General features: G+C 37.8%; 6 protein-coding genes across 12 annotated transcripts; 4 read left to right on the top strand and 2 right to left on the bottom strand.

Annotated features, from left to right (window-relative positions):
• Positions 1 to 5,754: 5,754 nt before the first annotated feature.
• tafa1a (TAFA chemokine like family member 1a) lies at positions 5,755 to 143,787 on the top strand. Of its 3 annotated transcripts, none has more exons than XM_015605948.3 (6): positions 5,755 to 5,943; positions 10,504 to 10,633; positions 122,758 to 122,895; positions 137,864 to 137,988; positions 138,215 to 138,278; positions 141,086 to 143,787. In XM_015605948.3, exons 2-5 carry the CDS (start codon positions 10,504 to 10,506, stop codon positions 138,239 to 138,241), a joined length of 420 nt encoding a protein of 139 aa, XP_015461434.2. In that variant the 5' UTR covers positions 5,755 to 5,943; the 3' UTR covers positions 138,242 to 138,278; positions 141,086 to 143,787. The 3 variants fall into 3 exon arrangements, with proteins under 3 accessions (XP_015461434.2, XP_007250015.2, XP_007250016.2); XM_007249953.3 differs by having other exon boundaries at positions 122,755 to 122,895; XM_007249954.3 differs by lacking the exon at positions 138,215 to 138,278 and having other exon boundaries at positions 5,758 to 5,943; positions 122,755 to 122,895.
• Positions 143,788 to 152,408: 8,621 nt separating this feature from the next.
• On the bottom strand, positions 152,409 to 175,985 carry LOC103021840 (chemokine-like protein TAFA-4). The gene is made up of 5 exons (XM_007249962.3): positions 175,410 to 175,985; positions 170,456 to 170,558; positions 168,067 to 168,222; positions 156,541 to 156,665; positions 152,409 to 154,991 (listed from the first exon to the last, which is right to left on the bottom strand). The coding sequence occupies exons 2-5, from the start codon at positions 170,556 to 170,558 to the stop codon at positions 154,980 to 154,982; spliced, it is 396 nt and encodes a 131-aa protein (XP_007250024.3). The 5' UTR covers positions 175,410 to 175,985; the 3' UTR covers positions 152,409 to 154,979.
• A 1,820-nt stretch (positions 175,986 to 177,805) lies between these two features.
• On the bottom strand, positions 177,806 to 189,366 carry uba3 (ubiquitin-like modifier activating enzyme 3). Of its 3 annotated transcripts, none has more exons than XM_007249958.4 (18): positions 189,285 to 189,356; positions 189,124 to 189,162; positions 186,104 to 186,218; positions 185,766 to 185,846; positions 184,265 to 184,347; positions 184,060 to 184,140; positions 183,888 to 183,931; positions 183,687 to 183,751; positions 182,423 to 182,578; positions 182,181 to 182,283; positions 181,798 to 181,911; positions 181,227 to 181,280; positions 180,853 to 180,889; positions 180,454 to 180,535; positions 180,224 to 180,324; positions 180,029 to 180,092; positions 179,886 to 179,940; positions 177,806 to 179,251 (listed from the first exon to the last, which is right to left on the bottom strand). In XM_007249958.4, exons 1-18 carry the CDS (start codon positions 189,302 to 189,304, stop codon positions 179,163 to 179,165), a joined length of 1,383 nt encoding a protein of 460 aa, XP_007250020.2. In that variant the 5' UTR covers positions 189,305 to 189,356; the 3' UTR covers positions 177,806 to 179,162. The 3 variants fall into 3 exon arrangements, with proteins under 3 accessions (XP_007250020.2, XP_015461451.2, XP_007250023.2); XM_015605965.3 differs by having other exon boundaries at positions 189,092 to 189,162; positions 189,285 to 189,307; XM_007249961.4 differs by lacking the exon at positions 189,124 to 189,162 and having other exon boundaries at positions 189,285 to 189,366.
• A 2,112-nt stretch (positions 189,367 to 191,478) lies between these two features.
• LOC107197627 (acidic mammalian chitinase) lies at positions 191,479 to 196,058 on the top strand. The gene is made up of 11 exons (XM_022677372.2): positions 191,479 to 191,545; positions 191,711 to 191,740; positions 191,834 to 192,038; positions 192,767 to 192,823; positions 192,910 to 193,075; positions 193,693 to 193,817; positions 194,304 to 194,427; positions 194,536 to 194,721; positions 194,834 to 194,953; positions 195,451 to 195,592; positions 195,703 to 196,058. The coding sequence occupies exons 1-11, from the start codon at positions 191,521 to 191,523 to the stop codon at positions 196,014 to 196,016; spliced, it is 1,494 nt and encodes a 497-aa protein (XP_022533093.2). The 5' UTR covers positions 191,479 to 191,520; the 3' UTR covers positions 196,017 to 196,058.
• A 1,493-nt stretch (positions 196,059 to 197,551) lies between these two features.
• nucks1b (nuclear casein kinase and cyclin-dependent kinase substrate 1b) lies at positions 197,552 to 204,729 on the top strand. The gene is made up of 8 exons (XM_007249963.4): positions 197,552 to 198,032; positions 200,436 to 200,485; positions 200,734 to 200,785; positions 201,073 to 201,101; positions 201,198 to 201,326; positions 201,602 to 201,769; positions 202,517 to 202,657; positions 202,762 to 204,729. The coding sequence occupies exons 1-8, from the start codon at positions 198,016 to 198,018 to the stop codon at positions 203,055 to 203,057; spliced, it is 882 nt and encodes a 293-aa protein (XP_007250025.2). The 5' UTR covers positions 197,552 to 198,015; the 3' UTR covers positions 203,058 to 204,729.
• Positions 204,730 to 208,682: 3,953 nt separating this feature from the next.
• Positions 208,683 to 217,155, top strand: mfsd4ab (major facilitator superfamily domain containing 4Ab). Of its 3 annotated transcripts, none has more exons than XM_049463051.1 (11): positions 208,683 to 209,064; positions 210,639 to 210,837; positions 211,547 to 211,789; positions 212,300 to 212,453; positions 212,543 to 212,658; positions 213,935 to 214,108; positions 214,207 to 214,354; positions 215,572 to 215,642; positions 215,727 to 215,847; positions 215,946 to 216,329; positions 216,372 to 217,155. In XM_049463051.1, exons 1-11 carry the CDS (start codon positions 208,835 to 208,837, stop codon positions 216,650 to 216,652), a joined length of 2,121 nt encoding a protein of 706 aa, XP_049319008.1. In that variant the 5' UTR covers positions 208,683 to 208,834; the 3' UTR covers positions 216,653 to 217,155. The 3 variants fall into 3 exon arrangements, with proteins under 3 accessions (XP_049319008.1, XP_049319009.1, XP_007250026.3); XM_049463052.1 differs by having other exon boundaries at positions 208,684 to 209,064; positions 215,946 to 216,455; positions 216,570 to 217,155; XM_007249964.4 differs by having other exon boundaries at positions 208,685 to 209,064; positions 215,946 to 217,155.
• The last annotated feature ends 31,972 nt before the right edge of the window (positions 217,156 to 249,127 follow it).

Raw genomic sequence — 249,127 nt, 5'->3', positions numbered from 1 at the left:
CAAAACTTAGTCAAGTTCAATAATCCTAAGAAGTTAACTGACTTAATTATGTTGGCTTAAATTAATAATTATGTTTTGACTTAATTAGTTAAACCTAAAATATTATGTCTTTCCAACTTAACTGACGTAAAGCAAAACTATGACTTTTAGTAGAAAATGAGAGCGAGCGTGTGAAATAGCTACAGCAGTCCAATTTCAAAACACCACAGAGAGTAGTCTGCCCTGCCCACACCTCCCCAGACATGAAGCTCACTCGGGTTGTCAAGTTGAGGAGGTTGAATCTACAGTACACAATCCAGTGCAAGAAAAGTTCAGTAACTCCTACCACTGCAAGCAATGAAGAGTCATATTATAAACTGGCTCATGTGAACTTTATTTGTAGTTAGCTGACCTAGCTTTATGCACCTCTAGCTGCATTAGCCTAAGCCAAGCCTGTTATACCGGAAAAATCCCACCGCTCCAAAAAAACACACCCCAGAGTTGGAGTTACTACTTTACAGGTCCTAATAATATACTGTTTAGCTTAGATCTCAGTTATGATGTGCCTTTACGGCTGTCAATCGAAGCCAGTGAAGAATGGGCAGATGCTGCTGGTAGGAGAAGCAGATCTGCAGCCTGCTTATTTTATAATTTACTACTAAAAATATAATCCTTAATGATCCTTTAAACTGAGTCAACAAATATTTTATTCAGTTAAATGCACCAACATACTCTTAATTATCTTGCAACATCTGCATTTTCACAATATCAGATGTTTAGTAGGCGGAGGAAGCTAGCAAATGCCTTATTTCCTGTTATAATCAACAAATAACTCATTTATTAACTCATAGGGCAACAATAGTGCTTCATTAGCTCACTGTGAGTCATTAAAAACAGAAAAAAAGCTGTCATAAACCAAAAAAACTAAGTTTTTACTCGATTAGAAAAAGACACAATAAGAGCAGGGATCCAGTTTAAAGCTGTAATGTAATCTTTGTTAGTAATTACATTCTTTTTAAGATTAATTACTGTTTTTCACTGTAGCTGCAGATGGACTCAATGATATCTTTATTTTGCCAAAAATAAACATAACAATGTTTTTTGGGTCCATATTGCTTCAGCCTTCTTCTCGCAGGCAGGGTTTTTATGCCAGTGACTGACCGTAATCAGTCCAATGTGTGCCAGCTGGGACAGACCGGGGCTGTGGGTCACCCACGGTTCTCCTGCCTCTGCACGTCACACCACCCAACCCTAAAGCTATATGGTGCTCACTAGTTTCTGCGTATGTGTTAACAGCATTAATGGGTTAAAGGCAGAGGTCAAATTCCGTCGATGCATGTCTTCATCTTTACCCACTGCTGGCACATACAGTATCTACCGTTGTGTAACTTTTGCTGACACTGTCATTTGTTTATACGTGACTGGATGACGAACGATTTTCATCTAAATTTGTGACCTTTTACGACATATTTGAAATTACGGACCTGAATGAGGAATTCAGACATGTTGGGGCTGAAACCTGCCTGATGGAGATTCTGCACAGTCATTAGAGGGAAACCTCAGTGTTCAGGGGATGGAGATGTGAGTTTTTTTCTTCCTTCTCTCTCTCTCTCTCTCTCTCTCTCTCTCTCTCTTTCTTTTGTTCTCTCTCTCTCTCTCTCCCTCTGCTGGGCCTGAGGGGTAATGAGCTTCTCATTGACTGAACTCTGAGATGGGGATTTGTCTTACATGCTCTGCTGCTTTTATTGCTGTACATCTCCGTTGCAATTTGACCTCAGGAACTACATCTTGATTCCCGATCCTCTCGGCCAAGGCCTGTCCTACACCTCAGCTCGGCTCAGACACTGCTGCTGCTGCTGCTGCTTAGGAATAGACACAGTGGATCCAGGACCTAGAGTTCTGCTCTTCCTTCTTAAATAAAAGTAACCCCCCAAAAAAATGTATCCCAACTAACAATAATGGTGAATCTGTAACGACTGGTACTATTTTGTAAGTGAGAAGTTAAGTGTGAAGAGTTTTTTTTAAACACTTTGAAGAAACTTCCTGTAATATAATGTTTCTGTACTAATTAAGGGTTCTTCCTGTAACCCTGTGTTAAAACATGGAACCGACTGGGAACCTATCTCTATCACCCACTTTCTGCTCTCTTTTCTCAGAGATGACTAATAATTACTACAAATATATATGTCTGCAAACATTTTCTCTCTCTTTTTTTATTCTGTACTTCTTATATTTTTCTTTACACTGTACTTATATCTCTTCCTTTACACTGTATCTTTCTATCATTTCTGTCTCTGTATCTCTTTCTTTACACTGTACTTCTCTCTCTATTCGTTTAATACTGAATCTATTATTTCTTTTTCGTGTGTATCTCTTTCTTTTTACTATACGTCTTTCTCTATTCCTTTACACTGTTTCGTCCTATCATTCCTATCATTCTCTCTCTCTGTGTATCACTCTTTTTACACTGTATATCTCTCTGTATTCCTTTACACTGTATCTCTCTATCATTTCTCTCTCTCTGTATCTCTTCCTTTATAGTGTACATCTGTCTCTATTCCTTTACACTGTATCTATTTGTCATTTATCTTACTTAGTATCTCTTTCTTCACACTGTACATTTTTCTCTATTCCTTTTCATGCTATCGCTAATTTCTCTCTTTTTATCTTATTCTTTCCTTCTTTCTGTATCTCTTTCTGCATGTCTCTCTTTCTTTACACTGTATCTCTCTTTCTCTTTGTTTGTCTATCCCTCTCTGTTTCTCTCATCTTATCTCTAGCATGTCTGTCTCTCGGTCTCTCTCTCTTTCTTTCTATATTCTCTATCTATTTGTCATTCCTGTCTTTTTCCACCTATTTTACTTCCTTTACACTTCATCTCTCAGTATTATTTTGTTTTTGCACTGTGTCCCGTATCATTTCCTATCTTTCTCTCTCCGTATATCACTATCATTTCATCTTTATTGCTTTAAACTGTATATTTCCCAATCTCCACAATCTCTCTCTCTCTCTTACTCCTCTTTTACAGTGCATCTCTCTCTCTCCTCATTTGCACTTTATATTTATCCTTTTATATTATCTTTCTCTCTCTTTATTTTTTTCCTCTTTCTCTCTCTCTCTCTCTCTTTCCCTCTCTCTCCTGGGAAATTAAGTAATCAGTGGTATCCTCGTATTTTCTGTTTTTCATTTTCATATTTTTCTACCAGCATCACTGGGACTCTGAGCAACTGCTAGCACTGCAGCTCTGCTCTGGGTGAGATGGACCCTCAGTGTGTTGTGTTAGACTAAGCCTGGTCTGCTTTTACTGCTAAATCAGACCACCCAACACTATTAAAGAACTTTAAAGCAGCTAGTTAAAGCCCCTCTCAGTGTGGCGTGTACAGAAAGCTTTTCGTAAGCCTTACTGAAGAAGAAATCAATAGGAAGCATCCACAGTTCACTGCCTCTTCCTCCGATCACACGCAGCCGACTACAGAGGAAATGTGTGTGATTTAATTACACTTGCGGTTTAGTGTTGATCTGCTTTCGTCTGAGGTGGGCGGCTAATAGACGCGTGTGTTTATAGAAAGGTAAAGTGAGTCCGTGGCAGCAAGTGAAGGCTGCTAGCAATCAAAACGTCCCTCATTTCGCGGAGATGACATTTGGCAGTAAATCTTTAAGATCACCCTTAAAGACCCTTGCTCACGCTGGCCCTATCTCCAGTTTTGACATGTGATGGACAGGTAAGATAATGTGTGGCTGAACATGGAGAAGCATGCGAGGACAGCAGCATATAAAAAATGTCCTTCCCCACCCCTCGGGCTATGATTTGACATTTAGATTATAATTCAACATACAGAAAAATACCAGCCAGCCTGATAGAGAACAAACCAGACAGGACATGATAAGACAGAGCACCAGAAAACATACGGATTCCTGAAAAATCGCACGTGAATCCGGACGTGTTCAGTTCATATAAAGTCACCATCAAATAAATACTGTAAAATACTTGGAAAAATAGATGCACCCAGAAGGATGTGTTGGATTGCAATCCTTTTCCAACAAAGGATAAAAGTTATTAGGAACATAAATGTGCAAACATCTTGGCATGGAGTTGTAGAGGTTCTTAATGGAGTCCTGTGTTAATCCAGCCTATGCATCTTGAATCTTCTCCCTCAATGCTGCAGATTTTGTGATGTAGAGGTGTAGAGTCTTGATAGCAAGTGCAATCCCACACATCGTGTACTCTCTTACGAAATAAATATTTACTCCATGACAATATGGCATGACTACCCACCAAGTTTAATTTCTGCCCCCCCGCCCCCCTCAATGAATAGCGCTAAATTAAAACTGCTTAAAATAAAATGGAACTGTATAGAGCTATTCTGAATAGGATTTAATTAGAACTTACGAATAAAACTGAATCAATTTAGAACTTGATTGAAAAAGAAACAGAAACTGAAGCAATTTAAATAAGAGTGTAAATGAAATGAAATTGAATTAAGCCATTAAACTGAACCAAATTTAAATAAATAAATAAAAAAATCAGCTGAACATAAAAAAAACATTAAATTACTATAGATGGTTCAAAACATGAGCACTTAATGAAAAAAAAAAACTGCACTTATTTGCAATAAAAAGAGATTTTCAGCTACAGCACATTTTCTACAGTGGAACGAGTTTAAAGATTTCTGTGGGATTCCAAAACTGCTCATTCTGACTGGCTAGAATATATATAATATATAACATACACCAATCTACAGCTACAGACAAACAACCAGCAGCACACAATGAGAGAGAAAGAGAGAGAGAGAAAGGGTAAAGAGAGAAAGACAGAAAAGAGAGATAGAGAAAGAGAGAGTGCGAGAGAGAGAGAGTTCTGCGCTCCTGCAGATGAAATTCAATTCATTCTCACAGCTCACAGCAGTGCTGAAGTAAGGACTGCTAAATCAAGACATACGGGTGTCCTTTAAATTACACCTACTGCCTCTCTCTTTCTCTCTCTTTCTCTCTATCTTTCTCGGTCTGTCTCTCTGTTCTTTCTCTCTCTGTCTGTTTCTCTCCTCTCTCCCTCTCTTTTCTGCCTCTCCCTCTGTTTCTTTTGCTCTCTGTGTCTCTCTCTCCGTCTCTTTCTCTCCTCTCTCTCATTGTCTCTCTGTCTTTTCTGCCTCTCTCTTTCTCTTGTCTGCCTCTCTCTCTCTTTCTCACTCTCTTTTCTGCATCTCTCCCTCTCTTTTCTGCCTCTCCCTCTGTTTTTTTGCTCTCTTTCTCTCTCTCTCTCTCTTTCTCTCCTCTCTCTCATTGTCTCTCTGTCTTTTCTGCCTCTCTCTTTCTCTCTCTCTTTTCTGCCTTTCTCTCTCTTTCTCACTCTCTTTTCTGCCTCTCTCTCACTCTCTTTTCTGCTTCTCTCTCTTTCTGTGTCTCTCTCTTACTCTCTTTTCTGCCTTTCTCTGTGTCTCTTTCTATCTCTTTTTTCTGCCTCTCTTTTTCTGTCTCTCTCTCACTCTTTTTTCTACCTCTCTATTTCTGTTTCTCCCTCCTATTCTCTTTTCTGTCTCTCTCACTCTCTTTTCTGCCTCTCCCTTTCTGTGTCTCTCCCTCATTCTCTTTTCTGTCTCTCTCACTCTCTTTTCTACCTCTCTTTTTATGTGTCTCTCTCTCTCACTTTCTTTTCTACCTCTCTCATTCTGTCTCCCTCTCACTCTCTTTTCTGTCTTTCTCACTCTCTTTTCTGCCTCTCCCTTTCTGTGTCTTTCCCTCTCCCTCTCTTTTCTGCCTCTCTCTCTCTCTCTCTCTCTCTCGCACGCACGCGCGCGCTCCGCTCGTGTGGTGGTGGAGCAGAAGGAGGCGCGAGCGCGAGTTCAGCAGTGAGGCGGGAAACAGCGGCGGCAGCAGCAGCAGGACGAGCGGAGCTCTCATAACTTCATCATGGATGGATTAAGGGCAGCGTGCTGAGTCTCCGTTTGGCTGTTTTTATTAACCCAGGTAAGAGAACGCGGTTTACACGCTAAGGGTTTATCTTCACTGTCATCTTCAGCAGACAGACAGAGAGACAGACAGGCTGTGAGAGGATTCAGACAGACGGACAGACGGACAGCGTGTCGTGTAGACACTGAAACAACCAACACGATAAAAAAGTGTTTCAGTAAAGAACTGAGAGACATTAGCCATTTTTTTCTGCTTCACTGTTAGCCTCCTAAAAATGGTCACACTGTTAGCTAGTTGGGCAACAGAAAACACAAGTTTCTGTCACTTTCATCTCTTAAATGTGAGCTCAGAGTTAAAGAGAGAGAGAGAGAGAGAGAGAGAGAGAAAGAGAGATGCGTAAAGAGCTTGTCTTCCTCATTTCTCTTTTTGTCATTTGTGTAGCCTACTTCCTCTCAGTTGATTTAAAAAGAAGAGTCCAGCCCATTTGTAACACACCCCTTTATTTTCACAAGCTCAAAATTAAACATAATTACCCAGAATTATAACTAGATACATAAAGAAAGAAAGGTTGCCTGAAGTCTGAAATCCTGTCAGTTGGGCAGCAGAAAACACCAGTTTCTGTCACTTTCTGTCACAAAATGAGTGCTCAGAGTTGAAGAGAGAGAGCTGAAAGAAGTCTGGAGAGGGATGAGTCTCATTACAAAAGAGCTGGTCTTTCTCTATCTCTCTTTTTGTCATTTTTGTAGCCTACTCCCTCTCAGTTAATTTAAAATGAAGAGTCCAGCTTTAAAAACTGCCATTTTTAACATACCCACTGTATTTTCACAAGCTAAGATTTAAACGTAATTACTCATAATTATAACTGTATGTCTAACGAATGGTTGCCTTAATTCTGGAACCCTTTCAGTTGCGCAGCAGAAAACACAAGTTTCTGTCACTTTCACCTCTAAAATATGAGCTCAGAGTTAAAGAGAGAGAGAGAGAGAGAGAGAGAGAGAGATGGAGGGAGAGAGAGAGAGAGGGATGAGTCTCATTAGTAAAGAGCCTGTCTTTCTCTATCTCTCTTTTTGTAATTTATGTAGCCTGCTCCCTTTCAGTTGATTTTAAATGAAGAGTCCGGCTATAAAAACAGCCATTTTTAACACACCCCCCTTTATTTTCTCAAGCTAAAAACTAAACATAATTACTCATAATTATAACTATATATCTAACAGATGGTTACCGGGGTTATCTGGAACCCTGTCAGTTAGGCACACTGTTAGTTGGGAAGGGGAAAACACCAGTTTCTGTCACTTTCATCTCTAAAATGTGAGCTCAGAGTTAAATATAGAGAGAGAGAGAGAGAGAGAGAGAGAGAGAGAGAGAGATGAAAAAAGTATTGGATGAGTCTTATTATTAAAAAGCTTGTCTTTCTCCATCTCTCTTCTTGTCATTTTTGTAGCCTACTTCCTCTCAGTTGATTTAAAATGAAGAGTCCAGCTATAAAAACACCCAATTTTTTAACATACCCTCGTTATTTTTAAAAGCTAACAATTAAACATAATTACACATAATTATAACTGTATAATAGTTGCCTTAATTCTGGAACCATTTCAGTTGGGCAGCAGAAAACACCAGTTTCTGTCACTTTCATTTCTAACATGTGGGCTCAGAATTAAAGAGAGAGAGTGAGAGATGACAGAAGTCTGGAGTGGGATGAGTCTCATTAGAAAAGAGCTTGTCTTTCTCTATCTCTCTTTTTGTCGTTTATGTAGCCTTCTCCCTTTCAGTTGATTTAAAACGAATGAAATGAGTCCAGCTATAAAAACAGCCAATTTTTAACACACCCCTTTATTTTCACAAGCTCATAATAAAACATAATATATATATATATATATATATATATATATATATATATATATATATATATATAACAACTGTACTATATATATATATATATATATATATATATATATATAACAACTGTACTATATATATATATATATATATATATATATATATATATATATATATATATATATATATATATATATAACTGTGTAATATATAACTAACTATACAGACTACTTTATAAAACTTGGATACAAATGCTTAACAAAGAATAGTTACCTAAAATCTGGAACCCTGTCAGTTAGACACTGTTATTTGGGCAGCAGAAAACAGGAGTTTCTGTCACTTTTATCTGTAAAAATTGGGCTTGGGGAGAGTGGGAGAGAGTGAGGAAGGCTGGAAGCTGTCGATTGGGAGGGATGAGTCTCATGAGAAATAAGTCTCTCTCTCTCGCTCTCTCTCTGTCCGTCTAGCTGCCCCTCTCTTTTCCCAGTTTCTTTTTATCTGCATCTTTCTGCTGTTTTGTATTATTTTGGCTGAAATAAAGCAATGAAAATGTGAAGTCTAGCTTTTAAGCATCCTTCAAGAATGTTAGTTATTAAAACAGCAGTATTTTTACATTGATCTATTCTCATAAGCTCAAAAGTACATTAGACAAACATTTCACACATTATACCTGGATCCAAATCCCAAATAAAAAATATCAGAGTTTACTGGATTGAGATCCTTTGTCTGTTGTTTTGCTTCGTCTTCAGCAAGTGAAAACTCTGCTCAGTTGAGGTTAGGTCTCTTATTGGCTGTTTTTAAACATTCATGGGTTGCTTTCCTAGTGTGTTGTGGTCATTATCCATCTGTAAAATGTCATCCAATCAGAGCAGAAACTGTAACACTGCCTCCACCATGTTTAACAGAAGATACTGGATTACCTGGATCATAAACCTTTCTTTTTCTTCTCAGTTCGAAATTTGAGTTCCTCTGCCCAACAAATCTTCATGTTCCTGAAATGGGCTTGAACTTCAAGGTGTTTCTAGGAATCTAATATGTCTTTCCTCTTCTTGAGTGTTACCAGTGAATCTTGAAGTAAACCCTTTGTATTTATATTCATGAAGACATCTCTTGACTGTAGACTTTTGACAATAATTCTCCCACCTTGTCAAGAGGGTTCTTGACTTGACTAGATGAAGAAGAGCTATCCTTCAGCAAGGGAAGAATTCTGCAATCATCCTCCTGTCTTTGGTGTCTTCCACAGGCTTTCAGGTCTGTTGGTGTTACTGAGATAAACAGTACATCCCATCTTTTAAGGAATTCACCAAATTATTGATTTGGCTGTTCCTTTTCTGAGTTTGTGCTCTTTATCTTGAGGTTTTGCCTTTTTTTTTTTTTTTACCTTTCTTCACTTGTATCAGCACCACTTTGGGCCATTTAGTGCTGATTTCATACAAATTGACTGTGTATGAATTCTGCACTTGAAATAATTGCTAAGCATTTAATATTTTTGTTTAACCCTTAAAATTAAAGGAACAATCTGTATTATAATGTTTATATCATCAGATATTAAGTAAACAAACATGCAATGTTTAAGACATGATCTTCTTTTTTGAATCGTCCATTACAGAGAGGGAATCTATGTTTTAGCCACAGATGCCGCCCACTACCCATTCCCCATTCCTATTGCCACATCCAGGTTGCCAGGCATGGACAACAGCAGCAACAGGCAACAGCAGAAACAACATTAGATGCTGCCTGGCATTGAAAAAAAGCAATGTATTTCACAAATAGAGGCTGCTTGGAGCCCAGATGGACTACAAGACCAATGTGGAGCTATTATTCTTTCCTAAGCAAACCTTGACTGGACATTTTCATCACAAGCAATAGCTTGTAGGGATTGGCCTTTTTTTTACAGCATTTTACGATTCGAAAGCATCAAGCTAACTAACAGTTACTAAAGAGAGAATTCTATGAAATCCGCATGAACTGCTTTTTTTTTATTTCCAAACAATAAAAACATTGCATTTGTATATTTTAGCTGACTAATTTACAGACTATAACTTGTTGCTTGTCAAAGAAAAAGTTCTAGAACTCGTCCTGCACTCGTTTTTGTAGATTCAGTGTCCTCAACCTGGCAACCCTGCTTGAGATTTGTTTCTAGGAAGGATTGTGGTAGCCATTTTTTTCATGTTTTCTGTAATTGAGTACATATCGTTACTTTAAACCTCAAATCTTTTTTTGACTTTTTTTGTTTTAAAGTCCCTTAAGTTGATGGATAGAAGCACTCACTCTTTCTCTCTTTTAATCTCAATCTCTCTCTTTTCTTTTTTTAAAACCCACCTGCTGTCCTTTTGCTTATCTCTGAATCCAGTAGGACACCAAAATAAAAAAAAACAGTGCAGAAATAAGTAGATTTTCTCAAAGATCCCAGGAGCTTTTCGAACAAACCAACATCAATACCGAGAGTCAGAGATTTCATTTTTATCACGCTGAGAGATAAAACCATGAAATTCTATAATTTACCACATTTTATTACTCTTTTAACAGCAGTGCGTGTAGGTGTGTGTGTGGAGGTGGTCGAAGGAAAGATGAGAGACGCAACCTACAGTGCAGTGTATTGGTATGGGACGTGGGAGCGATGCAGAGAGAGAGAAAAAGAGAGAGAGAAAGAGAGAGAGAGGAAGAGTGAGGAATAGAGACAACGAGAGACTCAGAACATAATGTTTATGGAGAAGCAGCAAAGAGAAGCTGATGAAACTAGCTGAGAATGTGTCTGTGTCTGTGTGTGTGTCTCTGCAGATGAGTGTGGGGATGTCGTGGCTGCTGTGGGTGTGGAGCAGTGTGACAGTCATGCTGCTGTGCGATGCCACCTTTTACGAGACCATCCAGCAGCACCTGGCCCCGCCTGGCACCAACATCCAAATCCTCGGTGAGTGTGGTTCTCTGTCTAAACCCACAGAGCACTGCTGTAGTGCTGGCCGATACGAACGTCCACCATGTCTTTGTACTGGTATCACTGTCACACAACATCACTGGTGATTAATTACAGCAGATAATGACACTGTATTGAAAGGAACACAAAAGAGTCTTGGTTTGCATGCTATCACACTTCAGACATCATGAGACTAAACCCAGGTTTCCTATAATTTCCATTAAACTATTCAAATGCAGTTCAAGTGAAAGTTTCAGTTTGCTCGATCTAACACCGTATACCACCCCACATGAGGTAGATAACACAGCCTGCAGCATATTAACTAAGCAGCCAATTTTAAACGCTAGAATGTACCATGTGTTTTCACTCACTCACACACCTGGAAACACATCATCCTCCATGAGCTGAAATGAGATGTTAAAGCAAAAATATTAGTCAAATACATGTTACAAGATACATATTTTCAGTGGTTTCAAATGCAAAACTAAGATCTAAACAGCCTCTTTTTTACTGAACGTCACTGAAAACAAAATAAGCATTCAATATATAAATAAATATTGGCAATGCATTTAAATAATAGAAGCAACTTGGAGGCCAGAAGGGCTACAAGACAAACGTGGAGCTAACAGAACAGGTCAGCACTGAGCTTCAGCTAAGGTTAGCTAACCTTGGCTGGGCAGTTTATCATAACCTCTAGCTTGTAGAGATGGGTTTTTATCTTTTTTTAAACCATTTTAACATTAGAGTGCTCACATTTGGCTACATATTTTCAGTGGTTTCAAAGCCAAAACTGAAATCTAAACAGCCTCTTTCGTAACGAACTTCACTGAAAAAAAAAGCATTCAATATATATTGGCAATGCTTTTAAAAAATAGTAGGAGTACTTGGAGGCCAGAAGGGCTACAAGACAAATGTGGAGCTAACAGAACAGGTCAGCACTGAGCTTCAGCTAAGGTTAGCTAACTTTGGCTGTGCAGTGTATCACAACCACTAGCTTAAAGAAATGGGTTTTGTCTTTTTTTACCATTGTTAATAAAATTAGTGCTCACATTTGGCTAGTGTATCTAGCAGTGCATCAAGCTTGCTACTAATTACTAATTACGAGAGAATTATGTGAAATCCTTATGATCTGGTTTATAATGTCCATTTGTGTAGGTTCAGTGTGCTCAACCTGGCAACCCACTTGTTCTTTGCTTCTGAGGAGGAGGGTTTGGGCATAAAAATCTCTCCAGTGTTTTGAATTTGGATTGTGGTTGCAATTTAACATGTGTGCTGTCAATTTAAAATCCACTGAGATGGTGCATAGAAGAAGCGAAAATATTATAGAAATTGTTTCACTGTCCTGAGGAAGATAAAAACAACCTGCAGCATATTAACTAAGCAGCTGTTTGTAAACGCTAGAATGTTCAATGTGTTTTCACTCACTCACTCACTCAAACACACCTGGAAATGCAGACACATCATCCTTCATTAGTAGAAATGTTAAAATGATGTTAAAGCAAAAATATTGGTCAAACACTTGTTTAATATCAATTGTCTCAAATCCAAGCTGAGACCAGTGAGAGTTTAAGCATTTAAAGAGATAAAAATGGTCTCTACATACAGCAGCAGTAGCGAGAAGGAGAGAGAGATGAGGGGCAGGGGGGACAAACAAGACTACAGTTACAATCGCATAGTCCTAAACCACAACAATTCCCACTAAACTCAATGAAAATGCAATGATTTGCAGCAAAACTCAGCCTGAATTTGTTTTTAACCTTCCATATTCAAATATTTTATTTAAAGCTTAAACAGACCATTTGTTTGACTTTACCTTTAAGACTGACACAAGAGACTGATATAAGATAAACAAGCTCTGTTCTAATTCTTAAGAAACAAATATTACAGAACAGTCACTGTACACTGCTGGTCTTGATCACTACCGCCTAATGCACTGTCCATTGTGGGTGGTAATACCTTCTATTATGTATAACTCTGTGACTTTGGCTTAAAGGGGCACTAAAACCTCTGATTTTTGCTAACCCCACCCTCAGCTCAAATTTGAAAAAGGCAAAAAAAATGGGAGGGGTTTTGAGAGGGGCACTGGGTGATGTATGGGTTTAGAGAGGCAGGGCAGGAGAGAGAGCTGATTGGCTGAGCAGCATTGTGCCTTGCATAATCGTTGGACGTCAGCGGGGGGGGGGGGGGGGGGGGTTGGTGGTATTATTGATAGACTGATCTGCGTATTGTGATGCCTGTGATGCCATACCAAAGTACACGGAGACACTATTCACGTCTATAGCACAGCTGAACCTGATAGGGCGCTGCAGAGGCGGAAATTACCACAATAAATGTGTTTTTTAATAGTCAGGAAAAGCTAATAAAAAATGAAGCAGGACTGGTATGTTTCATTAGTTCAAATGAACATGTGTCAGCTATTAATGAAAAAAATATTATTTAGGGTTTAGTGGCTCTTTAAGGAATTCTTTAAAAAATTACAACATAGCTTCGAAAATGAAATGCCCCATCCATCTTCACCTACTATTTAAGAGACCACTTCAGTTTCTGAATCAGTCTCTCTGATTTTGCTATTCATAGGTATGTTTGAGTAAAATGAACATTGTTGTTTTATTCTATAAACAACAGACAGCATTTCTTGCAAAAACCAAATAAAAATATTGTCATTTAGAGCTTTTATTTGCAGAAAATGATAAATAGCTGAAATAAAAAAAAAAAGACGCAGAGCTTTCAGACCTCAAATAATGCAAAAAAAAAAAAAGTTTTAAGAGTTCAGAAATCAATATTTGGTGGAATAAACCTGGTTTTAATCACATTTTTCATGCATCTTCGCATGTTCTCCTCCACCAGTCTTTCACACTGTTCAGCTTGGTTTGATGGCTCGTGATCATCCATCTTCCTCTTGATTGTATTCCAGAGGTTTTCAATTTAGTAAAATTCAAAGAAACTCATAATTTTAAAGTGGTCTCTTATTTTTGTTTCCAGAGCTGTATGTTAACACTGGCCCGTGTTCAGCCTTACTTACAAGATAACACCTCAAAACTTTGACACATATGCGCTTTCCCATGCTGCCTCCTGAGTTAAAACTTCATAATCATGTAAATATCATGCAGCCTCCCCAGTGTAAACACCATTGCGCCTGTTTCTGGAATTTTCCTGTAGCTTCAGCAGTGCTGTGAATTGCTTTGCTGATGTTCACCTGCTGTGAGCCATGTAAAACAGAGTTAGATAAGTGTGCACTTCATTCCAGCAGTTCTGAGCTTCTCCCTCTCTCTCTCTCTTTATCAGTCTCTCCCTCTCTCTCTCTCTCTCTCTCTCTCTCTCTCTCACACACACACACAAATATGCACACACACACTTACATCAAAAGGACACACTTTTGAAATGTTTCAAAACCTCTTAGTCACACTCTATATCCAAACGTTTGTAGACACCTGCTCATCCAACGTTTCTTTTGAAATTAAAGGTATTTATATAGAGTCTGTTCTCCTTCTGCTGCAGCAACAGCCTCTACTCTTCTGAGGAAGCTTTACTTTAGATGTTGAAACGAACTGTGCTGTTGGGATTTGTTTGCATTTACGCATGCATTCCTATTATTGAGCTCAGGAAGTGTTGAAAGTTGGACGCTGAGGAGTTCTGCCACTCCAACTCAACCCCCAAAGGTATTGGATGGAGCTCCATCACTCCAGAGACCACAGTTCCACTGTTCCACAGCCCAGTGCTAGGGGGCTTTATTACCCTTTAGCTCACACTTGGATTTGGGCACAGTGATCGTAGGCTCACGTGGAGCTGCTAAAGAGCATCCGTTTCTATTGGATTTGCTTTTCTTTAGAGATTATACACGGTTTTAACAGTGAATCCAGTCACACTAACTAAAGCATTACCAGTCAACTTCAACTATTGTTCAGCACCTCCAGGAACTCCTTTAAGATGCTGAGAAAACTATTCCAGGTGATTCTACCTCTGTCATCAAAGCTAAATGTGCTAAATGTGGCTGCTTTACCACTTTCTGTTTACAAAATAACTCTGCATGTGTTCCTGTATAGTTTTTTGTCTTAAATATTAAATGTATAATGTAAATATAAAAATCATAAAAAGAAAGAAATTGAATAAGAAGAGGTGTGTGTTAAAACTTTTGACTGGTACTTTACATATCCCGATCCAGATTTAGCATCTTTTTAAACTCTGATTTTTGATTACCCATACAGGAAGCAGATATACAAGTCAGGATTAAGTTCATTTTAAGCATGAACCAACAAGTATTAATGAACAGTCACTTTAATACAGTAACCATACGTTTACTGTACTGTCACCTTCGGTCCTAGTATATCATATCTTACTATGTAAAGAGTAAATAGGTTTAAAGCAACAAAAAAGTTCAGGTAAAACACATACACATAAGTCTCCACTGGAAAAACTAAATCTTAGCAAGTGAAATTATCTAATTTCAGAGGCAATGAATCTAAATGGTTTGTCTTAAGCATTGTAAGTTTAAGATTACTTTGCTTCATTTAGGAATAATGATCTTAATCAGTCTTACTTAGAATTTTCATTAGAAAGTCATTTGAAATCAAAATAAGCACACAAAAAGTCATTTTTTACTTTAAAAAATCTTACTTAAAAGACAAATCTTATAAGATTGTTTTGCTTAAAAATCAGCATATACATCTCAATTTACATATATGTTGTCTAGCGTTTTTAACAATTAATTATTAGCCAGATTATTAACAGCTATGAACAAATGCTTTCTCTGCTGCTGCTCCATGCTAAGCTGTTTTCACACTAAATGCTGTATGTGCAGCGTTCACTGCATGGACATCCCACTGGTCTGGGACACAGAACCTTCTTGCTCTATTTACTTTCTTGCTCCTGTACCAGACAGCTCTGACCAATCAGAGAAGACAATGTGCTTGCATGTTTTGTTTATGGTAAGGTTTCTGGAGTTCCACAAAATAACATAAATTATTGTAAATAGTAATTTTTAAGGGGTGCTGAACATAATCTTTCATGTAGCTTATAAAGTAATTGTGTGAAGAGATGTGTCATGCCAATATATTTACCTATTAGACTCAGATTCCAGACAGTGATCAGTCAATGATCTTCTTACAATGATGCCATCCAGTTGAAATAATTAATCAGGCATTATACAATCTATTCAATGAGGGGAATATGGTCAAACAGCCTTAGATGGGTTTTGCTGTTTTTATCACAGAAATTAGATTTTGGAAACAATCTACCGGTACTGCGCCGTTATAGTTAGCAGATTAGCATGACTAGACATGATGTATGAAGTATATGTTTATATATGCTATGTTTATATAGCTCTGATATTACTGCAAATGTGAAGTAGAATTAATGAGGACAATATAGAGTATTTGTAATATAGAGTATAATAAGGCCTCTTGTACTGCTGGTCTTTATTTAGGTGTACTATTTATTAATTTCGCTTTTAAATTCCATATATTCTTTACCACACGCACATACACACCCACATGTGAGCATACACATATATACACACACACACACACACATGCACAAACACTGGCACACAGAAATGTCCACAGATGCTGCAGGTGATGAACATCTCGTTACAGCGAGCGCACTCTGTACACACACATTTGTGAGCCGTGGATGGCTCTAGGCTTCGGCTGGGTGGCCTGACCCCTCTGTGAGCCAGTACATCCCCCTCGACTGCTGCCTTTGCGTTGGCTAACCATGTGAAAACATTGTGTGGGGGCAGAACGAGGTGCGTTTCTGTGATGATTAGAGTGATATTTAGATATATCTGCTGCTTTCTGCCACGGCAGATGCAGGAGAACGTTCCCTTCGGGTTGAACAATCATGAAGTATCTGGCAAGCGTGCAAAAGTCTTTTTATATATTTATATATTTCCATTTATTTATTTTTTTATGAAATGCTAAGCATAGAGGAAAATGGGTAGTATGTCTGGCAGCGTGCAGCAGAGGATTTGAGCCAGTGCCCAGCCAGCTTGTGAGTCCTCATCATCTAACACAGTTATTTGTCTTGTCCACTGGCAGGTGGTAAGTATAGGAATTGTAGACGGCACAGAAATAGCAGAGGAGATGATGTGTCCCAGTATATCTAAATCGATGACGATGATGATCACTGTATTTATAACAGGATACTTGATACCTGCTGTGTGTGAGTTCAGTCTGACCAATATTATTTTCGCTGTTAAGGCCTCGGATGTTTTTCTTTTTAGCAATAGTAACGTTTCTCATCAAACAACAAACGAGGCGAAGATCATTAAGCGATTACTGATAAGAACTGAAGATATTAGGGGTAGGAATCTCTAGGCGCCTTATAATTTGATTTCATTACGATGCACAGGTCTACAATATGATTATCAAATGATTATCGGTTCATCTTGATAGCTTTTTCCCCTCTATACAGGATTTATACAGGAAAACTGCTTGGTACCTTTAAAGTAAAGTATCTGTAATGATCCACAATGATCTATATGAACTTCCAGTGTATTTTATACATATATTAAATCAAATGGAAGATATATGGCAAGCACAGGGCTAACATATGAGAGGACACATCTCAGCATCACACAACAACAACCAAAAAAATAAAAAGTGCACCTGTAACAGATTATTGTCATTTGTAAATCGAATCAGAATCGTCAACGTTCGCAACGAAATGCATCTAAAACTCTAAAATTTCCCCCACACCTAGAAGATATGAATTAAGTGTTTTATAACACTTTCTATGAACCCAAGATATTTCAATTAAGTTGTGTATTTCTGGCCTGTAGCACATCCCAAACAAACATGGTTTTATGGTATTACATCACTGTGTATTTTTGCTGTTTATGGCTTAGATGTTTTATTAACAATAGAAATATATTTCAATCACAGCTGAAAAACAGGGCTAAGCTCATTTATCACCCCCTTACTTCTGAATATAGGATTTCAACATACAGCTCTGGAAAAAAAATAAGAGACCACTTTAAAATGATTAGTTTCTTTGATTTTACCAAATTGAAAACCTCTGGAATATAATCAAGAGGAAGATGGATGATCACAAGCCATCAAACCAAACTGAAGTGCTTGAATTTGTGCACCAGGAGTGGCATAAAGTTATCCAAAAGCTGGTAAGACTGGTGGAGGAGAACATGCCAAGATGCTTGAAAAAAACTGTGATTGAAAAACAGGATTATTCCACCAAACATTGTTTTTTGAACTCTTTATACTTTATAAAAAAATATTATTAATATGAACTTGTTTTCTTTGCATTATTTGAGGTCTGAAAGCTCTGCATCTTTTTTTTGTTATTTCAGCCATTTCTCATTTTCTGCAAATAAATGCTCTAAATGACAATATTTTTATTTGGATTTTGGGATAAATGTTGTCTGTAGTTTATAGAATAAAACAACAGTGTTCATTTTACTCAAACATATACCTATAAATAGCAAAATCAGAGAACATCAGATTTAGAAGCTAAAGTAGTCTCTTCATTTTTTTCGGAGCTGTGTATAATCTCATATATATAATCTATATTTCTCAGAACGTTCCCCATGGTCTTCAGTAAGACTGGTAAGTTGTGCTGGTGATGTCTGTGTGATGCATTGCCAAGCACTAAGACTGTTTTCTTCACAGGCCTCATTTGTTATGGAGCCGAAATGCCGCTTGTAACCTCACACCTTAAATTGAGAGGGCTAATAGCAAATGGAGCCTGGACCACTTACGTTAACTGATCCAGCCTGAGCCACTTTACTGGGATTGGATCCTCAATTGGAATTGATTTTATTCCTCAGACTCTAGAAGAATTATATCAATCTTGTTACACTAAGTATCAGACTTGTTTCTCCTTTCTTGGGAAGGCTGCTGTTTTTAATTGCTCTGCAGACGTTTGCTTACACTCTCTTTGACTCTCAAATACCGTTTGAAATGAGGAAACCGAGTGGAAATACTGACAGAAATCTGTATAGCTGTGGGTCTTATCTGAAGCCCGAGCTGAATTGGGCCATTTCAGGGGACAAGAATATTCCTTACAGTAACAATGGGTCCTGTAAACGCCCGAGCTCCATTATTGCCAGGCTGAGCGCGTTTGCTCGGGAGATTTCCCCGGCCTGTAAATCTGAATAACAATGCTCAGAGACATCTGCGCAGATTGAGCTTTTATGAGCTTTGCGATGTCATGTACGATGACATTCGCATTTGGGAGCTGGAGCAATGAATCACTTGAGATTGTGTTTAAGTGTCCATATGTTCGGCTGAAATAGCTGGAAATTGGGGAAATTTAAGGCATCTGTGGAGCTGTAAGATCAAGAGCGTAGATTCTATTCGAACACATCTATAACCTGGAGAAAAGCTTTCTCAAATGTTATTAATCGTACAAGGGGAATTCATTCATTTAATTCATTCTGTTTAATAAAATGGTTACATTAAATTTAGATTTAAGCACAGTCATTTAGAGGGATTTGATAGACAAGTTCTCTGTTTAAGGAAAACTTCATGTCATGTCAGAAGAGTTTACAATGATGGTGACTGGACACTAAGGACCAGTTTTCATACCTAGATTAAGCTAACATCTAATCATTGCTAGGGGTGTAATGAATCCTGGATCCTTCAGGCTGTGTAGACTAACACTGTATATTTTCTTTGTTGCTGTCTACTACTGTTTACCTTAGACATTTAAGACAATGATATGATCACTCTAGATGTCTTTAATGATGATAAATCATAAATAATTGAGAAGCATAGTAACACTTAAGAAATGTTCCTTAAAATTGTTCCAAATTTCGTGAGCAAATCAAGAATCGTGAATCCAATCATAAAAGTGCATTGTTACACCCCTAATCATTGCACTCTAGTTACGTCCAAGACATTAATGTCTGCAAAACTGCAAAAATCTATGCACTAAAATGCACTGGGTTAAAAACAGTTTGGAGTAAATAAATATAATCATGCTAAATTTCCTTTTGGATTAAGCAGGTCGATGCATAATATGTATGGTTAAAATTCCAATACAGATCTTTTATTTATTTATTTATTTATTTACCACATTCTTCGGACTATAAGGCGAACCAGATTATAAGGCGCATTAAGCAACACTAGTAAGGATGCCTACTTCGAAATGAGCAAGGTTGTCGCCATGTCTCCCTTCTAATGGGGAAACAACTAAGTAAACAAAACTGTAAAAAAGGGAACATTTTCTTTTAAAGTCAAAAGAGCACTGGATGTTAATCTACACAGATTTCTCTCCTGAAAACTGTTTATTTGGGTGAGTAATGTGCTTCCGTTTATTTACAGTAAGCTTAGATTTCCAATATTTTGTCCAAGGATAAGTTTTCAGTGAAGTTTCTCCAGCACTAAGGCTGGGTGCAGCAGCATTAGCATTAGTCGCTAACAATGATGCTAGCACAACATAAATGTTGCCCTATAGCACTAGACTGAGGACCCTGAGTGTTCCGGTAACACAGGACGCTATCAGCTAGCGGTTCGTAGCTCGTAACCACACACTAAGAAAAATAAGTACAGATTTGTACCTAAAAGAGTACAAAGCTTGTTGCTGGGGCTGTACCTTATATTGAGGTACAAAAAAGTACCTTTCAGTGAAAGTCCTTTTTCGTACCCATGTTTTTTATGCCAGTATAGATTATAAAGATTATAAACATTATCATCAACTAAATATGTGTCAAGAATTTCATGATGCAAAATTGTCTGGCTTTCAAATAAAAAAATGTGCAAATAAAATATATATTGTTTATTAGTACAGTGGTACAGAATACTGAATGTACCTTTTGGCTGGTGAAATGGTACAAATTCGTACGTATTTCTGTTAGGAATGACTTTGTACTTCAGAGGGAACAAATCTGACCCTGTAAAGACCAATATTGTACCTTTGAGGGTACAATTATGAAGAGTGTACCTTTGAGTACAAAAAAGTACTCGTTTCGTACCTCTGTTTTTTAGAGTGCATGTAGCTTGTTTTAACGTGGCAAATATGCAGACTACAGTCCAATATACTCCCCTCTAAACGTCAAAAGAGCTAGCGTTGCGGTTCGTGGCTAATGCTAATGCTGCTGCGCCCAGCCTTAGTGCTGGAGAAACACCACCCTTATAATGCTGTACTTTACTTTACTGCTCCTTAATGCCTGACTGGTAGAATTCATACATAAGGCATTATGAGATGCACTGTCAATTTTTTGGGAAAGTTTAAGCATTTGAGGTGCTCTCTTGATAGTGCGAAAAATACGCTATTTGGATAATCTGTCCATTCTGTCCATGTTCTCCACATTACAAAAATCATAGGACCATACTTTTTAAGGCCTGCAATCTGAGTATTATGTTTAAGCTCATTGCAATGGCCATGCTCAACCGATATATTGCATAGCCCAACTTTTTGTGCAATCAATAGGTAAATGTGTATTTTGTTGCATTTGGATGCTTGTAAAGACAGAGACTGATCTGACCGAAAAGTGTTTCAAGTTCATCAATATTTTCTGCAACCATAGAAATGCTGAACACAAGCATATGTTTGGCTTTTTTAGCTATTTTAAAACTGTTGGAACACCTACTTCACACCTACAGAAACTTTTTATGACATGCCATTCTAAATCAATAGGCATCAGTTTGGAGTTGGTCCCCTATTTGAGCTCTATAACAGCAGGTTTGCTGAACGCTGGTGACTTTTATTCACTATGTGTCTAGGCACTCAGAGACCCTTCCCTGTTTTAACAATACCATGCTGGAATTCTCTGAGCTCTTTAGAATGACTGATTCTTTCACTAATGTCTTTACAGGTAGACTGTGTGGCTAGGTATTTACTTTTATTCACCTGTGACAATGGGACTGAATGAAGCACCAGAATTCAGTGATTGAGAGGTGTGTCTGAGTACTTTCGTCCTTGAAGTGTATTATAAGCACGATGCTGAGTTCTTACAATGACCCAATGTGGGGTCTGTTTCTCGCTTTTCTATATTATAGTGTTCAGGGTTCATGCTTTGAATGAACTCAACCACACTTTACAATCAACCGTCTAATTATAATCCTTTACACTCAGCACTCAACCAACCAATTCAGCCAATTACACAAGCATACTCTCAGCCGGAAAAGACCACCCACCTGGAGGACTGAATAGAGCGACTCCATATCTGAAAGTTACAAATTCCCCTGATCTCAATGTTTTTGGACTGTGGGAGGCAAAATCATAGTCCACAGGGGGAACTCAAGACCCCAGTGCTAACCAGTGGTCCACCATGCTGCTCAACTTCCATTTCCCACAATACAACAGTTTTACAACAGGTTCTCTGACAAATAATTGTTACACCTTTGCAGAAAATGGTGTTTTCAACAAGGTTCAGTTGGTGTTAAAGTTTATGTGTAAATAATGTTATTTAAACCAGTCTTAATTGTAGTTTACTTTCAACTTAATGAAATGACCTTAACTTCTGGGCTATAAGTCGCTACTTTTTTCCACCCGCTTTGAACACTGCTGCTTATATAATGGAAAAAAAATATAAGAGACCACTTCACTTTCTGAGTCAGTTTCTCTGATTTTGCTATTTTTAGTTATATATTTGCGCAAAATTAACATTGTTGTTTTATTCTATAAACTATAAACAACATGGTGGTTCTCCAAAATTTCCAAATAAAAATATTGTCATTTAGAGCATTTATTTGCAGAAAATGAGAAATGGCTGAAATAACAAAAAAGATGCAGTTTTCAGACCTCAAATATTGCAAAGAAAACAAATTTATATTCATAGAGTTTTAAGAGTTCAGAAATCAATATGTGGTGGAATAACCTTGTTTTTTTATTACAGTGATCATGCATCTTGGCATGTTCTCCTCCACCAGTCTTACACACTGCTTTTGAATAACTTTATGCCTTTACTCCTGGTGCAGAAACCAAGCAGTTCAGCTTGGTTTGATGGCTTGTGTTCATCCATCTTCCTCTTGATTACATTTTCAATTTGATAAAATCAAAGAAACTCATCATTTTTAAGTGGTCTCTTGTTTTTGTTCCAGAGCTGAATATGATTTTTTTTTTTAGTTTACAGGCTAACGAGCAGTTAGCAGAGAAACATTAAAAATCTAAGCTTACTATAAATGAACAAACATGCTTTAATCAGTATTTGCAGCCACTCAACATTAGCGTGAATCGTGCATTTAAAGTGGTGCTCCTAGCTAAGTGGAAGGCTTGGATAAAAAGCGGTGAGAAATAATTTACCAAAACCAGCCGCATTCGAAGAGCAACTTTTGCTTAAGTGTGAAGCAGTGTCACAAAATCTGCTATCAGCAGCAATGATAAAGAGAATGGCTCAACCTCGGCTCCCAGCACAGAGACGTCTCGTGGCGGGGGAGCCAAAGCCAAAGCTCAGTATAGGCTAGGCTACTGGTAGCAACTTTACTATCGCGACTTTTCCTGGTAGACTGTATCTTTCTGTGTAAATATATCATGTTGTATAACGTGGACAGTGGTGGGTTATAGTCAGGTGTGGCCTGCATATGTGGAAATGTTTAAAATTAGTGGGTGCGGCTTTAATTACGGTATGTCAAGCATTGTATTACTCACACAGGTTTATATAAACACACACACACACACACAGATACACACACTCTGGCCCCGTCCATTTTTGAAAACATTTTTATCCTCATAGAGATGGTAGCCTTGTATGGAGTGATAGTACCTCATAATAAGAGACATCAAAACACCAAAAAGGTGAAAGGAACCACAGAACTCAAGGTACTGTATGTATTAACAGTGTTTTTAGTAAACTATTTGTGCACTTTCAAAGTTCTCAGTGCCTCTATTTAAATGTCAGAGCTCTCAGAATTCGATCAATGAAGTGTGGAGCCATTTTTATGTTGTTAATGGTGTATAAATAGCCATTTCTTTGCATGGGCAACACTATGTCCCCATTGCTAACATTAACAGTAAGCCTGTTGGGAGCATTGGGCTAAAAGGGCTGTATTTCGGAGTGCTGGGGGTGAATGGAGGTGGGCTATTCGTCAAAAGTTTGTACTCATTATCATATTTCATTACACGCCAAGTGCATTTCACACCAAAGTTCTCCTTTAACAGTGAATTTATTTACCATTCAAACTAAAGAGCTTTTACACTGACATGTTACAAGTCATGGGACAGCAGTATGTCAATTGATAATGATGTGTTACAGTACTGTATAGGATAGATTGGGAATGCCCTCACCTTTATATGCTGTTAGGTATTATCTTGTGAGAGTAAATGAACTCTGGCCAACATGTTCATGGTCTGATAGTGGGTGCCAGATAAATAAAACATCCAGTGTCTTCTGATTGACTGATTTTCTCTGCAATATCCAATTTCACATCAGAAACTCTGTGACTATTTTTTTGTTAATTGCATCTTAACAACAGAACTAAGCAGGAAATTCTGAAAATTGGTTGAATTTGCCTTTTAGCATGCACCCATGCAAACAAAACAATAGTAGACAATAACAGAAGAAAAAAGAAATTCAGATGTTACTAGTGGTACAAATCACTTGCACTGGCTGTGCTGTCAGCAGGCTCAGGTAGTTATGTGGTACATTTATGTACTATTATGACCATCATGTGCTGTCACCTTCATGCCTCAGACAGCAATTTAGAATGGCTGCGTGTCTGTGTCTGTGTGTGTGGTTGGGCGGGTATTTAGCACTTTGTGGGACAAGATGTGCCCAGATTGATGGAAAATCTATACATTTTGATTTTGATCTTTACTTTTTTTTGCTTTTTCCCTTTTTCATTTAGCGAATGCAAATTTGGTGTGGAGAGGTAAAAGGGAGGTCAGTGCGAGGACCCCGCAAAGATGGGAATACTTGTGTGTGGGCGTGTGTGTGTGTGATGTGGCAATGAAAGTATTGAGTGCTTTGAGGCTGTTGGATTGGGCCAGGTATCAGGGTTGGCAGGTCATGAATTGTTGGTGTTTGGGTAGTGGCCCTTTCACTGAAATCATTATTGTGACTGTTGACCAAAATCGCTTCTGGAAATAGGGATCAGAAAAGGTGGAAGCACAGCTTTCCCCCTGCAGCTGCTGAAGTGAATCAAACCCATCACAGTGTCTGTGGGTTTTTTTAAGCAATTGCTCTGTCCGTTCTCCACCCACAAAGACATTCTCTCTTAGCAACTGCTGTGAAAAACGGCGAGCTTTGTGGAAGATTAAAATACTGAAATACTCTGTTTTGTACAGTCAAGTCAAATATTATAACCATCTTAATGTTTCTACTGTTACTGTTCATCTTATCAACCCCACTGATCATAAAGAAGCACTTTTGTAGTTCTATAATATAATTACAGACTGTAGTCCTGTATCTGTTACTCTGCATACTTTATTATCTTTCTTTTACCCTGTTTTTTAATGGTCAGGACCCCCAAAGGAGAGACCACCACAGAGCAGCTATCATTATTTGGGTAGTGGGTCCCTTTCTCAGCATTGGAGTGACACAGCAAACATGGTGGTGGCGTTGGTGGTGTTAGTTCGTTTTAAGCAGACGTAAGTGGATCAGGAACAGCAGTGCTGCTGGAGGTTTTAAACACTGTGTCCACTCACAAGAACCAGCCCCTAATCTGTTTGATTGTTCTTGACCTTTAGTATATTACTAAAGACATGAACTGAACTAAATTGTGGCATTTATTTCTTCAATGCATCCCTACAGTATTAGACGTTATCTTGACGTAACATTTTTGTGACCAACATTCAACTTGAAATTAACGTCTATTGACGTTGATGGCCAGCTGGGATATAACCTCACCCCCATTCTGATAAAATAGGTTGTAGTATTTTTACTTCATTATGTGTTTTAATGATAACTTCTTGATTAGTATAGCACTGCTGAGGTAAATATAGTGTGTTTGTGTGTCTGCTGGGATATATATTAAATAGTAGTTTTGTAGCAATCATATATTTAAGCTATTTGATTTATCCAGTTACCTTATGCCGAGTATTGCACCTTGTTCAGTTTCTGTTTCAGTCAAAATACAACATAATCTGTTGCATCACAAAGGTAGATGGGTATGACGCTTAAATACTATCTCAATATTTCAGGGTATTTTTGTAATAACAACACAAGGAGGGTGAAGACCAGCACATGCCTCCTCCAACACATGTGAAGTCACCGTCCCGTTTACAACTGCTGCTATTTTAGCTTAGCCGACTAGCATCACAGCACGCTCGGAGGAAAGTGCAGCGACTCGGTTGTGATACATCAGCTCACAGACCCTAGGAGTGATGAGGGGAAAGAGCGCCATCTACCCACCCAGAGAGAGCACGACCAACTGTGCTCTCTCAGGGCTCCAGCAGCTGATGGCAAGCTACATGATCAGGATTCGAACCAGCGGTTTGCCTGGTGCACCACTTGGCGCACTTGCTCTTGTAGATATTTAAATCTCACACAGCAGTTTAGTTTCAGTTTAATTCACTTACTAGTGTAAATGCATGTGATTTCATTCAATTACAAATAGGATAGATTTTAGTCACATGAACTTACGTGGTGTAAACTGTGTGATTATTAAGTAGTTTCCATCAACCAGACTTTTGAACTGACACAGGATATGAAAGCAGTGTAAATGTAAGACCATTCCCCACTAGCTTATTGCTCTATAAGATTTGATTCAGCTTCATGATGGTAACATGCTGAGCATGGTGAGCACGTCACTGTAATAACCAGACGTTTTTCCCTGAGACTACAGCTCACTGAAGCATGTTTCAGTTCAGAAGTGGTAGCCCGAATGCTTCCGTACCGCCCCAGTCTCACGCAGCAAGTTTTCCACATCAGGAGCTGCGCAAATGACGACAGAAAGGGCAAGTGGTCACTGCGCTCAAGGCCTCGGGTTCATCACGAGCTGCAGCCCACTAGAAGCTGCATAAAGTACACACGCCATGTTTCTCACAGTCCACTTTGCCTGTAGTGCCTTGTGGCTTTTGGTATTTAACAAGTTCCTTTACTCAAGATATTTTGATATGTCGATTTAATACGTATATATTGTTATATTTTTCGTGCTTTTTGTGCTTTGCTTTCACTTAGCTGCTGTAACATTGTGAATTTCCCAAGTGTGGGAAGTAAAGAACTTATCTTATCTTATACACTGCCTGGCCAAAAAAAGGTCACACTCTAATATTTAGCTGGATCATCTTTAGATTTGATTGCTGCTTTATGCATTCATTGTGTCACTGTTTTAATAAGCTTTTGCAATGTCTGACCACTGCTCAAAGTCTTCTCCAGCACATCCCAAAGATTCTAAATGAGGTTAAGGTCTGGACTCTGTGGTGAACAATCCATGTGTGAAAATGATGATCTCACACTCCCTGAACCACTCTTTCACAATTCCAGCCCCATGAATCCTGACATTGGCATCTTGGAATATGGCTGTTTCATCAGGGAAGAAACAAAATCCATTGATGGAATAACCTGGTCTATATTCAGTATATTCAGGTAGTCATCTGACTTCATTCTTTCAGCACATACTGTTGCTGAACCTAGACCTGACCAACTGCAGCAACCCCAGATTATTTGCTAGTTAAATTAAGGTGGAGACTTTTTTTGGCCTGGCAGTGTATTATTGCAGCAATATATATATATTAAATTTTTATGTCCTAAGAATGTAGCATTTTCCAACATTCAGTAGAAACGATCTGTGACAGTAACTTACCAAAACAGTTATAATCCCCCCCCACACACACACACCCACAAATCTACAATACTAAATATTTAATGTGTTCATATAATCTGCAAATATAAAGACAAATCTCTATAAAGCTTTTTAGTAAATAGCAAAAATCCAGGTTGCCGCTGTTATCACATTATAGATTGTTTATTGTTTAAAAAATGATACACTTATTGTGTACAGTATGATATGGCCTAATTTATATTGCAATACTGTAAGCAAGAGAATATATAGCAATTGTTTAAATCTAATTTCAGAAAACAAAATAGTATAAAGTCGTATAATGTTTTGTTATAATTTTTTTTTATTCAACACTATTTTATTTAAATTCGTCTTTATAACACAATTTATTTATAGATTTTTATCACTTTGCCAGGTACGCTAAGTACACTGCTTTTACACATCCTGAGCGTTTTTTAGAAAGAAAAGAGCCGCGAGTGCTGAGAGGCTGCTCCTAATTTAGAGAATACAGATCTGCTTTTCAGCAGCACCTTTCTCCAGCACTCTGTTTTAGTGCAACAGATGTTGTGGTAATGCCACAGAGAAGTCAAGGAACATGAACACGTTTCTGCATTTCTACAAAGAGCTGTGCAGAATTTCATGTTTACAGTCCATAAATCACTTCTTAAATTTGCATGAAGTTAACCCCTAAGCTAGGCTATATGCAGTCAATTCTGTTATTTACTTTTATGGTAGCCTATTATTTTAATTGTTAGGTTAATATTGAATACAATTAAGCATATATTAATTTGTATTAGTTTGAAAGAGAGCATTTCATATGTATATACTTTTCTGTTTAGCAAATCTGACTACTGTTCAAATGTCTACTGCCTTCAGTAGACTGATTAGATTGATATGTACGTGGAATATACAGGGGTTGGACAATGTAACTGAAACACCTGTCATTTTAGTGTGGGAGGTTTCATGGCTAAATTGGAGCAGCCTGGTGGTCAATCTTCATTAATTGCACATTGCACCAGTGAGAGCAGAGTGTGAAGGTTCAATTAGCAGGGTAAGAGCACAGTTTTACTCAAATTATTGCAATGCACACAACATTATGGGTGACATACCAGAGTTCAAAAGAGGACAAATTGTTGGTGCACGTCTTGCTGGCGCATCTGTGACCAAGACAGCAAGTCTTTCTCATGTATTAAGAGCCACGGTATCCAGGGTAATGTCAGCATACCACCAAGAAGGACAAACCACATCCAACAGGATTAACTGTGGACACAAGAGGAAGCTGTCTGAAAGGGACAAAAAACATAAAACCACGGCTGCCCAAATCACGACAGAATTCAATGTGCACCTCAACTCTCCTTTTTCCACCAGAACTGTCCGTCGGGACAGTAAATTATTGCGGTCTAAAACCAGGTGTTTCAATTTCATTGTCCAACCCCTGTACATAAACAGCACTAATGTAATAATGTGTTTTTTTATATAAGGCACACTGAAAATCCTTTAATTTTCCCAAAAATCGACAGTGCACCTTATGTATGAATTCTTTCAGTCAGGTATTAAGGAGCAGTAAAACAACTGAGCTGAAGTACAACATTATAAAGGTGAGTTTTTTTTAGTAAAGTTCTCCAGCACTAAGGCTGGGAGCAGCAGCATTAGCATTAGCCTCTGACCCTAGCGCTAGCTCTTTCGCTGTTCAGAGGTGAGTATATTGGACTGTAGTCTGTGTGTTTACCATGTTAAAACAAGCTACGTGGTACTTCCACTGGTTGCCAGTGGTTACTAATCACATTAAAAGCCCTCTACAGGTTTTGTAATTGTGAATTCATGACACAAACTATTTTAAATATACTGTATGTAGTGAAAACCGTCCATTCATTGACCTCTCTCATCAACAAGGCCTCACTGAAAACTAAGTCATGGCATAAGTAAAAAACAATGAACAGGGCTGCAACGATTAGTCGATATAATCGACAATGACGATTATTTTAATATATCAACTACAAATTTTATTGACAAACAATTGTTAATTTGATACAGTACCACATTTCACAAAGTGCTCGGGACAGAAACGCAATGGGAGATGGGTAAATATCTCGATCACACCTAACTTAGTCTGTGTTTCCAATAGTGCCCAATCACAACAGATTTTAATCACTATTTACTCTATTTACTATTTACTCCATAAATATCAGTACCGTCACTGTTTAAACAACATATACACATTTAAATGGCTTTTATATCTCATGTTCAGCTGTTTCTATCATTTTTAAAGATGGAGGACATGCCAGAAATAATTGTTGAATAATCGACTAATCGGAAAAAATGATCAGATTAGTCGACTGCCAAAATAATTATTAGTTGCAGCTCTAGAACAATAAACTGTATGATTTTTCCAGTGTTCTGTAAAGCTTTTCTTGCCTTGCAACATTTTCTATTAAAAAAATGAGCAGGTCTAATTTAAACAAATATGAATTTTAACTTTCATTATAAAACTACGTAAAGTTTAAGGCTTAAGAGATCTGAAGCAGTTCTGTGCAAAGCATCAGAGTAAAGGGTACGAGAGCAGAACAGGTCAATGACCATCTATTAATAATGGAACAAAATACCTTTGTAGTCACAAATTGTGATGCATGTTTTCAAGGGAAAAGAGAACAGCTTGGCTGTATTACAGTAATAGAAAATATCGATTCTGTTTTCCGTCTGATCTGAAATGACTGTAATCCTTCTTTTATCTCATTGTGTTTCAGTTGTATTGTTTTTGCCAGGGCTTGAATTATACAATTCTTATTCAATTCGTGCAATTTGAGCTCTCAAGCTTTGTTTTGGGTGCCTGTGTCACATTTTCATATTTTCTATTTCACTCTGTGAGACGCAGACATGAGAAGAAGTAAAAAAAAAAATTCAAATTTCACTTAACATCAATTTTTCATACATAACCCGCCTCATGCATCAAAACATAGGGTCCAGCTGCTCCAAATCCTTTGACTGGACAGTAATACAAATGGGCGCATAATTCTCCAATGAGGCCGAGGCTGTGTTTGCGTATGTGTGTGTGTGTTTTGAATTCAGGCAGTGATGTGCATGCCTGGGCAACTCGGAGGGCTTGCAGCGCTTGGTTTCTCTACCTGCAGGGATGTGAATAGATGATTATGTTTGTGTCTGAACAGGGAGGAGTTGAGAGACAAAAGGAGGGAGGGAGGAAATGAGGATGAGTGAATACCTATGGTCACAAATGTTTTAGTAGCTAGTGTTATGTTTTCATATTCTCCTGTAAATTAGTTCCACACTGCAGACTCTAAATACACCCTTTTATTTTTACCTTCTGAGAACTCTCCTCAGTGCTGACGGCCAGAGATGAATGTCTGGTAATGGCCAATTAAGGATAACAGATGGCTCTGTGAACAGTGTGGTTAAAACAGAATGAGAGCAGGAGAGATAGAGGGGGAAAGTGATTTCATATTCTACTTTAAAATAGTTCCACACTGCAGACTCTTAATACACCCTTTAATTCTCTCCTCATTGCTGATGGCCAGTAAAGAATGTCCAACCTCCAGCCCACCTCCCTTTGCTCCCAGCATTCCAAAATACATTGCTTTTAGATGAAGCTCCCAACAGACTTACAATGCTAGTAATTGGGGCATAGCTTTACCCATGCAAAGAAATTGCTGTTTTTTACACCATAAACAAGTTCAAAGTAGCTCCAAACTTCATTGATAGAATTCCGAGGGCCCTGACATTTAAAACGATGCATTTAAAACTTTGAAAGTGGTTCTTTACGTCCTATACATTAATTGCCATTAATGGCATATTGAGGCCTCAAGATGGTGCTGTAAATTGTGTGGTTAAAACAGGGTGGAAATAAGAGACGGCAGAAGAGATTAAAGGAGAAATCTGATGTGAAATGGACTTGAGTTCTAGTGAAACATGGTAACGAATACAAACTTTTGTCAAATAGCTCGCCTCCTTTTACCCGCAGCATTTGTCAATAAAGCGCATTTAGCAGATGCTCCCAACAGGCTTACAATGCTAGTAATTGGGGCATAGCTTTATCCATGCAAATAATTCTCTATTTTTACACCATTGAGAAGCTCAAAGTAGCTCCACACTTTATTGGTGGAATTTTGAGAGCCCTGACATTTAAAATGAGGCACTGAGAGCTTTGAAAGTGGTTCCTTACGGCCTATACAATAATGTCCATTAGTGGTATATTGGGGCCACAAGATGGTGCTGTGAATTGAGTGATTAAAACAAGAGACCACAGAAGAGATTAAAGGAGAAATCTGGTGTGAAATGGACCTGGGGTGTAATGAAACATGGTAACGAGTACAAACTTTTGTCAAATAGCTCGCCTCCTTTTACCCGCAGCATTTCTCAATAAAGCGCTTTTAGCTGATGCTCCCAACAGGCTTACAATGCTAGTAATTGGGGCATAGCATTACCCATGCAAAGAAATCATTATTTTTACCCCATTAAGGTACTCAAAGGTCCTCCACACTTTATTGGTAGAATTTCGAGAGCCATGACATTTAAAACGAGTAATTTTAAACCGTGTGGTTAAAACAGGATGGCACTTCAGACAATGTGATTAAAAACAGAGAATCAGACATGAATTGGGATGAAATTCCTTTGATTAAACAGTAATACAAATAGGTGCATAATTCTCCAATGCAGACGAGACTGTTTGTGTGTATGAGTGTGCGTTTTAAATTCAGGCAGTGATGTGCATGCCTGGGCAACTCGGAGGGCTTGCAGCGCTTGGTTTTCCTACCTGCAGGGATGCGAATAGGTGATTATGCATGTGTCTGAACAGGGAGGAGGCGAGAGACGCAGGGAGGGAGAGAAGGAGGGAGGGAGTGAATGAGGGTGAATGAGCACCTCTGCCCACAGATGTTTTACCAGCTGTTCTCCCTCCCGCATTCTCAGACGGGCAGTCGAGGGCAGCTGAATCACGAGAGCTGGTCTTTATTCAGAGTGGACGGAAGCAACAGGCCAAGCGAAATTAATTTTGTCATGCATGCATAAGTGCTGTATTTTGGAGTTATGAATTTTAACTCTCCAGATGTAGAGAAATAATTCTGCTTCAGCAGACTCTGTGTAGATGACCTCACACACCCGGAGATGTATGCTGATATGCTAGAAGTCATGGGATAGCGGTATGTAAACCTACCATGGAGGTTTTAAGATTTATTTCCAGTTTTCTCCCATTTTTTCTTCCCACTTTAGCTAGGCCGATTGTCCCACCCATTCAGCTGCTACTCAGCTGTAGTATATCCCCCATCACTAGTGATGCCACAACACAAGAAGGGTAAAGACTTGCACATCAGCTCACAGACGCCTTGTGCTGATCGACATCACCCTTTTGAGCGGTGAGGGAAAAGAGTGCCATCTACCCACCCAGAGAGAGCAAGGACAGTTGTGCTCTCTCAGGGCTCTGGCAGCTGATGGCAAGCTGCATGACCGGGATTTAAACCAGTGATCTCCCGATCATAGTGGCAGCGCTAAGCCTACTGGACTAACCTCTTTATTTTTAGTGGCTTAGGTACACTCAAACACCTGAATAAGTTGTGAGGCGAAATCTTATGAGTGAGGTTGAACTCCAGGCTCCAGCCAATATGAATTATTGTTAGTTTGGGTGAGAGTAAAGCCTGATAATAGTGGGTGCCAAATGAATGATAATACATTCCATGAATATAGTTGTGCAGGTATTTAACAATTCTCATTCCTACAAACTGTAATATGTATATATTATATAATATATATACCAGGAATATGTAACAGAAGCCATTACCATCTACAATGTACCGTATTTTTTGCACAATAAGGCACACTGGATTATAAGTACCGTATTTTTCGGACTATAAGGCGCACCGTATTATAAGACGCACTATCAAAGAACGCCTATTTTCTGCTATTTTTCCATACATAGGGCGCATCGCATTATAAGGCGCGTTAAGTGACACTAGAAAGGGTGCCTATATCAAAGTGAACAGGGGTGGCGCCATGTTTCCCTTCCCCCACCGGGGGTGGTCGCTTGCCGGTGGAGCGTCTCAGTATATATAAATCTAGCTCTTTCAAAGTCAAACGAGTGCTGGATATTAATCTACACAGATTCCTCTCCTGAAAACTGTTTATTTGGGTGAGTAACGTGCTTCAGTTTATTTACAGTAAGCTTAGATTTCCAGATGTCCACTAAGGCTTGCTGCACCAGCGTTAGCATAGCTATCCGCTAGCACGCTAGCTAGTCACCTAAACTAGTAAAGTTAACCCAAACTTAAACGACAGCGTTACACTGAGTAATCCTGCGTGTTCTGGTAAGACAGTGAGATATTAGCTAGCGATTCGTCCCCCGTAGCTTGTTTTAACACTGTAAACAAGCAGATTACAGGCTGATAAAACTCACCTCTGAGAGAGTTAGCGCTTAGCATCTAGCTAATGCTAGCCAGGCAAAGCAGCACAGACTTACAGGCCGATAACTCACCTCTGAACGGTGAACGCTTAGCGATTAGCATCTAACTCTAATAATACTGCTCCAGCAGTATTAAAAGTGCTAAATTTAGAAAATACTGATCTCTGAACAGTGAAAAAGCTAGCTAGCTAAGCGGTTAGCATCTAGCTAATGCTATTGCTGCTCTGCACGGAGTGTGTGTTTACTGCTCCTTACACCTGACGGGTAAAATTTAGATAATACTGATCTCTGAACAGTGAATAAGCTAGCTAATGCTATTTGCTGCTCCAGCCTCGGAGCTGCACGGCTCTGGACTCTGTATAGCACTGAAACTCTGTATAACGCTGCACGGAGTGTGTGTTTACTGCTCCTTACAACCTGACGAGTAAAATTTAGATAATACTGATCTCAGTGAATAAGCTAGCTAGCTTAGCGGTTAGCATCTAGCTAATGCTATTGCTGCTCAGGCTCGGAGCTGCACGGCTCTGGACTCTGTATAGCACTGAAACTCTCTATAACGCTGCACGGAGTGTGTGTTTACTGCTCCTTACAACCTGACGAGTAAAATCCATACAAAAGGCGCACCGTATTATAAGACGCACTGTCAATTTTTGTGAAAATTAAAAGTTTTTAAGTGCGCCTTATAGTCCGAAAAATACGGTAAGTAAGTAAGTAAACAGGTTTTTTTGGGTTAGTAAAGAGCTTCTGTTTATTTACAGTAAGCTTAGATTTCCACTAAAGCTGAAGCATTAGCATTAGCGGCTAACCGCTAAAGGTAATGCTAATGCTTTTAAAGGCACCTTATAGTGCAAAAAATACACTAAAAATACTGAAAGGGTAATTAATATCTTTGCAAGCCACTGTAAGTAAAAAATGCCTTATTAACTTGTTGAGCATGTGGCCAGGGCATCACAAAGAACAAAGCACAACTCAAGCAGCCTAGATTGTGTGAACAGCTAGTGGTGCTGTAATTAGATAAAAATGTAAATGATCACTAATACAATCTTTGCTGCACACTTATATGATTTGGTAAAGTGGCTTCACCTACTCTCTCTCATTTTCTGCTGCTTTTTCATAGTCACGCATAAGTACACTCCTCTACAACCCCGCCTTCTGATTCATGGCATTTCAATAATGTGCTATTAAATTATGCCTCAACCTCTAAATAGCCTCAAATATTGTTTGCTTCCTTGTTGCAACATTGCATCTGAAATAATTCCCCATGTATACTATTACTGAGCAAAGTGAATGAAATGTCATTTGAGTCTAGTCGTGTAATTATGATGGCACAACTGAGGGTGTTTTCCAAGATAATCATCTTTTGTAGGCTAATTGTATTCAAAAATACATTAGCTGCCTCCTGAAATAAAAAACGATCCATTCTGATCTTTGTGTTGGAAAAAAATAATACAACCTTTTTTCAAACTTGTTTTTAAATGAATATAGTTTAAATGTAGTATAATTAAATTAATGACATTAATATCGCTACAGTTTTACACCTGTAGTTTTTTTCTCTGCCTTTGGTTTGGTTTGGTTTCACACAAGGAAAATATGAAGTGCAACAAAATGCGTTGTAACAAACAATGTTAGCATGTTGTCTCTGCTAATTGGCTAATGGGTTAGAGCTGTCTATACATTAATATTTTCCTTCAGGCCTAACAGCTTTTAAGAGATTATTTTTAGAAGTTTAATGTTGTAATTAATGGCTGTCCAGTATATTAATCCATGCCAATTTTAAAGTGAAATAAAAAATAAAATAGGCTATAGAAGCTCAGTTTAAACATAAATGCATGTGACTCGTCTCGTTATTCCACAAATCCATATGATAGCGAGACATTTAGGGATGTCCTTTATTAATATTTTTTAATTATTGTTAAAATGGTATCAAAACTGCCAAATTGATCACAAAGATGTATTTGATAAGTCTTATATTTTATTAGCCTGCACTTCTTAAAAGATAATAATTGCTTTCTCAATATATTAAGGGAAACTATACAGTATTGTGCAAATGTTTTAGGAACCTGTGAGAATTTCAGCAAAGAAAAAGATTCTTATTAGCTCAGTAAATAAAAAACATTAAAATTAGCACCACAAATATTAAACAGTGCACATATGTGTAAACAATGTGCCCTACAGGATTTTCTTAAGCTTTAGTTAGGCTTGCATTTAAATGAGTATTTAAATGCAAATAAAAATCAGTGTTGGACTGACCAAATTACTTTACATTTATTTTAGCGTTGTTAGTCTTAAAATGTTTTGAACAAGCACCACAATAATAAAATAATGATTTATTATCATATTTATTTTTTTAATACCTGTTTATTTTTTTGTTACCTGTATTGATGAGAGGGAGACAGTAATAATAGTTCAGTGTGGATTAGATTTGGCAGACTAGAGCATTTTATCTGTATTATAATATCTCAGACTAGTTTTGATGGTTGTTAAATGAGAATATTGTGAGATATAATGCGAGAGAGACAGAGAGAATCTCCATCACAGAGACGCTGTATTGACAGTTTGGAGGAAAATGAGGCGTGGATGAACGTAGTAACTGGCTCTATAGGTAGCTAGCTTGCTAAATTAGCATTTGTGCTTACATACTTGATAATAGGCTCTATTCCACCTGATTTCAATTCTTAAAATTTTTTATCGGATTTGGGACATCCCTACCGACATTATATGTCGTTATTTAAATAGGATGTAATTGATCGCAAATGGTTAAAAATACATTTCTGTGAGTCTGCTGACTTTCTTAATGTGGTGAAAATCAGCACCAGACCTGGAAAAACATGAATTCATATTCATATTAAATGGCCTGATTTAACTGATACTGAGTGTACAGTCCTAATTCAGTCCAGTGTGATCTGATCACCCTCACATGAATTTACACATATTCCACACATACATATTAACAATCTTCTCAAACCAATAATAGAACACAATAATATACAGCGCATGATACAAACAACTCACAAGCTGTTTGTTAGTGTTTCTATTTTAGCTCAGATTAAAGTAAAGCTCATGTTACAGGCACAGGCACGGGGCTGCAGAGCACACAAAGCAACTTTAATAACCAAATTCTTTATTTTTAATGAACACTGGGAGCGTTCAGTTGTCGACGTGAGTAAACGCTGCATCTATTACTGGATGCTTTAGGTAACACTAAGTTAGCTTATCTGTCGTTAGCACTTACAGCTCTTATAGGCTGAGAGTAGGATAATGAACATTTATCAGTAGAATGGCTTAATGAGACAGCTTGTTAAATGTTTCAGTAAAACTGCAAACGAGAACAATTACCCATATTTGGAGAAACTCTCTGTGTTTGGCCAGATTTTATATAATAACAGTAGATCTGTCCTGAAGCCAAAGGACAAAAGTATTGGGACACTTGCTCATTTATTGTTTTTATGTAATAAAGAGTATTAATAAGAGTTTATGCTGCTTTTGTTGGAGTAATTGTCTTTACCATCCAGATAAGTCTTTTTTACTGGATTTTGGAGCATTGTAAACTGTGAGGATTTGATTGTATTCAGTAACAAGAGCTTTAGAGAGGTCAAGAGTCTGATGGACCATTTTTTTACCTCATCCAAAATCCCTGTTACTGTTACAGAATACTCTGATTTCTGCCAGAACCGGACAATTTTAGCATCATTTACTAGGGGTGGGCGATATGGCCCTAAAATAATATCACGGTATTTCATGGTATTTTATATATTAAAAAAAATAAAATTTTTGTTACAGAAGTCAATGATCCAGAATGTCATGATACTAATAATGCGCTCCAAATATCTCCATATATCCAGAATTAAAGTAAAATAAATGATACTGTACAGATATAATCTGTCTCAGACAGATATAAGTCTCTAGGAGATATACAGTATAATGGGAAATGAGAACAGTGTGAGTTTTTCTTTTGCTAAAAACAGCAAAAAAGTACTACCCTGATGTGATAATTAGGGGTGGGTGATATTGCGTACGATACGATATGGCGCACCCCTAGTCACTACCATTACGATCATCCTCTACGCTGTCCACTAGGGGTGTCACGATCTCGATATTTTATCGAAATCGAATCGAAATGAGGTCATGGTCTCGAGTATCGAAGTCAAAAAGAGGATCGACGATCCCTCCCGCGCGCGCTACGCAAATAGCGCAGCGCGCTACGCAAATGGCGCGGCACCAACACAGCGCATCCTATTCATTTAAATAGAGAGAGCGGCTGCATGAGCGCAGCCCCGCCCTCAGTTCTGCTGTGTGAGAGACAGCTGCCTTTCAACCACGGAGGAGAAACTGAAAACGGATTTATAGAAATATAGACAGGGCTCTCAGGTTTTGAGTGTCGGCGGGAGTGTGATCACTGTTTTTTATCTGTCCAACGGGGGAGGGGGGGCGGGGGTTGGGCGCGCAGGTTTTGTATCTGTATCTAACGGAGGGGTGGGTGCGCGCAGGTGAAAGCGTGTGAACTCGCTGAAATGCGTGTGTCAGTGTGACTTGAGAACACTGACTATAGATCACAGTGAGGTGGATTAAAAATCTTAAACTTATAATTGACTACACCTGTTGCTTTCCATTGAATTAAAAAAACATCTTTCTCTCAGATAAAGTAAACACAAGCGTGTTTCTGACTAAAATAAAAGCTTTTCAGGAGAGATATAAGTTATGTGTAAATATTTATAAGACAATACCTGACAAAATCTGTTTTAATGACGTTAATAAACATCACTGTGACAGCGCTAGTCACAGTTTCACCACATCACTTATCTAACCAGCCTGTACTGATTTCTGCCCCCCAATAATGCTTTAAATAACCTCTAATAGCCTTTAATAGTCTTCAGTAGCCTTTAAAAGACTTACCTGGCGGCCGTGGTGTGTCCACTAAACTCCGTAGTTATAAACATCCTGAGGTTAGCAGCGCGCTAACTGAACTGTTTATAATGTAATCCGAGCAGTGACTCCGTGTCGGCTGTTCTAACCTGCTGCTGTTAGCTGCTTGGGCTGAAAGATGAACTGTAGTGAGCTGTATTATCCGGTTAGTGGGTAAAGTAGGTGGGTTAGTAGTTAAAACCTTTATTTGTTTACAGAAACAGTAAAAACGGACTGTCTGAGCCCTGTAGCCCGTGGCTGGGCTGTACTGAAGTAGTGACTGAGTGAAGAGAGCGGGGCTTGTGCTGCTGCAGCTCCGACTAGTGGTTTGATGAAGAACTGCAGCTTCATGTAATGAGCAGTTTCACCAGCCATCCACACACAGCTCTGATAAACTGCTTGTTTTAATAGTGCACACTGTTGCTACCAAAAAAAGTCACTAGATGGCATTACCATATATATCTTAATAAATAATAATAATAATATTTATAATATTTATAATAATAATAATAATAATAAATATATTATTTAAATTTTATGAGGCATAAAATAATAACAAGAAAAAAAAAACAAGAAAATCGAGAATCGAATCAAATCGTGACCCTCAAATCGAAAATGAAATCGAATCGAGGATTTAGAGAATCGTGACACCCCTACTGTCCACTGTGCATGCTAGTGGCTTCTACAATGTATTTCTGGTACACAAAAGACAATAGCCTCAAAATATTTAGTTCTTCTTTCTATTCTTTTTTTTACTTTTCTCATTTGTCATGACTGATAGATGACAGACAGATTATATCTGGCCAGTATTATTTATTTTACTCCAGTATTGTTTACACAGAATGCATAATTTAATTATTCATAATTTCCAGACATGTTCAATCATATATCTCTGGTGAAATATGATGAAAAGTATGTTTTTATGATGCAGTATTAATTGCAGAAAATAAATAAATAAAATGCAGTATACTTGTTTTGCTGTGAAACTGTGTAGAAACTGTGAGAAATGTAAAACACCTGCAATAAAAATTCAATGTGCCATCCATCTGGCACCCACAATTAGAGGTGGGAATCACAAGGCATCCCCTGATGTCATATTATCACAATATGTTGCTCATGATAATTATATCACGACTCTGTGATACTTCCATACTCAATATATCAAAAGACAATTTTCTATGGTACTACTCACAGCATGTAAATGAAAAGATGTATAAAACAAATGTTACTGTATTCACTAAGTAATATGGTATTTTTTTCTTTTATTTGTACTATTTTACTTTATTTGGACTAAATAAACTTCAAAATAAGATCAACATTCTGTTACATTTTGCACCTGATTTTTAAATGTTATGCTGGGCTGGTATATTTTATTATTACACAGCAACATTATTCAGCTACTAATGTAAAAAGATATTAGAGTGTAGTTACTCTTTAAAACATAGTGGAGTAGACTAGAATATAAAAATAACCTCTGGATGTGTGAGTCTTTTATAATATTATTATATATATATTTATGAATATATATATATATATATATATATATATTTATTTATGTATCTATTATTATTTATCTAGGTTTGTATGGGAAATATTTACTGCATCTGTTACTGACTGATAAAATTCTATTGAATTGTGCATTTTAAAATACTTTGAGATAAGTTTGATCAAATGTGATTGTGATGAAATGTGATGGAGAAAAACAATAAAAAACAAAAAGACAAAAAAATACAACTCTGGAAAAAAAATAAGAGACCACTTAAAAATAAAGGGTTTCTTTGATTTTACCAAATTGAAAATCTCTGAAATATAATCAAGAGGAAGATGGATGATCACAACCATCAAACCAAGTTGAACTGCTTGAATTTTTGCACCAGGAGTCGCATAAAGTTATCCAAAAGCAGTGTGTAAGACTGGTGGAGGAGATCATGCCAAGATGCATGAAACTGAGATTAAAAACCAGGGTTATTCCACCAAATATTAATTCCTGAACTCTTAAACTCTAGCTCTGCATCTTTTGTGCAAATAAATGCTCTAAATGACAATATTTGTACTTGGAATTCGAGAGCAATGTTGTCTGTAGTTTATAGAATAAAACAACAATGTTAATTTTATTCAAACAAATATATATAAATAGCAAAATTTGATAAACTGATTCAGAACCTGAAGTGGTCTCTTATTTTTTTCCAGAGCTGTTTATAGGACCTCTGTATACACAGATTAACAAGCCCTACAAACCAGTAGTGCCCTCATGCGAAGCCAATATATTCATTATACAATTTTAAGTAAATGATAAATATTTTAAATTCCTTTCCTGATGATGATGATGTAATGTTTTAAGGAAGTAAGCAGGGAGTAACTAAATCTCCCAGCCCATCCATTATTTAGCGTCTTTGTTGCTGGTTGATTTGATTAGTGTGTTGTGTGTGTCTATAGCTAAAGACAGCTAAAGTCAGCCCTCCAGGATGGTGAGTATATTATAAAGGCTTCACAGAAAATTTTACCTTTGTGTGGATCAGCTTATTGAAAGCTCAGTGATGTTGTGCAAGAACAGCTTGATTTATATATATATGTCTTTACCTTTTAGTAAACCACAGTACATGTTAGAGAGTGAGCCTCTCTCTCTTTCTGCTGCTGTTTTATAAAGTCTTTCTAGACTATTTTACCTTTGTAATATGTGTATCATGTGTGTACATTACTCAGGTTTTCAGGCGAGTAATTTTGAAATATCGAAAATGTGATTAAAAATTAAATCAATCAATAAAAAATAAAAGATTGATATTGATATTAAATTATTGTTTAGCCTATTTATATAGAGAAAAAGTTAAGAGACCTCTTCAGTTTCTGAATCAGTTTCTCTGTTTTTGCTATTGTTATTTAACTACGGACAACATTTCTCCCAAATTCCAAATACAAATATTGTCATTTAGAGCATTTATTTGCAGAAAATGAGAAATGGCTGAAATAACAAAAAAAGAAGCAGAGCTTTCAGACCTCAAATAATGCAAAAAAATAAAATAGTTTATATTTATAAAGTTTTAAGAGTTCAGAAATCAATATTTGGTGGAATAACCTGGTTTTTAATCACAGTTTTCATGCATCTTGGCATATTCTCCTCCACCAGTCTTACACACTGCTTTTGGATAACGTTATGCCACTCCTTGTGCAAAAACTCAAGCAGTTCAGCTTGGTTTGATGGCTTGTGGTCATCCATCTTCCTCTTAATTATATGCCAGAGGATTTCAATTTGGTAAAATCAAAGAAACTCATCATTTTAAGTGGTCTCTTATTTTTTTACAGAGCTGTAAATTACACGATTCACACTACAGCTCCTGTTCACCTTGATACTATTTTGCCTAATGTGCACAACCTCTCTGCCATGAACACGAAAAAGAATTAAGAAAACAAAAGAAAAAAAGAGTAGCTGCATCCAGTGTTGCCAACTTATTTCATAAGAAATTAGCTAAAACCTGCATGAAAAGTGATACTGTGCTCTCATTTGCATATTTGTGACATCATCAATTATTTACATACTTGTAAGTATCACTTGGTGTCAGTCCTTTCCTGTCTCTTATTGGCTGTATAAGATAAACCTAACCTAAAAACGGAACAGAAAAGAACAGACTTTTGGAATTAAATTCACAAAAATGCATTATGGACATAAAATATACGCACATGATATTATATTTTAATAGAATGCAGTTAATAATCACATTTAATAATTTTTCATACACAAAAGTAAATTCTTTTTTTGTCACATCACACTAATACAGGTGAATGTACAGGAAAATGAAAAATGTATGTCTATAGTTCTTGTATAGAACACACTATATACAATAATATAAATATAGTTTAGTATAATTTACACCATACATGCCTTTTTGCACTTTTTACATGTACAGGTAGTAGGATATAAACTACATATGTACAGGTGTTTATGTAACTATATACATATAGTCTTATACATATAGGCTTAGATGTGAATCAGTGTGTGAGGTGGTGAGTGGGGAGAGTGTGTGTTGGTGCAGTGTGACTGTGAGTAAAGTGCAGGGTGCAGGGTGAGCTTGTATGGGGCTGCAGGTGATGTTCCATTCAGAAACAGGAATCATCTAAAGGCAGGGGATGAGCAGACAGTAGATCAGGAACTGAAGCCAGAACACTGCACAGGTGCAGCTCATCCTCGTCTGTGTGAGCTGCGGTGTGTTCTGTGTGAGCTCCGTCGCTCTGAGCAGAGGAGACGCTGAGAGAGAGTGAGAGAGAGAGAGAAGTGCCTCTCACTCATGTTCAGGTTTCTCCTCTGTGAAAGTAGCTGTAGGTTTGAAGAGAAAGTGTCTAAATTTGTTGCTTGAAAGGAACTCACTAGAGGGGTCTGAGGAGTCGCTAAATCGGGTGACAAAATTGCTATGCTGGCAACACTGGCTGCATCCCCATTGCGTTTGAGAATCACTCTTGGGTGCCTATCGTACATCCTGCCTAGAGCGTTTAGGAATATATCTACACTGATGGGCGTGGTGGTCTGAAAGTGACGTGTGTTCAGGTAAATAATCTGGCGTGTTTCTATGTTGTTGGTGGGAAAAACAACTGCGCCACTGACTGATTAAAACCCTGACAACAGTCAGCAGTCAACCACCCAATCCTATCTTAGCCATGCAGGAGCACGGTGCGTACATCCGCGCTCGTTACACACACAAATAAATGCATTGCGATTTTGCAAATCCAGCTTTTACATCAACAATAAACAATATAAGAATAAAATAACATTGCTGTTCCCTTAAAAGGCGTATTTTTCGCGTTCTCACAATACCAAAGGCACACGGACATGACGTATATCGTAAAGTGAGATACACAATTAACTGGTGTGCTATAGATCGCTAAAATAGGGCCCTTGGTTTTCCTTTCCCGGGGTGGTCCTGATGAGTGCCAGTTTCATCATAATATTTTGATGTTTTTTACGACTGCACTTGATGGGTACTTTCTAGGGCTGCACGATATATTGTTTAACACAATTTTACGCAGATATTTCCAGTTACAGCCGGTATCGCGCTTTTAATTCCAGAAAAAAGCTGTAATTTACATTTTAAAAGACCATTTCAACTATTATTATTGTTTTGTTGTTTTCCCTGGGTTTTGGGTGCTTGGCTGACTCTAAAGCGTTGACTCAGCTCTTGGTCGGTCCAGAGCACACAGGTGGGGGCGGGGTGCTGGTACTGTCATGGATCCTGCATTGTTAAATATCGGCAAAAAAATAAAAATTGATGCTCTCAAACACATTAAGAGACAAGAAATTCAAGTAATTAACTCTTGGCAAGTTTAGCACAGCTGTTAACTGAAAGCCTACATTCCAGGTGACCCTACCTCATAAAGCTGACTGAGAAAATCCAGATGACATGTGCAAAGCTGTCATCTAAGCAAGAGGTGCTACTTTGACGAATCTAAAATATAAAACATGTTCTGGTTTGTTTAAAACTTTTTTGTTTACAAAATAATTCAATTTATTTTCCTTCATAGATGATTTCAGTATTAATCTACTATGCAGGAAATTAAAAATACTGACAAACCACTGAATTTATTGTTTCCCAACTTTTGACTGGTACTGTATCAAACAAACGCGATTTGATATATTGTGACTCCAATATTTTGTCCCACCCATACTCAAGATGTTTTGTAGTCTAATAAAAGCTGTACTTTGTATTCATGTTAGTGTTAGGTGTGAAAAGGGACCCTGTCATATTGTATTGTATCCATGTGTGGCATCAAATATCAATATTATTTTGATACATCGGTCCAAACTTCAGTGTCAGTTTCAAATTCTGTGAAACTGACACCAATAAATACATAATACCTGATATTTGCTTATTTCGGAGTATTTTATCCTCTTCAGTAACACAGAAGCCATGAAGCATCTTATAGTATTGTCTTGTGTACAGCATATTGTGTATTGCAGAGTCACAGAATCATAATATCCCTGTTATCATGAGCATCATATCATGATAGTAATGTATAGTGAGATGCCCTGTGATTCCCACCGCTAATGTACTGTATGAAAGTGTGTTTTGTTTGTGTGTGGCAGCACTCATAGAACTCCTTGTAGCACCTTTTTTTAAGAGTGTAACTGTAATCATTCTCCTTCCCACACTCAGTTGAGCAAAAAAACAGAAACACTTACAGTAAGCTGCCGAGTTTAATTTGCTTAGTGTAAAGAAAGGGCTTTCAAATGGCTTTTACACAGTGAACACATACCTCTTTCTGTTCCTCCTTTTATTTGCTGTAAAAGTGGATGTAGGCCGTGGTAATTCTATGTAGCACTGAAAATGACATGAACGCACACTGTTTTTATACCTTCTGTCTGAGAGGTTCTGAATACCCAGCAATCATGAAAGTATTTTCTAAGTTAAGTGGCAAAATTGAGGTTTATCATCTCAAGACAAAAGTGTAGAAGCTCAAAAAAAAAAAAAAAAAAAAAAGGAAAAAGGCAAGGCTGCAGCGATCCATTTACCCTTTTGAGAGAGATTCCTGTCATATTATAATATATTTAATAGGGCTGTAGAACTGAGAACTTGGAGCCTAGCGGACCAATCACAGCTGCGGACCAATCGTACTCAGCTCATGTGCTCAGAGCTAAACTTCTCAGGGCAGGCTAAAAGTAGTAAGTTGTTAATATCTTTAAAAAACTCCTGAAGACAGAGCTCTTTAAAGAGCACTTCATCTCCTAACGTCTCTAACAAATTAACTACTACTAACCTAATTTCCTTCTTCCTCTTCTTTTCTCCTCTATCCCATTATTTCCATTTGGCCTCCTTTAGGCCCTATCTAAAAATGTTTTTTTTTTTTACCTTGAACTTCTATTACTCTATGTACATTATTATTGTCGCTTATTATTATTAAGTCGCTTTGGACAAAAGCGTCTGCCAAATGTGATGTAATGTAATACAATATATTACATCAGTGGCATTAATGGGTCTTAAAATTACAATAATATAGTTCATTATAGTGACTATAGTGACTGGCATATTTTGTGACCTGAATAGGATCTTTTTGTCCTCTTAATCTTTCAGCAAAAGATACTTTTTTTTTATAATTCTCACATCCTGCTTCTTCCGATTCTTTTCAGCTGGTGTTGTTGTGTTATTGCACGGCACAGCATAAGCAAGAAACTGTGAAGTTGAAAGTCTTCTAAAACAGAGGAGCAGCTTGGAGAGTTGAAAGCTCTGAATTTGCACGGTGGGAACGAGAGGGAACTACGAGTTCTAGGGACGTTCAAGTTGATTTTCCCATAGCAATAGTGGGAATTTTGGTGGTTCTGACTTTGCCTCTCTGCGGTAATGAAGAAATATGACTCCGGCGAGTTTTCTAATGCCTTCGGTGTGCGTACGGGAGGATAAACATTTCAGTTCTCATGATTTATGTTCTGTATTGATGAGATGCTCCTTTCATTCCTCAAGCACGTTGAACACAGTGATTCCTGCGGTCGGTGCGCCGTCTTTAAAGTGTTTGAAAGTGGTATGAAAGGATGCATCAGTGCCTTTCTGTTGGATTGGAATTTTTCCATTAAGATGTCAGTTTAATATTAGGAAATGGGAGTTTTACTGTAATTAGCAGCAGAGAAATGTTGTATAAGAATGGAAAGCTGATGGTTGCCCTTGAGCTTTTCTTTACGCCGGACGACGTTCTTTCCTGCGTTTAAGTGCTGACGAGCCACGTGGCTCCTCGGGCAGCCCGAAACATGTCAGCGCCAAGCGGCTCGTGAGCAGAACACTGAAGTATTACTTAATGTATCTTCAAACGTCAGGCCACAGCGTGCTGGAGAGAGGCTGAGGCTGGCTGCTGGTTCTCTTGTCTGCGTGTTTCAGGCTGCCCGTTGTGTCTGAGGACTGCGCTGCAAAACGCCTTTGACAGAATCAGGGCCCCGGCTGAGGCGTCGGATCTCGCTTGTTCTTGTTTAGATTAAATACTTCGCAGAAGAGACTCTTTTGTCCCTGTGTTCTTTTCAGCGGTGGCAGGCAGTCTGTGTACCCTCACCTAAAATACAAAAAAAAAAAACTACAAACAAACAGAGAAAAATGGAAAATGGGTTTCTTTCTTCTTCTTTTTTTTATCTTTCTTTTTTCCTTTCTTTTTTTTGGATCTTTTGTGAAACAGAGGTTATCTGCATGCATGCACTCTGGCACACGCTGACAGTTTAATAGCCTTATGTAACCCAGGTCCTGGAGGCACATTATTTTAGCGGAGACGTCATCGGCGTCCATCTCTCCCGGTTCCTTCCATCCTTATTGACAGTCGGCGAGTTCCCTGCAGGAACAATGGGAGAGTCGTACACTTCAGGCCTTGGGCTCTCCTCCATCTGCTGCGTGCCACTCTCCTCTCTCCTCTTTGTGTCTCTCTTACTCTCTCTCTCTCTCTCTCTCTCTCTCTCGGCCTCACTCACTCTATCCTGACCTCATGAGACCTGCAAAAAGCTGGTGACTGTGTGTGTGTTTCCTCTCAGGCAGCCTCATTGAGGTGAGTCCAACATGCATGAGACACACCTGACACCACATTTCTTAAAACCATATAAAAAGCCTTTCAATTTATGGTACTCAACGGGAAAAAAAAGAAAAAAAAAGGAGAACTGCCATCCACTCTCAGTATCAGGGGATGTAATTCCCACTCAGCAGCAAGCCTGACACAAAACTGCACAATCAGAGAGGCATTTCTGCCTCAGACATCAGACACACGTGGCAAACTGTACAAACACTGGTCTTAAAAGCACATTTTGGGACCCATAAAGAGTCTTTCAATTGATGGTACTCCAAAAAAAAAGAAGAACTGTCATCCAGTATCCTTCAGTATCAGTGGGTGTCCTTCCCTCTCAGAAGCAAGTTTGAAAACTGCGCTTGCAGGTTAGGCAGCAGTCAATCAGAAGTATTTCTGCTTCAGATATTACTGCAATGATCGGTGAGAACATAGTAGTCCTAGATAATTTCCTCCTGGTTGAGAGTGTCAATAGCCTGCGGGAAGAAGCTCCTCCTTATCCTTATCCTTTTTGTTCTCTTTTTGTCAGTCTTCAGGGAGTAAAAGAAAGAATTTTCCTAATCACACTATTGTTGGGCTGGCTGAGGTCCTTAACAATGTTTCTGGCTTTGGCCCAACAACGCTTGGTGTAGAAATAGTTCCAATGATTAACTCTGCTGAATGCAGCACCCTCTGGAGCTCCTGCCTGTACTGCTAAGTGCTGTTCCTGTACCAGACTGAGTAACTGAGTCAAGCTCATACTGTTACTCACTAAGTTTCTACTTCTTCATACACAGATTAAAAACAGGATACTTTTAATTTACTTTTTATTTGGTTGAATAGCTGCTTTGTTCAGACTGAAGAACAGGGTGACAGCAGGTCTGCACTGAATTCACTTCTTGTCGTTGCCCCTGTAATCAAGTTTTCCCGTCAGCAGCTGTGACAGCAGAACAGCTAAACAACCTGAAATTAGTCAGAAATGAACACAGTACTATTCAGCAAATGTGATGGACTTTCACAAAAAAACAACTTGGAAGTGAGGAACAGAGTTTATTTTGTGTCTATGGATGCTAGAGAACAATCTGAGGAACAATAAATTGGCAAAATAAAATTTTCTTTCCACTGACAACATTCATATTTTTATTTCAAATAAAAATATTGTCATTTAGAGCATTTATTTGCAGAAAATAAGAAATGGCTGAAATAACAAAAATGATGCAGAGCTTTTAGACCTCAAATAATGCAAAAAAAAAAACAAAAAAAAAAAACAAGTTCACATTCATAACCTTTTAACATTTGGTAGAATAACCCCGGTTTTAATCACAGTTTTCATGCATCTTGGCATGTTCTACTCCACCAGTCTTACACACTGCTTTTGGATAACTTTATGCCACTCCTGGTGCCAAAATTCAAGCAGTTCAGCTTGGTTTGATGACTTCTCATCATCAATCTTCCTCTTGATTATATTCCAGAGGTTTTCAATTTGGTAAAATCAAAGAAACTCATAATTTTTAAGTGGTCTCTTATTTTTTTCCAGAGCTGTATTTGGGCAAGATTTGAGTCTTTAGTATAGGTGGTGTAATAGTGCCCAGTGCTTTTGGTGTTTGGATAAACCATTCATAGTGGATTTCACTCCACTATAGTCCACAATAATGGTGCTACATCTGGGGTTTACACATGTGCATGCAGTATATTATAAGGTATGTTGCATTGCAGTGTAGAGCAATATTTTGCAACCCTTACGAGAACATATAATTACTGCAGTAAATTGACCCTCTGTTTGTAGCCAGAAGGATAATTAGTCTCTTGTGAGAATAGTTTATTTAGGAAAACATGGACTTCATTTATCATTTCCAAATAATAATAAACCAAAAAATATTGCAATATAGATTTTTTTTTTTTTTTACCAAAAAATCCCTCAGCAGTAGTGCATTGTTTATCACAGATAAAGCTTAGTAGTTGTAACATTAACTGTGGATCTAGAACAACATAAAACAACCAACTGCATACACATACACACAAATATACACCCATGAATCCTAACATTATGACCACCTCCTTGAGCATATGGGAGCAGTTAGATAGTTCTATAATTACAGGCTGTAGTCCTGTATCTGTTTATCTGTATACTGTATTTTTCACACTAAAAGGGACACCAGATTATAAGGCTCACTATTAATGAACGTCTATTTTCTGGTCTATTTTCATACATAAGGCGCACCGGATTATAAGGAGCATTTTAAGAGACACGTAAAATGTCTAAGTAGGGGGGTTAAGTAACTAAGTTAAATAAAGCTAAGTAAACAAAACTGTAATAAAAAAGACTTTCTTTTAAAGACAAACTAGCACTGGATGTTTATTTGGGTGAGTAAAGCACTTCCATTTATTTATAGTAAGCTTATATTCCAGAATTTTTCCAGTACTAAAGCTAGAGCATTGGCATTAGCGGCTAACTGCTAGCAGCCGCCCGATAGAAGATAGAAGACCCTGAGTGTTCTATTAAGCCAGGGTGATATTAGCTAGTGGTTTGTCCCACGTAGCTTGTTTTAACACAGTAAATGCACAGGCTACAGTTTGGTAATGCTCTCCTCTGAATGATGAAAGAGCTAGTGCAGTTAGCAGCTAATGGTAATGCTGTTCCAACAGTGCTAGCCGGGAATAACAACAGATTACAGTCCGGTAATACTCACCTCTGAACGGGGAAATAATGGTTAGCAGCTAATGCTAATGCTACTTCAGCCCCGGTGCTGGAGAACTAAACTGAAACTGCTGTATAACTCTGTACTTCAGCGGAGTGGCTTTACTGCTCCTTACAACCTGACTGGTAAAATTCATGAATCAAGACTTTTTTTTTCATAATTTTATTTCTAATTTTTCCCATTTTCTCCCCAATTTACACAGCCAATTACCCAACCCATTCATTAGGACTCCCCCTATCACTAGTAACACCCCAACACACCAGAAGGTTGGACCGCTGGACCACTCTGCGCCCCCATAAGACTCATTCTCAGTGGGTCATTCAGTGGACCAGGCACAGCAGTCCTGCTGGAGTATTTAAACACTATGCTCACTCTCCTTCCTATCTGTTCTTCCGTGTAAAAGAAAAGTCAGAGACGGAAGCTCTGTGATCTGTTGCTTCACAGTTTGTGTTGGTCGTCCTGTAGTCCTTCATCATGCTGCTTATATGATCCTGTCGGTAGACTGTACTCATACCAGCAGTGACAATAAGGGGTGTTAAAAAACTCCAGCAGCACTGCTGTATCTGATCTACTCATACCAGCACAACACACACTACTAACACACCATATAGAACTAATATGGTACATAGAACCACAGAGTGCTTCTATACTGTATGATCAGTGGAGCTTAAGAAATGGTTATGGGTGTAGGCAAAAGAATGTGGTCAAGATGTTATGCCTGATCTGTCGAAATAAATAAATGAATAATTGTGTGTGTCCCTCATTACAGACCTCCGCAGCAGTCTTACATTTCACTGCTATCATTTCTCATTTCGCTTCTTTTGTTCATTATGCCGTATAACTCTCAGGAGTGCTTGAATATTGCAATAATGCAGTTATGAAGCGCAGTGATGTTACCATGCCCACCGTGCACCATCTTTTTTGATTTATCTGTGTATGATTTGCAGAGGGAGGCATGTTGGGGGATCCAGAGTGCCTCGCGGCGGCAGCGAAACTCCAATTTATTCCTTTCATTAATCTTCACTAATTGATTCCATTTCTTACACGCTTGTGAAGCGGAGTAGGCCTGCTCGGATCGTCCTGGTGTAACAAGCCCGATTCAGTAAACAAGTGGTTGGAATAACAGCGTGGAGAGAGACAAACTAGCGATGCATAGCCAAACAGTCCTCTTATGTTTTTTTTGTTTCTCCGTCGAGTTGTAAATGTGTTCGTTTGGAGAAACAAACGTTGACAGGTCCAGAATTAGAATGAATATAGTCGGAGCAGTGCGCTCGGAGAGAGCGCGCGTTGTCACGCCTTAAAATCCTCCAACTCTCTCGGAATGGAAATATAGCATATCATTTGTGAGGAAAGAAATAGTGCCTCTATGATTTATGAATCACACTGGCTGCTCCTCGAATCACAGTGCGGGGCAGTATCCATGAGTTCTGCCAGGAATGGGGTTTACACAGAATAGCAATGGTTTCTCAAGTTTCAAGAAGAATACCAATGTTCTGTCAGTCTGTAAAATTTGCAGAGCTATATTTAGCACGGGGATATATTAGACAGATGAAGGTCGTATATTATACTGAAGAGCTTTGAACCTAAATAAAATCAACACTGAAGAACAATAATCAAGTACTGCAGTGTGTTTTTCTTTTTTTTTCTTCAGTCAACTCAGTTCTCTTAAAGGGGCTGTATAATGCAAAACACACTTTTTGCGTGCTTTTTTTATTTTTTACACTTACAAAAAAAAATTATAAACACTCCAAACATATTAAAAATCCATCCATACTGTGTTTTGGGGAATCAGTTAAAAGTGTTTGATGTCTTAGTATAAGTCTTTGGATGGAAATGTGCATAGAAAGTTAACAATCACCTGTCAATCTCTACCATAGCCCCACCCACTTGATCAGTTGAAGGTCCGCCATTTCAATTATTTTGGTTAAGGGCTTCAGACAGTACACAGCAGGTTTAGCCACCAGACTTTGTCTGATGGAGGAATCTGTACTTACTTACTTACGATTGATCCCTCTCTCTCTGGGTGGGTTAATGGTAGGTGGCGCTTCTTCCCCTCATCATTTCTAGGGTGATGTAGATCAGCACAAGGCGCCTGTGAGCTGATGTATCAGAACCGAGTAGCTGCGCTTTTCTCCGAGTGCCCCGTAATGCTTCTCGTCAATGATGCATCAGCAGCAGTTTAAAAAAAAAGTTTGTAGCTGACTTCACATGTGTGTAGGAAGAGGCATGTGCTAGTGGGACATTCAGCCTAGAAAATTACATAAAAAATTTAAAAAAAACCTCTCACAATCACATAATGTCCACAGATTTAAAGTCTTTTAACAAAGCCACCCAACATCCATATATACATACTGATGAAACCCCTGTACTAGTGTTGAATCTTGCTCACACAGAGTTCCAGAGAGTCCTTAAAAAGTCTTAAAATGTCTTAAATTAAAAATGATAATTAAGGTCTTAAATTATCTTAAATTTATTGTAATTTTTAGATGGTGCGTTTAATGCCAGTGGGAAAGCACATACTAACATTACTGGGGTAAGAACTAAGGTTAGGGGAGAGCTGGCTAAAATTAGCTGCGAGCTAGCTAACGTTACTGTGGAGAGAACTAAGGTTAGCGTAGAGCTAGCTAACATTAGCGGAGAGGTTAGCTGATTTAACATTAGCGGTGAGCCAGCTAACAGACTAACGTTAGCGGTGAGTTAGTTAATGTTACTGGGGCGAGAACTAAGGTTAGGGGAGTTAACATCAGTGGCAAGCTAGCTAACATTACTGAGGAGAGATCTAAGGTTACCATAGAGCTAGCTAACATTAGCGGCGACCTAGCTAACATTAACGGGGAGAGAACTAAGTTTAGCTAAATTAACTTAAGAGGCGACCTAGCTAACCTGATTACATTAGTTGAGAGTTAGCTATGTTACCAGGGAGAAAACTAGGGTTAGTGGATAGCTAGCTAACATTAGCGGTAAGCTAACATATCCTGCATCATAATGGAACAAAATTGAAAAAGAAAATTAATAACAAATGGAAAACTTTTAATTTTTAATACAAAAAAATTATGTTCTCCTTAAGAAGTTATGACTACATTTTTGGACCTTAAATTATATTTATTGAGGTCTTAAAGAGGTCTTAAAAAGCATTGAATTTGACTTTTAAAATGGAGCAAGAACCCTGTCACAAAATAACACCTCACAACTTATACAGGTACAAGCCTTCCCATAAGCTAGCATTCGATCAGCACATGATCAGGTACATACTGCTGTCCCGTGACTTTGGGGCGTTGGCAGTGTACTGCCTATATGCTGAGTTTTCATGTTGTATTGCCAACACTTTTACACAGACTCTGCAGACTCTAAACTGCTTTGTTTCCTCCTGGGAAATCTCCTCACTGTTGCAGGCTGTAAATAATGTCTGCTTATGGCACTTAGAGGACAGCAGAGGACACCGTGTTAGCAATAGTAAAGACACAGGTTCAGAACTAGACCAGGCTTAAAATAGCCAATATCTCATACATTAAAAATACATAAAACAAGCATAATTCAAGTAAATGGAATTTAACTTAACTTTGCTTGTTAGGATAATTTGAGTCACAGAAGTCATAGTTACAGCAGCGCTGGTTTATGATGTCCTACTACTTGTCCAGGACTTTCCTCTAATTCTGGGAAGTAGAATAAAAAAGTGTTTTGCTAAAAAAAAAAAAAAAAAAGCAAATTTCTTGGCCCTGTGCTGTGGTGCACAGCTGAGAGCAATGGACTAATTAACCCAGCTAGGCACATTTAAAGGCCACCTCAGCCCACATTCGAGGTAGAGGACTGTATAAGAGAGAGGACCTGACGGGAGTAGGAGGGCTGAGGCGACCGGACCTGTTTCACTATAAAAGACAATAAAGAGCCGACATGTTATTTTATGTAATTTTTGTCAATCTCTTTTGCTTTCTGACTACCAGGCAGTGGTGGCCACGCCCCTATCCCCTAGGACACATCACAAAATATCATATAGTATCTTGTATTGGAAGTCAATCAGTTTTTACTCTGATTATGAATTATTTATATTTTATTTCAGTGCAGTAGAAGACAGAACAGTTTGCAGCCAACAACTTTCTCCGGCATGATCTCACATGAGTCTCTTCTGACCTTAGAACTATTTCTGTTGTATTCAATTGGCAATCCCCCTTGAAGGTTCTATACAGACCTGGCAACCTATGACAGAATCTCAACGCATTGCCTTTGTGTGTGTGTCCATGATTCTCCATTGTTCTGCAGTTTAAACCGCAAAGGTAGGAATCTGTGGGCGGGAACACAAGACTTTGTAGACCACGTGATTAACCATCTATTGCATAGTGTTACCCCGAGGAAACAAACCACTTTTTACATTTTTGATCATGTTTTAAAATGTAAAGAAATGTATTTAAAAGCCTGTTTTAAAGACTAATTTGTCTGTTTTGTTTAAATTTAGCTCCTAAAACATGTTCTACATTTTCTACATGTTGCCTCAGGGCAACATTATGCAGTTAAATCAGAAGGCAGACAAGCTAAACAAATGTCATACTATAGATGGCACATCTATAGGTGTTAAAGTCAGCTGATACAGAGAGGCAGGTTCACTCAAGCAGACCAGTGCTGATGTTTGCCGTCCAAAAAGATCAAACATTTGTTTTGGTTGCCTGTGCATAAGTCTCGCGAGACACATTAAACACCTGACGAGAAATATTGTGCCGTTTTAATCTCACATGATTTTGTGGCACAAGATCTTTCCACAACCCTAGACATTACACATGTACATATCTGCCCATGTCAATATTATCAGGAATATCAGAACCAGGAGAGACACATGCTGATAAGGGTTAAACAGTTTAGGTAGTTCATTAACAAAGGGGTTAAGCATATAAGGATAGTCTAAAGCGAGCAGGGTACATGGTTTACGGTAAATTAAGCAGCAAGGGAATAAGCAAAAGAGTGGTATAATAACAAGCTAGTTCGGCAACAAAAAGCAACAAACAAAAACTGGGTGGGGCAAAAGATGGTAAACGGAAAATACAGAAACATGTCAAAAAACAATAAGGCAGGAAACAAAGAGAAATGCGTTGTAGAAGAGCTAGGAAACTTGAATGTAATAATCAGCAAATACTAGCTGAAACTGAGGGGTATTTATACTTGTAAGTTCAGGTGAGCAATCAGTAGCTGGGTGAACCGGAATGCCGTAGGGTCACATGCTTTGATTAGTCATTGTAGTTCTGAGAGTGAGAATGCTGGGAAATGGAGTGTCTGAGTTAATCAAAGTCCTAAAAAGGCATACTGACAGCTTCAGAACTGACAGATATATACAGGTCTATAACTTATAGAGGGATAAAAAAAGATCTAGTTTAAAAATCAATGGATTTTAAAGTAGCATTTGGTCCTTTTATGGCATAAAATAAATACGGGAGTAAAATCAGTTTGAAATATTGGCCGATGATTCTAAAAAACAGAAACTGTCATACGATACCAATAGAATTATTATTCCTGTCAATTAATAAAAAATCTAAATCACCTCCACCTTCCAGTATGCACCATTCTGTCAGTCTGTCCGCGATCTGTTTATCTCTGTATTTTCAGCTCTGTTAGCATCTATTGGTGTGAAGTATTTTAGCGTTCCTAAAGCCGAACATCCCTCCCCGCTGGACTTGATGAATAATGCATCGCGCATAACGCGAACGTGCTCGTGTGTAATTGTTTAAACAGCAGGAATAATTGAAAAACGTACAGACCACAGTTGGGAAAAATGGATTTCGGTTGCCTACAGCTTAATTGATTACGCTCCACTCAGTTCCCTCGCGCTGCCAAGAGCTTACGGCCCACAACGTCCAATAGAAACTCCCCACATTAATAAACGTGCCGGCGTAGAACAGGAGTTTTCAGGGGCAACTCCACCGTCTCCCTGCTACACACCACCTAACAGAAGAAGAGGTAGCGGTAGCAGTGTAATTGTTTTGCATGCTTAAGCTAAAAGCTATCAGCAGAACAGAGTGGGCATCAATCAAAGAGCGTGCTGTACAGCTAATGGAACAAAACCCGGCACTGGTGCGAAGGAAATCTTACTCAATGAAAAGTGAGCTGTAACATAACACAATATCAATCACGCCTCATGCATTTAATGTGGATTTGCTTCATGCTTCATTCAGTGCCTGTTATATTTACGTGTTACATGAGTCTCTGTACAGCGTGTCATACAACATTAATTACACAGTCACAGTGTTTACGCTGTGCACTCAGAAAAAAAGCATCGGATTGCAATTCTGTTCTAAGGAAGATAAAAGTTATTAAAAAAACTATAAATAATAGCAATACTTGCTGAGATACACTTCTGTATAGCAGTAGTAGTAGCATGTAGCAATTTCTTGGCATGGAGTTGTAGAGGTTCCTAATTGTGTCCTGCTATAATCCATCCAATAAAGCTTGGATTTTCTTACACGATAGTGTGTCTAATAGCATCCCACACAATTGCAATCTGAAATTGGTGTGGCTGGTGATGGTGTAGCATCTTTGTCTACGAGGCAAGCTCTTGAGATGGCAGCAGTATGTGGACGAGCATTGTCCTGTTGGAATAGCTCACTGAAGTAGTGTGCATATAAAAAAGTATGGGCCACTGGTTGCAGAACTGTGTATATATAATGTTGGGCTGTCAGGTTGTTTGTAAAGAAGACTAAAGGTGATCTGGCATTGTGTAAAATTGCACCCTACACCATGACACCAGGCCTTCTGGACGTGTGACGGCAAACCAATGACACTGGTGATCACCACTGTCTCACCACACATGGATACGTTGGTCATCTCCACTAAGACAAAAGCAGGACTCATTATAATTGCTCATAGCAATAATCTTTTTTTTTAAATTCCATTGATTTAAAAAAAAGCAATGCATTTCCATATAGTATAAATGTTCATATAATAGTTTTAAAATAAGGTTGTGCCATACCGTATCGTACGCAATAATATCGCCAACATTTTTGAATGTTGTGAACGATATTATACCCTGAAATATCATACCATATCACCCTCCCCTAATTATCACATCAGGTTACTGCTTTTGCGCTGTTTTTAGCAAAAGAAAAACTCATACTGTTCTCACTGTCCAGTATCATTTATTTTACTTTAATCCTAGATATATGGAGATATTTGGAGTGCATTATTATTAGTATCATGACATCCTGGATCATTGACTTCTGTTACAATCTGAAAAAAATCTTGTATTTTATTTTGTTAGAGTAGTGTATTTTTGAAATATTTTTTTTAATTCAGTTTTTTGTCATATCACCAAGAGTATTTTTATCGCTAAAAAAAATACCATTAAATATCGTAATATTATATATTACATATTATTTTAGGGGCATATCGCCCACCCCTAGTTTAAAATGCCATATTTTCTTTGCAGTATAATGCACACCAGATTATTAGGCGTACTATCAATTAGTAGTTTATTTTCTCGTCTATTTTTATACACTTCTTTACATTTTAGCAGGTCTTACTGCTGGGTGGTGGTGGGAGTAACAAAGTTAAGTAAAGCTAAGCTGTATAAACAAACCTGTAGTCCTGAAAAAACGGAAAACATTTTCCTTTAAAGTCAAACGAGCGCTGGATGTTAATCTATACACATCTCTTTCCTGAAAACTGTTCATTTGGGTGAGTAAAGCGAGTAAAGGATGGGTGCAGCAGCATTAGCAGTGGTGGCTAACCGCTAGTGCTAGCTGCGGTTAGCGCTGGGTAAATGCCACCTGACAGTGCTACACTGAGGAACCCTGAGTGCTCCGGTAAGCCAGGGTGATATGAGCTAGCGGTTCGTCCCACATAGCTTGTTTTAACATGGTAAACGTGCATGCTACAGTCTGATATAACACTCACCTTTGAACGACAAATGAGCTATCGCTTAGTGCGGTTAGCAGCTAATGCTAATACTGCTCCAGCCTTGGTGCTGAAGAAACTGTACTGAAACCCTTTTATAACGCAGTTCTTCAGTAGAGTGGCTTTACTGGAGGCTTTACTGGTCGTTACAACCTGACTGGTAAAATTTATATATAAGGCGCACCTGATTATAATATGCACTGTCGATTTTTGGGGAAAATTGTGCGAAAAATACAGTTACTACACTAAGTGTCATACTAAAGGTCTTATGGTATAGGTGTAAGGAAATGACTGTCAGCAAATGACATCATGCTTTTGTCCTGCTTAAAAAAAACTGCACAGTGTCCTCCACTGCAGTGCTATATTACCTGATATCAGTGTTTATTCTGGTGCTCCTCATATAAAAGTCCTTGCTTTCAGGTCTTTGTATGGATATTTGTACAGGTGGGGGTGTTCTCTCTCATATTAAAGCACACTTTGCTTTTCTAGCCTGCTGTTTCCTTATCTTGCTTCTGCTAGAGAAAAAAAAGCAAAACAAAGAGGAAAGTGTTCAAATGCGAGAGCTCTTCTGCCGACCCACCGTCGCTAATAACCCCATATTTCCTGTCATGCAGTACGGTGTGGAAGTGATCCCTCTCCAGCATGCTGCCTGTCACGCGAAAGCCACTTCAAACAACAAGAGGAAAAAGGAGAGAGAGAGGGAAAGAGAGGGAAAGAAAAAGACGCAAGGGAGGGAAAGAGAGATGTAAGAGAGGTGTTGGTAAGGCAGTCCTCATTCACTGAGTCAAAGTGACACAGAGACAGAACGAACCTGTTAAGGACGGACAAAACTTTTCCTTATTTGCCAACAGCTAAGAGCAGCAAACCGTGCCAGAGCTATCCACATGTGTTTTTTTATATCTTAATAACACTGCACTACCCAGAGTATCCCGAATTTATTATTTCGCTTGACACTGAACGCCAAACGATAAATTGCTGATGTTGTTTTTTGCAGGAATGCAGTGTGAAAGTATCAGTATCACTGGCATTTCCAACACTGTAACGATGAACACGAAGTGAACAGTAAGTGTATTGTGTTTTCATGCACTTAAGAATCTGATTACTGCAGAACATCAGAGTTAGTACTCAGTAATCTACTGTATCTGATCAGCGCAGTTACATAAACTTGAATCAGTGTTCTGGTCTTTCCTTATCTGTTCCCTCACAACTTAGGAAAACAGCCATTAACGTCTAAATTGCTGGCAACAAAAGGCAACAAAAGAGTACACCCCTAAATGAAAATGGCCAAATTGTGCCCAAAATTTCACTATTTTGTTTGACCTCCATTTTTTTCCAGCACTGCCATAGCTCTCATAAGGATGGACTTATCTAGAGCTTCAAAGGTGCTCAATTGAGTTTAGGTCTGAAAACATACTTGCCCAGTCCATTAACTTTCTCTGTACCAGATCAGTTGATGAGATTGTTCATTTGGAGCTTTTTCTCCCTCTGTTTGGTTTGGTTTCACACAGGCACAAACCTAAACGCACCAAAATGCACACCAATAAACCACGTGAGCACAATGTCTCCAAGAAAGTAAAGAAAGCGAGAAAATTCTGTGTCCCAGCACCTATACTGTATCTGTGCAGTGTGAAGCTACTTTAACACAGAATGCTAAATATGCGTGGCTGCGCTTTCCATCACAGTGTTTTAAATGGGACGTGCAGCACAGATGTACACTTAGTAACAACAGAGCTGTACAGCTGCGAGCAGTGAACGCAGCACATACTGCGCGTGTAAACAGCATGGAGCAGAGACAGCGTTTGTTCATAGCTGTGGTACTGCAATTAGCGCTATCTGGCTAAAATATTCAGATTAAACAACACCTCATCAGCAGTTCAGCTCATATAAAAGTAGTATGTTTGATAGCTGGGTCAGATCAAGACCTGATCACTGCAGAACATCAGAGTTAGTACTCAGTAATCACTGCATTGGCTGCCCTGGCATACTGTAGATATACAGGGCTTGGATATTGAAACTGAAACACCTGGTTTTAAACCACAATTGTTTTGATCCGCACCCGAGTCTGATCTACTGTTTTTACACCTTCTCAATTGAACCGCACTAAAAGTACACAAATAGTGCTGGTGTGGAAACACCCTTAATAACACGGTACTATCCAGAGTATCACAAATTCACTTTGCTCGACACTGAAAGCGGACAAGTTGCTGATGTTGTTTTTCTCAGGAATGTAGTGCGAAAGTATCGATTACTACAGAACATCAGAGTTTTTCAGCAATCTATCTATCTGACCAGTGCAGTTAAATGAGCTTGGATAAGTCAGATAATTGGAAAACATGAGTTTACAAGAGTAGGTCAGTAATTGGATTTGTGCTTGTTGTTGTTGAATGCAATCAAATCAAATCCCCACAACAATGTTTCTACCAAAATCTGTGAGAAAGCATTTACTTGACAATAGAGACCGTAGTTACTCCAAGAAAAGGCAGATACATTTTTATTAACCCTTAATTTCAGAAGAAACAATCAATAAGCAGGTGTCCCAATTCTAATGCCCTTGTAGTGTAAAGTAGGGGTGGGTATCGTCACTGATTTCCCAGTTTGATTCGATTCCGATTCAAGGTCCTGATTCGATTCAAAATTGATTTATTTAGGTAAATTTCAGTTACAATAAAAATACAGTAGTCAGTAATCTACTGTATCTGATCAGTGTTCTGTTCCCTCCCAACTAAGGAATACAGCCCTTTCTGTCTAAATTGCTGGCAACCAGTGGTGTGCAGTAAGGCCCTTCTAACCCTTTAGAGAAGGTGTAACAATAGGTGCATGTAAATCATTACATAATATTTAATCAGAAAATATATATTACAGTTATTTTAAATTGTAAGCATATATTTCATAAATTTGCTAAAATAAAAAAAAAAAAACAGCAACAATAAATTAAAGCATTATTCTGCGTTTTTCAGTTGCTATAGGACGCATATCTGACTGACAGCTGTACTAACCAATCAAAACTGCTTCTTAAAATGGCTTCTGCCACTGTACCTGCATGCCTCTTCTACTGATGAGGCTATTAGCAAAGTCATAGGACAATCTAACCAATCAGATTCATGATTTTCACTTAGGGGGCGGGGCCATGGCTGTCTAACCCCTTCTCAGCATTCTGATGAAGGGGCTATGCGCATTGCTTAGTCGTAAAATGGCGCGCATGCTGGCTTAGTTCGATAGTTAGTTAACTATTATGGACATACAGGGGTTGGACAATGAAACTGAAATACCTGGTTTTGGACCACAGTAATTTATATTCCCGACGGACAGTTCTGGTGGAAACAGGAGAGTTGAGGTGCACATTGAATTCTGACGTGATTTGGGCAGCCGTGGTTTTATGTTTTTTAGATACAATCCGGGTTAGCACCCGAACATCCCTTTCAGACAGCTTCCTCCTGCGTCCACAGTTAATCCTGTTGGATGTGGTTCATCCTTTTTGGTGGTATGCTGACAAGACCCTGGATACCGTGGCTCTTGATACATCACAAAGACTTGCTGTCTTGGTCACAAATGCGCCAGCAAGACGTGCACCAACAGTTTGTCCTCTTTTGAACTCTGGTATGTCACCCCTAATGTTGTGTGCATTGCAATAACAGCTAATTGAACCTTTACACTCTGCTCTTACTGGTGCAATGTGCAATTAATGAAGACTGGCCACCAGGCTGCTCCAATTTAGCTATGAAACCTCCTACACTAAAACGACAGTTTTTCAGTTTCATTGTCAGACCCTTTTAGTTCACAGGTTGACACTGGAATCCTCTTTCACTTTTCCATGATGACACAATGGAGCAGGTTGATGTTAGACACCTTGTCATCCTACACCTTCTGCTTGAGGATGCCCCACAGATGCTCAATTGGGATTAGTTCTGGATACATACTTGTCCAGTGCATCACTTTTACCTTTATCTTCCTCTGCAGAGCAGTTAAGGTCATCTTAAAGGTGTGTTTTTGGTCGTTATCGTGTTAGAAAACTGCTATGCGGCCCAGTTTCTGGAGGTAGGGGATCATATTCTGCTTTAGAATATAACAGTACATGTTAGAATTCAGTTTTATATCATACTTCGATCTAAAAAAAAAACGATTTACTGTTTACACATAGCGATAATCTCTTTATAATCAGATCATAAAGTCCACATGAACACAGTCACTTTGAATCCATTGTGGATTTGAGGTGAGGGATTTCTAGCTGGGCGAGACAGGCTTTACAGTTCTGCTTAAACCGCGCACTGCGAGAGACATTGGAGATAATGGGAGCTAAGCTAAGCAGAGGCATGAAATAGCTGGGCTTGAATTAAGACATATTAATTCGGTTTTCTGGCCCCAGGCTGCGTGAACACTAATCTTTGTAATGAGAGTTAAATTGGCCCAGTGTGATTCAGACCTCATTGTGCATGCTCCGCTGAGAGAGCATGGGAAGCTAAAACACTAACAAAATCATCCAGAGCAATTCGGAGGCCTTCTCGGGCGTGGGTTTAAATCACGCGTGAGCAACACAGGTCTTCCACGGCCAGGGTCCAGCGCTGTTTGCTCATTTTTCTGCCTGAAAAAAGGACAAAAACTTGCTTTAACTAGGCAGTGAATTACAATTACAGTGTGTTAGAGCAGAGAAATCAGCAAATTGCCTTGGCCTACGATTCCGCAGGGCCTCGGACTGAATGCAGGCTTAAATGTGTGTAAAAAAGTGTGCAGAATAACAGTAACTAAATGGGTAGACGATAATGTGCTTTGAATTGCTTACAGAAAATGGGTGTCATCATTTCCACATGAAAAAAAAAGATCAACACAACAGTTTTATATCAACACAGGTGTTTGTTCAAATGAGAAACCTGGAAATTTGCGAAAATAGAATTGTGTCGATGTAATTCATCATTCATAATAATAAAAAAAAGCAGTGAATATTGCACAATAACCCTGAAATGTTTTTTTCCCATTAGATCAGCCTTTTATTCTCAGTCATAAACAAAAGCATACCCAAATAATCTCTTTTTTAGGGAGAATTCATGTCCAATCATGCTGCTCTAATGCTCTACAGACTCTTCCTGGAGTAGCAGTGGTTTTTGGCCTAAATGGGAAAAACTCCCTTTGGCGAAGACAGTGTTTCTTAGCTGTGTTACCCAAACACAAGACAAGACACTTTCAGAGTTGCAGAGCAGGGTGCCTCCAGGACCAGCATAGAGAAAGAACACTGAATCTAAGAACACATGCCCGGAGCGGTGGGCAGCCATTGCTGTAGTGGCAGGGAGCAGTGAGGTTTAAAGGCCTTGCTCAAGGGCTCAACAGTGGTGGTCCGCCAAATCAGGGTATCAAACCTTCAACCTTGTCGTTGATAACCCGGTGCTTTAACCACTGCTCCTAAAATCACACTAACTGTAACAATTTCAATTCCAGTTCAGGCCCAATTTCATATGTGGTGTTAAAATCTGATGAACAGCTCTGTAAAAAAATGAGACCACTTAAAAAAATTATGAATTGAAAACCTCTGGAATATAATCAAGAGAAAAAAGTAATCAAACCACGCTGAACTGCTTGAATTTTGCAGCAGGAGTGGCATAAAATTCTCCAAAGGCAGTGTAAAAGACTGGTGGAGAACATGCCAAGATGCATGAAAAAAACTGTGATTAAAAAACAGCATTATACCACCAAATATTGATATTTGAACTCTTTATAATAACTTTATGAATATGAACTTGTTTTCTTTGCATTATTTGAGGTCTGAAAGCTCTGCATGTTTTTTGAAATTTCAGCTATTTCTCATTTTCTGCAAATAAATGCTCTAAATTACAAATTTTTTATTTGGAATTATTGTTCGTAGTTTATAGAATAAAACAACAATGTTTATTTTTACTCAAACATATACCTTTAAATAGCAAAATCAGAAAAAAAAACTGCTTCAGAAACTCAAGTGGTCTCTTAAAGAGCCAGATCAGAAAATGAACAAAAAATGGTTGTGAATACATGGAAAAAAAGAGCATGCGGAGAAGAGTAAATAAACATGTTTCAAACATAAACTTCAATGAGTATTTTTAGCTGACCCATGTTTCTTACTGGACTGGCTGTAGAAACCTTTGACTGGAATTCCTGCCATCTTGTTTTCAAGATGATCAGTTGATTGTAAATCTCTTATGTGACCACTAGCAAGTATGGACTATGTCTCTTTTTGAAGCCAAAGGGTCAATGTTTAAAAAAAATTAATATCATGGTGTAGAGAAGCAGAGAAATGTAATGTCCCACATTAAAAACAGAGTAAACGGCCTAAAATATGCATTGCTTTTAGTAAGAAAATCAGATTTGGTTCATTTTTACCTGCTGTGTGAATGTAGCCCAGAAGGTGTTGGTGTAGCATTTTTTTTTTTTTACTGAAATGTTTGGTTTTGCTCACTGCAAAGTTTATATATACCTATAAACACTAAAAAGTTTTAGATAATGATATAATGATTTCAGCTGTGGGAAAAGTGTATTCGTTGCCATTCTTTAGAATGACCACCCATGAGTTTAGCAGTCATTGCCTGTGTTAGCCAGTTCACATTGCTAGCTGACAATATTATATTTCTACAGCCCTATCGAGATGGGATTAGTTTTCAGGGGGACGTCTGTGAAAAATATTTCATCCAGACTGCAATTGAAAAAACAGGACGATCAGTGAGTTTTTTTGCTTTCTCGGTCACATGACATTGCGTTCAGTAGCTCCTCCATTTCCACTCGCTGTTGTGTTTACGTGGATCTCCATGGAAATGCGCACCCAAAGTGTAATTGCAGTGCGTGGCAGTGGACAAATAGCTATTTTATTAAACGCGAGGTGACGAAACTCAGAGATGTGCGTCCGGAAGGAAAATAGTAGGTCATTAATTTTCTCAGAGGACGACACATACGAGAAAACCACGTACATAGTCGTAACAGACAGGAATAAAATCATAGAGGACCCCCCATAAAAAAGAGAAAATTACCCCAGCACCCCCTGAGAAATAAATTAATACCGTCCAAAATGGACTTATGGTTTATTAAAAACTTTACTCGGCTCTCTAAGGAATAAAGATTAACCTCATTATTTGATACCTCCTTTAAATTCTTTTAAGCAAACAGCTTTGCAGACCTGTTACACTGCTAATTCTGCATTTAATTTAATTCCATTTGTATGTAATAATCCTCTCCATTTTGGAAAAGCACTTTCAATGTTAGCTCTTGATTAGCGTTGCATTATTGTGGCATTTTGTTGGCAATACTGCAGGTTTTTGATCGTTGTGATGCAGGGTTCTTATTGGACTCCACGAAGAGTGGTGTTCTAGGACAGTGAGGAATGTGAGGAATGTTTTATACATAAAGGTTTAGATCAGTTTTTTTTTTCAATCAGGTTTTCTCAGACACTGAACACAGATGCTATTATGATCTACATAATTTACAGTTTAGAACTGGTAAGAAAAGTCAGAAACAATCAACTAATGCTGCAATAAATGATAAATGAATACAGATCATAAAATCGTAAATTCAGTTTATTACTCTTTCAGTGTATCACAAGGAAAGAGCTTGTGTAACACACACATAGAGAGACAGACACACACACAGACGCACACGTGATGTGCCATTCCCCAAATGTTCTGTTCATAGCCACGCTGAATCCTATTTAGTATTCTGCTATTCTGTTCCGAACAGAACAGTACCCTTGTACGCTGTAGGGCTCATGTATAATGTAAACCTGTGAGGTTTGTAATGTTTAATGTTCTTTTCTCAGTATAGTCGCTGCTTCAGACTCTCTTTGAATCACCTTTTTTTTTTATTAAATTACCTGACATTTATTTGAACCGGCACATTGAACACGTCCTCATGTGAATAGACTTAACCCCTCATACCTGAACTCTCGACTCGCTGCTAAAAAAAGGAAACTCACCTTATTTAACATTTGAGCATTTCTAAATATAATTTTGAATTAAGGCCGGTAAAATTAATTCAGCTAAAGTTCAAATGCCAATAGGACTCTTATTAGGTGCCAAAAAATCATTACACACACATTGTACACACTGGCATAAGCAGGCAGAGACAGAAATGATCTTTTCTAATGGCTTTATTAGCAGCTTTCCAGGAGACCAAGATGGAACACTCTGTTCCAAATGACTTAAAACCAAAGTTTTATTTGTGAAGTTCCATTTTTTTTAATTTTCTATAGTGAAATTTGTTCTGCAGTCAACCTTATTTTACCTTAAATTTATTTATTTTTTTGCATATGTGCAATGTGTGCAATGTACACTAATAAAATGTGTTGTGTTGGTTTTGCATGTTCTAAAGTAGATAATGCTAACATTTAGGGATATGCTAATTATTTGGCAACCTAAAATATTTGGGTAAATATGGCTAGAAAACTCTTACATGTTTGGCAAAATAGAATAGAAAAAAGGCTGATAATTTATAGTAAATAATACAAAATCTATATAAAAAGTCATATAGCAGTTTTTCCTCTAATGTTAGGATTTTTTTCAGCAGCAGTGACATTTTACTGCATTCCAAGATAAGTTTAACGTTATCAGCAGACAGGATCAAATACTGTTACATTTAATAAATATTTTTTAAATGTACTTTTGCGCACTGTATTATGAGGTGTACTATCAATGAATGTCTATTTTCTGGTCTATTTTATAGTAAGGAACAGAGGTGGAAAAAGTACTGAAAAATTGTAATTAAGTTAAAGTACCTTTACTTTGCTAAAATTCTACTCAAGTAAAAGTAAAAGTACCCGTCTAAAAATCTACTCGAGTAAAAGTAAAAAAGTACTCAATTTAAAATGTACTTTGAGTAAAAGTTACATAGTTACTTTTAATTATTTGATGTAACAAAGTGAAACAAATCATAAATTAAATCGTTTTTAATGAACTATTATAACACATAATAATTTGGACCTTTCAGGCAGTATTTGTTCAGACCACCCCATAAAACATTTTCAAGAACAAATGGTATGGGTTTCTATGATCCATTTTATGGTCATATAGGTGACTATAAACTGTATTTTTATAGTTTTACAGACAATTGTTTTTTTTCCCCAACATTTTATTTTTTTACTCAGTAATTGGGAGTTTTCCAATGTAGCAAAATAAATTACTGGTGTTAAAATGTACTTGAGTAAAAGTAAAATTACCTATTTTAAAAACTACTTTAAAAATGACAAATTACTCATAAAATCTACTCAATTACAGTAACTTGAGTAAATGTAATTCATTACTTTCCACCTCTGGTAAGGAACAAGGGTATCGCCATGTTTCCCTTCTAAGGGTCCCTTCAAAAGTAAACAAAAAAAAAAAAAAAAAAGTCAAACAAGCTCTAAATGTTAATCTACACAGATTGCTCTCCTGAAAACTGTTGTTTATTGTTTATTTGTGTGAGTATTATTATAGTGAGTATTATTTATAGTAAGCTTAGATTTCTAATACAAGTGCTTAGCGCTAATAAATGCCGCCCGCCAGTATAGCACTACACTGAGGAACTCTTGAGTGTTCCTGTAAGCCAGGGCACTACCAGCTAGTCGTTCGTCCCAAGTAGCTTGTTTTAACACGGTAAACACACAGACTACAGTTCCATATACTCACCTCTGAAAGGCGAAAGAGCTAGGGCTTAGCGTGGTTAGCGGCTAATGCTAATACTGCTTCAGCCTTTAGATGTGTAGCAGTAGTGCAGGTGTTTTGTAACAGATTTTAAGTGCACCTTGTAGGGAAAAAAGAAGGTAAATTGGATGTATGCAGTGTTGAGCCCCTGGCCAAGCCCAAATTTTGCACACACATCCCAAAAGACTTTTATTTTAGATATATTAAACAGTGTTTGGGTGCAGGAGCCGTTCCTTCCCACTGATCCCTAGATAAATGATTCTGTTATTAATTCTAATGCATTCTGCACTATAAACTATTTAGTAAGCATATTGAGAGTATTTAGGATTCAGTCTGAGACAGTCTCCTTTGTTCAGTGGACATGAAATAATCGCTGCAGATCTTCAGTGCTTGTTACTTTGCAATATCAATCTCAGTTTTACATTCTGAATGCTGTACAGCAGCAGGACTCAGAGCTCTGTCCTTCAGTGAAAATGAATGGAAATGAACACTGACTCATGCTCTCTCTGGTACGGAGCTGTTGATTCCGCACCCCACAACAAGGCTCTTCGCATTATTATCAGATACTGTAGCTAAAACAAAGAGAACCAACAGGAAGAGAAGGAACCAAATGTGTTGACCCTGGAAAAAAATGTTTTGATGATGTTGCATGATAATATTTCAATTTAAAAAACAATGGCAAAAGTAAAAAACTAGGAAATTACAGGGGCTTGCAAAAGTATTTTGGCATGATTTACATTTTTGTTTTACAAAAAAAACTTTAAAAAAAGTGTGGCGTGCAAAAGTATTTAGCCACAGTATTTGTACACTGCACTTTTCAGTTTTTTTATTTGTAAAAAAAATGTTTTGAACCATGCAAACATTTCTTTCCACCTCACAATTGTATACCACTTTTTGTTGGTCTTTCACATTAAATTCCAATGAAATACATGTTTATGTTTATGTTTGTAGTTGTACATGCCCAAGTTCAAGAGGTATGAATACTTTTGCAAGCCACTGTACAAAGGGATAGAAGGGAATTTCCAAATTTTATTTCCAATACTGTTGACATACATTGACCTCCAAAAGTATTAGAACAGTGAGACTGATCCCTTCAGCTTTGAGTTCCAGATATATACTGGTACTCAGATACCATCTTCTGTCTGAACTCACCCCTTTTTTCTTATGAGCAAAATTATTGGAACAAGAAAACCTAAAGTAAATTAAAGTAAATAAGACTTTATTTGCTTTAAAAAACTGCACCACATCTGTGGCCCACTGACATCACTAAACGTCTGCATTCTTCTTCTGTGATGCTTTTCCAGGCAGTGGGTTTTGGGTCATCGTCTTGCTGTATGGTCAAGGATCGATCTTCCCATCAGTTTGGTTAAAGCTTTCTTTAACTTGATTTACAAAAGGTTTCTGTAGACTTTTTGATTTCAATAAACATCAATTAAGATTAAAGAACTTATTCCGAAAAAAGCCATGTAAGCTCAAGCCATGACACTACCTCCACTGGGTTTCACAGTTGAGCTGGTATGTTGGAGATTATGAGCAGATTCTTTCTTTTTCCAAACTTCAGCCTTTCTATCACACTGGTAAATGTTTATCTTTGTCTTATCAGGGCACAATCAGTCCACAGGCTTTTCTCTCTACTCTGGAAAATTCAAGAGTGGCCTTCCTATTCTTCTTGCTAATTAGTGGTTTTCATCTTTGGATAAAGCCTCTGTATTTTTTTCACAAATCCTCTGCAAACAGTAGATTATGATACCTTCACTCCTGCCATCTGGAGGTTGTTGCCAATGTCACTAACCGTTGTTTTAGCGTCTTTCTTTACAAAACTCACAATGTTTCTGATATCAACTGCTGTAGATTTCCCTGGTCTACCTGTGTGACATCTGTTTCTTAGTACACCAGTGACGACTTTCTTCTTTATGCGACATCTGTTACTTAGTACACCAGTGACGACTTTCTTCTTTATGTGACATCTGTTACTTAGTACACCAGTGACGAAATTCTTCTTTAAGTAACATCTGTTACTTAGTACACCAGTGACGACTTTCTTCTTTAAGTGACATCTGTTACTTAGTACACCAGTGACGACTTTCTTCTTTATGTGACATCTGTTACTTAGTACACCAGTGACGAAATTCTTCTTTAAGTAACATCTGTTACTTAGTACACCAGTGACGACTTTCTTCTTTAAGTGACATCTGTTACTTAGTACACCAGAGACGACTTTCTTCTTTATGCGACATCTGTTACTTAGTACACCAGTGACGACTTTCTTCTTTAAGCGACATCTGTTACTTAGTACACCAGTGACTTTTTTTGTCTTTATGTGACATCTGTTACTTAGTACACCAGTGACGAAATTCTTCTTTAAGTAACATCTGTTACTTAGTACACCAGTGACGACTTTCTTCTTTAAGTGACATCTGTTACTTAGTACACCAGTGACGACTTTCTTCTTTATGTGACATCTGTTAGTTAGTACACCAGTGACGACTTTCTTCTTTAAGCGACATCTGTTACTTAGTACACCAGTGACTTTTTTGTCTTTATGTGACATCTGTTACTTAGTACACCAGTGACGACTTTCTTCTTTAAGTGACATCTGTTACTTAGTACACCAGTGACGACTTTCTTCTTTATGTGACATCTGTTACTTAGTACACCAGTGACGACATTCTTCTTTAAGTAACATCTGTTACTTAGTACACCAGTGACGACATTCTTCTTTAAGTAACATCTGTTACTTAGTACACCAGTGACGACTTTCTTCTTTAAGTGACATCTGTTACTTAGTACACCGGTGACGACTCTCTTCTTTAAGTGACATCTGTTACTTAGTACACCAGTGACGACTTTCTTCTTTATGTGACATCTGTTACTTAGTACACCAGTGACGACATTCTTCTTTAAGTAACATCTGTTACTTAGTACACCAGTGACGACTTTCTTCTTTATGTGACATCTGTGACTTAGTACACCAGTGACGACTTTCTTCTTTATTCAACTTCATTCAAATCTGTTGTTCTGTCTGTAAACAAACAATATTTGTGCAATGGCTCTGACTGCTTGTTTTTACCTGTTGCTAGCTCTTTGGTTTTCACGTTGTTTACTCCTATAACTATACATGCACATTCTGCACAGGCAAAACACAATTCTGAGTGTGAGTATCAGGACACACCTGGGCAATAAAATACACCTGAAATTCACACGTTTCAATACTTTTGCTCATAAGAAAAATGGTTCATCTTTTGTTTCATAGTCATATTTGAATGAAAAACCCATTTTTTTCAGTCTACAATAGAAGTATAAATAGATTGGCCTCACTGTTCCAGTACTTTTTGAGGGCACTTAACCAATATACATATTCAGCTTCTACACGGCTGATCCAACAGAACTCAAGTCAGTCCTGAACTTATCATGCAGCTCATTCACACACATGAGGAGGGCTATTGACAAGTAGATGCAGGCAGTTAAATTTCTAATTAGCGTTTAGAGATAGAAGAAACTAATGCCTGATCATGCTGTTCTCCTCGTCCAGCCGCCCGCAGGAGGAGGAGAGCAGACTTAATGCCAGATAGTTCTATAACGACACAGAGAGCGTCTTATCATGTGATCACTTCAGACTGATTCTGCATTACTTTCACTTTAGAATACTTCAGGGAAAGATTGCAGAATTAATCACCATTACTTATACTCTATTATATCAAAGACTACTTAGAGGCTTTAATTGGGTCCAAAAGGGAGGGCAGTATCATAAATTAGCACCATAATGAATAGTTCTCTGCAGTCTAACGTTTTATACATAATGAGCAACTCAGTACTTTATGCTGGTGTGTCAGCAACAAAGAGAAATGCGTGTTCCTGATACACACACACACAGAAAGAGAGAAAGAGAGAGAGAGAAAGAAAGAAAGAGAGAGGAAGATGCAGGATGTTAACAAAGGAGGGATAACTAGGTAGTGCTGGGCGATTATGGCCTAAAAACATCTTTGATAAAAAAAAAAATCATCAAATGTATTAATTATAATCAAGTCCCCCCCCCCTTACTAAAATTCAAACTACAGATGACAAAGAAATTGTTCAAAACAAGATATACCTGTAAAAAAAAAACTCTTTAAGTCTGTGAATGTGGGTTTTTGACTGCAATTTGAGAAATAGCGCATTAACTGAGTCACAGGAGAAACTTTGAAGGAGCGATTGTTTTCTACAATTAATCAGGAATCCTCACCGGAGAGTGATGACGCTGCAGTTTTTAAAAACGGTAGGATTTATTTCTAGCTAAATTTCTAGCTCCATCCCACCGAGTGTTTGTGTTGAAAGTGCTGGAACTTTTTTGGTACGAGCTCAGTCGTCAGAATAAGTAGCAATTTTGGATACTGCACACTAAGAAAAGTAAGTACAGATTTGTACTTAAAAGAGTACAAAGCTTGTCGCTGGGGCTGTACCTTATATTGAGGTACAAAAAAGTACCTTTCAGTATAAGTCCTTTTTCGTACCCATGTTTTTTGTGCAAGTAAAGATTATAAAGATTATAAACATTATCATGAACTGAATATGTGTCAAGAACTTCATGATCCAAAATTGTCTGGCTTTCAAATAAAAATGTGCAAATAAAATATATATATATTGTTTATTAGTACAGTGATACAGAATACTGAATGTACCCTTTATCTGGTTATATGGTACAAATCTGTACTTACTGCTGTTAGGAATTACTTTGTACTTCAGAGGGAACAAATCTGACCCTGTAAAGACCAATATTGTACCTTTGAGGGTACAATTATGAAGAGTGTACCTTTGAGTACAAAAAAGTACTCGTATCGTACCTCTGTTTTTTAGAGTGTGTGTAGTAATTTTTGATATTTTAGATTAAAAAGATAAAATGTCTGTATGTAAAATCGTGATTACTCCATTTTAAAAATCGCATTAAAACTATAATTCGAATTACCGAATTTATCGTGAAAATCGCCCAGGCCTACAACTAGGGATACAAACAATAAAATTGAAGATGAATTTTTTTAATCAACCAGATTTGTTGGTTATATACAGTTGAAGCTTTACGGTCCTAAAATGATACCACAATATTTCAGAATATTTGTGTGATAACAATGTTCTGGCCAGTAACAAAACAACTTAATTTTAACAATATATAACTGCAAAAAAAAAAAAAAAAAAAATATATATATATATATATATATATATATTGTATAAATATAAGAGTTTTTATTTTATAGTATAAGACGTTTTGTTTTTTAAGACTCTTTAAGACTGAAGATTTTTTCGTTTTTTTTATTATTAAGGATTTTGCTGTGCTCTAAAAGAAATGTATTTTATCTTTAGCAACACTTGTGTCTGTACAGTGCACTATATGAAGGCTTTGCAGTTTTGGATCTAAGTCTACTCCCAATTACTAGAGCATGAAGGAGCAAAGGGACTAGTTTATGGTGTTTTTGAGGATGATGGATGAAACAGTGGGCTGAGAGGATACAGTGCTCAGGTCCACTTATCTGGCCCAGTCGTCAGAGTCAAATTGTGCAGCTCCTATTGCTGCGGTTCTGTTGTTGAGAGCTTGTGTGTATCAGTAAACCAGCAGAGGATTCTGCAGTAATACGTGGAGCGCTGCGTGTGCTTCACGCTGCAGATACATACCGGAGAAAATTGAGTTAGTCTTTTTGCCTAGCCTTCACGTCTCAATTATCCGCGCGTGTGGGCCGAAATCCTCGCCGCGTAATTGTGTTTGTTTGAAACGCTTCTTTCCGCAACATTAAAGGGGAAAATTACTCAGGCTTTTGAGTTTATGATGAAGCCTCTCCAGCAGACCCATCACGACCCCAGTGAGATACAGAAGTGCTGGTAATTACTGCTGTGATCTACAGCGGGGTGGGAGATGAACCAGGTCTTAGAGCTCCCAGCACACACAGTCCACACACTGTATCTTCTTCTGGAAACGAGGAAAAATCATTGCGAGGACAGAGGGGGAAGGGAAAGAAGGACGATGGAAGTACAACCCTATATCAGAAAAAGAAACCCAAGTGAGAAAAAGGTGGGACAGTATGAAAAACAGCTGAAGAATTTAAACAACAGACCTACTTGAAATAGTTCTGTAAACACTATAAATGCTCCTGAAATGTAGGTATTTAAAGATATATATGTCAGGAGTAAGACACAAGCTTTTTTGTTTTTAAATAATTTTATTTCTAAATTTACCCATTGTGATGCCCCAACACACCAGGAGGGTGAAGACTAACACATGCCTCCTCTGATACATGTGAAGTCAGCCACCGCTTCTTTTCGAGCTGCTGCTGTTGATGCAGCCAGCGCGCTCGGAGGAAAGGACAGCGGCTCGGTTCTGATACATCAGCTCACAGATGCCCTGTGCTGCGGGCATCACCCTAGGAGTGATGTGGGGAGAGAGCGCCATCTACCCACCTGAAGAGAGAGCAAGGCCAATTGTGCTCCCTCTGAGCGCCGGCAGCTTGATGGCCTGCGACCTCCCGCTCATAGTGGCAGAGCTTTAGACCGCTGGACCACTCGGCGCCCCTAAGACACAAGCTTAATATCAATTTACAAAAACCATTAGAGGCATTACATTATTAATATCAGCCTCGATTCCTCGATTTTTTTTCTCAAGTTAAGAAATAAATTCGATTCAGAAATAAGGACATCGGAAGTACAACCCTAAATCAGAAAAGGAATCCCAAATGAGAAAAATGTGGAACAGTATGGAAAATGCACATTTAAAAAATGTCTTTAACTTATACTTTAACGTTTGTTTAGCGGCTAGTGCTAATACTGCTGCAGCAGTGCTAGCCAGGGTTAGCAGCAGGCTACAGTCTGATATACTTGCCTCTGAACGGTGAAAGAGCTAGTGCTTAGCGCTGTTACTGGTTAGAGGCTAATGCTAATGCTGCTCCAGCAGTGCTAGCCAGGGTTAGCTGCAGGCTACAGTCTGATATACTTGCCTCTGAACAGTGAAAGAGCTAGTGCTTAGCACTCTTACTGGTTAGCGGCTTATGCTAATACTGATCCAGTCTCAGCGCTTGAGATCTAAACTGAAACCTAACTGGTAAAATTCATACATAAGGTGCACCGGATTATAAGTTGCAGGAAATAAAATGCAGGAATAAAAGTATATTAGTAAATTAAATGACTTAATATAAAAGTAAGTTTAAATCTTTCCATACAAAAAACTAAGGAAAACTGTTCTTGGCACACAAAGACAGGGAAACTGTAGGACGAAGTCTCTTCATACACGAGACAGATGGTTTAGGACATTAAACTGGATTTGCATGAGACCTTCATACAGCTATAGATTCAGACACATTCATGAACAAGCCTGTAATTTATCACATATCAATTACTTTAAACATTTAGCTTAAGTAGCTAGCTTGCTATCTAGCCATGTACTGTTATGGTGGCAGATGTTTAAACAGCTGTTTGGGCCACTGTATGTTCTGCTTCATGAGTCTGCTGTTGATTTATATTGCTGTGTTCAGTGCTGTGATAAAGTGGGAGACCAACCTACATTAACAAGTCAATTTCCAACCAGAACTTTCTTTGTTTTCTGTTTTAGGAACAAAAGCAGAAACTAGTAGGACTGTTTATTGGCAAGATGATACACATCAGGATACAGGGTTTCTCATTTACTATACAACAGTTAGTTCCGACCTCACAATCTGATTGGTTGAGTAGTGTTCTAACCGTGCTGAGATTTGTGATAACAGCACAGCATTCTAACTTATCTACATATGTATCACTCCACGGACATGTCGCGGAATAACCGCACATGAAATACACACAGGACATCTGAATCATTTGAATCATCACCTCCAGCAGCAGCATTAGCTTATCACAGGCTGGCGTGGTGTTGTATTAACCATATCAACCTATTATAGTAGTTAGGGATGTGACGAGATCGTGGTACGAGATCTCGCGAGATTAAAACGTGACAATATTTCTCATCAAGCTTTAACCTGTCTCGCAGGAAAAAAATTGTTGTGGACTTTTTAAGCGGGATCTGGCAACACAGCAGGAGTGTGACTACATACAGTTTGTGGTGTATGCAAACGTAGTATCAGCGCCCCCAGGGGGGAGGGGGTGGAGGAGATATGTTCTGTCATTATTAGCCCACCGCGCTCCGAAAAAAAACAGCAAGCTGATTTGCTGTTTCTCCTGAGAGAAAATGGATTTGGGGCTTTCATTTGGCGCCCCCTTTAGTGCAGCGCCTCTATGCGTCGCATAGGCTGCATACCCCCTTTTTAAGTTGTATGTTTGGCTGCATTTTGGCTTTCCAGTGGAAACAATAAACGGTATTTTAGGAGATTTAGGAGAAAAAAAACAAAAACCATAGTCTTAATATGACGGGTTGTGGTGTGCACTTATTGTTTGCACTATATAAGACCTAGAAAAGTTTTATTTTTATTTTTTATTTTTATTCTTATTTCTATTTCTTATATAATCAATGTGTGAGAGAAACCTGTCTGTTAAGTTTGCGTTATATGATTTTGTCAAATAAAACTGTAGTTTTCAAGCCATTATTCATTTTTGACGTTTTCTTAAAAATGTTATTTTTAAATCTCGTCTCGTCTCGTTCTCGTGAACCCAGTATTGTGTCTTGTCTCGTCTCGTGATCTAAGTGTCTCGTCACACCCCTAATAGTAGTGTTGGGCTGATCTTAAGTTTTTAAGTTATGATATAATTATATTATTATAATACCGATACCAGTTCTGGTACAATAACTCTTTTTAATTTAACAATTTTTTTTTTTTTACTTATAACATTATTATTTTTTAAATTATCACTATAATTTGTCTGTGTAATGCTTAAGTTTACATCACGAGATACAACGCTCGGCTTGCCGGCTTTACTCCCATTAGTGTTTTACTCACTCTTTGTTCGTTTCGCAGCATTTTGAGGCTAAAATATCTGCAAACAAACAGCTTTTTAGTCAAAGCAAAGCTAGTTGTTTGGTTATTAAGACTGAAGCTGTTGTGGGTTTGTGATTAGATGTGGAACTGGAATCTGAATTGGTGATGTGTCTCATGTTAACATTGCACCGGGTTTATGGTCCAGCTTGCGCTGGGCGATTATGACCTAAAAAATAATTTTGCTGAACGTGCTGTATGTGCATGTAGATTGCATGTAGGCGTGGGAAATAATCCCCTAAAATATTATTATAATATTTCATGGTATTTTCACCAAACACTGAATTAAAATAATTATTTTAAGAATACTCTACTGCAACAAAACTAAAATTACATTTTATTATTGCATATGATACGATATGGCCCCTAACAAGAATTTGATCAGATTTGTAGCAGAAGTCAGTGATCTAGAATGTCATGATACTAATAATGCACTCCAAATATCTCCATATATCCAGGATTAAAGTAAAATGGATGATACTGGATAGATATAATCTGGCTCTAGTAGATATATAATGGTAGATAAGAACAGCAACAAAAGTAGTACCTTTTTGTGATAATTAGGGTTGCGTGATATGGCACGATATTTCATAATATCGTTCACGATATTCAAAAATGTTACGTGCGATATTATTGCATGCAATGCGATATGGCACAACCTTAATTGCATATTAGATGTAAATTTTAATTCCATAATTATAAATATAAATTTAACTTTAACCCTTGTGTGGTATTCGGGTCTGTGGGACCTGTTTTCATTTTTCATCAAATGATACTAAAAAAATATTTTTTCTAACTTAAACTCAATGGCATTGGCTCATTTTTTGTGAAAAACATATATCAAAACACATTTTTGATAAACACACACTGCCCCCCCCCCCCCACACACATTTATATTACATACAGTATGTTTGGCCAAGGGCTAATAAACATTGCTTCAATTCTAAATTTGAAACTAAACTAATTTTCTACTCATATCTTGAGTTTAATTCATTTTCTTTTACATTTTATTAAAAAACGAATAAAAAAGGAGTAGCACTTTTTAAAAGAAATGTAACATAAAAAAGGTAAAGGGCAAATATTAACCATGTAAGCTGTTTATATTGCTTGCAATTTAGGTGAAGCAAGCATGTGTAAAGCATTTTAATGTAAAATTGCATAATTTTGCTGAATTAAATACAAAAAACAAAAGTAACAAAAATATGAACACCACACAATTACACTGGAATAAAAACAGCAAAACAAAAGTAAGAACACTATAAGGGTCACGGGGTTAAGCTTCCGCTTCTTTTCAGCCAGACTCTGAAGTGTGGACCCTCCCCAACCATCATCTTCCATTCTGCTCCATTCCTCTCCTGCCTCCCAACTATGGGTCACCTGCTAGGATACGAGGGGGGAGTCATGGCTTGATTGCATGAGTGCTGCCTTGCTGATGTATCTCAGAGGCCGAGCGGAGCCCAGGCATTATTTCCTCAGCGGGCAGCTTTTTCTTAAGGCCCCTTCAGCACAGGCTGAATATGATTTCATGCCCCAGATCAGTTTCACACTTCTGCAGCTCCTGCTTCATCCTCCCTCTGAATGTGACAGGCCGCTGACGGGCTTTGAGGCCGCACATACTGATGGGGTCGAATATTCTCTCCGCTCTGCTTTCTGGTCTCTCTCTTTCTCTTTTTCCTTCTCTCCCTCTCTCTGTCTGTCTCTCTTTCCCTCTGTTTTCCGCATCTCTTTCTTCTTCTCTCACTCTCTGTCCTCCTCTGCTCCTTGTCTGTCTCTGCTGCCTCTCCAGCCCCTCTCTCTTTATCCCCTTTCATGCCGTTCGTATTCATCTAAAATCAACACACAGGCTCACACAGAATTTGTAGTTGATCAGCATTTCAATAAAAATTTTTTTAAACGGGCCACCCTCGGCAGACTGTTTTTTTTTTCTATTCTTTTCTTTTTTTTTCCGAGCCGCGCTTGCTTGGATGGCAGTGCTCTGAGGCATGTGTGGTTTTTATAAACCTCCCTGCTTTCTTTTGTCATCTGCGCCTGGCTTTCTCAGGCTTGCAATTGATATTTGCTTCACCCATGTGTAAACTGCGCATATTGCAAAAACAATAGCTGAATTAATTTGAAAGGGCAGGGTTTCTGAATTCAAATCTCTCCTGCTGTAGCGAAGACACTTCCAAAATAAATTACAGGCGCACTCGCAGGCTGCTACAATGTGTATCCGCGTAAAGATACAGGCCATGATACAGATTAATGCTGTAATTACTGCCTGAATCATGTGGCGCGTGAATTGTAATGAGCCAAATAGGACAGGAAAGATGGCCATCAGTCATATTCCTTTTATTAATGCCGTGAACCTTTTGAAATAAAGGTCCTTTGAACATATGGTAATAAAGAAATTGCGATAACGGTTTCACCCTTTCACGTCTGCAGTTCCAAAACCAGTGGGTATTATTATTGTATAAAGCTTTAGAACTTAGAAATCATGTTTTAGTTAGTTCTGTATGATAAGTAATTACGTATGTCATTCCACAAAATATAGTGCATCCTTGAAATTGCTTAATTACACCTAAATAATGTCTCTAGAAATTACATACCAGCGCTCTGAGTGGTTCAGAGGACTAAGGGGCTGCCACAATGATCGGAAGATAAATGGTCTGAATCCCGCTTATGCAGCTTGCCATCAGCTGCCGGAGCCCTAAAAGAGAGCGCACAATTTGCCTTGCTCTCTCTGGGTGGGTAGATGGTGCTCTTTTTTCCCTGTATCTCAGCACAAGGCATCTGTGAGCTGATGTATCAGAACCGAGTCGCTGCGCTTTCCTCCGAGCGCGCTGTGATGCTACTCGGCACAAAAAAAAAGAGGTGGTGACTGACTTTACATGTGTCGGAGGAGGCGTGTGCTAGTCTTCACCCTCCTGGTGTTGAGGCATCACTAGTGGCTAGCAGCTGATTGGGTGGAACAATTGGTCTAGCTGAATTGGGAAAAAAACACAGGCGAAAATTAGAAGAAAAAAAAAAGAAATTACACACCCAAACATAGGGTCGTCTCGATTAACTTAATTTAAAAAAAAGAAAAAGAAAGAAAATACTGTATTTTTTTTAATCTACACAAAACCCTTGTGTGACAAAAACTACTACAACTACATTGACTACAAGTAATTTTACTTCAAAGTAAAATATATTATATACAGGTCATACCAAATTAGAATTTTTTCAATTCATATCATAGTCTTACATTTACTTACTTACATTTTAACAACTGCCATCTTAAAATCTTATAAATGATGATGGCTAGAATCATGTATTAGTGCATAAGTGGTCACTGTAGCATTTATCCAACAACCACACTCAACAGCAGAGTATGCTGTAACTTGTTCTTACAGCCTACAACCCTAAAGCCAATCAAACACTATTTAATATACATTTCATATAACCAGATAGCAGATAATAGTCTAATGTGAAATTAATGAAAGTAATGGTGAGTGAGAGGGAAAAGACAGTTAAAGCCATTTTTACAGTGCATAACACTGTTATAAGGGTTCTTTAGTAAAGGTAGTTGTGCCACATAGATCCACCGTGACAACTCAGAGTACAGAATTATTATAAAGCTTATATGTTACTTTGCTTGGTTTAATCTCCTGAGTAATTGTAAGTTTGCCAACAGGTTTATTTTAAATCAGGCAAAAGGGAAAACAGTATGGGGTCCTTTGGGAGCTTGTGTGTGCTAGCCTGCTGTTGCTAGTGACAGAGTGTTAAGCATAAGTTTGTGCTGTTTGTTGAATAACAGTAATTCGATATGTAAGACACACAGACTGCAAAACAAATAAAACTTTTATTAGCTAATTAATTGATTTGGGTTAGATTACAATGATTGCTCATTTTCAATATCAGTTAATTTCCTATTAGTTAGCCAGTCCTATGTATTTCTATTTTTTTCTACAATGCAGAGCCATATATGATGTTTTGTGTCCCTCAATGAGTGTTTTTTTTTTTGGTTAATTAAAAGTAAAAATTCAGAAGGCCAAACAGAAAGAGTAAACATATGTAAGATAACACACAGTACGCAACAGACAGGTTGGAAATACTTTGCTAAGTAACACTATCAGGTTTATGCACACAGAGTTTATTTCTAACTAGGTTTGAGTAGTTCCAATCTGAGCTGATTGAAGTCGTACATGATGTGAGAACTGTACATGATTGTCTCAAGGTGGGCACAAGTGTTTTAGAGCCAAAATATATATAATATATTTTTTCTTTAATGCATGAACCTAAGGGCCTATTATACACCCTCTTTAACAGTCTATTTTCATGTCTTGCGCCATTGTCGTTAATTAGTGTCTGAGTTTAGAAATGAATACTTTTCACTGATGGGCGTGGTGGTCTGAAAGCGTCTGTCGTGTTGCTATTTTGGCGGCAGAAAACACAGGTGCTCCACTGACTTAAATAAACCTAGACAACAGTCACTCATCAAAGTCCATTCCTATAGATATACCCCCTCCTTAAACACACAAGATAAGAACACATCTAATGACCAATTTATGCAGAAATCCAAGTAATCCCAAAGGGTTCACATACTTTTTCTTGCAACTGTATGTTCATATGTCCCTCTATGAGTAATATCAGTTTAGATATCACTTGAAAGTATTTGAATGAATATTATGCGGTAGGCTAAGCTATTATCCATAATAGCCGAGTGTGTTAATGTTGCCTCAGGAGATTATTAACACGGGATGCTTCAAGCATCTCAGCCCGTAATCTCAGTTAAAAATTCTTGGCATCGTTCTCTCAGATGCAGTGATTCATGACACTCTGCCCATGGTTGGCTTGTCCGGTCCTGCATTCAGACCACACGCTTCCCAGGGGCAATGAAAATTCATAGCATTCTGGGTATTATACTGTCAGTTAACAAAGCCGCAGACGCAGACAGACACAGGCAGACACGCACAGCTACGCATAAGCAAAACAGCTTTTTTGATTCCTCATGATATCTAGACTACCCTGCCTAAGGACAGTGTATTATAAGCAACTGGAAGTGATATAGTGAATCAGAATCAAGCACTGTACTCGAGGGTTTTCAGACAGCAGCAATACTTACATACATAAGCTATGCTTTAAAGAGTGCTGAGACAGCTAGCCACTGCAAGGTTATAATCTCACTGAGACGTGTAAGTGTAAAAATACATAAATTAATACTTAATTTTCAGTACATAGCTTAATCAGATTACTCAGCCTTATGTTAGATTGAATTTAGAGGGCTGTCAAAAATAGTAGTGCTAAAAGGTGTTCAAATCCTCCCACTGTATGTTTTGTCGCACCAAGTACAGTTAGCTAACCATGCTGAGAAAACCCTACTCCTCCTAGTTTGTAAGCATTTCTCACCAAAACTGCGTCCATGTAGAAAAGTCACCAGAATGGTTATGCTCCATTTTCAGAACTGAGAAGAATTCAGTGTGTGATAGAAAAGTGTCTATCGTGCTATTTACCTTCTATCGTCCCAATCGTTTCTACAGTCATTTCATCAATTATTCATGCAAATATATAAAGTAGGCTACGATGAAATGTATTGGCGTGGTCACTTTTCATGAACTCAGTTTACATAACTGATAATAAAGTAATCTTCTCAAAAAAAGCTTCATAATGGGGTTTTGTGACATGACGCTGCTTTACGTTATTTGACGGACGTGCCGGTTTGCGACGTGCTTTACGTTATTAAACTCATGAGAGCTGAACAATGGAGACGCATTGTTCTTTTGAAAAAATTAGCTACTGCATCTACCTCATCTGTTTTCATTTGATACATATATATTGCTGCACTAAAATGTAGTAATTCTCATTTGTGAAAGTTTGGTTTAATGTCACTTTGAAATAAAGTTGGAGAAAAATAAGCAATGATATTATTTTGTCATATTTTTCGAAGAATAACTGAAAACATACTTAAATGTGGTATGTTATGATATATATCGTTATTGTGATAAAGAAAAAATCCATATCGTGATATGTGATTTTTCCCATATCGCCCAGCTGTAATAAAAACTAATAAAAACGGTAATAAAAAAAAAAATGTGACTAACTGGAACTGTATTGAGAGTTCATAAAACGAACTAAAACGAACTGAAATTGCAGATTGAATACCCTCATTTTCATGTTTGTTCATTTATTTATAAGTGCTGTTTCCACTACAGCAGTTTAACAGCGGTGGTGTTTTGCCGATTCTGCTCGCGAAGGGGAGCCGAATTCTGTGGGGGTCAGATTTTGGCCTTGTGGTCCGTGGCGTTAGTTCTTGTTTTTAGCACTTGCACTAGCCGCGAAATAACGATAGAAAACCCTGAGGAAGCTGCAGAATTCTGTATGGGATTAGAATATGAGTGCGAGGAAGATAAATAATGTGTTTTGTAGAGAAACAGGAGATACAGTATGAAGAATAAATAAACATGTAAAGTCCATTTGAGAAGCAGCTGTTATAAACCTTTACCTGTGAGTAACTCATACACCAGAACACCCCACGCGGCAGGATGAACTGACAAATCTCTCTCTCTCTCTCTCTCATAGTGTATAATTTCTGTGGAAATTAGTGAAACCTGTAGAGTTTATTGAGCTTTTGAGTTTGTTTATGTGTTTCTCAGATTGAGCTCTCTGATATGATGTGTAAAAACGAATAAAAACTAGCAAACCCACTCTAAAAACGAATTAAAATGAACTGAATTGGAGGAGAAAAAGAACATAAACAGGTACAACAATGCAGGAGGAAGATAAACGCTGCCAGGAACGATACATGATTATGAATACATTTAGACCGGAATCAGCAATTACTTATCATAGGTTTCTCTAATTTTGCTATTTATAGGTATATGTTTGTGTAAATCGATCGTCGTAGTTTCGGTGATTGGGCTTTCTCCAGGATCGCTCCCCGACTATGGAATTCTCTTCCAACTGCAGTTAAGCTATCTCCCACTCTTCCCATATTTAAATCAAATCTTAAAACTCATCTATTCTCTCTTGCTTATGGTCTCTCTTCTGTTTAACATTATGTTTGATCTCACATACTATAGTACTGCTGAGTTGGAGCTCCACTGTAAATGTTGTACCTGTATTGTCTGTGTATTGTATATCTGTATCTTTGTACCAATGATTGTAAGCGTCTTTGGGTTTTAATAAGGGCTATATAAAAATAAAGTATTATTATTATTATTATAAAATATAACTATAGTGAAAAGGGTGAAGGGTGCTTCGTTTTAAGACTGCTTACCCCTCCCACTGCTCTTTCATTGTGGATGCGCAGAATGTCTTAAATGTCCCATTTTTTAAAGTACAGATTTGTCACGTCACGTCACGTGGTAAATATACCATCACCATTTTACAATACCCTCACCATATTTAAATACCATGATAAACTGAAATACCGTCATACCGCCCAACCCTAGCAGCATTGTCAATTTTGTAAAAAAATTGACAGAAACTCAAATATTGAGTTAACAGGATTGATAACTGACAAGATGACAGTTCTGATCGCTTGCTCTTTAATGTTTAATGAAGTTGTAACTTTAGCCTGTGTATGTATTGTTTTTACTGGATGCTCTGAATTATTCAGTAACTACTGTGAAAGTAATATGTGTGTCATATCGCTCTGAGATTGAAGGCCTGAAGTTGTGGACACTGTCTACAATAAACACACTGTTAGGGGGTTAAGTTCTCAATAACAGATTGAGCTTTCCGAGATCGAGTCATTTTTTACAGTTTGTCCAAACATGCTTTAGAATGGATGATATGGGGCATATTTTGCCCTTGCAAATACATCGCTTTCTACACCGTTATCCAGACTCAACGTAGCGTAACCTAATCTCACCCAGAGATGTAGTGCACTTTTAAAGTTATTAATGCCTCGTTTTAAATGTCAGCGCTTTTTCAGAGTCTACCAATGAGGAGCGGAGCTACTTTGAGACTGGATAACAGTGTAAAAAGTGATTTATCTGCAGAGGCAAAATATGCCCCATATCATCCATTCTAAAGCATGTTTGGGCAAACTGTAAAAAATTACTCGATCTCGGAAAGCTGCGAAAGAATGGAGGTGGGCAATTCAAGAAAGGTTAGTACTCTTTATGATGTTTTACTACACTAAAAGTCAATTTTAAACTGGAGTTCTCCTTTAATAAAATCTAAAGGGTTTTTGGACAAACTGTAACAAAATTTCTGTCTTGGAAATCTGCGGAAGAGCGTAGGTGTGCTATTCAGCAAAAGTTAGTGCTCTATCATGTTTTATTACACCAAAAGTCAATTTTACACCAGAGTTCTCCTTTAAGCCACATTAACGTACCCACCAAAACAAAAGCAGGACTCAGGTCACATTCATTTTTTTGACAATGAATGAAGTTTCTGAGATAAGAGAATTAGGAATGGCCTTCTGCACAGACATCTTGTCATGTCTTCAGCGCTCTGTCAGGTGAGATTCTCCACACTACCGTATTTTTCGGACTATAAGGCGCACCGTATTATAAGGCGCACGATGAGTGAACGGTCTATTTTTAGTGTTAGTCCATACACAAGGCGCACTGGATTATAAGGCGCACTAAATGAAACTTTATTTATATCAGTAACAATAACTCTGAGCAATAAATCCTTCACAATATCTGTGAAAAATAACAACATCTCTGAGCAATAAATCAACAAGCACAGCAAGTAACTTACGTATTACTCCGCGACGCTCCTGACAACGGTAGCCGCAACGCTCCGACAGACCATAATATTATGTTGAAGCACAGCAAGTACGTATTACTCCGCGACGCTCCTGACAACGGTAGCCGCAACGCTCCGACAGACCATAATATTATGTTGAAGCACAGCAAGTACGTATTACTCCGCGACGCTCCTGACAACGGTAGCCGCAACGCTCCGACAGACCATAATACTACTTGAAGCACAGCAAGTACCGCATTACTCCGCGAGGCTTCTGACTATAATAGCGTGTTGTGCCGAATTCGGTGAATAAAACGGTTTTAAAACAGAGATAAAGATTGGATAAGTTTCATTTCTGGATGAAGTGATTTCCAGCGCTGTTTGGATATAACTGTGGATTACAGGAGACTGGATTGATGGATTCTCTTTAGTCTGGACGCGTTTTGAAGGTAGGACCTGTGGCTGAGCGCGGGTGTGTGTTCGGGGGGTGGCGGCAGTGACCGGAGGTTAACCCAGGACAAAAGGAGAGCCTTTTATTACTGGAAACATGCGCTCTGACGCAGCTCTAATTCATGAAACATACATCCTACAGTAAAAGCACAGTTCTGGAATCCGGAGAGCCAGACGGTTCGAATGGTGTATGACATGACCGCATTCGATGAAATATGGACGAACGATAAACGCAAATATGAGAGTTATGAATTATTAAAATCATAACCAAGGCATATTTCGCCCTAAATGTTTATTTTCTGAAAGGATATTCCGCTAAATAGGCTAAATAGCTCAAAAGCAGAGATTCTAAGCTTTAAAATGGTATATTGATGTCTATATTGAACCTGTAACTGTTCATAACTATTCAGAAACACAGCCAGTTATGAAATATTAAATATTTCTGGCCCGCCGGTGGGCCAGCGCGTGTTAAGAGGTTAACTTTACTTAGAAGTGGGCGCTAAAAAGAAACGGTTTGTGCTATTACCCCAGAACGGGTGGAAAGGAAAGTTTACCGGCACCTTGTTCTGGCCACGGAGCTACAGTGGAAACTAGCTACCCTGAACCACAGCCGAGAGGCAGTACGGCAGTCAAAGGTAACCGCGCGCTAGCCCAAGAGGGGGATCTTTTTCTGGCGTGGGTGAGGAATTCTGCACAACAGAGCGCCGTGTACCACATAAAAATCGAGGTCAGTAAACACAAGCAAAATCCATACACAAGGCGCACTGCATTATAAGGCGCAATGACGATTTTTGGGAAAAAATAAGTATTTTAAGTGCGCCTTATAGCCCGAAAAATACGGTACATGGTTTTCCTTCATCCCCGGCCTTAATCTGTACTGAAAACCCAGCCCTGATTCTCCTCTATGAGTAATTACATCAGTCCACACTCTGCTAGTTTTACTGCGCGCTCTCCGAATCGTAACTTCACATCATCTACATCAGATAAGAAACGCTCCTCATGTTCTCAGTGTTGGTAGGCTCGCTGTAAGCCATACGTGGAGCATGTGAATGAGCACGGGAAGAGTCATGGGGCGGGTTAAGGTGCTAGATGAACCCCCGCAGCGTTTGGCATTAAGAGCAAAAAGCTGCAGATAGCGTGGCGCTCCGGCATGCTGCTTATCAGAGTGCTGCTATACGCTGTGTGAGAAACACGAGACGTTTTTATTGATTTCTGGTGGAGAAAACCACAGAAAACGCAACACAGCTGTGGAGCAGGAGCACAGAATTTACTTGACTGAAATTGACTGAAATGTGGACCTTTCTTCCTCTTTGATTTTATGAATACAACATGTTAAATCAACACAGTTATTGCAAGAAATAAACACGCAGCGAAGGTCAGAATTGTCTGATGTAATATGTCATCGCCGTCACGAAACATTTTTACTTTCTCCTGTTTTGACAGCATTGAAATCCCCATCTGTTTGTTAAAGCGTGTAAACATTTCATCATGAACAGACTGATAGAAACGGTCAAACATGACTTGAAATAAAGTCTTACTTGATTTATATTGTGAGTTATAATGAGTTATTTTGAGGCCACTGCAAATGTACACTGTTATACAAGCTGTACACTGACTACTTGTATCAAACATTGTGTCAAAGTGTCATATTTTCAGTGTTGTCTCATGAAAAGATATAATAAAATGTAGAAGGTGGGCAATATGGCCCTAAAACAATATCATATTTCATGGTATTTTCGAGATATAATGAAAATCTTGGCGATATGACAAAATACTGAATTAAAAAAAAAATCAAGAATACTCTACTGCAACAAAATGAACATTACATTTTATTACTGCATACAACATGATATGGCACACCCCAAACTGAAATATATAAAAAAAATACAAGAATTTGATCAGCTTTGTAACAGAAATGTCATGAGATTAATAATGCATTCCATATATCTTCATATATCCAGGATTAAAAGGAGTAAAATAAATTATACTGGACAGTAGGGGTGTGACGAGATCTCGTGGCACGAGATCTCGCGAGATTAAACGTAACAATATTTCTCGTCAAGCTTTAACCTGTCTCGTGGGAAAAAAAAATAGTTTAGTGTGGACTTTTTAAGCGGGATCTGGCAACACAGCAGTGCTGTTTGTGGTGTATGCAAACGTAGTATCAGCGCCCCCGGGGGGGAGGGGGTGGAGGAGATACGTTCTGTCATTACTAGCCCTCCGCTCTCAGCAAAACCAGCAAGCTGATTGGCTGTTTGTCCTGAGAGAAAATTTATTTGGGGCTTTCATTTGACGCCTACTTTAGTGCAGCACCCCTATGCGTCGCATAGGCTGCATACCCCCTTTTTAAGTTGTATGTCTGGCTGCATTTTGGCTCCAGTGGAAATATGACTGGTTGTGGTTTGCACTTATTGTTTGCACTATATAAGACCTACAAAAGTTGTATTTTTTTTTATTTCTTATTCTTATTTCTATTTCTTATAGAATCCATGTGTGAGAGAAACCAGTCTGTTAAGTTTGCGTTATATGATTTTGTCAAACAAAACTCTAGTTTTCAAGCCATTTTTCATTTTTGAGGTTTTCTTTAAAATTTTATTTTTAAATCTCGTCTCGTCTCATTCTCGTGAACCCAATATCATGTCTCGTCTCGTGATATTAGTGTCTCGTCACATCCCTACTGGACAGATATAATCTGTCTCTAGTAGATATATTATGGTAAATGAGAACAGTGTACATTTTTCTTTTGCTAAAACAGTAAAACAGTAGTACCCAGATGTTATAATTAGGGGTGGGTGATATGACACGATATTTCAGGGTACAATATCGTTCACAATATTCAAAAATGTTACATTACATTACATTGCATTTGGCAGACGCTTTTGTCCAAAGCGACTTACAATAATGAAGTACAAAAGTAATAGAAGAAAAAGGTAAAACATCTTCAGATAAGGCCTAAAGGAGGTCAAAGGGAAATAATGGTATAGAGGAGAAAAGGAGGGGAAGAAGGAAATGAGGTTAGAAGTAGTTAGTGTGTTAGAGGTGTTAGGAGAGTAAATGCTCTTTGAAGAGCTCTGTCTTCAGGAGTTTATTAAAGATAGTGAGAGATTCTCCTGATCTGGTAGTGGAAGGTAGTTTGTTCCACCATTGGGGAACTCTGTATGAGAACAGTCTGGATTGCTTTGTGTGAATGTTTGTTTGGTAAAGCGAGGCGATGTTCACTGGAGGAGCGCAGCGGCCGGGAGGTAGCGTAAGCCTTCAGGAGTGAGTGCAGGTAGGAAGGAGCCTGTTCTGTCATCACCTTGTAGGCGATTGTAAGAGTTTTGAATTTGATGCGAGCATCAACTGGTAGCCAATGGAGCTCAATCAGCAGTGGGGTGACATGAGCCCATTTTGGCAAGCAAGCAAAGTACGAGGACGTGAATCACTTATCTAACCAGCCTTTACTGATTTCAGCCCCAATAACACTTTCAATAACCTCCAATAGCCTTTAATAGTCTTCAGTAGCCTTCAACAGTCTAACCTTGCAGCCGTGGTGTGTCCACTAAACTCCTGAGGTTAGCAGCGCGATAACTGACCTGTTTATAATGTAATCCCAGCAGTGACTCATGCTCTAAACGGCTGCTGTTAGCTGATTGGGCTGAAAGATGAACTGTAGAGAGCTGTATTATTCGGTTACAAAAATCTTTATTTCATACACAGAAGAACTTAAAAATTGTAAAAACGCTCCAGACTGGCTGAGCTGAGCCCTGTAGCCCGTGGCTGGGCTGTAGCTCTGACTCAGTAAAGACTGCGGACTTGTGGTGCTGCTGCTGCAGCTCCCACTAGTGGTTGGATGAGGAACTGCTAAATCTGAGGAAATGCTATGTTCTTAACAGCTCACAATTTTTGATTTTATATTTATTAAGCCTTATTTCAGTTAATAATTTCAAAGTTAATATAACTTGATGTCATTTCTATTCACTTGAATAGTTTGGTTCTTGATTGATGGAGTTTTTGGATTTCATGACATGACAAATTAAAAGGATTTATGTTAATAGAGCAACAAGCAAACATTTTTTCCATGCAACTGTAATATTTGATTGAATAAATAATATATTGAGAGTTATTTAACATTAAGGAGTAATTACATTCATTTACATATATTACATTTGGTTACATTTTATTACATTTATAAGTTACATCTGGCCCTCGGAGGACAGCCAATATGCCAATGTGGCCCTCGGCCAAAATGAGTTTGACACCCCTGCTTTAAGAGGAAGAAACCTTGGAAGGAACCAAGACTCAGTCAGAGGAACCCATCCTACTCGGGTTGACCCGCTCAGTACAAACAAACAACAAACAAATAACAGAACAAAAACAGTACAGAGAATTAATGTGAACTATGGCTAATATAACAGGTACTAATTTATGAATATAAGAATGTGATGGGCACAAATTATAGAGCTATGGCTAATAGAGAAACAGATACTGAGTGTGTTAATGGTAATCAGTGCAGGGTTGCAGAGCCGGAGAACGACACAGCGGGCAGTGGAGAGCCAGGCTGGGAACATCAGGAACAGGGCATCTCCATACATGTAAAAGAGATAGATAGAGAAAACAGAAAGGAAAGGAAGAGAAAAAAAAGCAGAAGTTAGAAGGGTTGTGAAATAATTCTGATGAGTAGAAGGACAGGGCTGATTCCTGAAAGCTGGAACCACAGACGGACACATCCAGGAAGACCGGCCGGCCAGGCGTCTCAGCACATGTGAGAAAGATAGAGAGAGAGAACAGAGAGGGGAGGGAAGAGAAAGGGGTTAGAATGGTTTTATAAAACTCTGCTGGAGTGGGATGGGCACTGGTAGCAGCAGCTCAGGACATGGGGAGAGAAAGAGAAAGCAGATGATTAGGACAGGGTTTATATTTGCTGGATAAGCTGTAAGAGGAAGAAAATTGTAATGAGACATTACTCAAAAGCTTGAGCAAATAGAAATGTTTTGAGTCTAGATTTAAAGATTGAGAGTGTGTCTGAGTCCCGTATATTAATAGGGAAGCTATTCCAAAGTTGGGGAGCTTTATAAAAGAACGCTCTTCCTCCTGCATAGTTTTTTCTAATACGCGGGACTAATAACAGGCCAGCGTCTTGGGAGCGGAGTGAACGCGGCGGATTGTAAGGAGTAAGGAGTTCCTGTAGATAATGCGGGGCCAGACCATTGAGGGATTTATACGTCAGGAGAAGTATTTTATAATCTTTACGAAATCTAACAGGTAGCCAGTGTAGGGATGAAAGAATAGGTGTAATGTGATCGAACTTTCTAGCTCTGGTAAGCACTCTTGCGGCTGCATTCTGAACTAGCTGGAGTTTATGGAGTAATTTATGTGGACTTCCAGCCAACAACGCGTTGCAGTAGTCCAGCCTGGAGGTTATGAATGCATGTACCAGCTTCTCAGCATCTTCCAGAGAGAGTATACTGCGGATTTTAGCTATATTTCTTAAGTGGAAGAATGCAATTTTGACTATGCTACATATGTGAGCATCAAACGAAAGAATTGGGTCAAAGATGACCCCAAGGTTTCTCACAGTTTTACCAGGTATAATTAAGTGACTGTCTATGTCTACAGTATTAACATTTATGTTTTTATCAATATTAGGACCTAATAGAAGGACCTCAGTTTTATCAGAATTAAGTAAGAGAAAGTTGTGTGTCATCCAATTTTTAATGTCTTTAATACAGTCTGTTATTTGATTTATACAGAGCTCCTCGTTGGGTTTAGCAGATATGTAAAGTTGCGTGTCATCAGCATAGCAGTGAAAGTTAATACCATGCCTACGGATAATTTTACCCAGTGGTAGCATATAAAGAGTAAAGAGTAATGGACCCAGTATTGATCCTTGAGGGACACCATATTTTACTCTAGACTGATAAGAGCATTCGTTATTTAAGTAAACACACTGGAATCGATCTCTCAGATAAGATCTGAACCAGGTGAGGGCTGATCCTTTAATTCCTATAAGATTTTCTAACCTATCAAGTAGAATAGCGTGATCTATGGTGTCAAAGGCAGCACTTAGATCTAGCAGTACAAGGATGGCATTACTGCCCCTATCAAGAGCTGAAAGTAAATCATTAGTTACTCTAAGTAGAGCTGTTTCAGTACTATGGTTTTGTCTAAATCCAGATTGAAAAACCTCATGCATACTATTACTTTGTAGATACAAGCGCAGCTGTTTAAACACAATTTTTTCTAGGATTTTGGCTATAAAGGAAAGATTAGAAATTGGTCTATAATTAGCAAGCTCGCGGGGGTCCAGATTTGGCTTTTTGACAATGGGCTTAATGACGTAGCCCATGCTAAGGGATGAATTTACTATTTCTAGTAATGATTTTCCCACCTTTGGCAGTGCCTGTTTCAATAATTGTGTGGGTACTGGATCTAATATACATGATGTTGATTTTGATGAGTTAATTACACTAAGTAAATCTTTTTCTGTAACCGGGCTGAAACACTCTAGGTGTGTCTCAGAGCTGGAGCAGCATTCATCGATATCTATAAGTAAATTTTGGGGGTGATACTGAATTTTTTTGTCTAATGCTATTAATTTTATCATCAAAGAACTTCATGAAATCATTACTATTAATGTCGACAGGGATAACGGAGCTAGTTTGTTTTTGACTGCCGGTGAGTTTAGCCACAGTAGTGAAAAGGAATCTAGGATTGTCTCTATTTTTCTCAATAAGCGATGAAATATACTGGGATTTTGTTTTAATTAGGGCTTTTTTGTAGTCTGTGAGACTATGCTGCCATGCTAGCCGGAAAAATTCTAGTTTTGTGTGTCGCCATTTACGTTCAAAGTTACGAGCGGTTTGTTTTAATGTACGTGTGTGGTCATTATACCACGGTGCTAGCTTTTTATCCCTGATTTGTTTTATTTTTGTCGGCGCTACGCGGTCAAGGTTAGAGCGGAGCACAGTTTGTAGATTTTCTGTTTTGTGCTCGAGATCATGCTCATAGGACGGAAGGGAGATGGTTAAGTCGGGGAGTTTATTTACAAATTCATTAGCAATTGCGGTTGTTATTTTACGCTTGCTGATATAGCGGGGCGGGAGGAGGATATTTTGATTAAAAACTATTTCAAACATAATTAGATAATGATCGGATATTGAGTCATGTTGAGAAAGAGTAACTATATTCTCAGCCTCAATACCCAGTGTCAAAACTAAGTCTAATGTATGACTACATTGGTGAGTGGGGCCAATTACATTTTGTTTAAAGCCTAGAGCACATGTGTCAAACACAAGGCCCGCGGGCCAAATGTGGCCCGCCACGTCTTTTTATGTGGCCCGCGAGAGCTTGTAAAATCTTAGTGTCTATAATAAATAGGTCAGAAGCGTTCTTTGACCAAAAAATACATTTCCCACAATGCTTGTCGATTGTATTACCCGCAAAGTTACGGCTTACTGCCACTACACGGCAGTGTAGTCATTGATGTGGAAACCCTGCCGGAGGGAAGGTGTAACTTCGCGGGTGGAATTGAGACATGTTTATCCCATAATATCCAGAAAAAGAAAAGTTGATGCAGACGGACGGCTGTGCTTCAAGGCGAAAGACCGGTATGCATTTTGTGTTACTGACGAAAATAAACGCTTTTTAGAAGAGATATAAATTATGTGTAAATATTTATAAGACAATAGCTGATAAAATCTGTTTTAATGAGGTTAATAAACATCACTGTGACATCGCTAGTCGCAGTTTCACCTCAGCAAAGGACGAGGAGGTGAATCACTTATCTAACCAGCCTTTACTGATTTCTTCAACAGTCTAACTTTGCAGCCGTGGTGTGTCCACTAAACTCCGTAGTTATAAACATCCTGAGGTTAGCAGCGCGCTAACTGACCTGTTTATAATGTAATCCCAGCAGTGACTCCGTGACGCTGCTCTAAACTGCTGCTGTTAGCTGCTTGGGCTGAAATATGAACTGTAGAGAGCTGTATTATCCGGTTAGTGGGGTTATTTTATTTCATACACAGAAGAACTTAAAATTTTAAAAACGCTCCAGACTGGCTCAGCTGAGTCCTGTAGCCCGTGGCTGGGCTGTAGCTCTGACTCAGTAAAGACTGTGGGCTTGTGCTGCTGCAGCTCCCACTAGTGGTTGGATGAGGAAATGCTAAATCTGTCACAGCTCACAATTTTTGATTTTATATTTATTAAGCCTCTTTTCAGTATCAAACGTTTTGATCAAAGTTAATATAACTTGTATTTTATGTCATTTCTATTCACTTGTATAGTTTGGTTCTTGATTGATGGAGTTTTTGGATTTCATAACAGGATTTATGTTAATAGAGCAACAAGCAAACATTTTTTCCATGCAACTGTAATATTTGATTGAATAAATAATATATTGAGAGTTATTTAACATTAAGGAGTAATTACATTCATTTACATATATTACATTTGGTTACATTTTCTTATATTTATAAGTTACATCTGGCCCTCGGAGGACAGCCAATATGCCAATGTGGCCCTCGGCCAAAATGAGTTTGACACCCCTGGCCTAGAGCATCTAAAACTGATTTAAATGCAATTTTTAGTGGATCCTGGTCCTTTTCAAAGTGGATATTAAAGTCTCCAACAATTATGATCTTATCAGAAAGAAGAATAACTGCTGCTAGAAAGTCAGCAAATTCACTAATAAAATTTGAGTATGGTCCAGGAGGACGATACAGTATTATAAGCAGAAACGAATGCTGCGTTTTGGAAGCAGGAGACGGGCCTGCTACTTTAAGACTAAGAACTTCAAACGACTTAGCATCCAATTGTGAGTTTTGAGATATACCTAACATTGAGTCATAGATTGTGGCAACACCACCGCCACGACCAGAGCTGCGTGGGTAACTGAAATAGCTAAAACCTGGGGTGGTAGACTCATTTAAAGCGATATATTCATCAGGTTTAATCCAGGTTTCACACAAACATAGTGCATTAAGGTGATTATCAGTAATAATATCATTAACAATAACTGCTTTTGGTGCTAGCAATCTTATATTTAATAGCCCTAGTTTCATACGGACGCTGCTGGTACTCTGAGAGACGGATGCTGTTGTTTTAATTTTAGTAAGATTATTAAAACAGATTTTCTGAGTTTTTCGGTTTTGAGCGACACGGGGGACAGACACAGTCTCAATCCTACAAGGTAAAAATGCACTTGTATCTGAAAAAGACACATAATTAAAACTCACAGCCTTATGCACAGGAAAGTGGCAAGATAACTCATTAGAACAATGTATATTACTAAACTGCCCATTACTTAGACCACTAACCTGGCCGGTATGACTGGTTAGAGCCAGTCAGTCCCGGCGTAGCACCGCCTCAATGTTACCAGAGAGGACGGTGGATCCCAGGCGGCTGGGGTGAAGCCCATCTCGGTGGAAGAGGGCTGGACGTTCCCGAAAACTCTCCCAGTTGTCCACGTAGCCAACTCCACTAGCAGAGCACCAGTCCCGCAGCCAGCAGTGGAGAGCGTAGAGGCGGCTGAACGGCTGGCTCCCGCGGCGGTAGGTGGGCATCGGACCAGAGATGAGGAGGCGGGCGCGGGTCAGTCTGCGAGCGGTATCCAGAAGAGTGCGAAAGTGCTCCTTCAGGACCTCACTGCGCCGGGCGGACGTGTCGTTGGTACCCACATGCAGGATGACGGTGCCGGGGTCCCCGCGATGCCGAAGCACCGTAGGAAGCCGCCGGGCGACGTCCAGGACCCGAGCTCCTGGAAAACACGACACTGCAGCATTACCCTTAGCGTTAGACACCTTTAAATGCCTAACAATGGAATCTCCGACAATGAGGGTACTGCCCTTATCTGTTTTCCTCGGGGCTGGGGGAGGTGAAGGAGGCGACGGCGACGAGCTGAGGACCTCAAACCGGTTTGCGGATGCAAAATCCGGCTGAGAAGGTAGGGGGGAAACCCGCTTTCCTCGGCCCCGCTGCTGCTCCCAGGCCCCACCCGGAGCAGGGGTGAAGCAAACGACCGCCGGGGTCCGCCGCGCCGGCAGCACCAGGTTGGAGACGGCCGGGAAGGCGGCGTCGTGGGATTCCTCCAGCCTCGTCCTCTGCCTGTGGAGCTCCGACTGCCTCTTGAGCAGACGCTGGATCTCCTGATCCAGACGGACGAGCTCCTCGCTGAGTGTCAGGAGAGCACGATCCACCGCACACGCCATTACCTCGAAGTAAGCACAAAACACACAAAAAACAACGGCAAAAATCGAGAAATAACACAAAAATAATGGCTACCTGAGAGATTTTATAAGTTTGGGAAGGTTATAAGACGGTTAAAAGTTAATAAGTAGTAGAAAACGTAAACAAATAGCTAAAACAGAGACGAGCTAAACAAACAGCAAGCAGGTACGCAAGCCAGAAGTTGCGTCACTCACTGCGTCACTCACTTTTCCAGGTGTTGTGCTGAATTCTACTTCTCTGCCAGAATAGAATTCATCTTCCTTTTGCAGGTATGTGTGTATCACAGAGTAAAATGAATGTGACAAATTAGCCATGGATTCCTTTTATTTCTGTTTTTAAATAAGGGTTAATCTACAGTTACAGCAGATACAGGAGTCACCAGTGCAAGTGTTGGCACATATGCATGCCAAGGAGAGTGGGATTTCAGCTCAACACTGTTTTCCTTTTGTTTTTCTGGTTTGTTTTAAGGTTAAGGACACACTACCTCAACTTCCTGTAGTTGGTCCAAAAATATAATACATCTAGAAAAAAATTTTACTTTGCGTATAAACCAGACCATAGTTGAGTACCGGTCCTTTTGGTCCTTTGGTCCGGATTGTGGTTTGCAGCCCCTTTTATACCTGTTATTTTGGTTTGGACCAAACTAAATACACGTGAAATCACCCGGAGAGACTGTAGTCTGTGTAACAGTGGTGCAGATGTCAATTTTAGTGCTCTGCCATTAATTTATATACATTGTCTGTTTTGTTTTACCAAGTTACCATTTTGCATTTCCTTGTGCATTTCAAAGTTTAAAAGTCTTTGATGACCTTGTATGTGTACCTGTCTTTCTGTGTGTGTGTGTGTGTGTGTGTGTGTGTGTGTATTTGTGTGTGTATTCCTCTGTGAGTGTGTTTAGGCCACCAAGCAGGCTTTTAGAAGCATACACGTCTGTCACCTCCCATTCACCTCCGCCACACAAAATCCCTCATTCTGAATCAGGCTCATCTCAGTGCTCTGAACAGCACGGCTCCATCAGATTGACATCATGCCAGCAGCAGAGAGAGAGAGGGAGAAAGAGAAAGAGGGAGAGAGAGATATTCACAATACTTTAGAAACTTTCTCTTAAAGTCTTCTTCTTCTACTTCAGAGTCAGAGGCAGCTCTGGAGGTCTTGTGTGTCACATTGAAAGAGAAATAGAATAAAAAAGGCTCCATTATTGATTTTGGATGCTCAGGTATGTTGGGGTACAGCGATTGCTTGATGTCACATTCTTGACAGAGTACTCGATTGTACTCTACTATACTATACTCTCTCCATGCAGTGGCTCAGGGTTCTTTAATGGAACAGTCCTTGCGATTTTTTTTTAATTTTAAATGGAAATCAGTAGCAGTAGATACCTGAGTGGAGAGGGGGAAACATATTGTATTGAATAGCATCAGCATGCTTCTGTGAGCATTCCTGGAAAGCTGCATGTATTTATACTAAAACAGAGTGATCTGGGGGGTCTTCTAGAGTTTTCTGGCCAGTTTACATCTTTCAGATAGCTTTTCTTAGTTCAGTAGATGCAGTATACATCAGTGACAACTTTTTTTCTTTAGGACATTCCAAACGGTTGTTTTGGCTATAAACAATATTTGTGTATTATACAATAGTTAGTTCCGACCTCACAATCTGATTGGGTGTTCTAGCCGTGATGATATTTGTAAAAACATCATGGCCTTCTCACAGTAAATCTGTATCACTCCGCCGACGTGTTGCCGAGTAACGGCGTATATACACAGTACAGTTTTGAATCATCACCTCCAGCGGCAGCAGCATTAGCTTAGCACAGGCTAGCGCTCAGCCATGGCACGCTCACCCGCAGCACTGGCTCGTCTTTTGTGGGAAAAAATCACCTCAACTAATGCGGTCTGACAGCCAGAAGAACCTACCAGGCTAGGCTAAGATAAGTTATTGCTGAGCTAAAGCAAGCTACGATAACCTAACCACAGTTCAGGCGGCTAGCTAACCAATAACACCTGGCAAAACAAGCAGAAATGCTTAAAAAATGTGCAGCTTTCACCTGAAGATGACTCCTCTGCGCAGGAGATGAGAGTTTTAGTGTTATTTTTTATGGTCCTGACATTTAAGTTACCATCTTCGCTTGTTCCCAATTTTAATTTCAAGCTAACTTTTGTGGTGTTAGTCTGTATAAACTATACGCCGTTTTGTAGTTAAGTTACAGTTCTGTTACAGTTGTTGTGGAACTACTTTTTGGCGGAAGGCACTGTCCATATCGTAAGAATTTTTTAACCCATCCCTACTTGTGCTTTAAGTTAAAGTAAAAAAATAAAAAAACTCCATTGGAGGTGCCAAGTGGTCCAGTGGACTTAAGCGCTGCCACTATGAGCAGGAGGTCGCAGGTTCGAACCCCCAATCATGCAGCTCTGCCATCAAGCTGCCGGCGCTCAGAAGGAGCAAAATTGGCCCTGCTCCCTCCGGGTGGGTAGATGGCGCTCTCTCCCCACATCACTCTTAGGGCAATGTCCACAGCACAGGGCGTCTGTGAGCTGATGTACCGGAACCGAGTCGCTGCGCTTTCCTCCGAGTGCGCAGGCTGCTTGGCAATGCTGCTCGAAAAGAAGCGGTGGCATCGGTATCGGAGGAAGCATGTGTTAGTCTTCACCCTCCTGGTGTGTTGGGGCATTACTAGTGATAGGGGGAGTCTTAATGAGTGGGTTGGGTAATTGGCTGTACTAAATTGGGGAGAAAATGGGAAAAATTAGAAAAAAAAAATTATATTAAAAAAACTCCATAATTGACCATGAACGCTCAGGTACGCCTCGGTACTCGGATCGCGTGATGTCACATCCTCAGCACTGTACTGCAAGTTGACTGCACGTCCCTATAGTACAGCTGAGTCATGACAAGGCTTCTTTCCCCTGCAGATTAGCAGTAATGGTGTTGGCGCTGGGCTGTCGGTGGAAGTTTTCTCGCAGCAGGCCGCTGTCGCTTTGTATTCTGTCAGGCGTAATGGACAGGGACGGAAGCTCCGAGATGGATGAAGACTCTGTTCTCGTCGCCTCCGTGTTCATCCTTCTCTCCGGTGGAAAGACTCTGATTGTGAGAAACATCACTCAAAGGTTTCGCGCTCCCCCCGACCCTATCAGAGACGAGCCCTCATCGTGAGGGTTGCGCGAGAGCAGCAATTCATCAGCTGGTGTTCTCTCATTTCAGTTTTCTCCCCAGAGAAAGGAGCGCTGCTGCACGGACTAGCAGCCCTGGAGAATAACACAGTGTGAAGACCAGTGTGAGATTCTACTGGAGCTCTCCAGCACTGCACACTCGTGTATATATATATGTGTGTGTGTGTGTCTGTCTGAGATCAGTCTGCAGTCTCATTAGCTACTGTTGACAGAGCTGTTGACAGTGCTGTCAGGCCTCAGCGCCACACGCACAGGGATTGAGCTCTCAGTCAGATCACGGTCACCTTGACAAAACCTTCAGCTCCACTGAGCCACACATGCTCCAGTTTACAGCGCCGGATCCGCACAAGCACTTTCCTCCACTTGACTCTGCCATGCCTCCTTATTAAATAAGAAAAACTGATACGCTAACACAGGGGCTTTAACTCAGAGCGTCTGCAGGATAACTGCTGTGCTGTTATTAGTGTCTTGGGTACCACTTTAAAATAAGACTACCCTTATAAATGGTTTATAAATGGTTTATAAACTAGATTATTAAGTATTATTGATTAGGTTGTAAATGCCTTAAAAAACAACACATCAACTAAAAAGGTTTTAAAAAGTCATTTAATTTATAGTTAAGAGTTAAACATACTTACAAATTTGCCAATATGACAGATTGAATGCTGATTGATGGAAAACACAGGTAAGATCAGTATCTTGAAAGATCTGAGGTTTGACAGTAGAAACGAGAGTGAAATCACTACTTTGCCATTTTTTTAGCACACTGTTGTCATTTATATCCAGGTTTTTATTAATTTATTAACTGCTTATTAATGAGTTTTAAAGTATTTGCAGCCTAATTAATAACCATTAATAATCTCCTTTATAAACCATCAATAAACCCTTTATAAAGGTAGTCTTGTTTTAAAGTGGAACCGTATCTTGTAGGGCTGCACCTGACACTTTGTGTCAATTGAATCAGATTGGGCCATTCAATGGGCTATTCAGTTTACTCAAACATATACCTGTAAATAGCAAAATCAGAGAATCAGAGAAGAAGTGTTCTCTTATTTTTTCCAAAGCTGTACTATATGAATGTTCATTCATCAGAAAATCCACTTTCATAAGTCCTATTCCTAATTTGGACATTGAGCCCTTTTCCACCAATGTAGAACAAGCTCTATTCCAGTTTATGCACCTAATTTTGAACCTTTCTGCAAGTTTCCATCAACAAAAGTAGGTTCTAGAACCCAAAAAAGATTCAAAGAAAGGAAAGATTAGTAGGTTCTTCAGCTTGAACTGAGAGTTATTACGTTAATGATGTATTCTGTAATGCATCTTCGGTTCCACTAAAACTGGTGCAAATATGGGCCAGTTTACTTAAGGTTACTGAAACACTAAGGTTCTTTAAAGCCTGAATGGAACCAAATCCAGATCTAGAGATATTGGGTTAAAAAGGGTCAAACAGGACTCTAGACTAACTTTTTTTTTTTTCAAAACTGTCCGGGAACCGTCCCAAACTGAAAATCAACCATCCCATAAATATTTCAAATATTTAAAGTTATCCAAAAGCAGTGTGTAAGACTGGTGGAGGAGAACATGCCAAGATGCATTAAACTGTGATTAAAAACCAGCGTCATTCCACCAAATATTGATTTCTGAACTCTTAAAACTTTATGAATGTGAACTTGTTTTCTTTGCATTATTTGAGGTCTGAAAGCTCTGCATCTGCATTTTTGTTATTTCAGCCATTTCTCAATTTCTGCAAATAAATGCTCTAAAAGACAATATTTTTATTTAGAATTTGCGAGAAATTTTGTCTGTAGTTCATAGAATAAAACAGGAATGACTGAACTTCAGTGTGCTATTGTAATAGGATGCTACCATGTGATCAATTATTACTTGCATTATTAAAAATGAAAGCAGTAAAAAAACACAGGAACTCTATGTAGAGTTTGACGTATAGTCTAGTCTTCCAGTGTTGGGAAGCGTTGTGTATAAAAGTCATTAACACCATTAATACTCTGCTGATTTAATAACTGCAGAGTTCCACACCTGCTGTTAGAGCTGGACAGAGGGGGGGCCGACTAAACACTAATGCTTGGGGATTTAATCTAAAGTGTCCTAATACTTTTTTTTTTGGTATAGCGTTTTTGTTCAGAGAGCAACGATATCTGTATAACAATGAAGAGCCTCCACGAGGATAATAATAGAACGTGTATGAGTGTGTGTGTGTGTGTGTGTGTGTGTTGCGTGAGGAAACATTGTGCCTTTGGGTGCGACATTTTTACGTTGTGCTGCTTAGCTGCTGTTGGATCAGGGAATTGTTTCCCGCACCCCTGGAAAGAAGCTGCTTGAATTTAATATCAGTTGTGGGCCTCCGTGAGCTCGGCTTCTGTCAGGGTCCTGGAAGACAAGCAGCCATATGTTTTATTGCCTGTTCATTTCCCCCTCTTCCTCCACCCCCCCACCCTGTTATTTTTAGCATGCACTGCATACTGTATGTATGTCATATATTACATGCTGTGTATAGTGACTCTGTAGTGCCTGTTTTAATGTAATTGTTTTCGGTTGCTGTGATTATTTTTGACCTTGGGTTTTAGAAAGTCCCATTAAAAACTATGCTAACACTTTTTATGAATGCTTCATTGACACTTTATAGTCATGTCTGTGATGCGTGATGATTTGTGATTATAATGCACCATAATCTGTGTTTGTTACACTTTAATACTCTCTTTGAATGCATCGTAAACACAATTTCTGTAGACATTTCACAGGAAAAAAAAACATAGTGCATCCAACAAGGCTGTTAGATTTAGAAAACTTTTAGAAAGAAAAGGTGCAAAGAAAAGATTCTATATTCTGATCTATTTTTCTTTGTGCAGGGTGAGCTTACAGGTGTTGTAACTATTTTTTTGTCGACAAATTTAACCAGAATCAATTAAACCAATCAATTTCCTTTACCCAGGTAGAACAAATGCATGGATGTGCCGTGTTCAGAACCCAAACTGAAACCAGGCAATATGTTTTGACTGACTCACTATGAAGCATGGGGGTGGTAGTCTTATTATTACTACTATTAGACTAATATTAACAATATTTGTTGAGCTACACATACAGTATGTGTGTAACATATGGCACATAACCTATTATAACAAGATTATAATGCAGTGTGATCACAAAATCATAATGCGTAATAAACATGGCTATGATGTGTTATGTGTTTTTATAAATATTTATATATTTATTTATAATGACTGCATTATAATGTTTGTATTAGTGTGTGTTAAAATGTGTTCGTAGAGTCTTATAAAACATGATATTCATTGAAAGTGTTACCCAAACTGTTTTTCTTCTTCTTCTTCTTCTTCTTTTTCTTCTTCTCTTTCTGTGTCTCTTCTTCTTCTTCTTCTTTTTCTTCTTCTTCTGTCACCTTCTACTGCTTGTTCTTCCTTTTATGTGTCTTCTTATTATTCTGTGTCTTCTTCTGCTTCTTTTACTACTGCTGCTTCTTCTTTCTTCTTCTTATTCTTCTTTCTGTCTTATTCTACTTCTTCTTTTTATTATTATTTTTATTTCTTTTTGTTTTTCTGTCTATCATTTATGTGTCTTCTTCTGTTCATTCTCTTTCTGTCTTCTTCTTCTTCTACTTTATCTTCTTCTTCACTTTCTGTCTTCTCTACTTCTTTGTCATCTCTTTCTGTCTTATTCTTCTGTCTTTTTTCTGTCTTCTTCTCTTTCAGTGTCGTCTTCTCTTTCTACGTCTTCTTCTTCCTCTCTTTCTGTTTCTTCCTCCTCTGTCTTTTTCTGTGTCTTATTTTTCCTCTGTCTTCTTTTGTGTTTTCTTCTTTGTTGTCTTTTTCTTCTGAGTCCTCTTCTTCTACTACTTCTTCTCTTTCTGTTTTTTTCTGTCTTCTTCTTGTGTCATCTTCTACTACTTCTTCTTCTTATTATTATTATTATTATTATTATTGCTTGATTTTTCTGTTTATTTTCTCTACACCCTATTCAGCCACTCATCCTCTCCTTTTTTGCTGTTGTCTGTGTCTCTTGTCTCAGAGCCTGGGTTTGTGTATTCATAGATTGAGGCATATTGTGCTTGTTTATCCCTTATTGCTGTTGTTTATTTATGTTTTAAGGGGTTTAGGTTGTTTGCTGGAGAGGGAGGATGATATCATTTGCGGGTCATAGATGCAGGTGGCAGTGTACGGAGTTTATTCGCTGACGGCAAACACATGAGTGCTTCCCTCAAGACAGCACATGCACACACACACTCACACACACACACACACACACACACACACACACACACGCACACACTCCTGCTGACTAATTAGGCAGCAATAGGAGCGTAACTTACAGTGATCCACGTGTAATATAGCAGCCGTTTCTCTGGCTGTGCTCGCTGACTGTTACAAGGAAGTAAGCCTGCAGTGGTCCCTGATGGGCTGCTCTTCCATCCATTAGACTGAATAAGTGCTTGTAGCTCTGTAGTTTATGTCCTGTGTAACAGAGCTCACAGCAACTGCTTCCTCGCTCAGTAGCCGTGGTAGATATATAAAGAGCTTTAACTAAAGTGAATGCCTGCAAAGGGAACTGCCTGGGTGGTTTTTATATTATGTTGTCAGGCTTCTGGTTTAGTGACATTTTATGTTGTATCAGTATTGTTTTACTGAAACACAGTGACGGTGATAGAGAGAGAGTTTCAAATATTGCACTAAAATATAGAGGAAAAAACAGTGCATCCAACAAGAGTTCAAAAGTGAAATATACCTTTTTTTAAAACAATAAAAAAATACATATCTGTTTTCTTTTGTGCAAGGTGTGCTTACATTTGTTATGACTTTTACATTTGGTGACAAATTTAACCCAGTTCCCAACCCATCAGTTTCCTTATTGCTTGTCATGCACTGAAATGAAACTATTTTAAAGAAAATAAAATTTAAAACTACAATTTTTAAACATTTATTAAACATCAAATATTTTTAATATCCTGGGGGGTGGTGGTGGGGTAGCTAAGCTAAGTAAAGCTAATCTAAGTAAACAAAACTATAATTCTTAAAAAAAATAATAATAATAACTTTTTCTTTTATAGTCAACTGAGCACTGGTGTTCTCTGAGTTTCTTGGTGAGTAAAGCGCTTCCATTTATTTACAGTAAGCTTAGATTTCCAGATTTCCACTGAGGCTGGGTGCAGCAGCATTAGCATTAGTGGCTAACCGCTAGCAATAGCAGGAGGTCAATCCCGCGCCACAGCGCTACACTGAGGAACCCTGAGTGTTTTTTTTTTTTTTTTTTCGGTAAGCCAGGGCGATATTAACCAGGGGAGTTTATCCCACATAGCTTGTTTTAACATGGTAAACACGCAGGATACAGACCGATATACTCACCTTTGAACAGTGAAAAAGCTAGTGCTTAGCACAGTTAATGCTAATGCTGCTCCAGCAGTGCTAGCCAAGGTCAGCAGAAAGGTTACAAACAGATAATACTTACCTCTGAACGCCGATTAGCATTAGCGGTTAGCGGCCTCAACGCTGGAGAACTAAACTGAAACTCCTGTATAGTGCGGCACTTCAGCAGAGTGGCTTTACTGCTCCTTACAACCTGACTGGTAAAATTCAAACATAAGGCATACCGGATTAAAAGGGGCACTGACGATTTTTGGGAAAATTAAAGAATTTTAGGTGTGTCTTATAATGCGAAAAATATGGTAGTGGTATGGTACTTTCTAGAAAGGTATATATTATTACTTGACAGTGAAGAAGAGCCAAAAAAGATGTGTTGGAAATATTCAGCTGAACTGAACTCGAAGCTGGTCTCTGCAAGGTTGCATTCTCTTTGTGTGTAGAATATGTTACATACATAGCCTACACAGAACCCGTGTATTTTTAACCGCAAAGTTTTAGCCGACCCTCTTTTAACTTATTGTGACACGTTCGTGGGCTGCAACCCTATGTTTGAAAGCGAGCGTTATAGAATGTTACTTGACGAAATTCTGCAGCAATCTCTGCTACAAGACAAAAAAGAAAACCCAGTAAAACCTTAAGCAACACAACAACAGATACAAATAGAAATAGGGAGATTGAGATCTTTTGTATCGGAGGGAGGGTGCAATACTTGTTCTTAAATCCAAAAATACAACAGTTTGAGACACGGCTTAAAGATTTGTGTTTATCAGTAGACAAAACTTAAAAAAATATATATGACATGGAAAACAAAACCTGTGCCCATGTTTGTTGACAAATCTGCTTTCTACCAAGCAACAGCATGAGTGAATACTTGATACACACTGACAAATATAGAGTGGAAGTGTGGAAGAAATAGCTAATATTGTGTCCCATTACTTTTGTCACATCCCATTAAATGCTGGTCTGTTAACATGGACATTTCTAGCTAGATACCGCTGGTCAAGATCATTAGCACTGCACTGTCCACTGTGGGTGGTAGCAAATGCCTTCTGTGATGTGTTCTCAGTACACGTCACATGTGACATTGTGAATGGAGGAATGTTAAAGGAGAACTCTGGTGTGAAATGGATTTAGGGTTTAGTAAAACATGAGAACGAGTACAAACTTTTGTTGAATAGCCCACCTCCATTCAACCCCAGCATTCCCAAATACAGCTCTCCCAACAGGCAGACAGTTCTAATGATGGGGGCATAATGTAGCCCATGCCAAATACATGGAAAATGGAAATGCATGAATTTCAGGTGTTGCTGAATATATCTCTTTAATATTCATGCATTTCCACACAATTCATGTTACAATCTGTTGCCTTATCCTGCCTATTTATTCGTGGTTGTCAGTCGTGACTTCAAGATGGCGGCACCTGGAGAATGTTTTAAATGTCAGGGCCCTCAAGGCCCTCAATCTACCAGTGAAGTGCTACCAATAGAGCTACTTTGAGCTTGGTGAAAAAAATATTCTGTTTTGTTTTATGTTAGTTGAGGATCCCTGATATCCTTTCTTTTGTGTATACTGTATTTTAACCACAGATGTTTTAGACCTCTTAAAGGAGGGCTAAAGCCCCCCCCCCTCCCCAAATGTTGCTTGATCTGTAGCATTTGTTAGTCAATACATAGTAAATTCATATAATATTTCAATTTTACAACGATGCATTTTCTCCAAATTGAGTTTTTCTCAATTAAAAAAAACAACCAATGTTTTATGTTTTTTATTGTCGTGGGAGTCTAAGCTTAGCCCTCCTATTCATAAATATCTAGCGATGTCCCTGATTTTAACTTATTTCAACTCTTATATAAAGCATATACAGCTCTGTAAAAAATAAGAAATCACTTAAAAATGATTTTACCTAATTGAAAACCTCTGGAATATAATCAAGAGGAAGATGGATGATCACAAGCCATCAAACCAAGCTGAACTGCTTGAATTGTTGCACCAGAAGTGCAGGCATAAAATTATCCAAAAGCAGTGTGTCAGACTGGTGGAGGAGAACATGCCAAGATGCATGAAAATTTGGTGTCATTCCACCAAATATTGGTTTCGGAACTATTGTTTTCTTTGCATTGTTTGAGGTCTGAGAGCTCTGCATCTTTTTTGTTATTTCAGACATTTCTCATTTTCTGCAAATAAATGCTCTAAATGACAATATTTCTATTTGGAATTTGGGACAAATGTTGTCTGTAGTTTATAGAATAAAACAACAATGTTCATTTTACTCAAACATATACCTATAAATAGCAAAATCAGAGAAACTGATTCAGAAACTGAAGTGGTCTCTTAGTTTTTTTCCAGAGTGTCTATAATTTAATTTTTTTGCTTTCTCTATTATGTAATATTCTCCATAGCCTTGCAATGCATACACACAATGCACTCTCCTATATTAGAAATGCGTACAGAGCTGTGCAATTAAGGGCAGTTAAGTGTGGCGTTTAGTTTTCTGCATTAGGGAAAACAAATCATTACACATACGCCACCGCAACTAAATATAATATTAATAGTTTTAATACTAGCTCGCTGAATATTTACTTTTATTACAGCTTACACTCTATTTAGAGACTTTAGAGAGTTTCTGCAGGATCTGCAGGGAGCTTTTTCTAGGGGGTTCATTCTCAGAAGATGAAGCGTTTTAAATGTATATTTATGACTTTTAGCAGACGCTCTTACTCAGAGTGGCTAAGAAAACTGTTTATTCATTCACTGAGAATTTCCAAAGCTAGAATCGATATCCCCTCCCGAATTCAAGGTTCATTGTTTTGACAGCAGAAGCAGCAGCAGCTTTTATGTTTGGTTTTCAAATGTTTGTCTTTTTTATCTCTTAATTTTTCTCACTCAGAGCTTCTTGATCAGCTCCGTGTGCTTCTGATGCACAGTATTAAGTCGTCTATTCTCACAGTGGAACACAAACAGCTGTTTTTTTTTTTCAGATCTGAAACGAGAATGTAGTTTGATCGTTTCCATTGTTCTAAAAGAGAAATGCTTATCTGATGAGGCCAGTTTTTTACAGGGTTGCTAGGAGAGTCTTTGTGATGCTAACAAGTGTACAGTACAGTATTAAAAGGCACACTATCAGTAAACATCTATTTTCTGGTCTATTTTCATACATAAGGCGCGCCAGATTATAAGGCACATTTTTAAGCGACAATGGTAAAGAAACAAGGGTGTCGCCATGTTTCCCTTCTAATTCAACAGGTCTTGTCGCGGGGACTAAGTAAACAAAACTGTAATTCTTAAAAAAATATATACGTTAAAGTCAAAAAGAGCACTGGGTGTTAATCTACACAGATTTTTCTCCTGCAAACTGTTTTTTTAGGTGAATAAAGCACTTCCGTTTATTTACAGTAAGCTTAGCTTTCCAGATTTCCACTGAAACTGGAGCATTAGCATTAGCAGATAACTGCTAGCAGTAAGCGGCTAATGCCACCTGATGGCTCTGGTAAACCAGGGCGAAAATAGCTAGCGGTTTGTACCGCGTAGCTTGTTTTAACACGGTCAACACGCAGGCAACAGTCTGATATACACACCTCTAAACAGCATAAGAGCTAGCATTGTGGTTATCGGCTAATGCTAATGCTGCTCCAGCAGTGCTAGCTGTGGTTAGCAGCAGGCTACATGATACTGACCTGCACGTTCACAGTGTGAAGGTACGCCAGCAGCTCATTTAAAAGAACAGCAATGTTATTTTACTCCATATTCTGTTTATTGTTGAGGTAAAAGGTGGATTTGTGTGCTGCAGCGCGTTTATATGTGTGTGTAACAAGCAGGGTGTACGCATGCTAACCATACGTAATGTGCACGGCACTCCTGCGTAGCTAAGATAGATATGGGCTCTTACTGTAGGCTCTTGTCAGGGTTTTAATCAGTTTCTAACTGCCCACTATCAAGATGGATCTACATATCTACATTACAGACAGATTTCATCAAGTGTTATAAAGTCAGTATATTATTGTTTTGGTTGCTCTGCTTTGTGTTTGGTCATATTATTGTTTATTCTGCTGTATTTGAGCTTCATGTGATGTTGTTAATCCCTCCAGACCTTCCTAAGGCCACGAGGAGTGCAGCCAATCGTGAAATCTCGATTGCATTGTCTGAGTTGTGAGTTGTGAGCTGTTTTCTTTCACTGATCTCATCGGTTTGGACCCCTATAGTGTGGGTTGTTTTATATTTTAGACCTTGTCTTATGGTTTGGCTTTACTCAGACCTGTCTTTGCCAGTGTTCTAATGTTGGACTGGTCCTTGGGTTTGTTTATATTTTCTTTTTTTTTTGAGAGAGAGAGAGAGAGAGAGAGAGAGTGCTCTTATGTGTAATAAAAGCTGTCTTGCATCCAGTTCCTCCCACAGTCATTTGGAACGACCAAGAACAATACATTACACACATTATACATATATATATATTTAATGTTTGCATGCAGTATATAATATAAAGTGCATTATTGTATTGAATGTAACTCCTGGTTTTGTCATATCTTTGTGTATTCTGCTGTGTGTATTAGAGTTGCACGGTGTACCGAAGGTTCGATTCTTTTTCGATACTACGTCATCACAAGCGATTCGGTTCTTTAGCGTTCGAAAACACTGAGGGAGCTGCAGACTTATGTGTGGGACTCGAATATGAGCACGAGGAGATAAAAGAGAACCTTTACCTGTGAGTAGCTCACATCAGAACACGCAAATCTCTTTCTCTCTCACTCTCGCTGTGTCTCTTTCTCTCCGTCTCTCTCTCTCTCTGTCTCTCTCGCACGTGAACGCCTCCGCGTTTGACCTGCAGCACTGTGTTTAGCTGTTCTTAAAAATCATTTTAATTAAATAATAGTTCTATGCTTCTATGTTACAGTGTTATTTAACATAATTCTGATCATATTTCGCTCATTCATTTAGCAGACAAGCACCCTGATCTCTACAAAGAGCTGAGAAGTCGACAGGTTTGTGGAGTTAGTCAAGATACACTCTGTCTGTAGCTTTACTAAGATTTACTAGCGACTGCCAATAAATCACGTTAACACGGAGAGGAGTGTGCAGGAGTTTTGTTTTGGACCCGTGGTTTTCTCTATTTCTCCATTATCCCATTGGCTGTGAAACATGAACTTAAGATGTTCACGTTTTCGCGTTTCCATCGCAAATCTGTGGTCAGGCACGTAGCCTGCTTGATCGTTACACTGAACATGGGCTTATTAAAAACGGTAAACGGTTGATTAATAAAACGGAGCAGTGTTAAAATGAACATAACATTGTAATGTTCTTCTGTCTCTTTATTTTCCTTATTCAGAACTTAACTTCTGCCCGCCCGTCAGGTTCACATAGTCAGGCTACCATTACCTCTGGTTTTAGTTTTAGTTTTTAGGAAGTGTTTAGATAATTATGTTATAGTTAAGGTTATAATAACGAAACTTGTTTTTTGTTCAAATGTTTCATTTTAGAATAAAAACGTTTGCACCGATTGTTCAGTGTTCAATCCAGTTCAGTCAAAAATAAACATTTTATGTTCAGATATTTTTATCGTTTTTTTTTTCTTCCAAGTATCGTTTTGGTATCGAGAATCGTGATACTACAGTTGGTATCGGTATCGAAGTCAAAATTTTGGTATCGTGACAACCCTAGTGTGTATGTTGTTAATCCCTCAGGCTCCTCCTAAGGCCATGAGGAGTGCATCCGATCGTCTGGGTTCTGAGCCGTGTGTATCACTGATCTGGCTTGGCTTGGACTCCTTGTTTTTGTATTTGTTTTATTTTTGATTTTGTCTTGGGTTTTTGCTTCTCACATCCCAGTATTGTCAGTATTCCAAATACTGGACTGATTTTTAAGTTTGTGCATTTTTTTATTCTTTATAAATTCATTTATTTATTTTGTTGGAAAAAAAAGAGAGCGTGCCTACATATAATAAAGACTGTCTTTTATCTAGATTCTTCCACAGTCATTTGTAAATATTTTTTTTACAATATTAAAATGAACATTGTAGTTTTATTTATTATTTCTATAAACTACGGACAACATTTCTCCCAAATTCCAAATAACAATATTGTCATTTAGAGCATTTATTTGCAGAAAATGAGAAATGGCTGAAAAAACAAAAGATGCAGAGCTTTCAGACCTCAATTAATGCAAAGAAAGAAAACAAGTTCATATTCATAAAGTTAAGAGTTTAGAAATCAATATTTGATGGAATAACCGTGGTTTTTAATCACAGTTTTCATTCATCCTGGCATGTTCTCCTCCACCAGTCTTACACACTGCTTTTGGATAACATTATGCCTTTACTCCTGGTGCAAAAATTCAAGCAGTTCAGCTTGATTTGATGGCTTGTGATCATCCATCTTCCTCTTGATTATATTCCAGAGGTTTTTAATTTGGTAAAATGAAAGAAACTCATCATTTTTAAGTGGTCTCTTATTTTTTTCAGAGCTGTATATATATAATTTGTTCCCACTTCTGCTATTCTGCTGAATTTGAACTTTATGTGATGTTGTTAATCCCTATGGTCCCTCCTAAGGCCACGGGGAGAGCAGCCAATCGTGAAGTCTCGGTTATATTATCTGAGTTCTGAGCCCTTCTGTATTTTTTATATTTTAGACCTTGTCTTGGGTTTCGCTTCTCGCATCCCTGTGTTTCCAGTGTTCTAAGGTTGGACTGTTTTTTTATTGTATTTTATTTTTTGTTTTTTTATGAGAGCGTATTCTTGTGTCTAATAAAGGCTGTATGCTCTTGCATGTAGTCTCTCCCACAGTCATTCATGATTGTTATTTCTGTCTTTAATATTTTATTGCATTTATCTGTAACCAGGAGAACTGCATGAGCCGAGCACACCCAGTTCTTAACAATGCCCTACACGGGCTGGAGTCTCGAGGAGCCGTCACTGCATGGAAATAGCTGAATCTATAAACAGTATAGCCTGCAGGACCTTGGGGTGCCCTCATAGATATGATAAGGATTCATTGCAGGCAGTGCGCAGCACACATTGTACTTTATCCAAGCATCATTATCCACAAATGACATACAGGCATTTCCATGCTATGGCTCTCCAGCTGCTTGGCTGCCTAAGTAGAGTAGACGTTTGAGAGTCCGTTCACGATACAGAGTGATAGAGACCACTGATGCCAGAACCCTCATTACTGACCCAGCAGTTCCAAGTGAGGTGAAGAATTTCATATATATACGTTTCAATGTGACATTAGAAATATATGCTGTTCTGAATATCTCCCAGGTATTATCATTAGTTATAGAACACTGAAAAACTCCATATATCATGACAAGAGAGTTTGAGAGTTAGTAGTTGTATAGTATCTGTGAAAACTGCTATAAGAAGAAGCTGACTGGATGTGATAATAATAATAATAATAATAATAATAATAATAATAATAATAATAATAATAATATTATTATTATTATTTAGCAAGGTTTTTCCTGAATTGTTTTTTTTTTTAATAAATGTTAAACCTAAAAAACATATATTTACTCTTAATTGTAATAGCCGTCACAAAGTAAACAAATAATTTTAAATAAAAAAAAACACAATACATGGTTAATACGGTCATGAAAAACCGGGAAAAGTTATGGAATATAAAAATAGCAATTTCCAGGCCTGGATAAATTTTGGAAAAATAAAAATACCCCAAAAGTTTTGGAAAAGTCCTGGAAATTAGGTCTACAAATCTTATGTTTCCATTTATTGATGGAGAAAATCTATTTTGAGCAAACAAATACGTCAGCTCAGAGTTAATTCAGTAATTTAACCCTACACAATGGAGCTCTCAGGATCCGACATACATTTTATTATTAAAGATTGTGTAAGATTTTGATTATAGTTTTAGTTGCGTTTTGTGGTTATTGCCTGTGTCTGCACAGATATTGTGGTCATAAAAATAAAAAAATCGTATGGTCATGAACATTTGCCTTAAAAGCATGGAAAAGACAATAAAAAATCATGGAAATGTATTAATTAAAAAAAATTAGGAACCCTGATATTATTAGGTTATATGACAAAAAAACTTGTCTCTATACTAAAATGCTTAGAATAAACTTTCTGTGTTGGGAGAAATTAGGAGCTCAAGAAAAAACTCCAAGCAGCACAATCTTCTCGCGATTTTATTTAGTTTGGACTATTTAAAGGAGTTATATGTTGATTTGTGGAAGGTCATGAGTGGTTATGTTATATGAGTGTTTTTTACCTTCATGATATTGTGGTGGAGAGTGGATAAGAGTCTCCACTGATGGAATCACAAGTTTTAGAAGAGAATTTTCATTTTCATTTGCAGTGGCAATAGTTTTGGTTCTCTCTATTACTAATGAAGCTGATATGCAGGAGTGTGACCCCGTCTCATTAACCGTGAAGCTGCAATATCTAAATATACAGTATTTTTCATTTATTTTTTTTAACATTGCAGTCTTGAAGTAATTTGACTGACTGGTGAAATGAATTCGCCATGTTGCACTCTTTAATTGCAATCATATCTTCCTACCTAAATTGCTTTCAACTTATTCCATTTATACCATACCTTATACTAGAGCTATGGTGTATAAACTACAAGTATTTAGATTTACAATAAACTATTACAATGTAACTGCACCAGCCCTCATGATAATCTGTTCTAATTGATGTTACATATTTGTTATACTGCCAACTCTTTATCTAATGAATCCAAAGGAAGGAATGTTTTCACAAAACAAGTTCAAACCAAGGTTCATGTCGGTGTTGCAATGTATACATTTAGTCCGGTTAGTTTCGGTTTCACACTGCAGTTTTTAATGAGTGCCCTAAAGAGTACATGGGTTGTGTCTTCCTATACATGACATTGTTTGGTTTGTAGAAGAGCATGGTTTAAAGGAAATCTCCGGTGTAAAATGGACTTTTGGTGTAGTAAAACATGATAAAAAGTACTTACCTTTGATGAATAGCACACCTCCGTTCTCCCACAGCATTCCGAGATCCAGAAACCTTAACAGTTTGTCCAAACTCCCTTCAGACTGGGTGACACGGGGCATAATTTGCCCCGATAAATAGTTTTTTCCACCTTTATCCAGTTATCCAACAATTGAATTCAATGGGGGTCAGTATACAGTGGTGTGCCTACCTCGTGCCTTTACCTAAACATGTACTAGGGCTACACGATATTGGAAAACATTTACATTGTAAAAGTAATTTTTTCAATGATATATATCGCGATATTAAACAATGCAGGGCTAATGACATCACCAGCCCCTCCCCCACCCGCACACTGTCTCATGTCCGTACTGATCAAGAGCTGAGTCAGCGATGAGCACTCAAAACCCAAGGAAAACAGCAAAACAACAGTAATCGACCCTTTAATTGCTTTTTTTTATCATTTTATTTCAATTTTTTCCCATTTCTCCCCAATTTAGCAGAGCCAATTACCCCACCCACTCATTAGGACTCCCCCTATCACTAGTAATGCCCCAACACACCAGGAGGGTAAAGACTAACACATGCTTCCTTTGATACATGTGAAGCCAGCCACCGCTGATGCTGATGCAGCATTGCCGAGTAGCCAGCGCACTTGGAGGACAGTGCAGCGACTCGTTTCCGAAACATCAGCTCACAGACGCCCTGTGCTGATTGACATCACCCTGTAGTGATGTGGCGGAAGCAGGGCCAATTGTGCTCCCTCTGAGAGCCGGCAGCTTGATGGCAAAGCTGCATGAGCGGGGGTTCGAACCTGCGACCTCCCGCTCATAGTAGCAGTGCTTTAGACCGCTTGACCACTCTCGCCCCTTAAATAGCTTTTTTAAAGGTAAATAAGAGAGTTTTTGGGGCAAGTAAAAGCATGAATTCAGCTGTAAAAGGAAATATCAGCGCAAAACTGTGCTGAACTGAGGTGAACAGTTTTCGACATTTCTACAAGCAAGTGCCCAACCATGTGGATGTGGTTTCCTCGTGTTTAAAAGAAGTGGAACCCGACACAGCCTTTTACTGTAACAGCCCACCCATCTGCCTCAAGATTGGACATGTGTTGCATTATGAGATGCTTTTCTTCTAGTCACAATTGTACAGAGCACTTATCAGAGTTACAGTAGCCTTTCTGTCAGCTCCAACCAGTCTAGCCATTCTCTATTGACTTTTCTCATCAGTAAGGAGTTTCTGTCTGCAGAATTGCCACTCACTGGATGTTTCTCTTTGTTGTTGTATTCTGAGTGAACTCTATAGATGGTTGTGCTGAAAATCCCAAGAGATCAGCAGTTCTAGAAACTTTCAAAGAAGCCCTTCTGGCACAAGCAATAACCTTTTCCGTCTCTCAAATGGTTGACGTGAAGAAAACCTGAAGCTGCTGGCCCATATCTACATATAACTGCATGCATTTTACTCCTGCCACCCAATTTCATGAAATAGAGGTTCATTGTAAATTGCTCAGTGAGTGGAGTTCAAATAGTAAATTGGATTCTGAAGGAAAACCTCATCCTCCAAACAAGACGTCTGCGTTTCTTGTGATGTGTGGCTCATATGTGTGAACACAGATGTCAGAGGAGAGAGGATGGAGGAGCATAGTAATCCACGGGCGTGCTGTTTGCACACTGTGATGTTGAGGCCGTCTCGCTGGGAAAGAAAGTCTGAATGACGAAAAGGGGAAAAGAAGACAAAGAACAAAGCTCTACTCAGCTGCCCTAGAGAAACCTGTCAGTCTCCAAGAAGAGCTGGAATAAATGCACACACAACCGGAGACAAACACACTCCCACATGCCTGTCCACTGTTAGGCTGATGGTGTGGTCAATGTTCAATTTTCTTTTATATATAAACACTTTGTAACAATACAAATTTTTTTTTACATTATTACACATTAAGATTAATGTAAACCTCCATTAAAAAGTAATTTTTGTACTTTTTATACAGTTTTCTTTACGTGAGGTGATGTTTAAGACATCCACATCCACCTTGTCATCTTGGAATAACTGCCCAATCACATCCTTCACACTGTCTCTTATCCCCAAAAACAAAAGCCAAATCTGGACAAGATTAGTTTCTCAGAGGGATGTCTGTGAAAAATATTTCACACTTCTACTCTGTGATAAACCTCTTGCATCCGGACTGTGATTGAAAAAACAGGAAGACCAGTGAGTTTTTCACTGGTGAGGCTTTCTCAGTCACGTGACATCGCGTTCAGTAGCTTCTCCATTTCCACTCGCTTGAACGTTGAGTTTACGTGGATCACCATGAACATGTACTCAAACTGTAATTATGGTGCGTGGCAGTGGACAAATAGCAATTTTATTAAACTTGTCCCTACTACGCTAGTGGTGGTGATAAATTATCTAGCTGTGGTTAGCAACCTTACTGAAGGTCAGTGATTACTTGTTCAATAGAAAAATAGCCAGCTTGCCTGTTTCCAGGGCAGCAGCACAATGTTGGCATGTTGTTGTGATCTGTACCTGGGTGTTAATCCAGGGTGGAAGAAAATAAGAACATAAGAACGTAGTGTCTGAAGCTCTGCTGACAAGAGCTGACAGTGCTTAAAAGACTCCACCCTCAGCTTAAATTTGAAAAAAGGGGTAGTTTGGGTGGGGCACTGGGGGATGTGATGTATGGGTTTACAATTTTGATTGCAGATTTGATCTTTTTGCACAAAATTCACTCTATGAATCCCCCCTGTCGTCATGACTGCACCCAAATGGTAGGCACCTCTAATGAAAGCCTCCAGTAAGAAGTGTCTCATGTAGGCAATTATTCAAAAATACTCATTATTACACAAATTATCAGCCTCTAATATCAGGTTTAGAGTTGTTATTATTAAAATCAAAGCTTAAATGTGTATATCATCGCTGTCCAATGAAAAACACTTATCTCCAAAACTGAAACTTTACAGGAGAGAGAAAAAACCTTGTAAACTTTCAATGGAAGTCAATGTAAAAATAGTTTATTTCAGGTAATTTCGAAGAGTTTCTATTGGTCCGTTCATCAAGAAATTTATAGCAGGAACCTCAAGTGTGTTATTGCTTAAGTATGCGGACAGTTCAGTTTACACCACAGCTGGTTTACTATGCGAACGCCAAAGATGGCCGAACAGCAAGTATATCTCTGGCCTCAGAGCAGGAAATGAGAGGAGCTGACCTCCCGGGTCGCTGTTGCTCTCAGGCCCTGTGAAGCTAATGGAAATAGTGGTGCAGTTTTAAACACTTGACTCTGTGTGTAAGCACTGATTAAGAAGGGGCGCAGGCGGGGTGCAGGCGGGGTGCAGGCGGGGCGCAGCGACGGCCCCCGGAGTTCGGCAATCATCTCTCCCTCAGTCACGTAAAGTGAAAGGATATGAAAAGCAATCACTCCCCTACATGACTCTGAGATGTCCACTGTCACCTTTTTAAATATTCATAACCCCCTACATTTTTATTGATTTCTAAAAGTACGTTTAACAATGCTTATTATTTCCCTCACTTTCTCCTCTTCGATTCAAAGCCCCAGACGAGAATTTCCTCTCCTCTGTTTACTCTGAGTGAAGCGTGTGGGTATTTTTGTCGAGATATTTTCAGGGGGGTGGTGTTGTGTTTTTTTCCCACACTCCTTTTTTATTCTTTTTCTTAGATCAAAGTGGAAACTGGGTCTGTCTTATGTAATTAAGACTACACATTAAAGAAAATAAACCCCTGTGCATTCCGTCTGAAGCCCCACCGGAGCTCGGAGTGGTTCATAATTAATGGAGAGCAAACACAGGCTGTTGAACACGGCGCTCGGTCCTCGGCGTCTCTCCCGCTCCCGCTGCCTGCATTATTCAATGTCTCGCTGTCGTTAGCCAAACCTGCTGCCAGACACACAAACCCGGGGCACTCCCACAGCCGGGCGCCGCAAACCCAGCCGAGACTCTGCTAATGGCTCTCCCGCGTCTCTTCACGCTCACAGATATCCCAGCTTTTATGTTTAATTGTTTGTCTCGCCATTAACCTTACAGGAGGTATTAAGTCTCCAGATGAGTGAGCAATCACTCGCCTTCTGGATCATGAGTCATTCTATCTGATCTGATACTCTCCAGCTTTCTCTGCATTTGCTCTCTCTCACACACACACACACACAGCATATCGCTGCCAGTGGGTATCGATGACCGGACGGCAAAATCAATACATATTTAAGGAAACAAAATAACTAAATAAAACTAATTTGCTGAGACAAAAAAATGTACATTAAAAAAACAAAGTTAACTTAAGCACGAAAAATTGTACATTTAAAAAAATCTTAATTTATCAAGCCACACTACATTTACAAAGACAAAAATGCACAATTGAAAAAATTACAATAGTTATAAAATTTGCCAAGACAAAAATATGTATAGTAAAAAAAACCAAAACACATAAAAACTAAATAAAAAAATAATTACTAATATTAAAATGAATATTTAAAAAAAGTAAATACAGAAGATAAAAAACAAATTAAAAAAGGTCAAAATAATCCATTAAAAAAACTAAACTACAATAGTAAAATAAAATAATTTTAAACAAAATAAAGTTACAAAAAAAAAACTACTTAGACACAGTGTGAATATTTAAAAAGTAATATTATGAAAAGGAAGGCAAAAAAGTGAAAACGAATTAACAGAGAAATGTATTTAAAATGTACATAAAACAAAAGGTTAAACAAATGTAAAAATACAAAAGTGGCCAATTTAAATAACAAAATAAAAAGTTTAAAAAATGACAGACAATAAATGTAGATTGAAATAATAATATTATAAAATGTAAAAGCAAACTTACAAAGACAAAAATGTACATTTGAAAAAATCATTACAAATATAAAAAGGAATGTTAAAAAAAATTAAATACAGAAGATAAAAACGAACTAAAAATGTTAAAATTTTCCATTAAAAAACAAAACTACAATAGTAAAAACAAAGGCACAATTTGAAAAAAAAAAACTTAAACACAAAATGTATATTTGAAACATTATACTATATAAAGACAAAATTGTATATAAAAAAAACTAAAAAATAAAGGTAAAAATATGAATTGAAAAATCTTTAAAATAAAACAAAATTAACAAACACAAAAATGTGTGTGTGTGTGTGTATATACAGTGAGTCCAAGAAGTATTTGATCCCTTGCTGATTTTCTTTGTTTGCCCACTAATAAAGACACTATCCTTCTGCACTTTTAATGGTAGATATATTCTAACATGGAGAGACAGAATATCAAGACAAAAATCCAGAATATAATTTTAAAGAATATATTTTAATTAATTTGTATTTCAATGAGGAAAATAAGTATTTGATCCCTCTTGCCAAACACACTCAATACTTAGTGGCAAAGCCTTTGTTTGCAAGCACAGCGGTGAGTCGTTTGTTGTAGTTAACCACAAGTTTAGCACACACACCAGGGGGAATTTTGGCCCACTCTTCTTTGCAGATCCTCTCTAAATCATGAAGGTTGGTGGGCTGTCGCTTGGCAACTCTGACCTTCAGCTCCCTCCATAGATTTTCGATCGGATTGAGGTCTGGCGACTGGCTGGGCCACTCCATGACCTTAATGTGATTTTTCTTGAGCCAATCCTTTGTTGCCTTTGCTGTATGTTTAGGGTCGTTATCATGTTGGAAGACCCAACCACGGCCAATTTTCAGATCCCTGGCAGAGGGGAGGAGGTTGTCCCTCAGGATTGTGCGGTACATGGCTCCATCCATCTTCCCAGTGATGCGGTGAAGTAGCCCTGTACCCTTGGCAGAGAAACACCCCCAAAACATTATGCTTCCACCTCCATGCTTGACGGTGGGCACAGTGTTCTTGGGGTAATAGGCAGCATTTTTCTTCCTCCACACATGGCGGGTGGAGTTGAGGCCAAAAAGTTCAATTTTGGTCTCGTCTGACCACAAAACCTTCTCCCAATAACTTGGTTCATCTTTCAAATGATCATTGGCATACTTGAGGCGCGCCTCCACATGTGCTCTCTTCAGCAGGGGTACCTTTCGGGCACTGCAGGATGTGAATCCATTGTTGCGCAAAGTGTTGCCAATTGTTTCCTTGCAAACTGTGGTCCCAGCTGCCTTCAGGTCATTTGCTAACTCCTGCCGAGTGGTTGCAGGACGATTTCTGACCGTTCTCAGCATCATTGCCACCCCACGAGGCGAAATCTTCTTTGGAGCACCGGGCCGAGGTCTGTTGATTGTCATGTTATACTCTTTAAACTTTCTGATAATTGCACCAATAGTTGTTACTTTCACATCCAACACCTTACTAATCTTTTTGTAGCCCATTCCAGCTTTGTGAAGGTCAACAATTCTGACTCTGAGGTCCTGTGACAGCTCTTTGGTTTTACCCATGTTGGAGACTTGAAATCTGTGTGATCTGTCTGATTCTGTGGACAGGTGTTTTTCACACAAGTGATTAGTGAGAACAGGTGGCTTCAGGTCAGGTAACAAGTTGATTGGGAGTGTCTAACTGGTCTGTAAAAGCCAGAACTGCTAATGAATGCTAAGGGATCAAATACTTATTTCACTCCATGAAATACAAATCAATTAATATATATTCCTTAGATTTATTTTTTGGATTTTCTTTTTAATATTCTGTCTCTCCATGTAGGAATACATCTACCATTAAAAGTATAGAATGATCATGACTCACTGTATATACGTATATATATATATATATATATATTTAAACTAAAACAAACTAAAGAAATGTACTTGGTATGAAACACTTACATGTCGGTACGCAGCAACATATGCACCTTTCATTCACAAATCTAAAAATATCTCAGTTTTAAATTGCTATTATTATTAATATAATTATTATTATAAGTTGTGGTAATAGTAGGTATTTAGAGCACATTTATCTGAATTGTTTTACAAGAAATGCTTTAAATAAACTCTAACTTCTTACATTGATTCTTCTCTGCCGTTATGCTCACACAGCCCCCACGTGCTTAAATTGGTCCCAGCTGCAGTTAAAGGGAATTTTGGGTAATGGGACACTGTTGAGTCTGCTTTATAGCAGCGCTCTCTGAGGGGCTTAATAAGCGCTCATAGAGGGCACTCCTACAAACCCCTCAGATTGGCAGAATGAGAAATGGGACACCCTACAGCCCTGTGCTTCCTGCAGGCATGAGCACCTGAGGACTACAGGATCACAGGTGTGCTATTGTTGAGTCTTATTGCAGCGTAGATGTGTTTTTCTTCTTCATCGAAAACCTGTTTTACATTTAAATCCAGCCTCCTAAAAAATGAGCTCCAGATCTGGGGTAGGTTGACCTCAGGTCTCTCCACTGGGAGTCAGTGGTAGGTGGAAGTGTGAGACGTTATTGGAAACTATTGGAAACTTTACGCCTTTAACTTTGTAGAATACTAAGTTAAGTTATTGTAAATCACAATCAATAAAAAGTGAATAACATAAAATGTTCCACTCACATGATTTCAGAACAATACAGAATCCCTGCATTTTAATACAGTGCTGCCTGAGGGCCCAAAGATCACCAGCATAACAATATTGACCATCTGCCTTTTACGTTACACACTCTGCGCAAGGTGCGTCAAGCTGCTCATTGCTATCTTACACCCCAACAACAGTAGCTTTTTTCACGCCTTCCACTTGCATTGTTTAAATAGCAACGGAGCTCATGAAAATATCCACGCAGATGGGCATGATGGTCTCGAAATGACGTGTGTTCAGGTACTGAAAACTTAGGTACGTCACTGACTGAAATGAACCTTAAAAAGACAGAACAGAAAACACACATGTGTCACTGACTGAACTTAACATAGATAGATGTACTGGTGTACATTAAATAACCTTTTTTGAAACTTTACCGCCAATTTTAGAGACAGTTTTTTGCAGATTGGTGAACTTCTGCTCATATATGCTTCTGAGAGACTCTGCCTCTCTAAAAGGCTCTTTTTATACACAGTTATGTGAGTTAAGTACAAATTACTTCTTCTGCGGCGGTTCTTTATTAGTATCACTTACTTTTCCAGCCTTTTGTTGCTGTAAAAAACTTTTATTGGAATTTGTTGGAATGGATGCATATTTATAAAAAAAAAAGTAGGTTGACCAGCCATTAAAAAACATGAAATTTCAGGTTCATACTGTTTTTAATGAAATAAAAGACAAATGTTACATGTTAGAAGCACTGCTTTTTATTTGTATTTTATGTATTTGTGGTTGAAATAAATGTACAGTTCTAAATATTGTTAAATAGGGCTGTGTATTAAAGAACCTGGTGATATGGGAATTACAGTTCAATATGTTACAAAACAAAAGAAATGTAATATACAGCTCTGGAAAAAAATTAGACCACTTAAAAATGATGAGTTTCTTTTGTTTTACACTTTTGCACTAGGAGTGGCATAAAGTTATTCAAAAGCAGTGTGTAAGACTGGATGAGGAGAACAAGATGCATGAAAACTGTGATTAAAAACCCACCAAATATGGATTACTGAACTTTATGAATATGAACTTGTTTTCTTTGCATTATTTGAGGTCTGAAAGCTCTGCATCTTTTTTTATTATTTCAGTTCATTCTTCATTTTCTGCAAAGAAATGCTATAGTGACAATATTTTATATTTGGAATTTGGGAGAAACATTGTGCATAGCTTATAAAATAAAACAACAATTTCATTTCACTCAAACATATACCTATGAATAGCAAAATCAGAGAAACTGATTCAGAAACTGAAACAAGAAATTCAGGTGTTACAATCAATTCCATGGCCACAGCTGTATAAAAGCATGCAGACAGGCAGAGATATGGTATGGGAAGCTTGTGACTCTGGTTAGTGAATAAGTTTATCTTTTGCCTTGTTTATACATATTTATTTTCAAGTTCAAGTTTAATCATATTTTTACAATTATTTAGTACACTTCAGTGCTAAGCTGACTCTAATATTAGTAGACAGTAGTGAGAGGGCAGAGTGTTTAAAAACCCCAGCAGCACTGCTGTGCCTGATCCACTCTATATAGTACCAGCACAACACACACTAACACACTCATTACAATGTCGGAGTTACTGCAGTGCTGAGCTTTTTTTTTTTTTTTTTTTTTTTTTCAGTGAGTGTATTAGATTCAGTTATGTAATCAATATCGACAGCCTTAATTGAGGATTAATTGTCAACATGGGGTTCAACACAGATTCCATTACATTATCTCTATCGACTGAGTTAAATGAGGATTGTCAAAATAGTAGATTCAGTTACGCCATTAATATCGACATGGCTAATTGAGTTCACATGTATTTGATGTTTAGTCTGCTGTGCTGCTGTTTTAAGTGTTGTTCCTCAACTCTAGATTCTTCTTTCTGTATGTGTGTGTGTTTCTGTGTTCTCCGGGGCTGGCGTTCCAGAACGTCTGGTAATCACTCACTCGCAGTGTGTGACTGCAGGGCCTCTGTCTTTCCCATGTTCGCTCTCACTCCACTTCCCTCCTCATTAATGTGCTTTTACACACACGCAGCAGCCTCCTCGCAGGCTTCTCCACACACTGCATCTTTCTTACTTAGTGCCGTGGCCCTGTGCTAGCCGCAGGGGACAAACACTAATCAACATAACTGAAGCTTCCAGACTGGAATCGCTGCGCTTTGAGGACTTCACACTTTTTTTACTGCCGTCGCTGCTTCATTTATGACCTGCAAACTAATGATATGAATACCCAATAAGGCACTTTAGCACTGGAAGCTAGCCGCGGATCCTGCACGAGGAACGTCGGGCAGAAGAGACGGGCCACCTCTGGAATTCGATGCTTTTATTGATTGCTCTTTCTTTTGACAGAAGGAGGGACATGTGAAGTGATCGCTGCGCACAGATGCTGCAACAAAAACAAGATTGAAGAGCGATCCCAGACCGTCAAGTGTTCCTGTTTACCGGGGAAAGTGGCTGGAACAACAAGAAATAAGCCCTCCTGTGTGGACGGTGAGTCAAATCAGATGTAGTACACTTGATGTTTAGAAACTTTTAAAGGTTAATTCTTAATCGCAAAACTGTACACAATGGCCTAATGGTAACAAAGGCTACGTTGCAGCTTTCTTTGCTTTCTGTGAATATCGTTTTTTTTATTTATATCTCCTCCTGCTCTAAATTCACAGATTATGCTAACATGCTTATTGAAACATACTAACTAATTTTGAAATGGAGATTTGTGAGCTTTTACCATAGCTATAGAAGGGTTTCCATGCGTCCTTATAAATAAGTTATAAAATGTCTTAAATTAAATTTTGGATAATTTAGGGTCTTAAATTATCTTAAATTTACTGTAAATTTGCTGTAGGTATACATTTTTTAGACTGTATGTTTAATTGCGGTGGAAAAGCACATACTAACGTTAGCGGTGAGTTATCAGAGAGAGAAATAAGGTTAGAGTAGAGCTAGTTAACATTAGCGGCGAGCTAGCTACCATACATGTTAGCGGCGGGTTAGCTACATTCCCGGGGAGAAAACTAGAGTAAGCGGAGAGGTAGCTAACATTAGCAGTGAGCTAGCTTAGATGCTAACATGTTCTGCAATCTGAAAAAAAAAAATTGAAAAATGTGAAAAATTTATAACAAATGGTAAACGTTAAGATTTAAATTATTTTCTTCTTAGTTACGACTAATTTTTTGGGCATTGAATTATATTTGTTGAGGTCTTAAAAAGGTCTTAAAAAGCCTTGAATTTGACTTTTAAAATGAAGCAAGAACCAGGCTTCGTCCAGCATCAGAAAGCACTGCTAACACACTGGCTATATGTGCTGTCCTGCTTTGCAACTAGAGCTAGAGATGTACTGAGATAAAAACAATTGTGCAAAACTTTTCAAAAAGGAACATGTTTCAAAAGGCTTAAATTATGCAGGTTTTCATTGATCTCGCCACTTTTTCCACCTCTGAATGAATAAAATAACTTAACTTAAATATTTTGTCATCCTTTTTAGAGAGAAATTCATTACCAAACTATACATTTTTTTTAATATTTACTTTGCATGTTAATATGCATAGATTTACAGTCCTATTTTAGTCGTAAATCCACCTCAGTAGTGCTATTCTAATTATAAATTTACCTCAGCACTGCTATTTATATCATTCATTTATCGTCAAACCTGCTTAATTCATTCTATATTGAGGTGGAAACCAGAACCAATCCCAGTAGCCACCAGACAGAAGGCAGGATACACCTTTGACAGGGAGCTAATCTACACAGTCACACATAGGATCAATTCCGAACGCCTGAACGACATGTTTTTGACTGTGGGAGGAAACACACAGAAAGACTCCCCCTGGGAAGCAAACCAAGCAAATTAAATTTATACAGAGAAATGCAGAAAGGCTAAATTAGCTCAGCTTGCTAATGTTATCATCTTAGCCTCAACTAATTTCTTTCAGCTAGAAAACAACCAGTTTTTAAAATGGTAGTACTAATAATTGTGTGATATTGGTGTAAGCAGAGTCTAAAAATTAACTTAAACTTGGCGTATGACAGCTCTTCCGGACTGGGCAGAGTGTTATATCCTCCGTTAGAGCAAACACTAAAATAAAATAAAAATACTTTCAGTATAAATAAACACAGAATTTCAGCTAAATATTTTCATGTGCTAAATATTCAATGCATCCCTAGCTACCATAGCATAGCATAGCCACTCTGGCTAGCTTGGCCTTGCTAACACCATGTTAGAAATCAGGCTGGTAACCATCAGCAAATCCTAGTGTCATTAAGTCCTTTGAACAAACAGTTCTGTTGCCCTCAATTATGTTGAGCTAACTGTGCTGAGAATGAGCTTTCAGACAAACTGAACAGGCTAACAAATAATAAATAAGTGTGACCATTATTAAATAATGTGTTTAGTTCAGCTTCACAAATGGACCCCAACGTAACAGCCCACCTTAATCCCATGGGCCATATCGTACACCCTGCGCAAGGTACGTCATGATGCTCGTTACTATCGTACTACTAAACTCTTACCTTCGACTTGGTGATTCGGTGCTTGGGCAGTTTCACCATGGTGAAACTCCAGATCTCGCTCTATATCACAAGATCCAATGGGAACAGCGCCCGCTTTTACCCATGTTGTGTCGAGTTAAGCTGCCTTGTCAAACCGTGCTTCCCTAGTTTATATTTAAGGTCTGTGTAAAACGCAGAATCAACCGGAGATCTCATTTTAAACCTAGAGTTACTTACACAAGATAGCTAACACTAACTAGCTGCTGTAAACAGAAGCTGTAAACAGAGCTGTTGAAGTCACTGGCTGACGTAGACACCATAACGTCTCTCTAAACAACTTGTATTTTGATTTTGATAACTTGATTTTCTTTGACTGGCTACTGCAGACAAGGGAGGCTGAGAAACAGTTTCATGTGCAGCATCATATTCAACTCAGAGAGACCTATAGTATTTCACAAAGAACAAGAATGGAAAAAATGGAATTTATCGGATTGAGACCTTTAAATGAGCTGAACTCACAGGTCAGCATCCTCTGCTGAGATGCGCAAAAGCATTGCGCCAAAGTCTGAGCACACCTGACTCTTAAAGGGAATGACTACTGGCACACTAATTGGTTTATTTCACATTACGCCCAGAACACATCAATAGTTATTTATGAGTATCAGTACGTCTGATTTTGCACCATTACAATACCAAAGACACACCGACACGCCCTTAAAATCAGCAATCAGCATGACGAGCAATTGACCAGTGCGCTAAAGATCGCTAAAATAGGGCCCTAAATGTTTACAACCCAGAGTCCCATGCTTATCTCTTCCTTGTCCCAGCTTGTCCCAAACTTTTCAAGATCTATTTTCTGTCTATCAAAGTTCTGCCCTCTCTCAGGATCATCAATTCCCAAACATATTCAATTTGCTGCACAGACCTAACCAGGAGTTAAACACTTGTCGAAAAAGAAACTGAGAGCCAGACTTGAATAACATCTTCTGAAGAGTCCATGCATTTCTTTAATATACAGCCATTTCTGCTGACTCTATTACAGGGAAGTCTAAGCTAACCCACAGGCTGTGAAGTTGGCTGAAAATGAGAGTGCAAAGAAAGCAGCACTTCACTGACACCGTGAATAAAAAATATTGAACGTTTTCTAATGGGTTGAATATACTTGAGCAGATGTTCATATTCCTGGGAGCGGTGCCAAAGTGTAGCCTATTTGTGCGAAACACAGTTAAATGGATCTAAGAGGAGAGAAAATCAATAAAAAAGGTACCTGCCATATGCTAATTATAGATTTTTTTTCATGCTATAAAGCATCACCTTTCTTGTTTAATCAGCCCACACACCATCCACACTAACAGTTTCTCTAAAGACTAAAACGATCTGAACTGACAGTATGTTGACTGAATGTTTGGTGGCCTGGTATGTGTGATTACCTAAATACTTAAAGTTAGCATTGTATTTAAAAAATATATAAATATTATATAATAATAATAACCAAAAAATAATTACTTATTTCTTTCACCAAGATAAATAGTTGTTTATTGTCATTTCATTAAAATAAATGAAAGAAGAAAAATAGCACATATCAGTGATTCTCAGCCATTGTCCTGGAGATTTTTTTTTTACTGATTCAGCTAATCAGCTAATTAAAAAGCCATTTCGGCTTTAAGTTTTTCTGAGTGTGTTACAGCAGAAAATCACTAAAATGTGCAGAGTCAGGGTTCAGGATTAGGAACCACAAATTATGAGCACAATAAAACTGTTCTGTAGTGCTGTATATGATTTTCTGTTATACTAACATTATACTGGCTTTGCTACTCATTTATTTTTCCAGAGAATAGAAAGGGTTCCATAAACAGAGTATCTGCTATTCGTCTATTAAATATTTGTCTTTAAATGTTTTACATCCATCACCAAAATAGAGATGGGAATCGCAATATTTTGCCCAAAATAAAAATTATATCAGAATACTGTGATTATGTAATATACTGCAATACATTTCTCAGATACTTCACAGCATCTGTGTTATTGAAGAGGATAAAATTATGGATTTTCAGTTTCGCAGAATGCGACAAACAGTATTCTTCACTGCAGGTGTACTCTGGCTTTAGTGAGTCAATTTGGGTAAGTTTTTAATATTTCAAAATATTGATATTTGACTTCACGTAATGATGTTATACGACACGATTATTAATGTGGCACTATTTTCAGGAACATTCATTAATTGCTTTTTGCTAACATAGACACTAGGCATGGGGAAACCTGTGCAAGGCGCGCCGCGATGCTTGTTTCTATCTTCCACCCGTTGGAGCGTCGGAGTTTAGAAATATATCTACTCTGATGGGTGGGATGATCTGAAAGTAAGGTGTTTCTATTTTGGTGCTGGGAAATACAGGTGCGCCACTGACTGATTAAAACCAATACCCAATACTATCTTAGCCATGTACACGTGTACACCCCGCTTGTTAAAAACACACACACCGATGTGCTGCATCAATCAAACCTGACTTTTATCTTAGCAATAAACAGAGTAAAGAATAAAATAACATTGCTTAAATTGTTTTCTTAAATGAGCTGCTGGCGCACTTTTACAGCGTGAACATGCACATTGATATAATGTAATTACAGGTAATATATTAAGATCAGCTACAGTTTAAACATGTAGTGTACTATAAAATGTGCAAATATTCATTGGACTTAATTTGCAGAGAAAGCAAAGTGCTGGGTGTTTGTAAAGGAACACTAACAGATGCAATAAAGTTGTATTAAATTAAATAAAATAGGTAGCAAAAGAGTAGTCAAAACAAGCAGGGCCAACACCAGTAAACAGCAGCAAGAGGGCAGCAAACATACAACAAGCATACTATGATCAGCCAAGATATATTAGAGGGCTGGTCAAGAAATCAGGGTTGGAAAAGCTGATAATAAATAATAATGTCTGAGTCAAGAGAGTTAACACAGGCTATGGAAGAACACTTTGTGGAGTGGTAAACCACACAATACTCGGCGAGGTGTGTGTGGAGCAAAGGTGTATATATAGTGAGGTGTACAGGTGAAATCAATACTCTGCACACAGCACTACCAGTAGGTCAATCACCAGTGTCATGTGATCGATTGAGGTAGTGACATCAGGGTGTGGTGCATTCTGGGTATCGTAGCCCAGAGGCTGGAGATCGCAGGTAGAGCTGATTGTTAGAGCATTTTAAACATGCTCTACCTAAAGTTGCGTGTCAGTATTATAAGTAGTATTATAAGCTGGTCTAAAGTTGCTGAAAATGTTGAAGTGTTCTCCATTGCGGTCAGTGGAGTTTGAACAGTGCTTATTTGAAAATAAGGGCAGGAAGTGTTTAAGTGAGCAGACTCTGCGCTGGGGTCACTCTCGTAGTGTCCTGTCCCAGAAAACCAACAGATCCTCAGGGCCTCTCATTATTACCGCTCTGTCCTTATGACAAATGAGTGGCTCTGAGCTGCTTCTGCAAGGAGAACGTTAGCCTCGACCTGCTGCCAAAAACCAACCGATAATAAAAAAACACAATGCTTTGTTAATATTTTACTTACGCTTAACAAGCGTTGATGAGCCTCAAAATGCAACAACCCAACCAGCTCAATGCTACCTGCAGGACAACTCACTGAGTTTCCTTTGGCCTGTGTTTTTTTTCTCTCACCTCTGCTTTTTTTTTTTTCTTTTTTAGTGCAGCTTTGCGGCTGTTGGGCAGTGTGGGTGGTTATAATTTCCAGTTAAGGTGAAGTGATGGATGTATCGAAGTCTCACTGGTGCCCATTAAAGCTGCTCAGCACTGGTGTCCTCCATCTCCTCTCAAAGACGGAGCTGATGCACGGCAACGTCCGGCATGCTGAGGGCTAGCGGCTGCGCTGCCCGTCAAAGCAGAGCACGACACTGAGGCCTATACTTTATGTATTTGGCGTTTTGTTTACTTTCTGAAGGATCAGAGTGCTCAATAAACTGAATTTTTATCACAACAACGAACTCTAGCCCGAGGTGAAGCTGCCATTGATTTTTTTTTTCTTTTTTTTTTTACTCAGCCTTGGTCATGCTGAACCAGTAAACTGTCTCTCTATATATCTGGATGAGCAGAAAATGGGCTTTTTCACTTCACAAGAAGCAGCTTTAGACTTATTTACACAATTTAAAACGCGGACGAGGAGCAGCAGCTACTAGATCAAATATCTTTGAGTAAGAACACAGAGAGGCGTAGTGGGTTCAGTTGAGTTAAAGGTCTAAGCAGGTTAGTTAGTAAACTCACACAAAACTACTTCAATCACTGCTCTGAAGACCAGATTCATAAAACTCGGCACGTAGTCGTACTATACCTTGCAAAATGTGCAGCAGAGTAAATACGTTCTATTTAAAAACGCCAGTATTCCAGTCTCTCTTACACCAGTGCACTATTTTTTAGGCTATATACCATATTTTTCGCACTATAAGGCACACTGTATTATAAGAAAACAAGGGCCAGGGCGTTATCAGCTAGCGGTTCATCCTACATAGCTTGTTTTAACACAGTAAACAAGCAGCCTACAGTCCGATATACTCACCTCTGAACAGTGAAAGAGCTAGCGCTGCTTTCAGCAGCTAATGCTATTACTGCTCCAGCCTTGGTGCTGGAGAAACTTTACTGAAACTCTTTTATAATGCTGCACTTCAGCAGAGTGGCTTTACTGCTCCTTACAACCTGACTGGTAGAATTCATACTAGATTCATACTGGATTATAAGGCACACTGATGATTTATAGGAAAATTAAAGGATTTTAAGTGCAACTTTTGGTTAAAAAATACGATAGTCAATCAAAAGATTAAAAAGAAGGGCCCCCAGTTGGTCCAAAAAGGTGCTGATGGGTGCAATAGACAACAGTAGTACGTAATGCACTGTACAAAAAAATGTAACTCACTTTTTTCATTTAAATTAACTCATCAGTTTAAGTTTTGTGATTTCATGAGTTTAACTAAGCCTTTTAACTAAGTTTTTTAAATGCAGTTCAATGAAGTGGACTGTTTAGGAATATTTGATATGATGATGATAAACCATCCCCTTACACTATAAAAAAGCAAGAGAAAAAAGCAAAAGAAAAACATCTCAAATATATGGTAAATCCCAGCTCTTCTCTTTAATACTTTGTTTAAAATATAACAGAGGAACAGCACTGTGTCTTCCTTTAATCTCCTGTATATCTGTTTTTTTATTATTATTTGATTGCCTAAGCTGAGCTGAGCTGTTTGATGCTACTGCAAAGATACTCAGTATAATACTCAAGTTTAGAATTAGAATAAATACACTATTAAATCCCCCTTAAAGAAAGCTGAGCTCTTCTCAGAGCTGCAGTTCAGATGTTTACCATGTATTTCAATCCAAACACATCAAACATGGAGTTAAATATGTAGGTTAATCAGCTGTGAGTGGGTGTGTGTGTGTGTAATGTTGATGACTTGCTTGCCTGTGTGATGTTTAAAAACATCATAAGGAAATCGTTTCATCTGCGCCGGCTTCTTCCCAGGAACTTTACACTCAGACCAGGCCGACGTTCTGCTCCGAGACTAATGAACGTGCCTGTAATCCTCATTTATGGGTGAGCAAATGTGCTACTGTCACGCTGTGTGCCCTTAACGTCCCAGTAAATCAGGCATGTGTTTTATGAATCTGACCCGTGGTTTTAATTGCCTTCAGATCATTTACACTCATAAAAATAAAGGTGTCAGAAAATCTTCAACCGGAACGACACCACAAAATAACCGCATTCAGTGGACGCTTCAACCTGAAAAAAAAAGTGACAATTAAACGTATTAGTTAATATCTCTGCTCATGTTAAGCTTGATTTCTAATGTCAAATCAATTAAAAGTCGTTCTTGTTTTGTCGAACTGCAGTAATCCATTAAATTGTAAAAACTGGTACTGCAGCTGAAATGTCTGATTTGTGATCATGTCTCAAAAGCACCAGCGACAGAGAAAATTACTATTAACCGTTAATATCACGTTTCATCTCCCACTCCCTTTTTCCCACTTGTCATTGAGCTAAGCTATCTCAAAGAGCTTCCAAGAAATGAAAAAAAAGAAAAAAAAAATCACAGATTTTACTTCACATTTAAAGCTGGAATGTGTAATTTATTATAGAAATATATATTTTTTTCTTAAAATACCCATTATCTCCTGATAACAGCCAATAAATCTAGTTAAGCCAAGTCAAATTTATTTGTATGTATTTTTTGTTGACACAATGCATCTTTACACAACAGTAGCACAAGATATCATCAGTACCTTATTTTTTTTTTTGCAATATAAGGCAAATCCTTTTATGTTTCCACAAATTAGAAAAACGTGTGCCTTATAATCCAGTGCATCTTATGTATGAATTCTACCAGTCAGTTTGTAGGGAGCAGTAAAGCAACTCCACTGAAATACAGCGTTATAAAGCTGGGTTCAGAAGTATTAGCATTAGTCGCTAACTGCAGCTCTAGCTCTTTTGCTGTTTAGAGGCGAGTTTACCGTGTTTTTTTTTTTTTTTAAATACAGTTTTGTTTGACTATGAAGGAACACATATGGAATAATTTACATATCCATTACTTATCTGGAGTGCTGTTAACTTGTGGTTTCTGAGCCTAGTAACTCTGAAGGCCTTTGGTTTTGCTTTCCTGGAGTGGTCCTGATGAGAGCCAGCTTCATCATAACATTTTTGATGGTCTTTTTAAGTACACTTAAGGATATTTTCAAAGTTGACGTTTTTTGTACCTAGTTGAGTAGTTCCTGCCCTAATATGGATTAGAATATTACTCAAATAGGGCTATTCACTGTATCTCACCAAACTTTTCTCTTCACAACTCTACAACCAATGCTCTCAAACACATTAACTCTTGACAAGTTCAGCACAGCGGTTAACTGAAAGCCATCCCAGATTACTCTACCTCATAAGAAGGTGCATACTTTGAAAAATATAAAACATATTCTGGTTTGGTTGGAACACTTTTTTCATTTAATAAATAATTGCATATGTTTTTCTTCATAGTTTGGATGATTACTTTTAGTGTACAATGCAGAACATTAAAAAAAAAAGAAAAATCACTGAATTTAAGGTGTGTGTAATTGTTTGACTGGTACTGTATATACTTGTGCATCTCAGACAGTTAGAAAAAACATTGAAATGTTCTTTATTTCAACAATTCAGTTCAAAATGTGAAACTATGTGTCTATAGAGTGATCTAAATGTTTATTTATTTTATTGTTGTTGATTATAGCCTACAGCCAATGAAAACCCAAAAATCAATGTCTCAGAAAATTAGAATATTATATAAGACCAACCAGTACTTTTGGCAGTGTGGGCAGTGTGCCAAGTCAAAAGTTGTCAGCAGAGAGAAGCATAGAGTGCTGTAAGATTGCAGGAAATCACTGCACTTACTTTGATATCAACTTCATAAAACACAGTGGATCAACACCAGCAGATGACATGTCTCTCCAAACCATCACTGATTGTGGAAACTTCACACTAGATCTCAAGCAGCTTGAACTGTGTTCCTTTCCACTCTTCCTCCAGACTCTGCTCCCTTGATTTACAAATGAAATGCAAAATTTACTGATGATCAGTGATGGTTTGTAGAGACATGTTATCTGCTGGTGTTGATCCACTGTGTTTTATCAAGTCCAAAATCAGTGCAGTGTTTTATTCCATGCTTCTTTCCTCTGCTGGCAGATGGAGATGGAGATTTTATTTTCCAGCAGGATTTGGAACACTGCCCACACTGCCAAAAGTACCAGTTGTTCTTATATAATATTCTAATTTTTTAAGACACAGATTTTTGGGTTTCCATAATCATTAATCGCTTACATTTGATTACTCTGTGTGTAATACATCTATATCATATATAAGTTTCACATTTTGAACTGAATTATTGAAATAAAGTAACTTTTTAATATTTTCATATTTTTAAGATGTGCCTGTATAGATAAGCTGTATAGAGCATTATGTCCTCTTGCTTTTGGATTAGGAACTTCAACTGTTCAAATGTTCATGTCCAACTAAAGAAACTCTAAAGAGTTTTATTGTAAGTAATTGACTTCACCTGAGCAATTTAAACTTATATACAATTTAAAAAGCACTTAAAGAAATGTGAATCTAAAAGCTAGATGCTAAACTTATCCTTCCTATAGACTGAGCTGAGCAGCATTTTGTCCTGTAACCTTAGTTAAAATCCCCATTATCCTGTTGTTCCAATCCCACTGTCTGCATGATAAGAGCTGTTGCTTTCAAACACTTTCAGCATTCCGAGCACGTCGATTATAAATCATCTCTCACTGTGCCAGATCGCCCCTTTTTCCCCCGCAAATAATGGCCTCGCCTCTCACCGTTTGAGAATGATCACACTTTCACAGAGCAAAGTGAGTGAAATTGATAGCTTTTTATAGGGTTTACATTGTCTGCTCCTTTGACAAGCCCCTGAAATGAACCATGTACTTAGAGTGTATTTATGTCAATTTCCCTCTATTATTGGCAGCTAATCGGCCTGAATTATAAGCGTGGGATATTAGACTAGTAGATGGGGCAGGAGGAAATGAATTTGAATGAACAAATGGAGCGTTTCACTCGAATACGTGGCATTTCACAATGCGGCACGCGGTCCATAGAATGACAGAACTTTTCAGACGACCATCCGCCACGACAATCCACTGTAACTGCAGCTAATATTGATTTTTTTTTCATCGCCGTTTATCATCGCTTATCTGTACGTCACTGAGAGGAATGCTGTTACATATGTGGAAGTGGAAATGAATCCAGGGGGTCCAGCTTTCTTCCCGGAGGCCTGTGACCTTTCAGCGTTAAGTTCCTTAACCCTGTTCTAGTAAAACTGATCTGAGTCAATGTAATCACTCTTCAGGAGTCTTCAGGAACATCTGAATGCTGAATTCTACACTATAGTGATTTTTAGATCAGGCTCTAAAACCTGCAGATCTTCAGAAGCAGCGTTGGACAGTTACCAACAGAAATAATACTTTTTAAATGAATACTTTTTTATTTATTTGTAAACGTTCAAGTGAAGGTATAATTAACCTTAAAAATACTTAAATAACTTAAAAAGCATTGTTTATTAACTGTTTAGCTGAAGGGCCCATATCATTCATTGTGTTTTCAATGTAAGAGAATAACTTTATTTATATAGCACTTTTTAATACATAGAATGTAGCACAAAGTGCTTCACAACTTAATTATGGTAAAAGAAAAAAAAACAGTAATACAAGGAAAAGTGTAAATAAACACATGTTAAACTTATATGTATTTATTCATTTAAATAAATTTTAAAGAAGCAACATACAACAACGTATAAAATAGAAGACCTTAAACAAAAGAGACATGAGATAGATATGATTTAAGATGATGATTTGGTGTGACGCAGGGAATAACACCACCCCCTGCCAGTAAGCTACCACTACCTATCATGTGGGAGACTTGGGTTCAATTCACATTCCGTTCTGGGTGACTATGCTAAGATACGCCAACTCTGTAATATGAATAACTTTGTAAATAGCTCTGGATTAGAGTGTTAGTTATGAATAAGACATGAATAAAAGTATACTTCTCTGGAAAAAAAAGTAAGAGAGCACTTAAAAATTGATTTTACCAAATTGAAGGAGGAAGATGGATGATCACATGCCATCAAACCGAGATAAACTGCTGAAATTTTTGTACCAGGAGTGGCATAAAGTTATCCAAAAGCAGTGTGTAAGACTGGTGGAGGAGATCATGCCAAGATGCATGAAAGCTGTGATTGAAAATCAGGGTTATTCCACCAAATGTTGCTTTCTAATCTCTTAAAACTTTATGAATATGAACTTGTTTTCTTTGTGTTATTTGAGGTCTGAAAGCTCTGCATCTTTTTTGTTATTTCAGCCATTTCTTATTTTCTGAAAATAAGTGCTCTAAATGACAATATTTTTATTTGGAATTTGGAAGAAATGCTGTCTGTAGTTTATAGAATAAAACAACAATGTTCATTTTACCTAAACATATACCTATAAATAGCAAAATCAGAGAAACTGATTCAAAATATGAAGTGGTTTCTTCATTTTTTTACAGAGCTGTATATGCACTTAGAGTTTTAGTACAATTTATGGACAAAAGTATTGGGACACCTGCTCATTTATTTTTTCTTCTGAGATCAAGCTGCACCTGTTTACATGTCTAGGGGGAGGGGTTTCTAATTTTTAATTTTGGAGCATTGTTGTGAGGATTGATTGCATCCTCTAACAAGAACCTATCTGTTCCAGACATTCCCATTCTATTAGCAGTGCTTCTCTACAGGGAGCAGACAGACTGCTAGTCTTAAAGGAGCTGAATACATTAACTGGAAGTGGTGTCCACAATCATTTAGACACATAGTGCATCAGAACTGCTAACTACTCTATAGGTTTCTATAGGTTATACAGTATATAGTGTACAAATAAACTGGCAAAAAAACAATCTGTATTTGGAATGAACACATTACTGTTAGCCCACCAGTCAGAAATGTAGTTACATAGTAATTTCTTTTCCACAAAACTGGATACGTACCTCCTATTCCTCAATTACAGTATCAATACTGTCCGGTAAGAATTACACCACTCTCTGGAGACTTTCTGTCCATTTTAGTCCACTCTGCTACCAACCAGGAGCCCATTTCAGTTACAGACTGTGTGTCCAATTTTACCCATTCCATTCTGTTCCAAATTGAAAATTCAGATTGAGGTCTGCTTATTTTACTGGTCAGTCAAATTGCCCCAGTGTTACATCACATCCATTCAATCAGACACACACACACACACACACACACACTTTTTATGTGTGTCTTAGAGGCACAGTAAAAAAAAAAATACACTCATTGACAAAGAAATCGTTGCAAAACTAGTTGAATCTAGAAGGAAGTGTTGGATTGCAGTAGATCAATCACTGCAGTCGTATCGTCATTGTGTGGTCTATTCTGCTTGTTTTAGTGTTTTTCTGCAGTAACACACGTACAGTAGCTCACCTTAGCAAAGCCAGTTACTTCATTAGTTGGATTAGTTGGTCTGCTGTAATTAGTATAAACCAATGACCGAACACTACCGATAAAAAGTCTTAGGCCCCGTCCACACAAATTTGGATATTTTTAAAACCAGAGGTTTTTGTCTCCATTTTTAAAAAATATCTTCGTCTACACGAGCAGCATATTCAGAAATATCCCCGACCACACAGAAACGCCTTAACACTCAAAAACGCTGAAATGAATAGGGATTCTCTTGACCAGGGGTCGGCAATATTCCTTCTGTCTCTCTGTCGCGCTCTGTGTGACTTTAGTTTCCGCCTGTTCTTGGGCTCCCTATATCCTTATAAGGCCATTTTTTCCCCGATCACTTCCCAATTCACTAGCCGGAGCAGAGGTATTGTATTGGACCACGACCCTAACGACACAGGTTCAATCCTGCGTGAGGAGCGGTGTGTTTATTTATTTATTTTTTCCTGTCTTCTTGGGTTTACCTGCTTTAAGATCAACTGTTCTGCAATTGGGTTCAACAATCCTCTGGGCTGGAGAGCTACTAGTCTGTAGTACTCCATCCCATTACACTTCATTTTCCAAAACAGATTTTTTTATATAATGGCCATACTTAATGGCTGATCCCTGCTCTATACATTCATAAGTTTTCTCGTCTCTTCATTTTAAAATTGTCCCACCAGGTGCTTTTTTTGTCCAGGCTGGTTCAGAATCTCTGTTCGCGGTAAGGTTTGTACCTCCGGACAGGAGGATCAGAAAAAAACAGCATGCTATGCATTTTGGTGTTAGTTAATGTGAGAGTAACATTAAATAAAGCTTTAAACATATTTTTAATCCACAAATAGCAGAGAGAACAAAACCAATCCAGGCGCTGTTCCTGTTTCAGGCTAATTCTGAACAAGCAAAGCTAATGCAAACAAAAAACAGATATGTGCAGACTTGCTGTGTGACATCATTATTTTCAGAGAGCTTAATTTTTCCCGTACACACGGCTCCACTGGTAGCAGAGTTTTTAAATATCTCCACCTTTGAAGGCGTTTTCAGTGACAAAAACAACATTTTCGTGTGGACGGAAGGAGACCAAAAAGCCTCTGTTTTTAAAAATATCTGGATTCATGTGGATGGGCCGCAGAACACCTCTGTGTCTTTCTCCAATTACCCCAATTCACTCATTAGGACTCCCCTATCACTAGTGATGCCCCAACACCAGGAGGGCGAAGACTAGCCACCGCCTCTTTTCAAACTGCTGCTGATCCAGCATCACAGCACACTCGGAGGAAAGCGCATCGACTCGGTTCCAATACATTAGCTTACAGACGACTTGAGCCGATCAACATCACCCTTTGGAGTGATGTGGGGAGAGAGCGCAAGGCCAGTTGTACTCTCTCAGAGCTCCGGTAGCCGATGGTAAGCTGCAATAACAGGATTCAAACCAGTGATCTCCTGAGGCATTTAAGATCTTCAGGTCCAGTCAACAACCAGAAATGGTCCAAAATCCAAAATCCAGTAATCTGCCAGGTCATTTAAGGGAAAAAAAAAGAACTAAAAAATGATTTTTTTTTATTTTTTTTTTATAAGTAGTATAGTGTATATTACATTACATTACATTTGTTCAAAGTGACTTACAAAAATATTAAAAGTTAAAAAGTTAAAAGTCAAAAAAGAGGGGGTGATGTTTAACAGCTTACTGCCAACATGAATTCAGGACGGATGTCTGTCGGTTGATTCTTTTTTTTTTTGTGACAATTTGTGTAATTTTTAGTTTAAAATGTTTAGTTAAAATGGTCATCCAAAAATAAATTGTATAGTTTTTAATACATAAACCACTGCTATAGTCTCACATAGACCTCACAGATAAATCATAAGAACTCTAAGAGAACTTTAGGATATGGGCTGTTTAAAGCTGGAGAGCATGCTGTGTGTGTTGAGGTTATGAGGTCAGTGTTTATGAGCTCTTTCCCACAGCCTCTATAGTAATTGGGAAGTGGTGGTGTGAGATGGAGCCGTGTCTGGAGGGAGAGGAGTGCAAGACTCTGCCAGACAACTCCGGCTGGATGTGCTACTCCGGGAACAAGATCAAAACCACCAGGGTGAGTTCTGGTTCACATGCATACATTAACTAGCAGTGATCATTCCAGGCGTTTAATGTTATGATCTGCTTATTGCACTGCACCAATCCCCTGAGAGACACCATTATTATTACACTGCTTCTACAAAACAAGCCCTTTAAACGCTTTAAAACAACAGATCAATGTTATTTTATGTGATAAAAGAATAAAGGAACATTATTTGCTGTTATTTGTGTGTGTTTTTCAGAACACTCATCCATATACAGCCTTGTAGCAATGGGTTCAGTGCAGTGCAAAACTTAATAACAAAGGTTAGTTTCTTCTGATTTTACGCACTCTAGTTACTCACGCCATTATAAACATAAAGGCTGTTTTTATTTCAAATTAAGGCTTTTGTCAAATTGGGTAGACTATATGAGCTATCCAAATCTACATAATACAATATTCATTTTAATAGATATTTAATTAAACATTTTACATTTGTGTCATATGTAAATCATATATATATAAAAACATCTCCAGGATTTTACATTTTTAGTAGTGTAGTAAATTTAATAATTTCATAAAATTAGTAATTTCAAACAATTCATCATTAATTGATCATTTTATATCGTATCGATAACTAACTTTAATAAGTATAACAAAGACATCAAACATCCTGTTAAACTGAATAATGTGCAGGAAAAAAATTAAGTATTATGCATGACAGGGTAAAACAAATAGAAAAGAAAATAGTAAAGTAAATAGTGTTTTTTTTTAAGAATCTGCAACTGCTGATGCATATTGTCTTAATATTTTGTAATATATTATTTTACCAAATTATCCAGCTCTATAAATAAATTACGTTTTGTTCATATCGATATGGAAATTATATCGTATTGACCAATTAAAGGGTATTTATAAAATAAAATTTATAAAATGTTCATACTTTGCAGCCAATCACAGCTAAATTCATCACAGTTGGGTTCCATTGAATGACATACAAAATAAATGTCTGTATAAACTAAAAATATCTGTGTTCTCTGAATGATGGTGCTCAGTTCAATACTCTGGGGATGAGGTGGGGGTGATGATCATCTAACATCCCGACCTCACTAATGCTTTTGTTGCTGGATGCAATCCAATCACAGTTCACAGCTGAAATCACAGCCATGTTGAAAAATCTAGTATAAAGCCTCTGTGGAGAGTAGACACAGTTACTCCAACAAAAGCAATATAAACTTGTATGTGCACATTTTTGTATACAAATAATATCCGTAAATTTGCTGTCAAACAGCACATTCTTCATTTTAATTCACTGGACTTGGAAAAGCTATGCTGGAATGCATAGCTGGTAGCTTATACTGTGTCCTTTATGATGATAGAATCTGTCATTCAAATCAAATCAAATATTAAAGTGATTCACTGACAGAGTATATCGTCACTCTTGGACAAAAAATACATGCATCTCCATTTCTGCAGTTCTGCTGACTTTTTGACATAACGTGAATCTGCCAGTTTTATACATTGTTTTAAACATTTTTTTTATTTACGTGTTAGGTTGCAGTTTTGGAAACACAAGGTTTTTGCATACAGTGATGGCATGCACTGAAAGTAGTAGGAGACAGTGGGGCACAACCTAACACATCACAAAATGTAGCATTTTCTATGTATTTATTTATTTATTTATTTTATATTAAATGCATATTTTGTCCACTTCTTTTTTTATAAATTTATTTCAAATTTTCCCATTTTCTCCCCAATTTACACGGCCAATTACCCAACCCACTCATTAGGACTCCCCCATCACTAGTATTGCATCACACCAGGAGGGTGAAGACTAGCACATGCTTCCTCCGATACATGTGAAGTCAGCCTCCGCTTCTTTTCGAGCTGCTGCTGATGCAGCATTGCCGAGCAGCATCGCAGTGTGCTTGGAGGAAAGCGCAGCGACTCAGTTCTAATACATCAGCTCACAGACGCCCTGTGCTGCTGACATCACCCTAGGGGTGATATGGGGAGAGAGCGCCATCTACCCATCCGGAGAGAGCAGGGCCAATTGTGCTCCCTCTGAGCGCCGGCAGCTTGATGGCAAAACTGCATGAGCGGTGGTTCGAACCTGCCACCTCCCGCTCGCTCATAATGGGAACGCTTTAGACCACTGGACCACTCGGCGCCCCTTTTCTTTGTATTTAAATAGGTCAAGTAGGATTCACCTTTTTATCCTACATGTTGTTTTAGTTCATCAAAACAAAGTCACAATAAATCAACCGTAGAGAACGAATAGTAAAACTTTTTGAGCAATGTTTATGCAATTTGTTGTTACTTCTCTGCATTCTAATATAATTTTCAGCAACAGCTGGAATTCATGAATTTTCAAGGACTTAATTTTGGAATCTGCTCAACTATCCCACCTATTCGTTTACTGCTCGATGGTTGACTTGACATCACATGACATGTTCTGTGGTTGTTTCAGATACTGCAGTTTAATTAATTAGTAAACAGTACCATTAGCTTACATGTAGCAATGTACGTATTAAAACAACCTTGCAAATAAAGAGAAGACAGTGATGTTCCAAATAAAAAAAGCTAACAGAACAAAAAACAAAACTAGAGTTCTGAACATATTTACTCACCCCAGACCTTGATAAAGAAAAAAAACTAATTCATTATTGGCATTGAAAACTGAGGTTAGACCCAGAGTGGCAAATATGGGCATAACAGTACGGCATTGACTACAAAACGAGTTTAAGAGAGAAGTCTATGCCACCTCATATAAATTTTAAATATTATAATCAGCTCTTGTACTTCATTTTACACTCAAAAACAGCTTTTTTCCCACATATCATATTTATATATTTGGATGAAGGCAGATACTCATTTTTTTTTCTTTTAGATGATGCTTTAAACAACATACAGTGTATGTATATTTTGAACTACAGTTTTTACATCAATTTAGCAGAGTTTACTGATCATTTCTACTCTGAATAAAACCCCACATCCGCATTTACTTTCAGCTGAATTGTTTATTAACCAAAGTGTGTTAGGTTGTGCCCTACAGGTCTTGCTCAGTGAAATGACTATTTCAGTAATACTGTATTCATACTCTTTTCTCTCTCTCTTTCTTCTTCTTCTCAAGGATACAAGAAGATGAAATGGTGAAATAGCATTCCCTGACGCTCGAGAGCTGATGAACTTTGACCTGCCGTTCCCGTAGAGTCTGCTGTCTCAGTGTTCGACTCTCTACTCAATAACGTGTTCTATCGGCAGGCTGAGGAACTCTATTTGGTCTGCGGACACCGTTTCTTTTTCTTTTGTGAATCTTCTTTCATTGTTTCGGCTCATTCGAACATCTCGGTTTGTGCAGTAAAATCCTTGGCGATCTGAGACCCTCTGTGTTGTCGAGTTCCTGTGAAGCAGCTTTCATTTGCCCAAGTTGTCAACGATTCGCCCATGACTTCCCTGGATGGTCCCGGTTTCTGGAAGTGGCTGACCTGTCAATCAAACTCCCCTGCAGTGGTTTAGAGAGTGGGCTGCTCTGTGTTTATGGAGGGAAGAAGACATTTCAAAAGAATGCACCCATCTTCAGACATCATCATGGAGGAGCAGAAAATGGATAATTAAGACCAGATGTAACCTGTAGCCGTTTCCATAAGCGTATCTTTCATAATTGTTTAACGTTCAGACATCTGAAGACACTGTGTGTGTGAGAGATACCCAGATAAAAAATGTGTGAAAGACAAAAAAAAAAATCATAGCAGAGGAAAATGATGTTGCGTTTCTGGTAAATTGTCTCCCTAATTACAGTGAAAAACGGTTTGATGGACAGAAAAGAAAAAACAATGAAAGTAGAAGTGTTTAAAACAATGAATGCTTTTTTTTTTCCTCCCCATTGTTCACTGTCCGTTCAACGCTGTTAAAAGTCGTCGTCCATAGTCTGATGATTAGACTGTTTCTGGGGCTCATTAACCTAATGATACATTGATAGAGCATCATACAGACCACACCCGTGGAAGCCTGGGGACTTATTATCAGAACCGACGAAGCCTGATAGCAATCTGCTGCTGCATGCAGATATAAAATATCATGACATTTAAATATTCTGAATCAAATTTACACTCAGCTGTCTACTACCTTGCCCTCATTAAACAGCTGTTGAAATGTGAAATGTTAAAACGTCTTCGTTTGGCTCAGTGGTGGGTGGAGTTCTAAACGCTGACGGTATGAGAAGAAGCTACTTCTGAACATAATAATACTGTTTAATATTTCATATTTCATAAACACATACACTTTATACAATCAACTTCAAAAAAGAGATGCACTCAGAAGGAATTAACCGACTTTAGTGATGAGTCCCAGTTGTGTCTCGGTGTCTGTGGTCAGCGCCAAGATCAACAGTTTGTCACAGATCACATGATCAGAAAGCCTGGAGTCATGGTGTGGCGTGGGGTGCGGTTTTTATACAACGCCAGATCACCTTTAGTCTTTATTGCAGGCACTTTAACAGCCTTATACTACATTAAAGAAGTCCTGCATCGCAAATATAGCGCTTTTCCTTCAAAATAAGCTTCTTCCAACTCTGGTTCTTGAACCAATTCCGTTCAGGCTTATAAGAACTTTTCAGCCAATCAGCCTGCCTTTTTACCAGTTCTAGAGGAACTGTCAAAATGTCACATGACCACAGCGAACAGAGTTTGCGCTAAAGAACCTAGTATTCTTCAGTACCTGCTGTGAATAAACATTCCTGGTTTTGGAACCTACATTTGTTGTTGGAAATTAGGTTTGCGAACCAGAACAGTGTCGGTTCCAAGTCGGTGGAAAAGCGCTATTACTGCCCCTATCTTTTCTAAACGCACACTGGTGCGCTATTCCAACAGGACAATGCTTGTCCACATACTGCTTCTGTCTCAAGAGCTTGCATTAAAAAGAAAGATACTACAGCTCTGAAAAAAAATAAGAGACCACTTAAAATGATGAGTTTCTTTGTTTTTACCAAATTAAAAACCTTTGGAAAATAATCCAGAGAAAGATGGATGATCACAAGCCATCAAACCAAGATGAACTGCTTGAATTGTTGCACCAGGAGTGGAATAAAGTGATCCAAAAGCAGTGTTTAAGACTAGTGGAGGAGAACATGCCAAGATCCATGAAAATTGTGATTAAAAACCAGGGTTATTCCACCAAATATTGATTTCTGAACTCTTAAAACTTTATAATTTTGCATTATTTGAAGTCTAAAAGCTCTGCATCTTTTTTGTTATTTCAGCCATTTCTTATTTTCTGCATATACATGCTCTGAATGACAATATTTTAATTTGGAGAAATGTTGTTTGTAGTTTATAGAATAAAACAATAATGTTCATTTTATTTAAACATATACCTATAAATAGCAAAATCAGAGAAACTGATTTAGAAACTGAAGTCTCTTATTTTTTTTCTCCAGAGCTGTAGGTCATTGCCTGTCGCATCTCCAAACGCATATGGCTCATTAACTCTCTACTCCTCAAGCAAAATCTGCTGCAGGAACTGTTTGAGAATATTTAAAATGCATGGAATGGAATATCACAGGACACCATTAGGAACCTCTACAACTCCATGCTCCATCTGCCATGTTGCGTTATACAGGTTACACAAATCATTTAATGCATTGCAATCTGACACTTCTGACCTTCTGGGTGCAACTCTTTTCTCTTTTTGCAATTTTTTTCTTGTTGATGATGATGATGATGATGAGTGCATCTTACCACATTTGGGGAAAACGTAATAGGGACTGTGGTGGTGAAGCTTGTGGTGGTGATGAATGGTATTATAAAATGGAAATAAAATGGTATTAAATGGTCAGCATTCACAGTGGGTTCCAAATGTCTGAGACGATAAAATAACAATAAAACAATCAGTACAATTGGGATCAGTAAAATTAATAAGAAAATCCTAAGAGCCTGCACTTCTGCAATTTCTAAATTTGTGAAGTAGGCCATGTTGTGTTAACCCCTTTTTTGTGTGCAGAAAGGTCAGAAGTGTTTGAGTCTTATCTCCTCTATTGAAGCTGGTGTTCAGACGACTCTCAGGTGGATTCGTTTCTTCATCAGAGGTGTTTACACAACCCTGTGAAGTCCTGCAGCTCGAGTGCAGGGGGACTCTACAATCAGACACTCAAAAGAGCATGTGGAGCAAATACAGATAGTATCTGGATGTACTTTAACCAGATTATTTGTGTTAAAGCTGGAGAGGGTGATTGATTTGACATTATTTTAACCTTTAACATGTTATATTTCATTAATTCATTCGTTTGGCCTAGTCTGTACATTGCTTGCAAAGGATATCATATAAAATAGTTATAAAGAAAGCAGTGCAAAAACTATGTTTAGTCACTTTATTGACTGAACTGTTTAGTTTTATAGTTCTTTTTTATAACCATTTTTTTTTATTTACTGTCAGAGCATTAACATGCATCCTGGAAGATCATAATCATAAATGACAGCTGTTCATTTTTACACCTGGTATATGCAATTGGATTTCTTTCCAGTTAAGACCAGCACTATGAGCTGGTCACTTATAATCAGATGATCAGGATGCATGTAAACAGAGTCGTGGCCAATATTCAAACTGGATTTCAGGGTTCAAACACTTTTAACCAAAACATTTCTATGATTTTTTCCTTCCCTTAATGCATACAATTTTTAAAACATCAGTGCAGACATGGACAATAAAACCAAAAATCAACTCAAAACTATAATTGAAACTGAATAAAGTAGGCCTTTAGTGAATCTGACACATTTTTTTATAATAATATGTGTGTCAGATCCTGAGAGCTCCATTGTGTAGGACTAAATTACAAAAAATTAAGCTAAAAATAGATTTTCTTCATCGATAAACGGAAACACAAATACTTGTAGACCAAATTTCCATGACTTTTCCAAAACTTCTTGGGTAATTTTTTTTCTAAAACTTACCCAGGCCTGGAAATGACTTTTTTCAAATTCTGTGACACAGGTTTTTCATGACAGTATAAATCCTGGAATTTGTGTCTCAAATCAGATCTGTTAAGAAGATCACTTAAAAATAGGTGCTGTGTGTCGCACTGTGAGTGAAATGACAAAAAGACATGTTAAAGTCTGATTTGAGTGTCCTGAGCATCCTGACTAAGACAAATCTGTACAAATCTCCTAATGTAGTGTGGATCCGATTTGCAAAAAAAAAAAAAAGATTTCTTTTAGATACAATCTGGATATGACAAAAATTTGGGCTTGCAGTCTAAACACAACCTTAGTGATCTGGATTTTTGCATGTAGGGGATACAGAACACAACACAACCTTGATGATGGTTTATAACATTTTGGACCCCAGTGTACCCTTATAATTTTCTTATAGAGGTGTGCTGAAATCTCATTCCACAAAATCTCACGAGATTAAAACAGCACAATATTTCTCGTCAGGTGTTAAATGTGTCTCTTATGGGATTTATTTACAGGTAACCAAAATAAATGTTTGAACATTTTGGGCGATACACAGCAGCTCTGGTCTGCTCGAGTACACACACACACACCTGCCTCTCTGTATCTGCTGACTTTAACATGTTGTTCTTTGTTCCCTTAAATGCTTGGTTCCACCAAGCCTCGTGTTCCCACCCACACATGGAACCGTGTACAAATGCAGAGGCACGGCATAGGATTCCATCATAGGTTGCCAGCTCTGCATAGAACCCTCATTGGGGATTACAAGTATAATACAAAACCCCTTACTGGGGGGGATTCTGACAATAGTTCTAAGATCATACAGGAGACAAGTTATTGGGTTTATAGTAAAACAGGCTGCTTACAATATTTGAAATTCACATTTTGTTTTGCATTTTGAGTTTCAATCATATATTTTAACTTTTTGGGTAAAAAAAATCCAAAAAAAAAAATTGTCATTCAGAGCATTTATTTGCAGAAAATGAGAAATGGCTGAAATAACAAAAAGATGCAGAGCTGTCAGACCCCAGAATAATGCAAAGAAAACAAGTTCATATTCATAAAGTTTTAAAAGTTCAGAAATCAATATTTGGTGGAATAACTCTGGTTTTTAATTACAGTTTTCATGCATCTTGGCATGTTCTCCTCCACCAGTCTTACACACTGCTTTTGAATAACTTTATGCCACTTCTGGTACAAAAATTTAAGCAGTTCAGCTTGGTTTGATGGCTTGTGATCATCCATCTTCCTCTTGATTATATTCCAGAGGTTTTCAATTTGGTAAAATATCTTATTTTTTTCAGCGCTGCATATATATATATATAAACAAAATTTTAATCTTGTCTTATTCTCACTTTATAAACCCAATATCGTATCTTGTCTCATGAGATGAGTTTCTTGTCACATCCCTACTTGCCAAAAGTTTGAATCCCAGAAACACAGTAGGCTGCTCACGTTCGATCTGTAATCACTTCACTTCCACCACTGATTTAATTAGCATCCTCTGGGTCTGGTTGTTGGGGGAAATGAGCTGGTCCAAATTAGGGGCCCAAGAACATGAACGTGTCCTTCAGTGGATGTTAAGACACAGAATCATGTGGATCGTGCTGAAGGACACCGCAGCGAGAAGCCCAGCACCTCCTGGGACGCTTCTCTTGTCGTTTACATTCAGTAAAAGTCTTTGGGAGGCGAGGAGAGGAGAGGCGAGGCGGGGAAGAGCCGGAGCTGCTTCTCCTGCATGTGAAGCCATGAGCATTTTAAACAGCGAGCTCGGAACATAAGAAGCCTGCTGTTGATGTCAGCGTGTGTGGGGAGACGCTAGAACGGCGGCGGAGTGAATACAGATCAGTGCGGTTTTACAGTGCTCCATACTGCTCTGAACTTTTATACTTTACCTTCACCTTCACATCTTTAGCAGAATTTCAAACACCTGAATATCAGAGCGCTAGGTGGGATTGTGTGTACAAGGCAAGAACAAAAAAAGTCAATATTCTGTGCTTTGGGCTTACATTGTGTAAAATAAAAACGTCTCGTTTCCTGCAGTGCATTAAGAGTTAGAGCTCTCTCACAGTGTTTTTTTCTTTTCTTTAATTTTGGTAACACTTTATTTGAATGCTCCATTATAGACGCCTCATACAGGGGTTGGACAATGAAACTAAAACACCTGGTTTTAGACCACAATAATTTATTGTGGCGACGGACAGTTCTGGTGGAAACAGGAGAGCCGTGGTTTTCTGTTTTTTGGATACAATCCGGGTTAGCACCCAAACATCCCTTTCAGACTGCTTCCTCTTGCGTCCACAGTTAATCCTGTTGGATGTGGTTCTTCCTTCTTGGTGGTATGCTGACATTGACCTGGATACCGTGGCTCTTGATACATCACAAAGACTCGCTGTCTTGCACAGAAAATTTGTCCTCTTTTGAACTCTGGTATGTCACACATAATGTTGTGTGCATTGCAATATTTTCAGTAAAACTGTGCTCCTACCCTGCTAATTGAACCTTCACACATTGTTCTTACTGGTGCAATGTGCAATTATTGAAGATTGGCCACCAGGCTGCTCCAATTTAGCCATGAAACCTCCCACACTAAAATGACAGATGTTTTTGTCTGCATTTTGGTTTGCCATCCACACAAATTCAGCATTTTAGGTCAATGAAAATAGCATTTCTTTTTTTAAATGAAAACCTTCTAAGGTGGAGATAAAGACACTGCTGTCACACAGTGAGTCTGTGCATGTCCGTTTACATTGTTTACAGTATCTTAGCTTGTTCAGAATGAGTTGGAGAGTGCCTTGATTGCTTCTATTGTATCTGTGATTTGCGGATTAATAGCATTTTAACACCTTGATTTAATTTTACTCTCACATTACACAACACAGCGGAGGCGCTCGGTTCAGTTATTTCTTATCCTTCATTATTTCTCTTCTTCAGCACCTGTTTGAAGTTATTTTGTAAGAGGTACGATCGCCCTCTGACATGTTCATTTCAGCATTTGCCAATTTTTATTTTGCTTGTCTTGTTTTCCACCATAAGTCCAATTTATTTATTTTTCTTTGAATTCTTACTTTTATCATTTATAAATTAATGTAATTAATAGTTTTTTCAGTTTCAACAGCAACATTTCCAAATGAATCATTTTATATCAGACCAGGTCATTTTCATTTTTTTTTTAGTTGTTTCTGTTATTTGTTTTAGTCTCTTTTTTTTAAATATACAGGCCTTTAGAAGCTAATTTCATTTGTAAGCATGACAGTTGTCTGCCAGGTTCAAAAGTGGTCATGTTGGGTAACTTTTCCTTTTTACAGGTTATTTTTACCTTTCTAATAGTCTCTACATCATTGCATTTGAACATGATGTAAAAAAAAACAACTTCCAGATTTATAAGATGTCACAAAGTGAAAATAGCAAAATTATAATATACACGATCATTTAAACTTTTTTATTTGTAGAATAAATTAAGTAGGCAGAGAGCAATTTAAACATTTCTGTTAAACTATTAAACTTCTGGTTTATCATGAATCTGTATCTATCTGTATCTTAGGATTTTTTTCAAGAACAAATTTAAGAAAATTCCTAAGAGGATTTTGGTGATTTTAGCCTAAGCTTTTCACTGAAGATCTACCCGTTTGATATTTGAGGTCAAATTTCGTGTCACAATACTTTAGTCTATATGGTTTATGTGAGAACTTTAAAGGCTCTTAGTGGTTCTTCTGTGGCTTCACAGTTCACCATTATTAAGTTATTAAGTTGAGTTAGGTAATATTAGTCAGGATAAACCGAAACCGAAACAAAAATTATAAACATAAAGCTGTAACAGACTTTCTCTGGCTGGATGTGGATCTCCTCTGCTTTGCCGTTGAGTGAACCCATTTCAGCCGTGACTACATGGAGCTTCATCTCTCAGTCAAGGTAAAGCTGCCTGCACTGACTCTAATTAAATCTGGCACCATGACCCAGCGCACACCACAGCCTTCAATCAGAATTATTAATGAGCAAAGCACAGTCACAGCTCCACCAGGAGGCGAACAGATACTTCATATAGAATAGAGAATCGCATGTCTTTCCTCTTTACTGTAGCTCACATGTCAATAGGAAAGAGCTTTTGAGGGGGGTGGATTAGATGATGGCTGGTCTGTCACTTTTTGTCTGAAGCTGCTTTCATTCACCAACCAGAGAGAGACAAGTCGGGGTTAAGCACAGTGTTAAGGGCACAGTGGCACATTCACCGGCTGCTGAACCAAACACCAAACATACATCAGATCATCTCTAGCTTTTCTACCTAATGATCTGCTTGTATTTCTTTTGGTATGTTAGGGTGCTTTCTCACAAGCCTTGTTCGATCCAGACATTTGGATTCCTCAGTTTGGCAATGGACGAGAGTTTTGTCCAACCAAAAGAGGTGATCTTAGTCCAGATTTACTGAACCATGGTCTGGTTCGTCTGCAGCGTGAACGCACTTTTTTTTTTACATGGTTTAAACTTTAAACAGTTATTCAGCAAAAAAGAAAAAAATCACAATGAATTTTTTAGCGCTGCATAATTTAGAGGCATCACAAACAGCACAGACTTACGCTTAACACTTAACCCCTTTGAACATTATCTCTGTATGCTTGGGCTAGCTGGCTATTGAGTCAAAGCTTGGGTTCTTTGAGGATCTGGTAAGAAGTGTGAACCTCCCCAAGTTCTCATACACCACACTTCCACATTGGGTAACAGCAATACACAGTCATAAGGCTAGTTAACTGACCGTCGACTGCTCTAGACAGAGTGACGAAAAGTAATGTAATTATTACCAGATCCATAAAGATGACCAAAATCACTTTGGCCATTTCCATGCCAAATACCACACATCAAGACTGAGTTGCATTGGCCCAGATCCAGTTAAAATATTTGCCTCTCATCCCAAAAAGGTGCCGCATGTGCCAACACACCAGTTGCAGAGTATAATACAGCAGCTGGCCCACACCCCATGTACCAACACTCCAGTTGGTAAGTATAAAATAGCAGTATGCCCACACCACATGTGCCAACACTCAGGTTGCAGAGTATAATGCTCTGGGTTGCCAGGTAAAAACACATTTACCCCAGTTTGGCGTGGCCGATGCTGAGCCTTAGCCAATACTGCTGCCAATACCTCAGTCAAGCATGGCCTGATTCTTCATGCGATCTGCGTAATTTTAGCCGCATTCAAATGTTTAATGTGCATAAAAAATCTGGACTTTTACCTCCTGTAAAATAAACCACTAAATGAACAGGTTATATTGATCTCAAGCAAACTAAAATGTGGGTCAACTTCTTGTCAAATGCTGTGGAAAATTAGTTTGTGCTGAGGCGCTCAAGGAGGCACAAATATCTTGATTCTTTCTGTTTTGCCCATTCAACCCTCAAATCCAAAGAATGAACTCTTTAAAGGTGCCACATTTCTCACAGGTTTATGCAAGTCATTGTGTGGTGTAGCCTTTAGACTACATAAACGTTATGGATATGAAGTGGCTGGCAAAAGTGTCATAATTACTAAAAGTGGGTGTATAAATCAAGTAGCCACTCCCATCTCAGTCATTTATACTGAGATTTCTTATACCATGCAAACCAGTCGTATATATCTCATTACATTAACATTACATTACATTATTAGACCTTTCCAATTAATGCTAATTCCTGTTCAAATTGGACTGTATACAATCAGAAAACATGGTAGGAATCACTCTATTAGGCCTTTTTTTCAGTATAAGCTTAAAAGCTGTGGTGTATTCTAATATTTTAAAGTTGTATTTCAAAGTGTTTTCTGCTTTTAAGGTTTTTCCAAATGTGACATAAAACAACTTGGGCTTTTGAGGTTGTGACACAATGCAAATTCTCAAAAATCGTTTAAAGCTCTCGAATCTGGATCTAGATGTCACTGACTGCTGACTCTTTTATCTGTAGATGTTTGAAGAGAATCCTTTAGTGCTGGCAGCTTTTTGGGCTGCTTTGCTGCAGTTTTAGATGTAAAATATTTATATTCTTCTTTTAAGATGTTCCTTTTAAAAAACACCAGAGATTTCCTTTTTTTACCACTTTAACATATCATGCAAAAAAAAAAGCTGCATCATCATTATCATAATCGTTATAACAGCAACAACAATAATAGAAGATTTTAGCTTTAGAGGGGTCAGGAAAGTCATTTTTCATAGACATGCCAAATGTCATGGGACAGGAACCCACATCATGGCCCATAACTTTTACTATATCTCACCAAAGCTTAAGAACACTGCACAGACCTGTGGGATTTCTCACAGAGTTGTTTGTCTGTTTGCATGGACAGCTCTGGCCAGACGCCGCAGGTCACGATCATTACCACATATGACTGCACTGTAGACTGTGGGATACACACGTGAAATCATGGAACAAGGAATGTTAAATGTTCGCTTTCCACTTCTAAAATGCATAAGGGCTATATCTAACACCCTGTGCGCCGCATGTCTTGATGCTCATTGCTATCTTACACCCTGTTAACAGCCTATTTTTACACCTTCTGCCTGTATCGTTTAAATAGCAAAGGTGCATGTAAATATATCTAGGTTGATGGGCGTGGTGGTCTCGAAGTAAGATGTGTCAATGGAAAATACAGGTGTTCTACTAACTTACAACCTAGAGAGTCTCGGCAGAATCTCGGCAGTAAATTGTCAACACAGGTGCATGCCCAATGCACATACACCCCTGCCTATTACGCATACATGAAGATGCAGCAGTGCACAAACCCATAGTGTTTGCCTGTTGGTCGCTATGCAAACGTTTACATCAACAATAAACAGAATAAACAAGCAAGTTTCCTCTGCTGAGAACGTGTGCAGCATTCTGTGTAATTTGGTTTAAATTCTGCACCCCTGAAATAGCAATTCTCCAGAGTGCACCAGTCTCTTAAAAAAAATGGTAAGTGATTGGTTTATTTCACGATACGCCGAAAACACCCGTGAATTATTTAAGAAAATTAGTACAAGTCTTTTGCATGTTTCAAGCAGTGCAAGGCATACTTTTCCCGATGTTACGATAGCAAAGACACATTGACACACCCTAAACACACCCCACTCCTGCCCGTTCCCACTTGCTTTAGTCCCGTTACCGCCCGCTCCTGCCAAAAATCGCTTGTTTTAATCCCGTAGGCCACATTGACATTTCTGCCACTCATGCCCGCGGCCTTAATATCAATTGAATTTATTAAATTTAGTGATTGAAATTTACTTATGTATTTATTAAAGCAGCAATACAATGCTGGATAGCACTCTCCCATTTCTTACCATTATATTTAATATTTAGCAGAAATATCTTAAGGGTTTTTTTGTTGCTTGCATCAGCTCTTAACTTAAAAATGTATTAACTTTTCTTTTTTTTTTAGAATTTTAGAATGAATTTTTTTGAGTTATTCTCAATGTTAAATGCATTGATCAAGACTTGATCAAGCACTTGCTCAAGCACTGATTGCAGATAGATCAAGAATCTTGTAGTGATATATTAATTTGTGGGATTTTTCTACATGTATATGTGGTTCCACTCCCGCATCCCCTGGATTGATTAAACTCCTGCTCCCGCCAATAACAGTTCAATTCTGTCCCTCACCGTAAGACATTCTGACGGGTGGGGAGTGCGGACCTCTATTTGACGGCTCACCAATAGATCGATAAAATAGGGCTATAAATGTCTCATCAACCTGGAACCCACTCAAACCTGGACCTCGTTCAAACTGACAATTCATGTTGCCTTGCCATTAGCACACTAACCAATGTTCAACCTCACTCACAAGGTAACACCTCACAACATATACAGGTGTGAGAGTTCATAAGCCATCCACTGAAGGAACCCTTCATGATCAATTTACATAATGCTCTCCCACAATCCCATGGCATGTCAAACGTAAATTCCAGTAGACAACTAGATAAAGGCGTCTAATTGAATTAATTTAGAAATAGGAGTTAGACCTATAGTGCTCCCGAGTGAGAGTGAGGGGGATGAATTTCAATTCAGCTCACTCTTGAAAGTGTCAGCGCTCCAACGGGCAGCCATTAACATCATTAAGGATGTCAAAAGTGTTTAATTTCATGCGGCTCTAATTACGACGATTACTTTCTCTCACCGAGTTCTACTGTATATCATTAAAAATGAACTGTATTCATTTGAATATTTCCACATCTACCTAGGGAGGTATTTCAGGGAGGCTGTGGAAATTGTGCAATAACAGTTTTATTCCAAAAAGAGCCCGATATAATAATCTCCAGTGTTGAGAATGTGGGTGTGTATGTGTGAGATGTTACACATGTTTAAAACCAAAGAAGAAGAAGTACAATAAGGCAGAATAATAAAAAAAAGGATTAAAACTGAACAGTGTTGTGGATCAGAATATTTTAGATAAAGCAGGAAAATGGCTATTTTAAAGCCACCTAAAATAAAGCTGTGAAAAGAAACACTCAAAAAACAACAATGTAAAAAGTATAATTTCTTTATAAAATGTGATATGATGAAAATCATAGTGGCTTCCAACAATAAATATTCTAAGAAAAGCAAATAAATATTGATGAAAGTGACGTATAATGAATTTTGAAATCCAAAACATACACAGCACTGTAGAGTGATGCTTAAAATTAGTGAAACCCACTAGAATTGTTTACATTTATGCATAAATTTGACCTAAAACTTAATACTATTTTCACACCAGTCCTAAAAGTCAATGGTGTGAAAAGTATTGACATTATTTTTTTAGGTAGAAGTATAGTATAATATACTAGAGTTTAAAATATTTCTGTAGATGTTAAAGTATTAACTCAAGCTTTTTACTCAAAATAAAGTACTGCTTTCAAAACTACTTCAAATATAAAAGTAAAAGTAATGTAAGGGGGCCTATAGTGCACTACACTCCTATCTGTGTCCACTCTATTAGACACCCCCACCTAGATGCTCCACCTTCAGTGACAGAAGTCAGTGACAGAAGCACTGCATTCTGTTGCTACACAGTTTGTGTTGGTCATTCTCTAATCATTTATTAGTGTTCACAGAATACTAGACTGTTCTCAGTCCAGCAGTGACACTGAGGTGTTTAAAAACTCCAGCAGCACTGCTGTGTCGGATCCACTCATACCAGCACATACACAACACACTCTCACCGCAGTGCTGAGAATGACCTGTGAGCTGGGCGATCCTGTGGGGTCCTGACCATCGAGGAATAGACAGGGTGAAATTAGGATAATAAAGTATGCAGAGAAACAGATACAGGACTTTAGAGTGTAATTATAAAATTACAAAGTGCTCAGTGGAGAAAAATGGACAATGAGTGTAGAAACAAGAAGGTGGTGTTAATGTTATGGTTGATATGATCAGTGTACATATAAATATCCATGTATATACCAAGTAGATTTCTATGAATAGTAACTTTCGCAGGATTGCAGATGAAGTGTCAAACCAGTCAGGTAGAAAATAACAAGGGCTTGTGGGTGTGTGTGTATGTGTGTGTGTTAGGCCAATGTTTCAGCATTTGCATGTTTGTCTCAGGGCTGCCAGAGTCAGAAAGGCTGTACTGTGAGTGCGAGTGTGATGTCATAACTCAGAAGAAGCAGCAGCAGCAGCAGACATGGCCTGGCGGGGAGCTGCTGAACTCCAGCATAATCTCAAATTAATATAATATGGCTGTGCTTTAGAGCGAGAGGGGGAGAGCGGTAATAGAATCATGTATTACCCAAAAATGTGTCACACATGGTGCAATAGCTGGATTTCACAAGAAATAAAGAGACACCTAAAAATCAGTTACGAATTTCTTATATCAGAACACGGCGAGCAGCATCAAACGCTGTTAACCTGCTGGTGTGAAATAGCTTTGGTATGTCTACTGTACAGTAAGTCCTTCATATAGACTCTATATGTGCTTGTGTGTATATGTGTGTGTGTGTGCGTGTATTTGTGTTTATGCACAATACTTGCAGTACTGATTTCAGACCAGCTGCAGTACCTACACTGGTAGGGCTTTATGATCACCATGAGTTCTCACTTTTTCAGTGTCCATATAATATAGTGTCACTTTATCTGTTGACTTGTTGTCCTTTCACTGCCGTGTCATCGTGTCACCTAGACAAAAAAGGAAAATAAAGAACAATTTAGCAGTAAAATGAAACAATAAAAGCTATATTGCCCGATACATCTTGTAAAGTGTACTGCAATTTGTCAAACGCAAGTAAATTGCTTTTTATTATCAGTATGAACAGGGGTGGTGGCAGAGATTTTCTTTTGCTTGTGCTTTAGTGTAGCTTTTCTTTTTTTTTTAGCAAAGATGCTCTATAAATAAGGGCTTCCAATTATTCCAACCCTGATACGCAATCATAAACATTATCCCTGCAACAGTTACAATGCCAGTTTTTGATAAATACAAGGTATGTTATTGAGCTTATGAGATACTGACATATACAGCTCTGGGAAAAAAATTAGAGACCACTTAAAAATTATAAGTTTCTTTGATTTTACCAAATTGAAAACCTCTAGAATATAATCAAGAGGAAGATGGATGATAACAAGCCATCAAACCAAGCTGAACTGCTTAAATTTTTACACCAGGAGTGGCATAACATTATCCAAAAGCAGTGTGTAAGACTGGTGGAGGAGAACATGCCAAGATGTATGAAAACTGTGATTAAAAACCAGAGTTATTCCACCAAATATTGATTTCTGAACTCTTAAAACTTTATGAATATGAACTTGTTTTCTTTGCATTATTTCAGGTTTGAAAGCTCTGCATCTTTTTTGTTATTTCAGCTATTTCTCATTTTTTGCAAATAAATGCTCTAAATGACAATATTTTATTTGGAATTTAGGAAAAATGTTACGGTAGTTCATGGAATAAAACAACAATGTTTATTTTACTTAAACATATACCTATAAATAGCTAAATTTAGAGAAACTGATTCAGACCAAACTCTTTTACTTTTTCAAGTGGAAATACAGAAGCATGCAAAAAGTAAGCTTTTCATACTATGTCCCCTTAAACAGATTACAAGCTAACACAGCATCCCACTTAAAACCTGCGGACCAACTTCTGTCAACAGTGTGTCAACAGGTTTTCTGCTCTTTTTTCCAGGACAGACTGACTCATCACGATTATTCTCTGCACCTGCTGACCTTTACACTACAGATGTGACAGAGACAGAGATTACGATGAGAAAAAAAAACAACTGAAGTAAATTAAGTCTCTATGCAGGAGCATTCACTCACAGTTTTAAAGAAAGTGTAAGGCAGTTTGGTAATTTCCCTGCTTATACATTCCTGATTTAAGTCATCAGTTAATTGGCAGGTTCAGTAAATGTGTTTGAGTAGTAAAAGCAGAAAACTGCTGGACTCTAATCCCCCTGAGATCTGGCAGTGAATCCCCCTGCCTCTGCATGTCGACTCTTTAACCGCTGAGCCGCAGCGTGGACTCAGGAGTGCACTGGCAGTCGTGGTCTTGAGTGGATTTCTAGGTCATCAGTGCTGAACACGATTATGCTATTCAGTCATGATGTGTAATTGCAGCTGTGCTGGAGGTCAGAACACGCTGTCTGAAGGGGTCAGTCAGAGTACTGCCGCTCACCGGCGTTGGAAATGGACGCCTCAGGGGGATTAGACTGGGTCGGGGTGACCCTCTCACCTTGGTGGTTTTGACTTTGTTGCCTGAGCTGCAGGACCAGCCGGTGAGGTCAGGAAGAACTTTACAGTCCTCGCCCTCCAAACATGGCTCCATCTGACACCACCACTTCAAACGCACTATGGAGGCTGAGAGAGGGAGAAAACGAAAGAGAGAGAGAACGAAAACAGACAAAGAAGATTGAGGAATGTTATTGGTTTGCAAAACTTTAGAAATGGAATGTGGAGGGAGTTTTCAAATGTGATGTTATATATTTAATACATATCAAAGTCTGTTAGGAGTGCTGTGGGATTTATGACTTCATAGCATGATCTAAGGGTGTTGATCATGGAAGGACCTTATACTGCCACATACACATCAAAAAAATAAAATAAAATAAGAGACCAAATTGAAAACCTCTGGAAAATAATTAAGAGGAAGATGGATAATCACAAGCCATCAAACCAAGCTGAACTGCTTGAATTTTTGCACCAGGAGTAAAGGCATAAAGTTATCCAAAAGCAGTGTGTAAGACTGGTGGAGGAGAACATGCCAAGGTGCAATTCTGAACTCATAATAACTTGAATGAATATGAACTTGTTTTATTTGCATTATGAGGTCTGAAAGCTCTGCATCTTTTTTTTCTATTTTTCTATTTCAGCCATTTCTCATTTTCTGCAAATAAATGCTCTAAATAATTTTAATTTTGTTCAATTTACGAGAAATGTTGTCTGTAGTTTATAGAAGAAAACAACAATATTCATTTTACTCAAACATATACCTATAAATAGCAATATCAGAGAAACTGATTCAGAAAATGAAGTGGTCTCTTCATTTGTTCCAGAGCTGTATATATGTATATATGAGGGAGGTGAGCTTACGATGTACCCACTGACACGGTGACTCATTCCTAGGTCAACTGGTTCAATGATCTGTTTGTGTTAGTATTTTTAATGTGTATTAATCATCAGAGTGTCTCATCCATCTCATCCACCCACTATCTGGCTTTGCTCCAACTGTCATGTTGCCACAAGACAACACCAAACACCCTCTGAGCATTCCCACTCTGCCCTCTGAGGTAACACTTCAATTAACAATTTGAATGACATTTGCCATGCCAGTGTACATACATATATTTACTGTCACACTTACTGTCACATTGTAATGATGCTCTTTTTTATGCTTTTTTATGAATGAACCAATAGAAATGTTTCAAAATGTTTTAAATAAAATATTTTTACTCTGATATCCATTAAACAAAGCATTTTTCTTCCCTTTTAAACTGAGAGAGAGAAGGAGGAATGAAAGAAAAAACTAATAATGCAAGACAAACAAAGAGATACAGAGGAAGAAATACAGAGAAAGTGAGAAAGAGAGAGAGGGAGATAAAGAGGACTACACTGTCTCCACTTTCTGAAACTGTGTAAAAGTAAAATCAGTAGACTGAAATGGACGGAGTAGTCTGCAAAACACTAAGGAAGACACACACACAAATCCACACACACTCTGAGTAAAGCACAGTTTTAAACTTTTCTACTTTAACCCAGTCATCTGAGGCTGAGTGTTCTTTTCCACACCTCCACAGACTTCCAGAGACAACCTCAGCCTTGTACACTGTAGTCTGCACCACTGCACACACACACACACACACTCTGAATGGAGTAAGCTGCTGCGGTATGATGGTACAGTTAGTTATGTGCGCCACGCTGTGAGCAGAGGGAGTAGAGAAAGTACAAGGCCAGCACTTGTACAGCTGTTGGAATTACAGCTTATACTCAGAGCGGTGATCTTCTCTCTCTCTGACACACACATTTTCACACCTCCACATCATGTTTAGCCACCAGTGGCAGTTAAAAGAAAAATTAAGTGTGAATGAATGCAGCTGATTGCTCATTGGGTAGCTTGCTAGATTAGCCTCTGTGCTAACCAGCCATGTTGATATACACCCACAAGTAACATCTTATAGAGCAGAGGTCTCTAATAGGCGGACCGCGTTTCTCCATATAGTGTGTGATTTGTCATTCATGTAATTATTATGACAGACAGGTGCAAATGTAATATATATGAAATTAAATAGAATAAATCTAGCATTTTGAAACAAAGTTAACATACAGATTCACATTAATAGACTCAATAAGTTCAAGGTGTTTCCATTTATTTTATGATAGGTTGATAATGTAATTATTGTGACAGGTCTTTTTAAAACAATATATATTGTTGAATATACAAGTATGTGTAATGTAAGAACCCACCCAAGATGGCGGCGCGTTAACACGCAGCGGCCGCTCCGGGTCCGTTAAATGGTGCTTTTGTGTTACTATTTGTCGTTTTTTTCCGTTTATTTCCTGCAAATATGTGCAACGGAACACCCGTGCACATGTTCTACCACTGCCAGACCCTGCTACAGTGGAGAAATCAGCCAGAAAACACGCTACCGGAAGAGGTTCTGCAGACGCTACTTGAGCTTAGCCTGCTAAGAGACCCAGGCCGCCAGCCCGCGGTGTTTCCTGACGCCGGAGCCCAGCGGAAGTGCCATCGCAATTGGTGCGAGCGTAAGCAGAAGCGCGGAAAGAGAGCCGGGATCCGCGCGAGGCTAAAGGCTAGTCCTAGCCGGCCGGCTATACCATCGCTCTTTCTGGCAAACGTCTGTTCCCTTGACAATAAACTGGACTACATCCGACTCCAGCGAACTACCCAGCGTGAGTTCAGAGACTGCTGTGTTTTGGTTTTTGTGGAATCGTGGCTGAACAACAACATTCCGGACAGCGCCATTCAGCTAGCCGGGCTAACCACGTTCAGAGCGGATAGAAGCGCGGCTCTATCCGGGAAGACCCGCGGTGGAGGCGTGTGTGTTTACATCAACACGGAATGGTGTAACAACGCTGTGACTGTCGCCAAACACTGCTCTCCGCTGGTGGAGTTCCTGATAGTCAAGTGCAGACCTTTTTATTTAGTACGGGAGTTCTCCGCCGTGCTAATAGCTGCTGTCTACATCCCACCCAGCGCTAGCATTGGTGCTAATGCTAAAGAGGCTCTGTGTGAACTCTATCGGACTATCAGCGATCTGCAGAACAAACACCCAGACGGACTGTTTATTATCGCCGGAGATTTCAACCACGCAAATCTCAAGTCAGTGCTCCCTAAATTCCATCAACATGTGGACTTTGCAACGAGAGGAGCGAGCGCGCTGGATCTTGTTTACACAAACATCCCCAGCGCTTTCCCGGCGGAGCCCCGCCCCCACCTCGCTTTCTCGGACCACAAGTGTGTGTGGCTGACTCCAATATACACACCACTCATCAGACGCTCCAGACCAGTTCAGAAGCAGGTGAAAACCTGGCCGGCAGGCTCCATCTCTGCCCTTCAGGACTGTTTTGAGTGCACTGCATGGGACATGTTTAGGGAGGCTGCTACAGAAGGCGATTCTGTTGATTTGGAGGAGTATGCAGCATCAGTCACTGGCTACATCAGCAAGTGTATTGATTATGCCACTGTCTCCAAGACCATCACCACACGCCCAAACCAGAAGCCTTGGATGACTGCTGAGGTACGTGCGCTGCTGAGGACCCGCGACTCCGCCTTCAGAGTGGGTGACAAGGTGGCCCTGAGGAAAGCGAGAGCTGACCTGTCACGAGCCATCAGAGAGGCAAAGCGCGCACACGCCCAGAGAATCCACAGCCACTTCAAGGACACGGGTGACGTGCGGCGCATGTGGCAGGGCATCCAGGCAATCACCAACTACAGGACAATGCCACCGTCCTGTGAACGTGATGCCTCTCTCCCTGATGCCCTGAACAACTTTTATGCACGGTTTGAGGCACAAAACAACACGATGGTGAGAAAGACCATGCCCAAGCCGGACGAGCAGGTGTTATGCCTGACTGCAGTGGACGTGAGGAACACTCTGCGCAGAGTCAACCCACGGAAAGCTGCAGGACCAGACAACATCCCCGGCAGAGTGCTCAGGGAGTGCGCAGACCAGCTGACAGATGTTCTCACGGACATCTTCAACATCTCCCTGTGCAGCGTCACTGTCCCAACGTGCCTCAAGTCCACCACCATCGTCCCCTTGCTGAAGAAGTCCACAGTGTCCTGCCTCAATGACTACCGTCCCGTTGCACTTACACCCATCATCATGAAGTGCTTCGAAAGGCTAGTCATGAGGAACATCAAGACACAACTGCCCTCTTCACTGGACCCCCTGCAGTTTGCGTATCGTCCCAATCGCTCCACGGACGATGCCTTCACCACCACCCTTCATCTCTCCCTCACCCACCTGGAGAAGAAGGACACTTACGTCAGAATGCTGTTTATAGACTTCAGTTCAGCATTCAACACCATCATCCCACAGAACCTCATCAGGAAGCTAAGCTCGCTTGGCCTCAACACCCACCTCTGCAACTGGATCCTGGACTTTCTGACGGGGAGACCCCAGTCAGTCCGGTTCGGGGGCAGCACCTCCAGCTCCATCACACTGAACACTGGGGCCCCCCAGGGCAGTGTCCTGAGTCCTCTGCTGTTCACCCTGCTGACTCATGACTGTGCTGCAAAACACAGTTCTAACAGCTTTATCAAGTTCGCCGATGATACAACCGTGCTGGGTCTCATCACCAAAGGCGACGAGTCAGCATACAGAGAGGAGGTGCAGCGGCTGACAGACTGGTGTACAGTCAACAACCTTCACCTGAATGTGGACAAGACAAAGGAAATGGTTGTTGACTTCAGGAGAGCACAACACACCCACTCTCCACTCAACATCGACGGGTCCTCTGTGGAGATTGTTAAGAGCACCAAGTTCCTTGGTGTCCACTTAGCAGATAACCTCACCTGGACCCTGAACACCAGCTCTACAGCCAAGAAAGCCCAGCAGCATCTCTACTTCCTCCAGAAGCTGAGAAAGGCCCGTCTCCCTCCACCCATCCTCACACTCTTCTATAGAGGGACCATTGAGAGCATCCTGAGCAGCTGCATCACTGCCTGGTTTGGGACCTGCACCGTCTCTGACCGCAAGACCCTCCAGCGTATTGTGAGGACAGCTGAGAGGATCATCGGCGTCTCTTTCCCCTCCATCACGGACATTTACACCACCCGCAGCATCCGCAAAGCAACCAGCATTGTGAATGACCCCACCCATCCCTCACACGAACTGTTCTCCCTCCTGCCTTCGGGAAGAAGGTACCGCAGCATCCGGTCCAGCACGACCAGATTCTGCAACAGCTTCTACCCCCAAGCCATCAGACTCCTCAACTGCAGAGACTGAAATGATGGTTTTTCTATACATGCACACACACTCTTACCCCACTTACCCCAGAAAATGGAAAGCACTAAAAACCCTACTACCTCACTGGAACCTATTGCACACTGTGAAATAGAGGTAATTACTACCTCACTGGTCTTTTTTGCACACTGCATAATTTGCACACTGTCTTGTTATTTATTATTCTTTGTCTGTATTGTGTTGTATTGTCTGTCTGCACTTTTGTACTGTTGCACTTATTGTTTTGTCTACACTGTGTTTATGTGCACCATGGTCCCTGGAGGAACGTTGTTTCGTTTCACTGTGTACTCTGTATATAGCTGAAATGACAATAAAAACCACTTTGACTTTTGACTTTGATTTGTTTTGTCTTTCAGATGTTGGTGACATAAAATACAGAAGTACTAGGCTTCTTCAGTATACAGTATATAATACTGAATCATAACACAAGTTAAAAATGGTGACGGTCCGGACCTCGGCCTGGCGAAATTTTCTCTATCTGGACCGAACTGAATTCTAATTAAATACCCCTGATATAGAGCCTTGAATATGCCAACAAGAGAATCTTGAAACAGCGCGAGCAACATGTCACCTGCTGTTAGGTAAAGGTGGGCAACAAGGCCTTCAAATAATATCATAATATATCAGGGTATTTCTGTAATAGCAATATTCTTGCAATACGGAAAAAAAAACAACAACAAAAAAAAAAAAACAGAAAAATATTGTAATATTTTAAAGAATTAGAAATACTATAATTTCATTATAATATGAAATAATGAAAAAAAAATTGTGAAGTGCCCTCATATATACCGTATTTTTCGGACTATAAGGCGCACTTAAAAACTTTTAATTTTCACAAAAATTGACAGTGCGTCTTATAATACGGTGCGCCTTTTGTATGGATTTTACTCGTCAGGTTGTAAGGAGCAGTAAACACACACTCCGTGCAGCGTTATAGAGAGTTTCAGTGCTATACAGAGTCCAGAGCCGTGCAGCTCCGAGGCTGGAGCAGCAATAGCATTAGCTAGATGCTAACCGCTAAGCTAGCTAGCTTATTCACTGTTCAGAGATCAGTATTATCTAAATTTTACTCGTCAGGTTGTAAGGAGCAGTAAACACACACTCCGTGCAGCGTTATACAGAGTTTCAGTGCTATACAGAGTCCAGAGCCGTGCAGCTCCGAGGCTGGAGCAGCAAATAGCATTAGCTAGCTTATTCACTGTTCAGAGATCAGTATTATCTAAATTTTACCCGTCAGGTGTAAGGAGCAGTAAACACACACTCCGTGCAGAGCCGTGCCGCTCCGAGGCTGGAGCAGCAATAGCATTAGCTAGATGCTAACCGCTTAGCTAGCTAGCTTTTTCACTGTTCAGAGATCAGTATTTTCTAAATTTAGCACTTTTAATACTGCTGGAGCAGTATTATTAGAGTTAGATGCTAATCACTAAGCGTTCACCGTTCAGAGGTGAGTTATCGGCCTGTAAGTCTGTGCTGCTTTGCCTGGCTAGCATTAGCTAGATGCTAAGCGCTAACTCTCTCAGAGGTGAGTTTTATCAGCCTGTAATCTGCTTGTTTACCGTGTTAAAACAAGCTACGGGGGACGAATCGCTAGCTAATATCTCACTGTCTTACCAGAACACGCAGGATTACTCAGTGTAACGCTGTCGTTTAAGTTTGGGTTAACTTTACTAGTTTAGGTGACTAGCTAGCGTGCTAGCGGATAGCTATGCTAACGCTGGTGCAGCAAGCCTTAGTGGACATCTGGAAATCTAAGCTTACTGTAAATAAACTGAAGCACGTTACTCACCCAAATAAACAGTTTTCAGGAGAGGAATCTGTGTAGATTAATATCCAGCACTCGTTTGACTTTGAAAGAGCTAACGTTAGATTTGTATACTGAGACGCTCCACCGGCAAGCGACCACCCCCGGTGGGGGAAGGGAAACATGGCGCCACCCCTGTTCACTTTGATATAGGCACCCTTTCTAGTGTCACTTAACGCGCCTTATAATGCGATGCGCCCTATGTATGGAAAAATAGCAGAAAATAGGCGTTCTTTGATAGTGCGTCTTATAATACGGTGCGCCTTATAGTCCAAAAAATACGGTACCCACTTTTTGGGCAGTGGTTAATTATAAGACATATAATATATTTAATATAATAAATATAAGAAAAGCCTAGAAACTATGAACATCACCATTACCGAATACTGAGTTTTCTACCTTGACATGTTTTACTGCAGCCGCCTTCAGTTTCTGCTTGTTTGTGGGTGTTTCAGCCTTCAGTTTTGTTTTTTTTCAGTAAAGGAAAAGCTGCTCAATCGTGTTGAGGTCAGGTCACTGACTCTGCCATGTACGCACATTCTATTTCTTCGCCTTGAGAAAATCTCAGGTTGTTTTCTCTTTATGTTTTGTGCATGTTAACTGTGAAGCACAATCCTCTCAGTTTTGAAGCACTGAGCACAAAATATTGCTCTATACCCTTCAGAGTTCTTCCTGCTACTCCTATCAGCAGTCAAGTCATCACTAAACATCGTTCACCCAATTGCATCGTCAGCCATATACATAACCCTGCAACGACTCTTCCTCCACCATGTTTGACAGATGATGTGGTATTGTTTCAGTTTAGACCTGTCACGATAATTATGTCTGGACTCGGTAGTGCGCTCCAGTTGGAAGTATGTGGTCAGTCAGCTATGTATCTGACTCAAACTCAACTAGAGCTGCTGCTAAACATGTGACTTTGTCTCATGTGATGAGTCTTTTGGAAGATCAGACTCATCCCCTCAGTCCTTCACTTTAGCAAAAATCAGCTAGTCAGACGAGTAGTCTTATCTTTATAAAGTAAACATTATGTGATCAGTGACCCCAAAATCAGGATCCTTTCTGAACATTGATTTTGCAAGGAGATCCTATTAAATGTGATTGAGCTGGTATGTCATCTGTGTTAAAAAAACAAATAATAAAAAATTCAGATCACTTCAGTTTCTGAATCAGTTTTTCTGATTTTGCTATTTATAGGTATATGTTTGAGTAAAATGAACAATGTTGTTTTATTCTATTCACTACATACAACATTTCTCCAAAACTGTATACAAATGTATACAATACAAATATTGTCATCTAGAGCATTTATTTGCAGAAAATGAGAAATGTTCAAAATAATGAAAAACATACAGTGCTTTCAAACATTTTAAGACTTCAGAAAACAATATTTGGTGGAATAACCCTGGTTTTCATGCATCTTGGCATGTTCTCCTCCACCAGTCTTACACGCTGCTTTTGAATAACTTAATTCCACTCCTGATGAAAATTTCAAGCAGTTCTGCTTGGTTTGATGGCTTGTGATCATCCATCTTCCTCTTGATTATATTCCAAAGGTTTTCAATTTGGTAAAATAAAAGAAATTCATAATTTTTAAGTGGTCTCTTATTTTTTTCCAGAGCTGTATATAGTGACATAAAATCAGTTGTCAAAATAAATCCTGGAACAATTTACTGTCCATTTAAAAAACACTGTCGTGACAGACCTACTTCAGATCATGTTTTTGTGGTCAGACTAATCTGATTTTTACGGTGGCCGAGAAAGCCCAACGCAGTGCAAATTGAAAAGCGCTGCAAAAGCACAAAACACATCCATCAAAATTACAACACAGGCGCAGCAAATAGAAAAACGCGCTGCAACTAGAAAAACGCGCTGCAAATAGAAAAACGCGCTGCATATAGAACCACAACACAACGGAAGTGAGTGACAACACAACGGAATTTTCCCGGGGGACCTTAAAAGATACTGTACCAGCTAAGCTGCGTCTTCAGTAACGTCTCGGACTTCACTATGTGTACAAAGGACAATAAGTGGCAAACAAGGCGTTTTGTGAAGCAGAAATTTTAATAATATGCACACAACCGTGGTAATCACAGGTAATAAACATAACTTACTTTTCAGAAGCTTGTTTGCCACTTATTGTCCTTTGTATACAGCTGGTACAGCATCTTTTAAGGTCCCCCGGGAAAATTCTGTTGTGTTGTGACTCACTTCCGTTGTGTTGTGGTTCTATTTGCAGCGCGTTTTTCTATTTGCAGCGCGTTTTTCTTTTTGCAGCGCGTTTTTCTATTTGCTGCGCCTGTGTTGTAATTTTGATGGATGCGTTTTGTGCTTTTGCAGCGCTTTTCAATTTGCACTGCGCTGGGCTTTCTCGGCCACCGTAGATATTACTGTTTTTGAGTGTTACCAGTGGTTTGAATCTTGAAGTGAACCCTGTGTATTAATATTCATAATAGTGTCTCTTGATTGTAGACTTTTGACAATGATACACTTGCCTCCTCGAGAGTGTTCTTGAATAGACGATGTTGTGAAGTGGCTTCTCTTTCCCTGTTAAATCTTTTTTTAAATCTTAGAGTAACTGTGCGTTATGATTTGCTGAAAAAATATGTTTTATGTATAGCCACAGTCACTGTGTTTACTACTTAACAAATAAAAAAACTAAATGAAAAAAAAAAAAAAAAAAAAAAAAAAAAAATATATATATATATATATATATATATATATATATATATATATATATGTGTGTGTGTGTGTGTGTGTCAAAATTATAATTATTTTACCGACAATTAGTAAACCAAGCCTCAGACAGTAGCTGCTGATAATATTGCTTTATGTGTGATTAGCTACAGAGGCTGTGTTTACAGCCTTTCAATAAAGAATAATATGCGTGTGTGTGTGCGTGTGTGTGTGTGTTGGGGTTTATACTGTATATATGTTGCATAAATAAAAATGCTGAGAAGGCGCAACTGAGCCTGATGTTTGAATAAATTGGCGGACAGAATGGAAATAGGGCTTTGAAAGAGGATTCATTACTGGGCACAGACTGTTCTTTCTGCTACTTTCTGGTGTTTCCAACTAGTGTCACATTCGCATTCAGTCTGACAGGCAGAGTGTAGGGTTACAACAGTTCACTAGATACAAATGATATATGTGATGCTAATGCAATTCTATTCTTTCAGTGGGGTTTATGTAAGAAAAATGTAGAGTTTTGGTTCAGAGTAAAACAATATTCTCTATATTAGAAAGCTAGGTGATAAGCAGTCATTATAATTCTCAAGTTGTTTTTATTCTAATAATGAATTAAAAGCTATCTCTAGTGGGAAAACAAGTGTTGAGTTTTACACTGTTAAGGTTATATTGCCCTCTTCTGGACGGTTCTCATAAAACAACACAAAATCTTTCTGATGTCTTGCTCCCTGCAGAATACTGCACAAGAACCCTAGCATTAAATTCCTATAAAGACTATAAAGTGAAAATGTGCTTAAAGTGATTACATTTCTAATTTAAACAATTATACCTTTACTACAAATCGTCGCTGTCCAATGAAAAACAAGTATTTCTAAAACAGGAATTTTACAGGAGAGAGAAAAAACAATAGAAGTCAATGTGAAAAGAGTTTATTTCAGGTCATTTTCAAGTATTTCAATTGGTCCTTTCATCAATACAGTATAACAGCCAATTTGTCTGTTCAAATTACGTAGTAGACTAAAAATAGACAAAAAAAAGGGAGATACTTGTTTTTCATTGGACAGCAACAAAATACAGCTGATACAGGCAAAACGTAAGACTACAAGGCTACACTGTATGCATTTGCAAATTGTTACCTATAAAATGGACAAAAATCCAGATTTTTGTATGATTGTATTCCTTTTTAGTTATCTGTATAATGTACAAGTTTTTACCAAGTGAATGGCCAGTAAGGTAATGCTAATTATTGAATCGTGGGTGCCAGATGTTTGCAGCATTTTATTTCTGATGTTAGGCAATTTAACATTCCTTGATCTACAGGGTCATGTGTGTATCAGAAATACATCATGGAAGGCATTCTGAGTAGCGATGTCATGAATATTTGGCAACTTGGCAATTATTTGGCCAAAAATGGCAGAGATCATTTGCCTTTCTTTGTGTACATTTTGTTTGATTATCAGACACTTGTTTACTACTTTATAGAATCTCATGATCAGGATGCACATCTCTTGTCAACAGAGTTTCAGCCAGTAATTCCTTTTTTGAACTGTGTGGTACTTCATGGATACTAACCAATCTGAGATTACTAAACAATTCAACACGGCATCTTTTGATGATTTAAGCATGCAGGCATGTTACACTGTGTAACTGGTGCTTTGACATGTTTGCTACAATAGTTGTGTAACTCCGATGCTAGTGGTAAGGGGTGCTTTGTGTAAGTATGTGACCTGCTATATTTCCTGCACTGACTGTCCAATCAAAAAGAGCTGAGTAGGGGTCTTACCATCCACGCATGAAGGTCGAGCATGGGTAGTCCCCGCCACCTGCCCAGACAAGCATGAGCACTTAACCGTCTGAGACCTCTCCTCAATCTTATTCTTATTACAGCAGCGCCGAGCAGCGACCACCTCACACGTCCCCGGGGTCACTTCAGACCGGACTGAGAGAGAGAGAGGCAGATAGAGACTGCTATCAGGCATTAAAAGTGCTTGTGGATTTCTGACAAATTTAACAATTCCCTCAATTACAACCATTAATAGAAAACATCTTGTGCTAAAACCAAGACACAGCACTGGCTTCTCTAGCTACTGTCTGAAGACCTGAAGGAAATGTCTGTTCAGGGGAACTGTGGAAGTTGAGATATGAACCAAAAGATGGTGATTCTACTGAACGTATTCAGCTACTTTAATTTACATCCACTACTCACACAGATATACAAACTGCACACACAGCTTTTCTAGTTCATGTAAAAAAATACAGCCAATAGAATAGAAGTTTCTAAAGCAAATAAACATAACATTTTCACTAAATGCAATCAAATCCTCACAGCAATGCCCCACAAAGTAGTAAATAGTAAGCCTTTCCTGGACAGTAGAGACAGTTACTCCTTTAAAACCAAGATGATCGTGTTTAATAAATTTGATTTGAAACACAGTGTTTGCCAAGTTGGACATTTTATGATTCTTTAATAATGTGAGAATTCTATTCAATGTTCAGTTTAAACAAACAAACAAAATCTCAAAAATCTCAAATCTTTTTTTGCTTAGATTAACAAACATCATATCTGTCATCAGGGCTGTTTCAAGGCATTTGGGGGCCCCAAGCAAAATGCATCGACCAATCCCAAATTAAACCAACCCAACACTATATTATCAGTCTGCATGAAAAAAAGTTGCACTGAACTGTTCGAGTTTGTTTCTAGTATTGACTGCCAAGCAGGTGGCTAACATAAACTTTGCCCATATACAGCTCTGAAAAAAAATAAGATACCACTTAATAATGACGAGTTTCTTTGATTTTACCAAATTAAAAACATCTGGAAAATAATCAAGAGGAAGATGGATGATCACAAGCCATCAAACCAAGCTGAACTGCTTAAATGTTTGCAACAGGAGTGGCATTAAGTTATCCAAAATCAGTGTGTAAGACTGTTGGAGGAAAACATGCCAAAATGCATGAAAACTGTGATTAAAAGTTATTTTAGAGTTATTTACAAAATATTGATTTCTGAACTCTTAAAACTTAATGAATATGAATTTGTTTTCTTTGCATTATTTGAGGTCTGAAAGCTCTGCATCTTTTTTGTTATTTCAGCCATTTCTCATTTTCTGCAAATAAATGCTCTAAATGCTCTACAATATTTTTATTTGGAATTTGGGATAAATGTTGTCCATAATTTATAGAATAAAACAACAATGTTCATTTTACTCAAACATATACCTACAAATAGCAAAATCAAAGAAACTGATTCAGAAACTGAAGTGGTCTCTTAATTTTCTCCAGAGCTGTATTTTGTTGCTATAGCCTACCTGCAGCTAAATTACACCATTTGCACAGACAGGCCTAATTCATCCAATGTAAATGATCACTTAATTTTTCTGCTTTCTTTTCTGGCTTCCTGATGGAAAATTCACTTCATGATTGCAGAAGTTTCATATTTTGCCGGCTGAAGAAATCAAAAGCCGGGCTGGCTGGCTAGTGTCAACAACAAGTGGAAGGGGCTACTTTTAGGGGCATTCTGATAATAGTGTTGTTGTACTTTCCTGCACTGACCGTCACAAAATTTAAAGGGACTGTCACACAGTTTGTCGCTGCATTCAGTTCATAACCAGTGGTTGTCTGTGGGACCCAGGCCAGCTCCGATCAGCTCAGACAATTGATTGGTTTGCTTGTTGTAACGGCCTGTCTGTCATCAGTCTGAATCTCCCACTTTAAAATCAATGCTTTTCACATGAAATTTACTATTTCCACATAAACAAAATACTACATTATAGCTGTATATCCTTAGAAACAATAACTTAGTAACAACCATTTATTAACACCATTACTGGACCAGATCAAATGTATATTAATATAAATACAAAATATTCTCATCACTCTCCCTGTTTTCTCACCTTTTTTTAAATAATTGCAAAAAAGGGATTCTCTATACTGACACATTTTTTTTATTTTAACTGTAATTTTACAAATGTAATAAACTTTACTCATGCTAACACTGTGGGAAGAGTCCTTTCATGATGCGCCTGATTTATTTACAGTGTGTTTGGGTAGATAGTAGAGCTGCAAATAGCTCTTTAGTAGTCATTAGAGCCGGCCTGAGGGTTCTCTCAGAGGATTTTAGAGGGGTTGGGTGTCCAGCAGGTGTAATGAGTCCTGAGAGAGAGAGCACTCACCTGTCTGCCCCCTGGAGCTTCGGTTGCCGCTGGACACTGACTGAGCGCAGAGGAGGCACACACAGAGCAGCAGCAGACCTCTTAGAATGATCTTTGCATTCATCTGCAGAAGAAGAGAAAATAAATGGCATTAGTGTTTTTATTATACATTTTATAGCGTTTTTCTTATCTTACCTTTACTGCTACTAGTCCTTAAGTTTCTGCCATTGTAGCACGTGGTTGATTACCTCCTTTTCATTTTACCCATATCACTCTAGAGCAAAGATCCATAACCCTGCTGCTAGAGACCCTCCTGTCCTGCTAGAGACCCTCCTGTCCTGCTAGAGACCCTCCTGTCCTGCTCCCAGAATACTTAACCCAACTGATTGACTCATTGTAAGTGCTTATAGAGATGAAGTGGGTGTGTCAAAGCAAAGGAAGGCTGGGGATCAAAGCCTTACATCACCTGCTTACTTGCTACTTGTTTTCTTATGCAGATCTTACACCTAACGATTTCAAGCGATTTCACTGTTGCAGACAAATTCCCAGAGTCGGGATAAAATCAAGAGGGTCTTGCTACAGTTGAGCTGCAGTCGAATTGTGGTCATGTCATCTGAATTGTTCAGTGTATGGTGGTTAGAATTAAAGGTTTTAGTTAGTCGGGTTCGCATCTGGGCGTTCAGATAAAATCAACCAGTTAATATGACTTCTTACTTTAATATGTACAGTATTTTAAACACAGGCAGCACTTTAAAGTCTTCATATTTAAAGTTATTTTAATTTGCACTACATTGTCTTATTGTGCAGTGTTATTTTTGATACCCATTAGTTTAATAAATGTACACATTTTGCAAGAATGATGTTCTTTTTTTGCATTAATTCTATGTACAACAAAGGCAAATGTATAGCAGTGAAACTGTTTTGTTGAACACAAAATGCATTCTATTACAAAATATCAAGAATTAACAGTGTGGCAGAGAAATAAACTGTTGATGCGGACAAAAGTTGTGAATTTCTGATAAATCACAGTATTGATATACAAATTGTATGTTAATATTCAATATATAATATGTATTGTATGTAAACACCACCAGAAGCATGATGGGAGATAATCTCAGATATAATCTAGTTGCAGTCTTGCAGTTAGTGATCCCCAGTTTTAGCAAAATCTTATTCTGTGGCTTGTCTTTAGAAGTGAGAGGGTGTCAGACTTTAGTCTGTTTAAAGTCTTTTCAGTGTCTTTTCAGTGTATGAACAGCATTAATTATTTGGGATCAATAGCTGCAAATCTATCGTGTTTGAGATGTAAAGGTAAGCTTATACTGCACCTAGGCCTGTCCTGATAATTACATTATCGACTTATCATACAATAAATGGATATGACCTCAATCATTTTAATATGTGTGATATTGTCTGGTGTGTTTGTTGACAGAAGGCTGTTCAGGAGTAAAAGAACCTTGGGACTTTTCGGCAAACCAGCCCGGTTGTGCACCAGTTTTAGAGGAACAACGGCTCTCACTTTGCATTGAAGAACCTACTATTCCTGTGTTTCAGATAGGAACAAATTTTTCAGGTTCCACAGCCTATTTTTGTTGGTGGAAATGCACAGAACAGTTTAAAATTAGCTAAGCAAACCAGAACGGAGCCTGTTCCACTTTGGTGGGAACTTTTTTTTTTTACTTTTTTTTTGAGTGTGAACTGCTCCAGTATATAACATAGAGTATATTTTATATATATAGTATATAGATATGTCAAACTTATATTAATTAAAAGTGTAGTGTCTTTAAAATGGGGTCAGTCTGTCATTTATTTGTTGTGATTTTATTCCTATAAAAGTGGCATTAAATGGTCTTAAATGACAATAATATTGTATCGCAATAATTTCTGAAAAAACACAGTGTTAGCAACAAATTGTTATCATGACAGGTCTAAATGCATCCACATTTGTTTGCTGCTTGTTTGTAGATGCTTTTGCCCACAATCTTATTTTTGGTAAGTGAAAAGCATGTGCAGTTCGATTAAGGTCAGGTGGGTGACTGCAAAGAAAAAAACATCCCAGTTCTTTTAATTTTATGATTTTATTAAAGTAATTTCTGCCATATAAAAAGATACTAAATGCAAACTCAACACCTAAATCGGCTTTTGAAACTTTGTGTCCTTAATGTGTTAAGGAATTACAAAAGGAAGCAGGCCTACATTGTTACGAATTAGTTATTATCGGTCCAATTATTTTATGTCGGTTAAAACAGAGGGATTATGTACAAGATGGCTTTAATTTCTAAACTATTCTTGCAATATTTTTAAACCCCTTGAATTAAGCTCAAGCTTTACACTTCAAAGCCATCAAGCCAGTTGATTTAATTTGTCTGTGGCTGTTACAAAATGTTAATGTTCCTGATTATAATAACCTATTTAAATAATCCTATTGCTATTTGAGTGAATACTAAAAATAAATAATGCAGTTTTGAGAGACGGAGAGAGAATAAACTCTCTACACAGGAGCAGGTGTCAACACTGTAACACATAATTTAGCTTCAAAGTTTTGATACAACACTGAATGAATGCAGAGAAGAACATATTTCATGGTGAAACATTACTTGCATTGCAGTTTTTCCCAAGACAAAGATTAATCTATATCTGGGAAACCAGCCCCAGATGGCTATATTCTTATAGATTTCTGCTCATCCAGCATTTCTTCTGAAATCAGAGTATTAACAGGGAGTTTGTTCCTCTCCTGCAGCTGTAACAGTCTATTCTCCTCTGGGAGTGTTTCACTGATGTTGGTACATTGCTGTAACCACAAGAGCATTAGTGAGGTCAGGGACTGAGGTTACAATTAAAAACTGGCTGCTAATCTTTGGGAACAGACTAAAGACTTCATCACACTTCTCAGAGGCATCAGTGAGATCAGTTGGGCTGTAACTGTTATTTTAGGATATTTTAGTCACATTGAGCCGTGGTTTTCAAACTGCCACTCAGTCTACTGTACTTTTCAGTCAACAATTTTGCTTTAATGTTAGGTGTTGTAGTTTAATTTGGAACTGATTTAATCTGGAACTTTTGCTACACAGATACATTTTTCACTCCTTTCATTCCTATCATTGTTTCTTTATTTGACAAATAGAGAAAAATACCACCAGTTCATATGGTCACATGCAGGCAAAGGCCCAGCAGAGCTGATTTTTATGCTCTAACACAGCAATTCTCAAAAAAAGTAATTAATGGTCATATGATTTTGTACTTGTCTTTAATATATTGGGGAAAAAGGAACCAGAGCGTTTCTTACTAATGTACTCTGAATGCAGAGATATGCAGAGAACTGAAATTTGTGGCCTATTTTTTTTATTGTAGTAACTTTTATGCATGTAGGTTTCATGTTCCTCCTCAGTTTAAAAATAAATGCTTTTAAATTCACTTTGCATGCATATGTATGTTTAAATTGTTTTGAGGGCTATTTTAGAAAATTAAATGTATTTGGTTTGTATTCTATAAAAGTGGGTCACAAATTAATGACCACGAGAAAATGTGGGTCCTGGGCTGAGACCAGCTGAGAACCTCTGCTCTAACACACCTGCTAAACCTGGCAATTAATGGCTAAATTGATTCAGGTGTGCTTGAGCTGAAAACCACAACACACTGCAGTAGTCTGCCCTCCAGAGTCAAGAGATCCTCACCCCTTCTAAATATCACTCAAATATATACCAATACACACAATACATTAGTCAGTATTTATTATTCAGTATTGATTGTATTGTTTTGTGCTGTTAAGCTGTGCTGTATATTATGTTTGTTTGCTTTATGTGCAAAGGACATATTGGAAATAATGTGTGTAAAGATGGAAATAAAGTGTGAAATGACCGCTGTGCACCTCTGCATCATGAAATTAATCCAAATGCTGGGGTCAATTACACAATCAGGTAAGCACTGAAGTCTGAAAATAACAAAAATAACACTACTGGGCTTTCTCAGGAGAATATTTTAAACAGGTAATGTAACACACACACAAAAAATGTTTAATAGTTGTTTGCTAATGAATAAACAAAACATAATATTAATTTGAATACCTTTGTTACTTTGTTTCTGTTAAACATTTCAAGTTAGATTTTGTTTTAATTATTACTGATTAGATAAAAATATTGAACAACTATAGTTAAGTAGCCTTAAAACACTACTGGGCTTCCTCATGAGAATCTTTTAAACAGGTAATGTAACACACAAATAAAATGAGTCTCTAAATTTCATTTTAATGAATGAATAAACAAACCCAACTATTTTAAACAGTATCACATTATAGTGATATATCCTACAGGATTAATAAACGTCTTATTTCTAGGACTGAATACACAGTTTTAAAAGCATTAGCTGTTTACAAATCTTACCTTTGTTATTTTGTTACTGTTAAACATTTAAAGCAAGATTTAGGTTTAATTTTACTGATTAGATAAAAATACTGTAGTTAACTGTAGTTAAGTAGCCTTAACAACACGACTGGGCTTCCTCAGGAGAACCTTTTAAACAGTTAAGGGTTATAATTTTATAACCAAACCCAAATACTAATTTGAACAGTATTACTTTATAGTGATATATCCTACAGGATTAATAAAAGTACCAAATACCCAGTTTTAATAGTTTAATATTTCGTAAATTTAGCATTAGATGTTCACAAATCTTACCATTGTTATTTTGTTACTGTTAAACATTTTAAGAAGATTTAGGTAAAATTGTTACTAATTAGATAAAATATTAAACAACTGTAACTAGTTAAGTAGCCTAAATAACACTTCCTCAGGAGAACCTTTTAAACGGTAAAGATAGCACACATAAAATCATTTTTAACAATTGTTTGGTAATAAATAACAATATCACATTTTAGTGGTATATCCTACAGGATTAATAAAAGTCTTTAAACACTGAATACACAGTTTTGATAGTGTAATATTTAGTCAATTTAGCATTAGCTCTGCACAAATCTTACCTTAAAGTTAATTTGCTGAAGAAATAGGTGTGTTAATATCCGGGTATTTTCCCCTCAGAGTCTGTGCTGGTCGGGGGGAGTCTGGTCAGTGTTGGTCATTGTGAGGCTGAGAGTGTTTTTTTTTTCTTCAAACACTGTAAATCCACGATAAATCACCTTTAATTTCATTAATACTTTAAAATCCATTCGGAGGAAGCAGGAAAATAAAAGAGGAAACCGCAGAATATCTGTATATAGCTGCCTGTCTTTTTATAAAGCGATAATTAAGCGAAACAAAATAAATAAAAAAAAACGCGCCACAGAAACTGTGAGTATTGCTCTCTCTCTACCTGCTGCTGCTGCTGCTTCTCACCTGCTCACCTGTTCTTCAGACTGAGTGACTTGAGTCTAACTCAGTCCCGCCCCGTTTACAGCCCGGGCTCCTTCTCCTCCTCCTGTATCTGCTGAACAAAACTACAATGAAGAAAAAGCAAGAAAAGCAGAGAAGAGTCCAGAAGCTGAACGATTTCTCTCTCAGAGCTCCTCATTTACTCCGGGTTGCTGTGAAAGAGACAGAAGTCCAGTTTAATTATCCGTCTCTCCTCCGCGCGGCCTGGCGAGGCTTTATCCATCAGCACAAACTTAATCAACAAACCATCTGCTCACCCTTTAACACCAGCAGCAGTAGCTGACCTCCTCCTCCACCATTACTCCTCTAAAGCTGATTATTATAGCACAGATCTGTGTGAGGATTGATCCTGCAGCCCAGGCTTTTACTTTCCCACATTTTCTGTGGTTCAGACACCAGTTATACTGTTGTTTCTGATGATGCTAACACATGGATTACAGTTATATTGTTAAAGGAGAAATCTGGTGTGAAATGGACTTGGGTTCTAATGAAACATAATGAAAAATACCAACTTTCATAGAATAGCCCACCTCTGTTCACCCTCAGAATTCCCAATACACAGCTTTTAGCCGATGCTCCCAACAGGCTTACAATTACAGTGATAAGGGCACAGAGTTAAACACGCAAAGAAAATGCTATTTTTTACACCATTAACAAGCTCAAATTAGCTGCAAATTAGCTGCACACTTCATTGGTAGAATTCTGAGGGTCCTTAAATGTTAAACAAGACACTGAGAGCTTTAAATGTGCACAGGTAGTTTAAAAAGTCTAAGCACCACCATCTTGAAATTAAGTCACTATATTAGTTCATCTAGAAAAATAGAATATCATTGAAAATGTATATTACTTTATTTCAATAATTCAGTTCAAAATGTAAAACTTATATATTTATATACATTTATTGCATAGATGTATTACACAGAGTGATCTATTTTAAGTGTTTCTTTCATGGTCTGTGGTTATGGCTTACAGCCAATGAAAACTCAAAAAATCTGAAAATCTTAGAACAATTAGATGATTATATAAGACAAATTAGGACTTTTGCTCGAAAATGAAACCTTTATCCGCTGCTCACAACTTTTATGGAGATGTGGATTTTAATTTCCAGCAGGACTTAGGACACTGCCCACACTGCGACATAGTGCGTAAAATATGTATTTTATACTTTCAGTGGAAAACCTCCATTTATTTAAAACACTGTAAAATCTATTTTTAAATCACTGCTCCATAGTATTTACTGTGATAAAAAAGTGGTCTACAGTTTTAGCTGCAAAAGGACTGTATGTCTGTACGTCTGCAGTTTTTCATTCTTAATAAGGACACTTTGTTTGTTAATCAGTCTTAAAACAAATGCCTTTTTTGTGGGCTAAAATGTAGCCACATCAAGCTTGTTTTACAATGTTACAAAGAATGATTTTAAGCATGTGTGAAGTCAGTCATCTCTTTTTTTCAAGCTGCTGCTGATGAATCATTGCCTGAGCAGCTAGCGCGCTCGGAGGAAAGCACAGCGGCTAGGTTCTGATACATCCGCTCACAGACACCTCGTGCCGCCCGGTGCCACCTTTGAGTGTGATGGGGAGAGAGCGCCATCTACCCACCCTGAGGGAGCAGGGCCAATTGTGCTCCCTCTGAGCACCGACAGCTGATTGCAAAGCTGCATGAGCAGGGGTTCGAACCTGCGACCTCCCGCTCATAGTGTCATTAGACCGCTGGACCACTCTGTGCCCCTGTCAAAAAACTTTTTTAAATAAACTACTGCAGTGTAAAGATATGTCTGAAGCAAGGGAATGGGAACCTTCAATGGTCCTTAATTTTTGAAGGGGGCTTCAATCCAACAGTGGCCTAGAAATGTAGATCCCTTCATCTAAAGCCCAGTCTATGGAGCACAGCTTAGTAAGCATCCAAACACCTATGAGCTATATTTTACCATCTTATGCTGTGGCACAAATGTGAAAAATAGCAAACTTAAAAACACTGGAAACATTCTTCAAAAACCTTTTAGGCAAAGTACTGTCTGCATTACAGCATGTTTATTGATGCGCATAGAAGTGACCAGTGATATGTACATTTGAACAGATCTGAACAGGCAAAAACAGTTTCTGATAAAAACACCAACCATTTTTCTGTGAGATTCAGAAATAATAATAATATAAAAGTGGGGAATTCTGTACCACCAGTGCAGAATACTGTTTGTGCTGGCATCTTCTCTTTCAGCTGCTCTTGGCTTGTGGAACTGGTCAGTAACAGGGACAGAAGTTATCTTATCTTCAACTGACAACTATATCTAACTGTGAGGAGACTTCAAATGAGCTTTTTCTGGGTGACTGAATAGGCACACAACATAAACATTACAGGTGTATCCAGAATCTGTAGGGATGTCCCAATCCAGTTTTTGCCCTTAAATCAGATTAATATACATCTTAAATGCAGAGTATTCACAAATACCTTTCCATTCCAATCTAATGCTTGTGTTTCTACAGAAACACAAATTAAACAATATAAGCAGTGCTGCTAATGAATACTGAGGTAAAATAATTTTGGTTTAAATAAACAATTTTCAAAACATTACATTCTTAAACGATTCATTGGTTTGTTGGCTTACTTAAATGTCTTTATTATACAGTTTGACTGCTCTTCATGATCATTCTGCCAAAAGCTATTTTGAAAAAGCTGAATTGCTATTATGAATAGCTTTATGTTTGATGTGTGTATACTGGTACACACTCTGAACTGGTGTATTTGGATTTTTTGTATAATAGGCGGAATAATTATTTTACACTGTTGTGAATGCACAATTATCTTATTTTCTATACTGTATGTTCATAAGCCAGAACTATTCATTCAGTGCTAATAAACTGTGAAGTACTCCCATGTAAAATGTAGTGGTTGTATGATATATATACACACACATTTCTAAACAACCCTAATTCAAAAGTCGAGGGCATTTCTCCCCATGGTTTAAATACCAGAGAACAAATTGGCAGAGGTTTGCCACACTGCAGACTTTAAACTGTTTTGTTACCCTCCTGGGAACACTCATCATCTCTCCTGGCTGTGAATAATGTCCATTAATACAGTCTAGCAGACACCAGAGGGCACGCTGCCAAAACAAAGCACAAAAAAAAAAAAAGGATTGGAACTGAATACCCAGTTGATTAAACTGTGACTCTGATCGGCAAAAGGGACATCCCCAAGAATCAGCCTTATTTACACAATAAAACAGAGACTTAAATATTAATAACAGCTGTTTCAATCGGGTTTGTCTATAAAGGAAAGACAGTCACATGAATAAAGTGTGGAGAGAGCCTTCACTGCAGTATTCTATCAGGAAGAGTCTGGCATATGAGATGCTGGACTGGTTGTGTTTAGGATGTGAAGTTGAGCTTGAAGAGAACTGTTTGGGGTGTGGTGACGTCAGCCACAGCTAACTCCTGCCCATCAGCCAATCCCAGCTCTGCCAAATAAAAACAAAAAAAGGTTAGTTACTAATAAAGACACAACAATAGCTAAAATTACAGATGCCCAATATATTGTTTTAATTCACATATTTCTTCTCATTTCCATTACCTGTCTATCAAAAACATGATCATAACACACTGGATCATTTATTTCTGTAAAAATCTGATTTTTTTCACAACATATATTGCAGAAAATAGTATGACAATTTCAGTTTCTCCCCCCCAATAGTAGGCCTAGCTAACATGCTCATAGTATTGTATTATGCTCTATACTAGAATCATGAGGTTCGCAATTTTTAGCAGTTCTTGCACATCATTTAAACACAGCAAAAAGTCTCACACAATGTACATACGAGTAACTTTAGTTACATTCAATTATTATTAATACACAGTGTAAACAAAAGCAGATCATTAATTAAGGGGGTAAACATGTCAACACAAAATCTGAGCCCAGACGCTGCCTCTGCCCAAACACTGGAACAGGCAACAATGATTATAATGACTTGTATGTGCATTAGCATTTGCTGCAAATAATGTGCTATATTTGATAATTAACAGGGAGAGTAACGATGACCGTGATGGTTAAATAGAGAATTCTGAAAAAATAAAAATAAAATAAATTCTTCTCACCTTTCAAGGTTTTGCAGAGATTTGGTCTTGTTCTTTCTTCAATTGAGGCAACAGTCTGGACAAACACAAAGTACACACATTTTATATAATTTTTAAGTGACACGAAATCACTTTTAAAATTATGTTTACAGACAGAGGTTTACCTGTAAATAAAGTGTTTTATTTTTGCCTTCAAGTGTTGCAGTGATGGCTGGAGATTTCATTTGTCTATATAAAAAAAAAAAAAAACACACACAAAAATCATCAGTGCATGTCCTCTCAGATCTTAATCAAGGGCAAGCCAAAGCATATTCCTATTATTTATTTCTATACTAACTATTAAAAACAGCGGTACTTACAGAGATGCGTTCTCAGTCAAATACTCCAGAACTTCCTGTAGTTTAGCAGAGGGAGGAAACTGTAGCTTCTGAGGAACTTGACTACATGCTGAGCAATTATCCTGTTGGTCAGATTGGAAACACGTGTGCACAAAAACACTCTTTACTGAACATAACATTTCACACTTCTGTAAATGGAGCTCAAATTGTTATTAAATTATTAAACAGCAAATAGGAAAAAGCAAGATTACCTTTCGCTCAGCCTCAAATGTGTAAGTATACAAGCCATCCACATCATTGAAGACCAGATAATTATTTAAAGGAATATAAGCACTGAAAACAGATTATATGAAAATATATAAAAAAAATAGCAAATTGTGACACAATTAACAAATATATTTAGTAATTAGTTGTAAGCATTTAGTTGGAAATAATATTTCTTGGAGCTCAGGATTCTAATTGTGTGTATTAAATGGCATATAATTTAATGCCATTTAATATCTTTAAAATTGTAAACTTGGTCACCTTCATGGTCATCTTTTCACGTTCTGAGATTGTAACAGCTATTCATTAGAACTGGGAGTTAGAACTCTCATACAAGTTTATCTAAATCATGCTGTAACTAAAACTAAAAAGTAGAAAAGTAGTACCTTGTAGCAATCTTAAAAACTTCTGTAGCACAAGCAGCTGCAAAACACATACATACATTAAGCTTTAGCATAAAAATGCAACGACTCCTACTCAATGTGCTTTAATTTGTTTAAAGAAATAATTCTTACTATTTACTGTTAATACAAAAAATAAAAACTTGTTTACCTAGAGTTAAGATATACAAAAAAAAAGGAAGTTATTAATAGAGGCATTTATTTCCATATCCACTACAGATGGCAACATTGTAATCAATATCCGATAATCACACTCCTAACATTAGATATTTTAATTTAATTATATTTTATGTAATTCCTAATTATAATGATGTGTCAAGTAGAAGGGTTAAAAGTAATTAAGAAAAAAAAAATCTTACCAGCAATGACTGCATTAGTGGATGCAACAGCAGGTATGATTCGTTTTATCACTCCTAGAAGAAATAAGAAAAAAAATCAGAGCAGGAAACTTCATTTAAAATGGACTGTACTTAATACTGTCGCCATCAAACTTTATTTTTTTTATATAATATGAATGACAGTTTTTTTGCATTGATTTTTTAAGATAAATAAAAATGCTTCAAAATGTTTTAAAGCTGATTATTAATTTTTGTTCAACAGTGAGAGACATTTACTTGCAATATACTGTTATTTTTTACACAAAAAATCTTTTATCTCCAAAATTACAGCTTTACAGGAGAAGAAAAAAACCTAACCATCAATGGGAGCCAATTTAAAACAGGTTTATTTTAAGTACTTTCTAAGAATTTAAAAAAGATCCATTCATCATGAAATTTGATCATTCATAAAACAGCAGTCAGAATCAGAATCAAGAAGAAGGCAAATATTAAAGGTGAAAAAACACAGATGCTGCAATGTGTTGTGATTGTCTAACAACTTGGACAAGCAATTTTCACAGAAGCTCCATCTGCAGAGTCCTTGTGGTTTTACCTTGAGTGAGTCTGTAAGTAACTCCAGTGATGTTAAATTCAGCCGCTCTCTCCAGAGACTTCTGAAACACCCACTGAATGTGTTCAGGGTTATCACCATCCAGAGCTACACCATCTGCACAATATTTTAAACAAGCCTGATTTCACTCAGCACATTTTAATCCATGAGTTGTCTTATTGCTGTTCCTTTCATTACCATTTCATTATGTGGAAGACTGCAATTAAAAAAAAAACTGAATAATCAAACTATTACAGAAGAACACAGTAATACTTTCATGGACAGAACAAAAATCCTTTAATCCTTTTCAATACCAACATTTACATAATTACATAAGTTCTTATGAATATGAAGTTTAGAAACTGCCAAAGTGTGTAAATGTGTACCTCCAAATGGTTTCTCTTTGGGCCACTGCAGTATCCTCACATACTCAATGCAGTGTTCAGGCAGCCGTGGCATTGAAGCAATAGTGCACATGGGGAAATTAATCTAAAACAAAACACAAAAGTAGTCAATAACAGTTTATAAAAAAAATAATAATCATTAAGATATGTTAATCAAGCACTGACACAATGCACAGTTACGGTAACTAAAACTGGATCAAGTATGGACTATGTTTAGTTAATACCTGTGGAGGGTACAGCTCCAGTGTACAGTCTATACATGCAGTCATTCCAGGCAGGATAACTCTCGCATTCCCTTTAAATCCTTCTGTACCTCCATCTATCAGTGGGATGATGGAGCTGGGATCCAAAACTCCATCTTCATACACAAGCAGTGACAGCTAAGGAGAGACACAAATCACACAATCTCAGTCAGATAGGAACATAAATACTATCTTAAAACAACTCAGTGTAAGACAATATCATGGAAATAACGGACTTTCAATAATTTTAATAAACTGTTCTTGTTCTGGGTAAAATGTTTGTGCAACTAGGCCCGTCACAATAACTAACAATTGTTTGGACGTAATGTAGCAAAAACAATACTGTAAATACATATGTATGCATTTAAACTGCAAATATAAAAAATAGCCTTACAATAAATAATAGTACTTGGGGTGTTGGGGTAATCTCCATTTATTTTACAATAAGTCCATATACAGTACATCATTTACTAGAAAAGAATTATAACACACAAAATATTATATCTGACAGCAATATGAAAACCTAAACAGTCATTACCAGCTAAAAGAAAAGTTTCACATAGTCAAGAAAAAAAAAAAAATATTGCCTCAATTCCAATACCTTAAACGTTCAAAGAAAATCTGCAGCTGAACACATGGACAAAGCTAAAGCAAACAGATACAGAATTGCATGATCAAAATATAAAGGCTCAATAAAAGGTGAGGCTCTTAATCAGTAGGGCACCATTTCAACTGTTAAGCATGAGGGTGATAGCCACACTTGTGGAGCTGTGTTGCACAAATTGGGTGGACTATCTCAGAATTCTTCGGCATCGTCTCAAACCATTAGCTAGAAATTTGGAAATTTGGACAATAAATGGTGAAATATACAAAGTCCTCACCTCAGATTTACCCATATGGACAATCTTTAGCTCCTCCATCGTGTCTTAAGAAAACAATGGCTATGGAAATATTGTACCCTGCTTTTGGTAGAGTAAATGTGTCTTTTTTTTCCCAGGAAAAGCTTTCCATTAAATTATGGAGCATTGCTGTGAGTGTACTGGATGGAGCACAGAAAACAGTTCAACTGTTCTATTTTTCTACTTTTCTACACAATTATTTTATGCCTTATGGCTCAAAATCTCAAAATCCAGTAATAGAATAAAAAAATAAAGGCAATGTAAAGGGACCACAACATCATTATAAAGTTATGTTGATTATTTCTTACACAATAAAAAAAATTAAAGAAACACCACACAACACTAACCAGCATTCCATTCATCCAGCGTCGAGCAATGATTGAGTCCAACCCACACACAATAATGTGGAATTCTGAATAAGAGCCAGGACAAACCAAGATGAAAGAATTCAGTACATCATATAACAGCCATAAAGTCCATTTCAAACACGCTAACATACCCTGTACTATAAAAAAAAGGATAAATGAGAAAGACTTTAAGAGCCTTACGTCTGTAAAACGATTCATCAAAATCTTGAATCTTCTTGAAGTGTCTAAATATACGTTAAGGACTGTGTAATTTCTCAAAATCATCTCAAATATCATATCTACAATAAATTAAATCTAAAAATCTGAGTAAATAAGTCCATCACTGAATTTGTACTCATGAACTGAAGGATACGGTACAACGTGACATCCAGGAACTCGGCTGTTTACAAAGTCAGCTGCTACATCTGCCTTGGGACGCCCTACGTCTTTTGACCTAGAGAGAGAAAAAGGAAAGCTCACAAGGTCAATTTTAAAACTGCAACTCCTGCGAGCAAGAGAAATGATCACTTAAACCCACGCTGTGCGGAGGTGAGTGGGTGAATGAACTGCAGCCTTGCCTGAAGAGGAACTGTCTGTTCAGATTGGACACGTCAATGGTGTCCATGTCTACGACGTGGATATGACGGAATCCTGACAGTGCCTGAATCAACGGGAAGAATAAAACACAAAGCAATGATGACTCATTTCATGCACTACATTCAAACATTTTCCTTCCTAATATTGTGTCTTGAAGATTTACAAATCTTTAAATGATTAAAGATAATGTGTCCAAACTTTTGACTGGTACTGTGTATTCTAATTCTAATGTGAGAATAATATTGATTTTGAATTTTTGCTTGCTACATTTCCTATGCTATTGGGGCCAGAAGCTTCCTAAGTGTTGATGTGGTCTATTTTGTATATTCTATTTTAACAACAGCTCTTGGGTGCAAACTGGATCGTGAGATCACAATTTCGTTCCACCTTATGTACTACATTGGATGCGAATGACAATAAAATGTCCCTGAATCCTTGGTACCCCATGTATTGGTATCATCTGCACACAAAAAGGTGCACAAAATGTATCTTAAATTGCAGAACAAGCTATTATTCTAAGAACTTTTCTGGGAACTTCGCCTGCTCCCAGCCTGAATAGGGCTCAACCTTCGATTATTTTGGTCGTCAAATAATCTGGCGAATATTTTTCCGATTAGTCGATTGGTCAACGCTGTCATTATTTCTGTCATGCCCTACAGCTCGGCTTGCTTTGGGTATGGCTGCTGTTTCTAGCTTTCTCTGTCTTCACTTTACATTGATAAAAGTGCTGAACAAGGAATATACATGCCCTTCAAATGTCCAGAACATTGTCCTTTTAAAAAGTGCTGATATTTAGTGAGGAACTACATAATCTGTCGTGTTGGGCACTTTTGAAGACGCAGGCCAAGTTTAAACTGTGTGAGTGTCCCCAGTACTTTGTGTAGTGCTGCAAATTAACGGTTAGTCGATTAGTTAACATTTTATATTGACTAATCTTTGCAGCCCTAAACCTGGATATACCAACGTACACACCACAAACATGCTGTACACAAATGCATATGTGAGGGTGTGGAAGAGGAACAGTGTTCTTTTAATTTTATTTCTAAAACAATTCACGCATTATACGTAGCAGCACCTATTCATTTCTAATCGGTCATTTTGACTGGAACTACTTATGGGTTTAAGCTGAATAAAATAATTTAATGAAAATGATAAATTAATTTTGTGTTTCGATGCCCAGTGTTGGAAAAGTCATGGAAGCTGATGATAGCCAAAGTAAATAAACTACATTTTTCAGAGAAAACATTTTAATAGGTCAAAACAATAAGACAGTTAAACTAAATGTGTAGTGGGAGGGGTAGCCAGTGTAAGAAAACTAAATAGTGAGTAAATATTAGATGCCAGAGAATTCCAGCCGAACTACTTCTAAAGTTCTAAAGTGAAAGGATGGTTTGTTTGGAGAATATGACTAAAACCATCCTGATCAATGTATCTATTTTTTTGTAAACATTAATGAAGAGAGAGACAACATTAGGACTTTACCAGGTTCTTTAGAAGCTCACATCCAAGACCACCAGCTCCAATCACCAGGATCTTGCATGTGTCCAATAAAAACTGGAGTGTCTAATAAAATAAAACGTCAATAAACAACAATTACATCATTGAAAGCAGACTTAGCATGATTAATATTTGACCTAGAGATAACACAGATCCAATAACAGATATATTCTATCTTAAAAACACATTGCTTCAATAAAAAATGCTAATTTAAAAGCTCTTTTAAGGAACAAAAGTACTGAATAAAAAAAATACTGAAATAAAGTTTCACATTGATACCATTAAAGAAAAGGTAATAAACATGCAATCTTAAAAGGTCTCACCTCCTCACTCGCTTCAAAATCAGGGTGTGTGAAGGGCCCAGATCTCTCCAGAAACTTCTGCACGTGACTCCATCGCCCATCCCAATCGCCGGTGCTGCCGACATCCACTGCCATTCTGGAGAGAAAAAAAATAACCCTAATCACTACAGATCATAGTACTTAACTAAAACAAACAAACAATAAAATAATCTTTCCAAGATAAAAAAAATCATCAGCCATAACAATAGCACGCCAAACACTAATAAAAATAATATAATAATAAATAAATATCACATATCTGCAGAATATATTAGTAGATTAAACACACAATCAATCTTGAGTTTATTTTTTGGATTTCAGGGGAGCTGAAACTGAAATTATGACTTTTTGCATAAGTGTTTAACCACTTTAAAATTGTTTATCAACATTTTAATTGTGATTCTAACTGTAGATATGTAGCTAGCTTTACAGCTCACAGGTGTATATGGCATACTTTGTTTTTGGTGTGAGTACATGTCCACTGGTGTTACTGTACCCCACACCGCCACATTACTGCACTTATTTTTATTTTAGATATTTTGTTACTTTATCTGATTTATCTCCTTTATATCTATATACATAATTAAAAATTGTGGTCATGATGTTATGATGTGTTTGTTATTTAGTATATTTTTACTGTTGTAATATGTGACTTCCAATCAACCTATTTACACACAGTTTCGCCTGTCACTAGGCCTGTCACAATAATTATCAACTAAATCGTACAACACATGGACATCGCTGCAGTTTTTTTTTGCTGACCTCGATAGATAAAATGTTCACATTTAATTTACATTTTTTAATCATTAAATGTTTAGTGCCCTAAAAAAGGGTGTTAAAGCATTATTATGGACTGATATATGGACATACACAGCACCAGTCAAAAGGTTGTACACACCTTCTCATTCATCTTTTTCTTTATTTTATATTTTTTTGTTGTTTTTAGTTTCTACATTATTGATTAATAAAAAAAAACAAAAATTATGGAACATATATATAATTCGATAAAAAAAAATGTTTGTCCTCCCCAATCCCCTGACCTAAACCCTACTGTAATGGGTAATTTGTGATGAGCTGGAGCTTCACAGCATAAAGAAAGAGATGCAGAAAAAACTCTCAAGTAACTCTACTCATGAAGACACTAAGATTAAAATACCAAGAGTGTGTAAAAATCTGTCATCACAATTAATGTGGCTACTTGGAAAATTGTAAAGTATAAAAAACACATAAAGCTCTGTAAAATAAATAAGAGACCACTTAAAAATGATGAGTTTCTTTGATTTTACCAAATTGAAAACCTCTGGAATATAATCAAGAGGAAGATGGATAAACCAAGGTGAACTGCTTGAATTATTGCACCAGGAGTGGCATAAGGTTATCCAAAAGCAGCGTGTAAGACATGTGGAGGAGAACATGCCAAGATGCATGAAAACTGTGATTAAAAACGAGGGTTATTCCACCAAATAATGATTTTTGAAATCTTTGAAAACTTTATGACTAAGAACTTGTTTTCTTTGCATTATTTGAGGTCTGAGAACTGCATCTTTTTTGTTATTTCAGCCATTTCTCATTTTCTGCAAATAAATGCTGTAAATGACAATATTTTTTATTTGGAATTAAGAATAAATATTGTCCGTAGTTTAAAGAATAAAACCACAATGCTAATTTTACTCAAACTGATTCAGAAACTGAAGTGGTCTCTTCATTTTTTCCAGAGCTGTGTGTATAGCTCTGTATAGCTGTAATGTCTTCAATGATAAATTTACAATGTAAAAAAAAATAGAAACAGAAAGAAAACACAGAGAATGAGAAAATATGGGTCCAAGCTTTTGACAGGTACTGTAACTATAGCAGTGGAACAAAACGGACTTTAAATGACAACAATACCTCAAATACTTTTTGTAATAATTAAGTTTATTGCGCAGAACACTTTGTAATCACCACTTTAGATACAAAGCCACTAGAAACGTTTTGCTCTGCGTATTACAGGAGTCTATAAACAAACACACTCGAAATTAAGATAAAATTCGTAATAAATTCAACACTACACCCTGATTACTGTAGCTTAGCTTAACTAAACCGGTTAGCTAGCTAGCTGCTGTCACTAACAGACAGCTATAGCTAGCTTAGCTTATTTGTTTATGGACTCAGGCGACCAAAACAGGAACGGACATTGATTTATTAAAAGAAATTCTACACATTTCTGCTGACGTTTGGCTACAGTACGGTCTGTGAAAATTCATCACCAATTTAAAGTCCTTAAATGACAGACTCTTCCTCCTCACCGGTGTTCTGTCAAGTTCTACTTCCCTGTCAAACCGTGCTACCCTAGTGTGTATGTTTAACTGTAAACATACAAATTATTAGAACATGCTGCATGCATTAGAAGTGTCTGTATGATCAAATTGCATAGCCTAAATCGCTGTATCAGGATAAAGTTAAGCCAATATATGTGATTAAAAAACATGGTAACTAAAAATAACTAAATTATTACAAAAAAAAACCTAGAGGGGGGTAACCAAGGTCAAGAAAGTAAAAATCCATTTCCCCAGCAGAGCCACCCAGGCAGTTGGTACAAAACACTGGGATGGATGTTTACTTTCTGGACCGGAGTTAATTTTTCCCACTTTTAGGGGAAAAATGAAAACAGTAAAAACAGTTTTGCGCATGCGCAGAGCTGCTAAGTAGCACATATAGACGGGTAGCACAACTTGACGGAACACCGGCCTTGTTTATCTATACTGACAGTCAAACGCGCTAGTTAGCAGTTAGCCGGCTAGCCTAGCGTTAGCTAAGTGGTATCTATGAGTGAAGCAGAGCTCTGAACAGCTCTCGCTCCCTCCCTGTTCCGGTCTCAGGACAGTTTTACACTGTTCCGCTCTCTATTCTCGGTCTGCTCGGCGGAGGGACGCGCTCTGTTTACAGCAGAAAGGATGAATTTTCACTCCCTATGCTGTGCAATACTCAAACCTGCAGCCAGCGCTTAGCATTTCATCACTAACTTCTCAGTCAGCTCCTCTATTCTCCTTCTTTTCTTCTCCCTAAAAAGAGAGAATAAAAGAAGAAGGTTCAAGCACACTCGTATCGCACCACACAGTTATCACAAATCATCACAGCACGACCCCTAAACACAGAAACACGGGCTTCAATCAGCGCTACTTACGGCTCTTCCCCATCCGCCATACTTTATGCCTTCACCGTGCCATGCCTTCCCACAATGCACCGCTCTCGCCCCCAAACTTTATCCTCTCATCCTCCCTCTCTTTCACACTCTCTCTCTATCACTCTCTCTTTCAGACTTCTCTCACTTACACTCTTTCTCTCTCAATTACAATCTTTGTTTCTCTCATTCTCCCTGAGATACAGAAGTTTAATCCCCCTCCTCTCTCTCTATGTGAAATACTGAAGTTTACCTTTCTCTCTATTTCTCTCTCTCTCTCTTTCTCTCTGTGAAATACTAAAGTTTACCTTTCTCTCTATTTCTCTCACTCTCTCTCTCTCTCTCTCTCTCTCTCTGTGAAATACTGAAGTTCACCTCACACTTACCCACTTGCTTTCTCTCTTTCTATCAATGAAACGTTCACACAGTGAGAGCAAATGAATAAAAAAATGAATTAATAAATTATTTAATGAATGAAGATGTTTATCTGTCTATACAGTAAATATACTTCAAGTTTGAGTTCCCTTGGTAAACTTACAGTTGCTATAATTATATACCATTGCACATAAAGTACTCTATAGTGTTCTAAAGTATAATTAATTTGCCATCCAAAATGAGTTGTTGTGTGCGACATTTTAAACAATGATATTAAATAAAAATAAATAAAAAAATATTTACAGTGGGATGTAAACGGTTTGGGCAAACCCTACCATACCACTCATATGATACCACTGTAAAATCATTAAGCACTCACTCGCGGGTTCCCTCTAGCGGTACAGTAATGTTTTTTTTTTTGCAGGCTCTTAAGAAACCCTGCTGAAGGCAGTTCATACAGTACAAATGCTAATCAGGTAATGTCCCTCCCAAATTGGAGAGAAAATTATCTTGAGAAAAAGAAAACCATGTGAAATGGTCAAACTGTTGCTTGTCTGAGTAAATGGTTCTTCGTTATTATGTAAAAACTACCAATACAAACTATCATCAAGTCAAGGAATCTGTTTTTAATATACATATTGGACCTTTTATGACCACTGGTTAAAGATTTTTCTCAGCAGTAAACAGGCTAAATGCGGATTTATTTGAATTTGCCAGCTCACTATCATTATTTCCCATACTTTCCACATTAACTTTCTGATGTGCTGCCAAGGCAACAGTGGATAAAAATATCACAGCTTGCTCTTTCAAATCACCTCTTATCACTGTCTTTGTTTACAGTAACTGCTTCCACAGACTTTACAGAGCGATTCATAGCAGAGGTGACCTTCTTAATGACTTTGGTACAACTAACCACTTAATCACATCATTAATTCATTAGACGAAAACAAATTTAAGAAAAAAATTTAACTGCCCCTTCTTTAGAAAGGCACTATTAATTGCACTATACTAAATTATTATTCAGACATAAACTATTCTGAATTCACCCATTCATCTGTTAATGTCGATAAAACACAATCAGAAACATTACCTTTTCATTTTCAGTGCAAAATATTAGGTTTAATTCCTAAAATATCTTAATATTTGCTAAAAAAAATGCATTGCTGTATGCTATTTTTACAGACAGTCAAACATTTATATTTATACATGTATTAGCACACATTTTTCTTGTTTTTTTGTTTAAAAGAAGATCCATAATAAATCCATACCTATGCTCAAATGCTCCGATAAGTCAGCATTAAAACCAAACCAGAGAAATACAGAAGTTTTTAAATGTATTGACATTTCTGAATTTAGAGGGCTGCCACTTTTGTGCCCTTAAACCTCACTGCTCCCTGCATGAGTGCCACAGCAGTGGCTGCCCACAGCTCCTGACATTTGTGCTCACTGTCTGCGTGTGTGTGTGTCTTCTGAGTTTAATATCTAGTGTTTATGTGTGTTCACTGTACGCATAGGATAAGGCCAAATAAGCAAAACAATCATTTTAATTTCATTTTGTAGAATCATCCATTTGGACTATTTAAACATCACAAAGACCACTTTACCCTAAATAAAAGAAAATAAAAAATATGGGTCAGATTCATTGGGGTTAATCAGTACATACAAAAGTACATACATTAGGACTAAACAGGAATATGTTCTTATGTAACTGTGAACATTAAAAGATTTGGTAATCTTAAGTAATGAATCACAATCTACTGCAAATATTTCCCTCCTACCGGTAACAAGGTATGAAAGGCCCCGGGCCAACTAAATGATGTATAAAAGAGCAGAGCCTGTGCATTACTCCTTGTACGAGGCAATAATGGGGAAGGTAGTCTTGGTTTCAGGTAAGTGGCTTTGATATTATTAAGAGTTTCAATAAAAAGAATAAAAAGTGTTTTTCCTTTAAGCCATAAACAATACGTGTTTGAAAAAACTTCACAAGATGACTTGTTTAACGAAATAAAGATCACAATCTTGCATTTTTCTTTCTTTCTCTTATCTGAATCCAGCGCTGGCCCTGCTGCTGCATATGCAGCTTGGTAAGTACTTGGCTATATTGCTGTGGTTTCAGATTTTACTCAGAAGCTAATACACACAACCAACTGATTTATGTATTTTGTTGCTTTGGACAGGCTCTGCCTACATCTTATCATGCTACTTCACCAACTGGGCACAGTATCGCCCACCTCCTACCATCTACATGCCCAATGACATCGACCCATGCCTGTGTACCCATCTCCTCTACGCCTTCGCCACCATGACCAGCAGCTACCAGATTGCCACTTATGAATGGAATGATGTGGAGCTCTACAGCCAGTTCAATGCCCTGAAGGACAAGTGAGTGTGGAGAATATGATGAGCTGCTAGTATGGAACTCAGAAGTGTTTACCAGAAGTAAATTGCAGGTGTTAACTACAGTTTACCGTTTATAGCCAATTAAACCTGGAATGCAACACTTTGTTTACTTAATTATAAAGAATATTGTCAAATCATTTATAACAACATACAATATTTAACATAGACACTAACATGTTCAAACTTGTACGACAGGAGATATCGTAAAGAACGTCCCATCGATGTGGCACCCTGTATCTGTCTTTGTTCGAACCAGTGTTCAACCATACTCATAAGAAAACACCTCACAACTTTTACAGGTGTGGGCATTCCCAAGTTGTCCCCTAAAATAACACTTCATGAACAACGTATATACTGCTATCCCATGACTTTTGATACTTGAGCTAAAGCTGAACAGAATGAGAACAATCATTTAAAGCTACAACAAAAATGTAATGTTATATGTAAAAGGACTGAGTCTGTTATTAATTATAAAAAGCAATGCTTAGTAAATATTAACAGTAAATAAAGTATGCTTGGTTTATATAATACATTTTAAACCATGTAGAGGCTTAATCAGTCTTACCTCTCAGAGTTCCATTTTAAGGTAATAAATGAATAGTAAAACCAGGGTTCAAGAGGCTAAATCCTTACCAATAGATCCATGCAAATTGCTGCCTTAAGCCAAGCACTGATTTTTTTTTATCTCTCTCTCTTTCTCATCTCTGCAGGAATGGTGATCTGAAAACTCTGCTGTCAGTTGGTGGATGGAACTTTGGTTCCTCAGGGTAAGAACCTAATTTAATTTTAGCATGGGCAGAGCACTCAGAATATCAATGTGTCAACTTCATTTCCCTCTCATCACTCCGGCTAGATTCTCTAACATGGTGGCCTCCTCCACCAACCGCCAGACCTTCATCACTTCTGTCATTGCCTTTCTGAGGAAGTATGAGTTCGATGGGTTGGACATTGACTGGGAGTATCCAGCCAACAGAGGAAGCCCACCTCAAGATCAGCAACTGTACTCTGTTCTGCTGGAGGTGTGTCAGATGTATCTGATTTTATTTACCTTAATTTAAGCATTATGTCCCAAAGAAATCAGTAACTGCGTTTATGTACACTTAAAGATTATATTACTGCAGAACAATAGGGTATTGCAGTAATGTTTCCATGAACTTAACTCAATTAGATAATGGGAAAACTCATAGTCAGATTTTTATTTAGCAAATAGCCAATTATCTCAGCTAAAATCCAGCTTTATAATATTTCTTTAACTGATTTTCAGTCCTTCTAAATTTCAGTCCAATCTAAACAAAAATGGAGTGTGCTTTAATAATCAAATAACTACAGAAATCTGTTTCTAATCATAACAACTGCTTTATAACAAAGAGTAATTAGTAAGTAGTCTTATTACATTGAATGAAAGTGAAAGTGCACCATATTTTAAACTGAAATCTCTGTTTTAAAAATGGAATAGTATTTGTGAACAGCAGTTATTAAGAATTTGCTGCTATTAAAGTATTAAATGACTGTGCTTATTATTGTAAATTGTAATGTGTTTATGTGTCGTGTAATAATAATATAATATTTAGAATCTCTTGTATATATGGGCTCATTTCTGTAACATCTGTACATTTCTGTTTGTGGTGGTGAACAGGAGATGAGGGCTGCTTTTGAGGCAGAGGCCAAGCAGACCAACAGAGCTCGACTCCTGATGTCTGCTGCTGTTTCCTCAGGCAGAGGCACCGTTGAGACTGCCTATCAAATCCCTCAGCTTGGACAGTGAGTCAATTCTTGTCCCCTAGTCTCATCATTGTCAAATACTTCACCCAGTGAAGAGAACAGTTTTATAAATAGCCTAAACTGAAATGCCAGTGCCTTCATATTTTATGTCTCTAGTGGTGAACAAAAAAATACTAGGGAAGAGAATTATGGAATAAACAAATGCTTAGAAGATACACTGTCATTTCTTATACATTTTTTACAAAATAATTGCTTTAGCTATACTTATAATTTAAAGTGATTTTACCAGCCCGCTACTGATTACTGCCTCCCCCTGAGAATGGGCCTATGGACCACTAGATGGTACTTCACTGCCCACTGGTGGTCCAAGGCCCACAGGTTGAGAAACCCTGGTCTAGACTGAACCTACATCTAATCGAGAGCTCATCTAGATCTAAAACTCTTACTTACATAGTTACTACACTTCTGCTTTTGGTAAATTTTGTCACTTATATTATTTAATATTATAAATCTCTCCTTCATCAGATCTCTGGATATGATCAACGTGATGACCTATGACATGCACGGTTCTTGGGACCCCTTCACAGGGGAATGCAGCCCCCTGTACAGGGATTCTTTTGACAGTGGAAGTTACATCTACTTCAATGTGGTGGGTTTGTAATAATAAAAAAAATAGCTCTGGCTACATTTTCACTAGATTTTAGATTATTTTGCAGGTACTAAAACATGCCAAAACAAATCATGTTGTGTTCTCTAGGACTATGCCATGAACTACTGGAAAAATAATGGTGCTCCTGCAGAGAAACTGCTGGTTGGCTTCCCTACCTATGGAAACACCTTCACCCTTACAAACCCTGCAGACCACGGAATTGGAGCACCTATCTCTGGAGCTGGAACAGCAGGAAAATACACTCAGGAAGCAGGAGAGCTTGCTTACTTTGAGGTGCGCAAACTCATCAAGTTTCATGGCATTACATGTGCACATTTGCAGTTACAATAAAACAGTAAATATGTGATTACACTTACAGTATTTTTTTTCTTATTATCCATGATAGATTTGTACCTTCCTGAAAGACGGAGCAACGGAGGTGTGGAATACCCAGCAAGATGTGCCATATGCATATAATGGAAATCAGTGGGTTGGCTATGACAATGTGAAGAGTTTTGGAATCAAGGTAAACAGTTCAATGGGAGATACACTGACATGCCAAACTTCATTGGACACGCACTACTACTGTGTCCCATGACTTTTGTCATGAACCATGGAAGCTCAAGAAAAAAACAACAACTCTGTGCTTTCCAGTGTAAGTGGTAATGCTTTGTATGGGTGGATGGTAATGTAAAACTTTGGATATGGAATGTCCCAACTCCATCTGGCACCCACAATTAGGCCTTGTGAGTTATACATAAATCCTCTAGATTAGACCTTCCTGTAATATTAGGAAGGTTTTATAAGACTACACTGATGTTGAAGTTTCCATTTTCACATTATTCGAAGAGTCAACATGATTAAAAAACAATATTGGCTATATTAGATTTGGCTTAATCCACACTAACTAATAAACAGCATAAAAACTAAACGAAAACATGTGCTTTATAATGTACTGAATTATAACACAATTTTAACAAAATTAGAACAAAAAAAATAATGCACATTAATATGTTTCTACAGGCACAGTGGCTGATGAAGAATAACTTCGGTGGAGCTATGGTGTGGACCATTGACATGGATGACTTCTTGGGAACTTTCTGTAACCAGGGCAAATATCCTCTCATCAACGTTCTTCACAGTGCCCTTAATCTGGACCAGCAGGGTAAGAATGGCATGATATCAAACAGTAATAAAAGCAGGGAAGCATAGTAGAGCTTAAAATCCAATATGTATCTTTGGTAATTAATATAAAGTATTTTCTTCTTTTTGAAGCCTGCAAGCCCCCTGCAACCCCACTGCCCCCAATACCTGGTCTGACCAGCACCACCCCCAGTGCCAGTGGAGGAAGTTCTAGTGGTGGCAGCTCTAGTGGTGGAAGCTCCAGTGGTGGCAGCTCTAGTGGTGGAAGCTCCAGTGGCACCAGTGGCATGAACAGTTCATACTGCGTCGGGAAATCCAATGGAATGTACCCATACTCTGCAAATCCCAACAAGTTCTATGAGTGTGATGCTGGGAAAACATATTTCCAGTCTTGTGCTAGTGGCCTGGTGTTTGACACCAGCTGCTCATGCTGTAACTGGAGTTAAAGCCTCAACACATCCATATTAAATAATATACTGGCTTAAACACACTGTTGTAATTCATTTCCAAACAAAGCAATTTTGACCCTCAATAAAGAGTGTGTAATTATAAATAATTTAAATAAGTATTTTAAGAAAAGATATTCCAAGCTATTCTCAAGTCAACCAATAGAGTATTGCTTTTGCTTCTTTTTTTAGATTTTCCTCAGAGTGACTGTTCCAAAGCTTCAATGATATTCCTACAATTGTCAATATAATCATGGGGCTGCACAAAATTTTGTTTCAGCATCATCATCGCAACATGTGCATTTGGTATAATCACATCACAGAACACGGAATGTCACATAAGGCAAATTAAATAATAAATCTTCCAGAAACATTATATCTTTCCTATATTATTTTTTTTCTACATTACAATTCCTCTGGGATACACAGAGTGCATTATTAATATCACAGGAATCACAGGGCATCCCACAATACAATATTACCAAAGTACATTTCTGGCAATAACAATTATATTACATCATATATCTGTGATATATACTCTATATATTGCAAAACAATTCTCTATGATACTTCACAGCCTCTATGTAACTGAATAGGATAAAACACTTCTAAACAAGGAAATACCAGGAATTATATATTTATGAGTGCAAGTTAAGTTAAAAAAATATATATATTGCAATGTTTATATATTGTTCCACCCCTAATCGCAATATATATTGCATACTATATACGAAAGGTCTTTTTTTTGCATCACACAGTCCAACTCAGACATACACTTTTTTCTGTTACAGCTCTAGAAAAAATAAAGAGACCGCTTCAGTTTCTGAATCAGTTTCCCTGATTTTGCTATTTATAGGTATATGTTTAAGTAAAATGAACATTGTTTTTTTATTATATAAACTACAGACAACATTATTACCAAATTCCAAATAGAACTATTGTCATTTAGAGCATTTATTTGCAGAAAATAAGAAATGGCTGTAATAACAAAAAGATGCAGCGCTTTCAAACCTCAAACAATGCAAAGAAAACAAGTTTATATTCATAAAGTTTTAAGAGTTTAGAAATCAATATTTGGTGGAATAACCCTGGTTTGTAATCACAGTTTCGTGCATCTTGGCATGTTCTATTATCCTCCACCAGTCTTACACACTGCTTTTGGATAAATTTATGCCACTCCTGGTGCAAAAAAATTCAAGCAGTTCAGCTTGGTTTGATGGCTTGTGATCATCTATCTTCCTCTTGATCATATTCCAGAGGTTTTCAATTTGGTAAAATCAAAGCAACTCATCATTTTAAGTGGTCTCTTATTTTTTTCCAGAGCTGTATGATGACTCAAGCGTATTAACCTAGCTATTTTATTTTACTCAATTCAACAACAATTTCCCTCTTAAGTTAAACTTAGTTTAGTTTAGAAAAAGTTTTCAAACACATTTTTCCACTCTTAAGTTGGCTCCGTGCATTCTTTTTGGGCATTTTAAGACATCTTGCTTTCTTTCCTCAGTCCCATCCCACTTTACACACACTCAGCCCCTCCTGGCTGCCACAGGCCAGGCGCTATGCTGTCAGTAGCAGCTAGCTTAGCTTGTTAGCCACCATTCGTCGATAGGCACAGCCAGGTCGATTCCGCCTCGACTCAGTCAAAACCATTTCTGTTGGCACGCCTCCTGTTTGAATGCACTTAGGACGGCGAGAAAATCACACCACAGTCTAATACAGCTAGGGCTGCTGTTAGCCAAGCAAGTTAACCTAGCTAACTATTTAGCTTGCTTAGCCTCCAGCTACGGCAACAGCTCATCATTACGGAGCGGTCCAGCGAGACAGACACCAGGCTGAGCTGCGAAGGGCAAAGCGCGCCGCTTTACGGAGCTACACAGCTAACTATCCAGCTAGTGGCCGTCTTGTGTAACCAAAGCCGCCGCCGCCAATATTCTGCAGCGTTACAGCTAGCAGCTAGAGCGATATAAACAAGTAGAAGTTACGGATTCGCAGCTGCACAATGGCAAGACCTTCGAGGTGCGTGGATATTTTTTGTGTTGTTACCTGCGCTTCTGCTGCATGCCAACTTAACAATAGACACCGCGCCTGGAGACAGTGCGATAATGTCCCTGCCTGGGTGAACGTTAGCAAGCTGTGGCTAATGTTACAGATTTCTCCATCCATCCTGCCCCTGTTTGTTAGCTAGTTAGCTTAGCAACACGAATCTAGAAGGAAACGGAGGAGAGCACTGCTAGCGAGCGCTAACTAGCTAAAACAAATAAACACAGGTAGCTAGCTTAGTTAATCTGTCTATATCGTTTAGGACGCTCGTTTAACGGCTCAGTGTTTGTTGAATACTTTTAAAAATATCGCGTATTTAAAAAAAATGCACGAGAGCCAGCACGCACGCGCTGCATACGCAGACCAGCAGCGCGCGCCTGCAGAGTGAAGAGTGAGGGGTAGTAGGCTAGCCTAATTAACTAGCTAGCTCAAAAACACTAGAAGCGTGTAAATTCCGCGCTTAAAAAACACCATAATGAGCCAGTTTCAGACATTTGGCCTGTAAACACTGTTTAAGGGCCTGCTGCTTCAGTGTCCGTTCACGTGTTTGGCATACGCACACTCGCACGCGAACTAGCTATTGCTAGCGTACTGCCCTGCCTGCTGCACGGAGCGCAGACTAGCTGTGTTAGCTAGCGCTAGCTGTTCTCCGCCTACTCCGCTCCGCTCTGATCTGATGGAGAAAGTATTGCTGCATTATTAACACATTCATACAGAACTTCTCCAGCGCTGTGAACACCTACGGCTACATAACCACACACCTGCCCGCATTGTTTACCCCAAACTTCCCCACCCCCCGGTATTCAGCAGCTACAGCTGCGTTATTACTGATTTATTCACACCATACTGACACAGGGATGTTAAGTTAGCTTAGTAGAATATGGAAGCTCATTCCCGCCACTATAAATAAATAAATAATATAAATAAACACAGTCAAAGCCCAGCGCCCAAATGCATTTTTTTATTAAGTAAACTGCTGATACAGATATTGTCTCGTCATTTGTTTTTAAGATACCCAACTAAGTCACTATTTATTTTACCCCCTTATTATTTGTATAATGTTGTATATTGTTTTATTGTTTTAATTTGGATCCCTATTAGCTAAGTTACTATCACAATATACACATTACCATAAGACCACTTCCAGTTTCTGATTCCGTTTCTCTTATTCAGCTATTTATAGGTATATGTAGGAGTAAAATGAACATTGTTGTTTTATTCTATAAACTATGCACAACATTTTTCCCAAAATATTGTCATTTACAGCATTTATTTGCAGAAAATAAGAATTGGCTAAAATTACAAAAAAAGACACAGAGCTTTCATACCTCAAATAATGCAAAAAAAAAAAACAAGTTCATATTCATAAATGTTTTAAGAGTTCAGAAATTTGGTGAAATTACCCTGGTTTTTAATCACAGTTTTCATGCATCTTGGAATGTTCTCCACCAGTATTACACACTTTTGGATAACTTTATGCCATTCCTGGTGCAAAAATTCAAGCAGTTCAGTTTGGTTTGATGGCTTGTGATCATCTATTTTCCTCTTGGTTACATTCCAGAGGTTTTCAATTTACATGAGTATACAAGATAAGATAACATAAGGAACTTGCAATGTTACAGCTGTGCAGAGGACAGAAGTGTTAGAAAATATAAGATCTATACATAAATCTATGTACACAAGAAAAATACAAGACAGTGTAATAATATTAAAAACATTAATTTAGAAAAGGCAGTGACCAATGTTATTGCACATAGGCTGGAAGTAAATGAATAGAAAATGAAGATTAATACAAAAATAAAAGAAAAAGAAGTAAAGGAACAAAAATATATGTACAAGCAGCATATAAAAATATATAATTAAAAAAATTATTTCGCATTATTTTGAGGTGGTTTCCATATTTTGTGGTGATTTGTCATTATTTTGAGACAATCTCTCTTATGTGATACTGTCTTTTTTGTCATCTTTGTTTTAAGATGATTTTTCTGTATTTTAAAAGTTTTCAGTTTTCAGATTAATTATTAATATGTTGAGCTGAATTCACATTATTTTGAGATTTCTCATTTCTAGATAAGTTTTTTTGTGATGGTTATATACAGTATATACGTACACTTCCATAGTAGTAAATGTAACCAGCAGATAACCATAATCCACCAGGCATGGTTTGTCTTTTTTGTGGACTTTGTAGTGTAGGTATGTAGCTCCTTTTGTGTACGGAAAATAAGGGAATGCAAACATCTTCATTAATGTCTTTATTAATTAACATGTATTAGTTGCATTAATAGCAAAATAGTAAAATGCTTTAGCAGTTATCATTTACTTCATCAAAATTAAAAAGTACATTTATATTTACTTTGTGTGTGTATTTTGTACCTACAGGAACAAGAGAGTGGTTGACTATGCACAGTTTCAAGAGTCTGATGAGGCTGGTAAGTGTAATAGTCTGTACATTACAGATGTGTTACCTATTACCTAATTACTATTACCTTCAAGAATGCATCATAGGCAAATGAAAAACAAAAACATTTTTACATACAAAAATTGGCAAATGCATTATGACACAGCAATGCTGTGTTTTATGTCATCAAAAAGAAATGAAAATGGCAAAGACATATTTTTTTAAGTTGTAAGTAATCTGTTATTATCTTGTCTGATTCACCTGAATGCTTGCATGTAGATGAGGAATATGAAGGAGATTCCAACAAACCCAAGAAAGCAGTGAAGCACAGGTTGGTTTCTTTAGTTAACCGAGATACGTCTTTATGTGGCAGTTTTAATGTGAAGTAAACATGCTTATGTAAAAACACCTGGTTTTGTTCTCTTTTGTGCTGAATGTTTGATTTAGTGAAATATGCACACTTTCTTTCCTGCATGTACACTAATGACATAAGTTACAGTTTTGCTCTGCATGAAATGCATACAAGGTACAATAAATTACAAGGTAATGAAAATTGAGAATGTGATCAAATAAATGCATAAAAATAGCAATGATAAAACTAGTGTTTCTCTTATGCAGTGATGAGTCCCGAGTCACAGATCACAAGAGTAAGTCAAGTTCCTGTTTCTGCATTTTTCCAGCATATTTAATAAAAAATAACCCTATCCATTTATCAGAAATCTTTTAATTTCAATATATTCCAGAGGATTTGAGTGATGATGACCATGACTACGGTGAGGAGGAGGAGGATGATGATGGTGGGGACAGTGACTATGAGGCTAAAAAGACTACTAAGGGACGGCAGACGACTGCTAAAAGGAAAAGAGCTGAAGGTATTTGCTGCAATATTAAGAGCAACATTATTTCACACCAACACCTAGGCCCATATCTTTACCATTCCATCTCTTAAGAACATAAAGTATTATTTAAAAAAAATAATGTTAAGATGGTCTTGCTTGTTTGGCTTTGTGACCTGATAATTGTACAATATTAGTTTGAACGAGCAATAAGTAAGCTTAGACAGTTGTCTAAGTGTGGACAAATAATTATTTGTCAGTTGTAATTATGTGTGCAGTTGTAGTTTTATTGTTTTTGTTCTGATCCTCAGCTACCAGTGATGAGGAGAAAGTTGTGAAAAAGAAGGGCAGGCAGGTCCGTCAAGCTGCCAGTAAAGCAGTTTCCAAACAGAGGGAGATTCTTCTTGGAGATGGAGGCAGTGAGGAAGAGGAGGGGGAGAAAGGAGAACGGGAAGAGGACAGTGATGCTTATACAGGAGGTACAGAATATTTTCCAGCCTTAGATTAGTCTTAGGAATGAACTCTTGCATTGTGTGTATATAGTGTAACAATATACTGAAAATGATGAACTGGGTAGTTTTTTTTTCTCCTTTGCCTAAAATATCATACCTATAGTTGGATTTTTGTTTAATTTATTAAAAATACATACTAACTACTAAATATTTTTTTTTTACTTTACTTTATCCCCTAAGTAATCTCCAATGTTTTACAAGGCGTGTTGCGATGCTCATTGCTATCCAACACCCCATTAACAGTCTATGTTCGCTCCTTGTGCCTGCACCATTTAAATAGCAAATGCGCTTAAAAATATATCTATGCCAATGGGCGTGGTAGTATGGAGGGGGTCTGAGGTTGGTTTGGGTAAATTTGTGGTAAAATTGTGCTGAGAAGGCCAGAAGCACAGCACCTTTAAAATATCAATCTGCTAAAGTAAGAAAATGGCAAGTGACACACTGATTGGTTTATTGCACGTTACGACTAAAACACACTCATGATTGATTAAGAGAATTAATATGTCTTCAGGGTTTTTTTTTTTTTTAGCAGTGCAAGGCATATTTTTTGCATCCTCACGATACCAAACACACAGTGACGCCCTAAAGCAAGCTGCACGCTGTACGGTTGACGGCTCGCATACATATTGCTAAAATAGGGCCCTATACCTTAACATTTGTTACACATATACATACATACCCTTCATTAAATGTTGTATTTTTCTCCTATACTAGATTCAGGCAGCGATGAAGACTTCATGGTTGAAGATGATGACGATGACAGTGATTATGGTCGACCCAAAAGGAGGAATTCGAAAGTCAGCAGGAGGAGGAGCAAAGACAAGAAGTCCTCAAAGCCCAGGATAAGAACTTCAGGTACTTTTTAACGAGGATACATTTTCTCTTTATACTGTATATTGCATGCTGTTCATGCATGTGTGCAGGCCTTTCTAATAATACATACTGTGTTCTCTTTTCAGTAAGCAGAGGGCCACGGAAGAAGCGAGGGAAGCGCCAGATAAAGGCGAAGAGAGTCTTGTCCAAGAAGATTGTGCCTAAGGATGAGGACGAAGACATCGAGAGCCCCCAGGAGGAAGAGGAGAAGGGGAAAGATGAAAAGAAGAAAGATTCACCCCCAGCTAAGAAAGCAGAGGAGAGCGGCGGAGAGGCTGAGGACAACAACAACGGCGAGGAGAAGGAGAGTAAGGAGAGCGAGAAAGAGAAAGATGAAAAGGACGATGTATCCGAGGAGGATGCTCCATCAGGTGAAGACTGAGCTTCTTCTACCTGATTGGGGAAAATGTTTTACCTGTTTTTTGTGGAACAGTGGAATGTATATTCCACCGTGCTCCGGGTGTTTTGGATGTTTGTTGATTTCTTTCATCTTGTAAATACAATATTTCAGAAGAACTTTCTGTGAAGTATCATCCACACTATTCTAAAACAGTATCATTTAATTCAAGTACCCCTGTCGCCTTCTCCACCTCTTTTCATATAGTTACCTATATTAATATTGCTCATTGTCTCAACTCTAGCATTTGTAGATCTTTTTGCTAGGTCATCTTTATTAGATTTCTTCTACTATCTACAAAACGAGGGGGGAACAAATCAAATGACTATCAAGACTATATTTTGGTCAAAGCTGAAATTTATATTTACAGTAATTTTGTTGAAGATCCAACACCTCCGTTAAGAGATTGCAACGCAGAATCTTCACCATTTAAATATTAGGAGGATTATTAGTATTTATATCTGTCCTTCTAGGAACACTGCTATTTCCAGCTGTGTTCTGAAACAAACTATAATGACAAGACATGGTGAATTACTGCCATACGATAAGCGGTTATTATAGCTCATCCCTGTATAATAAAGCTTCTGATCTATCTGTAAAACACTTTGATCTTGATCATATCTGTGCTGTAAGGACAGTGAACAGATTTGTGACTCATTTTTCTGACTCAGTGAATGTGTGCTTAAGATTTATTGTCCTTGAGCTGCTCAGTGGACTCATTTCATTTGCCCAGTTCCAGTGATACAAGTGTATGTAAAGTTCCCAAGCCATTAGCCTTAGTTTTTCCACTTTATCTGACATTAATTGTTAGTCCAGGGTTTTTTCAACGGAAGGCTAGATTCACTTTTTGCTCCGAACACATGTCCAAAGGTTTCAGATTATTGTCCTGCAGTGTAAACACTGCATCTGTGCAGTTCCCAATTAGATCACACCACCACAAACCAGTCGAGTTGAGTAAACTCGGCACCAGATTACAGATTCCGAATAGTAGCAAAAAGATGAAGCGCTGGAAACAAGTGGAAAAATCTGGATCACCGTGAACAGTTTTCTTAACAGTTTGGATAGTGTTATTATACATGACTACATGTACGACATACGTGCTTTTATTCTTTTTTAACGGTTTTTGATTTGAGCATTTCTGCAGCTTCAACGTGGCCTACGATTGCATTTTGTTATGGCAGTGATAAATCTCTTCGTCATGGGATGGTATATTCTTACTTGTGTGTGTCGCGTGTTCTGTTTAGACGGTATGACAGAAAAAGGTAGCGTGTGAACTGATGTGGGTGTTTTGAAGTGTTGTTAGCCTTTCTCAGAAGGTCTGAGGTCTGAAGCCAGCTAGTGAAAACCTTATTATTGACTTTGTGATGCTTCATATGTGTATTTTTTAAGTATTTTGATGCTTCTAGATGCCTTTCAATTAAACTGTCTGTTGAGCCAGCTGAGTGCTCAAACAGAACGTAATTCAGTGCACACCATCCAGAGCTTTCTCAGCATCTTTTGTCTATATTTACATGGCTCCTATCTTTGTCCTAATATGTAGCCTTTCGATCTATATCATAATTTATCTAAAACAACTTTGTTTTAATTAAGCTATTCTGATTTTTTGGAATATTTGTTTTACAAGGAAAAAAATAAAATGTATCTTGCCTTTAAAGAATTGTAGGAGTTCTTGCTGTTTTATTTATCTTGATGTTTTCAATTATAAAAGAACACACATAACACAGTATACCTGATAACACTGATCAGGCATAATATTATGACCACCTCCTTGTTACTACACACATTATTCACTTCATCAGCTTATGTTGTATACAAGATTTTACAAAGCACTAAAAATCAACCTGAAATCATAATGGCCAATAGGTGGCACTATTGTCACACAAAAGTCAAGCGTGATTGACTCAACTTGGTTCAATCCTTGTTTCAGCTTGGTCCAAAATAGCCTTTAAACTCATATTGCTGACAAGAAATTGCAGGTTCGTCTGTTGTCTGTCTGTTCGTCTATTGCTGTGTGAATGTGCTAAATCCGTTTTTTTTTTTTTTTTCAAATTAGATCTGAGCCACTTCCATATGTGGTCCTAAATTGGATATGTGTCCGATCCATGGACATGAATGTGAATGTTCAAGTTGGAATTCATGCGTCAAACTTTTTGCTTTTATACATGTACTACGTACTTCTCTCTCATACCCAGGTCTGGTGAACTACAGAACATATACTTGACCAAAATGTATGTGTACGGTAATATACAATTACGTCAAAATAATTAAGAAATAGTGCCATCCCTTTACAGGAATGGCATTTATTTACAACCATGCTTTTTAAGCTTTTTTCCACACCAAGATATTATTTCCAATAAACTAAAATATGGATAAAACTGATAAATTCTCTCATTTGAAGGGAAATGCCATACAGTGCATGTGTGCTATGCCTTGTGAAAGTAACACAAATAATAATAAAGTAGTGCACAATATATCATAGTGGCATGTTGGTAGTATGTTGGCTTGGTGATCAGCACATTAGCATTCCAGAACTGGTTCGAGTCTCAGGTCCAAGTCCCTATCTGGGTGAAGTTTCTTCTTGTGTTTTTCCAGTGGCCACATAGATTTCCTCGGCAGACACCAGACTCCTCTAACAGTTCAAAAACGTGGGAATCAGATAAATTGGTTACTCTGAAGTGCTGGTTCAAAGTGTACTGTGCTGGGTAGTAGAAAGTCGATATACAAGTGTAACTTTCATTCATTCTTCATATGCATCTCATGTAGACGAAAAAAAAAAATTGAGTAGTTTCAATCCAGGGACTAGAAAGGTTAGGCAACAAGCAAAAAGAGAGTATGATATACTGTAAATGATGGAACATGTGAGAAAAAAAAGCATAACAAAAAAGTACAAAACGTGCACAGCAGTCAAATGGGCACGAGCCCATGGTTTGCAATGAGTTACTCTGTCTCAGTGTAACTGAGAGGAAGTCGGATGTTAATGAGTATCAATAATAAAAACAAAACTGTAGTCTCTGCCTCTGTTCTCACACTTTCTCACGCTGGACACGTCTGTTTAGCGCTTCCTGAGATCACCTCAGACTATGTTTTAACAAGATCTAGTGGTTAAAAAGGAAACCAGTGTAGTTAAAATGCATGTTATATTCATTAAGTATCTGTGACCCTGTTTACAGTTGGTTACATCATGTAACTATTATCTGGGTTGCGTTCTGATTAGATTTTAGCCACATGCATTTATTCTTGGGACTGAAATGTGTCTCCATTTAGTCAGACTGAAATCTGATTGCTATGTGGGATGGAATATGCACATTTGATTGTTATATCCTCCTGAGACTTCTGCTTTGCGTGCATTTTTTATTTCTCCTAGCTATTTGAGATTAGTAGGACGTAAAACAAGTGTAAAAACTAAACTGTGTTTTTGCCAAAAACAACTTCTTGTATGAAAACACTGTCCTAATATGGGGATAGCAGTTTATTTTAACATGTTAAATTTATCTTCTTGTGATCAGTAGGACCCAATTTGTCCAAAAACTATATTTTAGCTTTCTACACTAAGTAAATCATCTAGTTTTAAACATAAAATTCAATGCAAATCTTCACCGAGCCTATGTTTCTGTCTGGACTGGCTGTAGAAACTTTTGACTGGGATTCCTATCATCTTGTTTTTTTAATCAATTGAGTGTAATGTCATGTGACCGCTAGATGGTACAGATAGTGTCTCCATATAAGGCCAATGGGTCAATAATTAAAAAATATATAAAAGTATCATGGTGCACAAAAGCAGAAATGTAATGTCCCCATATGAGGACACAGGGTCTCAAGAGTATATGGCAATGATTACTGATGTTCTGGTTGCACAGAATTACATGTTCATGGTTATTGAAGGTTATTGGAGAGACAGATGCATTTACACTGCTATAATATGTGTCTCAGATCACATTCTGAAGTACTTTGAGTGATTGGACTTTGTATGCAAAGTAGAATTTAGATTCTCTACCCGAGCCTCACCCGATGCCTTGGTCCAATTTATTAAAACAAATTTAAAATAGACTGAGGCACACTGGAAATCCATTCTGTCTTGAGATGAATCAAAATGTAAAATGTTTTGGCCCAAAGAAGACATTGGTGTTTCTGAATGGTGTAGACATATGGCTTCTTCTTTGTATTAAACCGCTTTAACTAGCATTTGTGCATTGCATTGGGAACTGTATATGATCACTGGAAGTGTTCCTAAGCCTATGCAGTGATTCCAGTACAGAATCAGTACTGTCTGTTTTTAATGCAGCACCACCTGAGGGCCTGAAGATCACCAGCATCCGATATTGACTGTCTGCCTTGTTTTTTTGTGCACACAAATTCCTCCAAATTGTCTGATTAGTCCTTTGATTATTTTACGTTCTGAAGAAGTCTTTGCAATTGTATATTGCTCTTCTGATCCCATCCAGGTACATTAGTGGCTAATTGCTCTGTTTTTTTATTACTATCAATTACTTTTCCAGCTCTTTTGCCCTGTCCCTTTTTTGAGATGTGTTTCTGGAGTAAAGTTCAAGTATAAAGTGAGTTAAAGTTTTTCATGAAATTGCAAAAACGTATTCTACATTCTTTTGTGAGTAAAGTATGGGTCTGTGAGATTTGCATATCTTTGCATTCTGTATTTAGTTATATTTTAATACATTTTACACAGTGTACCATTTTCCCTATTATAAAATGAATTCTAAAATGAAATGAAAAATTTCATAAAATGAAATCTAAAATGCTCTAAAGGTTAGTTATTTTGTCATTTCTACCAAATATCTCCAAACTGTAACGTGGGGAACAGACGGGAGGCGGATTTATATGCGGGTAAGACCAATACTTTAATAAATAACAAATAAACAAACAGGGGAATAACGAATATATCTATGTACATAAACAAACAACAGGGAGAAACGTAAAACAGATAATAACAAACAGGGCTAGGGATATATATACAAAGGATAAATACGTAAATATATACAAAATAAACAAAGAAACAAACAGGAAATAAACGTGACTAGAAATAACGTGAATGACAATAAACAAGAGCGAGTAAATATGAAATGTGGAGAAAGCAATAACGTGACGTGACAGACAACGGGGGAAGGTGCAAAGACCGACGGCTAAACATGGACTAAACTGTGCTATAAATACGAACAAGAAACACTGAACACCTGGAGAAGGGGCGGAGCTACAAATTACACACACGTGAAGGAACAGTACCAGAGAAACACACTAGGAAACGGGGAAAACACAGGAAAACATATGGATGCAGCTTATAATACAGATTTTTATATAATTTTTAATATGTACAATATGTGTCTAACCAAAAAAATAAGCCCTTACTTTTTAAGCATTCCCAGCATTTAATGCACATATATTAACAATAATAGAAACTGTTCACATTCATATTCAGTCACCCCACCGCCATCTGTCTCTCTCACACACTAACTAACCCAACAAGGGGCAGGTTAGGAAGACTGAACCACAGAAAAGTAGCTTCTGCTGAAATCTGATTTCAACACATGAAAATCATTGACAGACCTAGAAAAACTGGAGCTCTTGTTTTCAGCTATTAACTAAAATGTATTTCTCCCATCTGCATGAGAGGGAAGGACGTGGTTCTATAAATATGGACTATTTGACTTCAGTGAAGATAGAAAGGTGTTAAATCAGCACAGCACCTTCAGAGCCTTCAGGATCACTGCCATCCATCAGTATAGCTGACTCAGAGTCATTTTACTGACAGTATGTTTATTGATGAGCGTCTGGTACTGCTTTTTAAACAGAACTGTCAGCATACGCTTACATACTGGAGTGTGTTCTTTAGTTTTGGACTGTGTATAGCCTTTCTGGGGCCTACTGTTCTAGATCTGAAATGTCAGACCAACTCCACGCTGCAGGAGATCACCTGGGTTTTCTTCTCACAGCAGTTCTGCTTGCTCATCGGCAGCTCGATTGGCGGCGTTTTCAAAAAGACGTGAGTTTTACTTTCGATGGTTTTAAGGTTTCTTTGTCACAAATGTAGTCATACACAGTTTATTTAGCAGTGAAATGCTTTCACAACTGCCTGCTTACATTAAACAATAACATATCTAGATATCTAGATATCTAGAAATATAAAGCATATTTTAAAATGGTTAAAAGTAGAATAACTGTGCTTCTCTTCCTCTTTCAAAACTTTAGGACAAACCTGATCAATTTTATTTGTTTATGAAGATACAGTTCCTTCTAAAACATTCATTTCCAATGTATTTGCAGATAGAGATTTATATTAATATATATACAATGTGTTACAATGTGTAATAGTAAAATGTGTTTAACAAAAACTAAAAAATAATGTTATGCAGTGAAAAACTAATTAAATCATTATGTAGTCCATCAATATGGAGCATTTGATATTCTTGTCTTAAGCGATTCGTTTTTATACCAGATTTTAAAAAGTGGTATGCACATATATTTCATTTTATTAGATCTGGCTATCAAAAGGGTAGGCTACACACATGTGAGCCATCAAATCAGACAAATCTGATTACATTTCATACTAAGATGCTGTTTAAAGTTTTGAAAAAGAATTATTTTAAAGAATTTGCAGGTGAAGGTATGTGATTTTGATTTAAATATTAAGAGATGCAGTAAATCTGATTTAACACATAATAAAGTAATAAGTACAATTTATTACATGAAAAAATATTACATATACTTTTGACACATGCATACCTTTGGACTTCTAAGCTCCAAAATCCACACATGGCTCAGTTTCAGCTTTCTGACCGGTGCACTTCCATTCTTCTCAAGTGTTGATTGGAATTCAAGGTTGATTATTTGTTAACATTCTGGCAAGAAGCAGCCGAAGCAGTTATTATGAACTCTAAATGTGTTGAAAAAATATTTTGACACATCCTACAGCATCTTCTAAGATGATTTTAATTGAATGACCTGGCATTTGTCATTTTCTAATAATGACTAACCATAAATACCTTAAAATTCAGGAGTCTCAGTGAGCTGTTGTGGATTGCTACATATTATCAACATGTTTTTTTATTCTTTCATGAGTTTTAGGTTGTATTTCACAATAACCCGAAAGAACGTGAGAACAGTCGGGTCATACGCAATTTCTTTTTAATACATAATATTACTGATATGTGCGGCCATGTGTATATAGATTGAGCATTTAATTATGGCTCTGAATGAGCCTTAATCTATCTAACATCAGTGCCGATAACCCAGTTAACCTAGTTTGGGTTAAATATTGGACAGAATCTATGCTGGTTTATTTTAACACAGCTGGGTGAGTTAAGTAGTGTAACCATTTGCAGGATTGTTACAGTGATCCAACTCTGGGGTCAACACTAGGTTCATTTTACCATAGATGATAAGTTACTTTTTGCAGGTGAAAAATATAGTTACTGTATTTCATTCATATTTACTGGTGTGAATGGACAATATTTGGTAAGTTTGTACAAGTAATTAGTAACTGTCTTATATCTATATCTAATGAAATTCTCTTTCTTTCTCTCTCTCTCTCTCTCTCTCTCTCTCTCTCTCTCTCAGGTTGTTCAGTGCTCTAGCTGCTCTTCTGCTTTCCTCTCTTGTTATTTCCCTAGTTTTTGCCATCATCCCGCTCTGCTACAATGTGCTGCTATTGGCTGTTGCCATGGCAGTGTCAGGGCTGGCAATGGGCATCATCGACACTATTGCAAACATTCAGCTGGTGTCTCTCTATCAGAAAGACTCTGCAATCTTCCTGCAGGTGTGTAAGATCTGCTGTGTTAGAATATGTAAGAAACATTGCTGGCATGCAAAAACTAAACTATAAACTAAATCAAATATTTTCACAGAGGTTGGACAATGAAACTGAAACACCCGTCATTTTAGTGTGGGAGGTTTCATGGCTAAATTGGAGCAGCCTGGTGGCCAATCTTCATTAATTGCACATTATTGCACCAGTAAGAGCAGAGTGTAAAGGTTCAAATAGCAGGGTAAGAGCACAGAGGACAAATTTTTGGTGCACATCTTGCTGGTGCATCTGTGACCAAGACAAAAAGTCTTTGTGACGTATCAAGAGCCACGGTATCCAGGGTAATGTCAGAATAACACCAAGAAGCACAAACCACATCCAACAGGATTAACTGTGGACGCTGTAAGAGGAAGCTGTCTGAAAGGGATGTTCGGGTGCTAACCCAGATTGTATCCCAAAGAACATAAAACCACGGCTGCCCAAATCATGGCAGAATTCAATGTGCAACTCAACTTTCCTGTTTCCAACAGAACTGTCCGTCGGGACAATAAATTATTGCGGTCTAAATCCAGGTGTTTCAGTTTTATTGTTCTACCCCTGTACATCTCAATTAACATATATTTTGTCTAGATATTTTTGTCTTTTTAAATATTTTTTTAAGTTTAGTAAAGTTGTGTGTTTGGATGGTGTGTACATCTTTATATCTCTCATATTTTCTTAGGCTCTGCACTTCTTTATTGGCTTCGGGGCTCTGGTAAGCCCTCTAATAGCAGACCCCTTCTTAGCAGAGCACTGCCCAGGTACCAACAGCACAGAGGACGAGGCAGTAATAATGCACCACGTCAGACACAGCATGGCTGCTGCCTTTAGGAGTTCCATACCTCTCAACTACTCTCAACACCTAGGACCAATCACAGGGCAGTCCAGCGTCTCCTTCGCCTTCTGGATCATGGCTCTCATTAATGTAGGATATTAATTTGAAATAAAATTATTTAAAAAATGTAAAATAAATGTCAGATGACTCCCAGTAATAAGAGTAAGAGTCCAACTTTGTAATCGAATTCAAATGAAAATTAAACTTTTCATTCAACAATCATTACATACACACTGCAGTTGTAAATCCCAGCATGTCTGTCCATGCTTTATTTATCATAGTATACTTTATTACATTCTTTTTACTACATCTAGTTCTATTGCATGACAATCAATGTTCTGCATTGTTTTTTTTTAGTTTATGCATACAATAACTTGCCTTACTGGGAAAGTCAATCTGCTGGTTAACTTGTATATCTGCTTTCTGAATGGGTCATTAATTAAAGAGTTAATTTGTAAATCCATAGAGACTGAAAAGAGTGGCTACTATTTTGCATAATATTACAGTAATCATCACTCCAAAAGCCATGTTTTTACAGTGTGCAATATGCAGGATTTTATGCAGGATTAGAGCAAGTGCCTATTTTTTCCTGTGTTCCAGCTTCCAGTGCCTATTGCAGTGTTTGTGTTGATGTACAAAGAAAAGTTGATCCCGTTTTGCTATAATGGCTCTTCCCATTTGCTGGAAAAAGATGAACTGGCTATGGAAACTCGAACACCAGAGACAGCAGAGGCTTCAGAACATGATGCTGGAGGTACTAATAAATAACAACAACAAAAAAAGATTTTAACCAATTGTATTTTTAAATCTAAAATATGTTAGCTAATCCACGTTTTTTTTTAGGCCATGGTGACCTCTTCAGCTGCTGTATGAATTCTAACTTCCGTGAGCTTCCTGCTTCATTTTTTGGAGTTCATATTTTGGGTGGAATCGTCCTCTTCATGACTGATGGCATTGTGGTGAGCTTGCTGTGTTTTTCTGCAGTAATTAAACCACTTAAATGTCCTATGTTTTAAAGGTTTTAAAGATTTCAGAATTGACTATATTAGTGGGAAAGCCACTGATCATTTTGACTGTTAATCAGGTACTTAAAGTTTTTAGAAAAGCCTCAATGATGAAAATAGTACATTTAAGGTGCACTAAATATGTAGAAACTGAAGTAATTTATTTTCAGTAGCTGAGTCAGGCTCACACTTCACTTTCTCCTTCCTTAGCACTGTTGTTTACCAGAGGCTGCCATTAATTGTATTGCTGTTGCATAATTATTATGCTATACTGATGTAAATTCAATTAGAGAAAGTGTTCAGTATCACTCACTGTTTCCTACCTCTTCACATGAAGGATATGAACTATACAGGGCTAGTACAGTAACGTTAGCTAACTGAGGTAGCCTTGCTAGTGACTAGAGTACTGTTAAAGTAAATTGATGATTAGAATATACAGCTCTGGAAAAAATAAGAGACCACTTAAAATGATTAGTTTCTTTGATATTATCAAATTAAAAACCTCTAGAATATAATCAAGAGGAAGATGGATGATCACCAGCCATCAAACCAAGCTGAACTGCTTTCATTTTTGCACCTGGAGAGGCATTACGTTATCCAAAAGCAGTGTGTAAGACTGGTGGAGGAGAACATGCCAAGATGCATGAAAACTTTGATTAAAAACCAGGATTATTCCACCAAATACTGATTTCAAAACTCTTAAAACATTATGAATATGAACGACTTTTCTTTGCATTGTTTGACATGTTTTTTGTTATTTCAGCCGTTTCTCATTTTCTGCAAATAAATGCTTTAAATTACAATATTTTTATTTGGAATTTGGGAGAAATGTTGTCCATAGTTTGTAGAATAAAACAACGCTCATTTTACTCCAACATATACCTATAAATAGCAAAATCAGAGAGCTGTATATTATGCTTTACTAATATGTCTGCTGGGATTGAAAAATGTTAAGTGTGTAAACATTTTTCAGTTGTAATTTTGTAATTGCTTTTTCTTTGAAAAACAATACAAATACATTAATTATTCAGTGGTGAATAGACAAAAAAATAGCCTTTTAAAAAATACTTAAAAACCTTATTTTCAGATACCTAATTCAGGACATATACACACAAAAACAAGATCACGAAACTATAGAAATGGCACATTAATAAATTATTGTAAAAATAAATATTTGTAAAAAAAATACAAAGTAAATTTGTGATTCATTCATAACTCATTTTGGTTGTAGGGGGCCTATGCCGGTTTTGCCTACACATACGCTGTATCTCCTCCGATGCTGCTGCATCACAAAACAGCCGGCTACCTGCCCTGCGTCTTTTGGGCCGCCATCACTGGAGGAAGGCTGTTATCTATTCCGCTGGCCTATCGCCTCAGACCTGTGTACCTGCTCATCATCAGCCTGGTAGAAATTCAGTTGCACTGTTTTCTATGTCTTCTTTCTACATCTTACATTTATAAGACTCTCATACTTTCTTCCTCTCTGTTTATGTGTAATTTCAGGCTGGTGTGATAGTCACTGTGCTCTTGCTGCTGATTTTCTACACTAGTAGCCTGTTCCTTTTCATAGGAACATGTTTACTGGGTCTGTTTCTCAGCAGCATCTTCCCATGCATGCTTGCTTACACTGAAGACATTCTGGACTACCAGGGTAAAAAAATAAACACACATATTTTAGTTGATTCTTCAATGTTTATTTAACAAAAACTATAAAATCTCTATAACCCTATAACCTTATACAACACTAATGGCTCATTAAAAAATGAATATGTTATGTAATATGTTACAAACAATGTAATCATCACTGCCCACATACTATGAATATTACACTACAATATGCAGACTACTATGAATATTAAGCATAACATATTTAACAGTGAACATAACCTTAAGCCAACATGTAAAGCTGCATTATGTAAGAACTGGTATTTGGTATTAAAAACACATTGCACACATGCAATTCTGGACAAGCTAAGGAATCTAAAACTGTCAATAAAAGTGAAAGAAATGTATGAACTGACACAGTAGAGTTATATTAAAGAATTTTACTAAAATATGACTCAGGTTACAGAGTGTTACACAGGTTTCTTGAGCATCGTTCTGTCTACCAAAGTCACCAATGTTACACAGTGCAGGTAGCAGCATGCCACGTCATCAGTGAAATCAGTGCGAAGCATAAACACTATTTTAAGACACAAATGCAACACATTGTTGCTCTAAATCTAATAGTCGTAAAACCATAAACCAGGGGTCGGCAGTTAAGTTTGGCCGCGGGTAAGATATTTTTCAAGCCATTATGTGGCAGGCCAAAAAAAAAATCTGTTTTGGAAAATGAAGTGTAATTGGATGGAGTGCTACAGACTGGTAGCTCTCCAGCACAGAAGGTTGTTGAACCTAATTGCAGAACAGTTGATCTCAAAGCATGTAAACCCAAGAAGAAAGGAAAAAATAAATAAATAAACTCACCGCTCCTCACGCAAGATCGAACCCGTGTCATCAGAGTCGCGGTCCAATGTACTATCACTGCCTCGACTAGTGAATTGGAACACAGTCGGGAAAAAAATGCCCTTATAAGGAGATACGAAGCCCAAGAACAGGCGAAAAAACAAGAAAGGGCTATTACTAAAGAAATGCCGAGCACGACAGAGATAAAGGGGAGGGACGTAAACAAAAGCTCGCCAAAAAAAGCATTTCATTATTGTTCATTATAGCTCAAAACACCTCACAGGCCATATGTTTCATGCTTGCAGGCCATATCTGGTCTGTGGGCCGCCCATTGCCGACCCCGATCCCTCCATAGAACATGTTTAGAACCTTCAGTTAAATATAAATGTAAGAACACAAACACAAATACTCTGTTTCTTTCAGGTTGTGCCACAACAGTTCTAGTAACCTCTGCTGGAATGGGTGAAATGGTCCTGCAGGTGCTGGTTGGATCGGTAAGAATCGTGAGATTTCTGAGCTTTGAGATTTGAGAGCTGTTAAGTTTATTGAGACTAATAATCTGAAAACTTTGACTGCAGATAATTCAGACTACAGGCAGCTATAGTTTTCTCTTGTGTGGAATGATCACCGGCTTCATCGGTTTCGTCTTCTTCTTTGGTCTGATGCTTTGTCACCGCCTCCACAGAAACTACCTCAGAAGTAAAAACACCACATGTTTACCTAACCTGCAACCATTATATGGAGATTACAGAACTAGTACACTGTCACTACAAAGCTTATCTTTTCTTCTCTTGCAGGAACATCTAAAAAGACAGCTATGGTGGAGGACCCAGCTCCGGTTCCATCACCACTTTCAGTTTCAAATCCAGTGCCAGTTTCTGCTCCAAAACCAGCTCCATCAACAGGACCAATTTCAGCTACTGAAGCAGCTCCATCAAAAGTGCCCGGTCCAGTCCCCAAAGCAGTTCCAGAACCAGCTCCTTCACCATTACCAGCTCTATCACCAGCTTTATCACCAGTTCCTTCACCATTACCAGCTTCATCACCAGTTCCTTCACCATTACCAGCTCTATCACCAGCTTCATCACCAGTTCCTTCACCATTACCAGCTCTATCACCAGCTCCTTCACCATTACCAGCTCTATCAACAGCTCCTTCACCATTACCAGCTCTATCACCAGGTTCATCACCAGCTCCTTCACCATTACCAGCTATATCACCAGCTTCATCACCAGCTCCTTCACCATTACCAGCTCTATCACCAGCTTCATCACCAGTTCCTTCACCATTTCCAGCTCTATCACCAGCTCCTTCACCATTACCAGCTCTATCACCAGCTTCATCACCAGTTCCTTTACCATTACGAGTTTCAGAACCAGCTCTATCACCAGATCCTTTACCATTACCAGCTTTATTACCAGTTTCATCACCAGCTCCTTCACCAAGGCAAGAGCCAGTTTTAGAAGTAGCTCCAAAGAAAGCAGAAGAGATGCAGTGGCTTTAGCATTGTACAGTTGCACAGAAATGATCAGTTCAGGTTCTGTTCTTTATTTGAGTTCAAGAAATGTGGTATTTGCAAGTATCCAATATATTTATTTGTAAAGCACTAGTTAATTTAGCCTGAAACATACATATCAAAAATTACATTTTACATTTCCAAGCTTTTATATAGAATGTGCGTAAAAATACATACGTACATATATACATACATACATTTAGAAGTTGAATACAGGCTGAGAAGATGAGGCTGAGACCAAAGCTTATCACAGCATCACACAAGAACTGGCGTTTCTTTTGCAACAAGGCTCCCCCTACATACAGGAAGAGTAATTTGTGCCATCACTAAAGGACATTCTGTACACATGCATGGTGGACAAGCTGAAAAACACTAACCAGTCTACTAAACCATTTTTTTTTTCTTATTCATAAAAATATACTCTATATACACTATATGGGAAGTAATAAGGAAGTATTGGGATGGTTCCAAATAAATTGTTTCTTCTGAAATCAAGTGTATTATAGCTTTTGTTGGAGTGACTGTCTTTACTGTTCAGGGAAGGTATCTACTAGATTTTTGGAGCTGTTTTGATTGCTTTCAGCCACCAGTTAGTGAGATACTGGTACTGAAGATCTGGATGTAGCACCATCATTCCAGATCAGTTCCACTGCTCCAGAGCTCAATACTGGGGGCTTTATACCCTATACTTTACAGGGAGTAAACAGTAATCTGTATTTACTCATCTGTGTGTCAGCAATGGGTGCAACTTAAGCTACGTTCACATTACAAGCCACATTGCTCAAATTGATTTTTTGCTCAGATTTTGACGGATCACATTCACAAATGTAAGTGATTTGTATCTGTGTGTAATGTGAACGAATCTGTCCCTGAAACGGCTCACATGTGCACATTGATATGTATATAAACGTCGCCTTCTTCACCAACAACAAAAAAACGCCATGTTTGAGAGACAACTCGTAGCTTTATAAAGGAAAAATGGATGTGATAGCAGCTCATATGTGGAGCATCTTTTGCTGGAGTGGAGAGCAAACAGCTCTTCTGAAGTACATGCTCAGGTCGAGGAGGAGAAAAAAGGCCAGGCGTTTTGCTTTTGCTGTTTTTTGCAGCTATAGCTGCACAGCTGCACCAAGAGATGTGTGGGTAAGAGAGAGAAGCAAGTAGTGCATGCATAAAAGCAAAAAAATTTATGAATTCTGATTTGACCGTTCACATTCATGCCGCATGTCCATGGATTGGATAAGTATCTGATTTAGGACCACATAAGAAAGTGACTCAAATCTGACTTGACAAAAAAATGGCATTTGGCACGTTCACACAGCCATGAAAATTTCAGATCTGAGCTACATTGAGCAAAAAATCTGATTTTAGTGACCTCAGCCTTTTAATGTGAATGTAACCTTAGGGTAGCTGAAAGCATTTATTAAAAGAAGGGGTGTTCACAAACACTTAGACACGCAGGTTTAGTTTCCCAGACAGGGATTAAGCCTACTCAGACCATAGTTTCCTTTTAATGGGAAATCTCCATTCAACACACAGTCCAAGACTAGACAGAAGGTCATAGAGTGTAAACTATGAAACTAGAAAGTGGTAAAACAGTGTTAACCCCAGTAATCCATTACTGGCGCCACAGACGGTCAGAAGTAGTAGAGCTTGTTTCCGGTGCTATGTAACAGTTCTGCACTATGATTTGAATATAATCTGAGTTACAGCAGATGCTTTATGTTTTATTGCTGAAGCTCTATTATTAATTATTCATTGATTCTATTAGAACTGTACCATGTGCATATCAAAGCTGTTTTTGCACGTAAACTTGCACTGCACTGTGTACTTGTGTAGGTCTTTCATTTGCTGGATAAATAATAAAAGATGTGGGACTGCAGTGAGATGTGTTTGGAGTTAAGATTTACTCGAGAGGAGCTCGGCTGGGATTTCATCTAAAAAGAGAAGTTAAACAGTGTTTTTTTTCTGTTGGTTGCAAGTAGTTTAGCAGGAGTTTACATCAAACGGCAAACTGCAAAAACATATTGGAAAGTGAAATCATATTAAAACTGGTCAAACTGTCTAATGCAACCAAATTATTTTTGATTAATCTGTTTAAGATGGTTTCCTTTAGAACATCAACCTGCCCAGCGACAGCAGATGAAAAATAGCCATCTGGCCGAATCTGGCACATTTATATTATAAAATAATAATGTTGATTAATGTGTATTGTCCCTGTTATTTAAAATAAATAAATCAAATCAAATTGTAATCATTAAAAATATTTTTTTACCATACATAAATTTAAGAAAAAGTGTTTAAATGAGCTAATTTATCTTATAAAACTGTTTAAATAACAGCATAACTATAACTGGCATATACATTGTCTACAAAAAGTATTTATTACTTTGTATAAATGCATGATTAATATGATTTGGTTTGAAAAAAAAAATACTACTAACACTAATTGCCTGGACCTCTGTTAAATCAGGACAGTTACATTAAAAGGGGTGAATAGTTCTGTAATTAATTATTTTACCTAATATAATTCCAGTTAATTGACATTACTTGTACAACCTTATATTCACTTTGACATTAAAGAGGTCTTTTTATTGTATATAATATAAAATACATTATATAAATGTAAAATAATACACATATATTGTAAATACTATTTATAACATTTATAAATGGAAGTAAACATCCAAGAGGTGAACATTTTATTATAAATAATAATGAATTTTGTCTGAGTTTTAACACAACTTTATGACATAATATTTTATGCAATGTACTGTGTAGTTTTAGAGTTAACATTATAATATTGGAGGTTGGAAAACGAATGCATAAAAAACAAATATATCAATTCAAAAGCACCATCACGCTGCCATTCCTGAGGGCTATCAAAAACATGCTCTTAAAACATGCATCACACTGGTCACATCTGTATGTTTTGTGGAGAAGGTGGTTCTTTCTCATTCTCAACACTAGATGTCACAATCTTACAGCGTTTCTGGAAAGTATTCCCTCACCTGCGTTGCGCTTGGTGATGTATGAAGGCTTGGATGGAGCTGCTCGTCCATGGAAACCAAACCCATTCTTTGAAGCTCTCTCTGCTCTACTGTTTCCTGAAGGCCACATGAAGTACTCTGTAGAAAGCTGGTGATCTCTGTGCTATTAGAATGAAGGTAAAAAAAAAAACCCTGAGCAAAGCTGGGCAGAGGATCATCAGCTTGTACCAAATAATGAAAAAAAAAAACAATTAAATGTTTAAAATAGGGCTGTCAACATTAAAGTGCTAACACATGCAGTTAATCTGAAAACAACACAAACATAATTAAATTTAAAAATACCACTTAAAATGTACTGTGCAAAACAGACGACTTATGTTAACCATGTCCAGAATTGACTGCATTGACTCCTTAGAGGTTTCTGCAATGTACATGGATACATGGTATTGTGGTCAATCAAACTAACATTCCAAAGGAAGCCGAGTGGTCCAGCGGTCTAAAGCGCTGCCACTATGAGCGGAAGGTCGCAGTTTGAACCCCCGCTCATGCAGCTCTGCCATCAAGCTGCTGGCGCTCAGGGCGAGCAAAATTGGCTCTGCTCCCTTCGGGTGGGTAGATGGCACTCTTTCCCACATCACTCCTAGGGTGATGTCTGCAGCACAGGGCATCTGTGAGCTGATGTATCGGAACCGAGTTGCTGCGCTTTCCTCAGAGTGCGCTGTGATGCTACTCGGCAGTGCTGCAGCAGCTCGAAAAGAAGTGGTGGCTGACTTCACATGTATCGGAGGAGGCATGTGTTGGTCTTCGCCCTCCTACTGTGTTGGGGCATTGTTAGTGATAGGGGGAGTCCTAATGAGTGGGTTGGGTAATTGGCTGTGTAAACTGGGGAGAAAATAGGAAAATTAGAAAAAAAAAACAAAAAACATTCCAAATCTTTTTAGGAGGAAATGGACAATTTGTGCTACAGAACAAAGACAAAGGCAGGCTTGGTCATGGCATTCAATTGTGTCAGTGCCTTTCTGTAATGTAAGTGTACACATGCTCTAAGTCTTTCTACGGACATACATGCGTTTTTCTGTGTGTTTTTCAACAAGACAATGCAAAACCACATGCTGCACTTATTACAGAGGCTTGGCTGCAGAATAAGATAGTAATAAATGGGTTTGGACAGGCTTGCCTGAAGTTCGTAGATATCCCCGAAAAAGGAAATGTGTGAAGAATTCTGTAAAAAAATATACATATAAAATACATCTATAGCCCTGTCTGGATGAGATTAGTTTCTCATGGGGTCCTGGGGTAATTTTCTCTTTTATGGGGGATCCTCTTTAATTTTATTCCTGTCTGGAATTACAGTACGTGTTTTTCTCAGACGTCCTCTGAGAAAATTACAGGCTGAATTATCTACTGTTTTTCACTGAACTCCGAGGTCCTCCAGTAATTTTAGTCCCGTCCGGAGTTTGTTCACCTTGCGTTTAAAAAAATAGCTGTTTGTCCACTGCCACGCACCATAATTACACTTTGGAGATCCACGTAAATTACCATGGAGATCAACGTAACCGCACCATCATGCTCCGTGTGAAAAACCTGATATCACGTGACAACGCGATGTCATGTGACCGAGAAAGCCAAAAAACTCACTGTTTTTTCAATTGCAGTCCGGACACAAGAGTTTTATCACTGAGTAGAAATGTGAAATATTTTTCACAGACGTCCCCCCAAGAAAATAATGCCGTCAGTATAGGGCTTTAGAAAACCTTGTACTGCTGTACCTCTTGTGTTTGCAGGAAAAATGGGACAAGATAACACCTTATGTTAACAAATGAAATGAACTTAACCACCTGAAATATCTTGGGTTTGTATAATCTGCAATAAAATGCAAGTCAAAGTACTTACTTACTTACAGTTACATTTATATGGTGCCTTTATGCCTTTCTAGGCACCCAAGGACACTTTACAATTACATTCTACACACAATCACTTACACTCAGCCTTCATCCACCCACCAATCCATATCTGAGTCCACACACATACATACAGCTCCAAAAAAAACATTAAGAGACCAGCTCAGTTTCTAAATCTGTTTCTCTGTTTTTTTCTATTTATATGTATATGCTTGAGTAAAGTTAACATTGACATTTTATTTTAGAAACTACGGACAACAGTTCAGAAATCAATCTTTGATGGAATAACCCTGGTTTTTAATTACAGTTTTCATGCATCTTGGCATGTTCTCCTCCACCAGTCTTACACACTGCTTTTGGATAACTTTATGCCACTCCTGGTGCAAAAATTCAAGCAGTTCAGTTTGGTTTGAGGCAAACATGCTAACAACTAAGCCACCACGCTGCAAAGTAAATAGTTAGTAAGACTCATTAACATTGAGTTTTTTTTTGTTTGTCTTTATTGAGACAATTGAGGTTGTAGGTTCATTAATCTTGCAACAATCATTGTGTGAATGTTGAATAATTTACCTCAGAAACGCCACACTGCAAACTACAATCACACTGCAAAATAAGATCAGTGGGCCGACAACACATAAAACGCCTTGCTGTGATGCATCATTTAGCCATCGGTCCAGTTATGTCAGTCATTGCAGCAGAACCTGTTAAAAAATATTAAAAAGAAAATCTCTTTTCCACAGCAAGGTAGCCTACATCCGCTTCACTCCAGCATCAATACAATGCTGATCAAAGAGAGCGCTCTGAAGCTTTATAAAGAGAATAAAAGCTGAGTGTCAGTGTGTTTCCAGAATCCTATATCCCCCAGACCACAACCAACCACAAATCAATCTTTTGCACCGTGACACGCCAAGGCAGCCTATCTATCTCACTGCCTCAAGGGAAACGCAGGACTATATCCTCTGCTTTATCCAAAAGCCAATCTCACCCCTTTAAACAAGATAAATCAGGCCCTGACAGGCGTGAGAATGGGCTTCAGTGGGCCGTGTGCAAGCTGCGAGCATTCTGGACTCCGCTGCCTGTCCCCCCGCTGATGTGCCGGCCGTCTGAGCTCTACTGCAGTTGGTGGGACATCACTGCAGCCCTCGCTTTAGATTTAAAAGATGATTTAAATGAAAAACTCCAGGTTTCCAACCCAATTTCTATCTGCTGCATCTACAGCAACAATAATTTCGACACGCCGCATCAGCCCCTGCCCACTGGATTCTATTACAGGTGTGTTTTGAGTCAATTCTATTTTATTTATAAAGATCAGGGTAAAACGTCTGAGCGACTGTCTGCAATAATCAACTAAACGCTACAGACGCAGCAGATAAAGAACAGGTGGTTAAACCACTGGGGTATTTCTATAGACAGCCAGCGTCACGCTCTGAGATAACATTGATTTATTTGGATCATTAACATGAAGAATCGTTTACTTTCAGTCAGCTAAGCAGCAAAGAAACTAATAAAAAAAAAATCAACATTTTACGAACGCGGACAAGACGAAGTTAGCAAAGTCTGCAAAAAGAGAGCCACTGTTTAGAACTGTGTTTTACATACAACACAATAAAACAAAGGTTTGTTTGATAAATAGTATTTTTGTCGCTTTCACACTATTAGTTACACTTAAGTGAGAGACACTGGTACCATTAAACCCAATAGTTTATTCCTTCTCTTTTTAGAAATTAATCTGCTTTCAGTTTAAAAGTACTGGAACATTGGCTTATTTAAAGCTTCATCCATAAGAAAGAGGATTTAAATGAGTTAGCACTATTTTTGTTGGAGTAACTGTCTCTACTGTCCGGAAAAGGCTTTCCACTAGATTTTGAAGCAGCAGTGCTGTGAAGATTTGATTGCATTCAGCTGTCGGCACAATGTTTAATGAGGTCAGGATGTAGGATGATTACCACCCCACCCTACCTCATCCTCAACTCAATTCAAACATTTTAAATTATTTAATTCATTCTAAAAAGTGTTTTTTTTTATTATTGAGTGAAACAATTTTAGATGCAAAAATAATACGGACTGCCACCTTAAACACACCTTAAACATTTAAATGAAGGAACAACCAACCAGAAGAAGTATTAGATGGCTACTACAAGATACTAGGTTGTCTCAAGAAGAGATTTGGAAATGATTAAGTGTAACCTATACAATATCAACTGTTTGTTGACCATCTAACATTTAAAAATGGCTGATGTAAATGACTGAAATTGAAATGAATTCTCTGTAATTATTTAATAAATTTCACAAACTGTTTTTTTTTTTTTATTTCTGTTCAGCATTAGCAGGTAAATACCAGAAATATATATTTTCAAACCCTTCAATGGAAACATCTTCTTCTGGAAAAGTGAAAACACATGTTTTTAGTGCCAAATGTGTTTTGTGGCAGTTATATGTGCCTCCCAACCCACACACCACCACAATAAACTGGTGTATAAAAATAGAGCACCCCCATTAGAAGTGTACTCATTACTGTAGTAAGAAAAGTGTGGAGGTGTGCAGTTTTGGATGCAGGAAACAAACTCAGCCAACACAGCAGAGAGATGTAGCTGGACAGAGGAGGAGGAGGAGGAGGTGAGAGTGTTTTTGCAAAACTGGAAATTGGATCAAACCTTCTATTTCTATGTAAAAGCACTGGAACATCGGCTCATTTAAAGCTTAATCCATGAGAAAAGAGTATTAAATTGAGTTAACCCTGCTTTTGTTGATGTAAGTATCTCTACTGTCCAGGGAAGGCTTGTTACTAGATTTTGAAGCAGCATTGCTGTGAGGATTTGATTGCATTCAGCTGTCGGCACAATGTTTAGTGAGGTCAGGATGTTGGATGATTACAACCCCACCTCATCCCCAACTCCCCCCAACTCCTTAACTTAACCCAATGGATTTTTTCTTCCCTGATGGCACGGGCATATTCTAAGATGACAGTGTCAGGATTCATGGGGCTGGAATTGTGAAAGAGTGATTCAGGAAGATCATCATTTTCACACATGCATTGTTCACCACAGAGTCCAGACCTTAACGCCATTGAGAATCTTTGGGATGTGCTGGAGAAGACTTTGTGCAGTGGTCAGACTCTACCATCATCAATGCTGCAAGATCTTGGTAAAAAATTAATGCAACACTGGATTAAAATAAATCTTGTGAATCATTGCAGAAGCTTATTGAAACAATGCCACAGTGAATGCATAAAGCTGCAATCAAAGCTAAAGGCGATCCTATGAAATATTAGAAAGTAAATTGTGACCTTTTTTGGGCCAGGCAGTGTATATTAAATCAAACATTTCTAAATTATTTAATTAACTGTAAAAAGTGTTTTTTCCTAAGCGAAAATAGAAAGCAAACAAACAAAAGAACACAAAACAACAAAATATGCAACTGGAACATTGGCTTGTTTAAAGCTTCATCCGTAAGAAAGAGGATTAAAATGAGTTAACTCTGTTTTTGTTGGAGTAACTGTCTCTACTGTCCAGAGAATGCTTTCTAATAGCAGTATTGCTGTAAGGATTTGATTGCACAATGTTTAGTGAGGTCCGGATATTGGATGATTAACACCCCACCCCACGTCATCTTTTATTCAATTCAAACATTTTTAATTATTTAATTAATTCTTAAAAAAAAAAAAAATTCTTGAGCGAAACAAGGAAACCCAAAACAACAAAAGATCCAACAAGTCCTCTTCTTTTTCCTGTTCAAACATACCACATGCCTTACACTTGCCCGGAAGCAGCAGATCTGAATTTCTGTTGCTCGCTGAAATGCGTTTTTGTTTGATGTTGTGAGCGAATGAAGGGGTCCTTCTATCTGCTGCCAGGTTTTCTGCAGCGGGTTGAAATGACCGAGAAACATCCCATGGAGATGTGAGGCAGTGACAGCTGCCCTTTACCACAAGAGCGAGTCTGCGTGCTGGCCTTTAACACAAGAGCAAGCCTGCGTGTTGATCAGCCTAGCCTGACGCGCTGGCCACCATTTAAACGTCCAGATTTAGGCGGGACGCTCTGATGCGTCTGGAGCATTCCAGATGGTGGTCAGATGCGGACGGCTGGCTGAGGGTAGATAAGATGGCCGAGACGCTGCCGAGACTGCGGCCTTATCTGCGGCGACGAGGTTACTTTGCCTTGCGGCGACACATGAAAGACAAGGCCTTGATCATCAGCTTCAAGTAAACAAATCAGTTTACCAAGACGTGTGAAGATAATGAGAAAACAAAGAGAAATTACTGAGAGCCGCATCAGATCCAGAATCTGATAATGTCCATTGACAGGATGCATTAGGATTTGTTATGATTATAGCAAATAGCCTCTCAAATGCTGCTTATTTCGTAATGAGTCTATTTAACACTTGATTTACAATTATAAACCTCTGATAGCCACTGATTGCTAATAATTAGCTATTTGCAGTTAGAATTAGCCATTCTGAAATGACTTACACAGTTACATCATTTATTGCATGTCAATTTGACCTATATTTTGTACTGACAGGTTTGAGATGGCACATCAGATTTCTTTCTGTTTCAAAGCTAGATTTCAAATTTCAAAGTTAGAACAAGAAGTAAAAGTAGCAGTTTCTTTTCTGAAAGAAATTAAGAATGAGAGGAACAAAGGATTAAAAAAGTAATAACAGTGTGAGTCAGTATTACTGTGGAAGTTTGTTGGCTGTTGGGACACAGAAACGTTGGGCATGTGCAAAAATGAATGGAAGAGTATGAAGAACAAAGGATGAAAAATGGCAAACACATGACTGTAGGTCAGTATGGCTGTGGATTTGAGCTCAGTTCATGACGTTTGGTGGCTGTTGGGACACAGAAACTATGGATTGGGTGTGTGCAGAAATGAATGGAAGTGAATGAGAGAAATGAGGGTGAGCATGGCTGTGACTTGGAATTTGGGGTGTGCCCCGAAAGAGCACATGAGTTTGGTGGCTGTTGGAGAAAAAGGAGATTTAATTGGGATTTGTTAAGGGCAAACGTGATTGGAAGTGAATGCGAGTAACAACAGGTGCAATAAAAAGTGGAATATAAACAACTGCTAGTAAAAACGACAGTGCATTTCTTTTTAGGGACCTGCCCTATCTGAAATAAGTAAATCTGTTGAGCAGAAGTAAAGTAGATTGACATGCATATCCCTTTTATTTTTACTGTAAAAAAGATTTTAGCAAGGTTTATACCAAATAATATGAAATGCACATAATACAACTTCCAATATATTAAATGTAGTATTGATTCATAGTTCAGAATCCGATTATACGAGTGAGAAGGAGTGAGGAGTAGATGAGTTGATTGATCGCAGTACTGTGTGATCATCCCTCAGACTGTGGGGGGTTTACCCCACTAATGAGTCTTACATTACAACACTCTTGGAGTCTCCTTTTCCCAGTAGACCCCAGGCTTAAAATAGAGCCTGGACAGACTGGACCAGACCAGACTGAGAGAGAGAGTTGGTTGCAAAGTACCTAACAGACCTGACTTCTATGTACATTAAACAATGCATGTTTGCGCTTTTCAAGACCACAGACATAAACCTATTCATATTGTATAATGGTTTATGCTAACTCTTACCAGTTGCAGTTACTATTTTTTGTGTGAAATGACATTCAAATTACAAATGCAGCATTTATTATAACTGGGCACTTGTTGGAGATAATCCTCGATTAATGTTTATATCAAGTTGTCAACAAATGTGTCATGTATTTAAGTGTCATGGTGCCCTACAATAAAGTGTTGTCATATAACCATCATTTAGAATATTATAAATTCCCCCCTGCAGCTATTTATATACTTATAAGCACAGGACAAGAAAGCTCAGTAGGAGGGGACATGCAAGGACAGTGACCGGGGACAGGGAAAGGGACAGGGATTGAGCCCACAACTCCTGGAGCAGTATCATGTGTGCAACCTGTGGCGCCATGAAGAAACCCCATTTTAATATCTGTGTTTTATTGTGCAACAAATGCAATTTACTAGCCAACACAGTCCCTGCTTATGCTGAGACAAGCTATTTTTTTTCTTGTGGCATAATAATGTCACATCTAAAATACAATTTATTGCATCAATATATAAAAAAATAATAATAAATAAATAAGAGATTACTTAAAAATTATGAGTTTCTTAGATTGTTTCAAATTTAAAACCTCTGGAATATAATCAAGATGAAGATGGATGATCACAAGCCATTAAACCAAGCTGAACTGCTTGAATTTTGCACCAGGAGTGGCATAAAGTTATCCAAAAGCAGTGTGACTGGTGGAGGAGAACATGCTAAGATGCATGAAAACCATGATTAAAAACCAGGGTTATTTCACCAAATATTGATTTCTAAACTCTTAAAACTGTATGAATGTGAACTTCTTTTCTTTGTGTTATTTGAGGTCTGAAAGCTCTGCATCTTTTTTTGTTATTTCAGCCATTTCTCATTTTCTGCACATAAATGCTGTAAATGACAATATTTTTATTTGGAATTTAAGAGAAATGTTGTCCGTAGCTTATAGAATAAAACAACAATGTTCCTTTTACTCAAACATATGAGAAACTGATTCAGAAACTGAAGTTCAGAAACTGTATATATATGTAAGTTCAGAGCTGTACATATATATGTAAATTACCATATTCATATTATTGCAGCTGCTATGCAGGATGCTGTTAGAGATCAACACATCATCTCAAACAGCATAATCCAGCACAGTGATCTGAGCCTGTGAAACACCACCAAGAATGCAGCTGTCATTTGTTCACTATTGAAAATATTACTTTTAAATTATCAATACACACATACTTCTATTTAATCTATATGTAAATATTCAGCATGCTGCTGCAGTATGTAAGATCATTAAAATGGGATCTCCGTGTGTGAGAGAGAACCTCTCTTTAGAACCTTTGAACAGTAGCGACGCCATGTTCACATTTGTAAAAAAAAATAGTTAAATATGGCAGTGAAAATTTGCATAAAAACAACTATAGTACCATTACCGTCATTAAGAATGTATAAAACCATATAACCATTTTTATGGTAGGTCCTACTATTTCACATAGTTTCTATTGAACCTTTTTTATTATTAATATACAGTACTTACCCACTCTACCTTTTCAAATGCCCACTGCAAACTGGTTTCTGGTGACCCCACTGGTTTTGTCTTTGTTTTTTTATCCTAAATTAACATTACTTTTCTATGGCAGGTGTATTTTGGTAGGGTAATGGGATATCGCAGTAAATAACACTACCTATGCCTTTCAGAATCTGGTTGACTCTAAACTGTGTTACACATGTTAGATATATGCCTCCAAAATGCTGCTCCTACAGCTCCTCTGAGAATGCAAATCCTGGAGAATTCACCAGGCATGTCCTCCAGAGGTGGTTTCTAGAGAGCATGGCTTGCTTTTAGCATTCTGAAGGTAGACTTACATGGGTGACCCCAGCGCTCTCACACTACAGCCAACTGTTCAGCCATGCAAAACTGATCATCCGGCAGCCAACAGTGGGAGAAGGAAGCAGCACTAGAGGCTTAGTCGCCCCCCTCCCTCCTCCTCGGCTTTAGCCAATGGGTTGTGACAGTTTCTGGTGGAATGGGAACTTTTAATAAGTAGTGCAGAGCATAGAGATTCAAGCCTCAAACTTCAAGCCAAACCCTTTGGTGGTGGACCACACTGCTGCACAACACTCGCAGCAGCACAATATGACATTGCATCATGTTGCATCATTGTTTGTGTCTGGACTAGCAAAACAAATGATGGACTGAATTTACATAATTTGAGCATGCATAATGTTGCTGTCAGATCAAAATGTTGGTTGTATTTCCAAAATGGCAGCTTTACAAGAGAAGGCAAAATTCCTCTTAGCTTTCAATGGAAATGAAAGTAAAATAATTGCAATCAAAGTAATTTTAGAGCATTTCTATTGGTTGGTTCATCGTGGAATGTTGACCCAATGTAAAGAACAGCTGTCAGAATAACATAATGTCACACATTTTCCATATTGGTTGAATCATCATGAAATGTTGAAAAAAGATACAGAACCACTGCCAGATTCATGTTGTCAAAAACTAGTTTATTAAAAAAAAAAGTCATTTTGGAGCATTTTTATTGCTCTGTTCATTAATGTAAAGAACAAGTGCCAGATTCACATTATGTCAATTTGAAGTCACTTTGGAGCACTTCTATTGGTCCAATAATATTGTTGATTCATCATGGAATGTTGAAAAAAGATACAGAACTGCCAGATTCATGTTTTTTTTTTTTAATAGTTCATTTCAAAGTAATTTTGGAGCATTTTTATTGGTCTATTCATTAGGAAACATGGACTTCATGTAAAAAACAACTGCCAGGTTCGTATTATGCCAAATAATTTGATATGAAATAATTTTGGAGCACTTTAATTGGTTAATTAATCATGGAATAATGGCCTAAGTAAAATTATTAATTGGTCTATTCATTATAGAATGATGAGCCAATGAAAATCACATTATGTCGCAAATTTAACTCAAAGTCTCTTTGGGACATTTTTATTGGTCCATTTATAATACAATATTGATCCAATGTAAAGAACACCTGCCAGATTAACATAATGTCACATATTTTCCTCACATTATTTAGGAGCATTACTATTGTTTGATTCATCATGGATAGCTGAAAAAAGATACAGAACAACTGCCAGATTAATGTGATCAAAAACTAGTCCAGTTTCAAAAAAGTAATTGTGGAGCATTTTATTGGTCTATTCATCAGGAAACATCAAAGGTTTACATTATGTCAAATAATTTGGCATGAAATAATTTTGAAGCACCTCAATTGGTGGATTCATCATGAAATGATAACCCAATGAAAATACCAACTGCCAGATTCACATTATGTCGCAAATTCAATTTGATCCAAAGTCACTTTTGAGCATTTCTATTGGTCCATTCACAATAGAATATTGAACCAATGTAAACACCTGGTTGATTCACAAATTGTCAAAGTCATTTTGGAGAATTTCTATTGGTCTGTTAATCATGGAGTGTTGAAATTTGGTTTCCAAGTAATTTTGGAGCATTGTTATTGGTCCATTCATCATATAATGTTGAACACCTGCCAGATTCATATTATGCCAAACATTTGGGAGCATTCTGGAGCATTTCTATGGATTATGATTATGGAATGATAAACCAATTAAAATACCAACTGCCAGATTCACATTATGTCGCAAATATGGTTCCAAGTCATTTTTGAGCATTTCTTTTGGTCCTTTCATCAAATAATAGATTCACAATAAGAACACCTGCTAGATTAACATTAGGTCAGAAATTGCATTCCAAGTAATTTTGGAGCATTTGGAACATTCTATTCATCATGGAATGTTGACCTAAGAGAAAAAAAAAACCAATGTAAATGGAGGTACCTACTTGCTTTTTCTTTTCCTTTTTCTTGAATGTGTAATACACAAGAGTTATTTTAAAAATAGCAGTAAACATGACACCATGTCTAAATGTGTGTTCACCTATCCTCTCTCACTCGTTTTCTCTCTCTCTCTCTCACTCTCTCTGTCTTGACCACCCTCTCACTCTCTCTGTGGAGAAGCGATGCGTGTCTCGGGGAGAGCCGGTGAATAGTAATGAACTAAGCTGCTGTGTCTATTTGACAGAGGAGGGGGGAGGGAGGAGGCTGTGTGTGTGTATGTGTGTGTGTGTATATGTGTGTGTGTACTGTTGCAGTGAGAGCTGTGAGGATAAAGCACAGAGCAGTGGAGAGATGCAGAGGAGAATGGAGGCAGCAAAATAATCCCTGTCTTTACATTCCTCTATGCTCCTCTTTTCATTCCGTTTCTCCGTCCTGCTCGCTCCTTGTCAACGGACTGAGAGTTCTGACTATGGCATACTGTGGAATCGTCTCTAATTCTCATTCTTCACCATCTCTCCCTCTGTTTTTTCTGCTCCAACACTGCTGCCGGGTCTCCTGGAGGGCCCGGCTGGATTCCTGTGGAGAAGAGTGTGAGAGGCCTGAAGAAATGAAGAGAGAGGGACACACAGTGAGGAACTGAGAGAAGAGGAGAGAAGTATGCAGGAGAAAAATGGAATGGGCTTTTGAGGAGGGATGGAAAAGCACCTGCCATCCTGAGGCACCAGAGTGGCTGGTATGAAGGGAGGAAAAAACACTTTTCAAGAAAAGGAAAAGCGACTTCAACAATCAAGATGAAGACAGTTCCCTCTGTTCATGGCAAGAAATTGGAGAGATCCTGGAGACATTTTACCAGAACTTTTTTACTTTTTTTTTTTAATTTTCGGAAAAATCTGGAAAAGTGGATCATTTTCCAACTACAGAAGTACGTACAAAGTTTCCATGCAAATAACTGTATTCTTCTTCTGTGGTGTCTTAAAATACAAAATTCAAGCCACTTCTGACACCACTTTTTTATATATATTAGGATGATAAAAAATGATGGATGGACATGAGACCAAACAAGCTCCATTTGAAAGAGCAACAATAAAGAAAACAAGCAAAAAAAAAGAAGAAAAGGAAGACCATCAAACTGAGCAAACTGAACTGATCTTCCTCAAAAAAGAAAAGAAGTACAAAAAGATTTAGAATATGAAAACAGAGAATCTTCTTCAGGTGTCACATGAAATTCAAACAAGAATTCTAAAAATTTGGAAAGAAGAATCTGTTCTGACAATTCTTCTATACGTGAATGCTGATTGGTTCCATTTGAAAAGGCAACCAAAAAGAAGACAACCAAAAAAATTAAGAAAAAGAAAATTAAGAAGATAAAGAAGAACTAGAGCATGGAAACAAACCATCTTCTTCAGGCATCACACAAAATCTCTCTTTTTTAACAAAAAATATGAAAACTCTAGAAGGACTATTTGAGAATCACACTTGACTACAATGGACTACTATACATTTAGAGAATGCGATGGTGGTGCAGCGCCAAAGCTCCAATTACAGTTGGAGAGTTCCAGTCTTGAGAAGAGGAGGGGAAGGCAGGGGGGCACATACAAAAGGACCCCCCTCCCCTCGGTATTCTTTCCATCTAAAGAAGAAGGGGCAAACAGCCAAGGTAAAGAACAAGGACTCATTGAAGAAAGTACGAAAGAGGCTTGGTCGAGGCTGGGGCCCATTCTCATTCTTTCTCTTCCATTCTTCCACTCTTAGAAAGGTTTAAAGTTCTCTTTTTAAAAAAAACTAAGCCTTACTGCACTTTCCAGCCTCAGAAATTCCAAAACAGGGAGATGTTCCAGACTCAAAAAAAATCTTAAAATGTAATATATTATTTAGATTTCTTGTAGGGATGCACAAAATATTAAGCAAATTCTGATCATTTTAATCTGAAAATAGCAAAAAAGCACTTTTGTTGACTGAATCATTTATACTGAACAGTGATCTTTTTGACATTTCATATTGTGCTTTGTTGGTATGTTTCTTGGGATGTAAAAATGTTTAGTGTTCAGTGGGGCTGCACAATATATCATTTGAGCATCATCACTGCAAAACATGAAATGGCCAGAATCACAATATTAAAACTTAAAATTTATTTATTAAAATTCTATTTATGTTAAATGATCTGGGGAAGAATTTATTTTTAAATATATATATACATATTGCAGAAAAACTAAATATCTTGATGTCAATTCTTTTCCAATATCGTGCAGCCATAGTGTTCAGTAAATATTTTTTAACAAAAGTTATTTAAGTTATATAACATGGCAAAATTAATGAAATCCTGTTGAAAAAAAACATATTCAGTATTCAGCCTTTTTTGATTTAGGTTTTATTCCAAAATATTTCATTTCCTGGCTTTCGCAACTTTTTATGCAGCCTATAACAAAGCGACCTCCATTTTTATGTTCAACATTTGTTCATCTCTACAAAAGTAATGAGTCCTTACCTGATTGGGCTTCAAAGGAGCTCAAAGAACGTAGCCACGTCTAGACGATCAAAGCAACAGCCTTCATCTGAACAGATGAAAAAGAACGGCTAGAATTGAGTGGACTGACTTTGACAATGAACATCAAGAGGTGTTCTCTATTGATCAAACTGCCGTTAGCTGATTAGCTTCAGCAGAAAGAAAGGAAATTGAATATCTGTCTTAAAATGGAAGAAATTCAGGAGAATTCTGACCAGGGAAGAATGACAGGTAAGGAGAGAGTAAATCTGACCTTTTTGAGGAGAATAGTTGGCAAGTGTGTTATTTTATACTGTAGGATAGTAAAATTAATATATATTATTAATTCTCATTATAGCCCTGATTGACTACATTTGTTTAATTATAACTGCTTGATGCTTCTGACCCCCACCCTCCGCCATCCCCAACAGGTTATGATGGGACTTCAGCTCCAGTCTCTCACATACATGTACATACAAAAAAGATGTGGAAATGCAGGTAAGTGTTTCCCATGTTTTAGCAATAATTATATATAAATATGATTTTTTTTATGTGCCAGGTGTCTGCAAAGGGCTGCTATTGTGGCTGCAGAGATTTGCATTTCACTAAAACAGCAGTACATACACCTAATCAACTGTCTGAAGGCTGACACCATCTGCTTAAACAAGTGGAATTAGATTGAATTGGAACTGGAATTGGAATTGATTGACAACCTGCAGCTACACTGGCCCCTTGCAGATAAGATTGAACACCCTCGGCTAATAACAACCACAGTAGTTTAGAGAAGGGGGTATATGAGACTCAGCAGGGAAGTGTGTCTGAGCTTTGTAATATGCACTCGATAACTGGGTTAATACAAGTGTGAATGACTCCATAAAATAATGATGTAAAATAATATAAAATTAATAAAATAAAATGTCTAAATACAACTTGAACTTTTGCACCAGGAGTTGCATAAAGTCATCCAAAAGCAGTGTACAAGAGTGGTGGAGGAGAACATGCCAAGATGCATGAAAACTGTGATTTAAAAAATGGTTATTCCACAATTTAAGGTCTGAAACAATCCATGAGCCATTTCTCATTTTCTGCAAATAAATGCTCTAAATGACAATGTTTTGTATTTGGAATTTGAGAGAAATGTTTCTGTAGTTTACAGAATAAAACAACATTTATTTTACTCAAACATATAGCTATAAATAGCAAAATCAGAGAAACTGATTCAGAAACTGAAGTGGTCTCTTAATTTTTTCCACAGCTGTAGTCCTTAACTGTGCTTCTAGAAACAATCAACCATACAAATAACATTCTGCTACATGCTAATTAGCATAAACCTAAATATGTGTATATTATGATGTCCTCTATATAAGGTTTGTACATATTTGAATCAATAAACTTCATCATAAGTATAATTAAAGATAAACAGACAACCGTTACATTGCGGCTTGATGTGAATGATTAAATTTATTCTATGTTTAGATTGTACACAGACATGCCGAATGTCATGGGGTTGAATCCAAAATCTGTCAGAATTTGATAGATTTTCTGTCAGTCACTTGTCTTCATTTGCACGGACAATTTTAACCAGACACCGCCAGTCCCAATCATTACCACCCACCATGCTGCTGTCCACTGTGCATGGTAATGCTTGATGACTTATCTTATTACTGAAGCTTTTACCTGAGGTAATATTTCATGATCAATGTACACACTGTTGTTCTACGACTTTTGGCATATGAGTGTAATTGTCAGCAACTGAATTTTATATGTAAACCAATATACGTTAATGTTATTTGAGGCACTTTTATTTTTAATTAATTTATACCAAGTTAAAGGCAATGCAAGTTGCATCAATGGATTCATGTAAGGGCAACTTCAGATCCTACCAAATATTGTCATTTAGAGCATTTATGTGCAGAAAATAAGACATGGTTCAGAAAAATGAGTTCAGAAATCAATATTTGGTGGATTAAACCACAACGTGTTTTTTTAATAACAATTTTCATGCATCTTGACAAGTTTTTCTCCACCAGTCTTACACACTGCTTTTGCATAACTTTATGCCACTCCTAGTGCACAAATTCAAGCAGTTCAGCTTGGTTTGATGGCTTGTGATCATCCATCTTCCTCTTGATTATATTCCAGAGGTTTTCAATTTGATAAAATCAAGCAAACTCATATATTTTTTTGTTGTCTCATTTTTTTCCAGAGCTGTATGTTCTTTGTGCTGTATATTCTTACACATTTCTTCTCACCACAAATAGGGCTAGAGGATATGCTAAAAATCCATATTATGATATATTTCTTAATTTCAGTCAATTCTAATATTGAAATGAAGAGTATAAAATAAAAAGTATAACTGATAGAGCTGAGTGATATGGTACAAATATTATATCACAATATTAAGGACATTTTCAAGATACTCATTTTTTTCATATTTTGACACACAGATAAAACACATCAGCAGTGGCTAATTTAGCTATTTTGCTGTTTAAATGCTCTTTCGTGTAAAGTACAGTGAGTATTATTTGATTTTTTTCTGCACATCATCTAATTAAACAGGATTTGTGACATAAGTTGTCCAGCTCTGACTACAGAGTGGGTATCTGTGTGACTGTAGCCTTTTTGTCAGCTTGAACGTGTTTGTCTTGTTATTGTTAACCACACTTATTGACAATAAGATGTTAATGTCTGCAGAACTGATGCTCAATGAATGTTTTTCGTTTAGAGCACCGTTCTGAAGAACCTCTATAGATTGTTATGTCTGGAAATCTAGATCTAGAAACCAGCCAATCTGGCAGCAACAAACATGCAATACTCAAAATCACTGAAATCACATTTTCCCCCATTCTGATGGGTGATGTGAACGTTACCTGAAGCTGCTGGCCATGCGTATCTGCATTATTTTATGTACTGCACGGCTGACACATGATTGGCAGAGTAGGTAATTGTATAAATGAGTAGGAGTACAGCTATTCATAATAAAGCGTTTGCTGAGTGCACATAACAAATGATAGGACATGGCTATAGAATCTTCAAGGCCAACATTCCAACAGCTGTCCATGTGGACCAAATTATTCAATTCTGATTGCAACACAAACACATTTATGCTGTTTAGGGAGAAGCAAAAAAAATGTTTAAAAAAAGCTTTCATTTTTGCATGGTTACAATATTTGCCCTTAAATTACCAAAAAGTAAAATTCCTGCTCTTTTAATTTATTTAAACAATTCTTATGAGCCCTCAGTCACAGAGGTTTGGAGGGACGATGATCCCGGCAGCCTGATTGGGTGTAGTGCTCTACTGTCTGCAGTGTTTTATACTGTACCATAGACAGCTGTAGGCTAATCATTTAGGATTTTCCATTCTGAAAGAATGCTGCAAATGTTAAGTCCAATCAGTCTGCTGTTAAAGTGCCCTGCACCAGCAGTAATAGCCTAAAACCACTGATTTTCAGCCCAATAATAATAAACAGGCAATTTGTGACTGAGTATATAGAAGGGACAGGTGCAGATCAGCACTGCTGCTACTGGTGTCTGCTCACACCACCACAGCTTTTATTGCTAATTTCGATGGCAAGCCGTTTAAATGGGGAGCTGAGCAGGAAGCCTTCATGTTTAATGAAGCAAGAGCATTCCCTGACATCTGTTCTTCATTTCTGGCCAGATCCTGACTAAGGCTTTTAAAGTTCCACTTAAGTCATTACGCATCCGCATCAAATGGTGTCCTAATTGCGAAGCCTTCATCAAATGGTAATTAGAAAATAACTGTGAACAAGTTGTAAATAGCCTGAGTGTTTCTCTGTGTTGATTGTTGGATGCTCATCTTTCACTAGTCAGGTTTGATTGCAGTAGTACATACTGCACGCATACACGGTGGTAGTTAGTGCTGTTTTCAGTTATTCTTCAAAAAATATGACAAAATAATATCATTGCTTATTTTTTTCCAACTTTATTTCAAAGTGACGTTAAACCCAACTTTCACAAATGAGAATTACTATATGTATCAAATGAAAACAGATGAGGTAGATGCAGTAGCTAATTTTTTCAAAAGAACAATGTGTCTCTATTGTTCAGATCTCATGAGTTTAATAACGTAAAGCACGTCGCAAACCAGCACGTCTGTCAAATAACGGCTTAAAGCAGCGTCATGTTGCAAAACCACACTATGAAGCTTTTTTGTGCGAAGATTACTTTAATATCACTTATATAAACTGAGTTTATGCAAAGTGACCGTGCCAATACATTTTATCGTAGCATGCTTTATATATTTGCATAAATAATTAATGAAATTACTTTACAAATGATAGGGATAGATATCGATAGAAGGTAAGTAGCACAATAGACCCTTTTTCTATCGTCCCCACGATATTTATCGTCATATCGCACAGCTCTAGTGGTAGTGCATACATTCTCCTACTACTTACTTACTACAGGATTCAAACAATGCTGGTCATAGCTGTTAGGGGCAGTGGTGGCTCAGGGGTTAGAGCACCAGGACATTGCATAACCAAATTCCATCTTCAATGGATTCAACCACATGACAATTTCTAGGTTTTCCACACTTCAGGCAGTTATTAAATGCACATTTTTAGCATCAACATATAAAAAAACAATCCTTACATTAGGGCTGCACGATATATCGCTTATGCATCGTCATCGCGATGTGCGCATGCGCAATAGTCACATCGCATGCAATTAAATCAAACACGTCATGTTGCAATGTTTTTATTCTTGACACAGGAAGTAGATACACAGTGTTGTAAGCAGCATCGTCTCTGTGTCTGTGTGAGAGACTGCTGCTGCTGCCTGAGAAGCACGAGGGGGAGGGGGGGGGGGCGAGAGGAAGGGGGAGCAGGAGTAAACACGAGGTAACCACATGGCCTCCACATGGCTGGACACGTGCTTGTAAACGCAGCAGCAGACAGCCTATAGAACGCTGTGCACCTCAGTTTGGCACAGTTTTGCACAGATATTTCCAGTTACAGCCAAGATCACGCTTTTAATCCGAGAAAAACGCCATTTAAATGCATTGTTTAATATCGCAATATATATCTTTGACAAAAAAAAAACATTGCAATGTAAACTTTTTTCCAATATCGTGCAGCCCTACCCTACTTGCACAAATATGTTTGCCTTATTGCTTTTATTTTATTAACTTTAAGTTGTCACTCCTAAAAGGCTAATGATATATTTTAGTTAAACTACTTAAATTGAAGCTGAAACTCTACATTTCAAAAACTGTGTAACTGACCAGTTACTTACAGATTGTAGACCACAGGCTGCGTTCTCAGTCCTGTTTCAAAGGCTTAAAAAGTCTTGTTTATCTTTATTCTTAGTTTTTTTAATTGTTCCACTAAAAAACACACACAAACATTTTGCTTTCAGATATACATTTTTACATTAGCAAGACCCTAAACATTAGGTTACTTCAATTCTGTGAAATTCTCTGTTCAGATCACATTGAAGAATAAAGGCCTTTTTAGAAAATTCCCAGTGGGTCACCATGGCTTATCTCTGACTGACTGAACCTCAGAAGTGATGTCAGCTGAGCTGATTCAACCGGGCATTGTTGAGCTCATTTAAGTGCTGTGTATACAAGCATGGAATCCGCGGAACATTTTTAGTCTATTAGAGCAAGACAATAAGAACAAGCAGTCTGACGCTGAGTGCAGGAAACCAAGAATAAAGGAATAAAGAGAAGGAATAGAATTAGAAGAAAATGCAAGGTTATGACTATAAAAAATATTTTTTGTGCTACAGTATTTACTGTATTTAGCTTTTTACATAAATATTATATACAGGACAATATATGCTTATTTACTACAGATATAATGTTATGAATGGAAAATTATTTATACAAAGTAGGGGTGGGGGATAGAGCCCAAAAATAATATCATGATATTTTAGCGTATTTTTGCAAGAACAATACTCTTGACAATACAAAAAAATATATATATATTGAAAAATATTTTGTTCATTTTAATGTACTTCTGCAACAAAACACATTTTTATAGTTTTATATAGTAAGACAGTTGCAAACATTCAAAAGAAACCAGAATATACAGCTCTGGAAAATATTTATAGTTTTTTGTTGCTTTCTCCCAAATTCCAAATACAAATATTGTAATTTATAGCATTTATTTGCAGAAAATAGGAAAACAAGAAAACAAGCTCATATTCATAAAGTTTTAAGAATTCGGAAATCAATATTTGGCGGAATAACCCTGGTTTTAAATCAAAGTTTTCATTCATCTTCGCATGTTCTCCTCCACCAGTCTTACACACTGCTTTTGGATAACTTTATCACAAAAAATCATAATAAATCACAATATTACTGTCAAAATATGGCACACCCTTAATAAAATGCATGTGTATTATAACAGAAACATTCCGGCACAAAGCAAAACTTATATGAAAGCTAAAGTGAATACAGAAAATTATGCCAAAACAAAAATTAACCTCAAACTACCTTAGAACTACTTGAGGAAATTAGAGACTAGTTAACCAATACACCACATCTACTCCAAAATGTATTGTTTGATCTTTCCCTCAAGTGTATGTAGTGGTCACTGGAAAAGCTTGATTCTGTGGTCAGTGAATAATCTTTGTGTATAGATTTGTAACTGCATGATTTAAATCACTGTCCATCAGAAAAAAAAAACAATTCTGATCAATTTTAGACTTAATGTTAGCAGATATAAGCCATATTTGTATCTAAAGTCGTAAAGTTCTTTGATATCCATGTATTTTAACAAGATCAACAGGGAATTACAACACCATAGATCACAGTGGACTGACAAGCATCTTACATCAAACACACCACTGGTGTTTTTTGCCTAAGGAACAATTTCTGTCCCATTTGATAAAAAAAAATAGATTATCAAAGTGCATCTAATCTAATATTAAATTATATAGTTGTATATGGTTGTCAAGGAGAAAAATTAGAATCTAGTTGTAATTTTGGATATTTAATTAAGTCAGGAGGCCAAATACTGCAACTGTGATTGTCAATAGATGAAATAGATGAAATCTATTAACTATCACAAAAAGATCCCTTAAGCCATTTTCTTAATTCTTTAAATAAAGCAAAACACACCTGGAGCCTCATTTTAAGAGCAATTCCAGTTTTCGGAAACATCTTAACTATTGCTTTAAAAGAAAAGATGTGCAGCTATTTCCTCCTATAGCTGTTAAATGATTCAAGAAGCTCACAGATCAGTATGAACATGTTTTTAATGATTACACTGAATTGGCTGTTTTTGTGTCTTTTATTTTAATTATATTGATATTGGGATTATCTTGTATCAAACAAAATTAAGAAATTAAATTACAGCAGACAGAGTCATTACAGGAATGCGAGAACCCTCTGTTGTTCCACCTCTATATAGAACCACACCATTTCTTTAAACTGTTTGTAATCTTCAGAATCTGGACACATTGGATAAGAAAAGTTATATCAGATCCAATATGGTCACACATATGGACGCATTTTAATGACCAGTGTGAACAGTATCCAGTCAAAGTAGATCCAGATACTATATGGCTACAAAACCATGCTAATGGCAGGTGTAAACAGGCTCTCAATCTTCGTTCCTGCTGCTCTGGTTAATCTGGATGCTTCTGTCAAACAGTTTTTCTTGCTGCTTCTGTTCCATTAATGTTGTGCTATCTGATGTTGGCTAAAGAAGGATGGATTGCACTTTAAAAAATGTTAATTGAGTTTATTTTGATAACTCAATTTAAATACCTGTATCACTTAAAAAAATTAGCTACTGCTAATCTCCCTCATCTGTTTTCATTTGATACATATATATTGCTGCACTGAAAGGTAGTAATTCTCATTTGTGAAAGTTTGGTTTAATGTCACTTTGAAATAAAGTTGGAAAAAAGTAAGCAATTATATTATTTTGTCATATTTTTCGAAAATAAACTGAAAACTACTCAAATACTCAAATGTGGTATATCGTGATATTACAAATTCCATATCGTGATATGTGATTTTTCCCATATTGCCCAGCACTAGATAAGAGAAAACAGGGTTTTTGGAGAACTGTGGATAACCTTTTAAGAATGATGATTTAATTTATGATAATTTATGCTTGTTCTTAAAAAAAAAAGAAAAACGCAAATATAAGCAGTATACAAAACATGCAAGAGATCATGATATGTTTTATTTATAGAGAAATTCTGAAGTTTAGCCTACTAGAACTTCTAAGGAAGTAAGACAGAAGATAATCAATTTTAAGAAGAAGAAAATTACAAAAAATACTGAAATATGCACAGTTTACACTGACATGCCACATTTCATTGCACAGGCACTAGAATCGAGTCCCATGAATTTTTCTATGTCCCATAGACGTTAAAGAATGCTGTGCCCTGCGAGATATGTGTGGGGGGACTCTTGTATTGAATATAGATTGATTTGATGATTTGTCAGTCACTTTTTTTTTATTCATAAGGACAATTCTAGTCAGACAACGTTGGTCAAGATCATTACCACACACACTGCACTGTCCACTGTGGGTGGTAATGCCTTCTATGATGTACTTCCTGTATATACTGTGGATCAAAAAAAAAAAATCTGAAAAACATCAGATATGAAATGTTCCATCTGACTGGCTGCCACTATTAGCACTATATTAGCTGTTGTTCAAACACAATTCACATGGCCTTTAATTTATGTAGCCTTGCAGTGTTAAAACCTTCTCGCAAAATACCATCTAAAAACAGTTGTGGCTGTTCCAAAGTTGCACCTAGAAATAAATCTAATAGTACTACTCGTAACTTTTGGCAATTACAGTTAAATTTGTATTTCTGATTAATATTAAATGGCTGGTTGAACTGGTTATGCATGGTACAGCATATCAACTAGATTTTGTTCACAAGAATGTTTCAGAAATATCCATAATTAAAACTTAGAGATGCATGATGATATTGAATTATACTAGTATCAGTTAATAATTGCTTTTTTGGAATCATTAGCATCGGGCCAATGCCTAGATTTGACAAATATTTCAAACCGATACTTGCTGCTGTATTTATTGTATGATGGAAATGGACCAAGTGACGCTGGCCACACTACTTTAAATCCATAGATTTATCTAACTTGTATTTATTTGTATTAGTTTCAATAGATCTATTGTTTTATTTAACCTGTTAATAAATAAAAAAGCATGTTTAAAGTGCTGGGACCAATCTATGATCAGTTTTAAAACGAATTTATTAGAAGAAACCTTTTATTTTATTGTTTGCATCATGGTTGAAAGCTAAAATGAAATGCAAATAAATGATACATTTGTTTCTGAAGTTATACCGGGGTATGTAGCATCTCTGTAAGTTATATATGTGTATATCGTTTTCAGAATTGGCAGATATATAGATATGTAATATCCGATATCAGCACTGGCCCAGAATTCCCACATTGGAATGTTTTCAACAGATTTTCTAAAGCATTTTTTAATACACCTTTTTCTTCATCAAAGGTTTGAGGAATTCTAAAGAACACACTACAGAAAGTGTGTTCTTCTCCTGTCACAACACAAAGTGCACTTGATCTTTTCTAGCTCAGAAAAAAAGAAGATTAATAGTAAGCTTAATCAAATATTAATTACCTCAGATGGGCATGGGGGTCTGATGACATGAGCAGACACACTCTCATGAGCTCCACACACACACACTCACACACACACGCATGAAGATGAATTGGCTGTGGCAGTCGATCCATTTTCATTTCCCCACAGAGAAAGACCTGACAGCGTCAGTCGATGCCTGAATGCTGTGGGCTACAGAGGATAAACTGTGAACATTACAGTGGGATTCTGGAGCATCATTATCTCCAAAGATATATAGCAACAGATTCACAGTCAGGCTGATGAGCTTCTTCAAATTGCAATTGAACTACTAGTGTTGCTTAGCTTAACAGAACTTGCTGTAAAGCTAAACGATAATTGCTTGCAATATGTTTTCCGCTTAACCTTTCATTTTTTTTATGCACTTTGACTTTGAATGTGTGAATTTGACTTTGAATGGAGATGTGTAACAGTACTCAGTCAAAGTAGATCCAGATACTATATGCATCTGGTTCATGTGTATGATATTGCAACTTAAATGAGCTTTACAACGAAATCTAACAGCCTACGTATTTGTATAGTTTTTCAAAAAAATAAAAGTTACTATCAAGTACAACATCCAATACTTGTGTACCATCTTGATCCTTAAACTTAAACATCATTTCCATAGTGTTTGTTTTGTTTTGTTTGTTTTTTTGAGTAGTTATGTGCTGATTCCTCGTCATGATCATGTATCCTTTTTTTTTTAAAGTAGATTGATTCTGGTGGAGTGTGGAGTTTTAATGCAAAGTTTGTTGGTAATCTGATCAAAGCATTTACATGAACGGGTAATATTTTTTTATTATTATTTCTAATTTTCTCCTATTTTTCCACCCCCTTTTAGCTAGGCTAAATATCCCACCCATTCAGCTGCTGGTCAGCTGTATATCCCCCATCACTAGTGATGCCACAACACAAGGAGGGTGAAGACTAGCACATGCAAACTGCTGCTGATTCGGAGGAAAAGCGCAGTGTCTCGTTTCCGATACATCAGCCCACAGATGACTTGTGCTGATCACCATCACCCTAGGAGTGATGAGGGGAAAGAGCACCATCTGCCCACCCAGAGAGAGCAAGGCCAATTGTGCTCTCTAAGAGTTCCAGAGTAACTGATGGCAAGCTGCATGACTGGGATTCGAACCAGCGATCTCCCGATCATAGTGGCAGGGCTTTAGACCACTGGACCAATCTGTGCAAACGAGCAATGTTTATATGAGTTACACAATAAACAGAATATTGTTTTGCAACCAGCCAGTAAACTCACAGAAGTATGTAAATCAAGTAGTTCAAATTTAAATATTTTTTTGTTACAGGCTTATAAAAAACCCACATTTGAAGTCTGTCCCCAACATTGGAGCTTGATGTCAACTCAGCATAACTTCTTAGAGAATACAGGTATATTTCCAACCAAAAGCTGGGTTCTGACATCAACCGAATTTCCATTTGACTAAAATTCCTAAAATTTCTTACTGACGTCACACTGACGTCCTCGGCCTATCTGTTTATCTGCTGGAGTTCCGAGGCTACAGAACTAAGAAGGAGCTGAGAACACACTCTCCTACAATAATTTCTGAGCATTTTAATGTTGATAACAGCAAACAGCAGAGGATCATGAATATCTGCTAAATAATACAACAGTAAATGTGCAAAGAGGCCCTGACCTAGTTTTAAAGAGTGTAAAGACTACTCAGTAAAATGTATTCGCTTTTGTTGCTTTGAGATGCCAAGCGCTGTCTGAACTCACATTCGGCTTGTGTAAACAAATCAGTGTATGAAGCGCAGATGCAAGACAAAAGCAGCAGCCTTCTGCCCAATTTATGCGCAGAGACTTCTGAACCGCCAGTTCGCTTTTAACTGTTTACACAAAGATTGTGTTAATTATCTAAATCTACTGAGCTCCCCAGGCAGCGGCCTTGATCAGTGAGGTAATTCTCCCAGCCCTTTTGTCGGAAGTGGAAAGTCAAGACGAGTTCTGGCGTCAAATTGAAAACGAGTGTTTGCGTAATCCCCGCAGCATTCGCCAGGCCATGGCAACTACAAAACCCCTTTTGATTAGCACTGTACCTTTCATTCTCTGGCATGGTTACCACGTTTCATCAAAGCCTAGTTTGAATGGCCTCTGGGAGCCAGTGACTCTCAGTCAGATCTCACTACTGAAGCAGTAAGAGGAGCTCGGAGGTGGCTTGGTGCGATAAAAAAAAGAGAGAGAGAGAGAGAGAGAGAGAGAGAGAGAGAGAGAGAGAGAGAGAGAGAAAGACAGAGACAGAGAGACAGCGAGAGAAAAAGAAAACCCAGTGAACCCTCTCAGAGGAGTTATTTTAAAAAGAATAATGAGATACAAACACTTTAATCCTCCTAGGCCAGAGAGGGAAAAAAGCAGAATAATACCAGCCTCTTTTGTTTAATTATTCATGTTGATGTGAGTTTTTTAATCTTCTGTGCTGCCTGCAACTTGGCTCAAGTGGTTTATATATTTTTGGCAGTGATAAAGCAACACAATAAGAGGCTCAATACGAGGCAACTTATTGCCATTTTGTTTTATTGTTAGCGTTTAATGAAATGCTGCGGAACTCACTCCTCACTCCTGTGTTTTATGGCTTTCTATTCCTATGTGACTTCTCTCTATAATGTCATGTAGGGTTCAAAGCCATTAGGTACAGAGTGGCAAATCGTCGAGGGAATAAGAAAAATCCTGCACACGCATGAATTATTCAAAGCCTTCAATATCACAATTATTTGCTTTCCTTACTGGGTCACTAATCCACCCGAGTATCTGCCTGCCTGGTTTCATTAGCTGGAGGTCCAATTTCTCAAACTATCTCAACATAATGAGAAATCATCAAAAAAAGAGACTTACTATCTTAAAAATAACAAGACAGTTGCTAAAAATAAAGAGACAGTACCCTAAAATAATGACTTTGTATATCAAAATAGCACGGTAGTATCTCATAATAATGACTAAGTATCTCAAATTATTGACTTAATATCTCAAAATAATGACTTAGTATCATAAATTAACAGCTTAATATCTTACAATAATTACTTAGTTTTTTAAAATAATGACATAGTATCTAAAACTAACAGCTTAATATCTCAAAACAATGACTTAGCATTTCAAAATAACAACTTAGTATCTTAAACTAACGGCTTAATATGTCAAAATAACAAAATAGTATCTTAAAAACTAGATAGTACATCTAAATATAGACTTTGTATCAGCAAAATCATAATTATTTGCCTTTCTTACTGGTGTCACTAACTCAACCGAGTATCTGCCTGCCTGGCTTCTTCTGCTGGAGGTCCTTTTTCTGTATCTTAAAATAATGAGAACCCACTAAAAATAATCTTAAAATAATGACTTAGTGTCTCAAAATAACAAGATGGTTTCTCAGAAAAAAGAGGGTATCTCACTAATAGTGACTATAACAGTATCTCAACAAAATGAGTTAGTGTCTTAACATAGTGGTTTAATATCTTCAAATAATCTAACTAGTATCTCAAAATAATACTCAATATCTCAAAATAATGACTCATTGTGTTAAAGTAAAGGGATGGTTTATTAAAATAATGACTTAATATTACAAAATAATGACTTTGTATGTCAAAATAAAGATTTTGTATCTTTAAATGCCACACGTTGCTTTCTTTTCTGAAAGGGCACAAACCCACCCGAGTATCTGCCTGAATGGTAGCTTTTGCTGGAGATCCAGTGTGTTTTGATTGTTCGCAGGGTTTTAAATGGCCAGGCTTAAAGAGGACCTGACTGAGGGCCACAGTTCAGCAGAATTAAATTGATTTCCATCCTGATGTTTACAGCAGCTATCTGAACTGTATGTTTGCAGTCAGGCTGACATTTTGATGAATTTTGATGAACCAGTGTGAAGGAGGAAGCACGTTCAGTCTCTCTCTCTTTGTGTCACGGTTTCCTTGGAGAAGGGACATGGCCATTCAAGAAAGCAAAAAGGAAAAAAATTAAAGCGAAAAAAGCATGTGAACGGGTCCTGCATGTTGATGAGTGACAGCATGGCACTCTAATCTGGGCAAAAGGTGAAACGCTACATTGGGAGAATGCCGAATGATTCAGAATGATTTGGAGGGCTCGTCCGCCACGGATGCACAGCAACGGAGGAATTTGGGGGGCATCTGCGCCCTGCACTCGCCGGTGACACGAGGGAGCTGGAGAGCAGTTGTGATGCTGGGCACGTTTCCCGCTGGCAGATCCTTCTGGACTGCAGGAGCCTATTAAAGTGTCTTGTAGTACAGGATAATCCTTTTGCACAGAGCCGGGCACAGTAATGCATCAGGAAGATATAAGCCTGATGAATAACCAAAACACAATCCAGCCCACGTGGAATTCACAGCCTGCACTGTGTGAAGAATGAGAATGAAAAAGCAATTCTTTCTCTTGTCTCAGTGACTTATTTGCACTCTTGGAGTGCTAGCGTTGGTCAGTTCTGGATCCATGACAAATTAATCCATGCCAGATTTCACTCAAACAGGTTTTAGACACAGAGCTCTGTTTCCATCAATATGGATATTTTCTGATGTTTGTGGATATTTAAATAAATAGCTTGATATGATTCTGTTGTATTAGATTACTAGCTCTGGTGTCTAGTGTATTACTATTACCAGCTCAGTAATTCCTACTGCAATAAAGGCTGCATGTGTATTTGCACATTGTGTCAAAATAGCAAGATAAAGTATCTGAAAATAATAATTTGCTAAAGCAAAGCAGCAAGATAGTAACTCAAAAAAATACTTAGTTTCTCTAAATATCAAGAAATTCGTTTTACAAAATCTCAAATTAATGACAGTGTCTCAAATTAATAAAGCAGCATCTCAAATTAATGACTTCATGTCACAAAAAACTGAAAGATCTTAGAATAACGACTTATCTTGAAATATTACATAAAACAGCTCGAAATAAGTAGTACCTCAAAATAACAAGATAGTCTTTAAACTGTTACAAAGAAGTATTTTGACTAAATTCCCAAAATTCTGAGAAATTATTTTAGAATAATGAGAGTGACTTAGTATCTGAAAATACTGAAATAATATCTCAAAATCATCAATCATACGATCAATCACACCCCTTAACAGGTGTGCTATTTCAAGCACAAGCAGGTAATCATCCAAAAGATTAATTGTTTAAAACACCAAGTATTTTGGGTGTTTTAGCTTTCCTTGAGTTGCTAATGAGGTTATGTAACACATAAAAGAACAACAAAGCCCAAAACAGTGCCACCAGCTTTCTTTTTCTGAAACTTTGCAGACAGCAAATCCAAATAGTTAAGCAATATAACCTCAGTTGATGTATCATGACTATATTTCAAGATGGCGGCACTGAGAAAATTACCTCAAGGTACTGTGTTTATAAACCATGTTTTTAATAAACTAGGGTTACCTGTGCACTTTTAAAGCTATCAGTGCCTTGTTTTAAATGTCAGGACTCTCATAATTCTACCAATGAAGTGTGGTGCTACTTTGAGTTTGTTAATGGTTTAAAAATAGCGATACCTTTGCATGTTTAACGCTATGCCCCTATCACTAGCATTGTAAGCCTTTTGGGAGCATTGGCTAAAAGAGTTGTATTTCTGCTGGGGTAATCGGAGGTGGGCTATTCTACAAACATTCGTACTTAATATGTTTCACTACAACCTAAGTTTTTTTTACACCGGAGTTCTCCTTTAATGAGATAAATAAAGCAGGGTCTAAAACATTAAATTACCTTCACTCCTGTGGCTCTCTGTAGGAGCTGTACAGGTTCGGTTCCGCCCACACGGCGGTGCTTCTTCTCCGCGTCCCCAAAACCAAACAAATGGCGGGAAAACGCGATTAGACCCATTTTGCTGTTCTGTTGTTTATCTGGAGGACGGGAGGAAAGCGCTTGGTGAGTCCACTGTGTTCAGGACCTGGTGCTGTGTTTAACACCGCTCTGGAGCCAGACCGCGTTAGTTAACGCTATTTTTTGTCTGTGTAAAGAGTTTACCAGTTCTCCAGTATAACCTAGCTCACAACCAATAAACGCTGTTAGTCCGGGAACTGCGGTTACTGCAGAGAGAATCAACTCAGAGAGAAA

Source organism: Astyanax mexicanus, chromosome 13 (assembly GCF_023375975.1).
Source record: "Astyanax mexicanus isolate ESR-SI-001 chromosome 13, AstMex3_surface, whole genome shotgun sequence".
Classification (NCBI taxonomy): Eukaryota; Metazoa; Chordata; class Actinopteri; order Characiformes; family Acestrorhamphidae; genus Astyanax; species Astyanax mexicanus.
Note: the sequence above shows the minus strand (reverse complement) of the source record. Positions and strands in the feature narration are given on the sequence as shown.

What these genes read in the sequence shown, in the direction of transcription:
- tafa1a (XM_007249953.3), top strand. Translation starts at nt 10,504, where the DNA reads ATGAGTGTGGGGATGTCGTGGCTGCTGTGGGTGTGGAGCAGTGTGACA. An exon ending in TAAGCCCTCCTGTGTGGACG is followed by an intron (nt 122,896 to 137,863) that starts GTGAGTCAAATC and finishes TCTTTCCCACAG; the next exon opens with CCTCTATAGTAATTGGGAAG. An exon ending in ACAAGATCAAAACCACCAGG is followed by an intron (nt 137,989 to 138,214) that starts GTGAGTTCTGGT and finishes TGTGTTTTTCAG; the next exon opens with AACACTCATCCATATACAGC.
- LOC103021840 (XM_007249962.3), bottom strand. Translation starts at nt 170,558, where the DNA reads ATGAATGCAAAGATCATTCTAAGAGGTCTGCTGCTGCTCTGTGTGTGC. An exon ending in AAGCTCCAGGGGGCAGACAG is followed by an intron (nt 168,223 to 170,455) that starts GTGAGTGCTCTC and finishes TCTCTCTCTCAG; the next exon opens with TCCGGTCTGAAGTGACCCCG. An exon ending in TCGACCTTCATGCGTGGATG is followed by an intron (nt 156,666 to 168,066) that starts GTAAGACCCCTA and finishes TCCCTCTCTCAG; the next exon opens with CCTCCATAGTGCGTTTGAAG.
- uba3 (XM_007249958.4), bottom strand. Translation starts at nt 189,304, where the DNA reads ATGGCGGATGGGGAAGAGCC. An exon ending in GCTGGATGAATGGAATGCTG is followed by an intron (nt 182,579 to 183,686) that starts GTTAGTGTTGTG and finishes GTCTCTCCTTAG; the next exon opens with CTGTCACTGCTTGTGTATGA. An exon ending in TCTCTGCAAAACCTTGAAAG is followed by an intron (nt 179,252 to 179,885) that starts GTGAGAAGAATT and finishes TTTATTTGGCAG; the next exon opens with AGCTGGGATTGGCTGATGGG.
- LOC107197627 (XM_022677372.2), top strand. Translation starts at nt 191,521, where the DNA reads ATGGGGAAGGTAGTCTTGGTTTCAG. An exon ending in GCTGCTGCATATGCAGCTTG is followed by an intron (nt 191,741 to 191,833) that starts GTAAGTACTTGG and finishes TGCTTTGGACAG; the next exon opens with GCTCTGCCTACATCTTATCA. An exon ending in TGTACTCTGTTCTGCTGGAG is followed by an intron (nt 193,076 to 193,692) that starts GTGTGTCAGATG and finishes GGTGGTGAACAG; the next exon opens with GAGATGAGGGCTGCTTTTGA.
- nucks1b (XM_007249963.4), top strand. An exon ending in AAGAAAGCAGTGAAGCACAG is followed by an intron (nt 200,786 to 201,072) that starts GTTGGTTTCTTT and finishes TCTCTTATGCAG; the next exon opens with TGATGAGTCCCGAGTCACAG. An exon ending in GCCCAGGATAAGAACTTCAG is followed by an intron (nt 202,658 to 202,761) that starts GTACTTTTTAAC and finishes TTCTCTTTTCAG; the next exon opens with TAAGCAGAGGGCCACGGAAG.
- mfsd4ab (XM_007249964.4), top strand. Translation starts at nt 208,835, where the DNA reads ATGTTTATTGATGAGCGTCTGGTACTGCTTTTTAAACAGAACTGTCAG. An exon ending in ACCTGCTCATCATCAGCCTG is followed by an intron (nt 214,109 to 214,206) that starts GTAGAAATTCAG and finishes GTGTAATTTCAG; the next exon opens with GCTGGTGTGATAGTCACTGT. An exon ending in CCACAGAAACTACCTCAGAA is followed by an intron (nt 215,848 to 215,945) that starts GTAAAAACACCA and finishes CTTCTCTTGCAG; the next exon opens with GAACATCTAAAAAGACAGCT.